This window comes from Bos grunniens, chromosome 6, assembly GCF_055505025.1.
Source record: "Bos grunniens cultivar Pamir isolate PY7600 chromosome 6, Bosgru_T2T1.0, whole genome shotgun sequence".
Classification (NCBI taxonomy): Eukaryota; Metazoa; Chordata; class Mammalia; order Artiodactyla; family Bovidae; genus Bos; species Bos grunniens.
In genome coordinates this window covers 34,445,114-34,733,471 of record NC_141170.1, presented here as the reverse complement: position 1 = coordinate 34,733,471, position 288,358 = coordinate 34,445,114, and the positions used below count along the sequence as shown (strand labels likewise).

At 37.3% G+C, this 288,358-nt stretch overlaps 4 protein-coding genes and 1 pseudogene across 13 annotated transcripts in view; 1 reads left to right on the top strand and 4 right to left on the bottom strand.

Annotated features, from left to right (window-relative positions):
- Positions 1-39,220: 39,220 nt before the first annotated feature.
- On the bottom strand, positions 39,221-40,114 carry LOC147370586 (large ribosomal subunit protein uL1 pseudogene; annotated as a pseudogene).
- Positions 40,115-40,266: 152 nt separating this feature from the next.
- On the bottom strand, positions 40,267-130,076 carry CENPC (centromere protein C). Of its 6 annotated transcripts, none has more exons than XM_086405587.1 (19): positions 129,839-130,076; positions 124,451-124,500; positions 123,252-123,322; positions 122,301-122,395; positions 119,164-119,269; positions 110,000-110,282; positions 108,529-108,744; positions 104,504-105,111; positions 80,785-80,976; positions 76,548-76,812; positions 65,293-65,436; positions 64,052-64,134; positions 59,933-59,992; positions 54,733-54,837; positions 53,061-53,189; positions 52,571-52,666; positions 48,368-48,522; positions 42,279-42,369; positions 40,267-40,661 (listed from the first exon to the last, which is right to left on the bottom strand). In XM_086405587.1, the coding sequence occupies exons 1-19, from the start codon at positions 129,854-129,856 to the stop codon at positions 40,591-40,593; spliced, it is 2,838 nt and encodes a 945-aa protein (XP_086261713.1). In that variant the 5' UTR covers positions 129,857-130,076; the 3' UTR covers positions 40,267-40,590. The 6 variants fall into 6 exon arrangements, with proteins under 6 accessions (XP_086261713.1, XP_086261714.1, XP_086261715.1 ...); XM_086405588.1 differs by having other exon boundaries at positions 124,454-124,500; XM_086405589.1 differs by lacking the exon at positions 53,061-53,189.
- A 14,156-nt stretch (positions 130,077-144,232) lies between these two features.
- STAP1 (signal transducing adaptor family member 1) lies at positions 144,233-174,631 on the top strand. Of its 3 annotated transcripts, none has more exons than XM_086405584.1 (9): positions 144,233-144,453; positions 153,287-153,358; positions 158,833-158,946; positions 160,676-160,732; positions 163,645-163,817; positions 165,466-165,594; positions 170,248-170,317; positions 171,599-171,695; positions 173,272-174,300. In XM_086405584.1, exons 1-9 carry the CDS (start codon positions 144,334-144,336, stop codon positions 173,304-173,306), a joined length of 867 nt encoding a protein of 288 aa, XP_086261710.1. In that variant the 5' UTR covers positions 144,233-144,333; the 3' UTR covers positions 173,307-174,300. The 3 variants fall into 3 exon arrangements, with proteins under 3 accessions (XP_086261710.1, XP_086261711.1, XP_086261712.1); XM_086405586.1 differs by lacking the exon at positions 173,272-174,300 and adding an exon at positions 174,417-174,631 and having other exon boundaries at positions 144,246-144,453; XM_086405585.1 differs by lacking the exon at positions 158,833-158,946 and having other exon boundaries at positions 144,244-144,453.
- A 6,503-nt stretch (positions 174,632-181,134) lies between these two features.
- UBA6 (ubiquitin like modifier activating enzyme 6) lies at positions 181,135-268,411 on the bottom strand. The gene is made up of 33 exons (XM_086405579.1): positions 268,302-268,411; positions 263,370-263,432; positions 243,832-243,926; positions 243,285-243,313; positions 241,029-241,123; positions 240,377-240,488; positions 232,642-232,722; positions 230,322-230,444; positions 227,803-227,926; positions 222,092-222,195; positions 220,782-220,844; positions 219,851-219,927; positions 219,317-219,383; positions 217,023-217,166; positions 212,793-212,860; positions 211,980-212,058; positions 210,861-210,941; positions 205,563-205,640; positions 204,084-204,265; positions 202,368-202,473; positions 200,181-200,270; positions 199,991-200,071; positions 198,831-198,959; positions 196,757-196,808; positions 196,613-196,676; positions 195,551-195,620; positions 194,145-194,216; positions 190,361-190,478; positions 188,391-188,584; positions 187,519-187,646; positions 185,104-185,191; positions 184,802-184,896; positions 181,135-183,430 (listed from the first exon to the last, which is right to left on the bottom strand). The coding sequence occupies exons 1-33, from the start codon at positions 268,370-268,372 to the stop codon at positions 183,280-183,282; spliced, it is 3,174 nt and encodes a 1,057-aa protein (XP_086261705.1). The 5' UTR covers positions 268,373-268,411; the 3' UTR covers positions 181,135-183,279.
- A 15,793-nt stretch (positions 268,412-284,204) lies between these two features.
- The window catches only part of GNRHR (gonadotropin releasing hormone receptor), a 20,638-nt gene continuing 16,484 nt past the window's right edge, over positions 284,205-288,358 (bottom strand). The window contains exons 3-4 of one of the 3 annotated variants that reach the window (XM_086405582.1): positions 287,745-287,868; positions 284,205-285,087 (exon numbers count right to left, since the gene is read on the bottom strand). In XM_086405582.1, the coding sequence (XP_086261708.1) occupies positions 285,066-285,087; positions 287,745-287,868 (146 nt within the window). In that variant the 3' untranslated portion in view covers positions 284,205-285,065. Of the gene's footprint in view, positions 285,088-287,504; positions 287,869-288,358 lie in introns of those variants that run through there. The other 2 variants (XM_086405581.1, XM_086405583.1) reach the window with 2 other exon arrangements.

Sequence of the window (288,358 nt, the reverse complement as noted above, 5' to 3'; positions counted from 1 at the left end):
TCGTAGCCCAGGCCCACAAAAAGATTAAAATTCATTTTAAAATTGTAAAACACTTTCCTTGCCTACCCCTTAGCACCATATGGACAGAGCTCCAGTAAAACAGTAATGGATTACAGCTAAGACAGCTGTGAGATGAAAACTGTTATGTAAGGAGTTCTTAGGGAACATCAAAGACAACAGGGGGTTGTAAGACAAGGACATTCAAGGAATCTGAAGACTGACACATATAACTACAGTAGACATTAAACAGTCCATCTCCCAGCCATATTAAAAAAGAAAAAAAACCCAACTTTCCCACTAAAGGTCTGTTTACCTCAGTTTCCAAAACTTCATACAACATGTAAAACTTTCAACAAAAAACTACAAAACATTTCAAAAAGCAGGAAAAATCAACTTTAAGGGTTTATGAACATTAAAACCAGAGTCAGATCTGATACAGATTTTTGAAATTTGTCAAAAAGGGAATTTAAAATATCCATGATTACTATGTTAAAAGCGCTAATGTAAGAAGTAGATGCCAGATATGCCATACAATATGCCAGATCAGATGGGTGATGTAAACAGAGATGGAAACTCTAAGAAAGTAACAAAAGAATATGTTAAAAATCATAAATACTACAGAAGTGGAAAATGGTTTTGATGAGCTCACCAATAGACAGGTCACAGATAAGAAAGAATCAGTGAGCTTAAAGGTATTTAAATAAAAACTTCCCAAACTTAAATGTAATGAGAAAAACAAATTTAAAAGAAAAAACAGAACACCCAAGAACTATAATTTCAAAAGATATGACATATGTGTAATTACAATACCAGAAGGAGAAGAAAAAGAGAACAGAGCAAAAGAAATATTTGAAGAACTGCTGCTGCTGCTGCTGCTAAGTCGCTTCAGTCATGTCTGACTCTGTACGACCCCACAGACGGCAGCCCACCAGGCTCCACAATCCCTGGGATTCTCCAGGCAAGCACACTGGAATGGGTTGCCATTTCCTTCTTCAATGCATGAAAGTGAAAAGTGAAAGTGAAGTCACCCAGTCGTGTCTGACTCTTCACAACCCCATGGACTGCAGCCTACCAGGCTCCACCATCCATGGGATTTTCCAGGCAAGAGTACTGAAGTGGGTTCCCATTGCCTTCTCCGATTTGAAGAACTAATGGCTAACAATTTTTCAAAATTAATGACTGATACCCAACCACACATCCTGGCAGCTCAGAGCACATCAATCAGGATAAATACCAAAAAACTTTACACTGAGAATATCATATTCAATCTACAAAAAACAAAAGACAAAGTCTTGAAAGAAGCCAAAAGGAAAAAATCTTAGCTACAGAGGATCAAGGGTAAGTATTATAGCAGACTTCTCAGAAATCATGCAAGCAAGAGGAGAATGGAATGAAATATTTACTGATGACAGAAGAAAACTAAAGCTGAAAAACAAGATTATTACTTTATTAATGAGGGGGTGTTACTTTTTAACAACTTTTTAATGTATAATTGATATATATTAAACTGCACATCTAAATTATATAATTTCATAAGATTTGAAATGTGTATATGCCTATGGAGCCATTACCAACCAAGGTAATAAATATATCCATCACCCTCCCAAAGATTTGTCTTGCGCCCCTCTGTAATTCCTCCTTCCTAGGCTACCTTGCCTCTCCTCCCCAGGCAATCTGTGATCTGCCTTCAATCACTATAGATTAGTTTGCTTTTTCTAAAACTCCATGTAAATGGATTCATACAGTATATTCCCTTATGCGTGGCTTCTTTCACTCAGCATAATTATTTTGAGAATTATCCACATTGTAGTTTGTATCAAAAGTTGATTTCTCTTTATTGTGATCATAGATTCTATTTATGCATATTCCACAATTTATCTGTTCACCTATTATTTGGCTATTTGAACCGTTTCTAGCTTAGAGCTATTATGAGTAAAGCAGCAGTTAACATTCATGTAAAAGTCCTTTTGAACATATACATTTTCATTTCTCTTGTGAAAATACCTAGTACTAAATAGTAAAATAGATGGATTATGCTGTATGTGTATGTTCGTTTAAGAAACTGCCAGATTGTTTTACAAATTATTTGTAACAATTTTCAGTCTTGTAAGCAATGTATGAAAGTTGATTTCATCCACACCCTCATCAACATTTGGTATTGTCAGTGTTTTTAATTTTAGCCATTTTAATAGGTGTGTAGTGGTACCTCATGGTTTTAATTTGCATTTCCCTTATGACTGGCCAGCAGGAAGAGCTAGCCAGTAGCCTGAGCAGTACACAAACAGCCTCAAGGCCCTAGGGCAGTGTTAGTCACTTAGTCATGTCCGACTCTTTGTGCCCCCCATGGACTAGAGCCCACCAGGATCCTCCATCCATGGGATTTTCCAGGCAAGAATACTGGAGTGGGTTGCCATTGCCTTATCCAGGGGATCTTCTTGACCCAGCCCAGTCTCCCGCATTGCATGCAGACTCTTTATGATCTGAGCCACCGGGAAGCATTATGACTAATAACATTAAAGCATCTTTTCCTGTACTTTATTTATCCCCATATTTCTTCTTTAGTCATGTATTTGTTCAACTCCTCTGCCTGTTTTACATATGATGTTTTTTTTTCTAATTGAGTTCTAAGAGAGTTCTTTACATATTCTTAACACAAATTCTTCATCAGATCTATGATTTGCAAGTATTTTCTCTCAATCTGTGGCGTGTCTTTCATTCTTTTAAAAGTGTCTTTCAAAGAGAAGTTTTAACTTTGCTAAAGTCCAATTGATCAATTTTGTCTTTTATGAACCATACTTTTGGTGTCGTATTTAAGAAATTTTGCTCAAGGTCATAAAGTTTTATCCAAAGTTTTTTTCCTAGGAGTTTTATAGTTGTAGATTTTGCATTTGGTTTTATGATCTATTTTGATCTAGTTTTGTATATGATACAAGGTATGGTTTGAAGTTCTTTGTTTTTTGTGTTTTGGTGGGGTGGTTTGGCATATGCCTGTTATGCCAGCACCATTTGTTGCAAAGTCTATCCTTTCTCTGCTGAATCGTCTTTACACATTTGTCAAAAATCAGTTGTCCGTATATGTGTGCCATATTTGTGTGGGTCTATTTCTTGACTTGCTATTCTATTCCACTGATCTATTTGTTTGTCTTTACACCAGTACCACTCACTCCTGATTACTTAGCTTCACAATAAGTCCTGAAATCAGGTGTCAGTCCTTCAACTTTGTTTTCCTTTTTAAAGTTTGATACACAACTGGCTATTCTAGGTCCTCTGCATTTCCATATGAATTTTAAAATCAGATCATCAATGTCTATGCCAAAAAAAAAAAAATATTGGTGGACTTTTATTGGATTTCATTAAATCTGTTGGTCAGTTTTGGAAAGCTTTACCTCCTAACAATAGTGAGTCTTGGGACTTCCCTGGTGGTCCAGTGGGTTCAGAATCTGCCTTGCAATGCAAGTGACTTGCGTTCGATTCCTGGTCAGGGAACTAAAATCCCATAGGTCATGGAGCAACTAAGTTCCATCACGACAGCTTTTGAGCCTGCACACTCTGGAGTCTGCACTCGGCAATGAAGAGCACACACGCCACAACTAAGACCCAGTGCAGCCATAAAGAAGTGTAGAAAAAAAAAATTCTTAGACAGTAAAAAAACACAACAACAACAAAAAAGAAGTGTAGAAAAAAGCACTGAGCCTCCCAACCCATAAAAACAGTATATTTCATTAGGTCTTCTTTAATTTCATTAATTTTCAGATCTCAGTATATTCATATTGCTTATCTTTTATAATAACAGATTTATTCCTAGGCATCTTATGTGTGATGCTATCATAAATAATGCTACTTAATTTCAGTTTTTAATTGTCGAAGTATATAGAAATACAACTGATTTTTGTATATTAATCTTGTATCTTGCATATGTAGTAAAGTTTCTTAATACTTCTACCTTTTGGGGCTTTTTTAACTTTCATTAAAGTTTTTATTCTCAGCAAAAAAAAAAAAGAAAAAAGAGTTTTACTTCTTTCTTGCCATCAGTATGCCTTTCTCCCCCTTGCTTTACTGCACTGGCTTTACTCTACTATAAGGTTGAACAGAAGTGATGAGGACACAATTCCTTGTCTTGCTGCTGAAGTAGGGGAGAAAAAAGTCACTGTTATGTTAGATGTTAGATGTGAGTTTTTTGGTAGCACCCTTTATCAGATTAAGAAAATATTTATTTCTGTTTTACTCAGGAGAGATATTAAATTTTATCAAATAATTTTTGCATCTATTGAGAGAATCATATGGATTTACTTTTCAATTTTGTTGATATAACAATTTAATTGATTGATTTGGGGATGTTAAAACAACTTTGCATTACTAGGACAATATCATGATGTAGAGGCTTATGTTATATTTTTCAATTTAGTTTGTTTTTTTAGAATTTTTGCATCTATATTAATGAGGGATATTAGCCTATAATTTTCTTATGTCCTTGTCTTGTTTCGGTACACTAGTTATGATGACCTCATAGATGAGTTAGGAAGTACTATCTTCTTCTCAATTTTCTGCATGAGCTTGTGTAGAATTACTATTATTTCTTCCTTAGATGTTCTGTAGAATGCATCCATAGAAAAGTAGATAACTAAAAATAGGTTACTCCAAATCTGTTACCCAGAGATAATCACTGTGTCTGTTCCTGTATAACATTTTGAGATTAGAAACTATACTGGGTTAAAATAATGGAAAATTACAAGTCATCTCAATGTGCAACCATAGTGGAATGGTTCCGTAAATGTGATTCATCTATACAAGAGAATATTAAGCAGTCAATAAAAATACTGTTTAAAGTATTTTCAATTATATGTAAGTTTAGTTAATGGGATGGGATGGTGGGCTTTTGATTGCTGATTTAGGGGACTTGTTTTTGTTTTGCTATTGTTGTTTTGTTTTTCTGTAATAAAACTATAACAATAAAATCTAGTAAAATGGTCTTTAAAGATACAACAGTGTTCTGCCTCCCCAGGACTGAGAATTCAATATACCTTTGGATTAAATTTGTTTTTTTTTTTTTATGTTGAACATGATTATTAGTTACATAAATGTAAAGAAAGTGTTCACTTGAATAGCCTTGAAGAAAACTGTAACACTGTGACATTATCTGCATTCAGCTGATTTTTACTTAGTTTTTTTTTTTTTTTTTAGTGTCTATGGTTGAACAACTGTTTCTGTCTCTATTGTGTTTATACAGGGAGGGAAGGAAAAATATTTATCCCTGTATAGCTTATGTCTTATCTCTGTATACATAACTGCTGCTGCTGCTAAGTCGCTTCAGTCCTGTCTGACTCTGTGCGACCCCATGGTCTGCAGCCTATCAGGCTCCTCCGTCCATGGGATTTCCCAGGCAAGAGTACTGGAGTGGGGTGCCATTGACTTCCCTGGTATACATAACTGCTGCTGAGTCACTTCAGTCGTGTCCAGCTCTGTGCGACCCCATAGACGGCAGCCCACCAGGCTCCCCCGTCCCTGGGATTCTCCAGGCAAGAACACTGGAGTGGGTTGCCATTTCCTTCTCCAGTGCATGAAAGAGAAAAGTGAAAGTGAAGTCGCTCAGTCGTGTCCAACCCTCAGTGACCCCATGGACTGCAGCCTACCAGGCTCCTCCATCCATGGGATTTTCCAGGCAAGAGTACTGGAGTGGGGTGCCATTGCCTTCTCCGGGTATACATAACTAGATACTGTAAATTGCTAGCTGCTTTTGTAAGGATGTATGTTCTTATTCAATTTCTTATGAGTGATGTAGGATGAGAATCACGGGACTGCCCAAGAGACATATATGAATAATATCTGATGCAAGAAAACAGAAAGTAAAACAACTGAACTTTTGATGTCCCTTATGTAATGTTAATTAAGATTAAATAACCCCAGACTAGCCCTTCTTTTTTTTTTTTTTTATTTTTTTTTAATTTTATTTTATTTAACTTTACAATAGCCCTTCTAATGTAACTTTCTTGCAGTAGTTTTTACACCACTCTGGATGGGATAAGGTTTCCTCTAAATGAAGCAGGTAATTTCTCTCCAGTCATGCTCGGGAAATGCCACTTAGGATGGAAAGTAAGAATTAGGAACTTAGCTTAGATTGAGACAAGGACCTGAACTCAAAGACGGGGACATTTCATGAAGCGGATGCCTGTCCAGTGCAAGAGGCAGCAGGAGGCAGGGAGGGAGCCCCCTGCAGGACACTGAGGGTACATAAGCTTCCGGAGTAGCCTTAGGAGCCACCTTACATTAACCCCTGTGTTAGACTAAAGGTTCCATAATATTAGTATTATTCCAGGATATTCAGCAAAATCTTGCTCCAGGAGGCACCCGGGTTTACACTGTGAGACATGAAGGGAAAGGCCTGGGAGTGAGAAACAAAAGGAAAAGTGGTGTCTGCTTTCTGGAGGCCCAAGTTGAAGGAGAAACTGCAGAAACTAAGAAGAACGTAGTGTCCAGAAGAGCAGTTGATGACAGAGACAGTGACATGCTGAGTACAGGTAGCTGGAGATGAAGATGAGGATCCTGTGACCAAATGTATGTGCGAAAGCAATGGGGAATTCTTAAGAGAGTTGGTGGTTTGAAGAGAAAGAATGAGATCATGTGTAGGGGAGAATAGAAAGAATTAAGTTCTGAAACATAGTTGTGTTTAAATCCTGGCTTTGCCACATACTAGCTGAGTGACCTAGGGCAAGTAGTTTAGCCTCTCTGACCCTTATTTCCCTTATTTGTAAAATGGGTATAGTAGTAACGCTACCATAAGTGGATTGCTCTGAGGAGGATGTGAATTAACACACATAAAGGGGTCACCATAGCATTTAATGATAGAAACATATTCATGATGTATTCAATGAAAAATGTCACAAAATAGTATGTAGATTTTAATCACATATGAAGCGACTTAGCAGCAGCAGTCAATATATAGAGATAAATAAAAGAAATTATGGGAAAATATACTCCAATCAGAGAAGGCGATGGCAACCCACTCCAGTACTCTTGCCTGGCAAATCCCATGGACGGAGGAGCCTGGAAGGCTGCAGTCCATGGGGTCGCAAAGAGTCGGACACGACTGAGCTACTTCGCTTTCACTTTTCACTTTCATGCATTGGAGAGGGAAACGGCAACCCAGTCCAGTGTTCTTGCCTGGAGAATCCCAGGGACAGGGGAGCCTGGTGGGCTGCTGTCTATGGGGTCGCACAGAGTCGGACACGACTGAAGTGACTTAGCAGCAGCAGCAGCAGCATACTCCAATATCTCTGGATTGGGAGATTACAGGCCCCTTTAATTTTTTTCTTTTCACATTTCTACTCCTGAAGTTACCTATAGTTAACTTTTATAATTAAAAAACACAAAAATATATATTCATCATGTAATAAAGAGCAGTGTAAGATTCTGGAAAGTTGATTGATAAAATCACATTCTCTCATATGCCCCCAAGAAATTAACTTTAAAGTTAACATGCCCTAAGAATTCGTAGAAGAGGAGTTTCCACTTGTTTGTTTACTATATGATATTTAAAAGTTATAGTACTTGCTGTTACCCTTTCAAGATGCCCTTTTTTAAGGTTATTTCATCCTTATCAGCAAAGGGTCTATGCTAGACTCACTCTCAGGGACTAGGCAGGGAGTGAGCAGGCCTTTAAAGATGGTCATCTAGGGACCTCCCTGGCGGTCCAGTAGTTAAGACTCTGCACTCCTAATACAGGGTGCAAGGGTTCAATCCCTGGTCCGGGAACTAAGATCTTGCATGCCATGCGATGTGACCAAAAAAGAAAAAGATGGTCACCTGGTGACACAAAAGAGGCTATATGTTAACCTTACCTTTTTGAAGTACTGCACAACACCGACCACTTAGTATTGGATAAAAAATAAAGATACTCTTTATACATTGGCTGCCTACACTTTCACAACAATCTTATAAGGAAGGTACTACCATTGTCAAAATGTTCAGTGGGGCCCAAGAAGATTAAATAATTTGCCTAGACCACACAGCCAGGAAAGAATCAACCAACCAGTATCCAAACAAAAGCCAGGCACCCAGCTGCTCTCAGACTTTCATCCACAAGAAATCAGAAGCCCATGTGCACACACACTCTACATGAGAACTGAAAGAATCCTCAGCAGACATTATAACCCATGATTCCCAAGGTTCCTCCAGCACTTACCTGCAGACTTCAGAATTCTATATTAGCTTACAGTTTTGAAGCTAAATGGAAAGGGAAGGAATACTGTCAATAAAAACATTGAAAAACAAGAATGGCAATCACCTCCTTATGCAAACAATCTAAACCCATATATTACAGTGCTCTGTGACAATGTGGAGGGGTGGAATGGAGGCTTGGGGGGAGACTCAAGAGGAAGATGATAATTGTATACTTATAGCTGATTTCTGTTGTACTGCAGAAATCAACATAATATTGTAAAGAAATTTTTTAAATAAACTAAAAATAATAAAATAAAAATAATTTTTTTCTTAAAAAAATAAAACTGCATAAGTTTAAGAACTAAGTATTACAGCAGACATACTTGTATTTTCCTTAAAAACAAGACAACAGACCCCAAATGGAGTCACTTATGTTAAGCCCCATGTCACCAAACCAAACTTAAGATCAGTTTTGACTTTCCCAGAAATGGAATCTTAAACCAGTAAGTCAAGATAATGTAATCAGCACCAGTTAGGTAATCTGCCTGATAAACCCCTACAATCCCCTAAAGGAAAGTGATTTTGACAAAACCAACCTCTCTTTGTCTACTATAACTTCCTCATTCCCGCTCACTCCTGACTATAAAAATCCTTCATTTTGTACAGCTCCTGGAAGCTCCTTTCTCTCTGATAGACAGGATACTACCCAATTCATGAATCATTGCATAAAGCCAATAAGATCTTTAAAATGCACTCAGCTGAATTTTGTTTTTTAACACTGTGATTATAGAATGTAGTACCATTCATTCATTTGCTCATTTATCCCACAAATATTTCCAGAATGCCATTATATTCCAGATACTGTGTGGCAGGCATAGTCTCAATGGCTCACTTGGAAGTGAGTTATTATTTCAAACTCCTCAGATCACCACCCTCTGAGATTCAGCATTAACAGAAAGAGAACCACACCTGCCTCCACACACAAGCTTCCTTCTGCAGGTATGTTCACATAGGCACAGCTTCTCCCATGTGCCCTAAACAAGGCACAGATTCTGTAGTCTGCCTTGTTAACATTCAATACAATTTTATATCCATCAAGCGTCTGCCCACAATGCGGGAGACCCAGGTTCAATCCCTGGGTTGGGAAGATCCTCTGGAGAAGGAAATGGCAACCCACTCCAGTACTCTTGCCTGGGAAATCCCATGGTCAGAGGTACGTGGTAGGCTACAGTCCATGGGGTCACAAAGAGTCGGACACGACTGAGCGACTTCACTTCACTTCACTTCACTTATAGGAATTATGATGGAAGCAAATACACATTTATGGATAGGGTTCCAGACAGGTTACTCCCCAAACATGGCAAACTGAATGTTTTAAGTGGAAGGAGTTTCAGAAAACAGCAAAAGCAGGAAGGTACAACCTTCTCCCCAGAAACAGATCATATAACCTTCATGTGGGAGGTGCCCTCCCTATACACAGAGGAAAGGAGCATCATCTCCAAAGACAACTGAACACCAAGAAGATACAGAACCAGCAGGCCTTGCTGAGTTTCGCCCAGTTCACTGCCCTTGCCTCATACTCTGACTCATCACATGTCCACACAAAGGCCTTTCATCAAACCTAGCATAAATACTCACGTGTGTTCTTAGGGTCTTCATTTCCTCAATGAAGTCTCCCATGTCACATAAAACTTACATAAATCTGTACACTTTTGGTAATTTGTCTTTGTCGGTTTAATTTTTAGACCCAGCCAGGGAGCCTAAGAAAATGTAGAAAAACTTTTTCCTCCTTCAAAATACAAATAAAGGTGATTTTAATTGAAAGACACTGATAACCAGCAGATATATTTGTAACCTGAGTGCCCATTTATCTCCAATGATTTCTTTTAAGGGTCTATGAAAATTGCCATCTTCTGTGAATGGTAAATCCAGGTCTGGTTTTACACATTGAGGGCACCGTGTTTGGAGGGGGACGGTGTCTTTCTCTGTCTTCAAATGCAGGGAAAGCTCCCTTGGAACACAGCTTGCATCTTTATTGTGGAAGGCCTACTTGGTGATGGAGTCATTATCTTGCTCAGCCCTAAGAGAAAGTGTCCCTTCTTTCCTGTATTAAAGTGCCTGCTCCTTGACTCAGTTATTAAAATGAGGGAGCAAATAGCTCCTTGTTCTAATTTTCCTTATCAGCCTCCACAGGGCCCATTTCGGGCTGTCTGTAAAGTGTTAGAATGCAATTGTGTGCTTGAATAAAAAGGAGAAACTGAATTAGAGCCTCTTAAGACCATTATATTGTCTTATTTAGTGACACTGTTTGCCTCTTCATTACTAAGCAATGAGCTAAGTGTTCTTTCTGAGTAATAATGATATCACATTTAACCACCACTTTCCCCTGCAAAGCACTTTCGCATGTGCTATCCCTTTTGATCCATGCAACAACTCTGGAGCAGATCAGGGTGGTGCTCTAATCATCAGTTTACAAAGGAGGGAACTGAAACAGGGTTAAGTTATAGCTTTAAAACTTCAAAGCCGGGATGTGAAAGCAGATGAGCCTGGAATTGGAGCAGAGTTCATCTCACCTTAGCTGGATGCCACAGGCCATCTTCCCAGCTCATCAGAAACTCGACACTGAGCCTCCCTGCCACCTCTGGGTAGAAGCTCTCTGCCCTAACTTAGATGATTAGCCTTTGAGAGGATAGAAATGAGGGAAATCAGGAGCACTTCACATTAGTGGACAAAACATATTTGTTACTGATCCATCCATTATGGGGAACAGGCCACTTTTAAGGGGTTTAAGGTTTTGAACAGTAACCTTAACTATGGGTATTAATGTGAATATTTTCATAATCTGTTTAGATACTCTGTTGTAAGTTAAGAAAGGTCCACATTTTTTAGAACATTTCAGCGTTGTCACAAATAATCTTTGGTTGCAAATGACTCTAGCAGGTACATATGCTTGTTTCAGAGATAAACATGATCCTGGAAATATTTGTACAAACCAACTTTATGACAAACTATATTTCATAAGGAGTTTTTCATATTTAATACAATTCCCCAAAGACGTTATTTTATGATGCAAATAATTTCTCCTTGACTAACTGCATCAATCAATTTACATTGTAAGTAGGTTATATTCAAGCAGAAAGCACATATAAGACATTTAGATATTTCCGTTGCTTCGTTTAAATCAGCTTTAGCATTTGCTGAGCACCTCCTGTGTGTTAGGAGTTTCTAGTGATTGGGAATTCAAAGACACAAATACAAACCCCTGTACTCAGGTTGCCCACAACCCTAGATGGAAAAGAAACTAACTAGAAAGATGTTCTAATTCTCCCATTTGATGGTTTGCAAATGCCCAGCAATTTCTAAAAATATTTGTGTTGTTACCAAAAATGAGTTACATCATTACCAAAGATAGCATCTTATCTAAATTGCGAAGCTTTGACAAAGATCGACATGGTGATAGTCCGGTTGGGTGTTGAAAGGCCAAGGCAGAGAGTAAAAGGGCAAGGGGAGGAGAAGCAAGGGGAGATGTGATGTAAGACCTTCACGCACCACCAGGGGGCTCTCCCTTCACAGGAGCCAGCGCCTTGTCCAGCAGCTGTTAAAAGGTCGACTGAAGCATGTTTATGGTTTTAAGAATTTATCTGAGCGAAAATTTACTCAGTTTGAGCAGCACCAAACTGGAAGTGGTTAAGAATGTCCCTCGTACAGGATCTAGAGGAAAAACTTTTACAGAGAAGAAGTGGAAGCAAAACAAGGAAATTATTTCCTTGGCTATGTCACAAGCAGTTCTACTATTTGGGAAATTTTAGTTGGTTGTTTGTCATTGGTTGCCCTTAGGTTTTGATTTCTTAACCTGGAGGCACTCTAGTCTAAGCTTTGGGGTCACTTACATGGGCTGCTAAGGTATTAGTCTAATGGCCTCCTTGTTCAATTAACACAAGCGTGTTTATTCTACTTGGGAACGTCTCTGCAAAGGCTCAGAGAAACATCTCAGGAGCTACTCCCCAGAGTGGTTCCTGGAAGAGAGAAAAGTGGGGGACCTTATGTGCCAGGCTCCCCCTTTTTTATAACTTTATTTATTTATTTTTGGCTGTGCTGGGTCTTCGTTGCTGCTCAGGCTTTTCTCTACTTGCAGAGAGCAAGGGGTACTCTCTAGTTGTGATGTGTGGGTTTCTCATTGCAGTGGCTTCTCTTGTAGAACATAGGCTCTAGGGGCAAGCAGGTTTCAGTAGCTGTGGCTCCGGGGCTCTAGAGCACTGGCTCAGTAGTCTTAGTTTCTCCGCAGCAATCTTGCACCAGGAATCAAACTTGTGTCTCCTGCATTGGCAGGAGGATTCTTACTGCAGGCTCCTATTTTTTTATTGATCAAGGTTCACCTCCATTGCAATCTATAATAGATTGTGCAAATCAGTCCCTTCTGTTCACTAAGAAAGACAGTTACCACTCCCATGAGCTGATGTTGTGTACTAATTCAAGCACAGAGGGAATACCTGGTGAGGTGAGGGTGAGGCAGCAACTGAAAATAAACAGGGGAACGAGATGGATAGAGGGATAAAGAAGGAAGGGAGGAAAGGAGACTCTGAGAATCATATTTACCATTGATCCCAATATAGCATACCTTCTCATTTCTTTATTTCAGACTCAGTACATAAAATAATTGCATGAATTTCTCCCCAGAACATGCTAATTGGAGATTATAGGTAAGATTGATTTTTTATATGGTCTTACAAAATCAGGATTGGAGAAGGAAATGGCAACCCACTCCAGTGTTCTTGCCTGGAGAATCCCAGGGATGGCGGAGCCTGGTGGGCTGCCGTCTATGGGCTCGCACAGAGTCGGATACGACTGAAGCGACTTAGCAGCAGCAGCAGAAGCAGCAGCGTTATTTATTAATATCTATAGCTTCCACTAAACAGTAAGTTTTTGATAACAAGGATCACATTTGATTTTTATTTCCATTATACCCTTGAGTAGCTGCCACTTAGTAGAAGCTCAGAAAATGAATGAATACGTGAATGAGTGAGATGAGTGCTCCAGATTCAATCACTGAATTGTAGGCACTCAGTTACATCTTGGCTAGCTTCTCTGGTGATACCATTAAATAGGTGTAAAATATATTTATTCTTTGTCTTATTTTTTGAATAGTCTGTTTCAATAGTGTGTAAACATTAAATAGTCTTGCTTTTTATTCCCTCTGTGTGTTAAGTCCTCCTCTCCTTTTCTGTTTTTAGCTCTTGGCATTTTTGAAGAAAAAAGAAGTCAAGGAAAATGCCTTCTTTTTATCTGTGGCTGCTGCTGTAGTCTCTCTAATACATGGATGCCCTCTGGTGGCAGGTGTCTAAATGCTGGCTCTGCTGGGGAGTGACTGTGTGTTGTGCATGCTGTGTGTGTGTGTGTGTGTGTGTGTGAGGGGAGGGTGGGGCATGGGGGGTTCTGCCAAGGCCTCTACACTGCAGAGTCCCTTGATGTGGGAGATCCAGTCCAGCTCAACTTCCCCCAATAACCCTGAGCCCCCACTTCTGATTGCCTATCCCTCAGGTCCTTGTTCCCGCAGTCCCCTCACTTAGCAACCAAACCTTTTAGACAGATGAGGGGAAAGTATAGGCAAGATGGCTCAGGCCAAGCTACTGCTAGTGTACCCACTTGTCAAGGAGGATTCTTTCACACTGTTGTGGCGATGTGACGTGGTGATTCCTCTCCACAAAAAGAAAGGGAAGGGAAGGGAAAGGAAGGAAGCGAAGAAAGGGAGAGAGAGAGAGCAGAAGAGGAGAGGAGAGAACAGAAGGTGTAAAACTGGATAAAATTATCAAAAGCAACCTTTTCAGGGAACTAGACATCCTCACTCCGAGCTATGATCTTTGCTAATCCTTTGCTCCACCTGATTTTCTGGACTTGGTCCTTTGCCTTCAAATCACTGCCAGGTGATTAGAGGCCTGGAGCTAATGTAACTCCAGTGGTGCCGATGGTATTAATGAGTGCTATAATGGTTTAGCCTATCCAGATAACATATTTGCAATTTACTGGTTTCTTCAAAGATTTACCTGTAAGGAAGAGGAAAAAAATTATAATTTTGAACGCTACTGCAAATCAGTGAGGGAGATATATTAGATGAAAAAGGTAATGACTCTTTCAGTTCTTCTTAAATCTATCATTTATCCAAGTTGCTGCCTCGTCTCTTTCCTAAAAGCACTGCAATCCATATTTGTAGAGTTAATGAAAATTATAATAATTTTATAAGATTTTGTGACACATTTTAAAGTAATTGGAGACCTCCTGATGTGCCATAAAGTCAGGAATTTAAATTCACTGCACTAAATAATTAGATAGTTTGTGGAAAGCCTATGCATTAAGGGACATCCAAAATGAGGCCAAATACCCAAATTCTTCCTCCAGAGCCTTGGTTTTAAACATTAGATCATTATGATATGCTCTTACAGTATTTGCATGTGACAACTGAGTATAATCGCTAGAAGTACTATAAATTAGATGGTGTGCTATGTCTTTTTCTTCAACAAAATTAAACTTTTAATCCAAACTTGAGTTGTTTAGATTACAGGATCAGAGCGCCACCTGCTGGTGTAATATGTAAATTCACACATATTTCCTTGATAGTGCATGTCTCCCCAGTTTTTTGAAAGTTCAATTTGCAGAGAAAGATAAACATCATATATCACTTGTGTATGGAATCTAAAAAACGATACAAATATTTACAAAACAGAAATATACTCACAGACATAGAAAACGATCTTATGGTTACTAAAGGTTGGGAGGGAGAGAGGAATTAAGAGGTTGGGATTAACAGATACACACTACTATATACAATTGACAAATGACAAGGGGGCTTCCCCAATGGCTCTGTGGTAAAGAATCCACCTTTCAATATGGGAGATGCTGGTTCAATCCTTGGGTCAGGAAGATCTCCTGGAGAAGGAAATAGCAACCCACTTCAGTATTCTTGCTTGGAAAATCCCATGGATAGAGGAGCCTGGCGGGCTACAGTCCACAGGGTCACAAAAGAGTTGGACATGACTTATCAAGTAAACAACAACAAGGACTTACTTTAAGTATAGCAAGGAAACTAACTATACTCAACATTTTATAATGACCTATGATGGAAAAGAAGCTGAAAAAGGATAGATATAGATATATATATGTATGTATAATTGAAAAGTTAACTATATTTAAATATTTTTAAATATCCCAGAAAAAGAAAGTTTGCTTTATACCATTCCACTTATATGAAAGACCTACATTGGTATCTGTTGCTAATGGAAAGAAATCCAAGAAGGATTTTTATTTTCATGAAAGAAGGTGAAAAGCAAAAATCGCGTTGTTCGTTCTGCAGTGAGCACTTGCGGAGGCAGCTGGTACCCTGAGTAGGGAGAGTGGTACCACCAAGCTCCTTCCCTGGGAGTTACATGCAGTATCTCAGCATCAAGCCCCCATAGCTGTGGACTGTGTCTGCGAGCATCTGGGCTTCAGGTGGGTTTATTTCATGTGTCTGTTAGCAAGATGTGTCTTAAGGAAACTGTTGCTTCATTTTATGCCATTTCAGCTTAAAAGGGTTTTAAAGGAACACTCAACTTTTCAACAGCAGGGAAACCTGTCCTCTGGTTACATTTCTATTACCAAAAATCAAAACAATACAATTTAATTTCAGAAGAAAAATAATTAACAAACATAAAAATGTGTTCATCCTTTTCCTGAGATCATTCAAAATCTTCTAAGGAAAAAAAAAAAAAAAACTGAACTCAGAGTTAGAAAACCCGGCTCTACCAATTTCTAGCCAGGAGATGATGTACAAGTTTTTAACATCACTGAGCCTCAGGTTTCTAATCCATAAAATTTGGGTTACAAAAATTGTTCTGGATGAAACAAGGTGACACAGCATGCTGACAAAGGAAGAAAACATGCTGAAGGTTGAGAAGTGAATGTAGAATGAGGAATTTACTCACGTTGATCCCTAGCCCTACAAGATAAGATCTGTGGTTAGTTGGAGAAAGAGAAGAAGGTACTGGTAAGACGATCAACATCATACAATGGATATAGCCTGATGGGGAAAAACTAAAACCCAGACTTGGAAAAAAGATGAAAAGACAAGAGACCAGAGATCATAATGAAGTGAAAGAAAAGGTAAACTGTAAATAGGGAAGAGATAGGTCCAGAGGATGGAAGATGATGGTCAGTGGTTCATCCCAGAGCATGCAGAGGATGACAATGTCACAAACGTGAATAAAGGTAAATATCACAGGACTACAGATACCACAAGACTGGGTGTTGGCTATGTTGTCCAGTGGATGTTGATAGCATCAGGAAGACAAGACCATCAGCAGGAGTCAACGTCCTTATGAAAAACAAGAGACCAATTCAAGAAGGAGCAATAAAGAATGATGTAAGATATATATATATTTTTATATATATATATATAACTAAACACACATATATGACTTAATAGAAAGACTTCCTGACAGGAAGTCTTACAGTTGTTTTAAGCTTTACTAATTCCAAAATTATAAATGCTACCAACTTCCAAAACATGTCATTTAAGGGTTTAACTATTTAAAGTTTATTCACCCCTATTAAGTTTTGTGGTTTTTAATACAAACTCCTCATTTTAATTTGCAGTCTCAGTCAGCGTTTGCCACCTTCAATAAGAGGGACTGAATCCATTTATTCAGACAAGTTGATTAAGACCATCAGACCTACTAAGATTAACAAGAGTCCCCGTAATGGCAGAGTGACTGTGGTCCCTACTTCATTTGATACAGGAAGGCTGAGTCTCCTTTCCTGCTCAGTATGACCATCTTCATTTAGCAACACATTTTCACACCTTCACATATACACAAGTATACAGAGACCAATTCAAAAGCCTGGAACAAGTTTGTTCCCGGAGGTGCATAAAACAGCTGATCAGCTATTAAGATGCAGCACCATTTCAATTTCCAAAAATAAGGTTCTACTCCTGGGAAAATACTGCTAAATGTCCCAGGAAATAGCATAGATTCCCTGGCTTTCCACTTGTCCTTTCTCTCTTGTAAAAGAAGTCAACTGTGTTAAAAACATATTTTAATAAAATTGCATTCAATTTTACTGTATATAATGCATACGTTAGGTTGTCAGTATATTGTTCATATATTATGCTATGTATGAAACAAATTTTCTTATAAAAGTACAAAAACTGTGGCTATGCTATTTTTAGCTTGTGTTCAGGAGTGGAAGAGTAGAATAGCTAAAAGCAAGTACTCTGGACACTACCTGGGTTTAAAATGTTTCTTTTACTTACTGAACTAGGTAATCTCTGGCTAATCAAACACTTGAGCCCCAGTTTCTTCCACAGCAAAATAAGGATGGTAAAAATACTCCTGGTAATAATAACCTGGCCTGGCTCAGCAATAATTTGAAGTGGAAAGTTAAACCTAACTTACTCTTGAATCTTCTTCCTTTCAAATCCACTCAAGAGTTATTCCCTTTCCCTTGATCTCTTCTCCCTATATATGAATTTGGGGCTAGAATGTAAGATAATTAACTTCATTTGAATTTCAGGGAGATCTTAGCATGTTTGAGCTCTGTGTCTACTCACTGTAATCAACTTTAAATTTTAGATTCTAACATAAGAATGTCAAATTCTCTTTAAACCAAAAAGAAAGGTGGATTTATTCTCAGCACGCCAAATCTTCATTCCTTGATGTTCCCTAAACACAAACACACTGGAGATTTTTCAAAGGTTAAAATATCTTTGGAAACTGTAACTATTATTCCTTGCTTTAACTAATTAACCTTTCCATTGAACTAATGACAGGGTTAATTAGCTCAAACAGATAAACAATTTAGTTTGGAGAAGGAAAAAAGCATTGGAGATTAGAATCATTCTTTCGCCATCTAGTGGTTTCATTCTGGTAAATAGATCTCTATAAAAGTTAGATGATACATTGTTCATCTATATAATTATATCTCCTCATGGTATAAGGAGATAAAAGAGATATAAGGTATAAAAAAGCCTCTTGATGAGAATGAAAGTGGAGAGTGAAAAAGCAGGCTTGAAACTCAACACTCAAAAATTTAAGATCATGGCAGCCAGTCCCATCACTTCATGGCAAATAGAAAGGGAAAAAGTGGAAACAGTGACAGATTTGGGGGGAGGGGGGCTTCCAAATCACTGTGGACAGTGACTACAGCCATGAAATTCAAAGATGCTTGCTCCTTGGAAGGAAAGCCGTGACAAACCTAGACAGCATATTGGAAAAGCAGAGACATCACTGTGCCAACAAAGGTCCATAGAGTCAGAGATAGGGTTTCTCCAGTAGTCATGTAGGGATGTGGGAGTTGAACCATAAGGGATGAGCACCAAAAAATTGATGCTTTTGGATTGTGGTGCTGGAGAAAACTCTTGAGAGTTCCCTGAGATTGTGGTGCTAGAGAAAACTCTTGAGAGTCCCTGGGACTGTGAGGAGATCAAACCAGTAAATCCCAAAGGAAAACAACCCTGAATATTCATTGGAAGGACTGATGCTTGAAGCTGAATCTCCAAAACTTTGGCCACCTGATGCAAAGAGCCGACTCACTGGAAAAGACCCTGATTCAATCTTGAGGGCAGGAGGAGAAGAGGGCAACAGAGGATGCGATGGTTAGATGGCATCACCAAGTCAATGGACATGAATTTGAGCAAACCCTGGGAGATAGTGGAGGACAGAGGAGCCTGGTGTGCTGAAGTCCATGGAGTCACAGAGTCGTCAGACATGATTTAGCAGCTGAACAACAACAAAATAGTATTTAAAGCTGCCATTTAAAACTGCTAGATAATTGCATTTGGTCCTTTTTCTAAACATGTAAAATACTCAAATGCTCACCATTGATATCCCTCTGAAGGAGAGAATGTTTTCATATACAGTTGGTAATAAATGAGACAAGATGATGTGAAGAATAGCTCCGTTCACAAAGAAAGACTGAAAGGTGCTCAGTTCTGTGGGCATCTTACTAATAAGCTACATCCTCTGCAAGTGTATCATTTCTAGTTTTTATCAGGACAATTAAGGATATCCTTGGAAGACACAGTGAACACAATTTAGATTATTTAACTTGAGGACAAAGTATTGTTGTTGTGTTACTGTTGTTGTTAACTTTCCATTCTCACCTCATGATGGCCACTTCCTTCACATCCCTCACTTCTGTTAACAAGGAGAGAACCTGGAAGTTACCCTTGTCTACAGAGACCTCTGCATTAACTCAGAAGACACAGCCTTAGGGGTATCAGTGGAAGGTCAAGAAAAACATTTGATTCTGTAAATAGTGGTTCACTTTTATTTCTACCAGAGACTTGAAACATCTTCTTATTTACATAGCACATATAAAACAAAATTCTCCTGTTTCCATGGCTTCATAAAAGGACTACCAGAGATAAGCTTTGAAGCTTAGAATAGAACCCACAGCTAAAACAAGCAAATCTGTAATTCCACCAAAACTCTAAATGCACATTGGATTACAGGCACATCTATCCTTAAATAATGACTTGGTTTATCTCATAGATAATGTTATAAATGAATTCACTAGAAAAGATTTCCTAACCTGAACTAAAGTAAATGGCCATTACTTAGCTACTAAAGTAAATGGTCAAGCCACTTATGACTGCCTGTGTCTTCATGACAAAACCTAAGGACTATGTAATTATCTGAATTCATAAATTCCATTGAAACAAAATAAAAGAAACTGCTGAAGAGAGGAGAGGTAGAGATGGTGATGGAGAGGAATAAGGCAAGTGATTTTCCTGAAATACTCTTACTGGGAGGTAGCCTAATAGAACTGAAAGAGCAACTGGCCTCTGTTAACCACCTCTACCACTTATTTGTTGGTGACCTTGGGAAAGAACCTCATCCTTGAAGGCAGTATTTTCTCATTTCTGTAAATTAAAAAAAAAAAAAGGATCACAAATATTCCCACCAAATCTTAAAAAAACAAACAAAAAAGTATGTGCTGACTGTGGAGGATCCTGATTTCATCATACAATTACTATGCATAATCCCCATCTTTCCCAACCCTCCCACTGCCCCGATTTCCCACCTATTCTGGAAAAAACTTTCCAAAAATATGTATGCATACACAGTGGAATATTACTCGGCCATTAAAAGCATACATTTGAATCAGTTCTAATAAGGTGGATGAAACTGGAGCCTATTATACAGAGTGAAGTAAGTCAGAAATAAAACTACCAATACAGTATACTAACACATATATATGGAATTTAGAAAGAAGGTAATGATAACCCTGTATGAGAGACAGCAAAAGAGACACAGATGTATAGAACAGTCTTTTGGTCTCTGTGGGAGAGGGCGAGGGCAGGATGATATGGGAGAATGGCATTGAAACATGTAAAATATCCTATGTGAAACAAATCGCCAGTCCAGGTTTGATGTATGATACAGGGTGCTCAGGGCTGGTGCACTGGGATGACCCAGAGGGATGGGATGGGGAGGGAGGTGGGAGGGGAGTTCAGGATGGGGAACACATGTACACTCATGGCAGATTCAAGTCAATGTATGGCAAAAACAATACAATATTGTAAAGTAAAATAAATAAATTTAAAAAAAAAAGAAAAAATAAAAAAAATAAGAAGGGGATTAATCCAGTTGAGCTAAGAGTGGTTGCAACATAAATGGAAGGATTCAATATGCTAATATTGGTAGTGAGTGAAAGTTGTCTGACAGATTACAGAAAGACAGGCTGCCAATGGCAACAGTGTTGGGGGCGAGGGGTGGGGGTGTAGGCAGGGTAGGAAGGGTGAAGAATGACAGTGACATGAAGGAAATAGTCTTCTCAGAAAATAGAAAATCTAACAGAGAGTAAAAATGAAGAAAGTCAGTAAAACTTCTAGATAAACTCTTTAAATGGCTAATTAACCTCCCTGAATAGGGATTGGTGATTAGAAAAGGTTTGAAAGCCAAAAGTCAGAATAGGAAAACAGAGCACTATATAGTTATCCTCTTCCCCACCCGCACCGCAGGGAGCTGAACCAGGTTGTGTGCCAGAAAAGAAGCAATTCAGAGAAATTTCCAGAAATGAAATTCCAGGAAAGAACTCTATTCAATAAATTCAACAAGTGTGTGTTAAGAGCCTACTTTATGCCAAGAAATATTCTTGCAGTAAAAGAAAAAATTTAAAACACGTTTCTTTGTCCTCATGGAGCATTTTATTAAGGAAAGACTGACCATTAGCAGTACAAATTTTTAAGATTCACATGTGAATTAGAAAGTGCTATGGGGATTGGGAATTCTCTGGCAGTCTAGCAGTTAGGACTCCACACTTTCACTGCTGAGGGCCTCGGCTGTCTCTGCTCTGGGAACTAAGATCCCACAAATTGTGTGATACAACATAATTAATTAATTAAGTGCTACGGGGATATATAAAGCAGGAAAGGGGTTCCTGGGTGGGACTGGGTAGACTGAAGTTTTTAACGGGGAAGTCAAGATTGGAAGGTTTCAAGAAGCTGGCCTCCGAACAAAGACTATGTAGTGGGGTTGGGGGTGGTTTCTGTGGCTGGCCATCTAGGGAAAGATGTTGAAAGCAGAGCATGCCACATGTCTTCCAGGACCTGCAAAGAAGCCAGGGTGGCTGGAATGGAATGAGCAGAGAGGAGAGATGTAAGAGAGAAAGGCGAGAGCTGGTGTAGGGAAATATTGGAAGGCCACTGAAAGGACTTACACTTTCACCTGGAGCACCTGGAAAATGAGCACATTGTTTGAGCAAAAGTTTGACTTGATTGCTTTAGGGCTTTGGGCTCAGTCTGGCTCAGTTTGTTTCATAAAATTCTTTGTATACAAGAAGGGCAAACATAAAACAAAACTGACCTCTCCAAATCAGTTCACTCTTCATTCAATTAACAAATAACTGTTGACTGATCAAGGGCTTTCCAGGTGACACAGTGGTAAAGAATCCACCTGCCAATGCAGAAGACGCAGGAGATATGGGTTCAATCCTTGGGTCAGGAAGATCCCTTGGAGTAAGAAATGGCAACAGACTCCAGTATTCTTGCTGGAAATCCCACCCCTGTCAGGCTACAGTCCATGGGGTTGCAAAGAGTCAGACCCAATTGAGCAATAACACTTTTACCAGTGAATTTAATGAAACTTTAGAAGTTAGAAATTGAAATTGTATTACTAATGACATCACTTTTTGCATTCTTAAGTTTATGATAGTTTACATTATAATCTGTAACTAAAATTACATCTCTGGAACTTTACATACATTTATTTTAAAACCAACAACAATCATCCCTTAGAAGATAATTGTAATAAATATCATAATTTGCAGTGTAGAACCAAGAATAACAACCAGAGAACTGTATGACTTGAGACATACTGATCCATACGATTTCTGCTATCTTCTGTGCTCATCTTTGCAATTTTTTTTCAGTAGTACAATCTCACTTTTCTTCACATGATGTCTACTGGTCATAAACTTTTGGGCTGTTTTCATTCTAACAGTCTATCTTATCTTCACTTGACTGTGTGACTGGGATAGATTCTAAGTTCAAAAACCCTTTTATCTCAGACTTGGAAGGAATTTCCTTGGTCTTACACTGCAAAGTATTGCTGATGAGCTGTCTGAAGCGGATTCTTCTTGCTTTGTAAGGATCTTTTATTTGTCTCTCAAAGTTTTTAGAATTTCCTTTTTATCCTTAAGAGTTCAGAAAGTGTTATCAAAATGTTTCTAGATATATCTTTAAACTTTTTTCTCCTTGCCTTTTAGAGGATTCTTGCAATTTGAAGACTTTCTTCAGCTCAAAAAAATTGTCTCCTGTTGTTGCTTTTCTCCTTTCCACTATCTGTTCCTTCCTTACACAATTTCTATTAATGCTGTACCCACTGAATCTATCTTCTCTGTCCCTTAGCTTGTCTATCATATTTAACATCTTTTTATTTATCTCTATCTTTTAGAATGCCAATTACTTTGTTGACTATGTTCTAGTATTTATTACACCTCCTGAACGTTTAAATTTCTAACAACTGACTTTTCCCAATTGCTTCTTTCTTTTCCCCACCAATAGCCATGCTTGTTTTATGGATCAAATTTCTTCTTTCATAATTCTGAAGACATCAGCTGAATTTATTTTTACTTTTTTTATGTTTTATTCTCTTATCTAGATTGTTTCTGTCTCTTCCAAGATGGTTGTTGTATCAGTTCATCTTGATCTTTCTTTTATGGGCTGTATTTTTTCCTCCTTATGTGGGTTTATTCTGCAGTTTGGCTGTCCATTCTCCCTAAAAATCCATTCATTTGAAGAAGAAGGTAGGTGTCATGTAAGGGCATGGCATTTATTATTAGTCAGGCTTCTCTGTAGGGTGGATACCCTGGGAACAGCCAGCAGGCCAACAGGGCTGCCATTTGACAAAATAAGGACATGAAGTATTTTAGAATTTTGTACCCATGGATGCAGCTGTCTATCCTTTAAACTCTCCTCAAATCTATTTTTGAAGACTTAAGCTCTGTTCTACATCTTTCTCATGGTACAATACCCAAACCAGGAAGCTGTTCAAGAACTGACTCCATAATATTAAGATATTCTGCCTGGTATGTAACAGAAATACCAAAATTATCTAGCTGATTATTATTATGATAATTTTTTAGAGTAACTTTAGGTTTACAGAAAGGAGTGTAAAGTACACAGAATTTCCATATGCCTGTTCCCATCTTGATATATATACCACAGTTTCCTCTCTTATTAATGTCTTGTGTGGTGTATTTGTTACCATTGATGAACTATTACCTTGCATTTTTTATTGAGCAGTTATTGTCTATGTTTGACACAGAACATTATACTAGTTTGAAGTGTACCATATAATGATTTGATATTGGTTCAGTTCAGTTCAATTCAGTCACTCAGTCGTATTTGACTCTTTGCGACCCCATGGACTGCAGCATGCTGGGCTTTGCTGTCCATCACCAACTCCTGGAGCTTGCTCAAACTCATGTCCATCAAGTCTGTGATGACAACCAACCATCTCATCCTCTATTGTTCCCTCCTGCCTTCAATCTTTCCCAGCATCAGGGTCTTTTCCAATGAGTCAGTTCTTCACATCAGGTGGCCAAAGGATTGGAGTTTCAGCTTCAGCATCAGTCCTTCCAATGAATATCCAGGACTGATTTCCTTTAGAATTGATAGGTTTGATCTCTTTGCAGTCCAAGAGACTCTCAAGAGTCTTCTCCAACACCACAATTCAAAAGCATCAATTCTTCAGCGCTCAGCTTTCTTTATGGTCCAACTCTCACATCCATACGTGACTGCTGGAAAAACCATAGCTTTGACTAGACAGACTTTTGTAAGCAAAGTAATGTCTCTGCTTTTTAATATGCGGTCTAGGTTGATCATAGCTTTTCTTCCAAGGAGCAAGCATCTTTTAATTTCATGGCTGCAGTCACCATCCACAGTGATTTTGGAGCCCAAGAAAAGAAAGTCTGTCACTGTTTGCATTGTTTCCCCATCTATTTGCCAGGAAGTAATAGGAACAGATGCCATGATCTTAGGTTTTTCAATGTTGAGTTTTAAGCTAGCTTTTTCACTCTACTCTCTTGCTGTCATCAGTTCGGTTCAGTCGCCCAGTCGTGTCTGACTCTTTGCGACCCCATGAATCGCAGCACGCCAGGCCTCCCTGTCCATCACCAACTCCCAGGGTTCACCCAGACTCACGTCCATCGAGTCAGTGATGCCATCCAGCCATCTCATCCTCTGTGGTCCCCTTCTCCTCCTGCCCCCAACCCCTCCCAGCATCAGAGTCTTTTCCAGTGAGTCAACTCTTTGCATGAGGTGGCCAAAGTACTGGAGTTTCAGCTTTAGCATCATTTCTTCCAAAGAAATCCCAGGGCTGATCTCCTTCAGAATGGACTGGTTCGATCTACTTGCAGTCCAAGGGACTCTCAAGAGTCTTCTCCAACACCACACTTCAAAAACATCAATTCTTTGGCACTCAGCTTTCTTCACAGTCCAACTCTCACATCCGTACATGACCACAGGAAAAACCATAGCCTTGACTAGATGAACCTTTGTTGGCAAAGTAATGTCTCTGCTTTTGAATATGCTATCTAGGTTGGTCATAACTTTCCTTCCAAGGAGTAAGCGTGTTTTAATTTCATGGCTGCAGTCACCACCTGCAGTGATTTTGGAGCCCCCAAAAATAAAGTCTGACACTGTTTCCACTGTTTCTCCATCTATTTCCCATGAAGTGATGGGACCAGATGCCATGATGTTTGTTTTCTGAATGTTGAGCTTTAAGCCAACATTTTAACTCTCCACTTTCACTTTCATCAAGAGGCTTTTTAGTTCCTCTTCACTTTCTGCCAAGGGTGGTGTCATCTGCATATCTGAGGTTATTGATATTTCTCCCGGCAATATTGATTCCACCTTGTGCTTCTTCCAATCCAGCATTTCTCATGATGTACTCTGCATTTAAGTTAAATAAGCAGGGTGACAATATACAACCTTGACGTACTCCTTTTCCTATTTGGAACCAGTCTGTTGTTCCATGTCCAGTTCTAACTGTTGCTTCCTGACCTGCATACAGATTTCTCAAGAGGCAGGTCAGGTGGTCTGGTATTCCCATCTCTTTCAGAATTTTCCACAGTTTATTGTGATGCACACAGTCAAAGGCTTTGGCATAGTCAATAAAGCAGAAATATACATTTTTCTGGAACTCTCTTGCTTTTTCCATGATCCAGCGGATGTTGGCAATTTGATCTCTGGTTCCTCTGCCTTTTCTAAAGCCAGCTTGAACATCAGGAAGTTCACGGTTCACATGTTGCTGAAGCCTGGCTTGGAGAATTTTGAGCATTACTTTCCTAGCATGTGAGATGAGTACAATTGTGCAGTAGTTTGAGCATTCTTTGGCATTGCCTTTCTTTGGGACTGGAATGAAAACTGACCTTTTCCAGTCCTGTGGCCACTGCTGAGTTTTCCAAATTTGCTGGCATATTGAGTGCAGCACTTGCACAGCATCATCTTTCAGGATTTGAAATAGCTCAACTGGAATTCCATCACCTTCACTAGCTTTGTTCATAGTGATGCTTTCTAAGGCCCACTTGACTTCACATTCCAGGATGTCTGGCTCTAGATGAGTGATCACACTATCATGATTATCTGGGTCATGAAGATCTTTTTTGTACAATTCTTCTGCGTATTCTTGCCACCTCTTCTTAATATCTTCTGTTTCTGTTAGGTCCATACCATTTCTGTCCTTTATTGAGGCCATCTTTGCATGAAATGTTCCCTTGGTATCTCTAATTTTCTTGAAGAGATCTCTAGTCTTTCCCATTCTGTTGTTTTCCTTTATTTCTTTGCATTGCTGAAGAAGGCTTTCTTATCTCTTCTTGCTATTCTTTGTTACTGTCATCAAGAGGCTATATTTGTGTGTATATATATATATGTATTTGTATATATTGGAAAATGATCACCTCAGTAAGTCTAGTAACCATCTGTCACCATACACTTACAATTTTATGTTGAGAACATATGATTTACTCAGAAAATTTCAAACATTCAATACAGTATTTTTAACTATAGTCACCATTCGGTACATTATATTCCCAGGACTTAATAACTGGAAATTTTTACCTTTTGACCCTCTTCACTCATCTGCCATCCCTTACCTCTGGCAACTACCAGTTTCTTATCAGTGGGTTTTGTTTTTGCTTTAGATTCTACATATAAGTGAAATCACACTGCATTCATCTTTCTCTACCTAACTTATTTAGCATAATGCCCTCAAGGTCCATGTTGTCACAGATTGCTAGATTTCCTTCTTTTCTGTGTCTGAATAGTATTCCATTTTATATGTGTATGTATGTGTATATATCGGAGAACGCAATGGCACCCCACTCTAGTACTTTTGCCTGGAAAATCCCATGGATGGAGGAGCCTGGTGGGCCGCAGTTCATGGGGTCGCTAGAGTCGGACAAGACTCAGCAACTTCACTTTCACTTTTCACTTCCCTGCATTGGAGAAGGAAATGGCAACCCAGTCCAGTGTTCTTGCCTGGAGAATCCCAGAGGCAGGGGAGCCTCGTGGGCTGCCGTCTATGGGGTTGCACGGAGTCGGACACAACTGAAGCGACTTAGCAGCAGCAGCAGCAGTATGTATATATGTGTGTGTGTGTGTGTGTGTGTGTGTGTGTATACCTCTCACATCCTCTTTAGTAACTCAGTAAAGAATCTGCCTGCAATGCAGGAGACATGAGTTTAATACCTGGGTTCGGAAGATTCCCTGGAAAAGGGAATGGCTACCACCTCATGAGAAGAGTTGACTCATTGGAAAAGACTCTGATGCTGGGAGGGATTGGGGGCAGGAGGAGAAGGGGACGACAGAGGATGAGATGGCTGGATGGCATCACCAACTCGATGGACATGAGTTTGAGTGATCTTCAGGAGTTGGTGATGGACAGGGATGCCTGGCGTGCTGTGATTCATGGAGTCACAAAGAGTCAGACACGACGGGCAACTGAACTGAACTGAACCCCCTCTAGTATTCTGGCCTGGAAAAGTCCATGGACAGAGGAGTCTGGCTGACTACAGGCCAAAGGGTAGTCAAGAGTTGGATACAACTGAACGACTAACACACACATATAGATCACATCATTTTTATTCATCCACCAGTAGACACTGAGTTTGACTCTATAGCTTGAACCTTGTAAATTATGCTGCAATGAACATGGGAGTGCAGATATCTTTTTGAGCTGGTGTTTTATTTCCTCAGGTAAATAGTCAGAAGCAGAATTTCTGAATCATATGTAGTTTTATTTTTAATTTTTTGAGGAGTCTTCACACTGCTTTCCATAGTGGCTACCTCAATTGACTTTCCTATGAATAGTCAAATAAGGAAACGAACAATTTTCTTTTCATTTATGTTCCATGTGTTGACTTGATTACAGAGTAATCAGGATGCCTGAAAAAACAACTACCTATGAGTCCAGAAGGGCAAGGAATATCAGAATAATAATAATATCAGAAGGCTGGAAAAATTGAAGAATTAAAAGTGTGTGTCTCATCTATCATAAATTTGGCAAAGGAACATAAAACAATTTGGTAGGCGTGAAACGAGTTTGTCAACTTCACATGCCAACTACTGTCCTAATGCTTTATACAGTGATTTTTTACTTATTAAACTTAATATAAACCAAGAACTATGACATAATATTTAGACCCACTTTCCTGACAAATCCTTTAAAATTGAGAACAGAAGACTATTTCCTTAACAATGTAAAGAATATGAAGAATATTTATCTTAAATCAGCATCCCCCTTAACAATGTAAAACTAAATATTTAACTTTTGAAATCAGGAGCAAAACTTTGCTCCGAAGCTTCTGGCCAAAGCATTGAAATAGAAAACCTAAATAAATGTATAACTTTTTTATAAAAGAGAAAAAATACACAGATATGCACACATACACATACAGACATACATACACACATATATACATGTATATAAATATTCTTTGCAAGTGATTTATAGACTGAACTTATATTTACTATATAAGTCTAAGAAAAGCAGCAGAAAATTTATCAGAATTAACAAGTTCAAGAAAGTGACTAGATATTAAATATGGGAAATCATTATTCTCTACTATCTCAGTATTAGCATTAAAATATTTTGAGAAAAAGTAATGTTTCTTTTTTCCAGCTTTATTGAGTTATAATTGACATATATCATTGCATTAAACTGTACAACCTCATGATTTAATACCAGCACCTCACACAATTACACATTTTTTTTCTTGTAGTAAGAACTTTTAAGATCTACCTTCTTAGCAACTTGTAAATATATATAATAAACTATTATTAACTATAGTCACCATGCTATATATCCTCAGAACTTGTTTATCTTATAACCAGAAATCTGTACATTTGATCTCCCTCACCCATTTTGTTGAGCCTTCACTTCCCCCTCTCCACCTCCCCTCATCCTCTACCCTGCCTTTAGCAACCACCAATCTGTTCTCTGTGAGTCTGACTTTTTAGATTCTACATAAAAGTGAGATCTTTTAATATTTGTCTGTCAGTTTTATTTCACTTTGCATAAAAACAATCTCTTAATAAAAGCAACAAGAAAAAACAAAATTAAGTATCAAATGGTAAACTGCTAATAAGGCTCCAATTATTTAACCTTCCTGTATCCATGCTGTTTGCCATGTGACTTCACAGCTCCTCTTACCAAAGAGGTGGAGGCACTGTATTTCCCCTCATAAAATCTGGACTGCCCTTGGTGACTTGCTTTGGCCAAAAAAATAAGTCTAAGAGTTTTAGAAACTTTAAATATTTTTTCTTGCTTGCTCTTTTCCCTTTACCACTGCCAAAAGAACATACCTGGGACAGCTATCTACCCTGCCAGAAGAAGAAATATGTACAGAATGGCCAAGTTGTACTGATCACCCAGGTAAAGTCATCCTAGATCAGATAACATTCAGGGGACATCCCACTTCAGATGCAAGTGGCCCAGCCAAGACTAGCAAATTTACCTAAAGTCAAGTCACTCAGTCGTGTCCGACTCTTTGCGACCCCATGGACTGTAGCCTACCAGGCTCCTCTGTCCATGGGATTTTCCAGGCAAGAGTACTGGAGTAGGTTGCCACTGCCTTCTCCAGGGGATCTTCCTGCCCAGGGATTGAACCCTGGTCTCCAGCATTGTAGACAGACGCTTTACAGTCTGAGCCACCAGGGAAGCCCTGGTGGTTAGCAAATTTACCTAACCAACCAAAAACTAACCATAGACAAATATGAAAACTCAGTCAAGACCATTCAAGTCAGGTCCCAATTAGCCAATCCATGAATATCCATAAGATAAACGTCACTGAAGTTTTGCAATAGTTACAACAGTGCTATGATGACAATAGATAATACATACTATTTTAAAATATTACTAACATAGAAGCAAAGCCACTGGCTATGCTATTAACTGCCTCTCTTAGACTCTGACCCTGTGTCCCTAAGGATGAGTATTTAAGAGTATTCTTGCCTCTTGGGAGAGAGTTGCCAAAAAGAGGCATTCCGAAAAAGATCACCTTGGGACTTTGCATGAGCAAAAAATAAAATTTTACTATATTAAGTTATTGATAATTTTGTGTTTTTTTTTTTTTTTTTTTTAATAGCAGATAGCCTAGTGTGTGTTTGGTCATGTTCAACTCTTGCAACCCCATGGACTGTAGCCCTCCAGACTCCTCTGTCCATGGGATTTTACAGACAAGAATACTGGAGTGGGTTGCCATTTCCTTCTCCAGGGGATCTTCCCAACCCAGGGATTGAACCCAAATCTTCTGCATCTCCTGCACTGACAGGCAGATTCTTTACTGCTGAGTATATTATTTGAGGCTCCAAATAATATAGTACCTAAGACCAAACTGACTTTCACAATCTTCTATTTTACTTAAATTCAGTAACAAAACACTCTGAGCTTAATTATTCCCTGCCTTGCTTATATTCATGTCCTCCTTGATTCAGACCTTTCAATACATAATGAATTATACATAATATATACATAGAGATTATATCCATATTATATCATGTTAACTATACAGATATATGTTCCTTGAAAATAATTTATATACTGAATTTATATTTATAATAAGCATGTTATTATAAATATAAATTCAACATAAAATATTGAGATAATATAATAATAATTAATAATATGTTCTTGAGCTTACACATTCTAATGTATTGCCTAACACAATAATAGTTGGTAAATCATTAAGTCCTTTGGTCAAGGGGACTGGTAAGTACCAACTTAAGCCAAAGAGTGGGTGTCTAGGTCAAACCAAAGATAATTTTATTGAGAAAGTTGCTACTGTACACTTACTAGATGCCCAGGCATAAAATAAACATTATTGGAAGATACCAAGAACTATGCAGAATTGCCCTTATGTTGGCACATATATAGCTTATCTTCTTAAAAAGATGTAAGCTTCTTATAGGCAGTTACTGGGTCTTACATATCATTTGTTTCATAGTTCTAAGCATTAGGCAGTAAACCACTAGCAAGCACCTGTGTGTGCAGTTTTTCACTAAATATGGTATCTCCTACAAATCCTTAGAGTGGCTTTCATTAGTTTTGAATCAACTGCAAATAATCACAAAACACTTAAAATTTAAACTAATTAAACCTACTCATTAGGAAAGAAAGTAAATTGAAAAAACATTTGGATTGAAATTTATAATGTGCAAATTCAAATCAAAATAAGTAGAGAACAACAATCTATGGCTTTTTTGACACTGCCTTGGCTATGATTTCTTGGATATGACATCAAAAGCATACATAATAAAAGCAAAAATAAACAAGTGGGACTATTTCAAACTAAAAATCTTCCATATGATAAAGGAAACAATCAACAGAATGAAAAAGTAATCAACAGAATGGGAGAAAATATTTTCAAAATGTATGCCTGATAAGAGGTTAATATTCAAAATACATAAAGAACTCATACAACTCAAAACAAAAAAATGGACAAAAGACTCAAGAAGGCAAATGGCCAATGAGAATATGAAAAGATGTTCAGTATTGCCAATCATCAAGAAAATATAAATCAAAACCACAATGAAGTATCACCTCTCACCTCTTAGAATTGTTTTTATCAAAAAACAAGACAACAAGCCTTACAACAATGTGGACAAATTAGAACCCTTGTACACTGTTGGTAAGAATGTAATATGGTGCAGTTGCTATGGCAAACAATATAAAATTCCTGAAAAAATAAAAAACAGAACTACCATATGATCCAGCACTTATTTGTATATATCTTAAAGAAATGAAAGTAGTATCTCAAAGAGATATCTACACTCCTTGAAGAATTATGTTCCTTGAAGAATTATTTACAATAGCCAAGATATGGAATCAAAGAGCCATCAGTGATGAATGGATAAGGAAGATATAGTATATACATTAAAATGGAATACTATTTAGTCTTTAAAATGAAGGAAATCCTTCCATATGCAACAATGCAAATGAATCTCCAAGACACTATGCTATGTGAAATAAGCCAGTCACAAAAGGACAAATACTACATGACTCCACTCATGAGACATCTGAAGTAGTAGTGGATTTTGCCAAGATGGAAGTGAAACAGGAAGTTGCTGTTCGATGAATATAAAGTTTCACTTATACAAGATAAACATGTTCTGGAGATATACTGTATAACACAATGTTATTAATGTTAACAAAATTATACTGTGCACTTAACATTTTGTTAAGAGGGTGGATATCATGTTAAATGTTCTTACCACACAAAACAAATAGGCATAAGGAAACTTCTGGGGGTGATAGATATGTTTATTACCTTGATTATTGTGAATTCATGGGCATGCATATTATATCCAAACTCATCAATTGTATACATTAAATATGTGTAGTTTTTAAATATTACAACTCAATGTTGTTGTTGTTCAGTCACCAAGTCATGTCTGACTCTTCATGACGCCACGGACTGCAGCACACCAGGCTTCCCTGTCCCTCACCATCTCCCCGAGTTTGCCCAGGTTAACGTCCATTGTATCGGGAATATCATCCAACCATCTCATCCTCTGTCACCCCCCTTCTCCTCCTGTCCTCAGTCTTTCCCAGCACTGAGGGAAAGTGCTGGGAAAGCCAATTCATTGGCTTGTTTCCAATGAGTTGGCTGTTTGCATCAGGTGACTAAAGTATTGGAGCTTCAGCTTCAGAATCAGTCCTTTCACAGAGTATTTAGGGTTGATTTAAGATGCACTGGTTTGACCTCCTTGCTTTCCAAGGAACTCTAAAAGAGTTTTCTCTAGCACCACAGTTCAAAAGCGTCAGTTCTTATGCACTCTTGCCTTTTTTATTGTTCAGCTCTCACATCCATCCATGACTAGTGGGAAGACCATAGCCTTGACCATACAGAACTTTGTCAGCAAAGTAATATCTTTGCTTTATAATACTGTCTAGGTTTGTCATAGCTTTCCTGCCAAGAAGCTATCGTCTTCTAATTTCACGGCTACAGTCACCATCTGCAGTGACTTTGAAAGTCAAAGTGTTAGTCGCTCAGTTGTGTCCAACTCTTTACGAGTCCATGGACTGTAGCCTGCCAGGCTCCTCTGTCCATGGAATTCTCCAGGCAAGAATACTGGAGTGGGTAGCCATTTCCTTCTCCAGGGGCTCTTCCTGACCCAAGGCTCGAACCCAGGCCTCCTACATTGCAGGCAGATTCTTTACCATCTGAGCCACCAGGGAATCAGTAACTTTAGAGCCCAACAAGAGGAAATCTGTCACTGCTTCCAACTTTTCCCCTTCTATTTGCCATGAAGTGATGGGACTGGATGACATGATCTTATTTTTTTTAATATTGAGTTTTAAGTCAGCTTTTTCACTCTCCTTCTTCACCCTCTCCTTCTTCACCCTCAACTTCCCTGGTGGCTCAGATGGTAAAGCATCTGCCTACAATGTGGGAGACCTGGGTTCAATCCCTGGGTCAGGAAGATCTCCTGGAGAAGGAAATGGCAAGCCACTCCAGTATCCTTGCCTGGGAAATCCCATGGACGGAGGAGCCTGGTAGGCTACAGTCCATGGGGTCGCAAAGAGTCGGACCCAAATGAGTGACTTCACTTCACTTTCCTCACCCTTAAGAGGCTCTTTGCTTTCTGGCTTTAGAGTGGTAACATTCACATATCTGAGGTTGTTGACATTTCTCCCAGAAACCTTGATTCCAGCTTGTAATTCATCCAGCCTGGCATTTTGCATGATGTGCTTTGCATATAAATAAACAAGCTGACAATAACAGCTTTATTGTACTCCTTGCTCAATCCTGAACCAGTCAGTTGTTCCATATGGGGTTCTAACTGTTGCTTCTTGACCTGCATCTCAGTTTCTCAGGCGACAGGTAAGATGCTCTGGTATTCCCATCTCTTTAAGAGTTTCCCACAGTTTTTCATGATCCATACAGCCAAAGGCTTAGCATGGATAACCATGACGGTGTAATCTCTCAGAGCCAGACATTCTGGAGTGTGAAGTCGACATTCTGGAATGTGAAGTGGGCCTTAGGAAGCACTGTTGCCAATAAAGCTAGTGGAGGTTTTGGAGTTACAGCAGAGCTATTTAAAATCCTAAAAGATGATGCTATTACAACTTGATAAAGCTTTTTAAAAAAGTGAAAAAGATTCTCCTGTCATCCAATTAACCTCGACTGTCTTATTAACCTAGGGTGGTTGAAACTAAAGAGGCAAGGCACTGCAATAGCTGATAAGTCATAGGTATTTTTAAAAGGCTCAGATAAATGAATTTATCTAAACTATTAACAGGTGGCAGAAAAAAATACTGAGGAAAAATAAAATAATAAATGTAAAAGGCTGTAAAGGTTATAAAAGACAGAGTCAAAGGAGAATATATGTTGTATGTGTTGCCAGTGGTGAAAGCAACATTAATGCAAGGGTTGAGAAGATAGATGGAAAAACAAGGACAAGCTGTTTTCAGATTATAAAGTATCCTAAGCCAAGGTTTTATAAAACAACATTTGGCAGTTTTACAAATTGAGCATAATCATACCATACAACCCATGCATCACATTTCTAGGTAGTTGACCAACTGAGTTGAAAACTTATATTCACACAAAACCTACTTTCAAATGTTTATAATAGCTTTATTCATAACTGCCAAAAACTGGCAGCAACCAAATGTCCTTCAGTAGGTGAATGGATAAACAAACACTGATGGATCCATACAATGGAATTCTGTTTATAAGTTAAAAAAAAAAAATTATCTATCAAGCCCCCAAAAGGCATGTAGGAATCTTAAATGCTTATTGCTAAGTGAAATGACCCATTATAAAAAGGTTATACACTATATAATTCCAAGTACATGACATTGCGAAAAATGCCAACTATAGACACTATAAGAAGATCATTTTTAAAGAGGTTAAAGAGGCAAAACACAGGGAATTTTTAGGTCAGTGAAGCTATTCTGCATGATTCTGTAATGGTGGATACATGACACTATGCATTTATCAAAACCCATAGGAATTTACAGTACAGTTAAATAAAACATGCAAATTTTTACAGAATTATTTAGGTCAGAGTATCTCCAGATAGAATGCAGATGTGACAAAACAATCTAACTGTATTAGAAATGCATCAAACAATTTCACTGAAGGGGTGAGAGAGACACGGGTGCTGACCCAAGTAACTCTGGAAATGAGTGGAGTCTATTAGACTAAAGGCAAAAGAATGGTACATAAACATTATATTATAGTTGACTGCTCCTTCATGGATCACAACCTTGGCCTGGCAAAAGTGCTTGCATAACTCAGTGAAGCTACGTGCCATTCTTTACAGGGTTACCCAAGATGGACAGGTCATAATGAAGAAAGAGTTCTGACAAAACGTGGTCCACTGGAGGAGGAAATGGCAAACCACTCCAGTATTCTTGCCTCAAGAACCCCATGGACAGTGTAAAAAGGTCAAACAGATATGATGCCGGAAAATAAGGACCCCAGTTAGGTGTCCAATATGCTACTAGGGAAATGGAGGGCAATCACTAATAGCTCCAGAAAAACTGAAGTGGCTGGGCCAAAGCGGAAATGATGCTCAGTTGTGGAAGGGTCCGGTGGTAAAAGTAAAGTCCAATGCTATAAAGAACAATATCACACAAGAATCTGGAATGTTAGGTGAATGATCAAGGTAAACTGGATGTGGTCAAGCAGGAAATGATAAGAGTAAACATCAATGTCTTTGGAATCAGTGAACTAAAATGTACAGGAATGAGTGAATTTAATTGAGATGACCATTATATCTACTACTGTGCACAAGAATTTCTTAGAAGAAATGAAATAGCATTCACAGTCAACAAGAGTCCAAAATGCAGTTACTTGGGTGCAACCTCAAAAATGACAGAATATTCTCAGTTTGTTTACGAGGCAAACCATTCAACAAGACAGTAATTCAAGTCTATGCCTCAACCAGTGATGCCAAAGCAGCTGGTTATTACCAGTTTTGTAAAGACCTATAACACCTTCTAGAATTAACACTAAAAAAAGAAGTTCTTTTCATCATAGGAGACTGGAATGTAAAAGTAGGAAGTCAAGAGATACCTGGAAAAACAAGCAAGTTTGGCCTTGGAGTGAAAAATGAAGCAGGGCAAAGGCTAACAGAGTTTTGTCAAGAGAACACGCTGGTCATAGCAAACATCCTTTTCCAAAAACCCAAGAGACAACTCTATACATGGATATCACTAGATGATGAATACCTAAATCATACTGATTATGTGCTTTGCAGACAAAGATGGAGTTCTATACAGTCAGCAAAAACAAGGCCTGGAGCTAACTGTGGCTCAGATCATCAGCTCCTTATTGCAAAATTCAGGCTTAAATTGAAAAAAGTAGAGAAAACCACTAGGCCATTCAGTTCAGTTCAGTCGTTCATTCATGCTCAACTCTTTGCAACCCTATGGACTGCAGCATGCCAGGCCTCCCATCCATCACCAACTCCCAGAGCTTGCTCAAACACATGAGTTTGAGCAAGGCCATTCGGGTATGACCTAAATCAAATCCCCGATAACTATAAGTGGAGGTGACGAGTATTAATAGAATTAAGGGATTAGGTCTGGTAGAGGGAGTATCTGAAGAACTATGGACAAAGGTTTATAACATTGTAGAGGAGGCACTGACTTAAACCATCCCAAATAGAAATGCTAGAAGGCAAAGTCGTTATCTGAGTTGGCTTTACAAATAGCTGAGGGAAGAAGAGAAGCAGAAGGCGAGAGAGAAATGGAAAGATATAACCAACTGAATGCAGAGTTCCAGAGAATACCAACGAGAGATAAGAAGGCCTTTTGAGATGAAAAATGCAAAGAAACAGAAGAAAACAATACAATGGGAAAGACTAGAGATATCTTCAAGAAAACTGGAAATACCAAGAGAACATTTTCTGTAAGGATGGGCATGAAACAGGACAGAAACAGTAAGGACCTACTAAAAGCAGAAGAAACTATGAAGAGGTGGCAAGAATACACAGAACTATACAAGGTGTTAATGTGTATCAAAGTAATGCTCAAAATTCTCCAAGCCAGGCTTCAGCAATACGTGAATCATGAACTTCCAGATGTTCAAGCTGGTTTTAGAAAAGGCAGAGGAACCAGAGATCAAATTGCCAACATCTGCTGGATCATCAAAAAAGCAAGAGTTTCAGAAAAACATCCATTTCTGCTTTATTGACTACGCCAAAGCCTTTGACTGTGTGGATTACAATAAGCTGTGGAAAATTCTGAGAGATTATACAAGACCACCTGACCTGCCTCTTGAGAAATCTGTATGCAGGTCAGGAAGCAATAGTTAAAACTGGACATGGAACAACAGACAGGTTCCAAATAGGAAAAGGAGTATGTCAAGGTTGTATATTGTCACCCTGCTTAGTTAACTTATATGCAGAGTACATCATAAGAAACACTGGGCTGGAAGAAGCACAAGCTGGAATCAAGATTGCCAGGAGAAATATCAATAACCTCAGATATGCAGATGACACCACCCTTATGGCAGAAAGTGAAGAAGAACTAAAGAGCCTCTTGATGAAAGTGAAAGAGGAGAATGAAAAAGTTGGCTTAAAGTTCAACATTCAGAAAATTAAGATCATGGCATCCGGTCCCCTCACTTCATGGCAAATAGATGGTGAACAAGTGGAAACAGTGTCAGACTTTATTTTTTTGGGCTCCAAAATCACTGTCAATGGTGACTGCAGCCATGAAATTAAAAGACGCCTACTCCTCGGAAGGAAAGTTATGACCAACCTAGACAGCATATTAAAAGCAGAGAAATTACTTTGTCAACAAAGGTCCGTCTAGTCAAGGCTATGGTTTTTCACATCCATACAGTAGTCATGTATGGATGTGAGAGCTGGACCATAATAAAAGCAGGCTGAGTGCTGAAGAACTGATGCTTTCAAAATGTGGTGCTGGAGAAGACTCTTGAGAGTCCCTTGGACAGCAAGGAAATCAAACTAGTCAATCCTAAAGGAAATCAACCATGAATATTCATTGGAAGGACTGATGCTGAAGCTCCAATACTTTGGCCACCTGATGCAAAAAGCCGACTCAATGGAAAAGACCATGATGTTGGGCAAGATTGAGGGCAGGAGGAGGAGGCGGCAGCAGAGGATGAGATGGCATCACTGACTCAATGGACATGAGTTTGAGCAAATTCCAGAAGAAAATGAAGGACAGGGAAGGCTGGTGGGCTGCAGTCCATGCGGTCGCAAAGAATTGGACACAACTTAGCTACTGAACAATAGCTGCCATAGTGAATTCTCCAATGCATCTGAGCAAAACAATTTGTAAATCTTCTGGAAAGGATGCCATTAAGAACATCTGTGATTCATGGTAAGAGGTCAAAATATCAACATGAACATAGAAGTCTGGAAGAAGTTGATCACAACCCTCATGGATGACTGACTGGTTCAAGATTTTAGTGGAGGAAGGAACTGAAGATGTGGTGGAAACAGTAACAGAACTAGATTCAAAGTGGAGTCTGAAGCAATGTGACAATTGATACAATATCCTAAGATATCCTAAGATCAAGGTTGCTTAAGGATGAGAACAGAAGGTTGTTTCTTGATATGGAATTTATTCCAGGTGAAAATGTCAGAAAGACTGTCAAAATAACAGGATTGTTTAAAATGACGATTGCTTAAAATGACAACAAAGAATTTAGAATTTTATCATTGATAAAACAGCAGCAAGATTTGAGAGAACTGACTACAGTTTTGTGAGTTCTTCTATATGGAAAACTATCAAAAAACACTGGCATGTTATAGAGAAATCATTTGTGAAAGGAAGTCAGTGCTGCTGCTGCTGCTGCTGCTAAGTCACTTCAGTCATGTCCGACTCTGTGCAACCCCATAGATGGCAGCCTACCAGGCTCTCCTGTCCCTGGGATTCTCCAGGCAAGAACACTGGAGCGGGTTGCCACTTCCTTCTCCAATGCATCAAAGTAAAAAGTGAAAGTGAAGTCGATCAGTCATGTCTGACCCTCAGCGACCCCATGGACTGCAGCCTTCCAGGCTCCTCCGTCCATGGGATTTTCCAAGCAAGAGTACTGGAGTGGGGTGCCATTTCCTTCTCCGAAGGAAGTCAATCTCCAAAGATGCAGCAATTGATCAATGTTGTCTTTTTTTTTTTTTAATGGTGGCAGTATCATTAAACTGTGCCTTAGTACAGATGTTGGGGCTTGCCTATGGTGCTCTTAATGTACAGACTGGACATTCTGCTAGTTTTTCTTGTGCAATGACACCAGAAGTTTAACAGCTAAGTGGATGTTGTACACAAGCTCATCATCCATCATCTTCACATGGCCAACAGCCACTGACAGACACAGCATCTTCTTTATCTGAAACTTGATCATGGACTTTACGTCATCAACTTTGGCCATCATGTTCTCATTGTGGGTCAGCAAGGAAGGGAGTTTGCCAATGTTATTCAGGCATGGGCCCAGGATTTATGGGACCTGCTTAAACAGAGATTCTGGAGCCAAAAAGTCATACTTGTTGGCTAGCTTCTTGACCCGTTTTATATTCTTACTTTCTTCAGTGCCTTGATGTTCATACGGGAGATTTATCCACAGCCTTAGCTTCATCACAGTGCTGCTGGTTTCCCAGAACATATATGGAGAACTTGGTAAGGGGAATGAACTTAAGCCTGACAGTGCTGAGAAGTGTTTGTCCTTCTGAGGTCACAGTTCTTCAGGCTGATCTGAAGATCCACCATTTCCAGAACATTTTGGCACTTGTGTTGATTCCCATGCAGGACTTCCTGCACTGTCTCATACAGGGTGTCACAGAAGACTTCACTGCTCATGATGCCTCGTGCCACAATAACTAGAAAAAAGTTGCTGTCTTATTTTTAAAAACTACCACAGCCACTCCAAACTTCAGCAACCACTACCTTGATCAGTCAGCAGCCATCAACATCAAGCCAAGACCCACCACTAGAAAAATGATGACGACTCACTGAAGGAATCAATAATGGTTAGCTTCCTTAAGGTATATGCATTAATTTTTAGACATAAAACTATTGCACACCTAACAGATGATAGCATAATGTAAATATTAACTTTTATATATACTGGGAAATCAGAAAATTCATGACTCACTTTATTACAATATCTGCTTTATTGTGGTGGTCTGAAATCAAACCATGACATTTCCGAGGTTTGTCTGTATATCCCCAAGAGCAGTGATTTTGGTATTCCTTTCGTGTTATTAAAAACTATGGGCATCACTACAGGTTATGTGTATATTTGTGGAAAAATCAGAAAATACATATGGAAGTTTGATTTTTACTGAAAGAAATATACAACACAAAAAGTTTTAAACTTAACAATTACAAATATAGCCATCTCAACTGCACAATGTGTTTTATATGTACATATGTTTATATATATATATACACATGTACTTAAACTTTGCTTCATCTTTCAACTTTTTATCTGAGTAAAAAGAAGAACACTTTCCTCATTCAGGAGATTTTTGATGTTGTAATAATTACCTAGAAATAAAATAAGAAAATTAAAAATTACTTCAGGATGGATTTTCTTTTAAAAATTTAAGAAAAAAATAAAAATAAAAAAAATAAATAAATAAATAAAAATTACTTCCATAGGAATCATTTCCTTTTGATTAAATATTTAGTCATCACTATGTCAGTTACGATATATAGTGTCGAAAAAATTAACTCATCTAACCCCAAATTAACTCTTATCTAATTCTACAAACTGAAAAATCTAATAGTTAACCACCACCTATGATCTAGATAAAGCTTGAAAGTACACAAACTTCACATCATTCTAATAATGAATGCAAAAACAAATTAGACAAAGGTGTAGGTAGGAAAAAAAAATCTCCCTCTGAGCCCAATCATGTTTTGGGGTTGTTGTTTTTTTTAATTGAAGTATAGTTGATTTAGGTGATTTCCAATGTTATATTAGTTTCAAGCATACAACAGTGATTCAATTATTTTTGTAGACTATACTCCATTTAAAATTATAAAATATTTTCTATATTCCCTGTGCTGTACATTACATCCTTGTATCTTTTTATTTTTTCCTAGTAGTGTGTACCTCATTACTCTTCACCTGTCTTGTCCCTTCCCTTTATCCCTCTCTCTGCTGGTAACCACTAGTTTGTTCTCTATGACTCTTGTTCTTGCTTTGTTATATTCATTTATTTTTTAGATTCCACATATAAATGAAAACAAACAGTACCTGTCTTTGTCTGTCTAACTTACTGAACACAATTATTAGGTCTTTGGAACCACTATGGATTCCTCTAAACGAGACATAGACAACATAGAGATAAGTATAAAAGATACTTATAAAAGATAAGTAAAAAAGTATTAATGAAAAATACAATTTCAAAGTTAAAAGGTAGCAAATGTAACTCAAATAAATTAGATAATTAGTAACAGCAAATGCAAAATACACATGGACAGCTGCGCATAAGGCAAATTTATAGTGCTGCATACAATACCGTGACTTTTATTAGGCTTTTTATTACAAATTCATACATATTAGGATTAACTTAATGAGTTTAAACTGTTCACAACAGTGTTGGCACATATAAAGGACTATATAAACTTAGCTATTATTATAGTTTTTTCATTAGAATGTAAGCTCCACAAGGGCAGGGATTTTTGCCTGTTTGTTCATTTATGTATCTCACTTTCAAAGCAATGTTTGGTAGACTCTTAATCACATTTATTGAATGAACAATTGAACAAACTAAAATTCCTACCTTCAAAGACTTTTGCTCTTCAATAGCTGATGAAAGACACTACCCTGCATGTTTAAAATAACCAACTAAAAATTGTTTGATTACATAATGTCTTTGCGATAACATGGGGAAATAATTTTACTTCTATGCTGGATATAATATATCTCCTAACTATTTTTATATTCAATTAGCAACTCTTATTCAATTTTTATGTATCAAAATACTAATATACCAACATTTATCTAAACAAAAAAATTAAAATATGCACCAAAACGTTTGACATCAGTTGTATCATGCTTCATTTTGACCACTGTGGCTTCCATTTTCATGGTGTTCCTGAGCAACTATACAAGTATTTAACTATGCGACAGAAAAAGTTTTTAATTACTCTTACCTGAAGGAACATAGAATGAATCCCCGGTTGTTATTATATAAGGTGTTTCATGTAAGGTACATAAAAGGTAACCAAGATTAACATAAAAAACCTGTAAAATTAAAAATTAAAACCTCATTTTCAAATTGTAACACCGCAACTATACTCCAAAAAACTTAAACATTGAAGGCACAATAATGGTCCAATCTAATCACATAAACTTTACGTGAAAGTGGATAATTTTCCTACTGCAAGCAGAAGGGAAAGATGAAGCAGAGGAGAAGTTAGAGAAATCTGAAGCATGAAAAGTACTTTCACTGTTGCTGGTGCTGAAGACAACCATGAACCAAGGAGTGTAAACTATTTCTAGACACCTTGGCCAACAGCCAGTAAAGAAATAGGAACCTCAGTCTTACAACAACAAGTAACTGAATTCTGCCAACAGAATGAATTTGAAAGCAGATTCATTCTAAGGGCATTCAGAGAGCAATACAGGTCTTTGGACATCTTGATTCTAGCCTAGTGATACTCTAAGCAAAAAACTCAGTCAAGCCCACCCAATTTCTAACTTATACAACTGTGAGATAATACACGAATGTTGTTTAAATTGTGTAGTAATTAAGTAAAGCAGTAATACAGAAAACTAATACAAGAAATTTCTTTTGTTATTATTTACTGTTTTTTTAAATTCAGAACCATTGTAAAGAACATCACTTAACTATATTAGAAGAGTAGCTAGGTTTTATGTATACCTCTATAAAGGTTACATACTTGGTATATGTAACTTAATCTGAAGATCTAAAAGAACAAAAATTTTCTTTTAAAAAAGTACATTTAAAGCACCAACATTAAGAAAGTAAAAGAGGAAAAATGTAGTGCTCAATTGTACAGGCTTCCATAGTCAAGCAGGGCAAAATTTTACATTTTACACAGAGATACCACTTGACAATAATCTGCTTTATTTTGACAACTAAATATAAATTTAGGGCCCTCAAACTTTGATATTCAAATTCTGAGATTCAGCCATCAAGAATATTTGCTTCAGAGAATTATGCCTCCTGCTCCTCCTTTTCTTACCATTTCTGTAAAAAGAGCCTAAAATACCAGAAAAAGAGCAGCTAGAGCTTATATAGTACCCACACCATGCAAGACACTGTTCTAAGCACTTCATTTTTATTCATTTAATGTATGCATCTGTCAGTGAGACAGCACTATTTTAAGAGCTTTCCACAGATGAAGAAGATGAGGCATGGGAGAGTGTAAATTTCCAAGGTCACAATGTAAATGGAAGAGCAGTAATCTGAACTCAGGTATTTTGACTCCAGGATCCATGTTCTTAAGTCACTACAATACATTCCCTCAAAGGAAAAAAAAAAAAAGTTCTTAAAGTGGTTCTAAAGGCACTTATATAATTTAATAAAACAAATAAATATTTTTATTACCAAAAATAGCCTTTAAAAAAAAAAGGTAACACATACTGTACCCAGAGGCCAAGTATACGTTTCTAAATGTTGTTTGCTTATCTATTCAATTTGGCTCTCTAAGCATACCTCTCCCCATTTCTGTAAACATTTTACTAAGAATGCTTTTGAAATACACAAAAACAGAATGACACTCTCCCACAAATAAATATCAAATACCAATAACCCTTTATTTTCAAAATCTGTTTTCCCCATTCCGTATTATTTTGAAATGAATGCCCAACACCATAATTACCTGTAAGTATTTCAATGTGTACTGAAAGATCAAAGTCCTTTTTTAAAACATGACAACACTGTTGTCACACATAAATATAAATGAGTATTTAGTATTAATAATGCACACTCAATATTCAAATTCCCAATTATCTCATAAATGTCCACGGAGATAACCACTGTCCTGAATTTTGTATTTATTATTCTCTTGTTTTCATTACAGTTCTTATCAGGCAAAAATGGATCTTTAAAAATAACTTTTTAATTTTGTATATTTCTGAATTTATATAAATGGAATTAGATTGAATGTATAACTCCTTGATTTGTTTTTCACTCAGAGTATGGGCATTTTTGAAGTGAAGTGAAGAAGTTAAGTGAAGTCACTCAGTCATGTCTGACTCTTTGCAACCCCATGGACTATATAGCCTATCAGGCTCCTCCGTCCATGGGACTTTGCAGGCAAGAGTACTGGAGTGGGTTGCCATTTCCTTCTCCAGGGGATCTTCCCTACCCAGGGATCGAACCCAGGTCTCCCACATTGTGGGCAGATGCTTTATCCTCTAAGCCACCCATTTGCTTCTTATGTTTTTGCTACTGTAAAATTTTTTTTTTAATAACATATCTGCTTTCCTATTGAGTTATCATTATCTTTGAAATTCTAAAACATTTATATTCTGGATACTAATCACTTGTTGGTTATCTATATGGCAAGTATTTCGATCTAGTTTTAGCTTAAGCTTTCTTTGCTTAAGCTTTTTTTGTAGTCCTTTGAATAAGAGCTGTTGATATTAATTTAATCAAATAAAATTTTCTTTTTCATTTGTTAAAAAAAAAGGGTTTGTTTCAATTGGGATCCAACTAAGAGTCAGTGCTTGATCTATGGTCAGTGCTTGATCTATCTTTTAAAACACTCAGTCTATGGCATGGTTCTCAATTTGGGGGTGATTTTGCCCCTCAGGGGACAACTGGCACTGTCTGTGGACATTTTTAATTTTCACAACTAGAGTACTATTGGAATCTAGTGCCGAGAGGCCTGAGATGCTTATAAACATCTTACAAGGCACAGGATAACAAAATGTTGAGAACCCTGATCTCTGTACATTCCACTTGGTTGTCTTTTTTATTCCTTACATCTTAAATAGTAAGTAAATCAACCAGCAAAATTTGTTTTAAAAATCTTTACACAGCTGGATTTTGCTGGGTAAACCCAGGGTGTCATTTGTAAAGTCTGCTATTCTTTACTTCCTATAAACTGGTTGTTAGAACCAAGGACTTAACTTCAGATGATATTATGTGGAGGTTTTGTTTTGTTTTTTAAAGGAGGTGGGGAAGACAGGACTACTTCATACACAGTGTTGTATTCTTCCATAGGAGGCACATAATGTTTGGCTGCGTTCTTTTTAGATGTTAGTGTATGATGATGCTAGATCCAACAGTTTATTGGGTGTTGTAAAATGGTAATATTCCATCCTAACATTCCTTCTTTTATTAACTGGAATATTTCTAAAAGGGTAAACTTCCCTTCCTCTATTATTTGGTTACCTAGTAATACAGTTTATACGAGAACAGCAAAATAAACGTTTAATTATTTCCCTTTATTTGCCATATTTGTTGTCAAAGTGAGTTGGTGTCATAGTATTTGCCAACAGCAATGAATTAAGTTTTTCTTTTTGTAGTAGTCTTACAAATTCATGGATTTAGATATAATTGATATCTATCAACCCAATGAAATTATTCTTATTGATACTCAAGTTTTCACATCTTTGTCCAGAGAAAGCATCTTCAAGCTGGATTCTGAAACCTTATGACCCAATCCTAATGGTTTTTGATAGTTTGCTATCGGGTATGATAAAATACTCCAAGCTTAGTCCCAGGCCTGGGATCAGACATTTCTTGAGGAACTCTGGTTCCTTTAAGCGTGTTGTGTCACCTTTTTGTTTTATAGTTCTGGAACAATTATTGCCTACTTTTTCAAATATTTCTCCCTTTTGCTCATTTGGGTTTTTTCTCGATTCTGTTTATATCTGTTCTTCCATACCATCTAACTTTAATATTTTCCATTTCTTAATATCCTCTTGTCTTCTAGGAAAGCTCCACAACAAACTCCCACAGTTAATTTGTTAATTTCTCTGTGGTTTGATTTTAATAAATCTACCAATGCTAGTTTCTCCCTTATGTGGTTCTCCATCTTGCCCTTTTGCTTCTCAAAAGCATGTATTTAAAAGTGTGCTTCATTCTTTCAAAAATGCAAAAATACTCCACTGTTATTAAAAAACTTAACTCTGATTTTCATTATAAAACGTTAAAGGCAATATTTAGAAGAAATAAAAATAAACTATAATCACTTACTAACATGTTATTTTTCTATAGTTCCTTCAAATTTCTGTCATTTTCATTTTTTATTTTAGCAGAAAAAAACAAAAAGGATTTTGTCTAAAACATTTAAGGATTAACATTTAAGAATAAACATTTAATCAAACTGCAGACAGAAAATTCTTCCAATACAGCTATTCTTCAAAATGCTTTGTATAATACCTGGAATACGTAAGTGTTATATAACTGATTATTATATGTGCGTATGCTAAGCTGCCTCAGTCGTATTTGACTCTTTGAGACCCCATGGACTGTAGCTCGCCAGGCTCCTCTGTCCAGGGGACTCTCCTGGCAAGAATACTGGAGTGGGTTGCCATTTCCTCCTCCAGATTATTATATATAATGGTTTATTTCATTACTAAGTCAAAATATTGGAGAAGGAAATGGCAACCCACTCCAGTGTTCTTGCCTGGAGAATCCCATGGACAGAGAAGCCTGGTAGGCTGCAGTCCATGGGGTCAAACAGAGTCGGACATGACTGAATCGACTTGGCAGCAAGTCAAAAGATAAATATAAGCATTTTCTTCCCATAGCACATTTCAGTGGTTTCCAGTTTCAAAAATTACTCTCAATGTTAAAATAAGTAACTACCTATGTTCAGGTTCCCTAGCTTTTATTTTCCTAGGAAAAAATTCTGAAATGACATTCATAAGTGAAAGTCTACAAATTATTTATAGGTTATAGTTAAAAGTCTACAAATTATAAATCAATAATTTCTACTAACTCAGTAATTATAAAGTATGCCTTATTTTTAATATGGATTCCTTTGAATGTTAGACAGGTTAAACATTTTCAAATATTTACTAGATATTCAATATTCCTTCCTTCTAAAGGAATAAAAACATTATATCTTATTAATACTATTAATAGTATTAATACTATTAGTTTAATGATGACATTTCATAACGCTTATTTTCATTATTAACTGTTTCTTAATGATTACACAGGGATTATCTATTACTTCAGTTAGTTTAATATGTCATTTTTACTCTTTTAATATGACCTGGAGATCTATAACATTTTAAGACTGGATTAAAGAAAACCTTTAAATACTTTAGATCTGGATTCTACATACTATGTGGTGGTGGTGGTGGTTTAGTGGCTAAGTTGTGCCCAACTCTCATGACCCGATGGACTATAGCCCACTAGGCTCCTTTGTCCATGGGATTTCCCAGCCAAGAATACTGGAGCAGGTTGCCATTTCCTTCTCCAGGGGATCTTCCTGACCCAGGGATCAAATTTGTGTCTCTCGCACTGCAGGCAGTCTCCTGCACTGCAATTCTTTACCACTGAGCCACCAGGGACGCCCGACATTGCTATATAGAGTAATACAATGAAAGTGAAAGTCACTCAGTCACGTCCACTCTTTGCAGCTTCCTGCCAGGCTCCTCTGTCCATGGAATTCTCCAGGCCAGAATACTGGAGTGGGTAGCCATTCCTTTCTCCAGGGGATCTTCCTAACCCAGGGATAGAACCCAAGTCTCCACACTGCAGGCAGATTCTCTACTGTCTGAGCCACCAGGCAAGTCCAAGAATACTGGAGTGGGTAGCCTATCCCTTCTCTAGTGGATCTTCCCAACCCAGGAAGCCAACAGGGGTCTGCTGCATTGCAGGCAGATTCTTTACTAGCTGAGCTACCAGGGAAGCCCCAAGTAATAGAAGTAACTAGTTCCCAGTCATCAATCTGCTGTTATAATCAGTGACATGATTTTGAAGTCTTTTAAATTCTTTATTTCTAAACTTCATGATTAAAGAAATGAGATTTAGACTTAATCTCAATAATCTTCTCTAGCTCTAAAATTCTAATGACTTGTTTGCAAATCTAATTTTGAAGATACTTTTAAGGCCATTCCCTAAACTTCTAAATCTCAAGACTACACTGCTATACACAGAATACCCTTCGGTTGACTGACTTTAAACATCTGGAAAAAAATTAAAAATTACCTATGTACTATAGTAACAGAATGCTTCATCAAGTCCAATAACTTAAGAGTTGTGCCAAGATCAAAACATATATATCAATATATGGAGAAATATACTCACCAATGTATCTAGGCCTACATGCTGCTTTCCCTTTTCTTGAAGTGGTCCTAATATCAATTTTCCGCTAGAAAAAAACGGTGTATCCAATGTTTTATATACTTTCAACTCATCATGTTCAACACAAAATTGGTATGTATCTCGTGGCCTTATAAGATCTAAAGGGAAAAAATTAATATAAGTATAAAGTAATAGCAATGACATTGTTCATTGATATAGCATATACACACATGTGCGTGCATGCTAAGTCGCTTCAGTCAACCAACTTTTTGCGACCCTGTGAACTGTAGTAGCCCGCCAGGCTCTTCTGTCCACGGGATTCTCCAGGCAATTATACTGGAGTGAGTTGCCATTCCCTTCTCCAGGGGATCTTCTCAAACCAGGGATCAAACCTGTGTCTCTTATACACATTCATAAATAAAAACATAAACCTGTCCTAGAAAGATAGATGTGATTAAGAGCACTGACTATGGACCTAGAAAGGTCACATTGTATCTTTGTCTTCCAAGCTGAATGACCTTAGCCAAGCTGCTTATCCTCTATTTCATTCCCTTTTCTATAAAATGTGATAAAAATAGTTTATCTATGTTAGAGTTGGGAATATCAAATGAATTAATGTGTATAAAGTATTTAAAACACTGGTACAAAGTAAGCATTCAGTAAGCTTTGTTAATAATATTTTATTATTTATTATTAACAATGGCAATATTATCATTTCCCCTATAATAACTCAGATGAAAAACAAAATCAGCTAAGAGACAAGAAAAGATTCCTTATCCTTAAAAAGTTCAATATAACATGTGCGCGTGTGTGTGTATGAAGTCGCTCAGTCGTGTCGGACTCTTTGTGACCCCATGGACTGTAGTCTACCAGGTTCCTCCATCCATGGGATTTTCCAGGCAAGAATACTGGAGTGGGTTGCCATTTCCTTCTCCAGGAGATCTTCCGGACCCAGGGATTGAACCTGGGTCTCCTGCATTGTAGGCAGACGCTTTACCATCTGAGCCACTAGGGAAACTCTAACTCAGGTCTTCCGCATTGCATGGCAGATTCTTTACCAGCTGAGCCACAAGGGAAGCCCAATATAACATAGCCACACTACAAATGTATCATCATCATCATGCCAATAAATACCTTTGTGACTGATTAAGTAACAATATTTTTTATTTATCAGGTAGAGGCTCTAAATAACCAGTTCAAACTGTAGCTCCCAAATTACTATATCATTTTTTATTTTTTTGTGTGTGATTTTTTTTAATTTTATTTTTAAACTTTATATAACTTTATTAGTTTTGCCAAATATCAAAATGAATCCGCCACAGGTGTACATGTGTTCACCATCCTGAACCCTCCTTCCTCCTCCCTCTCCATACCATCCCTCTGGGTCATCCCAGTGCACTAGCCCCAAGCATCCAGTATCGTGCATCGAACCTGGACTGGCCACTCGTTTCTTACATGATATTTTACATGTTTCAATGCCATTCTCCCAAATCTTCCCACCCTCTCCCTCTCCCACAGAGTCCATAAGACTGTTCTATACATCAGTGTCTCTTTTGCTGTCTCATACACAGGGTTATTGTTACCATCTTTCTAAATTCCATATATATGCGTTAGTGTACTATATTGGTGTTTTTCCTTCTGGCTTACTTCACTCTGTATAATAGGCTCCAGTTTCATCCACCTCATTAGAACTGATTCAAATGTATTCTTTTTAATGGCTGAGTAATACTCCATTGTGTATATGTACAATAGCTTTCTTATCCATTCATCTGCTGATGGGCATCTAGGTTGCTTCCATGTCCTGGCTATTATAAACAGTGCTGCGATGAACATTGGGGTACACGTGTCTCTTTCCCTTCTGGTTTCCTCAGTGTGTATGCCCAGCAGTGGGATTGCTGGATCATAAGGCAGTTCTATTTCCAGTTTTTTAAGGAATCTCCACACTGTTCTCCATAGTGGCTGTACTAGTTTGCATTTCCACCAACAGTGTAAGAGGGTTCCCTTTTCTCCACACCCTCTCCAGCATTCATTATTTGTAGACTTTTGGATTGCAGCCATTCTGACTGGTGTGAAATGGTACCTCATAGTGGTTTTGATTTGCATTTCTCTGATAATGAGTGATGTTGAGCATCTTTTCATGTGTTTGTTAGCCATCTGTATGTCAGAATGGAACTGGAGGAATCAACCTACCTGACTTCAGGCTCTACTACAAAGCCACAGTTATCAAGACACTATGGTACTGGCACAAAGACAGAAATATAGATCAATGGAACAAAATAGAAAGCCCAGAGATAAATCCATGCACATATGGACACCTTATCTTTGACAAAGGAGGCAAGAATATACAATGGATTAAAGACAATCTCTTTAACAAGTGGTGCTGGGAAATCTGGTCAACCACTTGTAAAAGAATGAAACTAGAACATTTTCTAACACCATACACAAAAATAAACTCAAAATGGATTAAAGATCTAAACGTAAGACCAGAAACTATAAAACTCCTAGAGGAGAACATAGGCAAACACTTTCTGACATATATCACAGCAGGATCCTCTATGACCCACCTCCCAGAATATTGGAAATAAAATCAAAAATAAACAAATGGGACCTAATTAACCTTAAAAGCTTCTGCACATCAAAGGAAACTATTAGCAAGGTGAAAAGACAGCCTTCAGAATGGGAGAAAATAATAGCAAATGAAGCAACTGACAAACAACTAATCTCAAAAATATACAAGCAACTCCTACAGCTCAACTCCAGAAAAATAAATGACCCAATCAAAAAATGGGCCAAAGAACTAAATAGACATTTCTCCAAAGAAGACATACAGATGGCTATATCATTTTTTAAATTTCCCTTTTACTTACAAACTTTTCCAGATCTGTAATTAATACATTTTTTATCATCAGCTTCTGACTGTACTCCCACAGTCGACAGGATATAGATAATACATATGCTCAGGAAACAAAAAGTGATGAATTCTTGAAAACATAACTCTTTTACTAATACAGTACAGCAATGTTTTCAGTTAAGACACTTTGCTAAAAAAAATATTCTCTGTAATTTTTCCTCTATAGCCAAATGAACAACTTAATATAGAAGTATCTCTGCTACTAAAGATATCAATGGAGCCTATTCCACAGTCAAAATTTTAAGTGTAAAAACTGTCTCTCTGCTTTGACATATTTATCTTTTGATTTAGGCTAAATCAAAAACTAGTCCTCAGTACTCACTAGTACAGTCATGACAGTTATTAAAACACTTAAATATTTCCTGTATGTAAATACTGCCTGGTTGGAAATAGCTGAGTGTCCACTACTTAAACCCACCACACTATAGCCCATCTCCTGGGACTTCCAATGGTATCCTAGAAACTAAATTTTTAATACCTGTAAAGTGCAGGAGGAGGCTTATAGGACCCTATGCCAGCCTTAAACATGATATTTGTCTGACTGACTGATGTCCTTGCTACACAGCACCAAAGGCCGTCTAAACCCAGACACAATCCCTACCTGATCTCATAGTACGAGTGTATCCAGGAGTCTGCCAGTTAATTTGCTACAATACCCCCTGAACAGGCTTCCTGATAATTCAGTTGGTGAAGAATCTGCCTGCAATGCAGGAGACCCCAGTTCAATTCCTGACTTAGGAAGATCCGCTGGAGAAGGAATAGGCTACCCACTCCAGTATTCTTTGGCTTCCCTTGTGGCTCAGCTGGTAAAGAATTCGCCTCCAATGCAGGAGACCTGGGTTCGATCCCTGGGTTGGGAAGATCCCCTGGAGAAGGGAAAGGCTACCCACTCCAGTATTCTGGTCTGGAGAATTCCATGGATAGTCCATGGAGTTGAAGAGAGTTGGACACAACTGAGCGACTTTCACTTTCCCCCTTAACAGCCCTTGTCCGCAAGTGTCCTCCTGATCAAAGAAGGCCTGGATCCTACTGGAGAAGGCAACATTCCTGATGGTAGCACTTGTATCATAGAGGACAAATGCATGGTACTATATGTCCCTGGAGGTTGTCTACCGTCAATTCCCCCACAGTAGTCCTCATACAGGCTATTTATTTGAATCAGACTTGCTATTGGACTTTGGCTCTTAAAGATCTAGGGAGAGAAAGGAAAAGTAGAAAAGCCAGCCTTTAAGCAAACAGTTTGTCCTTACTAGATGTTAAATTAAGCATTCTCAGAACCAACCCTCAGAGCTTACCCATAAGAACAGTCTCTCGTGTTTGTGGGTCCTTTACCCTTGTTGGCTCCAGAGGATCTCCCAGAGGTATATTCAGATTTACCATGAATTTATTCTCTGCAAAAGAAGTACCACTGAAATACTATTTATTTAAAACTCTTTTCCATTAAAAAAAAATCTAGCATGAAATAGAGCTAAGGACAAGTTGAAAAGGAAAATGGAAGAGGCATATTTCTTCCTGTTTATCAATGACCACGTTGATGCACTGAAGAGGTAAGTTTCATTTGACAGTGCAGTTTACCCGTGTGGAAATGTTTTACACTATGATATTAATGATTTTTTAAAAAGAATACAATAAGTTTACTTTCAAAATCTAAAGAAAAGTAGACATTAAAAAGAGAATTTACCCTTAAGTACTATTATATTCTGAAGCCTTTAGAGGTATATTTCAAAATCTGCACAGAGCTATTTTTCAAAACACTGTTATTTAAAATAAGGAAAAAGTTCATACTTCTTTCATCATTTTCAAGACAGATTCTTTTCCTATTAGCTGTTGTAATGATTCTTCCCAAGTTTCCTTTTGCTTTCCTTTTAGATGATACTGTGTCTGGGGACAGTATTCCACCAATCACAAATCCTCCTGAAATTTAACCCCCAAAAGGTAAATTATCATACCTAGCAAAAGTGAAAATCTTGAAACAAAATTCATTACATTAATACAGCACATTTCTTTTCAAAGCAAAGAATACAGTATTATTACTACTCTACAGCTAATTCAAGTAACACAAATAGCAACTAATTTCATTTAAGTCTCTCTACTATCCTAAATCTAGTGGCTCAGTCAGTAAAAAATCTACCTGCAATGCAGGAGACCCGGGTTCAATTCCTGGGTCAGGAAGATCCCCTGGAGAAGGAAATGGCAACCCACTCTAGTAATCTTGCCTGAGAGGATCCTAGTGGGCTACAGTCATGGGGTAACAAGAGTCAGACACAACTTAGCAACTGAACCATCACCACTATCCTAAATCTAGACACACTGATGAAACATAACTGAATGATCTCTATTGCTTGAAATAAATAGTCATCAGTGGAGGTATAAAAAATGAAGGACACAAAGATTAGCAATGAACTATTTATAGTAACCCACATGTCAGTTTAGTCCTTTGACTCAGAAATACTGATTTAAAAAAAGGAAGTAACTTTAATATAACACTATTTTCTTTCCTATCCTCTATAATTTTTGTAGAGAAATATGACAAGAAAATAGAATGAGAATAATAATGGGGAATATTTAATCTTTGCCAGTTAAAATTTTCTCATGTTCTGATCTAAGGTTTCATTTTATGCAATTAGAAATCTTACTGAATGTATAAAAATAATGTGCTCCATGCTCAGTTGTATCTGACTCTCAGCTAACCCATGGACTGTGGCTCGCTAGGCTCCTCTGTCCATGGAATTTTCCAGGCAAGAATACTGGAGTGGGTTGCCATTTCCTTCTCCAAGAGATCTTCTTGAATCAGAGATTGAACCTGCTGCATCTCTTGGGTTTCCTGCTTTGGCAGGCAGATTCTTTACCACTGGGCCACCTGGGTTAAGTGTTAGTCACAAAGTCATGTCCAACTCTTTGTGACCCCACGGACTGTAGCCCACCAGGCTCCTCTGTCCACTGAATTCTCTAGGCAAGAATACTGGAGTGGGTTGCCATTTCCTTCTCAAGGGGATCTTCCCAACCCAGGGTTCAAACCTGAAGTCTCCTGCATGGCGGGTAAATTCTTTACCGTCTGAGCCACTAGGAAAGCCACCTGGGGACACTCTATAAAACTACACAATCACTTCAAATTGCTAGCAAAGAGAAAAAAAAAATCAGCATCTCTATAGTAATCAGAGAAACCTGGACTTGAACCTATTCTTGTCACACTGTTGGAGAATGATGATTAAATAAAGTAATGTTATAAATATGTAAGACAGTACTTGGCTTCCCTGGTGGTTCTGCCTGCAATGTGGGAGACCTGGGTTTGATCCTCAGGTCAAGAAGATCCCCTGGTGGGCTACAGTCCATGGGGTCACAAAGAGTCAGACACGACTGAGCGAGTTTCACTTTCTTGGCACAACACATATCTAAATAAATTATAGCAATTATCATTATTATTTTTTATTTTGAAATGTTAAAATGTAAATTTTACCTGATGGCCTTGACTGATAATCTATTCGTTCCCCTCGCCAGTATTCCAAAGGTTTTGATCGTGTTCTCATAGTTCTGCGAACATTTGGTGTATTGGAGGGCAATACTGTAAAAGACATCAGACAAAAATATACACATATGTTGAGCTGGATGAAACTCTGCAGTGAAAAGACTGATATTACTTTCTAGAACAGGAATGCTTCTAGACAAAACACTAGAGAAACAAATTTTAAGACATATTTGGGCTAGTAAAGAAATGTCAATGAAAAAATAAACTACTAGATTGGAAAGATTTAAAAATTTGGTAACATTCATGGTTAATATGTTATAGGTACACTGAAATTCTCATATATTCCTGATAGGAATATAAACTGAAGACAATCTGACAATATCTATAATACTCTGAGGTGGCAAATTTCATTTTTAGAAAATGAATTTGCAAAATATTCATAAAAATAGGCAAAGATCTAGGTACAAAAACATTCACAGTAGTACTGTTTATAATAGGAACCGAAAACGGAAGTCAAATTGAAAACCATCTAAATGTTCCCAATAGGAAATGTGTTAATCAGGGGTAGTCATATATGCGTGTGTTTGTGTGTATACACACTTATCTACTCATTTTCTCTGACCAATGCAAAGTTCTATATGCTAAGTTTTCTGGCTATATAATAAACTTTCTATGTTCTACCTTATTTCTGGTTTGCTGGATTTCTCCAATTCTGAAAGTGGTTTATCAAAATCTCTAACTGTATTGCTTAAAATCTCCTTGCTTTTCCTCAAGTTTTTTTTTTTTTTTTTTTTAATACATTTTAGTTGCTAGGCTGTTTGGTACATAGGAGTTTATGATTTTTCTATCTTCTTCATAAATTGCCTATTTTTACAAGTCTTTAATTCTGTTCACATTTTTAACTTTAAATTTCACTTCACCTCATATTAAAAATGCATCACTACTACCTTCTGTTTATATTACTCTACTTCTTTGATAATCTTTTATTTAAAAACCTGTTTTAAGTGCTATTTCTGCTTTATTGACTATGCCAAAGCCTTTGACTGTGTGCATCACAATAAACTGTGGAAAATTCTGAAAGAGATGGGAATACCAGACCACCTGACCTGCCTCTTGAGAAATTTGTATGCAGGTCAGGAAGCAACAGTTAGAACTGGACATGGAACAACAGACTGGTTCCAAATAGGAAAAGGAGTATGTCAAGGCTGTATATTGTCACCCTGTTTATTTAACTTCTATGCAGAGTACATCATGAGAAACGCTGGACTGGAAGAAACACAAGCTGGAATCAAGATTGCTGGGAGAAATATCAATAACCTCAGATATGCAGATGACACCACCCTTATGGCAGCAAGTGAAGAGGAACTCAAAAGCCTCTTGATGAAAGTGAAAGTGGAGAGTGAAAAGGGTTAGAGCTCAAATTCAGAAAAGGAAGATCATGGCATCCGGTCCCATCACTTCATGGGAAATAGATGGGGAAACAGTGGAAACAGTGTCAGACTTTATTTTTGGGGGCTCCAAAATCACTGCAGATGGTGACTGCAGCCGTGAAATTAAAAGATGCTTACTCCTTAGAAGGAAAGTTATGACCAACCTAGATAGCATATTCAAAAGCAGAGACATTACTTTGCCAAGAAAGGTTCGTCTAGTCAAGGCTATGGTTTTTCCTGTGGTCATGTATGGATGTGAGATTTGGACTGTGAAGAAGGCTGAGTGCCAAAGAATTGATGCTTTTGAAGTGTGGTGTTGGAGAAGACTCTTGAGAGTCCCTTGGACTGCAAGGAGATCCAACCAGTCCATTCTGAAGGAGATCAGCCCTGGGATTTCTTTGGAAGGAATGATGTTGAAGCTGAAACTCCAGTACTTTGGCCACCTCACGCGAAGAGTTGACTCATTGGAAAAGACTCTGATGCTGGGAGGGATTGGGGGCAGAAAGGGGACGACAGAGGATGAGATGGCTGGATGGCATCACCGACTCGATGGACGTGAGTCTCAGTGAACTCCGGGAGTTGGTGATGGACAGGGAGGGAGGCCTGGCGTGCTGCGATTCATGGGGTCGCAAAGAGTCGGACACAACTGAGCGACTGATCTGATCTCTGATAAACATATAGGTCAGTTTGTATTGTTTAACCAAATCTGTTAGTCTCTATCTTACTAGAGGAACTCAATCCATTCATGCTTATTTAGTATAACAAATATGGTTCTTCCTTCCATTTTACTTTATATTTAAATTTACTTGTTATTTTACATCAATGATTCTTTTTTTCCCTCCTTTTCATTGGTTTGGTCAGAATACCATTTCTTTCCCCATACTCCAAACCTTGGTCATTTCAAAGTTTTACTGTGCTTTTTCAGTCTAATTTACCTTCCTGTTCCTGACATTCAAATCATACTCATTTCTCTATGACTATATTAAAAACTATATTCCTTACCAAGATATCTTCTTCTTTCTTTTCTCACTTAGTAAAACAAAGTAGTTTAGACTACTTTTATCACTCCTCTGCCACTCCTACTCTCCTTCCCATTATACCAAGTTTTGTTAAGATAGTGCAGATTTCAAACTATCATTGCAAAAATTCTTACTTAGTACTTATAAATCCTCAATTATACTAGCATTAAGTAGTAGACACAACCTCAGGTGTGAGCAATGAGACACCCCTTCCCTAGGATACAGGTAGAACCTATAATATACTCAAGTGAATATGGCAAAAGCAATGGGAAGTCACTCCTGTGACTATATCATGGTTCTACACATTAAGACACTATCTAGCAGAAGCAGAGAATAATTATTCCTTGCTCACTTTGAAGAAGCAAGCTGCCACACTGAGAAAAGAGTCTATGAAAAGGATCATGTGGCAACGAACTGCAGGTGACCTCTAGAAATTAAGAGCAGAGGCCCATGGCTCACAGACATCAAGAAAACAGGTTATCTCAGCCCTACAATTCCAAGGACCTGAATTCTCCTAACAACCGCATGAGCTTGAAAGAGGAGCTTGAGCTCAGATAAGACCATGGTCCAGGCTGACACTTTTGACTGAAGCCTGTGAAACGCTTTAAAAAAGAACCCAGCTAATTTGTACCTGAACTCCTGTCCCATGGAAACCACAGGATAACAAACATTGTCTGAACCACTAAATCTGTAGTAATTTGGTACATGGCAGCAGAAAATGTATACATTATTTAAATTTAACCCTACGTTGAGAATCATTCCTCTCTCCTCTCTTTGAATTCAGTCCTGATTTATATGCTGCTGCTTCTGCTAAGTCGCTTCAGTCGTGTCCGACTCTGTGTGACTCCATAGACGGCAGCCCACCAGGCTCCCCCATCCCTGGGATTCTCCAGGCAAGAACACTGGAGTGGGTTGCCATTTCCTTCTCCAATGCATGAAAGTGAAAAGTGAAAGTGAAGGCGCTCAGTCATGTCCAACTATTAGCGATGCCACGGACTGCAGCCCACCAGGCTCTTCCGTCCATGGGATTTTCCAGGCAAGAGTACTGGAGTGGGGTGCCATTGCCTTCCCTGGATTTATATGCTACTTGGTTAAATAACCTTACATGGCTATTTTCCATGGAGGATGACAATCTTGCATTATGTGCAAAATAGATTCAGTTATCAAAAGGAAAGATATCTTGGCTAGTTATAACATGGACTGTAATACATTTCTGAAAGTAGGCTATTTTATTTTCCCAGAGTTACACAGATGAATAATACTAGTCTTTTTTTTTCCCTCCTTTATATGTAACTTCTGTCTGGAAGCTTTCCTCTATCCTTGAAATTTAGAATTTTATTCAATTCTGTCTAGAGGTGTATATTCTTCATTACTTTTTACTGCCAGCTGATAAACTCTCTCAAATTGCAGATCAAGCCTATCTTTATTCCAGGAAAGTTTTAAGTAGTATTTTAATTTTTCTTTTTTCTGAAAATTCTATTATTTGCATTTTTTATATGTTGTCTTCATGTTATTTCCCTTGCCTATTTTTTCCTCATGGTTTCAATCTCTTTTGTATTTCTGTTCCGATAAATTTCCTCCATGTCAACACCAGCTACTAATTTAGCACTCAACAGTATTCATCTTTATTTATCAGTTGATGTACTGATTTTTTAAACTGAAAAATTATGCTTTACCAACCAGAAAGCCTTCTGTAATGTAACTAAATTTCTGAAAATACTCATATTTCCTACATTGTTAAAACTGTTATTTATCTACAAAGGTTTTGGCTTACTAGAATTTGTCTACTGTTGATTTTTCTCTCTTGTTGCTGCAGACCCTCTCAGGGACATTTTTATTTCTCTTTGCCTACTCTGACTCACAGCATATTCCACTCCAAGTCAAGCAAGTGTGTGTGTGTGTGTGCATGCATGCACTTAGTTGTGTCTGACTCTTTGTGACCTCATGGACTGCAGCCCACCAGGCTCCTCTGTCCATGACATTTTCCAGGCAAGAATACTGGAGTGGATTGACATTTCCTACTCCGGGGGATCTTCCCAACTGGGAGATAGAAGCCTCATCTTTTGAGACATCTGCAGTGGCAGATGGATTCTTCTGCAGTGGATTCTTCACCACTGCACCACCTAGGAAGCTAAGCATTAAACATTGAGAGCTACAGCAGTCGCTCTTCACATGGACCCACAAAATACTAACTGACAAGATGTGAGGTTCTAGTGGAAGCAATTAGAGAAAGCTTCATCCCTATAGGTTCTCATCAAGTATAAATGCAGAAGCCTTAAGTAGGGAGAAAAATAAAAAGCCACTCCAATTCTGCAAACATGAGAGGTCACATGAATCTTAATCCCCAAGTGGGCCTCTCCATGGGTTCCTTACTCCTGGCTTACTTATCCTAGTTACTGTTTTGTTTAGGTGTGAGCTGGAAAAAAATGAGAGAAGTTGTCATAGATGCCATCTACCCAGAAGTTTTATTTTATAGAATTCTCTACCCTAGCTTCTTACATTAGGTAAGATCAGCTCCCTACTACTGGGCAATGAGTGAGTGGATTACAAAATTTATAAATGGACAATAAAGAAACTATGGCATGTGATGATTTATCATGAATTAATGAAATGAAATATGAAGTTTTACATTACCTGACAATTAATCCAAATAATATTCCCCCACTTGAGAAAAAATTAAACTATATTTAGAAAAAGAGGTTTTATAATAATATGAAAATATTTAGGAAAAAATAATCTTACCTAATTTGTGATGCATCTTGCTCTCTGGTGTTGAATCAGATATTTCTCCCCTTAAATCATCTGTAAATTACAAAAGAAATATCATGAGCAATGGCTCCTAATTTCATGTTGAGTTAAAGTATATACTAGGTAAACTTCAGAATAAACATTAAAAAAAAAAATTCAACCCAACAATACATTTTATTACTCCCTTTGCTTTCCACTGCTGAGAAGGAAAAGCCTAATGAAACCAGAATAACATGTGTACAGGTTTTGTTACAATGATTATATCTTAAGAGGATAATGGTTACAAGTAAAAAAAACAAACAGGTTTTAAATTGCTTGTGGACTTCAAGTGAAATAAACCACTGGGTGGATAAAAATGCTGGGTGTGATTATGAACAACTGCTGAGTTAATAATGCAATCTATGATTCTTAAAGTTCTAAAACAGCACAAGTGTACTGAATTTAGTTGGCAGGGTGACAATTAGGTCAAGGGTTCTCAGTTTTAGTGTGGCAAATAGCATCTAAACATAGCAGTCATTAATTCTTTTCCTTTATCAACAAGCAAAGTTTAATTGTCTTCTCCTTGAAACTCCACTGGCCTCAGTGAGTTGCTTGACTAATGAAATGCAGCAGAAGTGACATTCTGGGACTTTGAAGGCTAATTCCTCAGGAGACATTCAGGTTCCACCTGGATCTCTTGGAACTTCAGTCTGGGGAAAGACAGTCACCATTATGAAGACTGACTATCCCAAGACTGCCGTGCTGTGAGGAAACCCAAAACAATCATGTGGAAAGGCCAAGTGGAGGAAAAGAGATGCTTGGCCAACCCTCAGTTATTTCAGCCACCCTAGCTGAGTACCAAATATATAAGTAAATAAGTGGACTTCCAGCCCAGCTGATCTTTCAAATGACTCCAGCCCCAGTGGCTTGCATCTAACTATAAATGTATGAAAGAGCCAAAATGAGAATCGCCCAGCTAAGTCACCCCACAGAACTATGAGAGATAAATCGTTAAACTAAGGCACTAAGATTTGGACAGTAAGTTATGCATCAATCTGAAACTGTAACACTGAACATACAATGAACTACCAGAGATTTTTAATACAATTTTTATATAGCATACATTTCCTGAAAAGCAGGTCTAAGCTTTCATTTTATTCCCAGCTAAAGAGTAGAAGGCTTCTTTTTGGGGATCATGAAAATGTTCTAATATTTACTGTTTTTTTTGCCCCTTTTTTTTTTTTTTTGCATGTGTGCTCAGTCATGCCCACCTCTTTACAACCTTATGGACTGTAGCCCATCAGGCTTCTCTGTCCATGGGATTTCCCAGGCAAGAATACTGGAATGGGTTGCCATTTCCTTCTCTAGGGGAAATTCCTGACCCAGGGATCAAACTCGCATTTCCTGCATCTCCTACATCCACAGGCAGATTCTTTACCACTGAGCCATCAGGGGAGTCCAAATCTACTGTGGTGATAGTTATAAATTACTGAATTATATATACTATAAATGGATTAACTGTATGGTATGTGAAGTATATCTTAATAAGGGAGCCCTATCTTAATAAAGCCACAAGGGAAGCCCTATCATAATAAAGCTATTACCAAAAAGAAAAAAGAAAACCCAGTCTCCCATGTAATTCCTACTAGAACAAGTAGAAATCTAGTAATTCTTGGAAATTTACTAAAGCAGTTTGCCTTGGAGGCAGCTGTTGGGGCCAGAGAAGGAGCAAAGCAAATGAGCAAATATACTGAAGATAATGGGAGTCAGGCTTCTCAGTATCTCTGAGAAAGGGTTTATTAAAATGGAAAAGGAAAAGTCAAATGTGTTGGACTGGAATTGGAGGTACTGATGTGCATGCATGGTTTTTAAATACAGACACACCTCAGAGATATTGAAAGTGTGCTTCCAGTGAGTGCACGCTTAGTGACTCAGTCCTGTCCGACTCTTTGCGACTCCATGGACTGTAGCCCATCAGGCTCCTCTGTCCATGGAATTCTCCAGGCAAGAGTACTGGAGTGGGTTGCCATATCCTTCTCCAGGGGATCTCCCCGACCAAGGGACTGGACCCTCATCTCTTGCATCTTCTGCATTGGCATGCGGATTCTTTACCACCCAGCCACTGCAATAAAACAAATTTGGCAATAAAACGAGTCACATGAATTTTTTGTTTCCCAATACATTATGTTTACACTATTTTTCCCCAATATTTGTTTCCCAATACACTATATTTGTTTCCCAATACATTATGTTTACACTATAATGTAGTCTGTTAAGTCTGTAAAGTGTTATATCTAAAAAAAGTCAATGTATTTTAAATACCTTATTGCTAAAAAAATGTTAAACATCATCCTGAGTACTCAGTAAGTAAGAATTTTTTACAATAGTAACAAAGACCACTGATCACGGATCACCATAATAATAATGAAATATCGCATGAATTATCAAAATGTGACACAGATACACTAAGTGAACAAATGCCACTGGAAAAATGGTTCCAATAGACTTGTTTGATATGCAGTTGCCATAAAACCTCAATTTGCAAAAAATGCAAAATCCGTGAAGCACAATGAAACCAAAGAGCAGTAGAGCCAGAGACTGCCTGAATAAATACAAAAATAGATATAGATGCTTATGTATGTACAGTGTACATATATGTGTGTGTATCTATTGCCTATCTCAGTCCACTGAGAGCCTAGAAGCAGTAATATCCCAGTAACAATGAGCACACCTGGTACCCAGATCTAAGTTTCTAAATGTCATCCCTCCACCAGGTTCCTTTGGAGAAATAACTGATTCCAGAGTAGAGACAGGGAAAAGAGTCTGGAACACCTTATGCTAAAAAATAAAAGCATTAAAAAAAAAAATAATAAAAACATAACAAAAGATCACAAGGACCAGCTGAAAGGACGCTTCCTCCTAGCCAAATCTGGTACAAGTTGAGTACAAGAACAAATGATAAAGATTACAAACCACTGAATAAAATAGGAACCTAGTAATAGTCTGTAATAATATAAATAAATGAAAAATGAATAAATGTTTAAAATGCAAACTAATAGAGAAATAATTAGGAAAATATAGAATAGTAATTTGGTACCATCATTAGTGAATTCAGGTGGGATTTTTCAAAAGATATGAATATTGGTGTAGAAGTTTGAAAAGGACAAGTTATTAAATAGTATCACAATATCATTCCACAAAATACTTATGAATTACCAAAGAGAAGGGCTTCCCTGGTGGCTCAGACGGTCAAGCGTCTGCCTGCAATGCAGGAGACCCGGGTTCAATCCCTGGGTCAGGAAGATCCCCTGGATAAGGCAATGGCACCTCACTCCAGTACTCTTGCCTGGAAAATCCCATTGACGGAGGAACCTGATAGGCTACAGTCCATGGGGTCGCAAAGAGTCGGATACGACTGAGCGACTTCACTTTCACTTTTCACCAAAGAGAAAAACCCTATCTAAGTGGAGAAAGCTGGAAGACAGTATCTTGAACAGGTTATGAAGATTAAAATCATCAGTAGAAGATAGGTCAGCACTGCTGCTGCTGCTGCTAAGTCACTTCAGTTGTGTCCAACTCTGTGCAACCCCATAGACGACAGCCCACCAGGCTCCCCTGTCCCTGGGATTCTCCAGGCAAGAACAATGGAGTGGGTTGCCATTTCCTTCTCCAATGCATGGAAGTGAAAAGTGAAAGTGAAGTCGCTCAGTCGTGTCTGACTTTTCATGACCCCATGGATTGCAGCCTGCCAGGCTCCTCCATCCATGGGATTTTCCAGGCAAAAGAGTACTGGAGTAGGTTGCCATTGCCTTCTCTGGAGTCATCACTATATACCTCCTAACATGATGCACAAAAGCATCATTTCTGTAGCATTTCTGTCAAATATGCATGGCTCACATCTGATCATGAAAGAGTGTCAGACAGACTCTGGTTGAAGGTCAGAGAAGGCAATGGCAACCCATCAGAGAATTAGATCTCACATGCTGCAACTAAGTGTTCACGTGCTGCAACTAAGACCCAGTTCAGCCAAATAAACAAATAAAATAAAAGATATTAAAAAAACACACAGCACACCTTACTCCACATTTATAATGCTATAAAAATCAAGACAGTAGAAAATAAATCATAACTTACTCAAATTTTCCTGAACTACATTATCATCCACATCTGAATTGTTCTTTCCAGACGTTAAATAATTCTTGAGCCGAAAAGGTCCACTTAAGGAAAAAAAGGAAATCACAAAATTTGTGCTTTTGTAATATAGCTATTTAATATAGCTATCTTTATGGTCATTTTTCTCCTAAAACTGCAAAATGTTTTGTTTCTTATAATACCATTAGTGATGTTATAGGACGTTAAGAGTATACCTACTTGATTCATAAAACAAAAAGTTTAAAAATCTACAATTTAATCCCACATTTGATTTAAACACAGTAACACTGAATTTTACAACCTTTATACTAACTCATGAGTCAAAGTTACACATTTAAGTTAGCTCAATAACACACTCTGATAAAAATCAAATCATTAGAAATAAAAATTAGAAATAAATCAGCTTATCTTAATTTTTTTTAAAACTACCGGCAAAAACAAGTAATTGAAAATTGTTCAGAAATGACTTGGTTTATCCCAGTCCTAGATCCTCATCCTCCTATTATGAACCCAGGACAGGCCTAGTAGTCAAGAGCTTTCAAACAGTAAAGAAATCTTAGTTATCCCTTTAAAGTCTGAAAATCTGCTATAATTTACCATTCCTTCATTTTGAAAAAGCGTTTATGACTTCAGATATTATGAGTAGGGTAATTTGGTTTACTCGCTGAGTATGCTCTCTTTAAACATACATCGACAAATTCTTAGATAATGCTTCTTTCAAAAAGTATAGCCCAATTCTAACTCCCTTCTGAGTATGACATAGACCGAGTGACTTGTTTCTAAACAGAATAAAATCCAAGACTTCAAAGACTAGGTCATTAAAAGACTATGACCTCTGTCACAGCCACACTTTCACTTGGATCATCTGCTTTGTGGGAAGCCAGCTGCCTTATTGAATAAACAAATGGAGACAGCCACATGACAAAGAAACTCTAGCCTCCAGCTAATAACCTGTGAGCAAGCCACTCGATAAGTAGATCCTCTATGCTCTAAACAGGCAAAGGACTGCAAACTAGATAGATATCTTGATTGCTATACCTCATAAGAATCCCTGAGCCAGAACTAGCCAGCTAAGTCACTCTCAGATTTCTACCACAGAAACTGTGAAACAATGTTTGCGAGGCACTAACAAAATTAAAATGAACCTTTGGGAGTAATTTCTTACAATCAATGGGTAACAAATATAGTGAGTAAATCCTATTATCCTTAGGACACATGCATACCTTCCTTCCAAAATTGAAGTCCCAGGCTCTCCAGAATCCAAGTTAGACTTTGCTGGTGTCGTGCATGTATATATACTCTTTTGAGACTTTCGATGAACATTTTGTGCAGCCATAGTATCTTGATTCTTTGAGCTTCCTGTATCGCTATGAAAATGAAAAGTCTGCAATTGTTCACATTTCTTCAAAAATTAGTTCTTCCATAAACATAACACAGGTGGGCAGACAATACAATACTCACAAATATCAAGTAATCTTGTTCAGGTCCTAAAACTTAACAACTAGTCCCGGAAGGAAATCGGATTTTAGAATCTACTAAAAGCTTTAATTTAAAAAATTCTGATAAAAGAAATGATAAAGACCTAACCTAACTAAGATAGAAGTTACTGCTGCTACTGCTGCTGCTGCTGCTAAGTAGCTTCAGTCGTGTCCGACTCTGTGCAACCCCAGAGACGGAAACCCACCAGGCTTCCCCATCCCTGGGATTCTCCAGGCAAGAACACTGGAGTGGGTTGCCATTTCCTTCTCCGATGCATGAAAGTGAAAAGTGAAAGTGAAGTCGCTCAGTCGTGTCTGACTCTTCGCGACCCCATGGACTGTAGACTACCAAGCTCCTCCATCCATGGGATTTTCCAGGCAAGAGTACTGGAGTGGGGTGCCATTAGAAGTGACTAACTGGGAGTAATTACCTAAAGGCAGCTTATGACGTAGGGAAGTGAAATGAAAGTCGCTCAGGGGTGTCCAACTCTTTGCAATCCCATGTCCATGGAATTCTCCAGGCCAGAATACTGGAGTAGGAAGCCTTTTCCTTTTCCAGGGGATCCTCCCAACCCAGGGATCGAAACCTGGTCTCCTGCACTGCAGGCGGATTCTTCACCAGCTGAGCCACAAGGGAAGCCCAAGAATACTGAAGTGGGTAGTCTATCCTTTCTCCAGCGGATCTTCCCAAGCCAGGAATAGAACTGGGGTCTCCTGCATTGCAGGTGGATTCTTTACCAACTGAGCTATCCGGTAGTTAATCATAGCTTTTGTTGAAAATCCTTAAAGAACTGAAACTGTTTTCTTTGATATCTCTACCCAGCCTCCTGACAAACAGTACTGTTCAGAGGAATGTAGGCTCACCTCTTTGGTAGCTGCCAACTACTTAGCTTACTGCAAATACATGCAAACAAGATACATTATTCCTAGATTGTATAAATCTCTTCTCTCGTATCTCCCTTACAAATCCCATGTTTTGTTTCTTGACTCAGTCTACCAGCTTATTTTTATCATTTGTGAGGATAAAACTGCAACATAACTAAAGAGCATGCAAAATTCTGAGTATTCTTTGATAATTTATTTTTGGAGTTTCTAGTCTCCCTCCAGGTCCTACCATCAGTCAAAACAAAACAAAACAAAAGGATTGTTAGAGAATACTATAAACAACTGTATACCAACAAATTAGATAACTAGAGTGAAATGGACAAATTCCTAGAAACACAAGAATTGCCAACACTGATTCAATAAAAAAAATAATCAATTTCAGAAGACTTAGAGAATAAATCAGTAGAAAGAAAACTGCCCAGATGATTTCACCACTGAATTCTACCACCATTCAAAGACTTAACATGACTTCTTCACAAACTCTTTCAAAAAAACAGAAAAAGCACTTCCCAACTCATTTTATGAAGTCAGTGTTATCCAGATACCAAAGGTGCACAAAGAAATCACAAGAAAACTACAGACCAAAAGAAAACAAAACCCCTCAACAAAATACTAGCAACATAAAAACAGAATTATGTGTCATGATCAAATAGGATTTATACCAGAGATGCATGTTGGGTTTAAGCCAAAAATCAATTAATGTAGTACATTTTATCAATAATAAAAAAAAAGTATCACATGGTCACCTCAACATACTGATGCCAAAAAAAGCATTTGACAAAACATATTTTTTCACTATAAAAAACACTCAACAAACTAGGAATAAAAAGGAACTTCCTCAACCTGACAAAAGGACATCTACAAAAACCCCACAGCTAATAACATATGGAATGGTGAAAGACTGGCTGCGTTCCTGTTAAGATTAAGAACAAGACAAAGTCGTCTACCATGCCACTCTTACTGAGCCCAGTATTAAAGACTTTAACCAGAGCTATAATGCAAGAAAAGGCATCCAGATTGGAAAACAAAAGTAAAACTATCACTATTCACAAATGACATTCATGATCTTTTACTTAGAAAGTCCTATAAAATCTATTTTTAAAAGCTATCAGGACTAATACATGAGTTCAACAAGATTGAAGGATAAAGATCAACATAAAAATATCAATTTTATTTCTATACATTTGCACTGATCAATCCAAAAGTAATATTTAAAAAGCAATTCCATTCACAACAGCATCAAAAGGGATACTTAGGAATGAAATTAACAACAGAAAATATAACTTATATTACAAAAACACTGTTGAGAGAAATTAAAAAAGATCTAATAGGAAAAACAACCCTGTTCATGGATCAATAGACACTGTTAACACAGCAATATTCCTTAAACCAAAAGATTCAAAGCAATCTATATCAGAATTCTGACATCTTTGCAGAAATTGACATGCTGATTCTAAAACTTATATAGAATTGCAAGACTCAGAATAGCCAAAATATTCCTAAAAAGAAAACTCACACTTCCTGATTTCAAAACTTAACCTCTAACCAATGATTATCAAAACAGTGTGGTTCTAGAACAACTGATATGTAGACAAGAGAATAAAATTGAAAACTCAGAAATAAGCCCATACATCTATGGTCAGTTGATCTACAAAAAGGGTTCTAAGACTATTCTAAGACATTAGGAGAAAAATGTCTTTTCAACAAACAGTTATGGGACAACTGAATAGTTTCATGCAAAAGAACAGGGTTGGACTCTTTATAGCATGTAGAAAACTTAACTCAAAGTGGATCAAAGAATTAAATTTAAGAGCTAAAACTACAAAACTCTTTTAAAAAAAAGGGGGGGGGGGTAAATCATCATGAACTTGAATTGGACAAAGAATTCGTAGATATGACACCAAAATACCAATAGCAACAAAAACAACCAGACAAAATAGATAAGTGGGACTTTATCAAAATTAAAAACTTTTGTGCTTCTGGTAGTAGGAAAGCTTCTGTGTGTGTGTGTGTGTGTGTGTATAGTATGTATAATACATATATTTTAGAGAATTTATGAATTTTTGCCAAACCAAAAAAATTTATGACATTTTGATTCCACTTGTTTGACTTAGTATGAACAGAATGCTAGATTTCTAATTTGTATTTACTCAAAACTTTGATATAGTTCCATGTATTTTGGCATCTAGTATTACTGCTAAAAGTCTAGAAAATTTATTATCTTAGTGATTTGAAAAAAATTTTGAATGAGGATGGAAATTTCTAATCTAATTCTGAGAATATAAAGAAATACTATGTTGTTAAAAAAAACAGGAAATTAACAAGTGATACAGTATTATTAACTAAAGTACAGATTTTGTTCAAATCCAAAACTTTCTGCTACTGCCCATTATTTGTTTTCATACCTTATTCAAGGCTCCACACTGTATTTAATTGCACTGAGTAGCTTCAGCTGCATGCAACAAATTCTGGTAAAATCTCTTTTCATTTTTATTCTATTACAAATATTTCCTAATTTTCCTTGTTATGGCCTTTTAGATACACTCATCATTTAAAAGTGGACATTTAATTTCCAAATACATGGGATTCTGTATAAAGTATGAATGAATGAAAGTCACTCAGTTGTGTCCAACTCTTTGCGACCCCATGGACTATACAGTCCGCGGAATTTCCCAAGCCAGAACACTGGAGTGGGTAGCCTTTCCCTTCTCCAGGGGATCTTCCCAGCCCAGGGATCAAACCCAGGTCTCCTGCATTGCAGGTGGATTCTTTACCAGCTGAGCCACATGGGAAGCCCACAAGGGAAGTTTAAGGTATCCTTAACATGAATTTCTTATTTTTATACTAATTTCCCATTCAAATGCTTTCTTCTCTGCAATCATCCTCTGTGTTTTTTTTCAGTCTAACTTCATTGAGGCTTTCAATGGCTAAGTTGAAGATCTCTCTTGGTTAAATGTCACACTGTACTTGTGACATCATACTTGAAGATATGTGGGTTATTTTCAAGTATCTTTTGATATTGATTTCTAACATAATTCCACAGGAATAAAAGAACAGACTGTATGATTTCAATCCTTCAGACCACGAAATTTTTGCACTGTTCAATTTTTGAACATCCCTGGATATGTTCCTGTATCTCCTAGTTTACAGCCTATAGGAACTTGAATAGAATTTATATCCTGCTGTTGTGTGAAAATTGCATAAATCTTAATTATGTTAAATTGGTTCACAGTGGTTTTCAGGTCTACTATATCCTTCTTCTCTGTATACTCATTCTATTAATTTTTGAGTTTTTATTGAAATGCCAACTAAAAATCTTAATTTATCTACTTTAAAAAATTATAATATATAGTGGAACTGTATGTAACCTTGTTCTATATTTTCTAAGTTTTGTGTAAATGTGTTAGCATACTTCCATAAATTAAAAAAGAAAAATTAAAAAGAAAAAAACAACTTTCATGCTTCAAAGAACACCATGAAGAAAATGAGACAACCCAAAGGATGAGAGATTACCAAATATGACTTATTTGAAAAGAAACTTATATCTGGAATAAATAAAGATCTCTCAATACAATTCAGTTAAAAAAAAGGCAATCCAATTAAAAATCCACAAAGGATCTTAGTCTTCACAGAATGCAAATAAAAATCACAATGAGATACAACTTCATACCTATTAGGATGGCTAGAATCAAAAAGCCAACAAATGTTGACAAAGATGTGGAGTCACTGAAGTCAACTACTGATAGGAATATGAAATAGTGCAGATGCTTTGGAAAATGATTCTGCAGTTCCTCAAAGGAGTAATGTAAAGTTATCATATGACTCGGGCTTCTCTAGTGGCTCAGTGGTAAAGAATATGCCTGCAATGCAGGAGACTGAGTTTAATCCCTGGGTTGGGAAGATCCCCTGGAGAAGGAAATGACAACTCCTGGATTCTTGCTTTCTTGATGATGTTCTTTGAAGCACATTCTGTTATATTTTGATTATCCATTCATCCATTGCTGGACATCTGGGAAACAACCTTTTGATTATTATGAATAATGCTGATAAAAACATCTGTGTACAAGTGAAAGTGCTGAGACATGTTTATTGTTGTTTAGGTGCTAAGTCCCGTCTGACTCTATCGTGACCCCATGCATTATAGCCCACCAGGCTTCTCTGTCCACAGGACATGTCACATTATGACGAGTAAAATATCAAGACAATTACATGTTTGATCTTCTACACGTAATAAGTAGACTATACAAATGTCTCAAAGATCTTCCTTTCTATGAACCCAGATACCCAACAGGTATCCTAAGCAGATACTGTAATAACTATCAACTTTGGATGTTTCTAAATAGTCCCATTATGTGTAAGATAGGGATCAGATCAGATCAGTCACTCAGTTGTGTCCGACTCTTTGTGATCCCATGAATCGCAGCTCGCCAGGCCTCCCTGTCCATCATCAACTCCCGGAGTTCACTGAGACTCACGTCCATCGAGTCGGTGATGCCATCCAGCCATCTCATCCTCTGTCGTCCCCTTCTCCTCTTGCCCCCAATCCCTCCCAGCATCAGTCTTTTCCAGTGAGTCAACTCTTCGCATGAGGTGGCCAAAGTACTGGAGTTTCAGCTTCAGCATCATTCCTTTCAAAGAAATCCCAGGGCTGATAGCCTTCAGAATGGACTGGTTGGATCTCCTTGCAGTCCAAGGGACTCTCAAGAGTCTTCTCCAACACCACACTTCAAAAGCATCAATTCTTTGGCACTCAGCCTTCTTCACAGTCCAAATCTCACATCCATACATGACCACAGGAAAAACCACAGCCTTGACTAGACGAACCTTTGTTGGCAAAGTAATGTCTCTGCTTTTGAATATGCTATCTAGGTTGGACATAACTTTCCTTCCAAGGAGTAAGCGTCTTTTAATTTCATGGCTGCAGTCACCATCTGCAGTGAATTGGAGCCCAGAAAAATAAAGTCTGACACTGTTTCCACTGTTTCCCCATCTATTTCCCATGAAGTGATGGGACCGGATGCCATGATCTTCCTTTTCTGAATGTTGAGCTTTAAGCCATCTTTTTCACTCTCCACTTTCACTTTCATCAAGAGGCTTTTGAGTTCCTCTTCACTTTCTGCCATAAGGGTGGTGTCATCTGCATATCTGAGGTTATTGATATTTCTCCCAGCAATCTTGATTCCAGTTTGTGTTTCTTCCAGTCCAGCGTTTCTCATGATGTACTCTGCACAGAAGTTAAATAAGCAGGGTGACAATATACAGCCTTGACGTACTCCTTTTCCTATTTGGAACCAGTCTGTTGTTCCATGTCCAGTTCTAACTGTTGCTTCCTGACCTGCATACAAATTTCTCAAGAGGCAGGTCAGGTGGTCTGGTATTCCCACCTCTTTCAGAATTGTCCAGTTTACTGTGATCCACAGAGTCAAAGGCTTTGACATAGTCAATAAAGCAGAAATAGAGTTTTTCTGGAACTCTCTTGCTTTTTCCATGATCCAGTGGATGCTGGCAATTTGATCTCTGGTTCCTCTGCTTTTCTAAAACCAGCTTGAACATCACACAGTTCACATATTGCTGAAGCCTGGCTTGAAGAATTTTGAGCATTTCCTTACTAGCGTGTGAGGTGAGTGCAATTGTGCAGTAGTTTGAGCATTCTTTGGCATTGCCTTTCTTTGGGATTGGAAAGAAAACTGACCTTTCCAGTCCTGTAGCCACTGCTGAGTTTTCCAAATTTGCTGGCATATTGAGTGCAGCACTTGCACAGCATCATCTTTCAGAATTTGGAATAGCTCAACTGGAATTCTATCACCTCCACTAGCTTTGTTCATAGTGATGCTTTCTAGGCCCACTTGACTTCACATTCCAGGATGTCTGGCTCTAGGTCAGTGATTACACCATCGTGATTATCTGGGTCGTGAAGATCTTTTTTGTACCGTTCTTCTGTGTATTCTTGCCATCTCTTCTTAATATTTTCTGCTTCTGTTAGGTCCGTATCATTTCTGTCCTTTATCGAGCCCATCTTTGCATGAAACGTTCCTTTGGTATCTCTGATTTTCTTGAAGAGATCTCTAGTCTTTCCCATTCTGTTGTTTTACTCTATTTCTTTGCATCGATTGCTGAAGAAGGCTTTCTTATCTCTTCTTGCTATTCTTTGGAACTCTGCATTCAGATGCTTATATCTTTCCTTTTCTCCTTTGCTTTTCGCTTCTCTTCTTTTCACAGCTATTGGTAAGGCCTCCCCAGACAGCCGTTTTGCTTTTTTGCATTTCTTTTCCATGGGGATGGTCTTGATCCCTGTCTCCTGTACAATGTCATGAACCTCATTCCATGGTTCATCAGGCACTCTATCTATCAGATCTAGGCCCTTAAATCTATTCCTCACTTCTACTGTATAATCATAAGGGATTTGATTTAGGTCATACCTGAATGGTCTAGTGGTTTTCCCCACTTTCTTCAATTGAAGTCTGAATTTGGCAATAAGGAGTTCATGGTCTGAGCCACAGTCAGCTCCTGGTCTTGTTTTTGCTGACTGTATAGAGCTTCTCCATCTTTGGCTGCAAAGAATATAATCAATCTGATTTCGGTGCTGACCATCTGATGATCTCCATGCATAGAGTCTTCTCTTGTGTTGCTGGAAGAGGGTGTTTGTTATGACCAGTGCATTTTCTTGGCAAAACTCTATTAGTCTTTGCCCTGCTTCATTCCGTATTCCAAGGCCAAATCTGCCTGTTACTCCAGGTGTTTCTTGACTTCCTACTTTTGCATTCCAGTCCCCTATAATGAAAAGGACATCTGTTTTGGGTGTTAGTTCTAAAAGGTCTTATAGGTCTTCATAGAACCGTTCAGCTTCTTCAGCGTTACTGGTTGGGGCATAGACTTGGATTACTGTGATATTGAATGGTTTGCCTTGGAAATGAACAGAGATCATTCTGTCGTTTTTGAGATTGCATCCAAGTACTGCATTTCGGACTCTTCTGTTGACCGTGATGGCTACTCATTTCTTCTGAGGGATTCCTGCCCGCAGTAGTAGATATAATGGTTATCTGAGTTAAATTCACCCATTCCAGTTCATTTCAGTTCGCTGATTCCTAGAATGTTGACATTCTCTCTTGCCACCTCTTGTTTGACCACTTCCAATTTGCCTTGATTCATGGACCTAACATTCCAGGTTCCTATGCAATATTGCTCTTTACATCCTTGAACCTTGTTTCTATCACCAGTCACATCCACAGCTGGGTATTGTTTTTGCTTTGGCTCCATCCCTTCATTCTTTCTGGAGTTATTTGTCCACTGATCTCCAGTAGCATATTGGGTACCTAGTGACCTGGGGAGTTTCTCTTTCAGTATCCTATCATTTTGCCTTTTCATACTGTTCATGGGTTCTCAAGGCAAGAATACTGAAGTGGTTTGCCATTCCCTTCTCCAGTGGACCACATTCTGTCAGATCTCTCCACCATGACCTGCCCATCTTGGGTTGCCCCATGGGCATGGCTTAGTTTCATTGAGTTAGACAAGGCTGTGGTCCTAGTGTGATTAGACTGACTAGTTTTCTGTGAGTATGGTTTCAGTGTGTCTGCCCTCTGATGCCCTCTTGCAACACCTACCGTCTTAATTGGGTTTCTCTTACCTTGGGCGTGGGGTATCTCTCTTCACGGCTGCTCCAGCAAAGCACAGCCATTGCTCCTTACTTTGGACGAGGGGTATCTCCTCACTGCCGCCCTTCCTGACCTTCAATGTGGGATAGCTCCTCTAGGCCCTCCTGCCTCCCTCGGCACCCAGGCCCCCAGGTGGTAAAGTTGACAGGCGACGAATTTGCTTCTGCGCCATCTTCTGTTGGATGCTGTCTGGCCAGTGGTTGGCCAGGGGCAGCGGGCGGGAGGAGCTACCCCACGCCCCCACGCCCGAGGCCAGGGGCAGTGGCCGGGAGGACCAACCCCATGTCCGAGATAGGGATACTAGATCAAATTCAGAAACTCAACATAAAGACTTTATTTTTATACCTTAGTATTTCTCTCAACCTGTAACTAAGGCTTATCTGCTTTGTTTAATAAAACAGTGATTTATTTACACATTCAAGTAAAAACTGGGCTAATAAAATACCCAGGTACACTTATTTATCATAAGTGTACCTTCTTTACATGTAAAAATAGAGCTAATACCTATCCTCTCAACCTCTCAAGATTCTTAACAAAAACCAAATGATATAAAGAATGTTGCTGCTAAGTCGCTTCAGTCGTGTCCAACTCTGTGCGACCCCATAGACGGCAGCCGACCAGGCTCCCCTGTCCCTGGGATCCTCCAGGCAAGAATACTAGGGTGGGTTGTCATTTCCTTCTCCAATGCATGAAAGTGAAAAGTGAAAGTGAAGTCGCTCAGCCGTGTCTGACTCCACCAGGCTCCTCTGTCCATGGGATTTGCCAGGCAAGATTACTGGAGTGGGTTGCCATTGCCTTCTTCCGATACAAAGAATAAGTTACTCTAAATATGAAGTCTGACATAAGACAGAGGGAGCACTGCAAATCATTGGGGGTAAACGTACAACTCAGTGAACTATTTATAGATAGTATGCACCATAATGTCATATAGTAATGTATTTTAGAGTATTCTAATCATGTATTCACTACATCCCCAGCACCTGCAATTTCTCATACATAATATGCATCAAGTATTTTTTAAATGAATGAATAAGCAAATGCTATATCAAAAAGCAAAAATGCCTAAGAGCAGTATTTACTAGGTTGTCAGGACTGATGAGAATTCATTGAAAGCATCTAGTGAACACTTGATAATAATAAGCACTAAAATATGTTAAATATTACCATCTTACTGGGAAAGGAATTAATGCATTCCCAATTACAAAAATTATATTAATCTCACTTAAAAGAAAGCAACTTGGACTTCCCTAGTGGTCCAGTGATTAAGAATCAGTCTGCCAAAGCAGGGGACATAGGTTCAATCCCTGATCTGGCAAGATTCCACATGATGCAGGACAACTAAGACCTTGCACCAGAACTACTGAGCCTGCGTTGTAGAACCCGAAAGCCACAACTACTGAAGCCTGCTCATCCTAGACGAGGTGTTCTGCTACAAGAGAAGCCACCACAATGAGACATCTGTGCACAGCAACTAGAGAGTAGTTGTCCCTGTTTGCCGAAACTAGAAAAAGCCCACACACAGAGCTAAGACCCACCACAGCCAAAAATTAATTAATTAATTAATTAAAGAAAATAAAAAAGAAAGCAACTCAAACGATACACTCAAAAACAAGATGGGGACTTCCCTGGTGGTCCAGTGGTTAAGAATCCAACTTGCAATGCAGGGGACGTGGGTTCAATCCTGGTTGCAGCACTAATATCCCACATCTTGCAGAGTAACTAAGCCAAAGCACCATAACTACTGAGCCCACATGCCACACCTAGAAAGTCTGTACACCACAACTTTGATGTAAAGAAGATATGACAAAACACCCCCTGTGCCACAACTAAGACCCAATGCAGCCAAATAAATCTTTAAAAAAATTTAATGATCAAGATGATAAATTTTGTTTTTATCACAATTTAAAAAAAGGGATTGTAAGCTGACAATGGCACCCCACTCCAGTACTCTTGCCTGGAAACTCCCATGGGTGGAGGAACCTGGTAGGCTGCAGTCCATGGGGTTGCTAAGAGTCTGACACAACTAAGCGACTTCACTTTCATGTTTCACTTTCATGCATTGGAGAAGGAAATGGCAACCCACTCCAGTGTTCTTGCCTGGAGAATCCCAGGGATGGGGGAGACTGATGGGCTGCCGTCTCTGGGGTTGCACAGAGTCGGACACGACTGAAGTGACTTAGCAGCAGTAGCAGCAGCAGCTGACAATAACACCTACCTTATTAAATTTATCATCATACCTCATGTGCTATGTATTATTCCCCATTTTAATATGAGTAAACAAATTCAGAGTACTATTTAGCCTCCAGGGTCACCCAGCTAATGGCACACCATGGATTTACTACCAGGTCTGTCAGACTGTAGACTCCTTTATGCTAATACTGCTTTCTATAAATGATTAAATAACAGAGACATTTATTAAGTGTTGAACAAAAATAATTACTTTGTACATATAAGAGACATTACCCAGAAGGATTAGGATTTTTCTTCTTAGCCAGGTCTGCTTCATTGCTTCCCAATGACTCATTCTGGGAACCACCAGAATCTTTAGCACATGAAACCTTCTGTGCTTCTGAGCTGCCTTCATTAGCTCTCTTCTGCTTTTTATATGGAACAGCTTTTTTTCCAATATTCTTAGATGACTGCTTTGTTTTTTCAGCAGGTGGTTTTTGTCTACTGTTATGATACACTGACAGTTCATTTCTTACTGAAGAATTACTAGAAAAAGAACCTACAGGATTAAATGATAACGTAAAGTGAGCATACGTTTGATTATCTGGCTCACAAAAATATCAGTATTATTTATATTTTTCATATAAACATATACATGCACCCCAATCTCATAGTAATCTACATTTGTTTTCAAGTTAAATTCATAAACTATTCAGCTCTTCACTTTATAGATTGTTGTTGTTGTTGTTAGTCTCTAAGCCATGCCTGACTCTTCCCAAGATCAGGGTCTTTTCCAGTGAGTTGGCTCTTTGCACCAGGTGGCCTAGCATCAATGAATATTCAAGGTTGATTTCCTTTAGAACTGACAGGCCTCATCTGCTTGCAATTTACAGATACATGGACCAAATCTTTTAAAACGATCACAAATTTTCAAAACCATCCTCTCTGGCTCTGCCCACTATAATAACATCCTGGTATTTCCCCAAGGTCCCAGTTTCATCTTCTCACTCTCTGTGTACTTTTTTTGAAGGATCTATCTATACAGAACTTTAATTACTATCTATATTCTGATATAATTATTATCTACATGCTGATATCTATAATATTGACCTACCACTCTCCCCCAAATCTGCCACTCTAGTTTTATTTCCTATCTTAATGAAAAGTGTCACTACCTCAGATGATATATAAATCATCTGAGTCTCCTGCCCCCAACCACAAGCAATCCTAAATCCTATCACTATACTTTCTTTTGAATTGAAGTCGCTAAGCCATGTCCAATTCTTGTCACCCCATGGACTATAGCCCACCAGGTTCTTTCAGCCATGGGATTTTCCAGGCAAGAATACTGGAGTGGCTTGCCATTTCCTTCTCCAGGGGATCTTCCCAACCCAGGGATCGAACCTGGGTCTCCAACATTGAAGGGAGATTCTTTATCGCTGGGCCACAGGGAAGAATGCTTCTCAAATCCTCTTCTTTTAAGCTCTGCTGCTTGTCATTAGCAGGGACCTTTATCATTTCTTATCTGGATTCTTAAAACAGCCTCTAAACTGATATCCTTTCTCTACCCTCGCCATTCTTCAATCCATCCTTTACACTGTTTTAAGAATCATTCTTAGAAAACATAAGTTGAACCACTACAATCTGGTTAAAATTTTTTAGTGATTACCCATAGTTTAAGGATTAAGTTCAAATACGTTTGAGTCAAAGTGAGTGAAAAGTTGCTCAGTCATGTTGGACTCTTTGTGACCCTATGGACTGTAGCCCACCAGGCTCCCTCCATCCATGGAATTTTCTAGGCAAGAGTACTGGAGTGGGTTGCCATTTCCTTCTCCAGGGGATCATCCTGACCTGGGGATCAAACCCGGGTCTCCCGCATTGTGGTCAGATGCTTTACTGTCTGAGCCATCAGGGAATCCCCAAATATGTTTAATTCTAATTTATTACTACATCTAAGTGCTTTTTCATTAAGCGTAACTCAACACTCTTCTCCAAACAGACAAATCAAAAAAGGCAGCAGTACTGAACTATTTTCATTCTTCCAAAGCACTGATCTCAAATAGTAGTCCAGCATCACCTGGGAATCTGTTTGAAATGCAAATTCTCAGGCCTTAGCTCAGACCTACTAAATCAAAATTTTCAGAGTAAGATCCTGTAATTTATGTTTTAACAACTCCCCTAGGTAATTTTGACAAAATAATTTTAAAAGGTTAAACTCTCAGCACCAGATCTCTACACATACTTCTGCTTCAAACATTCCATCCTCTTTCCTCACCACAGCCAATCACTTAGCTTGCTCCTAATCATCCCATCTTCAGGAAGCCTTCCCTACACCCCAAGGCTAAATTAAGCAGCTCCTTCTCAGTCCTTTGATAATGTTTATCATACATCTTGATACATGCGAAGAGCCAACTCACTGGAAAAGACCCTGATGCTGTGAAAGAGGGCAGGAGGAGAAGGGGACAGAGGATGAAATGGTTGGATGGCATCATCAACTCAACAGACAGAAGTCTGAGCAAACTCTGGGAGACAGGGAAGGACAGGGAAGCCTGGTGTGTTGCAGTCCAGGGGGTCACAAAGAGTCAGACACGAATGAGCGACTGAACAACATACAGCTCATTGTTTATTTACCACTCTCTTCCAGCAGAATGACAATCATTTAGACCAAGACCTATCTTTATATTCCTAATGTCTAACAGCAGGGGCAGGATTGTGGTAAAGCAAGAGTAGCCTAGGGTGGTAGATAATTTTTCCCAGTTTTATTGACACACAACTGACAGATATCAGTTATATATCAATATATAACTGACATATACCATAACTGACCATGCAAGTTTAAGGTGCAAAACACAATAATCTTACATAGCATATATTGCAAAATAATTATCAGAGGGTACATCTTAAAAATTCTCATAAAGAAAAAAATAAAAATTCTAACTAGGGTGTAAAATTTAAGAAGGTGTTTACTCCAAGTTGAGCTTCCCTGATAGGTCAGTTGGTAAAGAATCTGCAATACAGGACACCTGGGTTCATTCCCAGGGTTGGGAAGATCCCCTGGAGAAGGGAAAGGCTACCCACTCCAGTATTCTGGCCTGGAGAATTCCATGGACTGTATAGTCCATGGGGTCACAAAGTGTCTGACACAACTGAGCAACTTTGACTTCACTTTACTCCAAGTCAGTCACACAGCCCTAAGATCAAGAGTCTTCTTAAATTTCCCATTCTAGGTTGCTCATTTGCCTGGCCCAGCCTAACACCATGGGCACACAATAAATGTTTCTTGCGTGAACTACAGGCTGATCAAGAGTAAAGAAATATGGGTTCTGTTGTTTCAAATCCTAGCACAAAGGTCTCTGACCTTAAGGGGAACGTATGCTGCTTTTCTATGCTTCAGACTTAGTTTGTTCTTCCATCAGATGAAGGAGTTTGGACCAGGTGATCTGTAAGCATTCCTCCAATTTTGTGACCACCTACTTGATCCCAGCATGTCTCAGGACTAATACATGTTTCAAGCCTTTTTTGGTAAATTATGGAGCTCAAGCATGCTTATCCCAGCTTTGTAAGATTTGTACTAATCCATATAATTACACATTCATTTACCATAGTACAGTTTCCAGCAACCTGAGGCAAAAAGATGAGTTCTCCAAAGCAGTAACAGTAGTATTTAACATTTTAATACTAAATATATGCCATTTAATACTTATAACTTAATGAGGTAGAAGTAATGGTAGTCATATTTTAAAGAGTAAGAAACTAAACAAAGTAATCTACTCAAAGTTTACCTTCAACATTTATCCTCCCACCATCAACCCCACCAACCTACTTCTAAGTGTTGCCACGTACTCTGCCTTTACCTTTTCACATGATAATGTCCTTGCTTCAATCTAGAGCTAACCCTTTTATTCCGGGGTAGTCCAGACACATTCCTTGCCTACACAAGGACTGTGATCCAGTACCTTTCTACACGGTCATTTTAAAGAGCAGATGAGCTGATCTACTATCTTGCATATTAAAAAAGAGAGAGAGACCTTCTCTTGACCCCACATCTGCCATATCCCTTTTACTGTCTCTTTGGTCTCACTTCCAAACTCCCTTGAACCTACCTCAATCAGAGACATTTGGTCTCATCATTCTACAAAAATCAATTTTATCAAGGTGATAACAACCTCCATGTTGTCAAAATCACACTGTCAATTCTTAGCTCTCATCTAATTCATGCCATGAGCAGTATTTAAAATAGTTCCTCACCTCATCCAATATATCTATACTGCTGGTCTTCCTTCTATAGAATGTAAGTCATATAACAGCAGCAATTTTTCATTTTTGGTCTTATTTTTCCACAGTTGTATCCCTATACCTAGAACACTGTATACGATAAAGCTTCATGAATATTTTTATAATTAATTGATTTAATATTTCTATTGATGATCCAATTTAATTTTTTCCTCATGAGATTTTTCTCAAGCAAACAGGAATATAAATCAAACACAGAGCCTCTGTAGAATGAGTATGATTTAAGTAAAATACTTACTCTGCTCTGATTTTACTACCCACCAATTAGATGGGCGTCTAGAAATTCTTCGACTTCTTGTGACAGTTGAAGTTAATTCTTCAGGTTCAATTTTGTTCTTCTTGGATCCACTTGAAAAATGCTTCTTTTTGCATTCCTTATCTTTTTTCTGATTCTTTTTATGAGGAACATTGGTGCTACCTTTCTTGCTTCCTAAAATAAAGAATAAAAATAAAAATCTACTGAACCAAAGAATATTCAGAAAACCACAGCCAATTAAAAAAACAAACAAACAAAAAAGACCTCTCAATTATAGAAACTTCTTAAATTTATCCTATGGACTTCTTTTTTCTTCTGTTTTTTTAAAAGTCACACATTCTCAAAATCTACAACTTCCTCTCAGCTAAATGCAAACTTTGCACATTGCTTGATAAGCAACTCCTGAGTCAAAAAGAAAAGTATGGTATGTAAAGGAAAAATGAAATATATGACTCCTTCCACTACTTAAGAAAGTCCCACGTAAGAAAAGGTTAACCACTGCTTTTCTGTTTTAAAATAATTCATGACTTTAGTCAATCTAATTTATGGAAGAGAATACTTAAAGGAAGTTATCAATAAAGATATATTTCCTTCCTGAAGGGAAAAAGAACATATCTTTGAAAAGAATTTAAAGAGGAAAAAGAATTTAAAACAAGAATGAATATGGAAAGCAACAGAAAGTTAAAGGTGTCAATAGTAGTTTCATTTTACTACAAAAGCAGGTAGAGAAGAAAAGATCTAACAAAAGGGACAGATGCATTCTAGTTTTGTTTTTGAGACTGACAACCAGGAAGAAGGGGAAATGAGAAATACAGGCTATTTTAATACAAACACTGCATCTATAATAAAATGTGTACAACCACCAACCTGAGTTTAACAACGGAAAAATTTTTTTTCAGAAAGAGAATTAAAACATTAGATGTTATATAATGAAAAATTTTCTTGACCACCAAGTCAATCAAGAAACCTGCATTTTTAAGTTTCTGACACAAATACTTCTATGAGATCCAAAGAAATTAAAATCATTATCAAGTAGGAAACTCATATAGTAAATAAACTGCATAAAAGTATATAAGATCAGGGGGAGTGGCCAGATGGCAGAATAGGAAGATCCTGAGCTCACCTCCTCCCACAGGCATACTAAAATTACAACTACTATTTACAGAGCAAATATTGATGAGAACAATTTGAAGGCTAGCAGAAAAGACCATCTACAACTAAAGACATAAAGAGCCACAAGACAGGTAGGAAAGGCAGAGATAAGAGACAATCAAGACCCAGGGTGGGAAACATACACACAGAAGAATAATTACAATTGCATGGTTCTCCTCAGGGAGCCACACAGGTCTGAGTCCCACACTGGGCTCCCCTGCTTAGGGTTCCTGCACCAGTAGACAAGCCCCCCTAAAGTTTGACTTTGAAGGCTAGTGAGGCTTACTTTCAGGAGAATCTGAGGGCTATAGCAAATACAGATGCCACTCTTAATAGGCAAAGGCAATGTAATTAAAATGGCAAAATCTCCAACACTCCAAGGCCCAAGGCAGAAGCAGTAGTTTGGAAGGAGCCTGGGTCAGAACCATTTGCTGATCTCGGAGAGCCTCCCAGAGAGGCAGGTAGTAAGTGGGGCTCACTGGGGACCCAGATGCTGGTTGCAGTCATTGTTCTACCACAAGGACACTGCTGTCAGCAACCACAATTTTGGATTTTTGGAATCTTCCATCTAGCTTACTAGAGCTTCCCAGTGGTCAGTGGTAAAGAACCCGCTTGCCAATGCAGGAGTCGTGGGCTCAATCCCTGGGACAAAAAGATCGCCTGGAGAAGGAAATGGTAACCATTATTGGCAACTCCAGTATTCTTGCCTGAGAATCCCATGGGCAGAGGAGCCTGAAGGGCTGTAGTCCATAAGCTCAAAAAACAGTCAGATATGACATGGCAACTATTAATAAAACAACAACATCTAGCTTACTAATACCAGAACTCCCTCCACCCACCGGTAGGTCAGCATCAGTCCTAGGACAACCCAGGCCAAGAAGCCAACCCAGTTGGGACCCAGCCCTACTTATCAGTGGGCCAGCATTAGCCTCTGGGCCTCTGGAACCCCACGACCAACCATCAGGACTCATCCTACCCACCATCAGTCTGACACCAGCTCCAGGAATCCCAGGGCCTTGTAGCCATAAATCCCAGGATCCAGCTCTGCCCATGTGTGAATTTACACCACCTCCAAAACACCCTGTACCTCACAGCCACTGGTATAAGGAACAGGTCCTGCCCACAAGCAGGCAACATCAGCCCCAGGCCACAGCCTTGCCCACCAGCAGGCCAACACTAGCTCCCAGACCCCAGGCACCACAACCAGCCACCCCAGGACCTGGCTGAGCCCACCAGCAGCAGCAGCCTCCACACTATGCAAGGCCAAAGAACTGAGTAGGGTACAAGCCTTCCTATCAGCACTTTAAGTCATCTTTATTACCTATAGCATATAACACTGTTTGGTATAGAAGCTCTCAAAGAGACTCCAAAATAACAAGTTCAGCTTAAAGCCTATATTTCACTAGGCAATGATATTGATAAAACTGCTACCAAGCATGAGCAGTTTTAGATACTACCTAAATTTTGATACTTAAAATGTGGCTCACATCAACTACACTAGCATCACCCAGGATAGACTGTCTAGAACAACAGAATCTTGAGTCCCACCCCAGACCCACTAAATATTTATTAATCAATATTTTAACAAGACCCTCAGTGAATTCAAATGCACATGCAAATATGAAAAACGCCATTCTAATTGCTTTAGTCATTCTCCCAGTTAAATCTGATTAGGAAGTAGAGGGATAGAGGATAAAATGAGTGAAATTCTGTCATGAAACCTTATAGCAACATCACTCTCTGATTCTATTTTCAGAAAGTTATAGGATTTGGCAATACTTTAAATTCAGAATGAAGAGAACTGATTGATACTGATAAAGAGAACTGATTTGTGCTTATAAAGGAGTAAAAGAAGACTATTTGCCTTAACTATATTGTTGTTGTTCAGTTGCTAAGTCATGTCCACCTCTTTGGGACCTCATGGGCTGCAGCACGCCAGGCTTCCTTGTCCTTCGATATCTCCTGGAGTTTGCTCAAACTCATGTCCATTGAGTCAGTAATGCCATTCAACTATCTCATCCTCTGCCTCTCCTCCTGCCCTTAATCTTTGCCAGCATCAGGGTCTTTTACAATGAGCTGGCTACTGACATCAGGTAGCCAAAGTTTTAGAGCTTCAGCTTCAGAATCAGTCCCTCCAATGAATATTCAGGGCTGATTTCCTTTAAGACTGACTGGTTTGATCTCCTTGCTGTCCAAGGGACTCTCCAAGAATTTTTTCCAGCACCAGAGTTGAAAAGCATCAATTCTTTGGTGCTTAGCTTCTTTATGGTCCAACTCACATCCATACATGACTACTGGAAAAACCATAGATTTGACTAGATGGACCCTTGTCAGCAAAGTGATGTCTCTGCTTTATAATACACTTAAAATATGATTAAAATTTGTCATAGCTTTTCTTCCAAGGAACAAGTGTCTTTTAATTCTGTGGCTCCACAGTGATTTGGGAGTCCAAGAAAATAAAATCTGCCACTATTTCCACTTTTGCCCCATCTATTTGCCATGAAAGTGATGGCACTGGATGCCATGATCTTAGTTTATTGAATGTTGAGTTTTAAGCCAGGTTTTTCACTCTCCTCTTTCACCCTCATCAAGAGTTTCTTTAGTTCCTCTTCACTTTCTGCCATTAGAGCGGTATCATCTGCATATCTGAGGTTGTTGGTATTTCTCCCAGCAATATTGATTCTAGCTTGGGATTCATCTAGCTTGGCATTTTGCATGATGTACTCTGCACATAAGTTAAAAAAGTACACTGACAGTATACAATCTTGACCCACTCCTTTCCCAACTTGGAACCAGTCCAAGGCTCTAGATGTGGTTCTAACTGTTGTTTCCTGACCTGCATACAGGTTTCTCACGTAGCAGGTAAGATGGTCTGGTATTCCCATCTCTTTAAGAATTTTCCATTTTGCTGTGATCCATACTAAGGCTTTAGTGTAGTCAATGAAGCAGATATTTTTTCTGGAACTCCCTTGATTTTTCTATGTTCCAATTTGTTGTACAGTTGATCAGTTGTGTCCGACTCTTTGCAACCCCATGGACTGCAGCATGCCAGACTTCCTAGTCTTTCACCATCTCCTGGAACTTGCTCAACTTTATGTCCATTGAGTCAGTGATGCCATCCAACCATCTCATCCTCTGTCATCCCCTCCTCCTCCTGCCTTCAATCTTTCCCAGCATCAGTCTTTTTCAATGAGTTGGCTCTTCTCATCAGGTAGCCCAAGTACTGGAGCATCAGCTTCAGCATGAGTCCTTCCAATGAATATTCAGGGTTATTTCCTTAGGATTGACTAATTTGATCTCCTGGCAGTCCAAGGGACTCTCAAGTCTTCAGCAGCACAGTTTGAAGGCATCAATTCTTCAGTGCTCAGCCTTTTTTATTGTTCATCTCTCACATTCATACATGACTACTGGAAAAACCAAAGCTTTCATTATATGGACCTGGATGTTGGCAATTTATCTCTGGTTCTTCTGCCTTTACTAAATCCAGCTTGTGCAACAGAAGGTCTCGGATCACATACTGTTGAAGCCTAGCTTGAAGGATTTTGAGCATTACCTTGCTAGTATGTGCTGCTGCTGCTGCTGCTGAGTCGCTTCAGGTGTGTCCGACTCTGTGCGACCCCCACAGACGGCAGCCCACCAGGCTCCCCCGTCCCTGGGATTCTCCAGGCAAGAACACTGGAGTGGGTTGCCATTTCCTTCTCCAATGTATGAACGTGAAAAGTGAAAGTGAAGTCGCTTAGTCATGTCCAACTCTTTGCAACCCCATGGGCTAGTATGTGAAATGAGCACAATTCCATGGCAGTGTGAACATTCTTTGGTATTGCCTTTCTTTGAGATTGGAATGAAATCTGATCTCTTCCAGTCCTGTGGCCATTGCTGATTTTCCAAATTTGATGGCATACTGAGTGCAGCACTTTATCATCATCATCTTTTAGCAACTAAAATAGCTCAGCTGGAATTCCATCACCTCCACTAGCTTTGTTCATAATAATGCTTCCTAAGGCCCACTTGACTTCACTTGACTCCACATTCCAAGATATCTGGCCCTAGGTAAGTGACCACACCATCATGGTTTTCCAGGTCATTGAGACCTTTTTTGTATAGTTCTTCTGTGTATTCTTGCCACCTCTTCTTAATCTCTTCTCCTTATGTTTGGTCTTTGCCACTTCTGTATTTACACTGTTCGGTAATTATACTGGATCAGGCACAAAAATTTTTATTAAAAAAAAATAGAATCTACTGTACCAATATTGTGCTTAATAAGGGTATCAACCAATACTTTCAAGATGATGAGAACAGGAAACACTACAAGCTACCACAAAGCAAAAACTTGTAAATAAATAACATCTTTTAGGGAGTAGGTATAGAAAATAATAAAGAGTCAATTTACAAAACACCAAAGCAAGAATGAGAACTTTCAACATAGCTGCCACTATAAGTTTGAAAAATTATTTGCACAACAGCATGAATTTTCACTGATGAGCATAATTTTCCAGCACGTGGATTTCCATCCACGTCTCTCTTCTCTAACTCCTTTTATTTATGTCTTTCCTTCTTGTTTTTCCCTTATGCGTCTCAAAAATACCCTCAGGAACTGCTTTAATAAATGAGAGGTGCTCATGATGACAGAGATTACTGTCCAATTTCATTGAACTGATTCAAAAAAAGAAAAAACACCAATGTGAACAATGATTTAAAGCAAAAGAATATGAAGAGGAAAATGCTACCATCAAAGATTTATTCAGACAATGATACAAAAAAAAAAAAAATCACACAAAGTAAAAAAGAAACCAATTAAGAACACCATTTTGGAATCCACCTCCAGATCAATAAAGATTAGAGAATGAATGCAATAAAAAGGAACGTATATAGAACATTAAGCTGATATATGAAACATCTGGTAATATGAAAAGAGGTGACTTAGAACTGTGGGGACACAAGTCATAAGCAGGGCAATAGCTAGGGAAAAAATGTGACTACTGTAGAAAATTTTGTATATTTACATGTACAGGAATAGGATTCTGAAGATGGGGCATGTTCAGATAAACACAGCAAGAGTATTCATCCAAAACAGAGAAATATTTCTGTCACTGCTGATAATATATTCCAGTGAGCCACAGAAATGATACAGCAAAGTGGTTTTAGGAACAGGAAAGATATAGATCCTATTCTTCTGGAGTTTTCAGTCCAGACTCTAGAGTACAAGACAAATTCAGCATTTTCTTATTATGTTTGAAAATGAAGACTGCTTTGGAGCAGATGTAGGAACATACAGGGTGAGTGATAATAATCAGGAAAGTAATATTTAAACTTAGTATACAGCTAGGTATGGAACCCAGAGTATATTTTATTTTCTAAGTAAAAGGAAGAGCATACAAAAAGGCCCACAGCTCAGAAAGTGGTCTGTTCATGAAACTGGAAAAAACTCATTATAAACCAGCCCAGGAGACAAATGGGAGAGGAAAGAAAAGCAAGGGTATGTGCATAAAATGCTAAAATAATCTAGGAGATTAATGTAACTTGGCCAAGGGGTGTAGCAGCAGCAATGAAGGGAAATAATAGATTCAAAAGCTACTAAGGAAGAAGTCAAAAGACTTACTGACTTTATACAGTATGCCAGGTAAAGAAAACAGGAGTTAAAGATGAATCAGATTTCTTTCTTATTATGACTCTGTTTATGAAGATACTGAAAACTGGCAGAGGAAGAAGTTGGGAGGAATTTAGTTCTCAATATGTTGAGTTTGAGAAGTCTGTGGGACAACAAAAGTAGAAAAGTTAATTGGCTCAATCCAAGTCATCAGTTTAGGCATTACAATTATGTCAAGTGCCTTGTGAATCAAAGGAAAATTATTTTCAGAATTAGAATTATCTCCATATTTTTAGTCTTTGAAAACGATATGGTTGGTAGAATAATGACTTCCTAAAGATTCACCTGCCCTAATCACAAAATCTGTGAAAATGTTACATTACATGGCAAGAAAGTTTAGAGACGTGATTAAGGTAATAAACCTTAAAATAAGGAGATTATCCTGAATTATCCCAGTTGGCTGACTCCAATTAAAATGAGAAGGCTAGCATTGCTGGTTTTGAGACTGTAAGAGGACAGCCATAATTTAAGGAATGCAGGCGATTTCAGGAAGGTACAAAAAGCAAGGAAATAGATCCTCTTCTAGAACAACCAAAAAGGAACAAAAACCTTGTAAACACCTGGATTTTGACCCAGTAAAATCCATTTCAGACTCCTGACTCACAGAATGGGAAGATAATATGCGCTGTTTTAAACCACTAAGTACACAGTAAGTTGCTATGAGAGCAAAAGAAAATTAATGCACAATGCTATATTAATTAACCAATCTAGATAAATACAAGTTTTATATACATTAAAACTAGTGTACAAAATATAGCAGGTACTCAATACAGGTTTAACATTTTTAACTTTTTTTTTAAGAGTATCGTGCAAGTACACTTTCTTGATGCAACGTTTTTCACTAAGAAATTATAAATATGCATCTTTCAAATTTTGTGAATTCATATTCTACTAGTTTTAAGAAATATGCTTTCTTGTAATGTTAACTATCATCCTCAGTTTAGTCAGATTCTCCATATAGTGTTTTCTTAAAATGACCAAATGCTGATTAGAAACTGAAGGAAACAAAAAAATAAAGAATAATTCCAATAAAAAGGATATGGTACATGTCTAACACTTATAAGACATCCATTAAATAGGTCATTTTCCTTCTACTGTAAGCAGAACTTGTCAAATATGCAAAGGCATATATAGGCAAAACTGAAGTCTGACAACTATTATTTCAGGTAATATAAAGTCTATGTTATAGACAATATAAAAAGAAAGCTAAAATAACTGAGTGTATGCATGAGCTTAGTCGTGTCCAACTCTTTGCAACCCCATGGACTGTAACTCGCCAGGCTTCTCTGTCCATGGGATTTCCCAGGTAAGAATACTGGAGTGGTTTGTCATGCCCTCCTCCAGGGGATCTTCCTGGCCCAGGGATGGAACCCTTGTCTCCTGCACTGCCAGGCCGAATCTTTACCAGGAAGATCCCCAGGGATGGAACCCTTGTCTCCTGCACTGCCAGGCCGAATCTTTACCACTGAGCTACCAGTGATAACTATATTAAAGAGGATTTTTTTTAAAAGATTAGCATAAATATTGAGCTTTTAATATACTCTCTCTTTCCTCTATACTAGCAATAGAGTACAGAAAATTCAGGCACAAAACAATTCCACTTAAGCATTAAAAATTTTCACCTTTTCAAAACTTTTTGATGTAACAAAAAATATGGGCTCTAGGTTGAGACAGATCTTAAGATTAATATTTAACTTCTTTTGAGTGTTATCTCTTATTGGATAGGATTGTCAAGGATTAAGCTGTATTTCACACATATAAAGTGCAAATAAATCTGGTGAGTGTTTTCTAGTCCATTAACTATTCTGGAGAAAGTTCTTTCTGTAAGAAATACCTTTTCTATTATGGAAAATGTGATACACTTTATCCATTTATAACCAAAACTCTTCAAAAAAGCAGGCACAAAGGGAACATACCTCAGCATAATAAAGGCCATATATGACACATATGACAAAGCCACAGGTAACATCATACTCAACGGTGAAAAGCTGAAAACATTCTCTAAGACCAGGAATGGTGAAAAGCTAAAAACATTTCCTCTAAGACCAACTCTCACCACTTTTATTCAAAAGTTTTGGAAGTCTTAGCCACAGCAATCAGAGAAGGAAAAGAAACAAAAGAAGTCCAAACTGGAAAGGAAGAAATAAAACTGTCGCTGTCTGCAGATGACAAGATACTATTATGGTGGTGCAAAAGTAACTGCGGTTTTTGCATTGTTGAAATTTGCTATTTGATATTAGAATATAGTCTTAAATAAACATATTTATGTTATATATCATTTTAATGCACATTTCTATGTCTTTTTGCTAACAACTTATTACTAGTTGCTGATTATATTATTTAAATAGACTATGGAAATGATGTTAGACAAAAAGCAAATTCAAGCAATTTTCTTATTCAAGTTTAAAATGGGTTGCAAAGCACCAGAGACTACTCTCAACATCCACAACACATTTGGCTCAGGACCTGCTAATGAACATACAGTGTGATGGTGGCTCAAGAAGTCTAGCAAAAAAAAAAAAAAAAAAACAAAACAAAAAAAGAAGTCTAGCAAAGGAGATGAGAGTCTTGAAGATGAGAAACACAGTGGCCAGACATCAGAAGCTGACAATGACCAACTGAGAGCAATCATTGAAGCTGATTCTCTTACAACTACACGAGAAGTTGCCGAAGAACTCAGTGTCAACTCTACGATCATTTGACATTTGAAGCAAATTGAAAAGATGCAAAAGCTCAATAAACAGATGCCTCATAAGCTGACTGAACATTTAAAAAAAAAAATCACGCTTTGAAGCGTCGTCTTCTCTTATTCTACACAATAATGAACTTCCTCGATCAGATTGTGACATGTGATGAAAAATAGATTTTCTACAACAACCAGCAACAAACAGCTCATTGGCTGGACCAGGAAGCTCCAAAGCACTTCCCAAAGTGAAACTTGTACCAAAAAAAAGATCACAGTCCATGTTTGGTAGTCTGCTGCCCATCTGATCCACTACAGCTTTCTGAAGCCTGACAAAATTGATACATCTGAGAAGTATGTTCAACAAATTGATGAGATGAACAGAAAACTGCAATGCCTGCTGCTGGCATTAGTTAACAGAAAGGGTCCAGTGCTTCTCTACAACAACGCCTGATCTCACGTTGCACAACTAACAATTCAAAAGTTGAATGAATTAGGCTACAAAGTTTTGCCTCATCTGCCAAATTCACCTGACCTCTTGCCAACCAAATATCACTTCTTCAAGCATCTCGACAACTTTTTGCAGGGAAAAAGCTTCCACAACCGGCAGGAGGAAGAAAATGCTTTCTACGAGTTCATCAAATCCTGAAGCACTGATTTTTTTTTTCTTTCTTGAAACACAGAATTTTATTTGGAAACCATTTAAAGTAGAAAAAACCCCTGTCAAGAAAGACCAGGTGGAAAATGGTTTCCCAATAAAATGGAATTTTAGGACAACAAAAGTCTAAAAGGCTACGAAAGAGAAATAGCACCACTGTTATTTGAAAAATGGTAGTTACTTGCATTTTTTGGCATTGTCATTCACTGAATCTGAGTTTTCCTCTGAATTCCACACAGAGTATGCACTACATGTAACAGTTTTATCATAAAACACCTGCTTGTTACACACATTTCAGGAAAAGCTACCACCAGAAACAAAAATCAATATAAATACAGGGACTAAACAATCTCAGCAGTGGGTGACACAAATGTGTAGAATTCTGCCAAATAAAGGAACTGAGGCAGCTGTGAGCAAAGCAAATGAGGGAGTTAAGGAATAAAATGTTTTAAATATTAATAATTAATTCAGACGTGGTACTATATTTTCTGCAAAATAATGTTAACATTTGGTAACATGCTAGCATTCTTATCTCCAAAGAGATCAGTGCACTGGCAAAGTATTCTGATAAAAGCAGAGGGCTGTGGATAGCACATACCAAAAACACCCAGTCTTACAGATCCCAAGAGAGCAGTGGCCTTCATTGATCACTCCCTTTGCCAGAGGTCCAGAAAGAACTTGCAGCATGATCAACTACCACTGAACTTTCACTCTAAGCAGCAAATTTTAAGGAGCCAAAGAGGAGTCCCCAGTGGGCAAAGGGAGCAGAGAAGAGAAACATGTTAAATGTAAACTTAAAAGAGAGTAAAACGGGACACAACCCTCATTCAAATCCCAGAGATGCAGGCAAGTCCCCAAAAGTAGATGTTAGGTTTAAAAACTAGACACATCTCATTTCCCCTCAACCCCCCTCCAAAAAAAAAAAAAAACAATACACAGAATTATCAGGGATAACTGGAAAAATCACCAGAAAAATGCTCAATGAAAATCAAGCTCTTCAAACCAAACGCCTCAGGTCTGAAACACATCCTATATTCATCTAGGCAACAAAGCCTCTTGCGAAAGCATGGATTTTTAAGCTACAGGAATAAAACTTATTACTCACTGGCAAAAAAGAACTGACTGTAATGATTCCTATTTTGATTAATAAAGATGTGTTTGAGGCTTGCTGTAACGATTTCAAATTCAGTCCAAAAATGCGATTATGTTTGCACCAACCTAATACACACAGAAAATCCTAAAGATGCTACTGGAAAATTATGAGAAGTCTTCAGTGAAAAACAAAATTTGCGGGATACAAAATTAACATACAAATCTGCTACATTTCTATACACTAACAACAAAAGATTAGAAAGTGAAATTAAGGACAATCCCATTCACCACAGCATCAAATATAAAATACTTAAACCACTTAAGGAGGCAGAAGACCTGTACTCCAAAACTATAAGATGCTCACAAAAGAAATCAAAGATGGCACAAACAGATGGAAAGATATATCATGCTCTTGAAATGGAAAAATCAGATTTCTCACAATGACTATCATACCCAAGCAATCTACAGATTCAATACAATCCCTATTAAATCACCAATGGCATTTTTTGCAGAACTAGAACAAAAACACTTTAAATTTGCATGGAAACACAGAGGACTGTGACTAGGCAAAACAATCTTGAAAAAGAAAAACGGAGCTGGAGGAATCAGTTACCCTGACTTCAGACTATACTACAAAGCTACAGCAATCAAAACAGTATGGTACTGAAACAAAAACAGACATACAGACCAATGGATCGAGATAGAAATTCTAGAAATAAACCCATGCACGTATGGTCAATTAATGTACAACAAAGGAGACAAGAATATACAGTATAAAAAAAAAAAGGCACTCTCTTGAATAAGTGGTGCTGGGAAAACTGGACAGCCACACGTAAAAGAATGAAATTAGAACTTTCTCTTTCTCTAACACTACACACAAAAATAAACTTAAAGTAGATTACAGATCTAAATGTAAGACCAGATACTGTAAAACTGCTAGAGGAAAACACAGGCAGGACACTCTTTCACAAAAATTACAGCAGGATCTTTTTGGATTCACCTCCTAGGGTAATGAAAATAAAAACAAAAATAAACAAACATGACCTAATTAAACTTAAATGATTTTGCACAGTAAAAGGGAAGACATATACAAAATGAAAAAGACAACTCACAGAAGGGAAGGAAATATTTGCAAATGAAGTGACCAATAAGAGATTCATGTCCAAAATATACAAATAGCTCATAGCTCAATATAAGAAAAAAACAGAAACACCCAAAAGAAAAATGGGCATAAGATCTAAATAGACATTTCTCCAAGAAGACATACAGATGGCCAATAGACACATAAGAGGATGTTCAATATTGCTAATTATTTGAGAAATGCAAATCAAAACTACAAAAAAGTATCACCTCATACCGGTCAGAAGGGCCATCATCAAAGGTATACAAATAATAAATGATGGAGAGGAAGTAAAGGAAAAAGAACCCTCCTACACTGCTTCTGGGAATGTAAACTGGTGCACCCACTGTAGAGTACAATATGGTAGTTCCTTTAAAAACTAACAATAGGATAAGCCCTGTAACAGAGGGCTTTGCACAAGAAGCAAGTGCACACAAACCCCACAATGCAGAGAGTGGGCAGGGGGAGCTAGAACAAGTTCCACACTAGCCCTGCAATGCAGCACGAGGGCCCCAGAAGCTGAGAGAAGTGCACACAAACCCCTCAATGCAGAGGGTGGACCGGAGAGCCAAGATAAGGGCACACAAGCCCTGTGAAGGAAAGGGCAAGCCAGGGGGCTAAAACAGGTGTGCACAAGCCCGGCAACACAGAGGGAGGGCCTTGGGAACCAAGACGAGGGCACACAAGCCCCATGACACAGAGGTTGGGCTCAGAGGGCTGAGGGAAGCCCACACAAGTCTCTGTGACACAGAGGGCACAAGAAAAGATCCACGCAAGCGCCTACCTAGCAAGCTTTGGCCAGCAGTGCAGGGCAGGACAGGAGAATGATCCCAAAGATAAGCAGGGGACTGGTGGAAGTGAAGATATCCTGAGTGCCTGCAGAAATAGACACGTCTAACACTTCCCTCATAGCTCAGTCGGTAAAGAATCTGCCTGCAGTGCAGGAGACCTGGGTTCTACCCCTGGGTCAGGAAACTCTCCTGGACAAGGAAATGGCAACCCACTCCAGTATCCTTGCCTGGAAAATCCCATAAACAAGAGGAGCCTGGTGGGCTGCAGTCCATGGAGTCGCAAAGAGTCAGGCATGACTGAGCAACTAACACACACACAACACTGCCAAAGCCAGAAGGACTGCCCAAAGGCATACTGAACCCATAGACGCTCCAAAACCTACTAATCTACACTGCACTTCCCTTCAGAGATGAGATCCGGTTCCATCAACCAGAACACAGGCACAAGCTCCCCTAACCAGGAAAACATCACAGGACACTAACCCAATCCCATCCACAGGGGTAGACTCCACAACCAAACAGCACTACGACCTTGAGAACCTTTATTTTTCTTATAAATCACACTGTTTATTCCCCCTACATATTTCTACCTTCACATTAGCCTTCTATGGTGCTATGGAGCTTTCCTCTTTACTTTTCTAGTCAAAAATAAATAAATAAATCATTTTAAGATTTTTTTTTCTCTTTTTCACCCTCTTTTTTAATGAGTTTTTTCATTTTGTTTTTTATATATTTAACTGCTTTTCCTATAGTTCTTACTGGCCATATCTATTTCTAAATATACATATAAATCTTCTCCACATATGTCTATTGATCTTTGCTTTTCTGTTTTTTCTGTTGTTCTTTGACTTCTTTTCGACCCCCTCCTTTTCTCTTTTGCTTCCCTTCTCCTCTTTTTTTGTCTTTTTTCCTTCTCCCTGTTTTCCTTCACTCTTTCTTTTTTCACCAAGTAGGTGAAATTGCTGAGCTCTCTTTGTTATATTCCCCAGTTGGCCCTCTGCTCATGCAGTTTTCCAGAGTGAGCATTACCTAGTTCTGCTTTTAATTGGTTGATATCACTTTTGACTTTCCTTGTTCACCAACTCAATCTCCTGTACTCTTTTCTTTAGAACACTGGTTGTAACTGTATATGTGGAAGTACGTGTATATGTCCCATTATCTCTGTAATTACCTGCTTGATCCACTTGATCTTCTCCAACTAGAACACAGGCACAGGTCACCCCTAACAAGAAATCAACACAAAACCCCAACCAACACTTCCCTCTAAGGGCAGAAAACAAAAGGAAGAAGTTAATACAATCCTAAGGCCTGGGAAAAAGAGACCTCAGTGAAGCAAGTTAGAAAAATAAAATGGCAAAAAGACAGAGAATACAGCACAAATGAAACAGCAAGGCAGAAACGCACACCATCAAATAAAGAAGAAATAAGCAATCTCCTTGAAAGAGAATTCAAAATAATGATAGCAAAGATGCTCTCAAGACTTGAAAATAGAATGGAGAAAACATAAGAAACATTTAACACAGTTAATACAATCACCCAGGACATAGAAGTAAAGAATAAGCAAGTGGATGAATAACACAATTACTGAAATTAAAAATACCTTCCTCTAGAAGGAACCAATAGAATAACTGAGGCAGAGGAACGGATAAGTGAGCTAGAGGATAGAATGGTGCAAATAACTGCTGAAGTGCAAAATAAAGGGAAAGGCATGAAAAGAATTGAGGATATCATCAGAGACCTTTAGGACAATAGTAAACGCACCAATTTTCGAGTTACAGGGGTCACAGAAGAAGAAGAAATAAAAGAAGGCACTGAGAAAATTTTTGAAAAAATTATAGTATGCAGGTTAAGAAATAACAGTTAAGTAGTATAACTTAAGTTACACTAAAGTTATATAAGTAGTAGTATAACTGCCTAACAGCATAGTATGCAGTTAAGAAGTAAAATCAGACATGGACCAATGGACTGGTTCCAAATTGGGAAAGGAGTACATCAAAGCTGTTAATTGTCACCTTTCTTAGCTTATTTAAACAGAAAGCAAAAGAGGAACTTAGGAGTGAAAAAGCTGACTTAAAATTCAACATTCAAAAAATGAAGATCATGTCATCTGGTCCCATCACTTCACAGTCCCATCACTTAATGGAAAATAAATGGGGAAACAATGGAAACAGTGACAGACTTTCTTTTCTTGGGCTCCAAAATCACTACAGGTGGTGACTGCAGCCATGAAATTAAAAGACACTTGCTCCTTGGAAGAAAAGCTATGACCAACCTAGACAGCATATTAAAAAGCTGAGACATTACTTTGCTGACAAAGGTCCATCTAGTCAAAGCCATGGTTTTTACAGTGGTCATGTATGGATGTGAGAACATAAAGAAAGCTGAGCACCAAAGAATTGATGCTTTTGAACTGTGGTGCTGGAGATGACTCTTGAGAGTCCCTTGGACTGTGAGGAGATCCAACCAGACCATCCTAAAGGAGATTAGTCCTGGGTGTTTATTGGAAGGACTGATGCTGAAGCTCCATTACTTTCACCACCTGATGTGAAAAACTGACTCACTGGAAAAGATCCTGATGCTGGGAAAGATTGAAGGCAGGAGGAAAAGGGGACAACAGAGGATGAGATGGCTGGATGGCATCACCGACTCGATGGACATGAGTTTGAGCAGGCTCTGGGAGTTGGTAATGGACAGGGAAGCCTGGCATGCTGCAGTCAGGTCGAAAAGAGTCAGACACGACTGAGCGACTGAACTGAGAGCTGAAAACTTTCCCAATATAGGAAAGGAAATAGTCAATCAGTCCAAGAAGTGCAGAGAGTCCCTTACAGGAGAAAAACAGTGAGACATATATTAATCAAGCTAACTGAGATTAAGTACAAAGAAAGAATATTAAAAGCAGCAAGGGAAAAGTACCAAGTAACATACAAGAGAAAACCCATACAATTAACAGCAGATCTTCCAACAGAAACTCTACAGGCCAGAAGGTAAAGGCAGAATATATTTAAAGTACTGAAAGAGAAAAAATCTACCACCAAGATTACTATATCCCACAAAGATCTCATTCAAAATTGATAGAGAAATCAAAAGCTTCACAGACAAGCAGAAGAGAATTCAGCACCACCAAACCAGACTTGCAACAAATACTAACGGGACTTGCATAGTCAGTAAACACAAGAGAATGGAAAGACCTACAAAACAAACCCAAAACAATCAAGAAAATGCCTACAGGAACATATGTATCACTAAATATATGTATCATACATATTATACATATGTATCATATATTACCTTAAATGTAAATGGATTACATGTACCACCCAAAAGATACAGACTGACTGAATGGACATAAAAAAAAGATCCATATATATATATGCTGCCTACAGATCATTTCAGACCTAGAGAAACATACAGACTGAAAGTCAAAGGATGGAGAAAGATATTCCATGCAAATAGAAACGAAAAGAAAGCCAGAGTGGCCATCCTTATTTCAGACAAAATAAGACTTTAAACTAAAGAATATTATCAGAGACAAAGAAGGACACTACAGACTGATCAAGGGATCAATCCAAGAAGAAGATATAACAATTGTAAATACTTAGGCACCCAACATAGGAGCACCTCAATACATAAGGCAAACACTAACAGGCATAAGGGGAAATCGACAGTAACACGATAGTAGGGGACTTTAAAAACCCACTTACACCAACAGACAGATCATCAAAACAGAGAATCAAGAAGGAAACACAAACCTTAAATGAAACATTAGACCAAATGAACCTCATTGATATCTTCAGGACTTTCCATCCAAATGCAGAATAATACACTTTTCAAGTACATGTGGAACATTCTCCAGGACAGATCACATATTGGGCCACAAATCAAGCCTCGGTAAATTTAAGAAAATTGAAATTGTATCAAGTATGTTCTCTGACCACAAAGGTATGAGACTAGATATCAACTATAGGAAAAAAACTGCAAAAAACACAAACTCATGGAGATTAAACAAGACATTAATAAATAATAAAGAGGTTACTGAAAATAAGAAAGGGAATCAAAAGATTACTAGAAACAAATGCACTGGAGAAGGCAATGGCAATCCACTCCAGTGTTCTTGTCTGGGGAATCCCAGGGATGGGGGAGCCTGGTGGGCTGCCGTCTATGGGGTCGCACAGAGTCGGACATGACTGAAGCGACTTAGGAGCAGCAGCAGCAGAAACAAATGACAATGAAAACATGACAACTCAAAATCTATGGGATTCAGCAAAAGCAGTTCTAAGAGGGAAGTTTATAGCGATACAATCATACCTCAAGAAACAACAAAAGTACTGAATAGACAACCTAATTCTATTTCTAAAGCAGCTGGAAAAAGAAAAACAAAAAACCCCCTAAGTCAACAGAAGGAAAGGGATCATAAAGACGTGAGCAGAAATAAATGAAAAAGAAATGAAGGAAACAATAGCAAAGATCAATAAAACTAAGAGCTGGTTCTTTGAGAAGTTAAACAAAACTGACAAACCACTAGCTAGACTCATCAAGCAAAAAAGGAAGAAAAGTCAAATCAATAAAATTAGAAATGAAAAAGGAGAGGTTACAACAGATAACACCGAAATACAAAGAATCATAAGAGAATATTATGAGTAACTATATGCTAATAAAATGGACAACCTAGAGGAAATGGACAGATTCTTAGGAAAGGTCAATCTCCCAGGACTGAACCAGGAAGAAATAGAAATGATAAACAACACAGTTACAAACACTGAAATCAAAACTGTGATCAAAAATCTCCCAAAAACCAGACAGCTTCACAGGGGAATTCTATCAAACATTTAGAGAAGAGCTAATGCTTATTTTTCTAAAACTCTTTTAAAAAACTGCAGAGGAAGGAACATTTCTAAACTCATTCGACAAGATCACAATCACCCTGATACCAAAACCAGGCAAAGACAACATGAAAAAAGAAAATTATAGGCCAATTATCACTAATGAACATAGATGCAAAAATCCTCAACAAAATTCAAGCAAACAGAATTCAACAACACATTAAAAAACCCATATACTATGATCAAGTTGGGTTTATTCCAGGGATGCAAGGATTCTTCATTATATGCAAATCAATCATGATACACCATATTAACAAACTCAAAGATAAAAACCATATGATCATCTCAATAGATGCAGAAAAAGCCTTCAACAAAATTCAGCATCCATTTATGATAAAAACGCTTCAAAAAAAGGGCATAGAAGAAAGCTACCTAAACATAGTAAAGGCCATATAAGAAAAGCCCACAGCAAACTATTTTCAATGGTGAAAAACTAAAAGCATTCTCTCTAAGATCAGGAACAAAACAAGGGTGTCCACTCCCACCACTATTATTCAACATCGTTTTGGAAGTCATAGCCATGGCAATCAGAGAAGAAAAGAAATAAAAGGAGTACAGACTGGAAAAGAAGAAGTAAAACTCTCACTGTTTAGAGATGACATGATACTATACATATAAAACCCAAAAGAAACTGCTTAAAATCAGAAAATTACTAGAGCTAATCAGTGAATTCAGCAAAGTCATGGGATCTAAGGTCAAAACACAGAAATCACTTGCATTCCTATACACTAACAATGAAAAATCAGAAAGAGAAATTAAGGAATCAATCCCTTTCACCATTGCAACTAAAAGAATAAAATATTTAGGAATAAACCTACATAAGGAAACTAAACCTGTATACGGAAAATTATGACACTGATGAATAAATCAAAGACATCATAACAGATGAAGAGATATTCCATGCTCCTGTGTAGGAAGAATCAATATTGTGAAAATGACTATACTACTAAATGCAATCTACAGATGCAATGCGATCCCTGTCAAATTACCAATGGCATTTTTCACAGAACTAGAACAAAAAATTTCACAATTCATATGGAAACACAAAAGATCCCAAAGAGCCAAAGCAGTCTTGAGAAAGAAGAATGGAGCTGGAGCAAGCAACCTTCCTGACTTCAGATTACACGACAAAGCTATAGTCATCAAGACAGTATGGTACTGGCACAAAAACAGAAATACAGACCAATGGAACAAGATAGAGAAACCAGAGATTAACCCATGCACCTATGGGTACCTTCTTTTTGACAAAGGAGACAAGAATAAAATATGGGGCAAAGATAGCCTCTTGAATACATGGTGCTGGGAAAACTGGACAGCTACATGCAAACGAATGAAAAATTAGAAAACTACCTGATGCCATACACAAAGATAAACTCAAAATGGCTTAAAGACCTAAATTTAAGACCAGAAACTGTAAAACTCTTAGAGGAAAACATAGGTAAAACACTCGATGACATAAATCAAAGCAAGATCTTCTATGACCATTGCCTAGTGAGTGCAGTGCAAGTCGCTCAGTTGTGTCCAGCTCTTTGCAACCCCATGGGCCTATACAGTCCATGGAATTCTCCAGGCCAGAATACTGGAGTGCGTAGCCTTTCCTTTCTCCAGGGGAGCTTCCCAACACAGGGATTAAACCCAGGTCTCCCACATTGCAGGTGGATTCTTTACCAGCACAAGGGAAGCCCCACCTCCTAGAGTAATGGAAATAAAAACAAAAATAAACAAGTAGGACCTAATTAAACTTCAAAGCTTTTGCATAGCAAAGAAAACTATAAGCAGGGTGAAAAGACAACCCTCAGAATGGGAGAAAATAATAGCAAAGGGAAAAACTCACAAAGAATTAATTTCCAAAATATACAAGCAGCTCATACAATTCAATACCAGAAAAACAAACAACCCAATCAAAAAGTGGGAAAGGGACTTGAAGAGACATTTCTCCAAAGATGACATACAGATGGCTAACAAGCACATGAAAAGATGTTCAACATCACTCATTATTAGAGATATGCAAATCAAAACTACAATGAGATACCATCTCAGACCAGTCAGAATGGCCATCATCAAAAAGTCTACAAACAATAAATGCTGGAGAGGGTGTGGAGAAAAGGGAACACTCCTGCATTGCTGGTGGGAATGTAAACTGATAAAAGCCACTCCAGAAGACATGGAGATTCCTTAAAAAGCTAGGAATAAAACTACCATATGACCCAGCAATCCTACTCCTAGGCATACAACCTGAGGAAACCAAAACTGAAAAAGACACATGTAACCCAATGTTCACTGCAGCACTATTTACAGTAGCTAGAACATGGAAGCAACCTAGATGTCCATCGACAGATGAATGGATAAAGTTGTGGTACATATACAATAGAATACTACTCAGCCATAAAAAGGAACACATTTGAGTCAGTTCTAATGAGGTATACGAACCTACAGCCTATCATACAGAGTGCAGTTAAGTCAGGGAGAGAAATATAAATATCGTATACTGACACATACATTTGGAATCTAAAAAGATGGCACTGACGAATTTATTTTCAGGGCAGCAATGGAGAAACAGACACAGAGAACAGACCTACGGACATGGGGGGACAGGATGAGGGAGAAGGGGAGATGTATGGAGAGAGTCACATGGAAATTTAAAATACCATATGTAAAATAGACAGCCAATGGGAATTTGCTGTATGACTCAGGGAACTCAAACAGGGGCTCTGTGACAGGCTAGGATGTGAAAGGTGGGATGCAGAGGGAGATAGGAGGTAGGTTCAGGAGGGAGGGGACACGGGTGTACCTATGGCTGATTCTTGTTGATATATGACAAAAAAACACAAAATTCTGTAAAGTAATTTTCCTTCAATTAAAAAAATTAAAAAAAAAACTAACAATAGCATTAACATATGATCTGCAAACCCACTCCTGGTCATGGATCTGGAGAAAAACATAATTCAAAAAGATATATGCACCTCAATGTTCATTGCAGCACTACTTACCAAGACGTGGAAGTAAACTAAATGTCCATCCATAGATGAATGGATAAAGAAGGTGTGGTAATTATATACATACATACATACATACATACACAATACACACACACACACACAATGGAATTATACTCATCCATAAAAAAGAATAAAATTAGGCCATGTGCAGCAACATGGATGGATTTAGAGATTAGCATACTTAGTGAAACTCAGCAGTGGCCACAGGACTGGAAAAGGTCAGTTTTCACTCCAATCCCAAAGAAAGGCAATGCCAAAGAATGCTCAAACTACCACACAATTGCACTCATCTCACACTCTAGTAAAGTTATGCTCAAAATTCTCCAAGCCAGGCTTCAGCAATATGTGAACTGTGAACTTCCTGATGTTCAAGCTGGTTTTAGAAAAGGCAGAGGAACCAGAGATCTAATTGCCAACATCCACTGGATCATGGAAAAAGCAAGAGAGTTCCAGAAAAACATCTATTTCTGCTTTATTGACTATGTCAAAGCCTTTGACTGTGTGCATCACAATAAACTGTGGAAAATTCTGAAAGAGATGGGAATACCAGACCACCTGACCTGCCTCTTGAGAAATTTGTATGCAGGTCAGGAAGCAACAGTTAGAACTGGACATGGAACAATAAACTGGTTCCAAATAGGAAAAGGAGTACGTCAAGGCTGTATATTGTCACCCTGTTTATTTAACTTCTATGCAGAGTACATCATGAGAAACGCTGGACTGGAAGAAACAAAAGCTGGAATCAAGATTGCTGGGAGAAATATCAATAACCTCAGATATGCAGATGACACCACCCTTATGACAGAAAGTGAAGAGGAACTCAAAAGCCTCTTGATGAAAGTGCAAGTGGAGAGTGAAAAAGTTGGCTTAAAGCTCAACATTCAGAAAACGAAGATCATGGCATCCGGTCCCACCACTTCATGGGAAATAGATGGGGAAACAGTGGAAACAGTGTCAGACTTTATTTTTCTGGGCTCCAAAATCACTGCAGATGGTGACTGCAGCCATGAAATTAAAAGACGCTTACTCCTTGGAAGGAAAGTTATGACCAACCTAGACAGCATACTCAAAAGCAGAGACATTACTTTGCCAAGAAAGGTTCGTCTAGTCAAGGCTATGGTTTTTCCTGTGGTCATGTATGGATGTGAGAGTTGGACTGTGAAGAAGGCTGAGCGCCGAAGAATTGATGCTTTTGAATTGTGGTGTTGGAGAAGACTCTTGAGAGTCCCTTGGACTGCAAGGAGATACAACCAGTCCATTCTGAAGGAGATCAGCCCTGGGATTTCTTTGGAAGGAATGATGCTAAAGCTGAAACTCCAGTACTTTGGCCACCTCATGTGAAGAGTTGACTCATTGGAAACGACTCTGATGCTGGGAGGGACTCGGGGCAAGAGGAGAAGGGGACAACAGAGGATGAGATGGCTGGATGGCATCACCAACTCGATGGACATGAGTCTGAGTGAACTCTGGGAGTTGGTGATGGACAGGGAGGCCTGGCGTGCTGCGATTCATGAGGTCGCAAAGAGTTGGACATGACTGTGCGACTGATCTGATCTGTTCTGATCTGATACTTAGTGATGTAATCCAGACAGAGAAAAACAAATATCATATGATATCCCTTACTGTGGATATCAGAAAAAATAAAAAAGATACAAATAGGGGATGGAGGTAAATTAGGAATTTGGGATTAACATATACACACTACTATAAATGAAACAGACAACCAATAAAGACCTTCTATACTGTACAAGGAACTATACTGAGTATCTTATAATAATCTGTAAGAGAAAAGAACTTGAATAAGAATGTGTGTGTGTGTGTGTGTGTGTGTGACTGATTCAGTTTGCCATACACCTAAAACTAACACAACATTGTAAGTCAACTATACTTCAATTTTAAAAAGTGATACAGAAAAGCACAAGTTGATCTTTTCTTCATGATACTGTCACCATTATAAACCTCAATTACTATACAGAGAGATGACATAAAGAGAGTGGTTATATTTCAGGTTTCACTGGGACAATCCAAGTTTATGCTTACTGTCATGATATCCTCTCCCATTTTCATGTGTCCCAGTTTGTATAATAAATGATATACTGTCCCAAAATAAAAAGTTTTTTGAGATTATTAGTTGATTATTCTCTGTGCTTCCAATATCATCCCGTGGATGTATGTATATTTATGTTAGTCTACAGACATTACCAGATGGATCTTTTTTAATGATGAAAATTATTTATTAGCAATCTTTGTAAGTTCAGAGCCTAATACAGTGTCTGACATTCAATAATTTTTAGATAAATGAGTAAATAATTGAACAGAGTAGTATTAATTTTTATTTTCAAGAACTAGCCCCACTAGCTGATTTCTTATCCAAATTTATATTTTAATAAGCCTCAAGAATATATGATGCTGTCTTATTTGTGTTCTGTTTAACTACCTGGTTTACTAAGCATTTGCCTTTTACTTCTCCCTTTACATATGCTATAATCTTAGAAGCTACCCCAAAATCAAGTGACCTGGAGCTGAAGTACAATATAAAATAGATAGTCTAGAAAACAGCCTGCAGGCTTTTGAGGCTTTGTATAGATTTAATGCCTACTTCCTAAAGCTAAATAGGAATATTATAAAAAGCAAAGTGGTGGGTTAATATTCACAGTTACATTTAATATAAACACTTACCCACAGAAAGCAACTGATTGTTGGAAATGTTAACGCTTATCTCTTCACCCTCTTCCATATTTTTGTCTGAATTTCTTTGTAACTTGTCTTGGACAGTATGTGATATATTTATATTTGTATCTTTAGATTGCCTCACATCAACTTCTTCTTCAGGTACATTGGCCTTAGATTTTGTTCTCTGGTTTTGTTTTATAGTCCTTTTGCCTCCAGATGATTTTTTTGCATTCTCAGAATGTATTTCATATTTTGTAGATTTATAATTATTTTCTACATCATCTGACAAAGCACAACTCCCACCCAGTATTTTTTGTTCAGAGGGCTGAGATTTCTCTACTGGGTGAGCTTTGCCAGGATGCTTGTTACTTGTCAAAGCCACAGAGGACACACTGTCATGTTTTTCTCTTGACTTCTTCCTCTGAAGGACAGTGCTCTCAGCAGGGGATACTGTGTGCTGCTTCAGAGGCCCAGTCTTTCTTGGTATAGTAATCCAAGGTTGACTGACAAAACTTTTATCTGATTCATCAATTATAAATTCATCTTCCAATAACTTCATATTATTTGCAGAAGATAAATGAGGTGGAACAGTTGCTATATGCCTAACAACAGAACTAAAACAGAATGTTACAATAAATAATAGCTCAAAAATATAAAGCTTATATCTTTGCTTTAAAGAGCAGTTGACACGTCTCTTCAATTTTTCCTTATACTTTAAAAATCTTTCCCTCCTTTTACATTTCTATAATATCTGAGCATACTCATTTATAACATTGATGGGGTCACAGAAATTTAAAGCTGGAAGCATCTCTATAGACTTCATCAACTAATTTCCGGTTCCCCATTCATTAGAAATATTAAACAGATGAAACCCAGAGATGTATAAATACTGCCCAGATATACTCATTTACAGTATAAAAATGCATGCCATTATTATAATGTTAAATTATATTTTGTTTTTATAGATATCTCATGGGCATGAATTTCTTAACATCCAAAACAAGATATTTCTGAGACACCTTCTAGTTTAACAATTTAAGAAAACACTACTAAATTATAGACTAAATTATATTACATAAAAATTCATTCCAAGTTTGAAAATTCACACACATTTTCGTACATGTTTAATGTGATGGAATAATTTTGCATTTCCTTCCTCTTTATGACAACAACCTTGAGCAAACCATATCCTAGAGTGAAATATGCAAAAAAAAAGGGGCAAACATCCAAATTCCGAAGGCAGTACATGTACTCCTTTTTCTGCCTTTTTCACTTGAGAAAGGATGCTTAACTATTTCCATACACAATAGAAGAAAAGCTAGAATGGCAAAACGATTATCATGTCTATATTTTTTCCCTTTATAAAAAGATTATGAGATGAAAATGCCTTTTATACTTCTCTAATCTCAAACACTTTATAAATCTTTCAATATAAAAAACATATACATATATATGCTAAGAAATATATCTTCTAATAGGCAGAGTCTTACTAGTTTATATAATTAGAAAAATCTAGAAAATCTAATAAAAAAAGTATAAATAGAAGACTACACAATATATAAATAGAAGATCATATTTAAACAAATATTATTTTTCAGCACTTAATTAGCCAATCTGATAGAAATATGTTTAATTTGCTTTATTGTGTATTATCTGTAGGGCTTCCCAGGTGGTTCAGTAGTAAAGACTCTGCCTGCCAATGCAGGAGAGGGTACGATCCCCTGGAGAAGAAAATGGCAATCCACTCCAGCATTCTTGCCAGGGAAATTATGTGGACAAAGGAGTCTGGTGGGCTATAGTTTTTGGGGTCACAAGAGTGGACACAATTTAGGGACTAAAGAACAACAAATATTACCTGCAATATCTATTAATTCCAACATTAAAGAAGTAATCCTAGGACTTCTTGGAGGTCCAGTGGTTAGAACTCTGCACTCCCTCTGCAGGGGACATAGGTTCAATTCCTGGACAGGGAACTAGGATCCCACATGCCAGGCAGCCAGAAAAACAAAAAATAATGCTATGTATTTAAAAATAAAAGTTTTCCCAAACCAGCTAATAAGAACTCTCTATATCCCTCCTTTATTCTACTTCAAGAGACTTTCGTAACTTTAAGGTTATTCAAACCAAAGATATCCTTCGGAAACCACCTTCACACTTACTACAGATCAAATGTTTATATCCCTCTGAAATTAATTAAAACCTAATCCCCAATATGATGGTATTTTAGGGTGGGGTCTTTAGGTAGTGATTAGGTAATTAGGGTGCAGTGGCTTATGAATGGAATTAGCACCTTTATAAGAGAAACCCCAGAAAACTCCCTCACTCCCTTCTACCATTTGAGGTTATAGCAGTAAGCTAGCCATCATGAACCAGGAAGCAGGTCTCACCAGACACTGAAACTACTTGAGCCTTGATCTTGGACTTCTCAGCCGCTAGCATTGTGAAATAAATTTCTGTTGCTTATAAGCCATCCAGACTATGCTGGTCTATTTAGCAGCCCAAATTAAAGATACAATTTTAATTAAATATTAAAATTCAGAATACAGAAAGATGAGTTCTGGCTCAGTGGAAAAATGCTATTTGAGTTGGATCTGAGGACATGTAAGAAAGAATCACAAGGAAAAGCATAAGCAAAACAAAGAAGCAAGAAAATATGAGGAATAGTCAACAGTTACATCTGGTTATAGCAATTAAACAAACTATAAGTAGTTTATCAAAAAACTGACACATTAAAAAATAATTACTCTTTTGGACACATATAATTAGTCCATAAATGTAACATATTTGTATCAGATAGCAGGGACAATATGCACACAGGGGTAAAAATGCCATATGTACCTATGTGTACACACACACACACACCCCATACAGAAAGAGAAAGAGAGATGGGAGAGAAGGATCAAGAGTATAGAGGTGGAAGGAGGAAGGAGTCAACTATGGAACAGAGACTGAACCAAAGAGGAATTTCATTCATTCAATGTTTTTATAAAACTTTCCTAATAGATTTGCGAGCACTCTGACAAATGTCATAGAAAATACAAAAGAAACTAAACTCCCAGAAAGATGGGCTTATGTCTTAATCTACTAAGAAAGACATACATAAAATAGTTAAACTGTAATACAAGGTTAAGAAATTATACATTGGAGTGAAACTTTTAGAAGAAAATATAAATTGGCATATGACAAGGGGAAAGGGTGTGCCAAAGCCAGGACAACTGCAAATACATATGACAGAAACAATTCACTAGTGAGAGTGAAGGCCTTAAATATCAGCTATAAAGTGAAAGCAATAGTCGCTCAGTTGTGTCCGACTCCCTGTGACTCCATGGACCGTAGCCTGCCAGGCTCTTCTGTCCATGGAATTCTCCAGGGAACAATACTGGAGTGGGCTGCCATTCCCTTCTCCAGGAGATCTTCCAGACTGAACCCGAGTTCCTGCACTGCAAGCAAATTCTTTACTGTCTGAGCCACTGGGAAAGCCCAAATACCAGTTGACAACATTGAAACTTATTCTGTAGACCACCGGTTCTCAACCCTAGCTGCTGTCAATTCCAGTTAACTCTATATGCAGCCAGTTAAAATCACTGAATGGACACTGTGGAACTACTGAAGGTTTTTAACTAGGCAAGAATCGATTAAAACTTATTTTAGGACTACCATTTTACTAACATACTTAAAAGAAATAGAAAAAAATATTTAAAACACTAACAATGACACATAGGTACCTTGACAAATTTACTTCTAAATATTGCCTTTATTTTTTGATATCATATATACTAGAAAGTGTTGATGAACAGAAGTAATAAAAGCTGAAGAAACATATTTTCTTTTACATTTAATTTAGAACCCATTAAATGATAGCTTTGGGGTTAGATTACTGGTAAGAAATTCACTCTCTTTATGGGTTAAACATAATTTCAATTAAAAATTATGTCAATTAAGATTAACTTCTGGTTAAATGTCATTAAGAATCCTTAGGTACTATTCAAAGAATGTAAAAGAAAAATGTGGATCATTTCTTAATAACTTACCTGGATTCACTTTTTCTTTTTACAGTTTCTAAAAACAACGTTGAAAAACTCTTCCTAGCTTGTGGTTGATTTTCATATTCTGAGTCTTGTATTCTTTTTTGAGATGTTCCTGACTGTTTCCTTTCTTGTAGTCCTTCTGAGACTTTATCCTCTATTTCTGATACTTCATTCATTATTTCTACTTTCTTTGAAACATCTTTATCTTCAAAGCTTAACCTAAAAGGTTAGAAGGAGGACAAGCTGAATATTTCCACCATTTGCTGAGTTATAAGTTTTCTTAAACTTCCCTACAGCGATAATACAACCATTACAAAATTTTTCACTGGGCCTTTATTTAAACTTTATAAATGCTGATGTGTTTCTCTCACACAAATTACACAAGACAAATTGTTCAGAAAAATTAAATTCTGTGTTTGCTGACAGAAAAAAAATAAAAGAGAAAAAGAATGGTTAAATCATATAACAAGGCAAATTGTAGCTTAAAATACTAGTTCTCAAACATTTCATATGAACCTGAATCCTCTGGGGAATCTTATTAAAATGTAGATTTTGATTCAATAGGTCTAGCATAGAGTTTGAGATTATGCGTTTCTAACAGGCTTCCAGATCATATAATTTCTCTTGATCCTGAGCTGCAGATCACACTTTGGACTGCAAAATCCTAGAGTGTACTTAACTCCTCAGCTCCAAGAATCAAACAGGAAAGACCCTATACAGATATTATACTTATGGCAGAGGTTTTTCAACAGCAAAGGACCTTGAACAATCAATTTTGCTTCTTAAAGGCCAAAGGGAAAGAAAGCCCCAGGAAATGGATGTGGGTTTACCACAATTATCTTCAACAACACTTACTGTTTGCTCCCCCTCAAAGTGACCTGATACATACCTACGCTGGTAATTAAAAATAACATATGGAAAATACAAATTATTTATCTTAGAAAGCTATAGAAAATTTATTATGAGAAAAAAATAGCCTGTGATAAACCATAATGAAAAAGAATATTAAAAAGAATGTGTGTGTATATATACATATATATGCATAACTGAGTCAATTTGCTATACAGCAGTAATTAATACATTTTAATTCAACTATATGACACTCAAAAAATATTTTTAAAAAGTATCTGAATGTAACAAATATTCACATGTCAAATTTGAATATATGAGTGCCTACTGCGTTATCTTCTATATGTCTTTAGTATTTTTTTTTAGATCTTAAAGAAAGAAGAAAAAAATGCTTTTCCATAGACCATAGAAAAGTTTACCCCAAAACTTTTCAGATGTATACTTTAAGGCCTTCCATTATAAATATAAATTGAATATATACCCAACGTATGTCTACTTTTCTCATAACATGTGAATATTCAATACTTACTGTAAAATACATAAAAGACTAAATTACCCATTTTTTAACATAAAAAATGAAATTGTTACAGAAAGATTAATATTTCATAAATAAATAAAACTTCACCTTTTTCTGGTTTTGTGAGAAATCTGTGTACTTGAAGACAGCATATTTACTGAATTTTCAGAAGTGTAGGTATCTCTCTTTTGGGCAACAGATGGACTACCCTTTTGCAATGAAGATGCTTTTATATCCAGGTCAGAAGGTGAGCCAATAGATAAGTAACACTCCTCATCAGCTTCATTGTGATTATCTTTTAGTTTTTTACTTGACATTTTTCTCAAGTCAGATGTATTTTTAGAATGAACATCAGTTGCCAAAATTTTCTGATGAACCTCATGGTCCTGAACTGCAAAAAAAATTGTATGAAGATGTTAAAAACTCTTTAAATAACATTAGAACAAAATGTGCTTTCCGAAGTTCAGCAACAATTAGACAGTTTTCAGAAGACTCACAAATCTTCAAGTTTATAATCAAAGATTTAGGAATAAAATATGCAAGTACTTTAAAAATTCTAAGTTATGAAATTAATAAACTGAAAGATGTATTTGGTCCATGCTCCACAGTTCTGAAATGAGTAAAAGCTTCAAACATAGAAAATTCACAGTTCTATTGATACATTAAATTTATTCAAGATTTGAATACCGTCAAACTCATAGAAGGAGAGATTAGAAAAGTGGATGCCAGGGACTGGGAGGAGGGAGAAATTCAGAGTTGTTGATTAACAGATGCAAAGTTTCAGTTGTACAAGATAAATAAATTAGATATCTAGTGTACAACATTGTGTCTACAGGTAACAATACTCTACTGTACACCTAAAAATCTGTTGAGATCTCACTTAAAACATTTTTACCACAACAAAATAAAAAATGTTTTAGAGATTTGAATAAATCTATATATAGCCTCTTGATCAAAGTGAAAGTGGAGAGTGAAAAAATTGGCTTAAAGCTCAACATTCAGAAAACGAAGATCATGGAATCCGGTCCCATCACTTCATGGCAAATAGATGGGGAAACAGTGGAAATAGTGTCCGACTATTTTTCTGGGCTCCAAAATCACTGCAGATGGTGACTGCAGCCATGAAATTAAAAGACGCTTACTCCTTGGAAGGAAAGTTATGACCAACCTAGACAGCATATTAAAAAGCAGAGACATTACTTTGCCATCAAAGGTCCATCTAGTCAAGGCTACAGTTTTTCCTGTGGTCATGTATGCATGTGAGAGTTGGACTGTGAAGAAGGCTGAGCGCCGAAGAATTGATGCTTTTGAACTGTGGTGTTGGAGAAGACTCTTGAGAGTCCCTTGGACTGCAAGGAGATCCACTCAGTCCATTCTGAAGGAGATCAGCCCTGGGATTTCTTTGGAAGGAATGATGCTAAAGCTGAAACTCCAGTACTTTGGCCACCTCATGTGAAGAGTGGACTCATTGGAAAAGACTCTGATGCTGGGAGGGATTGGGGGCAGGAGGAGAAGGGGACGACAGAGGATGAGATGGCTGGATGGCATCACTGACTCGATGGACGTGAGTCTCAGTGAACTCCGGGAGTAGGTGGTGGACAGGGAGGCCTGGTGTGCTGCGATTCATGGGGTCGCAAAGAGTCAGACACGACTGAGCGACTGATCTGATCTGATACATAGCTAAGAGCTTCCCAGGTGACTCAGAGGTAATGAATTTGTCTGCCCAGCAAGAGACCTGGGTTTGATCCTTGGGTCAGGATGATGCCCTGGAGAAAGAAATGGCCGCCAACTCCAGTATTCTTGCCTAGGAAACCCCATGGATAGAGGAGCCTGGTGACAGGAGTTGGAAAAGAGTCAAACACTACTTAGTGACTAAACAACATACATAGCTAAAATAAGTAATAGGTAATCCTTGAGAAATTATGAGATTCAATCTTTAGGTTAAAAGTTGAATAAACTAGGGCAGCTAGAGGAGCACACTTTTGCACATATGCATACACATGTACATATGGAACAGATATATATAGATATATAATATACATGTCTACATAGAGAGAATATTAATATATACATATATATGCATGTATGTATTTAAAGAGATGACACTTTGGACTTCAAAATCTAAGAATGTATAAATTTTAAAAAATAAATTAAAAAAACAATTTAAGAATGTACTTAACCAGTGGGAGATGTTATCTCATTACAGCTTTGATTTGCTGTAATAATAATAACAATCTCTCATAATAAGCAATGTTAAGCATCTTTTCATGTGTTTATTAGCCATCTACATGACTTTCTGGAGAAATGTCTGTTTAGGTCTTTTTCCCACTTTCTGACTGGATTGTTTGTTTTTCTGGTATTGACTTCTATGAGTTATTGTATATTTTGAAAATTAATCCTTTGTCAGTTGTTTCATTTGCTATTATTTTCTCCCATTCTGAGGTTGTCTTTCACCTTGTTTATAGTTTCCTTTGCTGTGCAAAGCTTTTAAGTTTAATTAGGTCCCACTTGTTTTTGTTTTTATTTCCTTTACTCTAGGAAGTGGATCATAGAGGATCTTGCTTTATGCCATCGAGTATTCTGCCTATGTTTTCCTCTAAGTTTTATAGTTTCCTGTCTTATATTTAGGTCCTTAATACATTTTGATTTTATCTTTGTGTATGGTATCAGGTATGTCTGACTCTTTTGCAACCCCATGGTCTATATATATTCCATGGAATTCTCCAGGCCAGAATACTATAGTGGGAAGCCTTTCCCTTCTCCAGGGGATTTCCCAACCCAAGAATCAAACCCAGGTCTCCTGCACTGCAGGCAATTCTTTACCAGCTGAGCCACAAGGGAAGCCCACATGGTGCTAGAAGTGTTCTAACTTCCTTCTTTTACATGTAGCTATCCAGTTTTCCCAGCACCACTTATTCAAGAGGCTATCTTTGCCCCATTGTATAGTCTTGCCTTCTTTGTCAAAAAGAAGGTACCCATAGGTGTGTGGGTTTATTTCTGGGCTTTCTATCTTGTTCCATTGGTCTATATTTCTCTTTTTGTGCCAGTATCATACTGTCTTGATGACTGTAGCTCTGTAGTATAATCTGAAGTCAGGAAGGTTGCCTCCTCCAGCTCCATTCTTCTTTCTCAAGACTGCACTGGCTATTCAGGGTCTTTTGTCTTTCCATATGAATTGTGAAATTTTTTGTTCTAGTTCTGTGAAAAATGCCACTGGTAATTTGATAGGTATCGCATTCAATCTGTAGATTGCATTTGGTAATATAATCATTTTCACAATATTGATTCTTCCTACCCAGGAACATGGAGTATCTCTCTGTTTATGTCATCTGATTTCTTCATCTGTGTCTTAAAATTTTCTGTAAACAGTTCTTTTGTCTCCATGCTGCTGCTAAGTCGCTTCAGTCGTGTCTGACTCTGTGCGACCCCATAGATGGAGCCCACCAGGCTTCCCCGTCCCTGGGATTCTCCAGGCAAGAACACTGGAGTGGGTTGCCATTTCCGTCTCCAATGCATGAAAGTGAAAAGTGAAAGTGAAGTCACTCAGTGGTGTCCGACCCTCAACGACCCCATGGACTGCAGCCTTCCAGGCGCCTCCATCCACGGGATTTTCCAGGCAAAGAGTACTGGAATGGGGTGCCACTGCCTTCTCCATTAGGTAGGTTTATTCCTGGATATTTTATTCTTTTTGTTGAATGGTGAAAGGGATTTATTCTATAATTTCTGAGATTGTTCATTATTAGTATATAGGAATCCAAGTGATTTCTGTGTATTGATTTTGTATCCCACAATTTTGCTGAATTTACTGATTAGCTCTAGTAATTTTCTGACAGTATTTTTAGGGTTTTCTGTGTATAGAGTCATGTCGTCTGCAAACAGTAGGAGCTTTACTTCTTTTCCGACCTGGACTCCTTTTATTTCTTTTTCTTCTGATTGCCATAACTATGACTTCCAAAACTATGTTGAAAAACAGTGATGAGAGTGGACACCCTTGTTTTATTCCTGATCATAGAAGGAATGCTTTCAGTTTCTCACCACTGAGAATAATGTTAGCTGTGGGCTTATCATATACAGCCTTTACTGTGTTGAGGTATTCAGATGCAGAGTTTCAAAGAATAGCAAGGAGAGATAAGAAAGCCTTTCTCAGTGATCAATGCAAAGAAATAGAGGAAAACAACAGAATGGGAAAGACTAGAGATCTCTTCAAGAAAATTAGAGATACCAAGGGAACATTTCATGCAAAGATGGGCTCGATAAAGGACAGATGGTATGGACCTAACAGAAGCAGAAGATATTAAAAAGAGGTGGCAAGAATACACAGAAGAACTGTACAAAAAAGAGCTTCACAACCAAGATAATCACGATGGTATGATCACTCACCTAGAGCCAGACATGCTGGAATGTGAAGTCAAGTGGCCTTAGAAAACATCACTACGAACAAAGCTAGTGAAGGTGATGGAATTCCAGTTGCGCTATTTCAAATCCTGAAAGATGATGCTATGAAAGTGCTGCACTCAATAAGCCAGCAAACTGGAAAACTCGGCAGTGGCCACACGACTGGAAAAGGTCCGTTTTCATTCCAATCCCAAAGAAAGGCAATGCCAAAGAATGCTCAAACTACCGCACAATTGCACTCATCTCACACGCTAGTAAAGTTATGCTCAAAATTCTTCAAGCCAGGCTTCAGCAATATGTGAACTGTGAACTTCCAGATGTTCAAGCTGGTTTTAGAAAAGGCAGAGGAACCAGAGATGAAATTGCCAACATCTGCTGGATCATCAAAAAAGCAAGAGAGTTCCAGAAAAATATCTATTTCTGCTTTATTGACTATGCCAAAGCCTTTGACTGTGTGGATCACAATAAACTGTGGAAAATTCTGAAAGAGATAGAATACCAGACCACCTGACCTGCCTCTTGAGAAACCTATATGCAGGTCAGGAAGCAACAGTTAGAACTGGACATGGAACAATAAACTGGTTCCAAATTGGGAAAGGAGTACGTCAAGGCTGTATATTGTCACCCTGATTATTTAACTTCTATGCAGAGTACATAATGAGAAACGCTGGACTGGAAGAAGCATAAGCTGGAATCAAGATTGCCAGGAGAAATATCAATAACCTCAGATATGCAGATGACACCACCCTTATGGCAGAAAGTGAAGAGGAACTAAAAAGCCTCGTGATGAAGGTGAAAGAGGAGAGTGAAAAAGTTGGCTTAAAGCTCAACATTCAGAAAATGAAGATCATGGCATCGGATCCCATCACTTCATGGCAAATAGATGGGGAAACAGTGTCAGACTTTATTTTTCTGGGCTCCAAAATCACTGCAGATGGTGACTGCAGCCATGAGATTAAAAGACGCTTACTCCTTGGAAAGAAAGTTACGACCAACCGAGATAGCATATTCAAAAGCAGAGACATTACTTTGCCAACAAAGGTCCGTCCAGTCAAAGCTATGGTTTTTCCTGTGGTCGTGTATGGATGTGAGAGTTGTACTGTGAAGAAAGCTGAGCGCCAAAGAATTGATGCTGTTGAACTGTGGTGTTGGAGAAGACTCTTGAGAGTTCCTTGGACTGCAAGGAGATCCAACCAGTCCATTCTGAAGGAGATCAGCCCTGGGATTTCTTTGGAAGGAATGATGCTAAAGCTGAAACTGCAGTTCTTTGGCCACCTCATGAGAAGAATTCACACTGGAAAAGACTCTGATGCTGGGAGGGACTGGGAGCAGGAAAAGAAGGGGACGACAGAGGATGAGATGGCTGGATGGCATCACTGACTCGATGGACGTGAGTCTCAGTGAACTCCGGGAGTAGGTGATGGAAAAGGAGGCCTGCCATGCTGCTATTCATGCGGTCGCAAAAAGTCAGACACTACTGAGCGACTGAACTGAACTGAACTGATATTGAGGGAGGTTCCTTCTATGTCCATTTTTTGAAGAGTTTTAATCATAAATGTGTGATGAATTCTGTCGTAGGCTTTTTCTGCATCTATTGAGAGGATCGTGTGGTTTTTTCTTTCAATTTGTTAATACAGTGTATCACATTGATTGATTTGCATATAATGAAGAATCTTTGTATCCCTGGAATAATCCAACTTAATCATTGTATATGAGCTTTTTAACGTGTTGTTGAATTCTGTTTGCTAGAATTTTGTTGAGGATTCTTGCATCTATGTTCATCAGTGATACTAGCTTTGAAGGACATAAATATAAGATATATGTTTGTATATAGAAAAGCTAAATGATACAAAAATAAGACTTTTCACAAAATGCCCACACAAATTAATCCAACCTCAGTGAAAACCATAATAAAATTTTACTGGAAACAATAAATAAAGTTCATAGAAAGTAAAAACTTCTAAGTGGCAGAACAGTGACTATAAACACCTTTATATTACCATATTGCTATAAAAATACTATTAGTTAAACAGTATTGTGTTGACATTAAGAATAAACAAGTGGACCAAAATTCAAAAGTACATTGAGGGACCTCCCTGGTGGTATAGTGGATAAGAATCCATGTGCCAATGCAGGAGACACATCCACATGCCGTGGAGCAATTAAGCCAGTGCACCACAGTTACTGAGTGTGAGTACTGCAACTACTGAAGCCCAGAAGCCCTAGAGCCTGTGCCCTGCAACAACAGAAGACACTGCAAGGAGCAGTGTGCACACCACAATGAAGAGTAACCCCCACTCACTGCAACTAAAGAAAGCATGCAGCCAGTAATGAAGACCCAGCACAGCCAAAAATAAATAAACAAAAAATATTTTTTTAAACCTTATTGAATGATATATGATAAAAGTAGCCCACTGAGATGAGAATGGATCAAGTAACTAATGAACGCACCTAACACAAATGACCATCATGAAGAAAGTATTTCATAAAATTATAACATTATGTCACATTATATACCAAAACACATTCCAGATGGATTAAAAGTTTAAATTAAAAAGAAAGATGCTAAGATGAAAATCTAAGTAATATATATACTTTCAGGATAAAACAAATCTTTTAGCCAAAACAGGAAACGGAAAAAAGAAATCCGACATTTGACAAGTCAAATAAAAAATGTTACCTATCATATAAGATACTATAACCAAAATCTGTAATAGTTAAGGGATCATTTGGAAAAATACCTGTCACACATATTACAGACTTTTAATTACATATATTCAATTTAAAGACTTCTCATAAACCAGAAGAAACAAATGGGCAAAGCATATGGACACATAACTAAGATAAAAAGAAATTCAAATAGCCAGTAAACTTATAAAAAGGTGTTCAAATTCAGTGGTAATCACAGAAATACACTAAGGTAACAGATTACTTAATACTGATCAAACTAGCAAAAAAGTAGAATAAAAATCTATCAGGTGAAAGGTACATTCTTACATTACTGGTAAAAAGTAAACTGTGAAAGTCTCTTTCTCAAGTGTGCATACACATGCACACATAAACACACACATTTATATATGTATTCATTAAGGAGCACCAATGAACATATGGAAGGATTCAAGGTTACCTCAGCAGGATGAGGGAAATAAGGATTAGTAGTTTTTTCTTTTAAATCTTTGACTCTTACCTCAAATGAAGCACTTTTCTAACTTGAAAAATATAAATAAAACTTTAAAAAGCAGCACCACATATAACTGACTAAAAGAAATGGAACAAAAGGAGAAGAAAGAAAAAGAATACTGACCACACATAGTCAAACAGCAAATCATTATGCTGTATTCCTGAAACTAATACTATATAAATTATACCTCAGTTTTAAAAATATGCTCAAGAAGTCTGTGGAGAAGCCCACATGAGAGAAAAGAAAGTAAGGCTTCCTGCCAGCAACCAGCCCCACATGAGTGAGTCATCTTGGAAATAAATCCTTAGCTCCAGGCAAGTCTTCAGATGACTGCAATCCTGGCCAACATCTTGACTACAACCTCATGCCAGTACCATCTAACTAAGCTGCTTCTGAATTCCAGACCCACAGAAACTGTGTAGACAGTAAATGTTAAAAGAAAAGAAGAAGACAAAATGGAAAGGAAAGGGCAAAGAGAAATCTATTTGAAAACTCTTAAAGCTGTGGTCCCGATAATAATTCTTACTTAATGTCTCTTGCCACATTCCTAGTAAACAGTGTTCCTACAACTAAAACAAAGACAATAATCAGATAAAACCATTGTTCTGCAAATCAAAACAACGATGTACCTACCAACTCACACCAGTCAGAATGACCATCATTAAAAAATCTACAAATAATTAATGCTAGAGGGGGTGCACAGAAAAGGGAACTCTCTTACACTGTTGGTGGGAATGTAAACTGGTGTAGCCACTATGGAACACAGTACAATTTCCTCAAAAAATTAAAAATAGAAGTGCCACATGATCCAGCAATCCCACTCTTGAGCATATACCCAGACAAAACAATAATTCAAAAAGATAATGGGCCCTTATGTTCATAGTAACACTATTTACAACTACCAAGACATGGAAACAACCTAAATATCTATCGACAGATGAAGGGATAAAGACGAGGTGGTGTATATGTGTGTAACATACACACACGCCCACAGGCACGCGCGCATGCACATGTGCATGTGCACTAGAATATCACTCAGCCATTAAAAAGAACAAAATAATTCCATTTGCAGTAAATGGATGGACCTAGAGATTAAGGTCCATCTTAGCGAAGTAAATCAGAAATAGACAAATACTATGTGATATCACTACACATGGGATTTAAAACATGACATAAATTAATATATCTATGAAACAGAAACAGACTCAGAGAGAACAGATTTGCAGTTGCCAAGGGGGAGGGAGGTTAGGAAGGGAAGGATAGGGAGCTTGGGATTAGCAGACACAAACTATTGTATACAGGATGGATAAATAACAGGGTCTTACTGTAGAGCACAAGGAACTATCCTGTCTATTCTATGATAAATAGAAAAGAATATTAAAATGAATATATGTACATATATATGTATAACTGAGTCACTTTGCTGTTTGGCAGAAATTAAACACAACATTGTAAATCAACTATATTTCAATAAAAATTTTAAAACTTATTCATGTTAAACACACACACACACACATACACACACACATACCAACAATGGATTGAGAGAGACTCAAAAACAACTTCATTTATTTCACAATTCTATCTAGGCTGACCCTGACCTTGTCCCACCAAGACAACATATGTGCTTGACCTTAAGCATTTTTACCTTTTAACATATACCGAGGCAAATATTACCCATGGGGAGGCTACCAACCTGATTTGCTGACAGCTTCATTTGGTTCTACAGTTAACTGAAGAGGGACTTCTTTCTTCCGTGAAGAAACTGGACCTGACTTTGGATGTGATTTCTGGCTCTGAGTCTAAAAGAGATACAGCATTAGATCTACTCTATTTAATTACCAATTTTGATTAAACATATGTTTTTAAATTGAAAAAAAAATTGCAAAACATGAAACAAGCTGGTAAAGTTGCATACTTAAATAACACTGTAGAAACCAAATTCATATAACCTATCATAGAAACAATGCTGCTACTGCTGCTGCTAAGTCGCTTCAGTCATGTCCGACTGTACAACCCCATAGACGGCAGCCCACCAGGCTCCTCTGTCCCTGGGATTCTCCAGGCAAGAACACTGGAGTGGGTTGCCATTTCCTTCTCCAGTGCGTGAAAGTGAAAAGTGAAAGTGAAGTCGCTCAGTCCTGGCCGACTCCTAGAGACCCCATGGACTGCAGCCTACCAGGCTCCTCCGTCCATGGGATTTTCCAGGCAAGAGTACTGGAGTGGGGTGCCATTGCCTTCTCCATAGAAACAATGAATAGCTTTTAAAAACCTAAAGAAGATTAGATAAATAAATTGCTATATAGGCATTTAACATCACAAATACAAGAGAAATGAATAAAGTACAGCAATATGAATGATTATGTTAAACAAACAAACAAAAGCAAGGTGCAGAAGACTGTGAGATCAGAGACATGAAGATCAGAAACTGAAGGTAAGAGTTATACACTGAAAATAGAGACATTAAGTAGAAGTATTCAAAATGCATCTTCCTCCTTGTCCCCACTAGGCTGAGAACACTCATTGTTAAAATCAGACACCCAAGCAGGAGAGATTTCTTTGTCAGAAAAACTTATCAAGTCAAGACAAGAAAGCCTGCAGATATTAACAAGAAGCTTTTCACAATGACATGGCCATACAGATCACACTGCACCGAAATCTAACAATGTACAACTCTTAAGTATGCAGAGTTTCCAATTACCGTTTTAGTTTTACACTCCTAACAATGAGGAGCCCAATAAGGATCACTGGAATATTTGACAAAGGTTCTAGTGTAAGCATTTGACTCAGATGGTAAAGAATCTGCCTGCAATGCAGGAGACCCAAGTTCGATCCCTGAGTCAGGAAGATCCCCTAAAGAAGAGAATGGCTACCCACTCCAGTATTCTGGGCTACCCACTCCTGACCTTGTCCCATCAAGACAACATATGTGCTACCTTAAGCAATTTTACCTTTTAAAATATACCGAAGCAAATATTACCCATGGACAGAGGAGTCTGGCGGGATACAGTCCATGGAGTCGCGAAGAAAAGGACCAAACTGAGCGACCAGCACACACAATGGATAATGTTAAATTAAAATTCTCTCTCCAAACTAGGGCTTATCAGGTGGTACAGTGGTAAAGAACCCACCTGCCAATGCAGAAGATGCAGGTTTGATCTTTGGTCCGGAAAGATCCCCTGGAGAAGGAAATGGCAACCCACCCCAGTATTCTTGCCAGAAGAACCATGGACAAAGGAGCATGGCAGGCTACAGTCCACGGGGTCGCAAAGTGTCAGACATGACTTAGTGACTGAACAACAACAAAGTTATCCATTTGGGGAACCTCCAGGATTCCAATATGTCATGCCATCCCTGCACACGTGTCAAAAGCTCTGCTTTCCCTCAGTGGACTCACTCTGTTTGGGCCAATCTAAAATCTTCAGCTTTTGCCCCAAATCAGCAAATACTCTCAGGGAAGAAAATGACTAACAATCATCAACTCCTATTCTAAGGATTTCACTTTCTTTTTTAGTTCATCTAGTCCTTGTGCTTCCACAACTCCCATGTCTCTAAAAAGCATGAGGTTTTTTTGCATTTCATTCTTTTTTTAAACTAGCTGTTGCAGCAGAAACATTGACCTACTGCAATCTGTTACATCCTACCTGAAAGTAGAACCTCTACCCTTGATATCAAAGCCCCACAAGAACATTTTAAGAAAAGAAAAAGAAAATATTGTTCATGAACACAGATGCAATCGTCTTAAAATATTAGCAAACCAAATCAGAACAAGTTAATACTTCATGACCAAGCCAAGATTATCCCAGGAAACTTAGTTGATTTAACTGTAAAAAATTAATATAATTTATCACATTAAAAAAAGTCTCTCAATTATGACAACAGTAGATGTCTTCATTCCTTGGAACCAAAAGGCTATATGTGGTTAATTATTTGCTTATACAAGTTTCTAGTGAATGTTATTTCTAGCATTACAGGTATTCCTCTCAGATACTGCAAATTCAGTTTCAGACCACCCCAATAAAGCAAGTACTACAATAAAGCAAGGCACATGAATTTTTTATTTCCCAGTGTATATAAAAACTGTTTCCACTAAACTGTAGTACAGTAAGTGTGCAATAGCATTATGTCTAAAAAAATCTGCATACTTTAATTTAAAAATATTTATTGCTAAAAAATGTTAACCATTATCTGAGCCTTCTAGAAGTCATAATTTTTTTGCAATAGTAACTTCAAAGATCTCTGATCATGGATTGTGACAAATATAATAATCATAAAAATGTTTGAAATATAGTGAGAATTACCAAAACATGACATAGAGACATGAAGCAAACAAATGCTGTCAGAAAAAAGAGCGCTGACAGACTTGCTTGACAGAGGGTTGCCACAAACCTTCAATTTGTAAAAAATGCACTATCTGTGAAGGGCAACAGGCAAAGCACAATATACAATTTTCCTCTTCAATTACTATTGTGCTTTTGAATAATTTGTCCTCAATCATTAGCTTCAAAATCTCTATTTCAAAGGTGGCTATTTTGTAGAGTTAGGTCAACATATCCTCTTAAGATATATAACCAATAAAAGACTGATTTCCCTGTTTAGCAATAAACTGCCTTCAGTAAGAGTGAAAAATAATTGTGTTATAATTTGATGATTCTAATTCCCAGACCTCCAATTTCAACCACAGGACCAAAATTTTCATAAAATATCTCTAAATTTCATGTAAACTCAATGGAAATATAGGATTCCTTCTAAAGAATAACATTTACAAACAACTAAAATGTATCTAATTTTGTGTATTGAGCTTTACTCATTAAGCTCTCCTTTTTGACTTACCTCTTTGCTTGATGACTGAATACAAATGTCTTTTGTTTTAGGTGTTGAATAAAGCACTGACTTTGTGGCATTTTTGCTAAAATCATTGGCAAGACCTAAAAAGTCAAAAAAAAATTTAAATGTATAAAAATTTTTGGTTACAATTAAAAGAAGCCCTATATGATACATGAAGAATTCTTTTGATTCTTTTAAGCACAATTAATTTAACTGAAGTACAGGCATCAACTCAATATTCAAATGTACCTAGAAGGCATTAGGAACTGAAAAAGACAGAAAAGATTCCTGAAGAAGTATGTGCCAATTCATCTTTCAGAACTTTACAAGAAGAGATACTTTTCCACTATGTGTGTTTTTCTTTGGTTGGCTTTTTTTGTTTTGCTTTGTTTGTTTAGGTTGGCTTTTATTCCAATTCCTTCTGATATTAATCAGCACTTAGAAAAGTTTCCTAAAAGAAAACCTGCCATAATATATCTTTTCTTTAGGAAGGGGTGCAAATCACCAAATGTTACTACAAGCTCTTTAGAGATCTCAAGAATTCTGCACATTTATTTCCATTAATAAGATACTTCCTCTAGTGTATGATAATTATTTATAGAATTCCAGACTATAGGAATCTAGTGTGAACTAAAGGGAATAACAAATTATTCTCATTTTTGCCAGTATTATCTTCAGTATGGAGAAGGAAATGGCAACCCACTCCAGTATTCCTGCTGGGAAAACCCCATGGATGGAGGAGCCTGGCAGGCTATAGGCCATGGGGTTGCAAACAGTTGGATATGACTGAACAACTAACACACATCTTCAGTATACCAGAAGGTACATGAAGGACTGAACATGTACTCAAAATTCCTGGGAAAATATATACTGAAATGCTGGAACATATTTGCTGAATTTGATGTCAATGGACAAATTTATATTTCAGCCATCCCAATCCACAAAGTGAAACCTTACTTTTTTCTTCAAAACAGTCTATTAAGACTTCCAGTATATTCTGGCCTTGCTCTGTATTAATGTCAGGTACCCTAGTAAGAAACAAAGAAGGGAAAATGTTAATGTATCATTTCTAAAAGGTATTTGCTAATTATTAATATCTATCTTAAAAATTCCATATCTCCTTATTACAAAATGCTAATTTTTACTTAATGAGAAAAATATCAGCATTAAAATCTGAGGATAAAACAAGTATTTGAGAGACCAAGAGTTCCCAAAAAGTATATGAAGCAGTATGTTATTGTCTACATTAACAATTATATTCCCTGATTGAATAGCCATATCTAAAGCTGTTTTAGACTACTGCTGTACCTAAAAAAGAACATAAAACTTTTTTGAACAAAATCAATCATTCTTGAAATGCTTCTTTAATACTCTATAGTCACAAGTCCTAACAGCTCCAAGTAACACAGTCTTCCTTATATTTCAAATGCACTTTTGATTCAATACCCTTAATCTTAAGAACTAATGAATCAATATAATTTTTAATTAAAAATTATATTGATATAATTTTAGATTCACATGCAGTTGTAAAAATAATATAAAAGAGATCCCTTGTTCACTTTATCCAGTTTAACATTTCACATAATAATACAATATATTATCAAAACCACGATATATATATGGACAAAATCACCAATTTTATTCAGATTTTTCCAGTTCTACATGTACTTATTTGCATGTTTATGTTTGTGTATGTACTTAGTTCTATGCAATTTATCATATTTGAAGATTCAGTTATGACCACAATAGTCAAGGTACTGAACAGTTCTGTCACCACAAAGATCCTTCTATTGCCCTTTAGGATCACACCCACCTTTTCTTTTTCTTAGCCCCACAGAATAAACTGCATCTTTCTGTTAGTACCATTCAAAGTCTAGAGAGCTTTATCCATAGCTGTCATTTAGTCAGAACTGAAACTGCCTCTTCCTGATCCATCACTCATCAGGCGAATTTCTTTTATGACTGCCATTTAGCCAATGCACTGTTTGCACTAATATTTCTCTGTTAATATAAAATAACTAAGATGACTATACTTAACCAATGAGCATATAAATCTTTATTTTAGTCAGAGGTAATAGTTTTTCCTTTCTGCATTTAAAAATTCCACTTTCTAAAGATGGGAATAAAAATCATCTTAAAAACTTAAGTATACAGACCACCTGGAAGGTCGGCAAAATCTTCTTCTATAGTCATTTTTGAGATGATCCTGAAAGAAAAGTAAATCGTCAGTTTGGTGGAAAGTTAAGTTCTTCATTTATTCATTCAGCAAGTATTTGCTGATTGCCTACTATAATACTGTAAAGAGGAATTCTTCTGGATCAAGTGATAAACAACTTGGCTCACATCCACTGTTTTCAAACCTTTTTTATATTATTTCCTTACCCTGGATTTTTTTCATCGTCTTCTTCCTCTTCCTACTCCTCCATCTCCCCCTACACCTCTTCCATCATCAAAATCATACTATCTGCGCTTCCAGTAACTCCAGTTAGTCCATCAACAGTATCTACTTATTTTCTTTCCTTGTAGATCAATCCCTCTAAATAATAGTAAAGAATAGACTGGCATAAAATGACAATGAAAAAGAGAATTCAGAGGACCATCTGCCGACAAATACATATAACAAATTTCTGAAAGATGGAAACAAATGAAACATGATAATTGATGAAACAGAATAAAAGCAGAAACAGCCTAAAGTAAGCTCAGAGGATACTGTCCTGGATGAGGAGTGAATGACCAACATAATGAAAATGCAAGAATATTCATACCTAGGAAACCAAGAGGGAAATATCAGAAAAACTGAGGATTAAAAAGTGCTAGAATGTCTCCAAATGAGAAATTAGGTAACCCCAACAAAGAAGAGGGGTTTCTCACATGGTGCTAATGGTAAAGAACCTGCCTACCAATACAGGAGACATAAGAAATGCAGGTTCAATCCCAGAGTTGGAAAGATCCCCTAGAGAAGGGCATGGCAACCCACTCCAATATTCTTGCCTGGAAAATTCCATGGACAGAGAAGCCTGGCGGGCTACAGTCCATAAGGTCACAAAGGGTCAGACATGACTGAAATGACTTAGCAACAGAGAAGAAGCCCCTATCAATGGAAACGATTGGAAAAAATAAAACACATGGACATGTTGAAACTGGAAGTGGAAAACATATTTGTGATAATCTGGGTCCTATCTTTTAAGTATAAAATCTATAAAGTTAACTTTTCAAGTTGAAAATTGGGTAGTAATAAGATAAACAGTATGCTTTTAAAAATAAATAAATTATTATCAATATAAAATGTTCAGTAAGCTGTACTACTCCTTGGCCCAATGGGATATAAATAATCCCACTTCATGTGAACACTCTCTATACCCCACTCATGCTCTGACATTCTGACTTTCCTAATACTCTTACACACAACTCTAGGCCACTGTAGTTTCTACTCACAGGGACTGCTACCTTGCCTTTTGAATTGAATTACTCACCGAGATGAAGACATCTCTTAAGAGTTTAAGAAACCTGAGAGCAGAGACTTTGTCTTAAGCTAGCTTATATTCTTCCCAGAGCTTTGCCAGTGTTGTATACCACAAAAACATGTTATCTTTTTGACATGTTAAATAAATAAGACTAAAATTTATAAGATAAAAGTGTTTTTCTTTAAAGAAAATTAGTGTTTCACATAGCCTATTAATTTCAGGAAGTACCTAAGGAGCAAAAGATTAAATCTATTTTACAGATAGCAAACTAAGGAACAAAGACATCTAACGAGTCTGCATTTTATCACAAGATAGAAAATTAATGCAAGCACTTAGGTCTCTCATCAGCACTCAACATTCTGAAACACTTGAGCAAATCCTTGATAATTAATGTTAGTTAACTCCCTTCCAAGGTCTAATTTAAAGTCATTCTTCTAATTTAACACAATAAAATGAAAAAGTCGTATTTTCACATTGAATGTCTGAACATTAAATTAACACCTGTAAAGTACTCTGTTCCTCTTTTAAATAGAAAAAATTTAAGGCTAAGACAACACATTCCTTCAGCAAATATGAATCAAGCACCTACTAGAGGGCCAAATGCTATTTTGGCACAGTAGAAAACAAGACAGACAAAGTCTTTTAATTTTAAGTTAAAAGTTAGAATACAAAAATTATTAATTTTCAAACACACTCAAAAACTTTCAATTTCAACTCATCGTCATTCAATTTCAGATTCTTTCATTCACTATGAGATTATGTTTCTCAAAGAAAATAATATACATCACAGCTGCTGCTGCCGCTAAGTCGCTTCAGTCGTGTCCGACTCTGTGTGACCCCATAGACGGCAGCCCACCAGGCTCCCCTGTCCCTGGGATTCTCCAGGCAAGAACACTGGAGTGGGTTGCCATTTCCTTCTCCAATGCATGAAAGTGAAAAGTGAAAGTGAAGCCGTTCAGTCGTGTCTGACTCTTCACGACCCCATGGACTGAAGCCTACCAGGCTCCTCCACCCATGGGATTTTCCAGGCAAGAGTACTGGAGTGGGGTGCCACTGCCTTCTCTGATACATTACAGCAGAGTTTCTCAAATCTAGCATTGATGACATTTTGGGCTGAATGACTCATGAGGGTCTATCCCGTGCATTGGTAGGATACTTGCAGCATCCCGGGCCTCCACCCACTGGATGCACTTATACCCACCATCCACACATTTTCAAGACAACCAGAAATTTTCCCAGGCAACACCGAACACCTCCTGCAGGGCAAAATTACACCCAGTCTGAAATCACTAAAGTACAGGAATGACTGAGGATAATCTCTCAACTCCTTTCTCCCTTTGTCTTTTATATGAGTTATGATGCAAAGTCAGATATTAGAACTAAAAGGGTCAAAACAATTCTGACTTTGGGGGGACTTTCCCAGTAGTCCAGTGATTATGACTTTGGGCTTCCAATGCAGAGGTCGGGTAGTGGATTCAATCCCTTGTCAAGGAACTAAGATCCCACATGCCACATGGCACAGCTAAGCGGTGGAAGTGGAGTGAACTGTGGGAATTTGCTCCCAGCCAAATCTCAACAAACTTTCATGATCAAGTGATTCCTGGACAAGAAACAAAAGTAGAAAATCGTCCCATTCCCCAGTGGATTTGAATAAAAACTGGTAATAAAATCAAGTGCAAACACCAAAGATGACACTGGAGAAGAACCAAACTGGATCTATAAGGCATCCTCCGATCAAAAGAATAAGACACAGCAAACTGAACCTGCAGCTGCTCTTTCAGTTTCAGTGTTGTCTCTCTCCTCCTTAATCTGAGAAGCCAAGTGCAGTCAATGGGGAGGACCATTACAAAGAGAAGTAAAGAGAACTTTGAAAAGAGACACAAGGGCAATGTTTACTGAAGACTGACAGGAAAAGCAGGCAGCAGGAAAAGCAGTCAATGTGAGAACTAAGACAAGCTTCAACCAGTCTAAGCTTTCCATATTCTGAAGGGCATCATCCTAAAACTAGGAGAAATTTGTAAGGTGAGATCACAGTGAGAAAAGAGGTTGTTTATTAATAATATCATTGATATTATTATTATTGATCATAGATTTTAAACACATGCCAACATCAATATAAATAAAACACTGATCATGGTTTTTAAAAAAGAGAGAAAGAATGAGAAGATAAGCCATAGACCAGGAGAAAATATTTGCAAAAGGCACACCTGATAAGGGCTGCTATCCAAAATATACAAAGAACACTTAAAATGCAATAAAAAGAGGGGACTCCCCTGGAAGTCCAGTGGTTAAGGCTCCAGTTTCCAATGCAGAAGGTGCGGGTTCAACCCCTGGTCAGGGAACTAAGATCCCACATGCCTCCCAGCACCACTAACAAATAAAAATGAATAAAATATTTTTTATCTCAATTAAAAAACAAATGGTCCAAAGACCTAAACAGATACCTAAGAAGATATACAGATGGCAAGTAAGGTTGTGAAAAGATGCTCTACATCATACATCAATGGGAAATGCAAACTAAAGACAGATACCACTATATATCTGACTGTGTGTCCAAAATCTGGAAAAATGACAATGCCAATTGTGGAACAATGCGAACTCTCATTTTGGAAGGCAAAACGGTACAGCCACTTTTCCGGTGGTTTCTTACAAAAGTAAACATACTCTTACCAAATGACCCAGCAACAGTGCATTTTTCTTTAGTCAACAGTATTAAAGTGTTGGTATAGACAGTACTTTTTACCATGAACACATGCATTATTTACATTATATATAATTGTCGGCTGAAAAAAATGCACAACTTAAAATTTATAATTTTTATTTGGTGACCTTAGGACCATAGCTCAGGAGAAAACTCTCAGAGAGAACTACTCCAAAGAGGTAAGGGAGGACCTCGGCTATACAGGAGTTTGGGCTGGGGGGCGGGGGGGGGGGGGGGGGGGCGGGAATCAAGTATCAAAACTACTGCTAATCACGGAAAAAGACACCTCAAGCTAATGATTTTAGTACTTCTCTATAAATGCGAAGGCGCTGGAGTCCAGACTCACATAAGTCTCTTTATCTAGGGCCAGTAGCCTGTTTCCTCCATCCTGAAGTCCCCTCAGGCACACTTAGAGGCAGCTGCAGTTTCTGGTGGCCTGAAGGTGGGTTAGATTCTGTTTACTTAAGTGGAGGGCAATAATTTTTGTCCACAATAAACTTCTTTATGCATACAAGCATATATATACAATATAAATGGAAGTTCATCAATGCTGATGATCTTGAACGGGGAGATAAAGTAGAAACTAGGAATTTAGGATAGAGGCTGCTAAGGGTTGTATAACGTATAATAACCATAACAGGCTATGAGTTCGCCAATAGTCGGATACGAGACTCAGAGGCTAAAACAACAAAACCGTAAATCTAAACTACAGAAAAGGGAATACCAAGGAGTCCAGAAACTGTCCAATAAAAATGAGTTTCCGCCCCCTCGGTCATTCACCGCTTACACTTTTAACCAGTAGCTGCCTCTCAGAAACCTGTCAGAAACCTGCCTCTTTACACCAGCAATTCTGAAAGAAACGGTCAATTTCAAGGCTTTCCAACACTACCAAGGACAGAAAATTATTGGGAGGACTTGAACTGAAAGCTCAGTCGCTCAGTGGTGTCCGATTCTTTGCGACCTCATGGACTGTAGTCCGCCAGTCCCCTCTGTCCAGGGGATTCTCCAGGCAAGAATACTGTAGTGTGTTGCCATTTCTTCCTTCAGGGAATCTTCCCCACCCAAGGATCGAACCCTCCTCTCGTACAACTCCTTGCATTGGCAGGCAGATTCTTCACCACTGAACCACCTGCTGAATGCCTAGAAGTTAGGCTAAAAAGCAGAAATCACAAGATTCTCCGAAGAGAAAGTTACCCGTCACAACTGGATTACAAAAAGCCTGAGGAAACAACTGCAAGTAAAGTAACTCTGAATAGTGGCACCCGCTCACTTTCCAACTCAAAAAATTCGCGCAGCTTCCCATCGAAATCTCCAGAAGCGACGACGCTGGCCCGAAGCTTCATTCTCCCCGCCTCACCCGGTCCCAGGCCTGCACTTACCAGCCCCCATGCAGCCATGTTCCGGCCCGGCTTCGACCGGGCAGGGTTTTAGGGCGTAAGTCTACCCGGGTCAAAGCTCTGGGCAGCCCAGCGAGGATTCAGTCACCCCAAAACCAGCCAGAAGGAAACCCAGTAGCGTCCTTAGGCGAGAGACAAAGGGAGAGGGCGGTCTCCGAGAGGCCCCAAGCTACCGAGCAAGCGCGCCCAGCCGCGCGCCGCTTACTACGCAATTTAAAACGGACTGCACATGCGCAAAATGGGCTTGCCGATTCCAAAGGAAAAAAACCGTTGTGTGCCCGCCCCCTCACTTGTACTCGCCCCCCGCCTTTTCGTAGCCCCGCCCACCCGTAGTAGCCCCGCCCGCCCCACCCAGCAGCCCCACCCTATCCTCCCAAAGACTTAACTTCTCTTGCTCCCACAGCGTCCTTGTCACTTTCTGGCTCACTCTCACTCTTTCTCACGCGGAGGAGGTGTAAAACTTCTTGATAGTTACATTACAAAGTAAAAAGTAATATTTGGAAGGGTACAAGGTAAAAAAATTGCTGAAAACAGTTAAAGAGTAATGTTTTACTGTGCAGGTTCATTAGCCACACCCTAGCCCACTTATGCCTCATCTCTGAAAGGAATAATGGTATATTAATAATAGTGATGGATGATGTATTCCCCCCACCATTATGTGGGGGGAGAGGAATTACTATTTTTGTGAGGCAGTGCTAACAAAATGATCTATGTAAGTACATACCACTTAAGTATGATGTCCTGAAAAGAATCCTAAATTAGAAGTCTTGAAACCTGCTCAGTGAACTAGCTATGTCATGTATGACAAGCTCTGGCACCATTTTGGCAGGTTCCTTATTTACATAATGGAAAAGTTAAGTTAGATGCTCTGAAGACTGAATGCTGCTGCTGCTGCTGCTAAGTCGCTTCAGTCATGTCCGACTCTCTGCGACCCCATGGACTGCAGCGTACCAGGCTCCTGCGTCCATGGGATTTTCCAGGCAAGAGTACTGGAGTGGGGTGCCATTGCCTTCAGTCGCGTCAATCGTGTCCGACTCTGTGCGACCCCATAGACGGCAGCCCAACAGGCTCCTCTGTCTCTGGGATTCTCCAGGCAAGAGTACTGGAGTGGGTTGCCATTTCCTTCTCCAATGCATGAAAGTGAAAAGTGAAAGTGAAGTCTCTCAGTCGTGTCAGACTTTTAGCGACCCCATGGACTGTAGACTACCAGGCTCCTCCCTCCATGGGATTCTCCAGGCAAGAATGCTGGAGTGGGGTGGCATTGCCTTCTACAAGACTGACTTAGACCTGACCATTTTATGATTTTGTGACCTTTTTTATTATTTAATAAAAAATGTATCAGGGAACTCAAATCAGAAAATGGATTACCTTCTCTTAGGCAAGGAAAACGAAAGCAAAAATGAATAAATGGGGCTTTATCAAGCTAAAAATATTTTGCATGTTGGAGGAAATTATCAACAAAATGAAAAGGCCACCTATTGAAGGGGAGAAGGTATTTGCAAGTGGTACATACAATAAAGAGTAAACACCCAAAATATACAAAGCGCTCATATAATTTAACATCAAAAAACTGAAGAACCCAATTAAGAGTGAGCAGAGGAGCTGAATAGACATTTTCTAAGGAGAGCCAACCAGTCCATTCTAAAGGAGATCAGTCCTGGGTGTTCTTTGGAAGGCCTGATGCTTAAGCTGAAACTCCAATACTTTGGCCACCTCATGTGAAGAGTCGACTCATTGGAAAAGACTCTGATGCTGGGAGGGATTGGGGACAGGAGGAGAAGGGGACAACAGAGGACGAGATGGCTGGATGGCATCACTGACTCGATGGACATGAGTTTGGGTGAACTCCGGGAGTTGGTGATGGACAGGGAGGCCTGGCGTGCTGCAGTTCATGGGGTTGCAAAGAGTCAGACATGACTGAGAGACTGAACTGAAAGAAGTCATACAGATAATTAATAGCTACATTAAAAGATGCTCAACATGAAAAGGGACCCCTCCTACATTGTTGGTAGAATGTAAACTGGCACAGCTTCTATGGAGAACAATATGGAGGTTCCTTAAAAAACTAAAAATAGAGCTCCTATATGATCCAACAATCACTCTCTTAGGCATATATATGGAGAAAGCCATAATTCAAAATGATATGTGCACCCCAATGTTTATTACAGTTCTGTTTATAGTAGCCAAGACATGGAAGCAATCTAAATGTCCATCAACAGAGGAATGGATAAAGAAGGTGTGGTACATATATACAATGGAATATTACTCAGTAGTTAAAAAGATGAAATAATGCCATTTGGAGCAACATGGATAGATCTGGAAATTATCATACTAAGTGAATTAAGTCAGAGAAAGACAAATATCTTATGATATCACTTATAGATAGAATCTAAAAAAAAAGATACAAATGAACTTATTTATGAAACAGAAACAGACTCACTTAGAAAACTAACTTATAGTTACCAGAAGGGAAGAGGGGACAGGGGAGGAATAGATTGGAAGTTGGGAACTGACATGTACACACTGCTATATTTCAATTGGTAATCAACAAAGACCTACTGTATAGCACAGGGATGCTGCTCAATATTCTGTAGTAACCTAAATAGGAAAAGAATTGGAAAAAGAATAGAAAAAAAAATTGTTCAACATCTCTAATTATCAGACAAGTGCAAATCAAAACCACAAAGACAAGTCACTTCATATGTTGGTCAGATGGCTATTATTAAAAAGACAACAAATAACATGTGTTGGCTAATATATGGAGAAAAGGAAACACTTGTGCACTGTTGGTAGAACTGTAGATAAGTATAGCCACTATGAAAAACAATATGGAGATAAATTTTAAATAGAACTATCATATGATTCAGCAGTTCCATTGCTGTGTATTTAATCCAAGGAAAACAAAATTCAAAAAAATACTAATTCATAAATATTTATGCATCTCTATATTCATAGCAGCACTCTTTACAACAGCCAAGAATGGACACTGCCTAAGTGTCCCTCAACAGATGAATGAATTAAGAATACCAGTAGCATTATTTATTGAATTCTTGCTATGTTTTAGGCATTTCAACTAGATCTCAAAACAAATTAATCCAGATTTCAACAACCGGATCATAAAAAAGAATAAAATCTTCCCATTTCTGACCACAGGGATGGACCTAGAGGGTAATATGCTATGTGAAATAAGTCTGACAAGAGAAAGGCAAATACTGTATGATTTCACTTTTATGTTTAGTCTAAGAAACAAAAGAACAAATGTAACCAGATCAAAACAGTTATAGATACAGAGAACAAACAGGTGGTTATTGGGGGGATGGGGGAGGCAAGAAATAGGGGAGGAAGATTAAGAGGTACAAACTTCCAGTTTCAAAATAAATGAGTCACAGATATGAAATGTATAGCATAGGGAATATAGTCAGTAACTATGTAATAAAATATATTATTTATTGAATAAATTCATTAATCAAGAGTTGAACAATTTTTTTTAATATGTAACGTTTTAACAAATGTTGTTACCAGAAAAGACTTTTTTTTAATAGGAAAGAAGCACTGAAAAATCAGACAAGTCCGAGTTTCACTCTACTTCACTAATTCTACCGTCATGAACAAGTTAAACTGTAAGTTTCTCAATTCTCCTGTCTGTAAAATAGGAATAATGTTAAAGTTGTTGAAATCTGGATTAATTTGTTTTGAGATCTAGTTGAAATGCCTAAAACATAGCAAGAATTCAATAAATGAGGCTACTGGTATTATTATGGTGCTTTTTAGACTTGGGAATCCCAGGGACGGGGGAGCCTGGTGGGCTGCCGTCTATGGGGTCACACAGAGTCGGACACGACTGAAGCAACTTAGCAGCAGCAGAAGTTTTGCCAACCAGACTATATTATATAATTTGGTCTCACACTTGAAATAGTAATATACACAATTATTTACTGAGTGCATACTGTATGGCAAGTTCTATCCTAAAAGTTCTCTGTGCAATAACTTATTTAATTCTTAGAACATTCCTATGAGAAAAGACACTAATATTGACATTTTATAGTCAACAGAAACAGAACAGACTTTAAGTAACTGCCCAAGATCACACTACCATTAAACAGCAGAGCTGGGCATGAACCCATGTGCATAACTATGTAAAACTATGTGAACAGAATTGAGATCAGTGGTTACCAGAGGATGATGTCATGGGGGAAGAAGACACTGACTACAGAGAGTCAGGAGGGAAATTTTTCCAATGGTGGAAATAATAATTTATGTCTTGATTATAGTGGTGGTTATATGTAAAAATACATATATGACTATATGTATTTTTCAGAACTCTTAAAACTGTGCTCATTTTTAAAAGGATGAACTCTGTTGTAAATTATACCTCAATAGGGGTCACACAGAGTCGGGGGCGACTAAAGCGACTTTGCAGCAGCAGCAGCAGCAGCAGGGGTTTCTCTGATCGATCAATGGTAAAGAATCTGCCTGCAATCTCCCCTGGAGAAGGAAATGGCAACTCACTCCAGTATTCTTGCCTGGGAAATCTCATGGACAGAGGAGCCTGGCAGGCTACAGTCGCAAAACAGTGGGACACAACTTAGAGACTAATACCTCAGTAAACTTAACTTGAAAAATTAAGAACATGAGAGAGAGACATACAAACCAAATGCAGTGTGTGAGGCTTTGATCAGAGTCTTCAGATCAAAGAAGCTATATTAGAGCATTAAGCAACAGTGGAAAAGTAAAATATTGACCATTGTATGACCGAGAATTGTAAATTTTCTTAGATATTATAATGCTATTGTTAATGTAAGAGAATGTCCTTATCCCATTTGTTAAGTATATTCACTTAGGTTTTTCTGACAAAATTATTTTCAGATTCAAAGATTCTACCGGACTGTAACTGCCAAGTTAATAAAGTGTGCTTGCAATATGCAGATAGATGGCAGCAATGTTCACCAAAAAATAAATAAATAAATAAATAATAATGTTATGCACTATGTCTTAAAGTCCTGCATTGAGCTGGTAATTTTAGAGTGCTGTATAAACTGATCCAGCATTAAGTTTCCTATGTTATTTTGGCACCAACCATTTGATTCTTAGTTGTAATTATACTTCGTTATATAATACACTGCTTCTCTTAACAAGAACATAACAAATCTTTATTCTCTAGTCTCCATTTCTGTTGCCTCTAGTTTACTTCTACACAATATAACTCTTTTCTCATAAAACAGAGCTTTTGTAATTTAAAACACACTTAGATTTTCAAAAATTTAATACAGTTCTGCATTACAATTTTAACCTTGCAAAGACAAATTACTTTGATGGTACTAGGCAAAAATTTAAACAATGTACATTCATACTTGGGCTTCCTTGATGGCTCAGACGATAAAGAATCTGCTTGCAATTCTGGAGACCTGGGTTCGAACCCTGGGTTAGGAAGATCCCCTGGAGGATGGCATGGCAACCCACTCCAATATTCCTGCCTGGAGAATTCCCATGCAGAGAGAGCCTGGTGGGCTACAGTCCACGGGGTCATGAAGAGTGGGACATGACTGAGCGACTAAGCACTATTGACATAAATGTGCTCTAGATACATTATTTGAATAGATCATGGGCTTCCCTGGTGGCTTGAAAGGTAAAGACTCTGCCTACAACTCTAGGAGATCAAGGTTCAATCCCTGGGTTGGGAAGATCTCCTGGAGAAGGAAATGGCAACCCACGCCTATTCTTGCCTGGAAAATTCCATAGACAGAGGAGCCTGGTTAGTTATAATCCATGGGGTAGCAAAGAGTAGGCACCACTGAGCGACTTTCACTTTCACTTTGAATAGATACATTATTTGAAAAATGCAGTTTATCAAAGAGCAGTACAGAATTTACCTGATTATATAAATATACACAAATAGAGAAAAAGTACCAAAAAAGTTATGATACCCATCCAAACAATGCTAATGGTATAGATAATGGAATAACATGTAATTTTCATTGTCTTCTTTGTGCCTTTTGCTTTTGTCTAAGACTTACGTAAGTTTACTTATAATTAGAAAAAATAAGAAATTATTTTAAATATGTATAGGAAATGATATATATTATAAACTCAAGTGCCTAAAGAAAGTTTAAACAACAAAATGCAAAAATTGTAGCTTGCTGGAAATACCTAACAGTAAGAAATTTACAAGCTGAAAGAAATAGAAAGATAAACTACAAGCAAAGTTGTAAGGCAGAAACGATGTGCTGTTTATATAGAGAAAATTTGTCAGACACTGAAAAACTGTTTTGCAAAATAGAGCTAGATTATAGAGCAACTCCAATGTTAGGATAACTTTTCCCTTATTCCTATAGACCTTGGAAAACTGTATTGATCTGGGATAAGTTACATAAATTCGTGCTAGCTAATTTAGGTATTTGTCAGCTTACAGTATGGTTGGAAGGGATGGAAAAGTAATGTATTTTGGGCTTTTAGGAATGATTCCCAAACAAACACTACAGAACTGAATCACGAAGAGCCAATTGCATGAAGCAAAGTGAAAAACTGGGAAATCGATTTTAATGCTTAGTCTCCAGAAAGTCACCATAATTACCAAACTGCCATGTCAAGGAAGCCACCAGAAGCAAGAAGTCTCCATGAGCAGGAAACATCCTTACTGCTTCTGGCTTCAGAAGCACATTGTACCTGCCCTGATCGTTATCAGAAAACCAGTGTTCCATGCCTTGACTATCAACACTCATGAAACTGGTGATCAGACACTGAGACTTCTGATAACATTGCCACAGAAAAATCAGATGCCTATAAACCATGCTCACCTACAGAAAAACCAAAGGACTGAGAAAGAATGAGTTCTGTCTCCCCTCCTCCTTGCCAATATTGAATGCAGGCCCTCTCTAATTGCAAAGAAGACTGAGAAATGTAGTTTTTAACTTTTAAGCCTCTGCAGTAAAGAATGGCACACTAGCAGGGGTTGGAATGGATGTAAAGCACCAGCCTATGGTTAACAAGGTTATTGAATTAAACCACTCTGACAGAGCAACTGTCACTTCTGTAACAGTGATTCCTTACATTTTTTTTTTCCTTTCTGTCACAGAAGATCTAGTAGAAACCTTTTCTGAATAAAAATGACTTACTATGGCACAAAGTTGTCACCTAATCATTAAAATTAAAACTGTTTTCAGTTAGAATTAAAGTCGTGAAACATAAATGTATTCAGTTCACATATCTTCAAGATTTACTGCAATACATTGCGATACAAATGGCAATAAATTGTCAATAAACATTAAGTAAAACAAGGGTCAGAAATTAGGACGTACTAGAATGGCAACCCACTCCAGTACTCTTGCCTGGAGAATCCCATGGATGGAGGAGCCTGGTAGGCTACAGTCCATGGGGTCGCTAAGAGTCGGGCAAGATTGAGCGACTTCACTTTCACTTTTCACTTTCATGCATTGGAGAAGGAAATGGCAACCCACTCCAGTATTCTTGCCTGGAGAATCCCAGGGACAGAGGAGCCTGTTGGTGCCGGGGACCAGCCCCGGCTGATCCAGGGTATTCGAAGGAGAGATGGCGTAGGCGAAGATCAGGAGACAATTGCTTAATTAAATGTTAATTAAGGATATAAAGAGTAATAGAATGAGGATAGCTCAGTGAGGAAATTTAGTGGAGAAAAGCGGCTGAAATAAGGATAGCTCAGTAAGGAAATTCAGTGGAGAAAAGAGGCTGAATAATTCAGCCAGAAGGTAAGAGAAAGAACGACATGGTGAGACCAAGTTTCGGTGAACAAGGCCCTCACTTTATTTTCCAAAGTAGTTTTTATACCTTAAGTTATGCATAGAGGATAATGGGGGAAGGGGTAGAGTCAGGCAGCAAGCCAGGCTTTCTTCCTGCAAACTTATCATATGCAAAAGCTTAGGTGATTTGCATCATCTTCTGGCCCGGAGGCCTGTTAACATTTTAAGACCCTTTCTTCAGAAAACTTATTTTTCTCTAAAGGTGATTGGTCAGGAGCCACCCTCCAAAAGCATTAGATAAAGTTGCATTCCTACAGCACAAAGATGTGGTGGGCTATAACAAGAAAAAGAATTAACTCAAGGGTCCCAGGTTACAAACATTAAAGCTACTACTTACACCAATTATATTAATCAATACACTGCCAGGGACACAGCAGGTAAGGGATATGGAAACTTAGCAGCAAACATTGGCCCAACAAGTGAAAATCCCTTCACCAATACAATTTCTAATCAATCTTTTAACTACTCAAAAGAATCTGTGTTTAGACAGTTTAGAACATCTCCTGCCTCTCACAGTTGGGAGGCTCTGAACAATCACATGTGGCCGGAAAAACCTATTCAGGCAGGCTAGAGGATTTCCAAAGGAGTTTGTAGGTTGAAACACTGTCACACCCAGGAATTATTAACTGGAGCTGTAAGCTAACTCGTTTTTCAGAGAGGTAGTCGGGGACAGCCCCTCGTAAAGTCAGAGGTGTAGGTGAAAGCACAAAGCAGAAAGTAGGCAGACTCTGGTTTTGGGGGTATATGCTCGAGAATTTCCAGGGGGACTCCTGAAGCTCGATCCCGCCTTTGCGTATGCCGAGCCTCCTTCCTCATGACCTTTGTCATGGGCGGAGTTCCTCACGCTGTGATAGAATTCCAGTTGAGCTATTCCAGATCCTGAAAGATGATGCTGTGGAAAGTGCTGCACTCAATATGCAATATGTACTCAATATGCAATATGCCGGCTCCCGGCATGTTGGGCTGCCATCTATGGGGTCGCACAGAGTCGGACACGACTGACGCGACTTAGCAGCAGCAGCAGCAGAGAGGGATTGGAGACTCCTATTCAGATTTACCGACTGAATCAATTTCAATAAATTGGATAATAAAGTATTTTAGAGACCCTTACATATTGTAAAAATGTGCATTCATTCACTTTAATTGTATTATAACATAGATGACTTATAGATAACAAAGAACATTAAGATATTGGTTTTATGTGAGTTAATCCATATACTTCACTCAAAGCTGTTGAGTTATATTTTTCATATATCATGATTTAAAGCAAATTCCTGTGATGAAGATGGTGATGATGACTATACTAGTTGGCTTTTGAATATTTTCAAGAATTTTATAGTAATATAATTATGTTTGTTTATGTGCTCAGTTGATCAGTTGTGTTCAACTCTTTGTGACCCCACTGACTGTAGCCTGCCAGGTTCCATGGAATTTTCCAGGCAAGAATACTAGAGTGGGTTGCCATTTCTTACTCCAGGGGATCTTCCCAACTCAGGGATTGAACCTGTGTCTCTTGCATCTCCTGCATTGGCAGGCGGATTCTTTACCAACTCTGCCACCTGGGAAGTCCATGAATGTTATACAGGGCAACAAAAGAATCATACATCAACCAATGTTCACACATATTAGAAAAAAAGAAATTCCTGTCACAGTGGAGGCTAAGAACTAGAATCATAACGTTTTTTTCAGCTGGAAAAATTTAATAAATGGTTACCACAATCTATAATACTTCTTATTGACTTTGACTTCAACATAATCCCTGTATTGAAAAACTCAGTTTCCTGTTGATACAGAGGCTATATGAGTAACTAAAATACAATGGAACAAATACTATAATAAAAAAATTCATAAAATGCTATGGGAATGCAGGATGAGAGAGACAAATGTTCCTCTTGAGGATGGGGAAGGATTCAGAAAATCTTCACAACAAAGATATACTCAATCTGGGTCTTCAAGGGCAAGCAGGGAGTTGTATTAACAAGAGGGCAGAAGGGCACCAAAGCAAAATGTACAGTGATTGGAAAGGTATGAGGAGATGGGAAAGACCATGAGTATTAAGACAACTGGGAGTAAGCAAAGTTACTAGAAGAGAGAGTATTTTTAAGGAGTAGATTTAAAAGGGTTAGGAACGACCTTGTGATGTTTGAGCATTTTGTTGGTGCTCAATTAATATTTAGTGCTGATGAAAAAGATAAAAGAATTAAACTGGAAGGACTGAGACTTCATAAAATGTTTGAAGCAGGGAAATGACTGGCTTATACTGCATTTTAAATGGATCAGAGAGGCAAAGAGTGGAAAATAGGAGGATGCTAGAAAGAAGCCAACCCACTCCAGTACTCTTGCCTGACAAATCCCATGAACGGAGGAGCCTGGTAGGTTGCACTCCATGGGGTCACTAGGAGTCGGACACGACTGAGCGACTTCACTTTCACTTTCATGCATTGGAGAAGGAAATGGCAACCCACTCCAGTGTTCTTGCCTGGAGAATCCCAGGGACAGGGGAGCCTGGTGAGCTGCAGTCTATGGGGTCGCACAGAGTCAGACACGACTGAAGCGACTTAGCAGCAGCAGCAGCAGAAAGAAGCCAGGGCTTCCCAGGTGGTGCTAGTGGTAAAGAATCTGACTGGCTATGCAGGAACTTAAGAGATGTGGGTTCCATCCCTGGGTCAGGAAGATCCCCTGGAGAAGGGCATGGCAAGAGCCTGGTTGGCTATAGTCCGTGGGGTCGTACAGAGTCAGACGCAACTGAAGCAACTTGGCATGCATGCAGAAAGCAGCCTGTTGCAGCTCTTAAGGCAAGAAATGAGGAAGCTGTTATCCCAGAACTGGTTTGTTCAAGGTCTGGAGCTAGTTAGCAGCAAAACTGGCTTCTCTCCCTCTGCTCAAACACTTTTTCTTACCTACAAATGTATTATTCACCACTTAAAACTTGCAATATCTGTAAGAGGATTTCTATTGTAATGGTGCAGTGGTATAATGATGTTAAAGTCGTGGACAGGTCCAACTGGATAATAATATTTCAGCAGGATTTTTGCATTTTGTCAGTTTTAGGGGGATATAATTTGAGCATTGTTATATTAAGGATCAATTTTACTTGCAAGTTGGCAAATCAAAGAAACTTACAGAAGTTGTTGAACTGGTTTTTCTTTAGTTTATTTTTTAAGTTAAGAAAGACATAATTAACTAGATGATTATTTCTCAGATATATTCCTATCTTTACATTTTTCTAGAGATATTCTTTCTCCCATGAAACTCTCTGGCCATAAGGCCAGTGACTACTTTTCTTCTATTCCAACCACTGATGATTACCAACATCCTGTCTCCTGCCCCTCTTCTTCATTTCTCAGTTCTCATCCCTCCTTTCACTTCCCCTTTGTATTATAGCTACCAGCTGTCAAGAAGGTGGATTAGGTCATTTGTCAAATTAGATTTTCCTTTGCCACTCAAATCACTTCCTTAGTATACTGAAACTAAAAATTAATTATGGCTTTGTCTCAAAAAATGTACTTGGACTTATATTTTATCATTTAAAGTTTGGGGTAGCAAGAAACAGGTCTCAATATAAAGGCAAGGCAGTAACTCTGAATCTTCCTCTCCCAATTTCAGTTTCAAGCTGCTTTGAGGTCCTTTAATGGACTGGAACCTGGTGGTCTGGAGTCTGCCAATAAGAAAGTAAAGCAGAGATAAAGAGGCTGATATTCCTTGGTTTATGCAGAAAGCCAATAAAGCCCCTGCACGGGGCTTGCTCTGTTCACGAAGGCCTCAGGCGCTCTCTCAATGGGGTAAAAGAGCACAGCGCCTTCTCAAGAGGGTCTTAGATGCCCGGGCAAGAAAGTGAACTCAGCCTCTGCACTCCAGGGGATCAGCCTGAAAAAGAGAGAGAGGGGGAGAGAGAGAGAGAAAGACACGGGGACCAGAGCTCTGATGGAGCAAAGGTGTTTTAATCAACATGGTGTGGGCATATATACTGTCTTACAAGGTAGTTATTCTCAGCAAAGATAAAGATTAAAATTCCAGACTTACAAAACATAGGCGATCCATATTAGACAGAGAGAGTTGTAAACAATCACTTTTACCGTGAGGTTCACAAGAAGGAAGAGGGTATTTATCACCGTATAGACTAATGAAGGAAATGCCTGGATTCCTCAGTCCTGGAGAGGCTTGCCTCTCAATTCCTGAATATTCAGGAATTAATAAGGAACAGAGGATTCCTGACAGATCCAAAACAGCACACAGAAGCCTCCTGTTAAATGCTTCCTGACAAAGCTGTTTTCATTTTCATAATGTATCTGAACACTCTTTAGTTTACTGATAATCAGTCTGTATTGCTCTACCTGAGAAGAACTTACTTGTAAATCTATGCAATTGCAATGGGTTTCTCTATAATTCCTTGCTCTATAGAACTTCTGTCACAATTAATCCTCAGACATTTCCTCTAGGTGCTCAGTCACCTCTGTGGCCCAAAGGAACAATGTCTCTTTTTCTTTGAAGCTGAATAATTCAGTTTCTCATTTCACTAGAAATATTTTATTCAGACTATATATCAACTTTTTTTAAAAAACTTAAGCCAAATTTAATGGAAATCCAACCACTTATATTTCCTTGGGCCTCCTGCCCAGATTCCCCTAGATCTCGACCTAGGAAATGCACTAGTGCCCCTAAGACTCCAAGTCTTGAATAAAAACAGCTCAAATAAAAACTTCAGGCTTATCACTTAAAAGCAATGAGATCCAGATAACAGGAGAACTCACTGTTCTGAGGAGTTCTAAGAAGCCAGTGGGGCTCAGTGGACTCATACTCATGTGGAGTGCCAGTCAGGGAAGATTCCAGGTATCTTCTGGTGGGTTATTGCTTGTATCTTGCCAACTATACCATGCATGTGAATGAAAAAGTTAATCAATAGTACATCTAAGAAAGAAATGGAAAACTTTATTCAAGCCAACCTGAGGATTATAACCTTGGGAACAACCTTTCAGAAAGTTCTAAGGACTGTTCTGCTTATTAGAGATCAAAACACCATTATATAAGTTTTTGAGACAAAGAGTTTTAGGTCAAAAACATATTGACAGTTTACACATGCCAGTACAAGCAAGTGGTGGGTCATCACACCTCCTTACCAGATTGAGAAGGAAGGTTATCTCCCAGGGAGGCCTGATTAATGCAGATACACAATATTGAACACACTGAAGGGGAGAGAAGAGGCCCAAGTGGGCAGAGAAAAATTTTATGTTTAAATTCTTCTTGTCTGGCTATAAAATAGGAATTTTATTTCATCATACCTCATTTTGTAGACAATCTGATTCCTCACACCTACAGCTAAAGATACATTAGAACCATACTGGTGGGGAAAACCTCATGGTCTTTCCATTAGGAAAGGAGGCTCAGATTGGAGATTCCTGTATTGCTTTGACTGATGAGAATAGGCTAGTCTAACAGGGAAGAATGCTTAGGGCTGCATCCTAGACCTCAAGCAACTCTGTAATATTAAGGGTGAAATAGCAAATGGTGGAACCTCTCAAGCCCCCTGCAAAACAAATGAGATATCCTTCCTGTGTTCCTCTCTCCCATCATTCTTTGCACAGTGTTGTACCAAATCCAGTCTCTCAAGGACCATTTTCCACAAGCAAATAATGAATGCATTTGGGCCTCAGTGTAGCTCTATAAATCTTACTAGGTAGCAGTACCCCATCTATGCATCATACCATCGGTGATCCTCTGCTTAGAAAGCAAAAAAGAACAAAATATAAGCTTGAAAATTTACAGCTTTCTCTGCCAGACATATTTTTCCAAATATCCACTGGTAAATGACCAACTCAAAATATTGATTGACAAAGAAGGGAAAAATATCACATTCCCATAACTGCAGTTTACATTTAGTGAACCATCAAAATGGGTGTGGGATAAATAGCACCATTTTTCTAAAAATTTAAACAAAGTTCAGTTCTGAAATGCGGTCCTCCCGTGCTATCAGTAGGTGATCAGTTCCAGGACCCCCACCGATACCAAAATCCTTGAATGCTCAAGTTTCTTATATAAAATAGCAGAGCATTTGCATATAACCTACAAAATCCTCTTGTATACTTTAAATCATCTCAGTTATTTATTATACTTAATACAATGTATGAAAATAGTTTTCAAAACATGGGAAATTCAAGTTTTGCCTTTTGGAAGTTTCTGAATTTTTTTTCTAAAATTTTCTATGCATAGTCAATTGAATCCATGTAGAATCTGGATAGAAGACCAGCTGTACCTAAAACAGAATAGTATTAATACAGTTATCCTATGAAGTAATTTTTAATGAAGTGGAACTAATTCAAGTCATGTCTTCTTGGGATAAAAATGGGCAGCAACAAACAAAAAAGGTGGGAGAAAACAAACATGACCTTGGTGTCTCCCTGAAAGTCCATAATCTCCACATCTGTTCTTTTCATCCTCTGGTGATATTACTTTTCTGTTTATTTTGCTATTGTAATTCTAAACACATGTAGTTTCCTGAGAGATTACCCTCTCAAAGTTGGTCTACGCCTGTTCTTTCTTACTTCACAAAAAGTAAAGAAAAAAAAGTGTGCATGTGTCCTATTGGTGGTTTAAACTCTTAGCTGGCACTTCCTCTTTGAACAGTTGCCCTTTGCTCGCACACAAGGGAGATCTCATTTTGTCTGAAACTGGATAAAGTTGAAACAAACCACATATCAACGAGAGGGTATGATGGCTAAGAAGCCCCCGAAACCAGCCCCTCGCAGGATCTTCCAAGAAAGGTCAAAGATTACTGCTCTACCCTTGTACTTTGAAGGTTTTTTATCAGTTAAGCGGTCAGAATACCAGGTAAGTCCACAGATGATCATATTAAGCTAGAAGCTTCTGTCTTAATATAAAATGTATTTTATGGTGACATGATGAAACAAGGGCCTTCTTGTTTCTGCTAGAATTGAACCTTCTTTCCTGAGGTAAGAAATATGATCCCAATTTGCATAATTTAAATACAACATATGGCGTGAACTCATATGTGTGTATATATGAGTATTATGTATAATAAGGTTCTAATGTTAAGTCACTAATGTAAAAAAAATTCCTAAATTTCCAAAAAAGGTATTTAAACATCACAGAAAAGTTTAGCTTAGAAGATGATATGTTTGGTATATATTTTCTCTGCAATGTACTACTATGCTTCCATGATGATATGTACTATTAAGATAAAATTATACTATTCCTGAAATTAAAACCGGCTCCTATTCTGTTTGATTGAAGTTTTCAAATAATGATCAAATTATTTTTTATGACAAACTTTTGAAAAAATTGGGACAATAATAAACTTGACAATGTTTAAGATTCTGTATAGTTAGTTATATGTTCTAAGACACTTTCAAGATATTGATTTTAAAAGATGATACTTAGGGTGCTCTGTGGATAGGTGTACACTAAACTACATAAATACATTCACTCTAAGAAAATTCACAAAGCACTCTGTATTTTTTAAACATAAAAATGAAAACTTTAATTAAAATCAGTGCTTTTGAAATACTAATTGTGGATAATTTGAAATGAATAAGACATAAACACGGAAGTGTCTGTGACTAAAAAAAAAAGAAATAATTAACTTAGGTCAAATTTTATGAAATGTTAACATTAACTGAAGCTAGAAAAAAATTAGGTTTTTGAGAAATGCCTTAAGAAATGTTTAATTATAAAAATATATTTTCTGAGGATTTATTAATGCTTACAGAAAATTTGTGTACGTAAAAATATCTGTAGCAGCACAATCGTATTTCTTGTATACATAATCAGATCATTTAATATTGGAGAGGAAAGACATGGTAATTTGTATTCTGTTATGGGTGTTAAACATGAATTAGTAATATCTGTCAGTTACATGCCAGGAAAGGGGAGTTGGGAAAAAAATTTTTAGATTGTAATTTAAACTTGTCTATTTATTGAAATTTTTCCAAAGACTTTGTAATGACTGTTTCTGGTACTGGGTTCCCTTTAGTGTTTAAAAAGGGCATTCCATTGGTCTGGATAGTAGAAAAAACAAGGATTTTAGAGTGTCAGTAAAACATGTCTTTACCTAATGGTTTTGCCACTTATATTCTGTGACTTTATACAAGTTACTCAATTTCCTTGAGACTAAATTTCCTCAACTATAAAATGGAGAGAATATGACTTACCTCTCAAGGTATAATGCCTGGGATACAGTCAGTGCTTAATCAATTCATTCATTTAAGCAATGTTTATTTTGTGTTTCCTATGCACCAAACATCACACTCAGTTTCAGAGAATATGCATAAAATACAAAACCCCTACCTTTGTGAGGGTTAGGTTAGTCAGAAGTGATGACTCACTTACCCGAATGCCAGTCTAACTTTTCTTAGAAAGCATACTTTGAAACGGAAAGAATAAACTATAGGTGTAAATGTTTTGGAGGAAATCAACTTATGCTTCCAATTGAATTCATAGCAAAGTATCTTTTACTTATACATCAGAGAAAAGAGAGCAAGAGAATGACAGTAATGTCTACTAACAAGGTGGTTTCAAGGATTAAAGGGATAACAAATATAAAACACCTGCCTCATACTAGAGATTAGATTCATTCTCCTTCTATTTTATTATCTATCACATTCTTATTAACATATGAAAATCAGTCTTTAATCCCGCTCAAAGGAGGGCCATGGTGATAATTAGAGTGCTTGAAAACAGAAGCAATGAGAGAAAGTTAAGGAGAATACTGGGATTTCTAGACAAGTGGCAGCAAAGTGCCAAGGAATGTTTGAAAGGGAGGTGAACCAAAGGTATATAGGTCTTCTTTGACAGGGGCACTTTTAAGAATTAAGGAGATTTGCCCTTAAGAAAATGTGCCAACATATACCATTTTAACCGCAATTCCAAGAGGTCCATGAATCCGAGGTCAAGAATCCATAAAAATACATAATTTTTACGGTGAAAATGTGGGAAAATTTACTTAACCCACAACACTAGAATTCTGGATGATTAGATATATTAGGTAATAAAAGCCATTGCTGCTGCTGCTGCTAAGCCGCTTCAGTCGTGTCCGACTCTGTGCGACCCCATAGACGGCAGCCCACCAGGCTCCCGTGTCCCTGGGATCCTCCAGGCAAGAACACTGAAGTGGGTTGCCATTTCCTTCTCCAATGCATGAAAGTGAAAAGTGAAAGTGAAGTAACTCAGTCATTTCCGACTCCCAGCAACCCCATGGACTGCAGCCTACCAGGCTCCTCTGTCCATGCGATTTGCTAGGCAAGAGTACTGGAATGGGTTGCCATTGCCTTCTCTGAATAAAAGCCATTAGGTGCTACAATGAGATACCCATGGCATCACAGCTTTTAGAAATTACAAAATTCTCATTTTTGGGGAACTATTTGAAAATAAGATAGAGTTTGGGTAACATCTCACAGTTTCTTCAAACTGTGATGTGTTCAAATTAAAAAAAATAGTATGTAATATGTCTTCTTATTAGCCTGAACATAGAATATGACCATTAAAATAGCTTCAAAGTAACAATTCTCTCACTAGTCCTCCAACTGCCACTAATTCATTTAGAAAAATTTTAGGACTTGGCTGTGCTCTCAAAAAGTTCTCTATGCTAGTGCTTTCCAAATTTTTAAAGTAACACACTCCTTTCAAGAAAATATTTTGAACATAGATCTCTAACATAAGAATATTAATTTGTTCAGAAATTATCATGTACTCCTGTACTAAGTCCAAAAAATGACTGACTATATGCAAGAAAAGAATTAAGAAAGATGAAATAAATGAAATATAAATAAATATTCTAAAAGTTTCTTCCCCAATGAGATCATCTTACATGCTTCCAGGGTTTAGTGCCACGGTTTGTAGACTACTATACAACGTCCTTCCTTAAGCAAAGAACCTTTATTCACTCAGAAGAGAAAAAAAGGAAGGAACTTTTTATTGGGGACAGGGGATAGAGAGGAACTTTACTGGATTTGCACTGTCACCCATTTTTACTAGTTATATGAGTCAGAAAAGAGTCCTGGGTGCCAGGAGATTTATCAGTCCTCCTGTAGAACTTGGGCAATCCCTCGTATCTTTTCATCTGTTTCCTGTTTTGTAAAATGGACAGTTACTCTCTTGTATAACTGAATGGGTTGCTGTGATGATCGAATGGACTATATGAGTATATTTTCTTGAGGTGTTGACATGGGAGATAGGTTAGGCTCTTAATGTCCTGTCTCTCTGGTCCTTATAGTAATTCTTCTGGGTAGAAATAATTTTATCCACTTCAAGATGGGTGAATTGTTGCTCACAGAGTTTATGTTCAAAGTCCTTCACCATAAAGAACCCAGCTGGGATTTTATTGCAAGGCACTTGACATCATGCTACCTTTCAAACTAAAGTTCTAATTCCATTTATTGGGTTTCTCAAGGTTGGGGATGTCTAATCACTAGATTCTTCATCAAACTGAGCTCAACAGTAAGCTCAGTAGACTTTCAAAAATAATTGCTTAATGAATGAAAATAATAGTCACCTTAAACTCCAAACAAGGTCATCTAATGATAATGAACCTAGTGATAAATTCAAAAGGCCCATTTCTGTATCTTTTCTTCAGCAACTGAACATTTAAGTGACTGCTTAAAATTTAAGTGACTGCTTAAAAATAAGATATTTTGTATTAAATGTATTTAATTCAAAAACAGGTCCTTCAAATTTAATTTTTAAAATATTTATGTTATCTCTGTAGATTTAAATATATACCTATATGTTGGTCATTACAATTGATATTTATAGATGACTTAAATTATACTAGTTTCCAGGAGCACTTCTCAGAAACTAAATCAAGACTATGACCTGCAGGTCTCTGCATATTGAATGTAAATTAGAAGTATTCTTAGGTTTGTGGCTGTGGTTGGTGTTCACAGGGCCCACTGATATTTATAACCTTCCTTTTCCTCCTGGCTGCCTTTTTCTCAACTCAGTGTCTTTTGTTCTTGCTTCTTCCCTCATTTAATAAACCCTCCTTTATCCTTTCTAAAAATCTATATGTTTATTTATCAGTAATGCTCCCATGTATCCCTCATTAACTCTGTGCAATTCATACCATTCTCTCATGACTGAATACCTCTATAATTTTTCTCAGAAGCATAGATGCATGTATGCATGTATATATAGAGGGAATGCAATAAACTTTGACTGCTATTAGTGATTTTAGTTTTTCTATCTTATGGTAGGTTAATACTGATGAGGCTAATTAAGAAGATTAACAGAGTGGTACTACAGGCTTTTCTCTTGTTTTCTTTTCCTCCAGGAATCATAAAATTGGGTTTGGCCTTGATCTTAGATGCCATACTTCAGTAAAAGTACACAACCTGTGATTCAATTCTCTAACCAATATGCCTATATTCCAAACTCCTCCCCACTTCCTCACCCCTGTCCTAGTTCCAAAATATCATGTATCCTTGACTTGCTCCTTGCATTGAGAGACTTCCTATTAGAGCAGAATGTAAAAGCCTTAAAAAGAGATATACGATTTTTTTTTAAAGCTCCACAATAAAACTGAATTGTTTTATTATTTAATCTCAAGTCAATTCTGAGAAAATTCAAGTACTTTTTCAACAGAGTGACAATATACTTTCACAGTGTTTACAGAACACTGGGCTGATCTTAGACCGTATAGGTTAGCAACTTTTGAAACCAAATTTCTCAGTGCAGTTTTCTATCTCTTTACTTACTGCTACTGCTACTGCTAAGTCACTTCAGTCGTGTCCGACTCTGTGCGACCCCATAGACGGCAGCTCACCAGGCTCCCCTCCCTGGGATTCTCCAGGCAAGAACACTGGAGTGGGTTGCCATTTCCCTCTCCAATGCATGAAAGTGAAAAGTGAAAGTGAAGTCGCTCAGTCGTATCGGACTCTTAGCGACCCCATGGAGTGCAGCCTACCAGGCTCCTCCATCCATGGGATTTTCCAGGCAAGAGTACTGGAGTGGGGTGCCATTGCCTTCTCCAATCTCTTTACTTAAGACCGTATGAAAGCATGATTTCATATAGGAATGACAATGAATTTCATTATTCTAGTTTACAAAATATCTTCTTCTTGTACAGAATCCCATTGAAAGAGATCTATTTTAGAGATTTTTAGATGCCACCATTGTCACACACCCATGCAAATTACCATGTGGAAAGAATGTTACTCTTATTAATAAATTCTATCAATATGTGGATTAGACTCAAGGCTAAAACTGTGTTGACACTTTACCCCAGATTTAAGTAGTCTTTATGATTTTTTTTTAATTGATTTGACTGTCTTGGGTCTTAGTTGCAGCATGTGGGATCTTCAATCTTCCTTCGGCATATGGGATTTTTTTTTAGTTGAAGCGTACAAACTCTTAGTTGCTGCATATGAGCTATTAGCTCCCCCACCACGGAATGAACCTCTGCCTATCCCTCTTGGAGACCCTCTGACACATGGCAGGAACAGAGCAGAACATCCTCTCTGTGTGGTAGGCTGAGTTAAGAGATGATGGCAAGGGACTGAGGTGAGGATCCTGTCTCCCAGGCTTAGCTCTTAGATACTCAGTCCTACTCTCTGCAGAGGGGGTAATTCTAGCCGTACCATGCAGGATAGACTGGAGGGCGAATGAAAGCAGCAGAGACACCAGGCAAAGGGTTATTTCAATGCCTTTAACTTTTTTTTTATCCTATGTGAAAATAAGGAAATAAAAGACTTCTGATGGGGGCTGAAATTAAGGTTTATTCTGTTGCCTTATTAAACTGCTTGACTCCAAGATGTGTCAGATATATATTGGCATCTGGATTTCAGACAAGAGGAAGAATCTCTTTGTTCAGTTTTATAATTGCTCCTTTGGGGACTATTTATTGGCTGATAACGTCAATCCTATGCCCTTTGGAATTGTTCTTTTCTCTGGTCATCAGTTATTGGTTGAGGAAGAACCAGCAGGTTCATTACATTATATTATAGCCCACTCTGTGTTGAGAGGTAGGATGAAGAAGAAAGAGCACAAGACTTGGACAGAGAAACTGTGCTCCAAGTTCTATCTCTGCCCCTGATGTAGGTTGCTGCAGGACTACCATCAATTTGTTCAATCCTCACTGTATACACTACTCTTGGAAATGTGACTTTTCTGCTCCTTCCATAAAGAGACTGAGTCTATTTTCCTGCTCCTTGAATCTAGATTAGGTCATGCTTTGATAAATGCGACAAAAGCAGAGAATCAGGCAGTACTTGCACTTTGGGTTTTGCCCTCTCTTGTCCCTGGCCATGGGGTCGCGAACAGTCAGACACTACTGAGCAACTTCCTTTTCACTTTTCACTTTCATGCACTGGAGAAGGAAATGGCAACCCACTCCAGTGTTCTTGCCTGGAGAATCCCAGGGACAGGGGAGCCTGGTGGGCTGCCATCTATGGGGTTGCACAGAGTCGGACACGACTGAAGTGACTTAGCAGCAGTAGCAGCAATCCCTGGGCATTCCTTCTGCTAGCACGTGAACAAGTCTAGGCTGCTGACTGGAAGATGAGACTGCATGGAGTGTGATTCCACTTGTTTCAGTGGGGTGGTTTCTAGCACCAAAAACCAATTCTCTGATTCTCTTGGATATCAACTGGGTATTCAATAATTCAGTTCAATTCTGATACTAATTACCTTCAAATTTAGTGAAGACCCCACAGCTTAATTAAGAGCTGAGTCCCACAAAACTATCTCCTACTTCAACCACTAGCCACAAGTCCCAGATCTCCTGTCCTTCTCACTGACTGGCTATAAATCAGGTTTCCCAGGGCCCTTTCCCAAGATTTGACAATTTACTAGAATGGCTCACAGAAATCAGGAAAAAACTGCTTACATTTACTGAAAAGGGAAACAAATGAACATCTAGATGAAGAGGTCAAGGTCTGGAAGGATCCTAAGCATGTGTTTTACTGTCTCTGTGGAGATGAGGTATACCACCCTTCTGGCATATGGAAGTTTATTAAATCTCATTGTTCAGGAGTTTTTATAAAGCTTAATTTCTTCCCTCTTGGAGGTTGGTAGGTGGGGCTGAAAGCTCCAACCCTCTAATTATTTGTTCTTTTGGTGACTAGACCCATCCTGAAGCTATCTAGGGGTCCCATCCTAAATTACCTCATTAGTAAAAATTCCGATACGACGTAAAGGCGTTCACTAGGAATAACAAAAACACTTCTATTAGGAAATTCCAAGTGTTTTAGGATCTCTATACCAGGAACTTGGGAACAAAGACTAAATATATTTCTATACTAACACACTCAGTCATTTTACAGTCCCAGCCAAGACCCCAAGCAAGTGAATGAGGGCATCCTAGACCATTAAGTCATAGCCAAGTATACCCAGATCCAAAGTATCATCAGTCAGCCACAGGATGAGGAGAAATAGAAAATGCTTGCTGTTTTAGTCCACTAAGTTTTACGGTGGCTTGATATACAGGAAAAGCTAATATAGCACCTTATCAGCCATAAAGACAAAGTGAGAAAATAGTTGTATTAAGACCATGAGAAAGGTGGTTGCTGTAATTCAGAATCAATTTAATCTTGAGCTTTCTGAGAGCCAAGGAAAATTAAAGCAAGATGGGTTATAGTGTTCCCATTATTTGAGAAAATTAAATATATAAATTCTGAAGAGGTGACCAACGTTTTGCTGATCAGAAAAAGGCAAATGCTATGTCATTATTAACGAGATACAAAATACCATAAACACGTAAGAATGTCTTCACATTTATAAGCAAAAGAAAAAAATTCCTCATTTGATTTTGTTACATTGATCCTCCATATAAGTCAAGAAAATCTAACATCTGAAAACCCAGCTTAGTAAACCCTAAAGGAAGGAAAGATCAACATGTTCATAAAACTAATTGGAATTTTTCAAAATATATTTTTGCAAAGAGCTGGGATAAAGGTAAGTGTTTAGATGTGGAAGGATTTTTTTTTTTTTAATTCTTTAACCATTCCCCACCAACTACCACCCTTGCCATTCTTTTGTAATACAGCCACTCTTCATAGAATGTTAAGTTTTCATCTAAATAGCCTTTCACTTGGTTAAGAGCCTTACTAGACTACTTAAATATTTTAAACTTAAAAAAAATTGTGTTCCTATAGAACTCACAATAAAGTGAATATGTTAATTATGAAATGTTAAGCACATGAATGAAATGTGAATTCAAATTTCAGCTTTGATTGTGTTATTTTTATCATTATCAATTGCTCATATTTCCTTGATCTATATATTCTATTTATTGAACCTAAACTACGAGCCATGTACTATGCTATGTGTTTTAATCCATTAAATCTTTTCAACTGTCTTGGAAGGTAGACATTAAATGCTTTATTCTAACCTGATCCTTTGATTACAGGTGCGAGCTTTCATTGAAACTGCACAGAAAGTTGAGTCTTGAATCAATGAGGAAAGTTTTGGAAAATAATGTATTTAAATACAAATCAAATTACAACCCTACTACATGCCACATACTAAAATTTGTAAAGGATTTATTGGAGGAATTAAATGTAAAATTAAGCCATAAAAAGTAGGTTATTTATCTCAGGATAAAGAAGAACCATATATCATATAGAAATTAAGAAAGTTACAAAGGGAAATATCAACAGGAAAATAGTTGAGTATACATAATGAAATAATGCTTACAATCTCTTTCCTGCAGGAGTATAAGCATTACTGGACAGAGTTGAGAGGAACTACACTTTTCTTTTATACTGACAAAAAAAGTACAACAGTAAGTAGACATGTTCAGCTGATTCAATTTTTTTTCCAATAAATACTTGTCATATAGTATTCTGTTATTCATTCTTGTCTGTTATTCATTTTCTGCCTTCTGAAAGTGAAGATGTTCTAGTATAACCAATTGAAATAAGAACATCTATATCTGTGATTCATGATAAAATTTCCTGGGCAACTCAGAAGAAGGTATTAACTCATGTTTTTAACTTTGCATTCTTTTCTTTCTGAGCCTGATAACAAAAACTTAGTTGAGAAGTGAAAATTTTAGCTAAACATCTGGATTCAAATTGCCTACTACCAAGTGATGGCTTTAATTTCCCCTACTTTTGGTCTTGCTGTAGCATGTATTTATAATTTGAAGGGAACTAGATGATCCCAAAGCCTGGTAACATAGAGTATGTCACAATTTAAATTTTCTAGAAAGACACAAACAAACCCCGTGAGACAGGACTTTGAAGAGCTCAATCATGAGGATAACAATAAAGAAATTCTGAGATTATTTATTTGTATTAATTCTAAATAATTGATTTATATTTCAATTTATCCACAAAAAAATTGAAAATGGTGCATTTCATTTTTTCCACAAATAAAATGTAGCATTTAGTAGCAAATACATGCCTACCTTGGAATGCTATGCTTATGAGATTTTATAATCCAATAACTTAATATAAATATTTTAGACCATGGATGCAGTAGCCCACACTTCTAGAACATGGTTATCACATGACTAGATTGAATGAAAGATACAGAAAAAGAGTGTGTGTGATGTATCTTATCTGCAGGCATTTCAGCACCATTAATAATAGTAAGCTAACCAGAAGTCATTTAAAAAAACAAACAGAAAACAAACTTAAAATGGTCATCTTTCACCATATTTCTGGATAGAGATAAGATTTATATAAAAGTGTTTTCAAATACCATAAAATAAATTTTAACAAAATTAATTTCTCTGTCTTGTCTCCAAATTCCCACTGATGTCAGTGAAAATAAAAGACCTTGGCCTAAACCTTGTACAATACATGTATGTGAGAGAGTTAATAGTCACTATTTACTTACTCCATGGCAAGAGAGGTGCAATTTCGTGATTGGGATATGGTCTTTAGGTAGACTACCGGGGTTTTGTCCCAGCCCTGCTCCTGTTCATGGTGCCATTTTGGGATCTTGGGCTATTTACCTAACCCCTCTGTGTCTCAGTGTATCAGATAGGGTACTGGTAGGAAACAGATGACCTCTCAAATTAGGTAATTCAAAGACAGTTTAATGACGATACTATATTCAAAGCAGTGGACAGGAAGTAGGAAAACCACAAAGGATAGTACAGAACCTGAGGCTCTGTAACAGTGCCCCATTACCACACCTATGAGGAGAGGAAAGAGAAGGAGAGTACTGAGAGAGCGGAAGACTGCCTTGAAAAGAATGTGATCTTTGACAGAGGAAGCAATTGTACAGAGTAATAAACATCCGACCTCACTGTCCTTGTTCCTTTGATCTCCTGCCAGTGTTCACCAGTGTTCCAGGCCAACGGAAGTCAGAGGTGAAGGAAGCCCTTCATCTTGTCCAGAGAGTTCCTGTTCCTGGTGCACAGTGTTAGATGGTGAAGGAATAAAAGTGACTCTAGAGGAACAAATGAAAGATCTCCAACATAATCAGTTTCAAATCAAAATTAGGATGGAAACAGTAGCCCATCTCATAAAGTCCCCCCACCCCCGCCCAAATTAAATGCAATAGTAAATAAAAGGACTAAAGAGAGTCTAAAGACTTAAGAACTTTAAGCTGGCAAATAGTAAGCATTTAAGCATTTTACATGTATTATCTCATCTAATTTTCACAACCACCCTGCAGAGTAGGTACTATTTTAATCCCAACTTTCTAGATGAGAACTGTCAAATTTAAGATTAAAAAACTTATACATGATCAGAAAGCTAATGCAAGGGGTATAACCCAGATCTTGTTCTTGAGCCAGCATTCTTAACCATGACCCATGAAGAGACTGTGGAATAATGAAATTCTGTGGAATCATTTGTTAAAAGAGGATACAGACTTTTGGGGAATTTTTTCAGTGATAGTTTAGGAGAAAGCACAGAGATAGAACAAATGAGATCTGTAGATACTTAGCCTGTAAGAAGGGAATAAAAGCAATGACAAACCTAGAAAGCGTATCAAAAAGCAGAGACATTACTTTGCCAACAAAGGTCCATATAGTGAACACTATGTTTTTTCCAGTAGTCATGTACAGATGTGAGTTGGACAATAAAAAAGGTTTAGTGCTGAATAACTGATGCCTTCAAACTGTGATGTTGGATAAGACTCTGTAGAGTCCTTTGGACAGCAAGGAGATAAACCAGTCAATCCTAAAGTAAATCAGTCCTGAATATTCATTGGAAGGACTGATGCTGAAGCTGAAGCTCCAATACTTTGGCCACAAAGAGCTGATACAAAGAGCTGACTCAGTAGAAAACACCCTGATGCTGGGAAAGATTAAAGGCAGGAGGAGAAGGGGACAACAGAGGATGAGATAGTTGGATGGCATCATCGACTCAATTGACCTGAGTTTGAGCAAGCTTCAGGAGATGGTGAAGGACAGGGAAGCCTGGCTTGTCCATGGGGTCACAGAGTCAGACACACCTGAGTGATTGAACAACAAGAAGGGAAGAATTTAAAGCTGCCTTTAAATATTTGAAAGACTGTCAGGGGTCATGTGAAAGAGTCACTGAATCTGTTTAGTATTATTCCAGGGGAGAGGGACTAGCTCCTATGGATGGAAATTGTCTAGGGAAAAACTAGCTTAGTACAAGAAAAACCTTGCCACAGGCAGAGCTGTGGAGGATGTAAGTTTCATGTTGTTCAAGATGTTCCAACACAGGCTGGATGACTGCATGGAGGAATACCCTGGGGGAAATTCAAGCATCAGAGGGCAGCTAGATTAGACAGATGGCCACTAAGGCTTTTTCAATACTACAATTAAAAACAAAAGATAGACTCCTTTCTTCTAATCAGTAGATAAGCTTATGATACTTTATCTAACTGCACCATTTGTTCCTTTGTTGCTTCCTCCTTTAGCTTTAGATAATTTATCAGAAAAAGATTCTGTGTAATTTAAAAATTTTGTCCCCCTTCCCTTATACCTCCACTTCTATTTTTAATTGTTCTTTGTTCATTGAAGATAAATAGATCAACCCAGACTTACCCTCAACCATATCAATACAGGAATAACTCTGGAAAAAAATTCATTTCCTTATTTTTATGCCTTACCTTAGTCAGAAAACTAGAATAAGTATACTTACAAGAATATAATAAAATAAGTTATATTGGGCACAACAGAGAGGAAAGTAAAGGAAACAAAAAGAAGTCAAGAATGAGGGGGATTTAGCAAAAAATATAACTAATGTAAGAATACCTAATAAGATTAGAGATAGTAGTAATCTTTCAGATATTGCAGAGCATGTCTGGTCAGCTGCATACAGACCAGACCACATAGACCAACTATTCAGAAGGAATGTTTTTATTATACTAGAGTAAGATAGAAATGTCTTAATAGGATCCTTATAACCAGCAGCATGTCAATCCTGAATATTCATTTGAAGACTGATGCTGAAGCTGAAGCTCCAACACTTTGGCCACCTGATGCAAAGAGTGACTCATTGGAAAAGATCCTGATACTGGGAAAGATTGAGGGCAGGGAGAGAAGGGAGTGACAAAGGATGAGATGGTTCAGTGGCATTACTGACTCAGTGGACGTGAGTTTGGGAAAACTCTGGTGAAGACAGTGAAGGACAGGGAAGCCTGGCATGCTGTAGTCCATGGGGTTGCAAAGAGTCTTAACACAACTGAGTGACCGAACTGAACTGAACCAGTAGCATTTGGTAAATGCTGAACAATGGCTTTCCAGGAAAAATTATATATGAACATATATATTTATTATAGATATTACTGATACAGAGAATGTGTAATACATAGTTAAAAAGTAAAATACATACTCTTTACTAACTTCCATATAGGCAATTAATTCTCACAGAATACTTTCACTGATTTTTTTGAACCTGTATCTGTAGCCAATTATTATTCAATTATGATTTGACAAATGGAGTTGTTTTCCAATCTGCTGTCTCTCTAATATTTTTATTGTCATTAAATTATATTTGACATGAATTTTGGCCAATGTTTTTGTTTACATTAATGAGTATGAGGCAAGCAAAGCAATAATTATGTATGTAAGAATGTCACCCATTTGTCAGTGACATGAGCAACATCTTTGTTGAGTGAGATAATGATTTTAGAATTATGGAAGAATATTTTGTCATTTTTTTGTTCTGTTTACAATGAAAAAGCTTGAGAGACAGCAAACTTTAAAATTTCATCTGCAGTACTGACATTTTCCCCTTCACTTTCTGAAGTTTAGATCAGCAAACTGTGGTCTTTGAGCTAAATTTAGCCTATGGCCTGTTTTTGTATAGTCTATGAGCTAAGAATATTTTTTACATTTTTAAAGTGTTGTTTAAAAAAACAAGCATTTGCGACAAAAACTGTATATGGACCTCAAAGCCTAAAACATATCCTATCTAGCCTTTGTAGAAAAAGTTTGTGGGCTCCTTGGACAATTAACAAAACAAAACCTAAATCAAACCTTAATTTGTTGTTGTTGTTTAGTCGCTCAGTTATGGCTGACTCTTTTGAAACACCATGGACTGTAGCCTACCAGTTCCTCTGTCCATGGGATTTTCCAGGCAAGAATACTATAGTGGGTTGCCATTTCCTCCTCCAGGAGATCCTCCCAACCCAGAATTGAACCTGAGTCTCCGGCACTGCAGGCAGATTCTTTACTGCTGAGCCACCAGTAAGGTTTGCCAATTTTCATGGTGTAAAAACTCCCACCATGACTAATTTCACCCTATCGATGTTATTTCACTGTACATGGGGTTGGAAAGAAAGGTTCAGCAGCACATCATCACAGTACGTTTATAGCATTTTCACTACATAGAAATGAAGATATAAATAAATGCAAGAGCACAGAGAATGCTATATATTAGGGTTGGCCAAAAAAGTTCTCACATTTTTCCATAAACATGAAAAACCTGAACAAACATTTTGGCCAAATGGATAGTAATATAACTAGGAAAACAGGAGTTTTGAATTTTAATTACCTTTGTTGCTAATATGATTTATTTAATTTTATATTTATATAATTTAATTTTTAATAATGGCTATGCTTAACAATTGGCTTGCAAAATTCCTGAAAACTTCTCAACTGGCTTTTCCAAGTATGAGCCAGTTGAGTCCACCACCACATAATACATTTTCCAGTGCCTTCTGGGTTGGGAAGGGGTGCCACGCACAGCTGAAAGCCAGGATACCATGGCAAGTACAAATAAGTTGAAATGAAGATATTATTTATTTTCCTTCCTGTTATAATTAATATCAATATATATTACTCATGAAGTAATTTAATGAGATTTCCCTTTATCTTTGCAGTATGTTGACAAGTTAGATATAATAGACCTTACATGCCTTACTGATCAGAATTCAACTGAAAAGAACTGTGTAAAATTCACCCTTGTTTTGCCAAAAGAGGACGTACAATTGAAGGTGAGTGAGAAGAAATTAGTCTAAAACAAGTCATAGTTATAAACAGCATTCATCTCTTCAAAATCTTAAAAGGAATTAAAGGAATTATGTGAGGAGCACCAAGTCCTATATTTTGTTAACATTTCTTGTCTTTTGCCAAGAACCATAGTTTTCTAAATAAGGATTTGAAAGGGCACATTCCCTGTTTAGTATACAAGCACACTGAAACCATATACTTCTGTCCTCTGGCAAAGTCAGAAATCCATCCCACCTGGTGTTTTTAGAAAGTTGTTCTTGAATTGGCATCCAAGAACTCAGCATTCACGGAGTTCCCAGATGATTCTGAGACATGTATAAACTCTACACAGGTAGAGGTATGTTTGTTAAACTTACCACTGTATACCAGTACCTATATAGGAAAAGGTTTTATTCTTGAATTGACATTGAAAGTGAGCCAGTGAAAGTCAATCAACAACTGCAACATAGAGAATTAACTTGCAATTAAATAAGATGTAGTTGGATTTAATCTTGAAAGCACTGCTCCTTTAGCTTCAATGTACCAGAAATCACTTGTACTCAGGAAATGTGAGGTCCCATTCCCAAGCCTGGGCCTCTGAATCTGCATTTTAAGCAAGCTCCCTGGATAATTCTGATGTGGCATTTAGCGTATAACCTTGGAGTCAGATGCCCAGATTTGAACTCTGGTTGTTTTATTTGTTTGTGTGTAATTATAGGCAACTTACTTAACCTCTTTATTGCCTTGGTTTCTTCATCCAGAAGTCTTAACTGAGATGTAACCCTCTTACTGAGGCCTAGCTGGACCACTTTATTAAAATTGCTGCTGTTTTCCCTCTCCCCTCACCACTAATGGAGTTCCCAGTCTCTCTTAATCTTACTCTACTTTTTATTTTATTTATTTCCACTTGAAGTTAAAACATTTACTCACAATTATGTTTATTATTTATTCCTTACTAGATCCTAAACTCTATGAGAATAAGGAGTTTTGTTTTATTCTTAGGTGTAAACTAGTACATAAAAGTGCCTAGCACTTAAAGACACCCAGTGAGTATCTATTAAATGAATCTGTGAAATGAAATTTTTTTAAAAAGTCATTTTTTTGCACAATTGCCATGACTAAATCAGTTAATATAGCTGAAATGCTTAGAACAGTAGCTGCCACTTAATAATAAGCACTTAATAACGTTGGCTGTATCAGTAATATTTAGAGCTAAAAATTGGAAACTTTTAAGGTAACTTACTACTTGGTTGCCTCAAACTTAAAGCCAGTCAGTGTTAAATATCAGTAGGGGGAGTAACTGTGAACTGACAACTGCAGAAATAAGTGTGCTAACACTGACATTTTTTCAAATTAAATAAATATGTGCAATTTTACTTGTTTAATAAGCAAACAGATTAAAGCTATGTACTTCTGTCTTCTGACAAAAGAAAATGGTATGGAAATATTTCATAACAAATACACAATAATAGTTCTAAGCAGAAAGAAAATTGAATTATTGCTTAACTGATTTTAAGTGGTTTAAAAAATACTTGACTTTTTAAAACTTTGTGCTTCAGTAGAAGACTATGCATTTTGTCAGTCTTGCTGGGTTTTGAGGGCTTACATATTTGGGGTCTTATAAAACAGTCATGTGAAATTCTAAAGTTATTCTAAGTTAATAAAAGTATTAACGTTCATAGTTATTCATGTCTTTCCCTCTTTGTCCTTATCTGTTTTTGTCTTCATCTTTAGATAGAGAATACAGAAAGTGGGGAAGAATGGAGAGGCTTCATTCTTACAGTAACAGAGGTAAGAAGGACATTTTTGATTGACTTACTCATTTGACAAATATTTACTGACTGAACACTTACTATGAGCCATGATGACTGAAGGGATTGATGTTATAGTAATTGAAAAGTACAGATATAAACCTTTACACTTACTCATGAAATTTTTATTTTTAGTGGGTGAATGAAAAGGAGAAAATAAGCAAGAAAACAAAACAAGAAAATTTAAAATTGCGATAACCATTATGAAGAAAATCAACAGGGCAATGATTCTAGCTGGTGAATAACAGGTGGTCAGGGAGATCTACTTTTCAGTTTTATCCTTTGGACACAGCGGTCCTTTGTGTATTCTGATATTCAGAGCTACATGGCATCTTCTAAAATATTTTCCATCTCCTTTTTATTCATTTAACACATATTTATGAAATGCAGAGGTGGATTTTATGAATGTGCTGTGCTTAGTTGCTCAGCTACATCTGACCTGCAGCCCCGAGGACTGTAGCCTGCCAGGCTCCTTTGTCCATGGAATTTTCCAGGCAAGAATACTAGAGTGGGGTGCCATTTCCTACTCCAGGGGATCTTCCCAATCTAGAGATGGAACCCGTGTCTCTGTTGTCTCCTGCATTGTCAGGCAGACTCTTTACCACTGGGAAGCCCCAGATTTTATGAATAACATAAGCAATATGACAAGGACAGACTATCAAAATGAAAAGTGACCTTTCAACATTTTTTTAGTGAGTCTTAAGACAAAGGGAAGCTTATCTGTTCAACTCTGTGGTATCTTATCTGAGACAAACAGTAAGATCTACCTATGAACAGTTATAGTCAACTGTTGCAGCAAGATAAATACCATTATTTTAAATAAATCCACTAAGAAACATGAGGTACTTTGAAAACCAACTCCCTAAAGGGCACCATGTTTTCTAATACTCTTAGAGGATGTGAAAACTTCCCATGTTTGTTAGGGTCAGATAAAGACAGACTTTATCCAAAGTTAGTTTCTAAGTAAAGGCTTTACATTCACATGAAATAAGTACTGTACTTTCAGGCAAAAACAAATACAAGTTGGAGGTTCAACTACCACATAGGAAAGTCACAGGAAGCTAGAAGAGTAGGATTGTTAGAGATGTAAAAGGAGTATTGACTTGAGGGGAGGGAGAAGCTCTTTGGGGACCTGCATTCCTTCCCTCTGTTATGGAAAGTCACTGTTGTGTGTGGTCTGACACTTCTTATATTGGAGTACAATATCCCAAAGGTGTGTGGTTAGGCATCAAGGAATATACTAAAACTACTGGGAAAAAACTTGGGTTACATTTTTCCTAGAACACTATATTTGACGTTTTGGCACAAAATGTTTGTTTTTAGTTTCTCCCCTGGGGTAAGGATAAAAAGCATTGTTTTTTAATTAAAATGTGCAGAATTAAAATAAAATTCATGTGCACTTTCAAAAGGTGACAATTTGCCTCAAATGCTGTGCTAGTAGTGGTTTAGTTGCTAAGTCATGTCTGACTCTTGTGACCCCATGGACTGTAGCCCGCCAGGCTCTTCTGTTCATGGGATTTTCCAAGCAAGAATACTGGAGTGGGTTGCCATTTCCTCCTCCAGATCTTCCCAACCCAGGGATCAAACCTATGTCTCCTTCTATATTGCAAGTGGATTCTTTACCACTGAGCCACCAGTTGTGCACAATGTTCCCAGGTCACTCTGTGTATACATTCATACCATACTGTCGTTAGGGCAACTTTAGTAAAAGTTTCAGGAACATAGTCTATAGTTGAAAGTGCAGAGACATTGCTTTTGAATTAATTAAACTGGAGTTTGAATCCTGGCTCCTCAACTTTCTAGCTATGTGATCCTGGACTAGTTATTTAATCTTCTGAGCCTTTTTTTTTTTTTTTTTTTCCCCCTCTTTAATTTGTAAAGTAGGAATAGCAATGTCTATCTTGTAGCATTGCTGTGAGGATTTACAATAGCATGATGTTCGGGACGTAACAGGCAATTAATAAGGGACAGCCATTTCATCAGTTTTTCCTCATTTTTTTTTTCTGAATGATATATAAGGGAATGCCTTACTGATTATTAGTTAGTTATTCGGAAGAATACTCTTTAAGATTCATTAGATAATGTGTAAACAGAAAATGAAGTTCTAGTGTTTTCTTCCCACATTCCAAAGAACTTTCTTATACACCCCCTGGAAAATGTATACCCTACTCTGGAGCTCAAAATGATAATCAGACACAGCTGATTATTTAAGCTAGGTAGTTTCACATAAAGAAAAATATTCTACCATTTAAATGATAACTTCCAAGAGTACATAGCTGGTCATAACGAAGTCTAAATCAGGGGTATGAATATAGCTAAGGTGAATATAGATGACTCAATCCAAACACATTTCTAGAAAAGCTATTAAAAACAAGTTATTAAAAAACCTTAGTAGGTAGAGCAGTATCATAATTCTAATGTGTGAGTGAAAATTCAAAATATAAACACAAATACATCAAAAGTATGGATCTCTGATTGCCAATTCTCATTTAACAAATATTTCTCTCAACCCTATTTGCCATATGGCTGGGGGAACTTATTCCAGGTTACCTTTGGGACAGCTGGGCAACTTGCAGGTGCTCTGGGACTTCCCTGGCAGTGAGATCCAGTGAGCTCAGAATAAAAAAATGAGAGGTTTGTTGTTACTTGAAACAGCTTGTAAGGCCAGGTACACTTTGTTTTGGACCAAACCAAAAGGAATGTTTCTTGGAGGAAGAAACTAGTTGGTTTAGAGGCAGATCTAAGACACTATGATCCTTTATTCATGATCCTCTCCTTCCACCTCTGTTAGGTAACTGAAGCTTCTTAGGACCAGAACAGGCTCATCTTTGCTAAAACCAGTTAGTTACTTGGCTCCCTTTCTTGTTTGCCTACTGCTTTAATTGGTTTCAGCTGTCAGTTCCCCTACATGTGTCACTCCTTCCTGGGCAAGTAATTAGACTGCATGAAGTTCTAGAGAAAGAAAAGAAAAGGAGGATTGAGACAGAGCGGACACCAAGCTCATCTCCAGAAAAAGGGAAGCAACCAGTTGAAGATTATGAGGATGTACTGAACCCTATGCCAGCGTAAGTGCACCATGAACTCCAGTTTACTTATTAGGTTGTTAAAAGTTTCTAGTTATCAAGGAGAGAGAGTCATTGGACTCATTAAACCAGGAACAATAACTGTCTTGTGGATACACAGTATATCTCTGAGCTCTTGAGTTCAAGCCACATTTCCTCTTCTATGTTATATCAACAAAATGCAGACTTGAACTAAGTTTCTTACCACAAAGGAAATCCCCTTCCACCCACACCTTTAGACTAAATAGTTATTTTTTTCCCAAAGAACAAATCTAAATAAAAATTCTATGTAGAAGGAAGGAAAAGATGTTTTTTCACCATGAAACTCTATGATTGACTGAGTTTCTATCAGGAAATTGGACCAAGTTACCTGAACGTTATCCTCAGTGGGTCAATCAGTGACTCGTCTTGAGCCTGTACTTTGAGGAAGACACCATGTGAAATGAGCAAAGTGTTATTGGAGATGAAAAGGCACGGAACATCCTAAAATCAGCAACAGTCTACATTCGTTTTTTAACTTCTTATATTGTTGAAAGTGTGACTAAGACTGTGAACTCTGGAGTCTAGGTTTTCTTGTCAATGAAACTTGTCCTGGTACCATCTTTGACATCAGGTTCTGACATGTACTCCATCTGTACTACAACCACTGAAAACTGCTAGCCACTCTCTTAGCTGAAACCAGGATTAATAGGTTAAAAGTCACATAGACTGCTTCTTTTTCTTTCTTTTTTTTTTTTTGCTCAATGAAACAAATAATACATGTTTATTACAGATAAATAAAAAGAAGATTAAACTCACTCCTTGTCCCGCCTCTCAGAAACACTTTTTCAATATCTCGGTGTATTGCTATGAGTTAAATTTTTTTCTGTTGAAAAACCAGACTTTTCAGTGACTACAATATTTACTATAAGTGCAAAAGAATTGAAGTGCTTTCTACAAAATTTTACACATAAAAATGCTACCAATGCTGTTAAAAACCCATATTATACCAAAGGAGTGGATTCAGACAAACCCTTAAGTATGTTATTTAAAAGAGATCATACAACAAAACAAACTATATGTGTATATATATATATATATTTTTATAACTTTGAATTTTGTATTGGCGTACAGCTTATTAACAACGTTGTGATAGTTTCAGGTCGACAGCAAAGGGACTCAGGCATACATATACATGTATTCATTCTCCCTCAGACTCCCCTCCCATCCAGGCTGTCCTCAGCAGACATAGCAGTATAGCAGACTTCCTATACTATACTATATATATGTTTTGTATCCCTGTAAAGAAACCACGAACAATTATTATTTATCTAAGAGCTTATTATAAACTGAAACTGGAAATATATTGTTATCTTAGACCTTCAAGTGGTAATGGTAAATATATACTGATCAGTAGATAACTCTTCAGGTCTTCATTGTTTAAAAATAAAGCCTTTGGAGGAATGAAGGAAGCAGGGCCTTAAGTATTGTATCTGCATACTCCCAGTGGCACATGCTTGTAATAATAGTAATTATATCACATTAACTAATAATAAAACTGGAAATGGTAATAAAAGTTAATAACTGTAGTTCTTAAGAGTTATTTTAGTAGCATCTTTTCAAGTAATGAGCTTCATCAGTTAAAAATTTCTTTTTAATCTCACCTCTGTAGATGTTTTTACTCAGTGTCCCGGAAAGAAGCAACTGAAATGCTCGAGAAGAACCCTTCCATGGGAAATATGATCCTGAGGCCTGGCAGTGACAGCAGAAATTACTCCATCACCATCCGGCAGGAGATAGAGTATGTTTAATTTTAAAATGTATGGAATTGTTAAAAACATGATTATCACTTTAGAAAGTAGTCATACAAGTTCAGATCTGCATCTGCTGTGTGCTTCATTGGGGATAAACATGTGAACACAATAATAGGGAGGGAATGTTATATAAACAATGCTAGTCAAAACTAGTATTTGTAGTAGGGAAGAACAGTGAACAAATTACTTTGGTCCTGGATATAGTTCTATTATTCATTCGCTCACTCATTTCAATAAATATTGAGCAACTATAAGCCAAGTGATACTCTAGATACTGAGGATACAGCAGTGAACAAAATCCTTGGTTTAAGGGATGCCCTAAGTCACAAAGCTGAACCCGGGTCCATGGCGTGGTGGCTCCTGAGACTGTCTCTTACCTGTGTAGCATCTGATCAAGGCAGTGACTGGATGGAGCCACTCTTAGCTAGGAGCCAACTCTCAGGTTGGAGGTGTGGGAGAAAGTAGAGGCAGGTCCTGGCCCTTCTCCAGCAGTTCATGAACTTGGCATAGAGCTTAGAATTGTTAGCATCAAATCTGAAGCTGAGACTGAAACATTTCAAATCCTAGCTGTGACAAGCCAAACACTCCATATCAGTCCACCTCTCTCCAAATGCACTCCCCACCCCCAACCAGTCCTTGGAAGGTGCACACTCTGAGTTACTCTCTCCTTCTCCATGTGTTTGTCCCTCAATTATTACACAGCATTGTTTTATGTTTTTAAGTTTTATGGAAATGATGTATAATACTCACCAACCTACAGCTTCATGTTTACCCTGAGGACATGCTTTTGGATTAGTCCATATTGTTACTTGGAGATCTTGTCCTCTTGTAGGTCAATATTTAACTCGTCTTTAATGCTCTTCAATAATATTTTATAAATTTTTAATACAGTATTGCATATTTATTGTTGGATTTTATTCTAAGTCATCTTAAGGTTTTCTAAATATTAAAAATTTGAATAAAATAATTCTTATTTAGCAAAAAACTTTATCTCACAGATTTTTTAAAAGAGAAATATAATCTAATTATTTGAAAGTTAAATTAGATCACATAAGTGATTTTTTCTTTCATACTCTTGGTTAGATTGAGTGTTTGAATCATTTACATATGAACCCTGTGCTGCCATTCTGCATGAAAGGAACAAAATCCTGAGATCTAATAGCTCTTCAAAGACAGTATATTTCCTTTACAATAGTAGCAAGCTCTCTTTTAGTGTGGTCTAAATTAGTCCAACTTTCAATTTGCATTTTCCATATGAGTGAGCTATGAGAAAGAACAGAGTTTTCTGTTGTAAATATGGGTTGTGACCAAATGCAATGAGTTTGTATTCTTAGGATATGGATTTAATGTCACAGTTTTCATTCATATTATATTTAAGTTACATTTAACCTTATTAGAAAAAGTCTGGCAAAGGAGTTCATATCAAAATTACCTAAGTTTAATTTTAGTAAACATACTTCTAGTTTAAATTCATACAGAAATTCATGCTTGTACAGCTGATGGACATAAGAACTTATAACATTTCATAAAACTGATTTTCTCTCCACTCTAAAGAAAAGTTGCTATCTAGAAAGCAAGGAGTAAGGTAGAATGGCCAAAGCACAGTATTTTAACATAAGAGTCAGTAAGTGGTTATTTAGGCTTTGGGAATAGTTTATACTTGATGAAAGTTCCTAGGAAAAATTTTAACTGTTTTTGCACAAGTATTCCTTAAGAGCCAGATATATCCATGATGTAAAGATTATTATATATGTTCTCTAATGTCTCAAAATAAGTCTTTTAGGATGCCTGGATTTAATATCTTGTTTAACAGGTCATCTAATTTTAAAGGATAGCAATTACAGAGCAGAAGTTAAGCCTGTTAGATCGTAGCGCTTAATGTAAAGACTTTGGCAGAAATCTAGACTATTAGGAAGCACCTGTGTTACCCACAAAACCAATTCACTCTCTTGCAGGTTGTAGGAGAAATGTTTCTTCAGCCATGCAAGTTTAGACTCCTGTGTCTGATAAAATGCTAGCTGAAAAGGACAAGTTGGTTTACAAAGCCATACTTGAAAGTAAAATTATCTCCATCTGTTAATAAATCAACTGTGGGGGGAAAGATATAGTTCTCAGGAACAAAAGTCATTCAATGGCAACTTATGAGGTGACTTCTCTTTGACATATCATCCACCTTCATTCAGCCCAGTGATGTGTGAATTCATAAGACATAAAGTTATTCTTACAAGTGTCACAATTTGGTTTTGTTTTCTAAGAATTGTTATGAGTACATGGCAAGTTAGAAGTATAAACTCTTTTGGAAGCCATTAGCAAGAAAGCAATAGAAAATATTTACCCCAAATTCATTCCTCTGCAAAATTTGGGGTCAGAAGCTAAGATTTTATAGCCACACTTAAGGCCACACATTCTTTTTTAAAAGACAGTTACTTCTTTTATGATGTTAAAATCAAGACACCTCAGTTGAGCAAATTTAACAATCTAGTTTTTTTTTTCTTCCTATCCCTTTATTCCTTTGGAAAAACAAAATATGCAAGCAAAGCACAGGTCTGAAATGAGTAAAACCTCAAGTGACTTCAGTGGAATTTTTTTCCTATCTTATTTTTGGCCTTAGAACTTGGTCTTACTAGTTAAAAGTGCCAAGAGGCTCTTAACTTTTGCTGCTTTTCCTCCCACAACTTTACCAGGGATGAAAATGATGATGGTGATGATGCTATGATGGTTATTATTAGCAGCAACAACTGCTATCCCAACTTAATGGGGTACATTTGTGGGTGTTGAGTGTTTGACAAAAACTTCCTTCAAGCACAATAAAAACTGAGACAGTATTTTCCACGTTTTATAAGCGAAGAAGCTGAGACTGACAGAAACTAAGTTAAAACAATGCATTTTAAAAAGTAGTTAAAAAAAAAACAGCTATAATTTACTGAGTGTTTACATGTGACAGACACCGTACTAAGGATTTTTCAAACATTAATTCATAACAGCACTGTGAAGAAAGGCATTACCATTTCCATTATATAGACAAAGAAATGAGGCTCAGAGTTCACACAACTAGACCAGAATATGAATCTAGATCTTTCAGTTTATAAAGGCCATGCCCTTCAAGCTTTCTATCAGTCTTCCAAGAAATAATAATCACTTATTTCATAGGAATAAAGGAATTCCAGCTGGAATTGGTGAGGGTTTTCAGAAGTATTATTAAAAAGATCTTTCATGTAGGGATAAAGATAAAGCCAGAGTTAGACACCCCAAAAGATGGTATTTGTAGGATCTCCTCTGTCGAGAAGCTTCCTTCACCAGCCTGTGACTGATTCCTCCTGAAGGTTCAGCACTAGGGAATACACTTTTTCCCCCCTTAGGAGGGAAAAGGGTTAGGTTTTATCATATGTTTTTAGAATAAAGCTTTAGAATAAGCCATTGGAAACAACTGTTAGCTGTTTTCCAACATGATACTCAATTAAGAGAAGATCTGGATATTACAGTAGATGAGGGGATAGTTCCTTAAATAGAATTATAGGTTTTATCATATGTTTTTAGAATAAAGCTTTAGAATAAGCCATTGGAAACAACCGTTAGCTGTTTTCCAACATGATACTCAATTAAGAGAAGATCTGGATATTATAGTAGATGAGGGGATAGTTCCTTAAATAGAATTATAGATTAGTTCTAGAGGAATGTGATCTGGAAATGGAGAGAGGAGTGATGTAAAAGAACAAGGGAGGCTCTGTAGAAAAAAAATCTGAGGGATAATTTTGCTTGTGCAGCTTCTGTAAACTGGACAGATGTTGAATTAGTTTGTCTTTCAAGCAAATGGAGGTATAATAAATGTTATTAACTTTTTAACATTAGAGAAGTCTTGGTTCTGACACTACTGCCATATGAATCAAGGGAAACATACTGACTTCTGCTTTCACTGGAAATTAGTTCTAGGACACAGCACTATTATATGTGTTACTAATACTTTAAAATTCAGTTTTATAAATATTTATTGTGTGCCTAATGCTAGAGTACAGAAATGAATTGAATATCCCTTTTAATATAGAGAATATATATTTGATACGTGTATGCCTACATAGGATTTTATCCTGTTTTCTACTTTGTAAATTACTAGCATTAAAAAAAATAGTTTCAGCCTGAAAGATTTTCAGCTCTTGATTCCTTTTTTCATCTCAGTTATTCTTTCTCATTCATCCACTCAATGACCCAGGTTTCCTTTATCCCAAGTGTATAAATGGGCTTCCCAGGTGGTGCTAGTGGTAAGAACTCAGCTGCCAATGTAGGAGACATAAAAGATGTGGGTTCAACCCCTAGGTTGAGAAGATCTCCTGGAAGAGGGCATGGCAACCCACTCCAGTATTCTTGCCTGGAGAATCCCATGGATAGAGGAGCTTGGTGGGCTACAGTCCATAGGGTTGCAAAAAGTCAGACACAATTGAATCGGCTTAGCACACAGAACACTAGTGTATAACCCCCTAAAAAAGAGACACAGGAAATGGTGAATAAAACCCCCCACCCTTTTGGCCAAACTAGAATCATGGGAACATAGCTTTTTACTATACAGGTGATATTTTATACTCACTTTAGTTTGATTTGACTCTGTTGTGTACTCAAATGGAGATGAACTTCTTTTGGTTTTTCAGCCTGCCAAGAATCAAGCACTACAAAGTGATGAGTGCAGGGAAAAACTACACTATTGATTTGGAAAAGCCTGTAAGTAGCTATTTCCTTGTTGTTTATTTTCTTCTGCTCCCTCCCAAACACCTACCTTATAGAATTCAAAGTAAGGTGGAAAAGCAGATTCTCTGCCTAGGAGCATAGTGCTGCAAAAAACAGCCACGGTAAGAGGCCCTAAAGGTGGCACACATCCAGGGTGAGATGCGAGATGCAAGAGGAGGTGGAAGAGGCAGTGTAGAAGACCATCTTCTATCAATTCTTGCCACTTCCTTCTTTCTCTAAAAATCTTTTTCAATACAGTTGTCTCAAGGAGAGAAAAACATTTTTTACCATCTATTTTACATTCTCCAATTAGAAGTATATAGTATTCCAATTTGCTTATTTCTAATGGGAAAAAAATCTTTCAGTGTCTGGTCCTTTAATACCTACCATGCAGAAGTTCAGAAATTCCTCTTTTAAAAGTAACAAGTAGTAAAGAAAGGATTGTTCCTGTCTTCAACCCCCCTTCTACCCCAACTGACATATATAGTATTATCACCATTCAGTACTATGTTAGGCACAGAACCAAATACTCTACACACATTACCTAATTTAAGTTTGACCACTACCCAGAGTCAGCACCTATTATACAGGTGGAAAAACTGATATCTACACTGGTTTCAGCCAATGAGAATGAAGTAATGTGGCCTGCAGTCTAGGATGCTAGGGAAACAGAGTATCTCTGATGTTAGGCTGCAGTGGTGGGAATTACGCTGTTACAATGAGATATTAAAATACTAAGTTTTCTGGCTTCAAAGGGGTCTTTAGTTTCAAGGAGAAGAAACCAATTTTCTTAAGACTAACTTAAGCAAAAAAAAAAAAAAAGAATATAGAAAACTCATAGCATGACCAGAAGGCTAGGAAACCTTTAGGGACTAGGAAGCAGTTACTTGTATTAAGCATCATCTGATTAGGAATCTGCTTTCTTGTTCTTCTACTCAAGTTCAAATTTCAGGAGAGGAGCTTTTTGGGCCTAACTTGAGTCACACTCTCATGCAACAACTGGGAAGGATCAGAGTATCCAATTATTGGCCACCAAATTGTATATAACAGGAAAGAGGTAACTTAATAGGGAAGAAGATATGGTTGCATAGGAGAAATAAAATTCATGAATAGGTAAAATCTTGAACATTCAGTAAGCCACTGAAGTGAGGAACTGACATGATTTCCTGGAGGACAGGAAATACATAGTAATCTCCACTAAATTTCATTTGAGCTTTCTTTTACTCTATCATTAACACAGGCAACATTGAGACTTCTCTTCCTCTCTTTATACAGGTAACACTCCCAAATCTTTTCAGTGTCATTGATTATTTTGTGAAGGAGACGCGAGGAAATTTACGACCATTTATATATTCAACTGATGAAACCCTTGGTATGTTCTTCACTTCACTGTTGTATTAAAAAAAGGAAAACAAAATAACAAAAAACCAATATATGATTTATAAGAGCCACCAGGTAGGATTATAATGTACTATAGTATAGTATTAATAATACAGTATCAATCCTATAACACTATAGGATTATAGTCTATGGTCTATTATATCCTGGTAGATACAGTATAGGCCCACTCTGGAGGAAAAAACCCTGAGGCATGTATTGTAACTACCAGCTTCATTCCATTGTTCTACTCAGCTTTATCAAGTAAGTTTGATAAGAAGAAAACCATACAGTCATGGAAACCGAATGGAATTTAAAGGTATGGTCTGTCAACAGTGTCAGATGCTTGAGACAGATGAAAATGAATGATGATTAAGACGAAACTTGGGATTGGTCATTAGACATAGATGACTTGAGAGAGAAGTCTTATTTCACTGTAAAGGCAGAAGGCTGAGTGCAAGATAACAGGATTGAGTGGGTGTCGAGGAACTACAGATAAAGATTGTAGTTAGGATTGGCTACAGAATTTGTGGGGCCACCTGTTCATAAGTTATTAAGAATTTCAAAGCAGTGGCAGTGGACTGTTAAACCAAGCATGGGACCCAGTGCCAGTGCACAGTTCACGTGACCACAAGGCTGGCCCTGTTTGTAGTCCAGTTTTTGGCAACGCAGGGCAGACTGGATATGACAGTTTCTTTCCATCCTTTTAAACAATTCCTGGTACACATGATCACTTGACAAGCTGTAAGCAGCAGAGAAAAACATCAGCTCGTTTGGATTCAGTTATCAAAACAAACTCCTGTTCCTACAGATTATGAGGCAAAACAACTTGGTTTGGTTATTTGCATCAGGGCATATCTGGAAAGTCTACTAATTAAAAAGACAGCCAAGTTTAAAAGTCCAAGTTTTAAAACATGGGTATGACTCTTGTGATGACAAATAGTTTTAACAAACTCAGAGTCTTAAGGAACTTTAGAAAATTATCTAGTAGTGTCTCATTCTATATAGGAATCAATACAAAAAACATTTCTAAGATGTGACCATTCAACTTGTTTGCAAATTCCTAATGATAGCTGCCTCACTGATTTTTGAGGCAGCATAGTTCACTTTTGGTTAGCTCTCATTTTAAAGCATTTTTTCTGACTATTAAGTCTGAAACATTCTCCCTTTGACTTATACATATCCACTCCAAGACTATTGCCTGGAAATTCCCATGGACAGAGGAGCCTGGTAGGCTACAGTCCATGGGGTCGCAAAGAGTCGGACACGACTGAGCGACTTCAATCCGACTTTTGACTTTAAAACGACACATGGTTTTAAAAAGCCCATCAAATATTTAAAGACTATCACCATGTCCCAGTATCCCTCTGTCCTCTATAAATTATTGGTCCCGTTAGCTCTCTCCCCTCATCTTTGACTTTCTCTATCTTGCAATATAACCACAAATGATGAACATGTTATTATAGATATGATGGCATAATACATTACCTGGACTCTATATAAGAAAATACCACCTAGCAGAAATCTCTGGGAATGTATTAATGTGTTTTTCTTTTCTTTTTTTCCTCCAGAGACGAAAGGATTTCCTGTGACATCTTTAAAATAATTTTTTAAAAGTAGGGGGGAGGCTGGGGAATCCAAACTTTTTTTTCTCTATGGATGATATTGTGTCAGTTATCTAATGCTATGTAACAAACCACCCCTAAAACATGGTGATTATATCAATGACCACTTTATTTACTCACAATTCTGCATATCAGCAACTTGGATTCAATTCCATTGGGCAGTTCTTCTGCTAGCATCTTGATGTCATTTGTAGGACTATAACCAGCTGGTGGCTTGACTGGAGCTGGATGGTCTAAGTTGGCTTCATTCACACATCTGGTGCTGGTGGTCACCTGGGCCTGGCTGAACCATTCTCTTCATGTGGTCTCTAATCCTGAAGGGTTAGCCCACATTCTCTTATGTGAGAACTCAGAGCATTTAAAGAGAGAAGGATAGCTGCATGTCCTTGGGCTAGGAATTCTTAGTGATGAGAATTAAGTATGGCTCTCTTGGAGCTTTCATTATAGGAAAAACTGTGAATTGAATAAATAATCCCAAGTGTGATATATCTTATATACAGGGATTATTTTTCTTCCTTTAAAAAATTTAATTTGCATGCAATAAAATTAAATTTTTGTTGTATAGTTCTGTGAATTCTATCATCACCACAATCAAGATATAGAAAGTTCCATCACCTCCTTTCTTTTTAGTCAATTCTTCTCAGACACAGTCCCTTGCAACTACCGATCTGTTTTCCATTCCTATAGTTCAGCATTTTTGCAGAATGTCATATAAATGGTACCACAGTCCAGAATCTTCTAGGACTTATTTCTTTCACTCATTATAATGTCTAGATTCACGCAAGTGTTGTGTATTATAGTTCACTCTGCTTTATTTATATACTATCATATTTATATAGAATAGTATATAAATATGGGGGGAAATGTCACTATGTAGGGAGGTACCAGTTTGTTCATCCATTAACCAGCTTAAATATATTAGGATCATTTCCAGTTCTGGGCAAGTATTAAGCTACATAAATATTTGTACACAGATTTTTGTGTGAATATGTCTTTATTTCACTTTGGAAAAATATCTAGGAATGAAATTACTGGGTCAAATGATACATGTATGTCTAACTTTATAAGAAACTGTAAAACTCTTTTCACAGGTGGTCCTACCTTTTTACACCTCTACTATGAATGTCTGAGAGCTCTGGCTGCATCCTTGCCAGCACTTCATCTTATCTTTAAGTTTGTAGTGGTAACTCTGTGGTTATAATATGCATTTCCCTAATGATTAATGATGTTGAGTATTTTTTCATGTGCTATTTGCCATTCATGTAATCTAATTTGGCAAAATATACACTTAATTATTTTGACCATATTTTTATTGGGTTATTTGTTTTGACAGCTCTGTTCATATTCTAAATACAAGCCCTTTGTCAGATAAATGATATGCAAATATTTCATTTTGTTTTTCATTCCTTTAAAACCATCTTTTGCAGAGCAGAAGCCCATCAACTTTTGCTTCTGTGGACTGTACTTTTTTGTGTTATATCTGACACATTTTTGCCTAGCTTAAAATTACAGACCGTTTTCCTTCCAACTAACCTTGGAAGTTGTACAGTTACATATGCTGCCTTCTATTGCACTACTTGAGCCAGTCATAAATTCTTGTTTCAAAGTAACGGAAAATATTCTGTCTCTTGATGGTTGGTTGCAAGGTTCTAAGAGAAAAGCACATGAGCATGCAAATATCACTGTGGCCATCTTTGGAAATTATCATCTTCCAAAATGTAAATATGATGATTAACTCTAGTCTGACTTAATCTGAATATGCATGTTGCAATACAGAGTTAATCATTAAAAGATAAAATTTACTAAATTAGTAAAGAAAAAAATATGTATAATTCACAAAAAGAAAAACCATATTATTTAAGAAAGAATTTAAGGGAAGGAATTGGTTAAATAGGTTTTGTGAGAATTGAAAATGTCAGCAATGGATACAACTACTACGGGGAAGAGGACAGGATTATTAGAGCCTGGAAATCTAGAAGAGATACCCTGAAGAGAGGCAGAAAAAAAGTAGAGCCTGGGAACCAACCACAACCACTGGAAGAAAAGCCATTACTGAGGTGATAAACTGATGACCAGCAACCAAATGCCAATAGTCAAAGTCTCTTCTCCCTTTCTCCAGCTTTCCAGTCTCCTGCTAGTGTCCCCCTATTTGTGGAACCTAAGGGAAGCAAGATGATGAAGGACAAATAGGGTTTACAAAATTCTAGAATACAGAAGGATATCTAGATTTGACAAACAATGGTTTAATAATACCTGGCATACACAGAAATTTAAAAAGCAAACAAATTTTAAAAAGCAATAGAGAAAAACCATAGAACAAGCTAGACAAAAAATAAATCCCCCCAAAATAAAATGTCAGAAATAAATTAGTCATTATATTAAATGTAAGTAGCCCATAGTGTTCCACTTTAAAGACAAAGAATATCAAGTTGGATTACCCACACTTTATGCTGGAAATAAAGAAACACTCTCCTAAAAAACCTAAGAGTTGAAGAGGAACAACCCCTAATGAAAATTTTGAAATAAAGTGAGCTGAGTAATTTGGATTAACATTCTCACTTGGAAATATTTAGGAAAGTTGGACAAAATGTATTTGAAAAAGTATTGGATATCAGAAAGCTAAGTTAGTGAATAATTATCAGGCTAGTATCTGGGAGAAAACAGAAATTCATAAAGGAAATGAATTCTTCATCTGTGAGCACTTGTACCCTGGGAGCTTTCATAGATTTTCTAAAGGTCACCGAGAAGCTGAGCAAAGCTAAAACATTCAAAGGCTTCAAAGGCAGAATGTAGTACCAGCAAAGAGGTAGGGGCTCTGGCTCTGGTAACCCCAGTCCACAATACCAAGTTTGAAGAATTTCTGAACTAAGGATTAACAGGAAGTAAGGGTATTAGTACAGTCAGCTCAGCTCTGAGTCACATGGATGACTCAGAAAAATCCCAGTTCCTGAAATTGTGTCAAAAAGATCCTGAATTACTAGTGGCTAAGTGCGTACCAGAGCATATGAAAAGTCTTATGGAAGATGAACGTATCAATCATGTTAGGAATCAAACTGCAGTTGATCTTTGAACAACATGGGAATTAGGCACCAACCCACTGCACAGTTGAAAATCTGCCTATGAGGTTACAGTCTGTCCTCTATAACTGAGGTTCCATTTCCATGGATCATAAGAGATTGTAGTATGTATTTTGTGGAGGGACTAAAGAGCCTCTTGATGAGAGTGAAAGAGGAGAGTGAAAAAGCTGGCTTAAAAGTCAACATTCAAAAAACTACGATCATAGTCCTAGTTCTATCACTTCATGGCAAATAGATGGGGAAGAAGTGGAAATGGGGAAAAAACTTTATTTTCTTGGGACCAAAATCACTGTGGACAGTGACTGCAGCCATGAAATTAAAAGATGTTTGCTCCTTGGAAGAAAAGCTATTAAAAATCTAGACAGTGTATTAAAAGGCAGAGATATCACCTTGCCAAAAAGATCTGTATAGTTAAAGCTATGGCTTTTCCAGTAGTCATGTATGGATATGAGAGTTGGACCATAAAGAAGGCTAAGTGCTGAAGAATTGATGCTTTCGAATTGTGGTGCTGGAGATCTTGACAGTCCCTTGGGCAGCAAGGAAATCAAACCAGTCAATCCTAAAGGAAATCAACCATGAATATTCACTGGAAGGACTGATGCTGAAGCTTCAACACTTTGGCCACCTGATGTGAAGAGCCGACTCACTGGAAAAGACTGATGCTGGGAAAAAAAAAAAAGACTGATGCTGGGAAAGACTGAGGGCAGGTGGAGATGGGGCAACAGAGGATGAGTTGGCTGGATGGCATCACTGACTCAATGGATCCAAGTTTGAGCAAACTCCGGGAGACAATGAAGGAAAGGGAAGCCTGGTATGCTGCAGTCTGCATGCTAAGTTGCTTCACTTGTGTCCGACTCTGCGCAATCCTATGGACTTAGCCCATCAGGCTCCTCTGTCCATGGGATTCTTCAGGCAAGAATAATGGTGTGGGTTGCCATGCCCTTCTCCAGGGGATCTTCCCAACCCAGGGTCTCCTGCATTGTAGGCAATTCTTTACCATCTAAGCCACTAGAGAAGCCCATGCTGCAGTCTAAGGGGTTGCAAAGAGCCAGACATGACTTAGCGACTAAACAACAAGATATATTTAGTGAAAAAAGTCTGCATTTCATTAAAGTGGGCCCATTCAGTTCAAATGGTCTTGTTCAAGACCTACAAGCAGGTGTTCAAATATAATATTGGCATAAAGGTAAAGATAACCACACATACAAGAACACAAGATAATGAGAATTAGCAGAAACAAACATAGAGCATGCAGGAGAGCTTCAGATTTGGGAATTATTAAACACAGACTATTAAATAATAATGCTTTTCATTATTAGATGAAAGATATAAAATTGCAGCAGGACAATTAGAAACTGTGACATGCTAGGTTTGCATATTTGAAATTAGAAATTTGAGAACAAAAATACAAAGGGCTAAAAATAAGCAAGATGCATTACAAAACATAAGTCAGGAAGATTTGTTCCACCAAGTATCAAAAATAAAATATCAGCTATAGTGATGAAGACAGTATACCAGCACAGGGATAGAAAATGAACAAAAAATACAGCAAGATATGTATACATATACGGATATGACACGACTTTGGTGGCACTGCAGAAAAGAAGAGACTTCAGTAAATGGTGATGAGGCACTTCCTAGGATATAGAAAAGTAATTCCTCATACATTAAAAACTTAAAGTATGGAAGTCAAAACGAAAGCTTTAGAAGGTAATACAGAGGAGTATCTTTTGACTTTGTGGCTTCAGAGAACAATTTTTAAAAATTCACAAAAAACTCTAGCCTTAAAACAAAAAATTTGATACTTTCCAGTAAATAACCATTAAAAAATTCTTTATATCAAAGAACATCATAAAAGAGGGAAAGGCAAGCCAGAGTGGGAAAAAATATTTGCAGTTATATAGCCAACTAAGAGATGGGAATACCAGACCACCTGATCTGCCTCTTGAGAAACCTATATGCAGGTCAGGAAGCAACAGTTAGAACTGGACATGGAACGACAGACTGGTTCCAAACAGGAAAAGGAGTACCTCAAGGCTGTATATTGTCACCCTGCTTATTTAACTTCTATGCAGAGTACATCATGTGAAATACCAGGCTGGATGAAGCACAAGCTGGAATCAAGACTGCTGGGAGAAATATCAATAACCTCAGACATGCAGATGACACCACCCTTATGGCAGAAAGTGAAGAACTAAAGAGCCTCTTGATGAAAGTGAATGAGGAGAGTGAAAAAGTTGGCTTAAAGCTCAACATTCAGAAAACTAACATCATGGCATGCGGTTCTATCACTTTATGGCAAATAGATGGGGAAACGGGCAGACTTTATTTTTTTGCGCTCCAAAATCACTGAAGATGGTGATTGCAGCCATGAAATTAAAAGATGCTTGCTCCTTGGAAGAAAAGTTATGGCCAACCTAGACAGCATATTAAAAAGCAGAGACATTACTTTGCTAACAACGATCCGTCTAGTCAAGGCTATGATTTTTCCAGTTGTCATGTATGGATGTGAGAGTTGGATTATAAAGAAAGCTGAGCACTGAATAATTGATGCTTTTGAACTGTGGTGTTGGAGAAGACTTCTGAGAGTTCCCTGGACTGCAAGAAGATCCAACCAGTCCATCCTAAAGGAGATCAGTCCTGAGTGTTCATTGGAAGGACTGATGTTGAAGCTGAAACTCCAATACTTTGGCCATCTGATGTGAAGAACTAACTCAGTGGAAAAGACCTTGATGCTGGGAAAAACTGAAGGCGGGAGGAGAAGGGGACAAGAGAGGATGAAATGGTTGGATGGCATCACCAACTCAATGGACATAAGTTTGGGTAAACTCTGGGAGCTGGTGACAGACAGGGAGGCCTGGTGTGCTGCAGTCCATGGGGTTGCAAAGAGTCAGACGTGATTGAGCGACTGAACTGAACTGAGCCAACTAAGAACAGGATTTATAATGCTCTTTAATGAATCAAAGAAGAAAAAATCTGCCAACACAAGCAAAAAAATGGGCAAAAGAATTTAAAAGTCACTTCACAAAAAACAAAGAGTGGCCAGCAAACATATAAAAACGTACTCAATTTCACAAGTAACTAGGGAAATGCAGAGTAAAACTTCAATGAGATATAATTGCACATCCAAAAGATTGGCAAAATTAAAAAAACAAACAAACCTGTTAACACCAGAGTTGAGCAAAGTAGAAAAGCACAACATCTCTGTTGCTCAGGGAAAATTTTGTTTTAATCTCATAAAATTTAAGATGTAAATATCCTACAATCAAGGACTATTCCTAGGCATACATAGCTTAGTTGCACTAGGCGAAGGGATAGGCTACCCACTCCAGTATTCTTGGGCTTCCGTAGTGGCTCAGATGGTAAAGAATCTGCCTTGTAAGGCAGGAGACCTGGGTTTGAACCCTGAGTTGGGAAGATACACTGGAGAAGGGAATGGCTACCCACTCCAGTATTCTTGCCTGGGTAATTCCAAGGACAGAGGAGCCTGGCAGGCTACAAAAGACTCGGACATGACTGAACGATTTTCACACATAAAATAACGTTCACTGTGCAACTGTGATCCTCCTTCTGCGAAAACCCACTGTCCACAGTCAACAGAATGAATGAAGTGTTACATTAATGCAAAGGTAAATTATACATCATTGATGATGAATAAAGTTGTTACAAGCAACAACATGGATGAATCCTATGTTGAATGAAAGAAGAATCCCATCTTGAAGGAAAATATAGTATAATTCTATTTACATAAAATTAAAAAACCATCAAAAGTACAGTACTGTTTAGGTACAAACATAGGAGGTAACATTATAAATAAAAACAAAGACAGTTATCACAAAAGGGAGAATAGTGCTAATGTGAGGGGAAGCTGGTTGTGAATGGGAAGGGACTAAAAGGGGAGTTTCTGGGCTGCTGTCAATTTTGTATTGATTTGAGAGCTTGTTATACAACTAGTTACTTTAAAATTATTCCCAAAATTGTGTATTTGTATTTTATGTACTCTCTTGAATATGTATATACACACAAATGTGTATATATATGAATACATATATATTTCTTAAATAAAGAAAGCTAAGACATGGCAAGAAAAACAAATTATCGACTGGTTACTTACTGGGACACCCAAGACTGCAACTTCCTGATTTATGTTTTGAATTTGTTAGAAGTAAAATAGTTAAAGCAATACCTAATGACTGTATACTAAATGGTTATGTATTTACAATCATAATGAAATTTCTGATAATATTTACTGCAGTTGAAAGGTATTAGGTAAAGAGATTTTTCTCCCCCCTTAAGATCTCACTTTACAATTACAAAATAGTGAACTCTAAACACTGCTAACATTTTTTTATGCCTTATCACTGGCGCCATCAGGGTGTATCATATTACACAAAAAATAAAAATACACATCTATATCCAAGTTCTACCCTTGGGACAATTTAAAGGAACTTATAAGTTAGTAACATACTGCTCTGAACTCTATAAAGTAATGAATGGGCTTTAGAAATCCCTGACCAGCAGTCTGGGATTTACCAGATCTTCCCCCTCAATTGTTTTAACAGTTTCCAGGAGCCAAAAGCACTTGGAAGTAATGTCCCTCCACATCCAGTGAGTGCTGTATCTCCATGACTGCACAACTTGAAAACTAGGAAACACCAAAGCAATACTACTCATAAAATGAATAGTAAAACTGGAATCTCCAGAGTCAACTTCAGAACAGGATTTACAAAGATAATGTCAAATTTCTTGATTTATTTTTAATAAGTAAAAAATCACTCAGTGGTACTGTACAAAATCAAATCATTAATTTTTGCACCTGGTATTTCAATCACCAGCAGTGATCTCATGGTACAGAAATAAAACAGACAATGAAAAAAAAACTGTCATTAAATTCATGCTGGCTTTCCAGTTTAGCAGAACTAAATAGAAGAAATAAACGGCAATACTGTTACCCATAGGAAAAAAAAAAGCAATGACAAAATGGTTTCACATTTAATCATAAAATGAACTTAATCTTTGTTGATTCTGTTTAAATCTGCTAAAGCACTGATCTCCAGAAATAAGAACTGATAGCCAGGTTCTGTTCTAAATTTACTTCTGAAGAGATGTAGAGATTTATATAGAGTAAGTAAGATACTAGATCATAGTTGAGAATTATTGAATGGCTACTGAGAAAGTATCAGTTGCTGTCGTAGAGTACAAAACAAAAAAGTGGAACAGACTTCTTATAGGAAAGTTCTTTTATTAGTGCTAGCCTCTAATGTTCCAAGCCACAGAGCTTTGATATTCCTGAATTCACTTTTAAGTAATATTAATTTTAAGCACTGTGTTTGCAATATACATGAAGTGAGAGGGAAGGATATGATGAACCAAAATTAATTGCTTATTTCAAAGGTAGTCAGTTCCTGTAGACTCATCCTGTCCACTTATCCTTGCCTCCAATGCAGATTACCCTTTAATCATACAAATTCAACCTCCATTCCTCCATGGGATGATGCTTTTACAAAAGAATGAAACAATATGCCTGGTTGACTAAACTACATACAGATGGAATAAAAGGAAAGTTAAGGAGGGAATAGAAAAAGATATCAAATTGTATTAATACTGATGTGAATCAGTTTTTAATTTATCAAAGTACTTATTAATGGTCTGAACAGAAAAATAGAGGAAAAGCAGCTAGAAGGAAATGACATTCTGTGGTTACGAAATGCCAATTGCTTTAGGACACATATCACTGGAAGTAAATGAAACACCTGCTGTTTTCACTGAGTTTACAGTGTTGAGTATACTTTATGTTATTTTAATGAAAGCATTTCTATGAATACCTGCAATAGCTCCTAGCAGAAAACAGAACGTTTCTATCAATAAAGATCTAAAAAAATAAATTTTTATCTTTGTCAACTCCCTTTCTGGGAATGTGGAATTAAATAATACATTTCCTTTAAAAAAAAAAAATTGTTTTTCTGTCCATTTGTTTGCTGGAAGAAAAAAAAAATCAAGACTCAACTAGTGATAATTTTTTAATTTCTACTCTTCATCAACTTCTAAGGACACTCCATTTACAAAACTTTTTAGTCTTATATACTATGACAGTTAGGTTTAGAGTTCCAAATAAATAAAACAGCCACATTAGAAGGCATACTGATGAATCAAATGACCAACCATATTTATCTGTTTGCATTTGTGGATTCTCTAAGAGGGCTGTCAAGAGTTCATACAGTATTGTTAACATTTAGTTCCGGTTAACACCTGTCATCATGACTTATGACACTGATGCTGTCAACAAAGATCCTGATTTTGGAGAGACAGTGATATAGCAAACTCTGGTAAAATGAGCAGAGGTAACATTTGTACAATTCTAAATGTCTACTCTTTATCCACTGCTACTATCCCCCCACCTACATTGATGTTAAATTCAAAGCCTCATCTTGAAAGGTGCAGGGAGCCAAATACTATTTGAAGAGAAAAATGGGCCTCAAATACTAAACAACAACAACAACAATTTATAAAATGAGATTAAATGTTTTGGATAATTACATTTGTAACTTTCAATTTCTTGATGTTTTAGCTCTTCTAGTCTTGGGTATGTAATTTTTCCTTCGTTTCATCCAAAGAAGTCAATATACAATTTTTTGGTAAGCATTATAAAATGGCATTCCAGTTCAAAGTTGCTTGTGATCACATCCACATATGAAGCACAACATGAGTGTATATACTATGCTTCAAAATCCTTTACAATTCTTCACTGTACTTCCTTTTTTTTACTGATGGTTCCCTTAAATTAAGGCTTTATCAAAGAGAAATCCATAGCATTTTGAGCTGACTTTTTTAGTTCCTGAATTAAGTGCATTCTTTCCAAAATCAAGTAGTCTTAAATTTAAGACAACTTCTGTTCATCAGTGTCATGACTAAAGTAGTATCTTACTGGAGGTCCAGGTAAATCTTCGTCTCCATCAACATCTGGAGCAAATGACACAGTAAGATCCACATATCTCTTTTCAGCAGAAGGTTTCACAAGTTTATGCATTCTAAGAAAAATAAACAAGGACAAATAATTTGGTAAAGTCTGTAAAATTAAAAGAGTGATTCAATGATTATGTTGTCCAAAGAATCTGATCTTGTTTAAATTTACTTTTAAATGTAGTAATTCATCTGCTTTCATATAATTAAGGAAATGAATGATTTACCTAACAATTTTTACCTCTGTTGGTAATGATAAAGAATACAGACCACTTATTAAAAAACACCACCCCCCCGAAAAAAACCACATAGCAAAAAAACCCAAAATGTAAGCAATGCTTTTAAAAAATGAATATATAGATGGGAAATACAGATTCCTGCTCTTGTGAATGAAGCTTATTAGTGGGGGGAGATGATAATATAGTGATTATTAGTGACAAATGTTATGAGAAAGGGAACAAGTAGAGCAGAATAAAGGGGATTAGGAGTGCTAGGCTGGGAGATTGGACAGGATATAGTATTAGATGGGGTTCAGAGGGGCCTCTTTAGGAAGTGCAAAGACCAGAGGTGAGAGTTAGTCAGATGGCCATCTCAGAAAGAGTTGTAAGCAAAGGGAAAAACTAGATCAAAGGTCCCATGCTGGAGAATGGAATGTTCAAGGAAAAGGAGGGAGTTCACTGTAACTGGAATATTGTGAACAAGGACAGAGAAGTATGAAAGGAACTCAGAGGAGTAAGTGGGAACCAGATACTTTAGGGCCTTGCAGACCACTGTAAAGACTGGCTGATTTTGCTCCCTCCGTTCCTTTTTCTCTCTGCTCAAATGTCAGCTTATCAAATCAAAATATGACAGGCAGAGGGATTACCAAGATTATCTAACATACTAATATACTGTAGCAATTTAACACACCTTTATTCTGCTTTATTTTTCCATAGCACTTACCACCATCTGATATTCATGTCCCTCCTCAAGAAGGGTAGGGACTTTGCTTCACTCACTGCTGTATCCCTAATGCTCACAAAAGTACCTGGGATATAGTAGGCACTCTTCGAAAAAATATGCTGAATAAATGAATGACAATGACAATTGGCATTTTTTTTAATACTTCAGTTTCACCAGCCTAATCCTCAGTGCTTGCACATAAGAGGTGGATCTGCTTTTACTTAGTATATTGATCAAATCAGGTTTCTAAGCCCATTAGTTTCAAAGCTGACTCAGAACTACAAGAAATTCACAAGAATATTGTAATCCTATAAATCTCACTGGGAAGGTAGCCTATGAAGCTTGGTACATTCACTGTCTTTATTTCTGTCATTAGATAAGAGTAAATCATGTATTTTTACCTGAACTTCAATAATCTCTACACTTAATTTTCTAGTGTACATCCAACTTATATTTCAATTTCTAAGAATCTCTTGCATACAATGTTTGGTACTTACGTTAACTTCAATCTTTTTGCATGACCAGGCACTATAGGAACATAGAGCATTTTGACTCCCTGGACCACCATTGTTGGCTCAATTCCATACTTCTCCTAAAAATGAATATCAAAAAGAAAAACAATCAAAGCTCCATCCAAATAGAAAATGGTTGTGACAATGTTTTACAACCAGTAAAAAGAAAGCAAATTTGTGATAAATAGTATTTATAAAAACCTCCAAGAGTCGGACATGACTAAACACTAATGAGATCATGTATAAAAACTAACAGACTCAAAGCAACTAATGAATAATTGTCTCACTTTGACTGCATTTATGAAGTCCAAGAGGGTGAAATCTTCTTTTCCATGTATAGTCCATCTGTCCCAAATTGTAAATGATATTCCATTTCTGTTGTAGAAAAATATTCAGAACAAAAACATTCACATTTTCTTCCCTTGAGTAATAATAAAAAAAACCCCAGAAATCCACTATTTGTGATTTAACTAGATATTAATGTGTGAGTAAAAAAAAGGAAAATATAACTTAAAATATTCCAAAATCTTACTTCCCCAGTATACTACACAGGTAACCATTTTTATCAGTACCTTGTTATCTTTCCAATGTCTCATTATAAACCAGTATGTCTTAGCAAGAGAGTTTGGTTCTCAATAGCTGCATAAGTTTCACTGTGTGGATGTTTCAGTCTCCTATCATTGGACACTTAGGTTGTTCTAATCTTCGGCTATGATAAACAATGCCAGAATGAACATCCTATACGTGTATCATTTGAAATGAGTGAAACCCATGCAAGTTTGAAATATAGTGCTGTATATGTTTTAATATGGGTATTTTATATTCTCATCAATGATGTATGAGAGTAAAGCTTTCTCACACTATTGCCAAGATGGTAATTTTCAAATTTTTTGCTGTTACCAGTTTAAACTGTAAAAAATGAAAGTCCCAGGGAATTGTTCTGCTTTGTCATACAGCTTTTGGAACTAGATGCTTATTCTCATTATCCATTAGTCAGACACTAAGGGTGGCTTCTAATTCATCCGAGTTAGGCAAACATAGATGAAACATAAGAAAGTACAATGCTGAATAGTGTGGCAGATTAATAGTGTGCTGACTATACTATGGCTAGTTTAGTCAGAAATGCTTCATGCCAGATGCATAAGAATGAAACTGGACTTCTATCTTCCACCATACACAAAAATTATCGATTATCAGAATGAATCAAACACCTGAATTAAGACCTAAAACCATAAAATTCCTAGAAGAAACCTTAGGTGGTAAGCTCCTTGACACTAGGTTTTGGTGATGAGTTTTTAGATTTGACAGCAAAAGTAAAGGTGACAAAATAAAAATAAACAAGTGGGACTGTATCAAACTCAAAATCCACAAAGGAAAAAAAAAATCAACAAAATGAAAAGGCAACCAACTAAATGGGAGAAAATATTTGCAAATCATATATCTGATAAGGATTTAATACACAAAATATATAACACACTCAGACAACTCAACAGCAAAAAATACATACAATCCAATAACAAAATGGGCAAATGACCTGAACAGTTTTCCAGAGCAAACATACAGATTGCCAATAGGTAGATAAAAAAGACGCTCATTATTACTACCAGAGAAATACAAATCAAAGCCACATTGAGGTATCATCACACACCTGTTAGGATGGTTATCATCAAAAAAAACAAAAGGTAGCAAATGCTGGCAAGGATGTGAAGCAATTCAACCTCTTGTACATTTCTAGCGGGAATGTAAAATGATACAGCCACTACGGAATGCAGTATTTAGGTTCTTCAAAAACAACAAAAATAGAAATACCATATGATCTAGCAAATCCACTTCTGGGTATTTATCCAAAGAAGATGCCAACACTAACTTGAAAAGGTATCTGTACTCCCATGTTCACTGAAGCTTTGTTTATATAATAGCCAAGACATGGAATCAATCTAAGTGTCCATTTTGGAGGAATCAATAAAAAAAGTATGGTGTCATATACAATGAAGTATTATTCAGCCGTAAAAAGAATGAAATCCTGCCTTTTGCAACAACAGAGATGGACCTTGAAGACATACTAAATAAGTCTGACAGAGAAAGACGGATACCTTATCACCTTATGTATATGTGGAATTTAAAACAAACAAACCATCTCTCTTCCCCAGAAAACTCAATCAACTAACTAGAAAAAAACCAAAAAACCACAAGCTCATAGAAAGAGGCAGGTGGTGAGGGTGAACAAAATGGATAAAGGGAATCAAAAGGTACAAACTTTTGGTTGTAAGGTAAGTCATGGATATATATAATGTGCAGCACAGTGACTATAGTTAATACTGTATTGCATATTTGAAAATTGCTGGGTGAGTAAATCCTGAATGTTCTCATCATAAGAAAAATTCTGTAACTATGTTTGATAACGGATGGTGACTGAACTTATTGTGGTAATCATTTCACAACATATACAGGTGTCGAATCATTGTGTTGTACACCTGAAAGTAAATTAATGTTGCATGTCAATTATATAATTTAAAAAAAAAGGAAAAAAATGCTACATGAAGATGGGGTTATGACCTTGTCTTGAAGTGATAGAAAAGATATGTGTGTGTAGAGAGGAAAAGGAGTGATGAAGCTATTATTTTTCCCTTTTAAAAAGTAAAAAAAAAAAAAAAAAACTATTTCATTCTCATTATGCAAGAGAAGCAGATCTTCATGCATACCTGATTTCAGTTTTTCTTACTTCAGATGTCTCTGTAAACACTATGATCGGAATGGCTAAGTTAAGGAAACAATTTTTGTAAGCTTCAAATGGATAGTCACCAGCTACTTTGATCATCTCCAATGCAACCTAGGTAAAAGAAGGTGATCTGATTATATAATAGCCTAAAACTAACTATGACTTTAATTGCACGTATATAATTTTCCTGACTTCTTCTCAAGAATTTCTGTGTAGAGAATAAAAGTAGTTATTAGACTAGAGTAATAAAAATTTCTGTAAGTCTAATTAATCTGACCATGTAATCTTCCTATTTTGAAAGCAGACACCAGCACTCAAGAAATACAGCTGTCTGAAATCATTTAATAATAGGAACAATAACTATATAGCGTCTATGAGTAACACTAAAGTATAATAACTAGCATGGTCCTAAAGATTCTAAATTGTTAAGGAATTGTTAAGAAAAGACTAAATCAAAAGAAATCCAAATCACTATTGAGAACAGCATTTTTTTAAGGCAAAGAACTAAAATCTAATATTATCAAAGTGCAAAGTCTAGGATAGTTCATTTTATTCAAGAAAAATAAGGCACATGGATTGTATGGAGGATACAAAGATGATTAAGAGGATTATTGCTTGTAAGAAAAATTATACTCTAACTCAAAGGAGCTTATTTAAAAATGTTTGCATTATCTGTAAAAGTTCAAAATACAAGATTACTGTATTTGCAGAAATACCTTACAATTTTAAATTATAAGGTCAATAAGTATCCTTCCTTCTCTAAGATCTCCGAGTGAATGGTTTAGGGGTGGTATAATAGGGAAGACAGGAAAGAAGTAATGATATAGCAACATTTTCACAGAATAATAATCTCACCAAGCCAGAGACTGCAGCAGTAGATGTTGCTATAGCAGGTATAATTCTACCTGCTATGCGCTTTGTTTTCAAACGGTCAGCGGGTTCAATACTATACATTTTGGCACGAAGATTTGATGCAGCTGTGATGAAATCTATGTGTCCATTATGATCATCATCTTTTTCAAATGAAAGCACTGCCATCTGAAGGTCACCTGATGATAACCAGAAAAACAAAGTTTGCTAGTAAGTAATAAAGGCTTTACTAAGTAAAAAGCAATGTGGGCTCACTACTGTTGAAGAATCTTTTCTGTGTTTTGTTTAGCTTTGTAAGTAACTGAAAAATACCAAAAAAGAAAAAAAGAAAGAAAAGTCAGAGAACTTAAGTTATTGAAGGACATGAAAATGATGGCTTTAATACCCCTAAATTAGAGAAATTTTGATATTATAAAACTTTTCTAAAAAATATAAAAATAAAGCCGTGGCAGATTCATGTCAATGTATGATGAAACCAATACAATATTGTATAGTAATTAGCCTCCAAAAAAATAAATAAATAAAGTGGAAAAAAAAAAAGGCCATGTACATTTACTATTAAGCAGTTTACAATAAAAAAGTCAACACTGGCTACTGTTCAAAAACCGATTCCCTAAGTACTACTCTGAAAAATTTTACCTCTGATAACTAAGCATAGAGTCAACTGGTCAAATAAAAACAAGTATTTTGGGGGAAGTTTTTAAGATTAATTTGTGGTTCCCCAAATCATTCTGCAGACAGGTGTAGCTTGATCTGTGATGAAATAAAAAGTAAGAAATGGTAATAAGTTTTTTCTAGAATTCCAATTATTAACTTAGGATATCAACTGTTTACTTGCAAAATAAATAGTTGGCTGTAAATCACATAGTTGTGTTTGACTCTTTGCGACCCCATGAACTGTAGCTCACAGACTCTGTACATGGGATTCTTCAGGCAAGAACACTGAAGTGGGTTACCATTCTCTTCTCCAGGGTAACTTCCCAACACAGGGATTGAACCCGGGTCTTCCGCATTGCAGGGAGATTCTTTTACTGTCTGAGCCCACCAGGGACGCCCTAAATAGTTGGCTAATCTAGGGTTTTTTCTTGAATTTTACTGGTCTTTATGTAAAATCTCCGAAGTTTGGAAACTGCTGATTTATGTAGTTAAAGGATACTGAGGAGGTCTCAAAACAAGCTAGTACAGATCTGTTTTTCAGTAATTAAAAGTTCAGTTTTTTATATTTAAGATCATTTAGCAAGGGTGTACAAAGGTCAGATTTATATTACCTGTGTATAATTATGGAAGCCAAGAAGAAATCTGTCTATAATTTTTTTATCCTAAAGTGATTTAACTGGGTCTATGGGGTCGCACAGAGTCAGACATGACTGAAGCGACTTAGCAGCAGCAGCAGCAGGTTTAGTCTGGCTTCTCTGGTATCTCAGCCGGTCAAGCATCTGCCTGCAATGCAGGAGAGCTGGGTCCGATCTCTGGGTTAGGACATCCCCTGCAGGAGGGCATGGCAACCCACTCCAGTATTCTTGCGTGGGGAATCCGCACGAAGAGAGGAGCCTGGTGGGCTGCAGTCCATGGAGTTGCAAAAGTTGGACGTGACTGAGCAACTAAGCACGCACACACACATGCAGGGTTAGTCTCCACAAGGACTCCATTTTTCATTCATTATGCTAGCGGTAAGTTATAAAGCAATGACATAACAGAATCTCAAGGATTAAAAGAATCAGAACAACAAAAACAAAGCAGACGTACATATCAGCCTTTAAGAGTAAGGAAATGGTGGAGAAAACTGGTGAATTTAGTTATAGTTCAAGATGAACAGTGACTTTCATATGATCATGAAATCAAGTAATATCATTATTATTCCTGCTATTATTTAATTTCACAACCTTCTAAGTGTAGAGCTTAGTGAAAATAAAATATTTTTAGCTCAAAATAGTTTTATAAGGATTTCCCCTTACTTGTGGTAGCTTCATTAGATGAAATAGCCTTTTCTAGTTGGAAAATAGCATTTCTCTCATCTTCACTGCTCACAGGAACCTGGTCCGGTTTCCTTGCAGTTTCATCTGTTTGAACAACCTTTAAATATATGAATACATATTCATTAATGATATCACCTCTTACACATAAGCTTAACTAACATATCTGCTTTTATCAAACAAGTCATAAAGAGGAAACATTCTATCTAGTTTAATTAGATTATTAACCATTATGGTCAAAAGTATTTTATACCTTATATTGGTAAATAATATTATTTACATATTTATTGTCTACTGCCTCACAGTGATATATAAACTCTATGAGAAAAGGAGTTTTTATCTGAGAGAATCTCAATATATCTAAAATAAACCTGCCTAAGTTAAAAATACTTACTGAATACTTTATAAGATCTGAGTTCATACAAATTCCTTTTAAAATTCCACATTAAAATCAAGTTAATATTAATCAATAGCTTGCAATTCTGAAAAATCAACTTCAAAACAAATTATGTATCTCTAACTAGTGCAAAGTTATTTTCTGTCTCAAAGAAATTGAAGAAATCCACAAATCACATAATATGGGCATGTAAAATATTTACTGAATGCTGACAAGAAGTTCTATACCAAAGAACATGTGTTCCTTCTTTATAGCTGCATGCTTAGGACAGCATATAAAAGTAATTTATCTTTAAGAAATTACGTATTAAACACAAGGTCAGAGAAGTTCAGATCAGTTCAGTTCAGTCACTCAATCATGTCCGACTCTTTATGATCCCATGGACTGCAGCACACCAGGCCTCCCTGAGGCCTACTCAAACTCATGTCCATCAAGTTCGTGATACCATCCAACCATCTCATCCTGTGTTGTCCCCTTCTCCTCCTGCCTTCAATCTTTCCCAGCATCAGGGTCTTTTCTAGTCAGTCAATTCTTCGCATCAGGTGGCCAAAGTATTGGAGTTTCAGCATCAGTCCTTCCAATGAATACTCAGGACTGATTTCCTTTAGGATTGACAGGTTGGATCTTCCTGCAGTCCAAAGGACTCCCAAGAGTCTTCTCCAACACCGCAGTTCAAAAGCTTCAAGTCTTCGGTGCTTAGCTGTCTTTACAGTCCAACTCTCACATTCATACACAAGTACTAGAAAAACCATAGCTTGATTAGATGGACCTTTGTTGGCAAAGTAATGTTTCTGCTCTTTAATATGCTGTCTAGGTTGGCCATAACTTTTCTTCCAAGAAGCAAGCGTCTTTTAATTTCATGGCTGCAGTCACCATCTGCAGTGATTTTGGAGCCCTCCAAAATAAAGTCTGTCACTGTTCCCATTGTTTCCCCATCTACTTGCCATGAAGTGATGGGACCGGATGCCATGATCTTAGTTTTCTGAATGTTGAGCTTTAAGCCAACTTTTTCACTCTTCTCTTTCATCAAGTGGCTCTTTAGTTCTTCGCTTTCTGCCATTAGGGTGGTGTCATCTGCATATCTGAGGTTATGGTATTTCTCCCAGCAATCTTGATTCCAGCTTGTGCTTCTTCCAGCTCAGGGTTTCTCATGATGTACTCTGCATTTAAGTTAAATAAGCAGGGTGACAATATACAGCCTTGATGTACTCCTTTCCCGATCTGGAACCAGTCTGTTGTTCCATGTCTAGTTCTAACTGTTGCTTCTTGACCTGCACAGATTTCTCAGGAGGCAGGTCAGGTGGTCTAGTATTCCCATCTCTGTAAGATTCTTCCACAGTTTGTTGCGATCCACACAGTCAAAGGCTTTGGAGTAGTCAATAAAACAAAAGTAGATGTTCTTCTGGAACTGTCTTGCTTTTTCGATGATCCAGCAGATGTTGGTAATTTGATATTCTCAAACCAAGAAACTAGCTACATCATTACTAAAATACTACTTCTTTTTTAAAAAAACACACCCAACTCACATTTTACATATTAAATATTATTATAAGTATTTGAGAAATATTAAGGAGTCAAGGAAGCAGTAATTTTTATTTGCCAGGATGTGCTGTTGATATTTTTGGCTGTGGCATCTGTTAACTAGGAGTGCCAGACCCTGAAGCTTTGGGGAAGCTGCTTCAAGGAGTTTTAAGCTAATAAGTCCTGTTAAAATTGTGGCTTATTTGCTCAGGATAATATATTACCCCTAAACTTCAATACAGAAAGAAGCAATTCAAGCTAGAAAACACTGAAGAGCAGTAAAGACCTGCAAAGTTATTGATGCATATTTCCTTGGTGGCTGTCTAGCAGTTTTGTCCATTAAAACATGGGCTAGGAATTTTTATAAAGGAATTTTGTTTATCCTTTCTGTACTTTTGTGACTGCAAGTCATGAATATTTCATTCAGAAAGTCCATTTACTTGTACAAAATGAACTACCTACAAGTTTCCTTTTCTCTAAAATAAAAATGCAGAGTGGAAGACTGCAAAACCATTTCCTACTTGAATTTTGCATGGAGGCAGTCATTACTCCACATTTTCCAGTATAGTTAAAGGATAAGGGGAACAGAAGAGTTCTGTTTATTGTTAAGGGTTTACAGTTTATTGTTACTGTTAAGGGTTTTGTGGTTTGTTTATTTTTTTTAAAGTGCATACAAAATGGGGTATGATGAACTGAAAAAAATATTTAGTATTTCAGACTTTCCTATTTACCATGCATACATTTCATGTTCCACCTGTATTAATAGTCCCTGTCTCTCTTTCCTTCCAACATATTTGCCTGGCAAAATTCCAACCCTTATTAAAATCCTATTCCCAGCTATTCTACAATAGCATCCAAGCAGCTAAACTGCCTTTTCTCCAGACTCATTTGGTGGAATACATTATTGGAATTAACATTAAGTGGATCCTAAGTATTGTCTCAAAATTATATAACATTTTCTAATTTCTCACTTAGCCCATGGCAATTATTCATATCTTTCTTTTTTTGCTCAGGTCAAACACCCTCTATCTTTTCCCTATCACTCAGAGCTATTAATGTTTCTTTTCTTCAACTAAGAAAACAACAATCTTTTTTTTCCCCTCTCATACTCAGAGCAATTCCTTATAAATCCTGTCAGGGCTACAGCAAAATATACACAAAATTCAACCTCTTAAAACCTCCCCTACTTCATTCAAATCACCATTATCTCTTGTCTATAATATCCTAATAACTTATTTTGCTTCCTCTCTCATGTCCCATATAATCCTTCTTAATACAAATGCCAAGGTCCTCCTTTTAAATATGTCAGATTGTACCCTGTGTTTTAAATCTTCAACTGGCTTATTCCATAATAAAACATAAAGTACTTATCATAACCCTCACTACCTCTGCAATCTCACTGTCTACCACTCTTCTCTTGCATAGTCTCCTCCAGAAAAATTCCAGCGTTCAAAGTCTTTGAAGGCCTTTCTCTCATCTTCTTGCTCTGCTGTTTGCACCGCTTTTTCACCAGATAATAGTATGGCTCACGCCTCATTTCCTTCAGGCTTCTGTTTAGACATAACCATATCAGAGAAGCTGTCCTCTTTTAGCTCACATCAAATGACACCAGCTCCATCACCTTTGTTTTACCTGCTTTGCCTTTTCTTATTAACTCTTCTGCCCATAATGCAATATTACATAATCACTGGCACTTTAAAAAAAACAGTCTATCTTTGGTCCCTTAGAATATAACTCCTAAAAGAACAAGAATTTTGTTCATTATGGGCTTTTCCAGGTTTAGAATGAAACTTGACACAAGAAGTAGTTCAATGACTATTTGCTGAATGAATGAACTTGTACACGTACCTTGTCGGACGGTTTGAATTCCTGAATCTTTACTTCAGAAAGAATATTCAACAGGGTATCTGCTGATAAGTCCTGATTTTTAAAACAGTAATTTTTATCAGCATATTCTTAAAATTCTAAATTCTAAACACAACCAAAAAATGGTACTTTAACATGCTAAAATATTTGAGTAATTTATAACTGTTTAGACCACATCTGTTTGTGACATTTACTTTTATTTCTATAGAAATATCATCCATAAAGGCTGGGAGGTGGGGGTGGTGCATGTAAAAAAGTACTTAATAGTCAACATATTAGTTGACCAAAATCTTAGTCTTTCCACAAATTCTTAAAAAGTTAGTTTTAGGACTGCTTGTGAGTATCACACAGAGTGCCCTCTGAGATCAGGAACTATCTCTTCAATGTTTTACAAAGTTCCCTGCAGAAAGTTTTACTCAATATACGGTGACTCAATAAACAAATGAATAAATAAGTAAATGGAATTCATATCTCCAGAAACTGGAAAATGTTTATATGGTTCAAGATAAACTTAGATGAATTTAAAGCTATATACGTTTTTATTATTAAGAATCTGCTTAGGAAAAACTGAGACATAGTGCTTTTGAGGTCACCTACAACTCTTATCACAAATTACCACTTTTTTCACAAGAAGAATAACTAACTGAATACCACTATCTTTACCAGACATTTATGGTATATTTTACTGTGTTTTAACCCCAAAAGGGATTAATCTACATTTTTATGTAGATTCAAAAGAGCCAGTGCTAGTTATGAATCTGGCTGATGTTCTCCCATTCAGCCTAGTACCTAAAAGTATAACCAGTTATTTAGCTCTGTTATGCATTTGAGGATGAAGATTCACTAATACAGACCTCCCTTTCAAATAAAACTGCATTAGATCCTTTATATATTAGTCAATGAAGGTAATGTCTAAGAAAAAAATGTATAAATGATAAACGTTAAGAAATGTTAATATGGGAGAGCATTTTCAGGTCTCCTGAGATGCACATAGGTTGATTTCACAAAATAAACCAAACAAATGTTAATAAAGAGAACCACTAAGTAATATTTAAAATTTGTTATGATATAGGTCACCTTCAGTTTTAAAAGTAATTATAATAGTTAAAGTTATGTAGGTCACAAACATTTTAAAAATAAAGATAAGATTTCTCTTACAAATATTTGTTTCACTATTTAAATTCAGAAAGAAAAATTCAACTTTCTTCTACTTAGTAATGCTGCAATGAGGTGTTTAACTTCTGCTATATTAGAAAGGGAAACACTACAACAAAATTAAAAGTTTATATCAAAGAATGATTCTTATAAAACACGTTCTGATGATACAATTAAGCTAGGTCTTCTAATTCTAATTATTTCTATCTGTTAGGGTTTGAAGAATATCTTACCTCTTCTGTAAATGGAATGCAATAGATTGTAGCATATAATTTTGCAGCATTTAGAAGAAAACTGAAGTGCCTTTTGAAATTAAAAAAATAAAGTGTGAGTGTACAATTTCAAAGATGTTTAATTCATCATAAACTATAGCCTTTAAAATGTTGAAGGCAAGTAATGTTCAGGATTATGTGTTTTATTTTGTTTTTTGTTTTTTTAATTAAGCAATGAAATTCTGGTCTAGATCAAGGCATTGACAAAGCTATAAAAAAGAAAACATTAGATGTTTATTTTCATAAGCACTATTATTCAGGTAGTGATCAAGACTACTCTGGGGAGAGAAGTGGCCAGAAGTAGAAAATTAAAGTATTGAAAGAAAATTCATTTTAATTCATAAGAAAATATTGCAAATTTGGTTTTAAAAGGTGTATAATAATATCAAACTAAGCAAATGAGTATGTTTAAAAGCAAAAAGGCAAGTTTTACAGAAGCAGCAGCAGGATAAGGTGACTAGAATAAGCACCAGAGGAAAAAATAAAGCACAGAGTTACTTGTTGAAAGTGCTTAATTAAGCTAAGTGCTTAATTAAAATGTGCACATAAAAGTGAGTGTGTGTGTGTTTATAAATGTGTATCTAATATAGACAGGATATACAGGTATTTACTCAAAGATCAACTCCTTTGAAAATTAATCTGAGAATATTTAGGCAGTTATTTAGTAATAATCATTCTCCCCCATATAAACAAAGTTTCTTATATACTGAGTTCATTAAATAGGAGAACATTAGTTTTCATTTTACATTTTTCATAAATAAAGTCAAAGAGATGACACTTTGGTTGCACTTTAGAAAAGATAAAAATAATGAGGTTATTTACCATGTAAATAAACAGATTTATCTATGTGGGGAGAGAATTGTGGCTTGTTTTCTTGGCCAAAATGCTATGATAATTCTTAGATTAAGATGGATGCAATATTTTAACACTAAAATGTTTGAAGTTTTTACCCTGCAATGTAAACCTGAACAGTTAAGAGGTTTACAATGAAGGATATATATAAAACTGGATATATATACTTACAAAGGTTCATTCAGATCAAATTTTAATGGAGAGGGGGGTCTCTTTGGTGACTGCCAAAACAAACCTAACAAAATGAAAAAATACGTTATTTTCAATTTCAACAGTCAATAATAAATCACATTAAACTTTCTTCTCAATACTTACTGCCATCTTTTAATCGTGTGTCCAGAGGGAAACAGTGAAGCAGCTGAAGAGCCTAAAGAAAAAAACTGAATTAAAAACAATCACTACTCATTATTAACTGAAATAAAAAAAAACATAAAAAGATATACAGTAAAGTCTCCCAATGACCCTGTACATCATCTGTCCATTCTCCTGTCACTGACCCTGACCCTCACTTGGAATAACCTCTACCTATTTCTTTATTAACATTTACATATATATTTTTTGCATCTATGACAAACATAAATATAGATTATTTTATCCCTTTTACACAAATGGTGGCATACTTTACATCTCATTCTGCCCCTTTTGGAGAAGGAAATGGCAATCCACTCCAGTATTTTTGCCTGGATAATCCCGTGGACAGAGGAGCCTGGTGGGCTACTACTGTCCACTGGATTGCAAAGAGTCAGACATGACTGAGCAACTAAACAGCAAACTGCTCCTTTTGAAGAGCTAATTCTTAAACAAACCAACCAAAAAATCCCGTAAAAATACATTGCATTTTTTATTTTGAAATGATACGATGTTTGAGATTTGCTTCAAAACCATCTAGGCGGAGGGTATACTAGGCGGCATATACATGAAACAGGATTTCTATGAGTTCTGTGATTCTGTGCATGCATGCCCAGTCATGTCTGACTCTTTGTGACTCCATGGACTGTAGCCTGCCAAGCTCCTCTGTTCATGGGATTTTCCAGGCAAGAATGATGGAGTGGGTTGCCATTTCTTCCTCCAGGGGATCTTCCCAACCCATCGATAGAACTCACATCTCCTGAGTCTCCTGCATTGGTAGGCAGATTCTTTACCACTGAGCCACCTGGGGTTCTATGAGTTGGTAATTGTTAAACCTGGGTGAACAATTTATGAAGAGTACATGGAGATTCATTACATGCTACTTCCTCTATTATTTCTGTGGTTGAATTTTTCCGTAATAAAAAAAGTTAAAAAACCCACAGACGATAAGGACACACACACACAAAAAAGAGTTCTTTAGATTTTGAGACATGACGTCACTGATAGTCATGGTAAGAATAATTTCAATGGCTGTGGGGAAAGAAGACACATATTGGGTAGAGATATGGAAACAGTGAGTACAGACCACTTCTCCACTCAGCAGAGCAAAAAAGAGGAAGTGAAAAGTAGGGTTAACTATAATTAAAAAATGTTTTAGAACAGATGAACTTATTTTATATTTCAATAGGTAAGAGCCTAAAAAGAGGGAGAGATGAAAGACAGTGATGGACACATTTCAGGAACTGTATGTAACTGGAGAAAGAATAACATCTAACATTTCACTAAATATTTATGGGCATTTATTTATGGGCCAGGTTCTATGGTAAATACTTCGCATAAATTAACTCACTTAATCCTCACCACTATACTATGAGTCAGGTACCAATTTATTACCCACATTTTACAATAAGGAAACAGACAAAATGTGATTGTTAGATTTAGATGGAGAAGGCAAAATTCCAACAAAATTTCTGATGGATCTCTATTCTCTCAATGTCTTGTTTTAATTTGAACAAAAAACTTCTTTTAAGACTGATTAAATGTATTCCTTCTCTAGAAGGAATCTGTATTTTAAAACCCATTTTGTACACAGAAAGACAAGAACTACTTAAATGCACAACTGACAAGCCAAGGAGTGGAGTTTAAACACATTCTACCTAGTGACTCAGATGGTAAAGAATCTGCCTGCAATTCAGGAGACCAGGATTTGATCCCTGGGTCAGGAAGATCTCCTGGAGAAGGGAATGGTACCCACTCCAGTTCTTGCCTGGACAATTCCATGGACACAGGAGTTGGTAGCTACAGTCCATGGAATTACAAAGAGCTGGAACGACTTAGTGACTAACACTTTCACACTTGGATCAGTAACATTCAGAAAGAAATTGGTTGTGTGTCCATCACTTGTTCTCAGTTAACTTATTCATTTCTGAAAAGGTTCCAAAAAGAAAGAGTAGACATTTCAGGTCAATTAAATGAATGTCATAGTAATTAAATGAGCCAAGTTTAGACTTTTTCTAAATGTTTTACAGTATACACATACCTTATGGTTAAAATATTTTTCAAACTTTAATCTTGCTAATTCTACACACTGGGACCAATTTCTAGGTCTTCTGCTAAGTAACTTAATCACTTGAAAACAGCCTTCTAAACTGTGTCCGGTTTGTATCTTCTAGAGTGAGGAAAAAACAAAACAAATACATGTCCAATTAACCACACAAACATACACATGCATTTCCCAGGAATTATTAGCCAACTTTTGAAGTGCTAGCTCATGTGCCTTAATTTATTATTTTCATATCAAGCTCCCTGTCTCTGTCTTTCTCCTTTCCCTCTTTCTTTTCTTTTTTGAGGGGGGAATGGGTAAATACCGCATGTAAAATTTTGACTCTCAAACTGTTTCTTATTTCACAAGTCATCCTCATGTCTGGCTAGCAACAAGTTAATACTATATATGTACTTATTATAAGAAGTGCTATGAATAATATTTTACACTAAAAAGTTGGCCTTTTTAGTGCAGAATTGAAGGAAAGTAAGAATGCAGCTTTGAAGCCGTCCTCACCGTGAGACTAATAAAATCTGAAACCTCGGCCTATTTCTGAAATTTTCACTAGAACTTACCTCAGTTTTTTCCAAAGAGCTTAACGATATTGTTTTATTATTTGTAGCTGTCTCATCATTATCACACCCTTAATTAGGCTGAACCATATGAACTGCTGTTCTGTGAGTCTAACACGGTAAAATAGTGGTAAAATTTTGGTAAAATTTTATAGTGGTGAACTATATGGTAAAATTCCATATAGTTTGACCAAACTAAAAAAAGAAGGGTTATTTGTGATCTGCTAACTTCAAGATTCCTCAAATACTTACTTACTATATAAATAATAACGCATAATCTATTTAAGAACATAAAATAAATTATTTACAGGCAACTTGAAAGTAAGATTACAATGACAAGATGTTGGGGTTAGCAGATACAAACTATTATATACGGAATGGATAAACAACAAGGTCCTACTGTACAAAACAGGGAACTACATTCAGTACCCTGTGATAAACCATAATGGAAAAGAATATGAAAAAGAATGTGTGTGTGTGTGTATATTTGTATATATAGAAAATGGAAGCATCTTACTATACTGCAGAAATCAACACTATACTGTAAATTAACTGTAATTCAAAATAAAGTGTATTGATTTTTACCTGTAAGACTTCTTCTGCAGATGGATATGTTTGCCAAAATTTGTTAAACAATGAAGGCTTCTGGGAAAAGGAACTTTCAAACTATAACAGAAAAGAGGAAAAAAATATTATAAATAGGAGTCTGCTTAAAAGATAGAAATACCATCTTTTCTACTTCAGAGAAAAATTTCTTATACAATATCTTTATTACCTTATCTCTTGCCCATTGTATAGTGTGTTCAATAGCAGCTGGAAAGGATTTTAGGGTACAAAATGGTATTTCTTCTTCTGGGGGATCCCGCTAATTTATAAAATATGACAACAGTTAGCAGCAATGACAATTTTTGATGGATTAAATTTACTTGAGTGTTTTAAGACCATTGAAAAATAAAATTAAAAAATGAAACAAATCCAACTTTTAAAAAATCTTTTTCCTAGGCATTAAGAGGAAACATTGATTCTTTTGACACGCAACAGACTTGTTCATATGGCAAGGTAACAACAAACTCCTCTGGTATCATGTAGTACCATAACAGACTACCATATGTAATTATTTTATTTTTCTCAAAGCATAAAGGTAACATTTAAAACTTTGTAACACTGTTTATTTTGAAAAGTAATTAGAGAATTGCTAATACAGTGCTCAGCATACCATGAGTTTCTTTCTCCAGGGAGAAACAATATTTGCAAACAGGAATCATGTGCTTTTGATGCTTGGTATGGTCTCTTACAGAAAGCATGTATTAAATAAATGACAGATGTCTTTGTTGTGTCATGTGAAAATGAAGAAATCCATATTTATTACAGGGTACTTTTGTACGTTTAGTCTTACTGGCTTACCCAATCTAAAACAACTAACTTTGTCTCTTTTTACTTGGGGATTTTTTTGTTGTTATTATAAAGAATTGTGCTTATTATTTTTTAATTTTTTATTTCATGGCTGTGCTGGGTCCAGCATGCAGGCTTTTTCTACTTGTAGCAGGAGGGGGCCGTTCTTTATTTGCTGTGTGCAGGTTTCTCTTGTTATGCAGCACAGGCTCTAGGGCACACAAGCTTCAGCAGTAGCAGAGTACAGGTTCAGTAGCTGTGGCCCATGGGCTCTAGAGAACGGGCTCAGCAGTTGTGGCACACAGCCTCTGCTGCCCCACGGCATGTGGAATCTTCCTGGACCAGAGATCAAACCCATGTTCCCTGCCCTGGCAGGTGGACTGTTAACCACTGGGCCACCAGGGAAGTCCTTACTTAGAGATTTGTATTTTACTTTGTTGATCTGTAAATACCACGAAATATTTTATAAGCCGAGAGGAAAGTCAGAAGGAACATTTAATTCTAGTTTTCTTGAATATGAAGGCACAGTCTATAAATCAATAGGAGAAGGTTTGGGAAAGATGTGGTAGTAGGAGAGAATCAGGACTTTCAGAAATTTGCAACATTCTCTATTTTGAAAATCTTCCACAATGACCCCGGCATATCATGATTTTCTCCATCTATTTTACTTCAAATCAAACTTATCAACTTTGTCTCTTATCATGTCTTTACTACATAAACTTCTGATTTCATGAGAGTAGAGGGGGAAACAAATTTTATTAAAATTTAAAAATTTTGCTAAACCATATATATCCATTAAATAAAGGGAATGTTTATGCTTAAAAAATAATATTCTTTCAATTTTACAAATAGGGCTAACCTTTTAAAAATTCTTTTTAAAGCCTACAATTATTTCCTAGACTAGTGATTTTTAAATTTAGTAGTATCTCAATATCACTTGTAGAGGTTAAAAAAAAAGTTACATCTATATCATTTATATAAAATACATGGGTATAAATGGCTTGGTTCCTCATATGGAGAAACTGAGTCTTCAGTAAGATTTTGGATGGGTCACTAAGGTTGTTAGGAAACTAATCAAGCAGCAATAAGAAACAGTAAACTCATAAGAATAATATTCCACAAAGACCAGAAACAAAATTCTGATGATTAAAAAATACATTTAGGGCTTCCAGGTGGCTCAGTGGTAAAGAACCCGTCTCCCAATGCAGGAGGCACAGGTTCAATCCCTGAGCCGGGAAGATCACCTGCAGTAGGAAATGGCAACTCACTCCAGTGAGTATTCTTGCCTGGGAAATCCCATGGACAGAGGAGCCTGGTGGGCTATAGTCCATGGGGTAAGTAAAAGAGTCAGACATGACTTGGCAAACAAAACAACAACAAGAAAGTAAGTTTAACTACATTTAAAAAAATGTCTACACATATATGCACAAACATCATTGGCAGATCAAAATCAGAACAGATTAAGGATGCTTAACCAAATGTGCTGACTGATAAAGAGAAACAGATCATGAGACAGAAAAATGATAAGATATAAAGAATAAACATTTACTTAAAAAACTGGTTCACTTACATGACTATTATAGGATTCAGTTAAATGAGGTACAATAACTTCAGTGTGTCCCTTAGTGCCCATCGTTCCAGAATCTAAGAGGGGCCGTAGATTTGCTAAGCATCGGCTAAGTGAAAAGAAGATAGATAACAAACAGAAGTTAGCAATAACAACGTTAAGCAGAGGACACTCTACCAATGTTTACTGACCATTACACATGCTGATCACTTCTTGGATATAATATTTTAGGAAACAGATACATTTCCACCAAAAACCCATTATTTCCATCCCCTTCCTCCCATAAACTTTGCTGCTCAATGTAGCAACTTTTGCCTCTACCTTCCATTACCAAAATTTAGTAGTTTTAGCATAAGATACACTATATTTATCTTGTTCTAAAATGCCTACAAAATTGTGGGCTTTTTTCCTTCTGGGTTAACTCTTAATTAATGTATTACTCTTTCTTGTCTTGCTTTCTATTTCTTCTTTGGTTATTTTCTGTATTTTCTGACTCTCTCTCTAACTATATATATATAAATAAAACTCTCTCTGTATATATCTATCTTACTATAGGCTTCCCTGGTGCTCAGAGGTAAAGAATCTGCCTGCAATGCAGAAGCCACAGGTTCTATCCCTGGGTTGGGAAGATCCCCTAGAGAAGGGCATGGTAACTCACTCCAGTACTCTTGCCTGGAAAAAATCCCATAGACAGAGCAGCCTGGCAGGCTACAGTCCGTAGCGTCACAAAGAGCTGGGACACAACTGAAGTAACTGAGCACAAATACACCTTACTATATCTTTTCAACATTTTATTTATCCCAAACCTTCTTTCTAAAGAGTTACAATATCTATATTCTATATACTTTCATTTCTTAAAGTTTCTTTTTGTTTTTTTGCTGGCCAAGATTACAAACTTTCCACTATAATCTCAACTGGTAAATATTCCTGCTAATAAATCTGCTCTAGCACTCTAACATTAAAGAGTCATATAAACATGTAAGAAAGATTATATAAGGTATGTACATCACAGTCATTTATTCATCTACTTATTTAAAAAATATTTACTGAATGACATCATGTATTGGGCACTGAAGATAGAGTGATGGGAAAATAAATAATAACAGGATAAATGATTTAGTGAGAAAACAAACATTAAATAAATATGCATGTCAATAAAAATAAGTGCTATGAAGGAAGAAAACAGTATTGTGAAAGATTATCAGAGAAAGATCTAATTTAGAATTTAGGGGTTAAAGAAAGTCTGTTTGAATAAAGACATTCAGGCTGAAACTAAAAGGATGAGGGGAAAAAAACTAAAGGAAGTGAAGAGTAAGTAGGTAGATTTGGGCTTGACTTTTAGAATATAAACACAATTTCTTGAGATTGAAGCAGAGTTATGTGCAAGTCCCTGAGGTGAAATGTGTTAGATGTTCCCCTGTAAGAACGCAAACAAAGAACATATAGCTAGAATAAAGAGAGCCAGGGAAAAATTGCAAATTTTAAGCTGGAGTCATGGACAGGTGGCAGATACTCTATGAAAAAAATTTAGGTCATTTTAAAGATTTACAATTTTATCCTATCTATAATGGAAATCACCAGAAGTTTTGGGTTCAAGAACTATAATAGGAATATAAAGAATAATCAGAAAATTCAGTAATTGTTCAATAAATAGGTATAAAAAGTGAAGTAAAAACAAAACAAAGACAATCTCTATGAACCTGAATTTTAAGAACATACCTGTCTACATATCTCCTGGCTTCCACATTATCTAATGCTGTAATAATTATATCCTGCTTAGTATAGAACTCATCATTGTAAATTGCCTCAGTGGCTGAACATACTTTGTTCAAATGTGCATCTATTTTTAACTGAGGATTTATTTTCAGGGTTGCATCAGCAGCAGTACAGCTTTTAGGCTTCTAAACAATATATAAAAACAGAGGAAATAAATGTTAACAGGAAAAATAGACCATGATTGAACATATACAATTTACATATGAAGAATAATGTAATGAGACTGGTTTTCATTTTTAGTTTGTGAAAATTATATTCGTTGTGGTCATGCTACATTTAATACTGCATATTAGAATTAATAATTCACACATTATTATGAAAAATATAAACAACCTCTATTTTATAGCTATGTGCTTTAGAATTCTTAAAATATTAGTTACAAGTAAAATTAAAAGAACATTTTTCTCTATTAATGAGATTTGAATTGGTTAAGTGCCTACAAAAAGTTTTGAACACGTTCAGCAAAATATCAGAAATGTAAGTTCTGCAGAAAATGAGCTCAGAGGTATGGTAATTTAATATTTTGGTACTATAATTTTTTGAAAAATTTTACCATTTCTGGATGGATATATTTAATAAATTGTTTCAGTTATTTTTTAAAATCACTGGTGTCATTTCAAGTGTTACAAACTGTAAACATTAGAAGTTTAAAGCAAACAGGCCTTAATAGTTCTTCTATAAGTAAAATGCACAAAGTTCAGTGGATGAATATTATGACATAAATTTTAGTTCATTAAAGACCCTGTTACTTAGTTCTTTATATTTGGATAGGTGAGCCATTTGGTTAACTATGCCACTTATACAACTATATAAAAGTATGCTTTATCTTTCTGTTTATGACATTTCTAAGCTTATTTACTAAGACTCTCAATGAGCTGTAAAACAATAAAGTGAAAAAACATTTCTAAAGTCAGAGCAAAGTTACTTGACTGTTTCTTTTCCTGACTAATATTTTGACCTCTATAAAAAAAGACAGAAAATAAGCACTGGTTTACAATCAAAATGGATTATTAAATAATCAAACAAGATCAAAAGAGCAAAAAATTCTTTTAAACTTTATCTGTTTTGTAATAAAACTTAAAAAAAAAACAGTGTCAAATCTGTCACCTATAAAAAACTTCAAATCAGGGAACCTGTTTTTATATTCTTAGATGTTTCTAAAATTAAATATATGATACATCTTGATTATAAAATGAAAAAATATTGCCCATGATTCACAACTCAGATTTTAACATCCAGAATACAAAAATAATTTTTATATTAAAATAAAATTATGTATTTTTCCCTGTTATTCCCATTATTTGATAATTTGAGAGATTCTAATAAAATAAAGATACTACGCTTGTAGATACTACGCACCATTTTCTATTTTTCTATTTAACACAACAGAGGATTTAAATTTGAATCAGTATAACAACACACCTGTATGTGATGAGGACGAAATAGGAACTGTCTATTCAAGTTGGATTTTTCTATCAAGTCAGGATCTGTTACTGTAACCTAATATCAAAGAAAAAAAAAATGCCTGAAATTACATAAGAGATACGTTTAAATTGACTTCGTTTTCCTCTGAATGACTAACTCCCACAAGTTATATTTTGCCTGGTAGAAGTTATAATAAAAAATACTCAAAACTGGTTACCAATACTACTGTTTTTATACTTATATTTAAAGATAATATTTTGGAAAAGGCAATGGCACCCCATTCCAGTACTGTTGCCTGGAAAATCCCATGGATGGAAGAGCCTGGTAGACTGCAGTCCATGGGGTCGCCAAGAGTCGGACACGACTGAGCAACTTCACTTTCACTTTCCACTTTCATGCATTGGAGAAGGAAATGGCAATCCACTCCAGTGTTCTTGCCTGGAGAATCCCTTGGACGGAGAAGCCTGGTAGGCTGCAGTCCATGGGGTCACACAGAGTTGGACACGACTGAAGCAACTTAGCAATTAAAGATAATATTTAGCATAGGAACATGTCAAACAAAATAGCTAAAATCAGTCGCAGATCCTGATCAAAACAACTTTTTTCTTCATAACAAAATAGAGGCTAAATATCACTATCACATTTTAGAAACACGTAATGGGTTAGTCATAGAAGATTCGGCTCTTTTTTTTCTATACATGTTTATTTTCAATCTCGACTGAAAAGAACACTTACATGTTTCAATTTGAAAGGAACTCTTGCTAAAGCAGAGGTATACAAACTAGAGTGCAGGCAGCTGTTTTTGTAAATAATTTTTACTGGAACACCATCACACCATTTGTTTAAGTATTGGTTATGGCTGTTTTTATACTGCAATGGCAGAGCTCAGTAGCTATGACAGACTTAACATCACAAACCTAGAACAGTTACAGTCTGGTTAAGAAAAAATTTGCATACCTCCATTTTAAAGGATGCAAGATGAAAGTAAACAGAGCCAAGATAATTTTAAAAGTAGTCATAATTCATTTGTCACTTAAGCTAGTATTTGTAGATTTCACTAGAAGCAGAGTGTGTTCCAGATGTTAGATGTTTACTGGTATTCAAACACATTTTCTTTTAGCTATTTCCCTGATATATACAGATTTTTGCTTTCAATGCTGCTGCTGCTAAGTCACTTCAGTTGTGTCAGACTCTGTGCGACCCCAGAGACGGCAGCCCACCAGGCTCCCCCGTCCCTGGGATTCTCCAGGCCAGAACACTGGAGTGGGTTGCCATTTCCTTCTCCAATGCATGAAAGTGAAAAGTGAAAGTGAAGGCGCTCAGTCATGTCCGACTATTAGCGACCCCATGGACTGCAGCCCACCAGGCTCCTCCGTCCATGGGATTTTCCAGGCAAGAGTACTGGAGTGGGTTGCCATTGCCTTCTCTGTTGTTTTCAATAGTTCTATGTTATTATGTGTTAGGTGTTTCCTTGAAATAGGAGGAAGAAAACCACAGAAAATGTCTTTTAACAGAAAGTTTAACCATAATTAATAAATATATATATAATAATTCTAATTATTGTGATTACTGATTAAAAGGGTTTTTCTTCCACTTCCCCCAAGCCCACTTTTTAATCCACCCTGTGTTTGTGGGGTTTTTTTTTTGTCTTCTACTGAATTGATCAAGTATTCTTGACCTGAACCCTCCTTTAACCACTCACCAACTGGTATGGAAGTTAAATCTCTGTTTTTATGCAGTGATATCCAAAATTTTAACATGTACATGTGACTTAAGATCTAAAATGAAACTCTTCATTTCCTCTAGAACAGTGGAAAATATCTGAACACTCCCTTCTATTTTCTGTGATATCAAGGAACATTTTACTTATTTTTAGCCATTTCATTCCAAAATGGTCAACATTTTAATTAAAGGTTTTAAAAATCAATGCTTATCTAAACCTAAGACTGTTGTCAAATGCTTCTACTTACCCTTGGCTTCACACACTGCCTGTATTAATCCCACAGTTCACTCACTGAGAACTAGTGATAATCTTTTATCATTTTACTTATCAGTTATCTTTAATTCTCTCAAAAGATAATTTAGTTGGATATAGAAATCTAGGTTGATAAGTCACTTGTACTATGAAGATATGCTTCCCTATCTTCAGGTGTGTACTTATTGCTGGTTAAGAAGTCTACCAAATAATCATTTTTTGTAATCTTTTTCATTTCTGCATTTGATTTGTTTGGGATTAATTTAGCTTTTTAATCAGAACACACTTGTCTCTTCAATTTTGCGAACTTCTTGTCATTATCCTTACTTCTTCCTTATCTTTACTCTCTGGAAATTCTACATTTATGTTAGACCGTGCATATGTATCCTCTTTCATTAAAAAAGAAAAAGACTCTCTCTACACTACATTCTAGGAATTTTATTTATCTCTTAGTCATCAGTTCTCACTTCAGCTACATTTGAATTTTAAGTTCACTGACTATACAGAAATTCTTCCTTGGCTTTTGGTAAAAATTTCCTTCCCCATCTCATGTTTTCATTACTCTATGCCTTTGGTCATTTTTAACTTTAGAGTCTGTATGTTACATTATTTGTAGCACTTCTATTTTCTGTATTTCTTGGAGAACTAATTCTTCTATTTTCATTGGCTGATTCTTTCAGGTGGTGGGCTTCCCTTGTGGCTCAGCTGGTAAAGAATCTGCCTGCAATGTGGGAGACCTGAGTTTGATCGCTGGGTTGGGAAGATCCCCTGGAGAAGGGAAGGCTACCCACTCAGTATTCTGGCCTGGAGAATTCCATGGACTACATAGTCCATGGGTCACAGAGTAGGACACAGTTGAGTGACTTTCACTTTTCAGGTGGTACCTTTTTCTAGAGATTTGTCATTTTCCATTGTGGACTGTCTTGAATGGATGTTGATTTTGCTGTATAGTCCTATGTACACTCAGTATGTATCACCATAACACAGTTTTGCCATTGTTTAATCTAAAGGTTTCAACACCCCCAAATTTGTTGTATTCTTTTATCTACTTAAAAATTTTATATGATAAAATTTTGGACCCATACACCAGCATGGTGCATGCTGAGCTGCAATTTCTCACAAATGACTTCCCTTTCTATTAATAGTTAATGTACCAGAACACTTGTGAATTACCACAGCTTTTAGGTCAGGGACTAATTTCCCTCTTGGTTCCTAGAACCCAGGGATTTCTCTTTACCTCCTTCTAGTTAAGTTTGGATACACATGTAAATATTTCATAAAAGACTAATTTACACAGTAAGAATAATTTATATAATATTTGCAGTAGGTTCAAGACTGCCCGATTAACTTATCTTGTTTTATTACTTAAAGTAAGTTGGTTTATTTACTATAGCTCTTTTCCTGACTTTTTATATGCTGATACGTATTATGAATTTCTAAGGAGTAAAGTAGGTGTTATTCAAACTTAACACAACCGAGGATTTTCTTTTCTTTTTTAGAAATATTTTAAAAGTCAGCAGAACTAATAGTGATTTGTGGAAAACAATTTAGGAAATGTTGAGCAAGAATGCTGTGTGGATTACAACAAACTGTGGAAAATCTTAAAGAGATGGGAATACCAGACTACCTGACCTGCCTCCTGAGAAATCTGTATGCAGATCTAGAAGCAACAGTTAGAACTGGACATGCAACAACAGACTGGTTCCATATCAAGAAAGGAGTACGTCGAGGCTGTATACTGTCACCTGCTTATTTAACTTATATGCAGAGTATATCATGAGACAAGCTGGGCTGGATGAGATATAAGCTGGGATCAAGATTGCTGAGAAAAATATCAGTAACCTCAGATACGCAGATGACACCACCCTCATGGCAGAAAGGGAAGAACTAAAGAGCCTCTTGATAAAAGTGAAAGAGGAGAGTGAAGAAGTTGGCTTAAAGCTCAACATTCAGAAAACCAAGATCCTGGCATCCGGTCCCATCACTTCATGGCAAATAGATGGGGAAACAATGGAAACAGTGACAGACTTAATTGTTTTGGGCTCCAAAATCACTGCAGATGGTGACTGCAGCCATGAAATTAAAAGATGCTTGCTCCTTGGAAGAAAAGTTATGACCAACCTAGACAGCATATTAAAAAGCAGAGACATTACTTTGCCAACAAAGGTCCATCTAGTCAAGGATATGGTTTTTCCTATAGTCATGTATGGACAGACTATAAAGAAAGCTGAGAGCAGAAGAATTGATGCTTTTGAACTGTGGAGTTGGAAAAGACTCTTGAGAGTCCTTTGGACTGCAAAGAGATCCAACCAGTCCGTCCTAAAGGAAATCAGTCCTGAATATTCATTGGAAGGACTGATGCTGGAGCTGAAACTCCCAATACTGTGGCCACCTGATGTAAAGAACTGATTCATTTGAAAAGATCTTGATGCTGGGAAAGATTGAAGGTGGGAGGAGAAAGGGATGACAGAGGATGAGATGGTTGGATGGCATCACCCATCGATGAGTCCATGGCATCACCAACTCAATGGACATGAGTTTGAGTAAGCTCTGGGAGTTGGTGATGGACAGGGAAGCCTGGCAGGCTGCAGTCAACGGGAGTCGCAAAGAGTCAGACGTGACTGAGTGACTGAACTGAACTGAGCAAGAATAACAAACTGTAGGAGGTCTGCCTATGACTGTAATAGTAAGCTTAATAAGCTATAAAACATGAACTATTCCACAAATTTTAGTCATTTAATTACTAGTAAGCACCATGGTAAATCTATGATATCACTACTGCAGGTACTACTACATTTTAAAGGCAAGCAGCATCAATGAAATATATTTTTATTTAAATATATGACATGATTTTCCAATTAACTCATATATATCATCTTAATTTATAATATATACCAATGTTTTTATTACTCATTCTTCTTTGATCACCAATTGAAACAATATCTGAGTACTCTGCAACTTTCTAATGTTAACTTCTCTCATCTTAAATATTTAATAAGAAGTAGTATCTAATGAAATAACAATATTAATGTGCTTTTTTATTTGAAAAGCCCATTCATATTTGATCTTCATAATTATGAGGCAAGTAGTACAATAACAGTTTCACAGTAAATTAAGAAAGAAAGTGAGGAGCAGAAAACTCAAATAATTTGCCACAAAGTTACATGAATTTTGAAAAATGATCAGGGTAGAATTATCCAAGTTGTAGCCTAATACCCTACCCTCAAAATCAATGCTTTGGACCCAGGCAGTCAAATATGGTTCAAAAACGGGCAGCCAGAGAAATATAACTTTTTAAGTCTCAAGGATTTATAACTTACCATTCCCTTCTGTTTGCCTGTGCCAACACCAAGCAAAGCAAAATTTTTTAACATTTCACAGCCTATGGCTCCACATCCTACCTGTGAAGAAGAAAAAATGTATCAGATTAAATAATATTAAAACTTCTACTTACTAAAGAGCAATTTCATCATAATTTTCTTCAAATGCTGTTATAATAACATACTTTTAAAAATGATGTGAATATTTAAAATAATTTTAAAATTATTTTATTTTAAAATATTTAATGGTTCATGGTATCATGAGTGTTTCAGCTAAAGAAAAAAAAGTATAAATCATAGAAGGAAAAGCATAGTATTTACAATTCTTTTAAACAGAAGACATTTTAATATTCCAAACAAAAGCCAAACATTGAACTCATTTTTTTATATAACATGGAAACAGCCAGCATGAAAGAGTGTAACATTCTAATTAAAAAGATTACTTGTTTGCAGAAATTTTTCTAAATTAATTTGATGAATATAACTATTCTAAGACTTTTAAATAAAAACTAACAATAGTTCTACATGTAAGTAAAAGCTCAGCAATAACTGCTGACTTTCAAAATGTTACTTAAAAAAGGAATATTAAAAATCAGCAGTATTTTTAGAACCAATTATAATAGTTATGGCAGTAGAAGAAGTTTTATGCTACTGAGGAGCTTCCCTGCCCAATGCACTGATCCACCTACATATTCTTACATTTGACAAGAAAAAACAAAGAACCTCCAACCACCCACAATTTTTAATATATTTCTAGAAAATCATTTAATGTTCAAAACTATTATATTTTAATTTTACATGTATTAATTCTTTAGATGATGGGTTGGTAAACTCTTTCTATAAAGGGCCAGACAGTGAATGTTACAACTACACAACTGCCACTTTTAAAGTATAAAAGAAGCCATAGACAATCTATGAATACATGGACTTAGCTGTGTTCTCACGAAAAACAGGCAGGAGGATGGATTTGGCCTGCAAGCTACAGTTTAAAAATTCCTGTTTTAAAAATTTCCTGAATATCTACTATATTATTTAGAAATGGTACTCCTTTAACAAATTAATGTGACGCACTATAGCAGTTTGACTGTACTGTTTATTCTCATCATTATTTCCACTTACTAAAAAGATATTCAAATTTTGTAGCTTCCGACATAAAGTGTCTCCAATGCAGGCTCGTAAGGCATCATATCTATCTCCTCTGGATAAAACAACACAAACCAAAAAAACAGAAAGGCATAAAAAAATTAAGGTTAGTTTCATTACTACTGGTACCAATTTAATGTTTTACTTTAAATAGAATACTCTTTAGGAGCGTCTTCCAAACTAACAGATAATTAATTTTATTTGAAAAAGAAAAAAAACCTCATAAAGAAATCAGGCTTTTCTTTCTTCCATTTGAACTAATATAACTCCTCATGACTTGAATGAAGGTGACTTAAGTTTATCTAGAAAAACATTTTTAAGGCAGGGATTTTACAAAGGTTCATAGAGAAGACTATGGATGGGCTTTGAAGTTGTTAACCGACTTAAATTGAAAGCAGAACTTTGGGTTACATGTATTTTTCGGAGAAAGAATTAATAAGCTTTGATCAGATTCTCAAAGAGATCTGTAACCCAAATAAGTGAAGAATGACTGACATAAATAAAAAATGCAGGTATCAACTGTTTTCATCTAAAATCAGAATGGTGTTTTGAAACTTAACCACTCTCAGGATACACAATTTAAAACTTTATATTCAATATTAATAAATTGTTTATGAGAAACTGCATTATTATGACAATCTATACATGTAGAGGAGAAAAGACTGCAGAAGTGAGTGAATTAGGAGAAAACACATCTAAAACAAATCCATGTTTATACAAAAATTCTTTAATTTTGGTGCTGCTTATAAATATAGAACTAAGGAAAAAGCAAAAAAATGTCAGTATTACCGTGGGAGAAATTCTTGTTGTTCAGGTTTGCTGAGGGATTCGACAAGATCTGCTGCTTCAATGTATAACTTAAAGCAGAATATAAAAACACAGCTTACTATGTAGAAAACTAAACTGCTAGAAAAAGTAATTCTCTTCTCTAGTATGGTTAAATCTGGAGGAATTATAAAAAGATAATATTTGATTCAGGTCATTTTAGCCATCTTACAGATGATACATCTAAATCTTAAAAGGAAATTTCACCTCCAAATCTATTTTCTATAACTACATAAACTTAGGAAGCATCATTCAATTTCAATTACATTTGAATAAATAATTTGATTTCTTAAGATAGGAAACTACCTATCCTGTACTATTTTCAAACTTGGGTATATTCTTTGTCACTTATAATTACTACATATACTATGAGGAAGTGATCTATGGAGTCACAATCTCAGCATCTAAAATAACATCAGACAGAATTTGTTTAAGTTAATGAAAAAAACTTGACCAGATGTTCAACACCGAAATCAGATTGATTATATTCTTTGCAGCCAAAGATGGAGAAGCTCTATACAGTCAGCAAAAACAAGACCGGGAGCTGATTGTGGTTCAGATCATGAACTCCTTATTGCCAAATTCAGACTGAAATTGAAGAAAATGGGGAAAACCATTAGACCATTCAGGTATGACCTAAATCAAATCCCTTATTATTGTACAGTGGAAGTGAGAAATAGATTTAAGGGACTAGATCTGATAGACAAGAGTGCCTGATGAACTATGGACTGAGGTTTGTGACACTGTACAAGAGACAGGAATCAAGACCATCCCCATGGGAAAGAAACGCAAATAAGCAAAATGGCTGTCTGAAGAGGCCTTACTAATAGCTGTGAAAAGAAGAGAAGCGAAAAGCAAAGGAGAAAAGGAAAGATATAAGCATCTGAATGCAGATTTCCAAAGAATACCAAGAAGAGATAAAAAACCCTTCCTCAGTGATCAATGCAAAGAAATAGAGGGAAACAACAGAATGGGAAAGACTAGAGATCTCTTCAAGAAAATTAGAGATACCAAGGGACACTTCATGCAAAGATGGGCTCAATAAAGGACAGAAATGGTATGAACCTAACAGAAGCAAAAGATATTAAGAAGAGGTGGCAAGAATACACAGAAGAACTGTACAAAAAAGATCCTCACAACCCAGATAATCATGATGGTGTGATCACTGACCTAGAGCCAGACATCCTGGAATGTGAAGTCAAGTGGGCCTTAGAAAGCATCACTACAAACAAAGCTAGTGGAGGTGATGGAATTCCAGTTGAGCTATTTCAAATCGCAAAAGATGATGCTGTGAAAGTGCTGCACTCAATATGCCAGCAATATGCCAGGAAAACTCAGCAGTGGCCACAGGATAGGAAAAGGTCAGTTTTCATTCCAATCCCAAAGAAAGGCAATGCCAAAGAATGCTCAAACTACCGCACAATTGCACGCATCTCACACGCCAGTAAAGTAATGCTCAATATTTTCCAAGCCAGGCTTCAGCAATAACATGAACCGTGAACTTCCAGATGTTCAAGCTGGTTTTAGAAAAGGCAGAGGACCTAGAGATCAAACTGACAACATGCGCTGAATCATGGAAAAAGCAAGAGAGTTCCAGAAAAACATCTATTTCTGCTTTATCGACTATGCCAAAGCCTTTGACTGTGTGGATCACAATAAACTGTGGAAAATTCTTCAAGAGATGGGAATACCAGACCACCTGACCTGCCTTGAAAAACCTATATGCAGGTCAGGAAGCAACAGTTAGAACTGGACATGCAACAACAGACTGGTTCCAAATAAGAAAAGGAGTACGTCAAAGCTGTATATTGTCACCCTGCTTATTTAACTTATGTGCAGAGTACATCATGAGAAACACTGGGCTGGAAGAAGCAGGAGCTGGAATCAAGATTGCCGGGAGAAATATCAATAACCTCAGATATGCAGATGACACCACCCTTATGGCAGAAAGTGAAGAGGAACTCAAAAGCCTCTTGATGAAAGTGAAAGAGGAGAGTGAAAAAGTTGGCTTAAAACTCAGCATTCAGAAAACGAAGATCATGGCATCTGGTCCCATCACTTCATGGGAAATAGATGGGGAAACAGTGGAAACAGTGTCAGACTTTATTTTTGGTGGCTCCAAAAACACTGCAGATGGTGACTGCAGCCATTAGATTAAAAGACGCTTACTCCCTGGAAGGGAAGTTATGACCAACCTATATAGCATATTGAAAAGCAGAGACATTACCAACACAGGTGTGTCTAGTCAAGGCTATGGTTTTTCCTGTGGTCATGTATGGATGTGAGAGTTGGAATGTGAAGAAAGCTGAGCGCTGAAGACTTGATGCTTTTGAATTGTGGTGTTGGAGAAGACTCTTGAGAGTCCCTTGGACTGCAAAGAGATCCAACCAGTCCATACTAAAGGAGATCAGTCCTGGGTGTTCATTGGAGGGACTGATGCTGAAGCTCAAACTCCAGTGCTTTGGCCACCTCATGCGAAGAGTTGACTCACTGGAAAAGACCCTGATTCTGGAGGGATTGGGGGCAGGAGGAGAAGGGGACAACAGAGGATGAGATGGCTGGATGGCATCACCAACTTGACGGACATGAGTCTGAGTAAACTCCGGGAGTTGGTGATGGACAGGAAGGCCTGGCATGCTGTGATTCATGGGTTTGCAAAGAGTCGGACATGACTGAGCGATTGAACTGAACTGAACTGATGGCTTAATTTGAACGTGATTATGAACACGAATAAATGATTATTTATTTAAAGATAGACTCTATGTTAAAAACACAATTTACATTTCTTATGCTGCTAAAAGATGACACCACCCTTATGGCAGAAAGTGAAGAGGAACTAAAAAGCCTCTTGATGAAAGTGAAAGTGGAGAGTGAAAAAGATGTTTAAAGCTCAACATTCAGAAAACGAAGATCATGGCATCCGGTCCCACCACTTCATGGGAAATAGATGGGGAAACAGTGTCAGACTTTATTTTTCTGGGCTCCAAAATCACTACAGATGGTGACTGCAGCCATGAAATTAAAAGACGCTTACTCCTTGGAAGGAAAGTTATGACCAACCTAGATAGCATATTGAAAAGCAGAAACATTACTTTGCCAACAAAGGTTCGTCTAGTCAAGGCTATGGTTTTTCCTGTGGTCATGTATGGTTGTGAGAGTTGGACTGTGAAGAAGGCTGAGCACCGAAGAATTGATGCTTTTGAACTGTGGTGTTGGAGAAGACTCTTGAGAGTCCCTTGGACTGCAAGGAGATCCAACCAGCCCATTCTGAAGGAGATCAGCCCTGGGATTTCTTTGGAAGGACTGACGCTAAAGCTGAAACTCCAGTACTTTGGCCACCTCATGTGAAGAGTTAACTCACTGGAAAAGACTCTGATGCTGGGAGGGATTGGGGGCAGGAGGAGAAGGGGACGACAGAGGATGAAATGGCTGGATGGCATCACTGACTCGATGGACGTGAGTCTGAGTGAACTCCGGGAGTTGGTGATGGACAGGGAGGCCTGGCGTGCTGCGATTCATGCGGTCACAAAGAATCGGACACGACTGAGAGACTGAACTGAACTGACTGAATAGCATTTGTCAAATTTAAATTATAAATTTACAAATTTTAATTATTAAAACTATTTGAAACTTTTAAAAACAATATGTTCAAAGTTTTTCAAAAAATAAAGGGCCTGAAAAGCGTCCTTTGATACACTCTTGCCAATTATTCTTTCTGATAACAGAAACCAAGGGTTTTTCATCCTGTGATGCTTTTACGCTATACAGTTCTCAAACTTTTATCATTCCTATGCTTTCTACCTTTAGAAGTTTATACTTAGATGCTAGGGAATCTGAAGATTCATGATGCCAATGTAACTCCATGGGACAATTCAAGAGTCCTGAAAGTGCATGACTGCTAAGCGAACAGTAGTGGAAATCAAATAAAAGGAGAGAAAATTCACCCCCTTACTCTCACAAACGAGAGAAATACATCCTAGAATGCAACTCTGGGTTAAATACCAATATCTTCAACAAATGATCTTGTCAGTTTCTATTATAGAATTAAATTGTGGTCGCACATCACACCCAATTCATGCATGAAAATATATTTTTGCTTTTATATTGATCAATACTATGTTGTAACTTAGAATGTGTTTATATGGGTAACGAATTCAGCCTTAAGTATAAAAAATATTAAAATAGAGAACTAACCCACTGGCACAAAGGAGAAAACTTCCCTGTTACAGCTTTCAGTACTTCTTGGCTGGCAACGCCTCCTACTGCTGCAGCAAGTGGGGGTAAAAAGCCTTGGGCAGTCCAAGAAAGCCAACGCACGATGTCATAATTTACTTCAGGCTGAAACACAAGCCACAAGAGACAGTAATTTTAATAGTATTCTTATGGTATATGCAAAACTGCAATGACTTGATGTGAGAATATTTGTAGTTTAACTTTTAAAAGAGCTACTCAATTTCCAGAATAGTTTTTAAATCCTAAAAAAAGTCCCAATCTCATAACAAAAGATCCAACTGCATGTCAGTTAACTTAAACAGTATTTTTCTTGACCAGTACCCATGCATTTTTGTTTTTTGACTCTCCACGTTACACTAGGGAACAACTTAGAATTAACTAGATTATCAACCATTTATAGTTCTTGTTAGAGAACAGTTCTGTGATGTTAATTAGCCAGAATTTTTAAAGACACATTTTAATGAAAAACATGGTAAAACCTTGAACCAGATAAATAAAAATAAAATGGTCCAAGGATAAGAAGGGGTAAGGAGCTATCATTTTACGTTAAGTGGTACATAAAAAGTAAAACAGTAACAAAATGAGGCAATGTATTGTTAGAAAAGGCAGTTTACAGAAGCAACTAAGCTGGTGTATCACAACTGTTGAGCCTGTACTCTAGAGCCTGGGAGCTGCAACTACTGAGCCCACGTGTTGCAGCTGCTAAAGCCTGTGTACCCTCGATAGTCCGCATTCTGCAACAAGGGAAGCTACCAAGATGAGAAGCCTGCATACTGCAACTACAGAGTAGCCCCCATGTGGTGTAACTAGAGAAAAACCCACGCAGCAAAGAAGACCCAGCACAGTCAAAAATAAATAAATAAACAGAACTCTAAAAAAAAAAAAATCTTAAAAGAAAAGGCAGTTTAGAAAAAAAATCAAGAGTAATGGCACTTTTACGTACTAATCTAAGGGCCACTCATCACAAAGTTCTCATTATCATACTTAAAGATGATGTTTTTCAAAATATAATTTATTAGTATTTTTAAGGAAAAAATGGAGATCTGGATTTTAGAGCTATTATTTTAGCACAATTTCTTATTTATCACAAAGATCTCTTCATGAGCTCTGGCTTCTCTTTCTCTTCTTATTCTTTCAATATCAGTAACTGTAATCTTAATTTAAGATTCAAGTAGGGATCAATTAATCTCTTGAAATTCTACATGAAATAACATTATTTGTGTATTTAGAGGGGAATACTGTTAATTCTAAACTCCTTCTGAGAAATGCTTCCCTGGTGGTTCAGATCTGCAGATGCAGGAGACCTGGGTTCAATCCCTGAGTCGGGAAGATCCCCTGGAGAAGGGAATGGCTACCCACTCCATTATTCTTGCCTGGAGAATCCACGGACAGAGAAATCAGACAGGCTACATTCCATGGGGTTGCAAAGAGTTGGACATGACAGAGTGACTAACACTTTCACTTTCTTTCTGAGAAATGCACCAGAGAGCACATGTGATTTCAAGTCTTATTTAAAAGCTACAGTAGTCAAGAAAGGATGGTACTAGTAGAAAGACAGAAACAACCAATGGAAGACAATACTGAATTCAGAAAGAGCCGTGCACATATGTGGTCAATGAATTTCTGACAAAGAAGCCAAAAAAACAATGAAGAAAAAACTGTCTTTTCAATAAACAGTCTAGAATTACTGGATATTCTGATACAAAAAATTAACTTAGTTCTATGCCTGACAAGGTAGAAAAAGATGAATTCATAAATTTACAAAACTGTACACAATGAGTTCAAAATGTATAATGATGTACACTGTGCAAGGTCTATAAACACAAACTCACAACACAATCAATCTTCTAGAAGAAAATAAAGGAGAAAAGCTTTGTGATTTTGGCTTAACAAAGGCACAAACCGTAAAAAAGAAAAAACTGATGAATTAAACTTTATCAATATTAAAAACTTCTGTTCCTTGAAAGACATTGTAATAACATGAAAAGACAACCCACCGACTGGAAGAGAATACCTATAAAATGTGTATCTTATAAAAAACTGATTTCTATATATAAAGAACTCAATCAATAAGAAAACGATCTAATTAAAAGAGGCAAAGGTTTGAAAAACTCAAGTTGAATTTAATGTCAAGTAACTTGCCTACTGTCAAAGAGTCAATAAATAGCAAAACTGGAATTTGAAGGCTAAGAGAACATTAATATATAGAAAATTTCTATGTTATACAATTTTTGACACCCAAACTGAATATTCACCTTCTCTTCCAAGGTTTCACTTATAGATGTTGCTAGTTTCAACAGTTCTTCTGAATCTTGTTGGCACCTAGAATTCAAAATAAAGCACCTCAATGTCAATTTTCTCAATAGCTAATTGAAATTTAAGAAATATGTTAAAAAACTGGACTTTTGCCAACCATGTAACACGAAGTATTTACTGACTTTAAAGACAGCTGGTTTATAAATACATTCCTTCAAAATCAGGCTCATTTAAGAACAGTTTATAAGTAAGAATTTAGTTTTAAATGTACAAAGCAAAAACTTTTTACAACAATATGTAGAAGGTAAAAATTATATAATGGATTTATAATTCAATAGTTCTCAGATTTTTTTAAGTTGTAGCTTTTGAAGACTTCAAAATAGGAAAAATTTTATTTAGTATAACTCCATTTTTATAAATTGATCTTTCCACTTCTAGGAGAAAAACAGGCTAGGTCAGAAGTGTTTACACAATTTGGTGTATCTAGTAGTATTACAATAAGAAAAAAGGTTGTTTCAAAGAAAGAACATTACCCAATATTTGGCTTGCGACTATAGTTCTCCTGAAACTGGTCCAAGGCAAGCATGGCTAAGTGAATCTCTAAAGGTGCCTATTGAGAACATTAAAAATTGGTCAGTATTTATTGAGTGTATAATATGTGTCAGGCACTGTGCTAACACTTTTAAGACATTATTTAATAGACGAATTAGCTTATTACTATTATCTTTATTTAACAGATGAGGAAGCTGAGGCTTGAGAAGTTAAAGGACTTGACTTCAATCTATAGTTAAGTAACAGATCCAAGTTTTAATCCCAGGCTGTTTGACTAGTTTTCATTAGGTTATCCAATGAAACAAAGTAGTATCAGCTAAACAAAGGAAACAAAATGTTGGTATGAGAATTCCTTTTTCTTTCCTTATCAATTATTTATAAATTTGGAAACTGTTATTATAATTCTTTACTTATCACAAATACATTCACCAATATAAAACTGATCCAGTGATTTCAAAAAGCAAAATAAATGCTTCCAAGATTTTTAAGGAAGAAATATTATATAAAACTCTACATGATTCAGAAAATCTCTTAATAAGATTACCTTTGCATAAATTAATGAAACCACCTTTTAACTATCAAACCTGGCATATCATAAAAGAAAACCTTTTCCTTATTATTCAAACATTTTCCATTATATAAAATCCTATTTTTAATCTAGGAGTCAGCCTGATACATGAATAAAACCTTTATTTTTAAAGAAGCTAATGATCTGACAGAAAAGTGTATGTGTATATACACACACACACACACACACTATAAATATATATATAGTGGCTCTCTCTATATAGTTGCACTATATATATATATATATACACACATATATATAGTTGGTCTGTTTTAAATTTATAATTGCTTATCATTCCCATCCCCCACTGCGCTGCGTCTCTCAAATCTACAGTGTTTGTTTACCTCAGGTTTGCTAAAATCCACAATAAGGTACTTTGGATGTTTTAGTTGCATCTCTAATGATTCCTAATAGAAAAAAAACAAAACAAACAATAGAAAAAAATCCACTATTACTTCAGAGCAAGCAAGTGACTACCTGATAAATGACACAGAACACTAAAAGCAACGGCTCCTTCTAAGAGGTCTGATATAAGTAAGGTTGGGCTAATACGTTTTAACTGAAATGTAAAGTAGCTATCATTCCCTGGTTACTCATTTTCTTACTACCTCACTTTATATTTTTAATGTTAAATGCAACTGGACAACCTACTCCACATAATAAATTTGGAAAACTTAAACATGTGTGTGTGCACTCGGAAAAATCTATTATCTTAATCGAAGAGCTACCATATGTTTTCTGATACCAAGTTTCAAGACTTGTTATATCTGACAAGACTTGAATATATTACCCAGTTAAAATTTTTTGTGTGGAGCAAAGAACACACGAAGGCCAAAAAACTCAACAAACAAGACAATAAACCACCCCCTCTGAAAAAAACCCCACCAAACCCAATCTTAAATTTATTGAGGCATAAGTTGAAGCATAATTAAAAACTAGGGACAATAGGAAGAGGAAGCAATGCTGGGGCAGATTTGACAAGATGCAGTATTTTAATCTGTTGTTTTGCTCTAACTCTGGGCTGAACAAAACCTTGCAGAGGACTTCAGTTAATAATTGTTCTGGAAAAGAAGTTAGTCAAGTCAACACCTTGAGAACTTTCAAGAAAAAAGAGATATATTAGACTACTTATAATGAGAAGTGGCCTAAGGATTTAAGAAGTTAGCCTCTCAGCAAGAGGCTCCTTAATTCCTTGATAAAAGTAGTCTCTACATTCTCTTTAAACAGATACATACATTTCCTTTCAATCTCAGTTTATAGGAATTATTTAACATATCTAACATACACCTTCGTGAAACCCCAAAAAATTAAAATCTAAAAACCTGGAATAACAAATATGATAAATAAAAGAAATATTTCTTCTGCTTTAAAAATGTAACTGAATAATAAAACAAAATATATACTGAATCAATGCTTGTTAAACTTTTCAAATACATATTAGTTACATCTTCTGTCTTAGGAAGTAATTATAAGAAGTATGATCAACTCCCTGAATTTTTTTTGTTAATGTCGGTTTATTTCCATTGATTTCATTTTCCTCAAAGTGGGTACAGATTAAAAAACAAAATCCCTTCAACGAGTAATTTTATTGTTTTTTTTTTCTCTCTTGCCATTCTTCCGTAAAGAAATATATTTAAGAAAAAAAAATACTTACAAAGCAGAATGTTTTAGAAGTCTTAACTTGAATAGCTATGCCTCCATGTAAATAAGGTTCCAGTTCTGTAGTATCACCAATGCTAAAAGAAAATGGTGATACCACTACAAGAAGGGAAAAAAGAAAACCATTATCTACTGATATGAGTATTTAATTTGAAAGTTTATGATCAAAAAGATGTTAATTTTTCCTAATTTAAAAAATTAAGAAGATTTCAGTATAAATCTTTTCTATTTCAGGGGGTGTGTGGGTAGGTGGAAGTTGGGGAGCTAGACAGATTATCTTTCCAATATGAATATAAGGACTTAAACATGAAAACACCCAAGAAAACTTGGAAGGAAAAAAGGAAATGAGAGGTGCTTATTATTAGGTATTAAAATACTTTATGAAGCCTCAATAATTAATATTCTGGTATGTGTTATATACATAGTTGATAATAATACAACTGTGATACTGGCTCATGAATAGAAAGGCAGAAAGATTTATTATTCAGTAACAGACCCGCAAAAGACAAAATTAAGGTGGTACCACAAACCAGTAAAGAAAAGATGACTCAATAAATTTTTTGGGAAAAAAGTCACGTGGGGAAGTACTCCAAATGGACATAAGTTTTAAATGTCAAAAAGATTATTAGATAAGAGTAAGGGATAAAAATTTCTTTAAAACTTTGCAGTAAGGAAGGCATTTCTAATTATGACTCAAAAACATCTAAGAAAAAATAGAAAACTTTCACATCATATACACACAGTAAAAGCCATCACAAAGTCAAATTCCACATTACAAAAAAGCGTTTGTGACTCATATTAAAAAAAAAAAAAACAACCCTTAGCAAATATGCCCCATATATTAGGAGTTTGGGGGAAAATGATCAATAATACTCATTAAGAAAATGGGTAAAGGATAGGTGACTCACATTAAAGGAAAATGAAACAGCTCTAAAGCTTAAGAAAAGATACTTAACCTCATTCATAATACATAAAATGCAAATCAAAATTATACTATACCATATTCAAGAGACCATGAAATACTATGAGCCATAAAGGGGACAGGAGGAGACTATTCTACACTAATGATATGAAAAGACCATCGAGATCTTTAGTTTAATGGACACGCAAAGGGTTTCTATTCATAAGATGCTACCTTGTATGTAAAAATGCCTAAGGAAAGCCTGGAAGGGCATCTAATAAACTAAGAAGAATGAACAGATAAGAATGAGAGGGAGCCAAAGGTGGGCAGTAAAGTTTTTCATTGTAAACATCTGCCTTCTTTTTCTTTTGAATGATTTGCTTATTCCAAAAATTCAATTAAATAAAAAAGCCTTATATATTAACTAGACAGAAAAGACCAGCAGAGTAAACATTGAACTTAGTTGCCGTTAATTCTGGAGTAGAGGGGAGAGGTCTGAAACAGTACTCATTTTTAACTCTATTTAAACATATATATATATACACACACATACACACATATATATACACACACACATGTATAAAGAATGAGTTCAATTCAGTCGCTCAGGTGTGTCCGATTCTTTGTGACCCCATGAACCGTAGCATGCCAGGCCTCCCTGTCCATAACCAACTACCGGAGTCCACCCAAACCCATGTCCATTGAGTCGGTGATGCCATCCAACCATTTCATCCTCTGTCGTTCGCTTCTCCTCCTGCTCTCAATCTTTCCCAGCCATCAGGGTCTTTTTAAATGAGTCAGCTCTTCGCATCAGGTGGCCAAAGTATTGGACTTTCAACTTTAGCATCAGTCCTTCCAATGAACACCCAGGACTGATCTCCTTTAGGATGGACTGGTTGCATCTCCTTGCAGTCCAAGGGACTCTCAAGAGCCTTCTCCAACACTACAGTTTAAAAGCATCTATTCTTCGGCGCTCAGCTTTCTTCACAGTCCAACTCTCACATCCATACATGACCACTGGAAAAACCATAGCCTTGACTAGACAGACCTTTGTTGGCAAAGTAATGTCTCTGCTTTTCAATATGCCATCTAGGTTGGTCATAACTTTCCTTCCAAGGAGTAAGTGTCTTTTAATTTCATGGCTGCAATCACCATCTGCAGTGATTTTGGAGCCCCCCAAAATAAAGTCTGACACTGTTTCCCCATCTATTTGCTATGAAGTGATGGGACCGGATGCCAGGATCTTAGTTTTCTGAATGTTGAGCTTTAAGTCAACTTTTTCACTCTCTTCTTTCACTTTCATCAAGAGGCTCTTTAGTTCTTTTTCACTTTCTGCCATAAGGGTGGTGTCATCTGCATATCTGAGGTTATTGGTATTTCTCCCAGCGATCTTGATTCCAGCTTGTGCTTCCTTCAGCCCAGCGGTTCTCATGATGTACTCTGCATAGAAGTTAAATAAGCAGGGTGACAATATACAACCTTGACATACTCCTTTTCTTATTTGGAACCAGTCTGTTGTTGCATGTCGGTTTCTCAAGAGGCAGGTCAGGTGGTCTGGTATTCCCATCTCAAGAAGAATTTTCCACAGTTTATTGTGACCCACACAGTCAAAGGCTTTGGCATAGTCAATAAAGCAGAAATAGGATGTTTTTCTGGAACTCTCTTGCTTTTTCAATGATCCACTGGATGTTAGCAATTTATATCAAGAATAAACATATACTATTTTAGTCATTTAAAAATGCTTTTCAAGTAACAGGAAAATTACTTTAAAGCAGTAAAGTATCAATTAATAAATATCAGGGGACAAAAAGCCTTATCAATTGCTCCTCTACTTAAATATTCTTTCTCTGCTCAAAGAATTTTTCATGCAAAATGTGGGTTTTCTTTATTTTCATTTCTTGTTATCCAGTGATTTCTCCTTTCATAAATATAGCCCCAAGATTTGGATCCAGCACCACAGTCCACCACTGAATGGACCCCAAAACAAAAAAGGATACTCTTAAATAACTGAGTCAATTTATGCAAAAATAGACACAAAATTTTTAACATCAATAATCTGAACCTATATTTTACATATTTAGATACAGTCTGAGAAACAAAATACAATAGATTTATTACCAAAGCTTCTTAAAAATAGATTCAAAATTGTTTTGCTATGAAGAGCTCATAACAGGGACTGACTTTTTTCTCCCCTAAGGATCCATTTTTGTAGTCATTAAAAGAAAAAAAGGTAATCAGTTTACCACCAGTCTATACACTAATCACATAATTACATGTTCAGATGCCCTAAAGATAAAACTGAGTCACTCTCAGCTGAACAGGTGTAAACATGCTGTCTGTGAGTTACACAATGTAAAGCAATGTCTTTAGCTCTTTTACACATGGCTGGAGGAAAATCATAAACTATGAAACTAATGATGCCATAAATTTATTCTCTTCAATTTCAAATGGCCTTAAATGAAACCTGGTAACTTTTGGATTTTTAAAACTGTTTATTCTCTTCAGATCTCTGCCCTTGACACCTTATCTCTCCTTTGGGTCATGATTTCACCTTAGTCTACTAACAAAACAGACTCCTTCAGTTTCCTGCCAATAAGTCCACAAATCTGCCTGCAGTTAACATTCATTCATCCCTTTTTTCCAAGTCACTGAACAAAAAAGTATCTTCACTTGAATACTTCACTGTCACTTCCCCTAAACAGCCTAGACTGCACTCATCTTCTCTCCAAAATTTGCTCCCTTTTTTGCACTCCCTAATGTGTGAATAAATAAGGTGTCAGAATCTTCACTTATCTACCATGAGATAACAGTATGTCTCTTGCTATCTCAACTCCCACTGTAGAGCTGCTATATCTGTAAGTTCCTTGAATTCTGTCTTGTTTCTTATTGCTTGCTTCTGTACAGAATACTCTTATCACCATCTTCCTAAGCGAACACAACCAGTTATAATCAAGATACCCCAACTCTACTGCTGCTACACCAAAACTGGCAGGGATCCTTGCTAAGGTTAGAGTTCTCAGAATGCCTTTTCTCTGTAACACCACTGCCTAATGTTAGTATCTCCTTACATTGTGCGGATAACAATAAACTGTGGAAAATTCTTAAAAAATGGGAATACCAGACCACCTTACCTGCCTCCTGAGAAATCTGTATGCAAGTCAAGAACCAATAGTTAGAACCAGACATGGAACAATGGACTGGTTACAAATTGGGAAAGGAGTACATCAAGGCTGTATGTCGTCACCCTGCTTATTTAAGTTATATGCAGACTACATTGTGTGAAATGCTGGATTGGAGGAAGCACAAGCTGGAATCAAGATTGTTGGGAGAAATATCAATCACCTCAGATACGCAGATGATACCACCCTTATGGCAGAGAGGAAAGAGGAATTAAAGAGCCTCTTGATGAAGGTGAAAGAGGAGGGAGAAAAAGCTGGCTTAACACTAAGTATTCCCTAAATGTCCACCGGCAGACGAATGGATAATGAAGTTGTGGTACATATACACAATGAAATATTACATAGCTATAAGAAGGAATGCATCTGAGTCAGTTCTAATGAGGTGGATGAAACTGGAGCCTATTATACAGAGTGAAGTAAGTCAGGAAGAGAAACACGAATACTGTATGTTAACACATATACATGGAATTTATAAAGACAGTAATAACGACCCTATATGCAAGGCAGCAAACGAGACACAGATATAAAGAACAGACTTTTGGACTCTGTGGGAGAAGGCGAGGGTGGGAAGATTTGAGAGAAAAGCACTGAAACATGTATATTACCATACGTAAAACAGACGTCCAATGCAAGTTTGATGCATGAAGCAGGGAATTCAAAGCTGGTGCTCTGGGACAACCCAGAGGGATGGGGTGGGGGGTTTGGGATGAGGGTAGACATGTGCACCTGTAGATATCTACCTGTGGCTGATGGCAAAATCATCACAATATTGTAAACTAATTATCCTCCAATTAAATAATTAAGAAAAAAAACTCAACATCCAAAAAACTAACATCATGGCATCCAGTCCCATTACTTCATGGCAAATAGATGGGAAAACAATGGGAACAGTGACAGACTTTGTTTTCTTGGGCTCCAAAATCACTGCAGGTGGTGACTGAAGCCATGATATTAAAAGACGCTTGTTCCTTGGAAGAAAAGTTATGACAGACCTAGAGAGCACGTTAAAAAGCAGAAAGATTACTTTGCTGACAATGGTCCATACAGTCAAAGCTAGGTTTTTTCCAGTAGTCATGTATGCATGTGAGAGTTGGACTATAAAGAAAGCTGAACGCCAAAGAATTGAGGCTTCTGAACTGTCGTGTCGGACAAGACTCTTGAGAGTCCCTTGGACTGCAAGGAGATCAAACCAGTCAATCCAAAAGGAAATCAACCTTGAATATTCATTGGAAGAACTGATGCTGAAGCTGAAGCTCCAATACATGGCTACCTGATGTGAAGCATTGACTCATTAGAAAAGACCCTGACACTGGGAAAGATTGAAGGCAGGAGAAGTGTCGACAGAGGACGAGATGGTTGGATGGCATCACCAACTCAATGGACATAAGTTTGAGCAAGCTCAAGGAGATGATGAAGGACAGGGAAGCCTAGTGTGCTGCAGTTCATGGGGTTGCAAAGAGTTGCACATGACTGAGCAACTAAACAACAAGTTGGACTGAATGTCTTAAGGTGAAGAACTGGATCACCCCTTTTGAGTTGATGGTGTGTTCTCAAAAAGTAGAGTTCTGAACTATAAATGCACTCAATAATGAATAAGTATAAACAAATTAATAAACATAAACTTACCAGTTATTTGTTGTGTGGATCCATTTAAGCCTGTCATTCCATTAATTTCTCGAAATGTTAGGAACTGTCCTGTTTCAAGTTTGTGAGGATGATTTTCAAGGCAAGTGACAATGCCAGGATTAGCCTAGAAACAAAGAGCAAAAACAAGTTCACATAGTCCTTTTTTATACAAATTCCAAATCTCACATAAAAAGGACCATGTTGTCATAAAATTCTCAAAACAACCAAAATTGCAAGCCATTCCTCTCCTTCCATCATAAACACAAATATTTAAAGAACTGTCACAAAACAGTGACAGCCGTATCATTTTTTATGAATGTTTATAACTTCTTGGTTCAGCAGAAATATATATCACAAGCAGTTCAAATATTTCACAAATTCAAGGATTCCTGTGATTTATAAAAAATACTCAAAGTGACTGAATTCAAGTTTTAAAGTCATTTATGAAAGACTCATCACTTCATGGCAAATAGAAGGGGGAAAAGTAGAAGCAGTGACAGATTTTCTCTTCTTGGGCTCCACAATCACTGTGAATGGTGACTGCAGCCATGAAATTAGAAGACAATGGTTTCTTAGAAGGAAAGCAATGACAAACCTAGACAGCATATTCAAAATCAAAGACATCACTTTGCCAACAAGGGGCTGTACAGTCACAACTATGGTCTCACATGTGCGGATGTGAGAGCTGAATCACAGAGAAGGCTGAGCACCAAAGAATTAATGTTTTCAAATTGTGGTGTTACAGAAGACTCTTGAGAGTTCCTTGGACACTGATGAGATCAAACCAGTCAGTCATAAAGGAAATCAACCCTGAATACTCATCAGAAGGACTGATGCTGAAGCTGAAGCTCCAGTACTTTGGCCACTTGATACCAAAAGCCAACTCACTGGAAAAGACCCTGAGGCTAGGAAAGATTGAGGGCAAGAGGAGAAGAGAGCAGCAGAAGATGAGATAGTTGGACAGTATCACTGATGCAGTGGACGTGAACCTGGGCAAACTCTGGGTAATACTGAAGGACAGGGAGGCCTGGTGTGCTGCGGTCCATGGGGTCATGAAGAGTCAGACATGACTTACTGACTGAACAACAATAACAACAACATGAAAGACTGTGTACATAAAAGATGAGTCTAAGTTTGAAAATCAAAGAAATCTAAGAATGAAGGATGGAAATTTAATGCTAGCAAAGTGATATTAACAGTATAAAGCTGCAACACTTTAAATCAAAGAAATAGTATATAGTCCTGCATATCAGGTAAAAATGGAAGAAATTAGCTTATCTCATCTAAGAGGGTGCATGAGATACAGCAGACAAATAGAAATTTCCTAACTGCATATAAGCCAACCATTGCTTAAATAAGGTGATAATGATTTAATTTATATAAAACCTAATAAAATTATTATTACCTCATAATTGTGTAGATTCTAAAAATTCTCTTGCTGTTTAATGATTTGAGAAATACAATTAAGACCACAAACATGTAGAAAAAATTAATGTAATGTGGGTTTACTATTAATACTATCTCAAGAATAATAGAATTCATAAGGACCTTAAGGAGAAATGACTTGCAGATAAGTTAAATGAAGACTATAGGATATTTTTCTGATTTTTTATGGCTAGTTTCCATATTTACTGCAGTGTTTAATAAAAGAAAATATCAGTGCAATACAAGATTCCTTGGAGCTTATTCTAACTCTATAATATTCTCAGGGACAAACTAACAATAACTAGAGAAGGTAAAAGGCTGAACAACAAACTATTCTGTAAGCAAACAGATACAAAAAATGACTTTTTAATGAATTTGCCTTAAAAAGTGGTGAGAATGCCAACATTAACACTGGGTTTAAAAACAAAGCAAAAAGACAGAAGCACAAATACTACTGAAAGTATATTTTCACTCCTTTGTACTTGGCTTCTTTTGAGCTTTGATGGAAACTGATTATAAAGAGTGCAAATAAAGTTAGTGATTTAGGCTAAAAGGAAACAGTAGTAAAAGTGGATCATAATAGTTTCTCCAATTGTTTTAGGTAATAAAAAATTAAGCTTGCATGACATTAAGAGAACACAGTTAGAAAATTCAGACCTTTTGATTTGACGGTTAATTAACTCTTAAGGTTTCATCCTCCTCCAAATTTTTAGAAATATTTCAAATTAGAAAAGCTTTTGTCTGTGATGACTTAAGTGTCCATCTTCCTGGAGTCAAGAGTGTTGGGCCAAGTGACTTATGGCACACCTAATACATCTATGATCTGACACAATAAATTGTTCAGTAAACACTGATTCACAATTAATGTCCCATAGGAACATGACATAAAACAAAATTAAAATTAATGATATCAGCAAATGCTGATCTATCAATTATTAAATGTTAGATGGAAACCAGAATACTTTCTTAATATTCCAACTTCAATTTTAATCAAATAAAAAAGACTGTGTATTACAATATTTTGCTAATATTACCTTTTAAAAACATCAACTTAAAAATCAATCATAAACAATAATACACATATATAATCATACTTGCGTTATATCTGAAATGAAAATTTCTTTTGGTTCTTCTCCTGTTGTATCTAAAACTTCAAATTCATCACCAAAATCACAAAACAACCGTGACCAAATTCCATGTACATCTGCACTGATGAACTGTGAAATGAAAAAACAAGTTCAAGCTTAATACATTTATATAAAGAAAAAAACTCAACTATCTTTGGACCATCTGGTGACCATTTTATTTATAATTAAGCATATTCTTTGAGATATAAAGTGATCACAAATATGATAAATTATTTGTAAAGTGGTTTCAGAATCAAGAGTTTAGGTATTTAGGATTGGATATTAGTGTCACAAAACTAGACGCAACATCAGCACATCATTGGATTTACATCATTCTGTAATTTTACAGAATTACATCATTCTGTTATTTTTAAATAACAAAAACTCCTGCCTTATCCTAAAAATCAAGCACAGAATATAAGAAAGAGATACCTTGGTTTAATAGTCTAGCAGTGAATTCTTGTTTTTCATTTTAGAAAAGCAGAATGGAGTGTCCATTCACCAAAAGCGGTAGAGTTAGAGGAAAACAAAAGAGAGCTAAAAGCTAAGAGTGAGTCATCAGAAAAGGGACTGAGGAACAGAGCACATCGAAGTCAGGAAAGGTAAAAACCAAATTCTTAAACACAGTCATAAATGTGTTCTTGAAAGTGATTTTTATTCCATACACACACACAGACACATACTCTGTTCTAAGAAAATATAAAGAAATTGTTCTTGTGCTTATTTTTAGATACTGATAATAAAGAAAAATTCTTAATCTGTAACACACATGATACTGTATAAACTGATATTTTTCCAAGAAAAACTAGCCTATTCATATTTAGGCATAAGAATGTAGCTCATTAAAATGACTTATACTCCCTATCAAATAAAGTCATAAAACGGTTAACAGATTACCTTCTACTTGATCATGCACTGCCTTTACTATTGAAATAGCTATTTACAGCATTCTTTATGAGTCATGAAACAGAAGAAAGTTAGAAACTTTTAAGTTTGCAAATTGAAAAACAATTTCTTTCTTTGCAAAACTTTAAAGTATGGATAAATGTATCCATCACACAAACAAAAATTTTAGCTTATAAACTAGTATAATTGGAGAAGGCAATGGCACCCTACTCCAGTACTCTTGCCTGGAAAATCCCATGGACAGAGGAGCCTGGTGGGCTAGAGTTCATGGGGTTGCCCAGGGACAAGGGAGCCTGGTGGGCTGCCATCTATGGAGTCGCACAGATTCAGACACGACTGAAGTGACTTAGCAGCAGCATAATTACTTTATAAAACTTCTCTGCCCTGTTCGAAGTTTAATGACTACTATATATCTTATTCATCTTAATAATTTATGAACTATGGCACAAATGTTCTATAAGGTATATATATGCTATGTAAATACCACAGTCCAAAAATTTTCAGCACATCTATCTGATACAGAATGATGATAGTTCAGTGCCTATCTCAAAGGAACAAATAGCATTTTCCTTTTTCCAAAGGAATAAAGGACTCCAATAAAGAAGTGCAGTTAGTAGTATGTATTCAACTGCAGGGGATGAATTATGATTTGTCCCATCTAGACCTCTTTCCAGTCTTCTGAGTATCATCACTACTTATCTAATTATTTTGGACAAAAATTTCAGAGTCATTCTTGATCATTCTTTCCTTCACAACTCTCATTTATCCATGCTCAATCCATTAGTCTTTTTTACAAAGGATACTTCAAATTCAACAACTTTTCACAATCTCTATTTTCATCTCTTTTGAAAAAGGCACCAGCATCTCTCACTTGGACTACTTACTGCATTAGCCCCTAACAGGTCTGGCCACCTCTATTCTACTTTTACAATTCAACAGTTCTTTCTTTTTGGTCTCATGATCCCTTCATGTTCTTAAAAATTATTGACAATCAAATGAGCTTTTGTTTATGTGGGTTAAATCTACTGATAATCACTGCGTTAGAAAGAAAAGCCAACATAAACACACATTCCTTCAGCTGTTAGAGCAATGATATCACCATCAAGTAGACTCTGGAAACTCTACTGCACCCCATAAGAGAATCAAAGTGAAAAAGGCAAATAACATTTCAATAATATTTTAAAAATAGTTTGACTTTGCAGACCCTAAGAAAGGATCTCAGGGACCCTCAGTGTCCTTGGATCACACTTTGAAAATCAAAATTAAAAATATTACTCATGTAAGAAGTTTCTTGTGCAATTCACTGAAAAGCTACAAATTCTAATAGTGAAAGTGCATTTTCTTTGGTAAACTATGTGTCATTATTAAGTGATATTATCACCTTAATTGGAGGGCACTGAGAGCGGCAGAAGTCATTGATCTTCTTCTGCACTGAAAGTTTCATCTCCGTCAATACTACACACTGTTAAGAAGGATACAAGAAATTAAAGGTTAAAAAATAAACAATTATTTTGGTAGTGCACAACTTCTAACTCAGAAGCATCCCAGTTTGCACTCTGCTAAAAATACATTGTTTTCTTTGGAAAAAATACTAACCTACTGTATTCCATTTTAAGGTTAACACCTTCACAGATATAGAACAGCAAAAGTGAAAGTAACATACACTGACATCTCTAGGTATCTACAGTGGGATTGGTTCCAGAACCAAAACCTGTGGACATTCAAGTCCCTTACATAAAATGGCATAGTACATACAGGGAAAAACCTGCCCACACTGAATTCAATTGCCAGTACAGACTTCACAATTAGAAGCAAACCTTAACATTCTCTATGGTATATATGCATCCAAAATGATTGGAGATTTTACTTTATCTGTTACTGCCATGGAGCTGCTAAGCTACTCATCAGAGTGTAAATTAAATGCTAGTTTAAAAGGATAACAATTACATTTTTAAAAAGACACATTAGTTGGCTTAAGTTCAGTTCAGTCACTCAGTTGTGTCTGACTCTTTGCGACCCCATGAATTGCAGCACACCAGGCCTCCCTGTCCATCACCAACTCCCAGAGTTCACTCAGACTCACGTCGAGTCAGTGACGCCATCCAGCCATCTCATTCTATGTCGTCCCCTTCTCCTCCTGCCCCCAATCCCTCCCAGCATCAGAGTCTTTTCCAATGAGTCAACTCTTCGCATGAGCTGGCCAAAGTACTGGAGTTTCAGCTTCAGCATCATTCCCTCCAAAGAAATCCCAGGGCTGATCTCCTTCAGAACGGACTGGTTGGATCTCCTTGCAGTCCAAGGGACTCTCAAGAGTCTTCTCCAACACCACACTTCAAAAGCATCAATTCTTCGGCGCTCAGCCTTCTTCACAGTCCAACTCTCACATCCATACATGACCAATGGAAAAACCATAGCCTTGACTAGACGGACTTTTGTTGGCAAAGTATTGTCTCTACTTTTGAATATGCTATCTAGGTTGGTCATAACTTTCCTTCCAAGGAGTAAGCGTCTTTTAATTTCATGGCTGCAGTCACCATCTACAGTGATTTTGGAGCCCCCCCCAAAAAAAGTCTGACACTGTTTCCACTGTTTCCCCATCTATTTCCCACGAAGTGATGGGACCGGATGCCATGATCTTCGTTTTCTGAATGTTGAGCTTTAAGCCAACTTCTTCACTCTCTTCTTTCACTTTCATCAAGAGGCTTTTGAGTTCCTCTTCACTTTCTGCCATAAGGGTGGAGTCATCTGCATATCTGAGGTTATTGATACTTCTCCCGGCAATCTTATTCTAGCTTGTGCTTCTTCCAATCCAGCGTTTCTCATGATGTACTCTGCATATAAGTTAAATAAGCAGGGTGACAATACACAGACTTGACATACTCCTTTTCCTATTTGGAACCAGTCTGTTGTTCCATGTCCAGTTCTAACTGTTGCTTTGAGATTCGACAGATATACATCACATCTTTGTTTTACGACAGTGTTACTAGTCAAACAACCAAGTTCTGTTATTTAAGATAGCAAATTATCATTTTCAATGCTTACTTTTTTATCATCACCCAGTGAGATAAGCAAATTAAGTTTTATAATCAGATTTTATCATATCTGAAAAACTCATGAAAGGCCAAAATATTTTATTACGGTCAATTATCAATCAAAAATGTCAAAAGCAGGTCAAATCTCACAGTCTGGAGCTTTCCTTGATGCTGCTTCCAGGAAATGAATAACTCACTTTCACTACCAATATCTATCTGGGTGTGGATTTAGTTTTATCTAGCTTAGAACACGATGTGCTTCCTACAGAGAGGTAATTCTCCATAGCTCTCCCACTTGGTATTGCCATGAATGCAAGGCTCTGACCATTCTTTACGTGGGTTGTTTCTCAGGATTGCATTCGCCTGGTGCAAACTTGAGAAATGAGATAATGTCTCCCCTGGGACAAAGAACAAGCTTATTCATTGCTTGCTATAAAAAGGCAGGTTCCCCAAGCTCAATGTTCCTTTCTTCTAAAGGAACTCACCACATGTGCAGGCATCCACTGAGCCCTCTGCACAGCACGGGGGAGATGTGGAGGAAGGCAGGAGGAAACAAGGCAAATGTCATGCTCACACTTACCAGCTCAGGAGTAATTAAGTCCTTAGTCTCTGACCCAGGAATCTCATGTTTTCTGCTAGCATCCATGAAACTGTAACAAGCTAACTTATTAGCTTTCAAATTCGGTAAAATCAAATCTTATTAGACTCAGTACATACTGAGTCTAACAGTACTTACTGAGCCTGGTCTGTGTTTCACCAATGCTGGAAAATTCCCAAGCACCGTTTATTTGAATAAGCCTTTCTCTAGAAGTCCAACCCCATGAATTAGAGCTTTTTACTCAAGCTATCATTTTTTTAAATTTCTTTCATATATTCTTTCTGTATGCTGTAGTCTCAAAAATATCCTCAGCTCTATCCTTCAGTCCATTAATTCTTACATGCACTGTTTAATCTACTCATTAAGTTTTAACTTTTAGGACTATTTTTTCCATTTCAAAAAGTTCTATTTGTTATATCTGCCTAACTGCTTTCACTAGTATCTTATTTTCATATTGTATATTTAATCTCTTCTTATAAGATTTAGTTTGAACATTTTATAGTCCCCATCCAATAATTCTATTATCTGAAATTCTTGGAGGTTTAGCTCTATTGTTTGCTATATCCACTGACTCTTGATCATGCTGAACTTTTTCCTGTCTTATTATTTTGTATTATGAACACAGCCTCATAGGGGCTTTACACATTAGAATAAACTGTGGCTTGGTTGAGGATATATGCTGCTACATCTTTGAGTTTTGTTTCTTTCTGGCATTCCAGTGCATCACCAGCTCAGTACTACGTTTTAACGTTAAGTTCTCAGCTTGGAAAATTTAAATTCATATCAAACTTATGTGAGGGCATGCCTATGGTTAAGAAGTCCCAGAGAAGATCTTTTTTTTTTTTTTTTAATCCAGAGTTCCAGAGAGCTCTGTGTGAATCACAACAAACCGTGGAAATTCTTAGAGATGGGAGCTTCAGACCACCTTCCCTGTCTTCTGAGAAATCTGTATGTGGGTCAAGATGCAACAGTTTAAATTGGACATGGAACAACTGACTGGTTCCAAACTGTGAAAGGTGTATGATAAGGCTGTATACTGTCACCTTATTTAACTTCTACGCAGAGTATGTGCTGTGCTAATGTGCTGAGTTGTGTCTGACTCTTTAAGACGTTATGGACTGTAGCCTGTTAGGATCTTCTGTCCATGGAATTTTCTAGGCAAAAATACTAGAGTGGGTTGTCATTTCCTACTCCAAGGGAATATTCCTGACCCAGGGATCAAATCTGCATCTCTGGTGTCCTCTGCATTGCTAGGAGAATTCTTTACCACTGCACCACTTGGAGGAGAAGGCAATGGCAACCCACTCCAGTACTCTTGCCTGGAAAATCCCATGGACGGAGGAGCCTGGTAGGCTGCAGTCCATGGGGTCACTAGGAGTGGGACACAACTGAGAGACTTCACTTTCACTTTCATGCACTGGAAAAGGAAATGACAACCCACTCCAGTGTTCTTGCCTGGAGAATCCCAGGGGGAGCCTGGTGGGTTGCCATCTCTGGGGTCACACAGAGTTGGACATGACTGAAGTGACTTAGCAGCAAGAGCAGCACCACCACTTGGGAAACCCATATGTAGAGTACATCAAGTGAAATGTCGGGCTGGATGAATCACAAGCTGGAATCAAGATTGCCAGGAGAAATATCAACAACCTCATATATGCAGATGATACTGCCCTAATGGCAAAAAGTGTAGAGTAACTAAAAAGCTTCTTGACAAGTGGGAAAGAGCAGAGTGAAAAAGCTGGCATGAAATTAAACATTCAAAAAACTAAGATCATGGCATCTGGCCCCATCATTTCATGGCAAACAGAAGGGGAAAAAGTAGAAGCAGAGACAGATTTTCTCTTCCTAGGCTCCAAAATCACTGCAGTTGGTGACTGCAGCCATGAAATTAAGACACTTACTCCTTGGAAGGAATACTATGACAAGCCTAGACAGCATATTAAAAAGCAGAGACATCACAAAGATCCTTATAATCAAAGCTATGGTTTTTCCAGTAGTCATGTATGGATGTGAGAGCTGGACCATAAAGAAGGCTGAGTGCCAAAGAACTGTTGCTTTCAAACTGTGGCGCTAGAGAGGAGTCTTGAGAGTCCCTTGGACGGCAAGATCATCAAACCAGTCAATCCTAAAGGAAATCAAACTTGAATATTCATTGGAAGGACTGATGCTGAAGCTGTAGCTCCAATACTTTGGCCACCTGATGCAAAGAGCCAATTCAATGGGAAAGACATTGATGCTGGGAAAGACTGAAAGCTACAGAAGAAGGGGGCAGCAGAGGATGAGATGGTTAGATACAATCACTGACTCAGTGAACATGAATTTGAGCAAACCCTGGGACATAGTAGAAGATAAGAGGAATCTGGCGTGCTGCAGTCCATGAGGTTTTAAAGAGCTGGACACGACCGAGTGACTAAACACCAACAAGAGAAAATAGACAAATTTTCTATTCTGATGGTCAAAGATTGTTCTAATACACCTTTTCATTAAGGGTGTAGCTTTCTGAGGTTCCAGAGAGTTACAAAGAGGTGGTAGGCCTCAATTATATATTGTATCTCATACAGACAAATTTTTATCTAGTTTCTGTGTGACCATTCCCAATTCCCAAGAAATGTGGTAACTGAGACAAGCAAACTCTGTCCAGAAAGTGAACACAGCCACAGTTAACTGGTTTCCTTTTAATTATCTATTCAATTCTGGTCTCTGAGCATTTCCCTTATACCATTTTGACCTCATGCAATCACTGAAAAAGAAGTCTATTAAGTAATTCTACTGTAGACAGTCTATTAAATATCTCTAGCAGGATGGATTTCAAGTTATCCAGTCAAGAATGGACAATTACAATAATCTTTAAGTGGGTGTGATACTGTCATTATCATAAGAAATACATATTTTGTCTTCATTCAAGGTTCCTAGCACATAGTTGTTACTACTCTCGTGATTTCCTATGTAAGAGCTCAGGGGCATCTTTCATTATAATATTTAGTTTTGTTCTTTGGGACATATCTTCACAGTGAAAAAGGTGAAGTAAATGTCTTGTTTTTCATAACAAGTCCTTTCAGACACACCTGAGTTTATGTTAATGAGTTACTTTTGGAAAGCCCCTAAGGATGGGGGCTGGTTGTTAGGGGAACCAACCTTAGGCTGTAAGGTTCAGAACCTTCAGCCCTATCTCCCAGACCTCCTGCGCTGGAAACTGACTTAATCACCAATGGCCAATGTATACTATTATACATTTTTATATAAGTATACATTATATATAAGTCATTTTTGCTTACATAATAAAGCCTCCATAAAAATCCTTGAACCAGGGGCTTCAACATGTGGAGGTACTGGGAAGGTGGCGTACTGGAGAGGCCATGGAAACATGGCACCCATGGCACCCATCCCCCCATCCCCTGACCTAGGCATCTCTTCTATCTGGCTGTTCCTGAGTCATAGTCTTTTATAATACAATAAACTCATAATCTAGTAAGTAAACTGTTTTTCTGAGTTTGTGTGCCGCTCTACTAAACTAACTGAACCTAAGGAGGGGGTTGTGAAAACATCTGATTCATAGCCAGCTCTGAGAAGCACATGTAACAACCTGAATTTGCAACTGGCATCAGAAAAGGGCTCGAGGATGTGGGTTCTTATAGCACCGAGTCCTTAACCTGTGGGATCTGACACTATCTTCTCCAGGCAGAGTGTCAAGACAGAATTGAAGGACACCAAGTTAGGTGTCCAGAGTTGGAAAATTGCCTGGTGTACGGGGAAAAGGCATAAACATATAGTCACACAAGTGTCAGAAGTATTGAGATCTTAAGAAACACAGGAGTGCTTTATCCTAGACAATGGGTATCATAATATCACAGGAAAAAATGCAGTCACTTTCAGAACATCCCAGGCGTTGGGAATTTTTGTTTTTATTTGTTACCTAACGAAGACTGAACTGTTGATCCACATTATTTACTTCTGTGTACCTGGGCTATATATTACTCTTTGCCTATGGCCTTAGGACTTTTGCCTGGAAAATCCCATGGATGGAGGAGCCTGGTGGGCTGCAGTCCATGGGGTCGCTAACAGTCGAGCACGACTGAGCAACTTCACTTTCACTTTTCACTTTCATACACTGGAGAAGGAAATGGCAACCCACTCCAGTATTCTTGCCTGGAGAATCCCAGGGACAGAGGAGCCTAGTGGGCTGCCGTCTATGGGGTCGCACAGAGTCGGACACGACTGAAGCAACTTAGCAGCAGCAGCATGGCTTTAGGAAGAGTAGAATGTGCTTTCCTGCTCCTTTACTTTGGACTTGACGATGTGACCTGCTCTGGTCAACAAAATATTAATGGAAGTAACACAAAGAGAGGTTTGAAATGTGCTTGGAACGTGGCACTTGCTCCTTTGTATTTCTGCTACTGGTATGAGACCATGTCTCAGGTAGCCTCCTGGTCCCAGAAGAGAGGTTCATAGACCAGGACTCAGACTGTGGAGTTCAAGTATAGCTAGAACAGCTGAATTCCAACTGACATCCAGAAGCATGAGAAAGAAATGCATGTTGCTATAAACCACTGAATTTGCAGTTTCTCATGCACGTTACTGTGAAAATAGCTGACTGATATAATTGCTTTGTAATTCTTAGGTCCTTGCCCTAAAACAAAGCACTTTAAAGGTATTATTCTAAGTCTTTTAACCTGAATTTTTTGATCTACTTAATAGACTATATTAAATCAGTACTTTATTAATACTTAATGATTTGCCTTCAGTTCAGTTCAGTCGCTCAGTCACGTCTGACTCTTTGCGACCCCATGGACTGCAGCATGCCAGGCCTCCCTGTCCATCACCAACTCCCGGAGTTTACGCAAACTCATGTCCATTGAGTAGGTGATGCCATCCAACCATCTCATCCTCTGTTGTCCCCTTCTCCTCCTGACTTCAATCTTTCCCAGCATCAGGGTCTTTTCAAATGAGTCAGTTCTTCACATCAGGTGGCCAAAGTATTGGAGTTTCAGCTTCAACATCAGTCCTTCCAATGAACACTCAGGACTGATTTCCTTTAGGATGGACTGGTTGGATCTCCTTGCAGTCCAAGGGAGTCTCAAGAGTCTTCTCCAACACCACAGTTCAAAAGCAGCAATTCTTTGGTGCTCAGCTTTCTTCACAGTCCAACTCTCACATCCAAACATGATTACTGGAAAAATCATAGCCTTGACTAGACAGACCTTTGTTGGCAAAGTAATGTCTCTGCTTTTTAATATGCTGTCTAGGTTGGTCATAACTTTCCTTCCAAGGAGTAAGTGTCTTTTAATTTCATGGCTGCAATCACCATCTGTAGTGATTTTGGAGCCCCAAAACATAAAGTCTGACACTGTTTCCACTGGTTCTCCATCTATTTGCCATGAAGTGAGGGGACCGGATGCCATGATCTTCGTTTTCTGAATGTTGAGCTTTAAGCCAACTTTTAACCTTGGAATCTGTCAATAACATCTAATATAAAATGGAGTACTAACCTGGTATTTATCTAAAAAGGAGAGATCTGTGGTTTCATTTAAAGGAATAGAAGATGATGTAACATGAACATATGGATTTAATTCTGCAATATGTTGAAGTACAGCTTCAGCCCTAAAAAAACAAAACACATACATACAAAAAAGAAAAAAGACTTTTACTACTCTTTTGTTCAAGAAACACATTCAATTCTTCAAATCTGGACACTTTGAAGACATTAGAGAAACCTAAATGTTACAAAATTTCAATGGGAATTTTAAACTAGAGAGGAAGAAAAGAAGCTAGACTTATTTTTACTATACAATCTTAAGATGTAGCACACTGTCATATTCCAGAGTAAGTCACACAATCTTAAAATATACATACCCTTATAGGCCAATGCTCCTTCATTTTCTTAAGAACAGAGCAATAATAAAGACCTACTTTAACAATCTCAAAGAAATTCATTCCTAAGTAGCAATGTGACAATATTAAAATTTTGAGAAACATAAATATTTACATGTCAGTACTTATTTGTCTATGGTAGAGTGAATTTATGGTGATGAGTTAAATAGCTAAAACTGAATTGGTATTCTAGATTCAGAAAATGTTCTAAGTAACTGCAACATTAAAAAAAAAAATCCTATGATAACACAACAAAATATCTATCTTCACCTGTTTCTTATATTAACAACATCATCTTCACAGAGAAAGAAGTTTGTTCCTAGATCCCATGCTTGGCATTTTTCTGTATCATGAATTGTAAGTGCCTTCAAAAAGGAGAAAAATATCTGTTAAAGTCAGGAGTAAATCAAGGATGTTCACTATCTCCAATATTATTTACACTGGGTTGGAACTATTAGCCTGTGTAATTAGACAACAGAAAGTAATTAAAATCCAGTTAGATCCATTCACAGATAATATGACTATAGACATCTAGAAATCCAGAAAAGATCACGGAAAAACTATTTTATTAGTATTATTTCTTTTATAAACACAACATATTTTTTAATGCCAGTATATTATTTTTTTGCAGAGATCAATGTTGTATTAACTTGAACATACCTTCATTATTCAACTGTGAAATGAGCTAAAATAAATCTTAAAAGCAGGGTTTTGATTACTTAAAATAGTAAAACTGTAATTCCAAGTTACAAAGACATTTATATAACCATATTTCTAGCTATTAATAGCTGTATACTAATGACAGTAAGAATTAACAATACTTTCCACTTATGACAGTTATCAATAACAATTCTCAATTAAGTCAATAATAATTAACATGATGGTCATATTGTAATTCCATATAAACTTACTATATTTTGCTGTGGGTGTGTATGTATGTATTTTACAGATAGTACTGAACCCTAGTTGACTTTAAAAAATGAATACATTAGGCACATTACCATGCACTTACATTATTATGGCACCTTTGTATTATGAGAAAAGCTACTTTAAAAAACAGTAAGAGAATTTAAGTTTAGGAAAGTAGCATGTCATATAAATCAACATACATACAAAATTTTTAAAATTCACATAAACAAACTTTTCCAAATGGTCATGTTTAAAGTAAGAAAGATACTAACTGGAAAAAAGATATTTTTAACTTATATTACAAGCCACAAATATGGACACAGGGTATACCAAAATAGAAATATGTAGGGGCCGTCAAAATATTTAAGCATGTTCAACTTTGCTCAAGAATGAAATACCTTTTCTCATTCATCAGCATGGCATAAATCTAAAAGTTTAACAATATGCTCTATTGGTGGGAGTGAAGTGAATCAGGCATTATTGGTGGGCATGTGAAACTGCAAGGAAGAAAACAAAATCAGGGAAGGGAGATCTACTGATTAAAAGAAACCAAGTTCAGTATATGGGCTTTACCTGGATACGGATTAGAACAAATCAAATAAAAGAAAGGAAAATATGAACTCTAACTAGATACTTGATGGTTATGGTAGGCAGTCTTCTATGATAGCCCCAATGATTCATACCTCTTGATATTCAGGCTTTTGTGTTATCTCATCTCCTAAGTGACTATAATGACTTTAATGACTATGGCATATGTGATGGAATGTCACTTCAGAGATTAGGTTACAAAAGACCTGACACATTACCCTTCTTATCTTTTGCTTGCTTACTCTGATGAAACAAGCTGCCATACTGTGAGCTGCCCTCTGGCAAGGGCCACATGGGAAGGAATTGAGGGTGACCTCCAATCAATAGCCAGCAAGGAACTGAGGTGGGAATGTGAACTGGCACATCCTTGCCACTGAATCCTACCAATAACTACATGAGTGAGCTTGGGAAGCAGACCCTTTCCCCAGCCTCAAGATGACTGCAGGCCCTGCCAATATGTTGACTGGAGCTTTGTGAGAGACGCTCAACCAGAGGAATTAGCAAAGTTACATCTAATTCCTGACCCAAAGAAAGTGATATAAATGCTGTATTTCAAATTGCTAAGTTTTGTTTGACGATAACAATGATATTTTTAAAATGTTAACGTTTTTAGGTGTCAAAGTGATAATGTAGCTGTTTTCAAAAAACACCCTTATATTTTAAAGCTATGTACTAAAATACCTTAAGAACAACGTAATAGGATTTCTGAAATTTATATCAAATAACTGGGCAGTTAGGGGGCAGTGGGGAATGAGATACGTGAAACAAATTTCTCTATGAGCTGATAGCTGCACGTATGAGATGTGTACATGGGGTTTGCTAAAACTATTCGGTTTTTTTTAGTATAATTTTGACACTTTCTATAATAAAAAGTATTATTAAAAAAGGAAAATAGAGAATTAAGACAATTTTTCTACTAAATGAAGAAGCAATAATTAAGCCAAAGTATAAATAATATTATCACTACCGATGAGGGGAAAAAGAGTTCATAAAAGTAATTCTTCTTATGAAGGACATTTACCCACTTACCTTAATCCCTGCAAGAACAAGATTCTTTGCTATAAAGGGGGGAAAAAAAATAGCTTAATATTAGGAATTGTATATTAGATATGTTTTCATGGAGTCTGTTCATATCTCTGACTAATTTTAACTCTTTTACTACTTTAAAAATATCAGTTTCTTAGAAAACAGAGATGAACAAAAAGGAATAAAAATAAAATTTGATTTCCATAATCAAACCACACTGAGATAATCACTCTTAAAATTTCAGTGTACACTTCCAGACATGCTGTTATGAATATGTGTGTGCTCTCTACCATAATTAATGGATACAGAAAAAGATCATTTACAGCTATTAACAACACCAAAAGAGAAGCAAGAGAGTCATAACTGGTTTCTCATGGAAGAACGTGAAATAGTCTTGCCAAAAAAATAAATAATAAATAAAAATTGAATCTGATCAAGATTTTGGATCTAACTTCTTTTATAGAAAATAATACAAGGGAAAGGAATTAAATTATTTAAATTATGTTGCTCAAAAGCATCATATAAAATTATGAACAAAAATATTGCTTACCAATTTCCAAACCAAGACCACCCATACCACTTAAGAAAACATGGGACTTGGCCATCTTCTGCATTGCTGTGTCTCCAAGAACATACCTCTGTCGACTACATGTAAAACACAACAAAAATAAATTATTTCACCAAAATTGTATATCCTTTTCCAGTTATTTGCAAGCTAATACCCTGGTGGCTAGATTCTGCCCACAGACTTTTTTTGGATCACTTGCACAGTACTTAAAATTCCTCAATTAACTGCCAAATATATGACATATTTTGAAAAATTAGATTTGGCACCATAACCCATATTCCCTCATGGCTACGGGGTTGAGTAGGAGCTGCCTGTTCAGTGAGGGAGGACCATGTGCTCTGGACTTGGCAAAGTTCCCATCCTTCTTCTCTCATTTATCACCTCTGTGGCCACTACAAGCATTTGAGTTTGTCACTTTCACTTGAAGCCTTTCACCACGAAAAGGATTTATCAGGCAAAAAATTGTTTCCCTCCTTGGAATTTAGATGACTTAAAGTTGAGCAGTTTTTAAACATTATTTTAAATATAAAAGCTGACAAATTATTTAAAGGACTTTATTAAGTCATCCATCCTAATAGCCACAGGCTAATATCAGAATGCTACTGCTGCTGCTATGTAGTCACTAAGTTGTGTTTGACTCTCTGCAACCCTTTGGACTGTTGCCTTCCAGGCTCCTCTGTCCATGGTATTTTTTAGGCAAGAATACTGGAGTGAGTTGCCATTTCCTTTTCCAGGGGATCTTCCTGACCCAGGGACTGAACCCATCTCGCCGGCATTAGCAAGCAAATACTTTACCAATGAGCCACCTGGGAAGCCCCTAGAGTCAAAATGGGAATTTCAAAAAATACACGTTGGCAATTAAAAAAATGTCAGATATAGTAATAAAGTCAATAGTAAGAGTTTATTTCAAAGAACACTGATAAACGATGTTATACTAGATTCTGAAGACAGGAGCATGCCAATGGATTCTTACCAGAATCATTCTGAAAGATGAGTTCAGTGTAAGTAAATAATTCCAGAACTCCTTGGGTTTTAAGTATTTCTTTTGGAATTCACACCCACACACACACACACATGCTGGTTTAAGATATGTTCGTTTAATATCTATATTTAGCTACTGATATTCAATATAAATGCCTGAAAAGGGGTCACCTGTCTAGTAGAAAGAAACTTTATAAACACAAGCTATTATTATTATTATTTTCATCCTTATTCCCTACAATGAATGATAAAATCTACTAGACTTTTATTTTTAAAAGTTTATTTTATTGAAATATAGTTAATTTACAATGTTAGTTTCTGCTATACAGCAAAGTGATTCAGTTATATATTCTTTTCCATTATGCTTTATTACAGGATACTGAATATAGTTCCCTGTGCTCTACAGTATGAACTTGTGGTTTAACCATTCTGTATGTAATAGTTTGCATCTACTAATCCCAAACTTCCAATCCATCCCTTCATCATGGTAATCACAGTCTGTTCTCTATTAGACTTTTTAAATTGATAGTCACCATTTTTGCTTCAGAGATAAAACTGATTCATTTATTTATGAAATACTTACTGAACATTTACATAGTATATATGGAAAAGTATACTATAAAGTCTTACAACCTTTACTTCTGTACCCCTAAACAATATATTTAAGGTTTGTCTGTTTTGGAACTTTATTTAAACTGGGTCATTTTGAATACTTGTCAGAGTTATTCATATCAAGGCAACTGTTTATTTTCACTTCATATTGCGTTCTTTGTATTATACTATTCTATTGTGATATACCATAATTTAGCAATTCCACAGTTTTGGATGGTTACCAATAAGAAGACTATGAGTACACTTATATATGTCTCACGGTACACATGTAGTAGTTTCTATAGCATATACTGATGAAAGAAAATGCAAAGTTAACTATTAGGTAATACCAGAATAATTTCCAAAGTGGATGTATCAGTTGACATCCTGCTTGGCAGTGTAAAAAAGTCCCCAAATTTTCACATCCTTAGTGTGCTGAAACTCAATATGAAAATTCAATGTGAAACTCAATGTGAAAGTGCTGCACTCAATACGCCAACAAATTTGGAAAACTCAGCAGTGGCCACAGGACTGGAAAAGATCAGTTTTCATTCCAATCCCAAAGAAAGGCAATACCAAAAAATGCTCAAACTACTGCACAATTGCACTCATCTCACACACTAGCAAAGTAATGCTCAAAATTCTCCAATCCAGACTTCAACAGTACATGAACCGTGAACTTCCAGATGTTCAAACTGGATTAGAAAAGGCAGAGGAACCAGAGATCAAATTGCCAACATCCGCTGGATCATGGAAAAAGCAAGAGAGTACCAGAAAAACATCTGTGTTTGCTTTACTGACTATGCCAAAGTCTTTGACTGTGTAGATCACAATAAACTGTGAAAAATTCTTCAATAGATGGGAACACCAGACCACCTGACCTGCCTCCTGAGAAATCGGTATGCAAGTCAAGAAGCAACAGTTAGAACTGGACACGGAACAACAGACTGGTTCCAAACCAAAAAAGGAGTACTTCAAGGCTGTATATTGTCACCCTGTTTATTTTACTTACATGCAGAGTACATCATAAAAAACGCTGGGCTGGATGAAGCACAAGCTGGAATCGAGACTGCTGGGAGAAATATCAATAACCTCAGATATGCAGATAACACCACCCTTATGGCAGAAAGTGAAGAGGAACTAAAAAGCCTCTTGATGAAAGTCAAAGAGGAGAGTGGAAAAAGTTGGCTTAAAACTCAACATTCAGAAAACTAAAATATGGCATCTGGTCCCATCATTCCATGGCAAATAGATGGGGAAACAGTGAGAGACTACTTTTCTGGGCTGCAAAGTCACTGCAGATGGTGACTGCAGCCATGAAATTAAAAGACACTTGTTTCTTGGAAGAAAGCTATGACCAACACAGACAGCAGATTGAAAAGCAGAGACATTACTTTGCCAACAAAGGTCCATATAATCAAAGATATGGTTTTTCCAGTAGTCATGTAGGGATGTCAGAGTTGGACTATAAAGAAAGCTGAGTGCCAAAGAACTGATGCTTTCGAACTGTGGTGCTGGAGAAGACTCTTGTCTCTTGGATAGCAAGGAGATCCAACCAGTCCATCCTAAAGGAAATCAGTCCTGAATATTCATTGGAAGGACTGATGCTGAAGCTGAAACTCCAATACTCTGGCCACCTGCTGTGAAGAACTGACTCATTTGAAAATACCCTGATTCTGGCAAAGATCGAAGGCAGGAGGCAAAGGGAAGGACAGACGATTTGATGGTTGGACAGCATCACTGACTCAACGTATATGCGTTGGAGTAAGCTCCGGAAGTTGGTGATGGACAGGGAAGCCTGGAGTGCTGCATTCCATGGGGTCACAAAGAGTCGGACACAACTGAGCAACACAACTGAGCGACTGAACTGAACTGAATGTGCTGAAAAAAGTTAACACAGTAGGCCTGATCTTTACCCTGCTTTGGGCGCTAGCCCCTGGCTGCTGCCTGTGCACTTGGCTTTTGAAATGTTTCCTATACTAATAATTCTACTTCTCTTTTTCCTTGAGTTTCTCGAAATAAAAACTCCTTTAGCTTTAGATATTCTTTTCTAAAGTACACATGTAAAACTTTAAATGATTTTAAAAAGCATACCAAATTTTGATCCATAGTACTTTAAATGATTATTCTTAATTTTTATTATGATTCTTTTTTCGACTTATGGATTCACCTGAAGTGTATTTTTAAATTTCTAACTTTATGAGGAATTTTACAATTATTTTTTGTATTGACTTCTAGCTTAAATACACTGTGAACAGACATCACAATCTACAAAATTTTACACTTTAATATTTGAGAATTTCTTTGGTCAATTTTACAAATGTTCCATTCTTGAAAGGAATGTGTACTCTACAGTTGTTAACATATAACATTCCTTACATGTGCATTAGAGTAATCTTAATAATCATGTTGATGAACTCTATATTTGTTCAGACTTTGTTTGCCTGTTTTCTTGATTACTAAAAGTAACATTTAAAAAATGCCCACTATGATTGCAAATTTGTCTATTCTCCTTATGTATCAGTACCTGAACATGCTAACATGTGAGAATAACAGCTAACACTCAGCGTTTATTACACACCACAGTTTTATTTGTATTAACTCATTAATCCTCACAAAATTACAAAAATTCTATTATTATTCCCATTTTTAGAGAGGAAAACCTAAGCACAGAGAAATTAAGCAACTGATAAATAGTGGAAGCAAGATTCAGCCCAGGCAGTCTGGCCTTAGCATCCATATTCTTAACCACTATGCTACACCGAATGTAGATTAAGAAAGGCAAATCATTCTACAAGTCTTACAGGGAGGGAAAAAAATCAGTTCCTGGCCTAACTCTTCCATAACCCAATTCCCAAGCCCTAAGAACAGCCATCCTCAATTCTTTCAGTTATTTCTTCTAATATTTACCCCTATATTTCTCAATAAACATGTTTGTACTTTATTTCTTGATTTTTCAGTTTTAAGTATTATCAACTTCCAACTAAAAAAGATGGCATGAATTTCAATTTTTGAATACAAATCCAGTCAAATCATTTCCCTGCTTTAAAAACTCTGGTTGGTTTTGTATTTCCCTTATGATAAAGTCGAGACTCCATTTATCACAAAGCTGTTTATAATCTAGTCTCTGCTCAGCTCTCCAGTCTCATTTTTTGTCACTCTACCATCACACTCCATGTTCCAGGTGTACTAAAGGCTTTCAGTTCTCCAAACATGGTATACTCTCTTAGGGTGCTAAGACACTTTTCTGGAATATTCCTCTTTCCCAATATTTTATGCCTGAATAACTCCTTGTCCTCAGGTCTCAAATTGCATGTTACTTTCCCCATGATGCTTTCCCTGATGCCCCTAAGTTTCTTAAGACAGTGTTGGATCATCTTTCTGTGCATCATAACACTACACATTCAATTTATTATAACAATTATCACACTGTATTTTCACTATTTATTTGCCTATTTTTCCTAGGAGATTGTAGATTCCTTAAGACAGAGCCTGCCTTATGTGCTACTGTATCCCCAGTGACTAACAGGGCCTGGCACATAATAGACACACAAAACCTATCTGCTAAATTAATGAAAGAAATGAACTGGCAACAAGAACAACACTTTTATGCTCTACTAAGCAGAGGGCATGAATTCTTTTTCTGTGTTCACAGTCAAAGAACTGCATTAAAAAAATATGTTTTTCACACTTGTCTTCATCAATTATTTTTAAGACTACTTAGGCAAATAATGAATAGCCAAGACATAAACATGGTTACAAATGACCCAGAACATCCAGACAAAGGAAAACAATTAAAATACACGAGCTAAGGTTGTTCAAAGAATCATAAAATCTCAAATTCTCAACAGGTAACTAAATTACCTGCCTTTTCAATGTTTGGCTACCAAGGGGAAGTATACTGAGTAAGTGCCTACTCCATGTTAGTTAATGTCAGGTACTCTGCAGTTGACACTTAAATCCTATGAAGTGGGATTTAAAGAGCTGAGAGTGTAACTTCAAGCCCACCATTGTTATACTAAACCTGACTGTATTAAGCGGACATGCATATATCAATAACTGTATCAGGAAAGAAAGAAATTTCCAAGGCTATTGACTTGACTTTTAGAGAACCCTATTTATTAAAGATTCTCCCTTTTACAAAGGTACTATATCTCCCTATAGTTTTCACCACTAATCCTGATTTTACCTCCTGGGGTCATAGGGAACTTGTCTAATCCCTCTTCAATGTGACAGCCCTCCAAACGTTTGAAGATGGTATTCAGGTTCCAGAGTCTTCTTTCTCTAGGCTAAACATCTCCAGTTCCTTAAACAATTCCAAACATGACATCATTTTGAGTCCCCATCAACACTCTAATCACTTTCTTTTGGATATACTTCAGTTACCTTCAGGCATTCATAGATTTATTAAAATATCTATTTCAAGCCAAGCACTGGCATGGTGTGGGGATCACAACAGCAACATCATCATGAGGTAATGTGAGGATTAAATTAAATAAGATAAAATAAGTAAAATACCTAGCAGGATGCCTGTGACGTTATTGGGAGAGAGGAATAATCAAATAATCCACTATTAAGTACTACATACAGAAGCATCAGAAGCTAAGGGAACCTGAAAGAATAGGAAGTGAGTATCTATCAATGGAGGCTATGGCAAGTTTACAAATGAAGTTCATCCAAGTTGAAATCTGAAGACTTGAGTCAAAAATCAATCAAAGAAGGAAAAGCATTCTATGCTAGGAAAAAGAAAAGCATGAAAAAGAATGATAGATAAGAGATACATGGTACATATATAAAACTTCCACTTCTGGCCTTAGTTAAATAAGGGGGAACAGATTTATCCTCTTCCTGCCTTAAAGAACTGAAAAATGGACAATATAAATGAAACAATTCAGACACCGGACAATAGGCAACTCAGGACAATAATCTCAGAGAAGAAAAACAATTGAGGTGAGCTTTATGATTGCCCTAGCCACTGCCCAGAGTTTTCAGAAGGTAGAGCAGGAAGGGAAACTCAAAAAAAGCTTGGTGGTCTTCTTAAACTGAAGAGAACAGGGTGTGAATTCAAGGCTAGAATTTGTGAGCAGATGCACAGAGAGAATGCCGGACAGGCTGTTCTCGATTCTTCAGCCAAGTTAGGGGAGGAAACAACCTCAAGCTAGGGAAAGAACCAGATGAAAAGTCCAAGTGAAACAATCACTGTTTAAACAGGGCCAAGACAGTTTGTGTTCCTCTTCAGCCAAATGGAAAACCTTTTAATACAGATAGCGCTGGATAAAATAGAAAAGAGTATTATATCAGTACTGGGGGGCAAGTAGCCTCAAAATTGAGTCTTCTCTGGTCTTACCTAGCAAAGCTTAAAAGTAAGCCTTGAAAAAAATAAACTTGTTTTCAAGTAATTTAACTGTGTCCTTGAAAAAGCTCAAGAATATTTAAAGGAATTCTAGATAATTCAACACCCAAAAAGGTAAAATTCATAATGTCTAACATACACTAAAAAAAAAAAAACTAGATATGCAAAAAAAGCAGGAAATACAACTCTAGATAGAAAAATCAATAGAAGAGACTTAGAAATGACATATGATAGAATGTGTGGACAAAGACTAAAACAGTCAAAAATATAATTCATATGCTCAAGAAGCAGCAAAACTTCCAGAGATGAAAACTATAAAATGTAAGATGAAAAACACTTTGAGTGGAATTAACAACAGATTCAACACTGCAGAAGTGAACCTGAAGACACAGCAACAGACTTTAAAAAATGAAAAACAGAAATGAAACAAAACAAAACTGGAGGATAAAAACCTTCCAAAACCAAAAAAGCTTAAGTGAGCTGTGGGACAACTTCAGTTGGTCTATGTGAAACTGAGGTCCCTTGAAGAACTAAGCAGTTAAAATTTTTCTAGGAGCACAACAAACTCACAGACCATGATGCAAACAAAGAACAAAACGTAAAGAGAAAACTACACTAAGGGATATCGTAATTGTTTAAAACCAGGGATGAAGAGAAAATATTAAAAATAATCAGAGAAAACAGATCATGCAATTTACAGAGGAAAGGTAAGAATGACAACTGATTTTCTCCCAGGAAGCAGTACAAACTGGATGACAATGGCACATTTTTAAAATATTGAAAGGAAGACACTGTCAACCTAAATTTCTATACTCAGTTTCAAAAAAAGGAAATAAAGACGTCATCAGACATATAACAACTGAAAGAATTCATTGCTGGCAGACTTTCACTATAAGAAATGTCAAAGTAAATCCTCAGGCAGAAGAAAACGATATTAGATGGAAATCTTAATTTACACAAAGGAATAGAGAACATCAGAAATGACAAAACCCTGTTTCCTTTATTTTTAAAATATCTTTTAGAGATAATTGACTGGTTAAGCCAAAAACAGTAATGTATTGTGAGTTTACGCTGCTGCTGCTAAGTTGCTTCAGTCGTGTCCGACTCTGTGCGACCCAATAGACGGCAGCCCACCAGGCTCCCCCGTCCCTGGGATTCTCCAGGCAGGAACACTGGAGTGGTTGCCATCTCCTTCTCCAATTGTGAGTTTATAGCATTATGTAAAAGTAAAATTTTAAGACAATGATAACTCAAATCCTGGAAAAAGAGAAACAGAAGAACACTGGTGTAACTTTCTTATACCATACAGAACGTGATGTTAGATCTGAATACACGCTGTAGAGATTTATACTATAAACCATAAAGTAATTACTTTCCATCTAGTCAAAGCTATGATTTTGCAGTAGTCATGTATGGATGTGAGAACTGGACTATACAGAAAGCTAGTTCAGTTCAGTTCAGTCGCTCAGTCATGTCCGAATCTTTGCGACCCCGTGAATCGCAAGCACACTAGGCCTCCCTGTCCATGACCAACTCCCGGAGTTTACGCAAACTCATGTCCATCGAGTCGGTGATGCCAGCCAGCCATCTCATCCTTTAGAGCACCGAAGAATTGATGCTTTTGAACTGAGGCGTTGGAGAAGATTCTTGAGAGTCCCTTGGACTACAAAGAGATCAAACCAGTCAATCCTGAAGAAAATCAGTTCTGAATAATCATTGGAAGGACAGATGCTGAAGCTGAAACTCCAATACTTTGGCCACCTGATGCGAAGAACTGACTCACTGGAAAAGACCCTGATACTGGGAAAGACTGAAGGCAGGAGGAGAAGCAGACGACAGAGGATGAGATGGATGGATGGCATCACTGACTCGATGCACATGAGTTTGATTAGGTTCCTGGAGTTGGTGATGGACAGGGAAGCCTGGCATGCTGTAGTCCATGGGGTCACAGAGTCGGGCACACCTGAGAGACTGAACTGAATCACTAAACAAAGCAAAAGAAAGTACAGCTGACTCTCAAACATAGGTTTGAACTGTGTGGGTCCACTTATATGTGGATTTTTTTTTTTCCAAAAAATATATACTCAGCCCCAAAGACATGGATGTTAGTCAAAGTCGCTCAGCTATGTCCGAGTCTGTGACCCCATGGACTATACAGTCCATGGAATTCTCCAGGCCAGAATACTGGAGTGGATAGCTTTTCCCTTCTCCAGGGGATCTTCCCAACCCAGGGATCGAACCCAGGTCTCCCACACTGCAGGCGACCTCTTTACCAGCTGAGTCACAGGGAAGCCCGAGGACATGGACAGCCAACTGTATTCATTATATCATACCACTTGATGCAAAAGGCTTGAGCATTCATATATTTTGGTACACATGGAGGCTCCTGGAATGGATACCCCATGGATACTGAGGGATAAGATGTTACAACTGCAACATGTCAGTAAAGAAGATAAAATATAACTTAAATGCTCAATTATTCAACAAAAAGAGAGAGAGAAAAGGTATACCAGTAACAGACAAATTAGGCAATTAGAAAACAAATAGCAGAAATAGTGTCAATAGAACTTTCTTGGTGGTCCAGTGATTAAGACTCTGCATTTCTGCTGGGGGGGAAAGTTAGGGAACTAAGATCTCCCATGTCACATGTTAAATATACATGGTGCAACCATGCCTCTAAAAGAGTGTCATGCTGAATAAAGAGAAAAACCCAATTATATTCTATCTACAAGGAGGCCCACTTAAATAAACACAAAAAAGTAAAGTAAAAGGGTGGAAAAAGATATCATGATACCAATAATCAAGGGAAAAGCAGACTATTTTAATACCAGACAAACAGATTTCAGAGCAAACAAAACTACCAGGATAAAGGGGCACTTCATAATGATAAAAGGGTCAATACATCAAGGAGACATAACAATTCTAAATGTTTATGCACTAATAACACAGCAACAAACTATGTGATACAAAAACTGGTAGAACTGAAGTATGAAATACACAAATAGGAAATTATGGACAATATCCATCTCTTAACAATTGGTATAAAGAATAGACAGAAAATCAGTAATGTTTCAGAACAGCTGAACAACACTATTAATCAATTTGATCTAATTGACATTGATAGGACAATCCAGTACATCACAGAATACATATTCTTTCCAAATGTACACAGAACATTGACCAAGATAGACCATATTTTCCACTAAAAAAACTTTAAAAAATTTAAGTCACACAAAGTATGTTTCCTGATAACACTGGAATGATTACAGATCAGCAACAGAAAGATCTCTGAAAAAAAATTCCTTAATATCTGGAAACTAAGTAAGACACTTAAGGTCTCAAAAATCAACGATCTCAACTTCTACTTTAAGAAATAAGAAAAAGATCACGAGGTACCATTTCATGCCAGTCAGAATGGCTGCGATCCAAAAGTCTACAAGCAATAAATGCTGGAGAGGGTGTGGAGAAAAGGGAACCCTCTTACACTGTTGGTGGGAATGCAAACTAGTAGAGCCACTGTGGAGAACAGTGTGGAGATTCCTTAAAAATCTGGAAATAGAACTGCCTTATGATCCAGCAATCCCACTGCTGGGCATACGCACTGAGGAAACCAGAAGGGGAAGAGACACGTGTACCCCAATGTTCATCGCAGCACTGTTTATAATAGCCAGGACATGGAAGCAACCTAGATGTCCATCAGCAGATGAATGGATAAGAAAGCTGTGGTACATATACACAATGGAGTATTACTCAGCCATTAAAAAGAATACATTTGAATCAGTTCTAATGAGGTGGATGAAACTGGAGCCTATTATACAGAGTGAAGTAAGCCAGAAAGAAAAACACCAATACAGTATACTAACACATATATATGGAATTTAGAAAGATGGTAACAATAAACCTGTATACGAGACAGCAAAAGAGACACTGATATATAGAACAGTCTTTTGGACTCTGTGGGAGAGGGAGAGGGTGGGATGATTTGGGAGAATGGCATTGAAATATGTATAATATCAGATATGAAACGAGTCACCAGTCCAGGTTCGATGCACGATACTGGATGCTTGGGACTGGTGCACTGGGACGACCCCGAGGGATGGTATGGGGAGGGAAGAGGGAGGAGGGTTCAGGATGCGGAACACATGTATACCTGTGGCGGATTCATTTCGATATTTGGCAAAACCAATACAATATTGTAAAGTTTAAAAATAAAATAAAATTTTAAAAAAAATAGAAAAAAAAAGAAATAAGAAAAAGATCAAATTAAACTAAAAATAAGGAGGGAAAAAACCCTTTAAAGCACAGAAATTACTGAAATACAAAATAAAAAATATTTAAAAAATCAATTTAACTGCTGGTTCTTTGAGAAGAAAATAAAATTGACAAACCTCTAGTCAGAATGATCAGGAAAAAAAAAAAGAAGACAGAATTATCTTCTCTTACCGTTATCTGATAATTATCCTGATAATTACCATTATCAGGAATGAGCAGGGAATATTGTTCAGATTCTACAGACACTAAAAAAGGATATTCAAGGAATATTATAAACAACTTCATGCCACTAAATTCAACCAATGAGACAAATGAACATACTCTTTGAAAGACCCAAACTATTAAAGCTCACTCAAGAAGAAACATATCATCTGAATATCCCAGTATCTATTAGCTATTTAATATGTATTAATAGTTTAAAACTTTCCCACAAAGAAAACTCCAAAGACAGCTTCCCTATGAATTCTACCAAAAATATGAGAAAAAATAATACTGACTCTACACAAGCTTTCTAGAATCTGAAGAGAAAATAATTCTCAGCTTATTCTGTGAGGTCAGAGTCACTCTAATACCAAAACCAGGCAAAATCATTCAGCTTAAAAAATACTCAAACCAATATCCCTCATGTAACATAAGACGCAAAAATTCTTAATAGAATTTCTGTAACAATACATCATGTGAGTTTAATTCCAGAAACAGAATGCAAGGGTGGTATAATACTCTAAAAGACATCACTGTGATTCATAAAATCAAAAGACTACAGTGGAAAAGCCATATAATCACTTTCATGAATACAGAAAAAGTATTTGACAATTACAATACCCCATTTCTGATTTAAAAAAACAACAAAACTCTAAGCAAACTAGTGTCAGAAGGGCACTTCCTCAACCTAATAAAGGGTAACTATGAAAAACCTATAGCTAACATTACATTCTGCTATGGAGAGATGAATGTTTTCCATCAAAGATCGTCAGGAAGGAAGAGAGGTTGCCTGTCTTTATCTCCTCAACTCTACCCTGTATTGGAGGTTCTAGCCACAGTAATAAAGACAAAGAAACAAAAGGTACTCAGATTGAAAAGGAGGACGGAAAATGTCTTACTTTCAAACAACACAACTGACTAGAAAATTCAATGGAATTTACAAAAAATTTTACTAGAACTAATAAGAGAAAGATGCACAGAGTCAAAGCTATGGTTTTTCCAATAGTCAGGTATGGATGTGAGAGCTGGACCATAAAGAAGGCTGAACACCGAAGAAGTGATGTTTTAGAATTGTGCTGGAGAAGACTCTTGAGAGTCCCTTGGACTGCAATGAGATTAAAGTAGCCAATCTTAAAGGAAATCAACCCTGAATATTCATTGGAAAGGCTGTTGCTGAAGCTCCAATACTTGGCCACCTGATGCAAAGAACTGACTCCTTGGAAAAGACCCTGATGCTGGGAATGATTGAAGGCAAAAGGAGAAGGGGATGGTAGAGGATGAGACATATCATCACTGACTCAATGGATATGAATTTGAGCAAACTCTGGGAGAGAGTGAAGGACAAGGGTGCCTGCTGTGCTACAGTCCACGGGTTCAAAATGAGTCGGACACAACTTTAATGTGGTATGTCTGTCAATACTGCTGTACTCTCTTTAGTAATGTTATATAGTTACCAGTGTAAAGATCTTGCACGCTGCTAAGTCACTTCAGTCGTGTTCCACTCTGTGCGACCCCATAGATGGCAGCCCACAAGGCTCCCCCATCCCTGGGATTCTCCAGGCAGTAACACTGGAGTGGGTTGCCATTTCCTTCTCCAATGCATGAAAGTGAAAAGTGAAAGTGAAGTCACTCAGTCGTGTCCGACCCTCAGCAACCCCATGGACTGCAGCCTTCCATGCTCCTCCGTCCATGGGATTTTCCAGGCAAGAGTACTGGAGTGGGGTGCCATTAAACTTTTGTCAAATTTTTGTATTTTTTATATTATTGTAAATAGTAATTTTTAAGTTTCAGTTTCCAGTTACTCATTACTCTTAAATTGGAGAACAAATGATTTTTGCATATTAACTTCTTATCTTACAATCTTACTAATCTAACTGACAGCTATTGTTCACTCTGAGTTGTGTCCGAAACAACTGCATAACCTTATTAAATAGAGTACAGCAATATTGACAGACATACCATATTAAAGGTTCCTAAAGTTCAATAGTTAAAACATCAGTATTCCCAAAATTGTACATAAATTCTCATGACAGCCTTATTTGTAATAGCCAAAACCTGGAAACAACCCAAAGGCCCATCAACAATTATTAAGTGATTAAATAAATTGTGAAAGTGAAAGTTGCTGAGTCTGACTCTTTATGACCCCATGGACTATACAGTCCATGGAATTCTCCAAGCCAGAATACTGGAGTGGGTAGCCATTCCCTTCTCCAGGGGATCTTCCCAACCCAGGGATCGAACCCAGGTCTCCCACATTGCAGGTGGATTTTTTACCAGCTGAGCCACCAGTGAAGCCTATATTTGTACAATTACAAATACTGTACAATTTTGTAAGCCTATATTTGTACAACTGCAAAAATTATAGGGAAGCCAATAAACTGTAGTATAGCCATAAAATAGAAAACTCAGCAATAAAAAGGAACAAATTACTGATACAAAATCATATATGAATCTCAAACTCATTACACTGAGTGAAAGAAGCCAAACTTCCCGAAGGTGTTGTACATACTGTATGATTCCATATATACAAAATTCTAGAAAATGAAAACTATTCTACAGTACAAAAAGCAGATGAGTGGTTGCCTGGGGAAAATGACAGCTGGAGTGAGAAGAAAGGTAGAAATTACCAAGGGGCGCAGAGAAAATGTTTAGTTGTGATTGATATTATCTAAATTGTGGAGATGATTTCATGAGTATATACACATGTCAAAACGTATCAATTTGTACACTTTAAATATGCTTGATCTACTTTATACTAATTTATATCTCAGTGAAACTGTGGGAAAATATGTATTTATGATGGGAGATACTCTTTCATGGGTCTTTCAACTCCAAGATGTCTCTCTAGATGTGCCTAGAAGGCAATGTCTTAACTGCTCTTTACTTGGCCTTTTCTCAGGGTTGTATTTAACTCTGAGATATGAAGTAGGACTTGGGAGTAAGGAGAACCAATATTAGGATGATGCCCATGCTCTTTGCTGTATCATTAGGAGCGAAACACTTTGTCTCTGACCCAGATGTTCCACATTTTCTGTTAGCATCCACTAAATAATAGGCTAGCTTTTAGCTTTTAAGTGGGGCAAAATCAAATCCTAGATTTTGACAATATTAATATAAATTTTGGCAAAGATAAACAATAGGATGTCAGAGGGTAAAGGGGTGAGAAGTGACATGGAAGCTAAAAAGAAAGACAGGACCATAACTCATGGCATATTAGAAGTTATTGAACTCATAGGTACCATTCTTCATGATGAATTTTTTTCATCATGTGCACATTTTCTCATTAAATATGTTGAATAAGTGAGTGGATGAAAAAAAATTAATAAATGAAAGAAACGATGACACTTAAAAGGTTGCTGCTGCTGCTGCTGCTAAGTCGCTTCAGTCGTGTCCAACTCTGTGCGACCCCATAGACGGCAGCCCACCAGGCTCCCCCGTCCCTGGGATTCTCCAGGCATGAACACTGGAGTGGGTTGCCATCTCCTTCTCCAATGCATGAAAGTGAAAAGTGAAAGTGAAATCGCTCAGTTGTGTCGGACTCCTATCGACCCCATGGACTGAAGCCTACCAGGCTCCTCCATCCATGGGATTTTCCAGGCAAGAGTACTGGAGTGGGGTGCCATTGCCTTCTCCGCTTAAAAGGTTAAGTAACCTAATATCATACACTCACAAACAATGGAGAATGATTCAAATTCAGATCTAACACCAAAGTTCAAACTCTTGCCACTGCTACACTATATCCAAAGAGGGCTTAAATGTATATTATACTATTTGGCTGGAGAAGGAAATGGCACCCAGGATTTTAAACTGAGAAGCCATGGACTGTGAGATAAGTGCCAAAAATACAACTTTGAACAACTTATGAAAGATGGATTAGAAACAAGAATAGTTCTAAAGAGATCACATATGAGAAAATTACAATAGTTCAATTGAGAAATTCCAAAGCAGGGAGAGAAAATGAAAAAAAAAAATGGAATTAAGAGTTGCTTAAAAGGAACTGAAAGGATTTAAAGAATTGAATTTGGAAGATGATAAATAAGGAAAGATCTAGGATGACACCAAGGTTTCTAGCTTAGGTTACTGAATAGGTCTGGCACACCATTTAATTAAGCTTGGGAATGGGAAGAGAGAAGAAAAAGCTTTCCAGTGGTGTTGAGATACTTCATGCTGAAAAATTATATTAATAGTAGGATTGGATGTGAACATTCTCTTCTAAAGTCAAAGACCTTATTCACTTCTCTCTACAAAGTGTTTCTCAAAAAGTAGATATTATAACACAACACTGAAAATCAACTATATGTCAATTTTTTTTTTAAACAAGCTATCTGCTGAACATCTGCCTGGTTTACATTTAAACCATCTTGTATGCATTTTAAAAAGAAGGTACTGAGCTTGGAAGAAGAAAGCTGAAGAAAGAGACTTAAGCATCACTGCTGCTAAGCTGCTGCTGCTAAGTCACTTCAGTCGTGTCTGACTCTGTGCGATCCCATAGACGGCAGCCCACCAGGCTCCCCCATCCCTAGAATTCTTCAGGCAAGAACACTGGAGTGGGTTGCCATCTCCTTCTCCAATGCAGGAAAGTGAAAAGCGAAAGTGAAGTCGCCCAGTCACGTCCGACTCTTAGGGACCCCACGGACTACAGCCTACCAGGCTCCTCCGTCCATGGGATTTTCCAGGCAAGAGTACTGGAGTGGGGTGCCATTGCCTCATCACTAGCTTAGAGAAATAGCTAAAATCGTGGAAATGGACATGAACCAAAGAATAAACTGAGATAAAAATCCTAAAGTTGGAACCTGGCTTTACATAAGAGAAGTCTGAGAAATCTAGGAATACAAGCAAATTCAAGAAAACTGTTATCTCAAAAGCCAGAAGAACTTCCTCTAGTATTCCACTAGAATATGCACAGTATTGATACTATTATGATTGTACTAATCCAGAACCTAAGAATGCCCTGATGCTGCTCTTATATTCATTCACCCCTTCTTCATATAGTGACCTCTCCATAGGAACCTATATACAAGAAACATTAAGAAAAAAAGAGAGAGAGAGCAAAGTACAGCAAAGTAATAATTTTATCATTATCTGAATTAGTTTTAATTTCCTCCAATGGTGTCCCCTGGTGTGGGATGGTAAAGAATCTGCCTGCAATGTGGAAGACCTGGCCCTGGGTCAGGAAGATACCCTGAAGAAGGGAATGGCAACTCAGTCCAGTGTTCTTGCCTGGAGAACATGGACAGAGGAGCCTGGCAGGCTACAGTCCATGGTATCAGAGAGTCGGAATGACTGAGTGAATAACACATATATAGATACCTCCAATGGAGCATCTTTTGGTAAAAGCAAAGTTAGAAAACCAAGTCTTGAGTACTAAATTGGGACTCATTCATTGTTTTTAGATAAATCACTGGATTAGCAGGCTCAGGTATATCTTTGGAGAAAAAAAAATGGGCAAATCTATAGAACTGGCCAAGTCTGCCTAACTTACCTGACAATGCACTGGTAATAAAGATGCAAAACTAAATAGAGACGTGGCTCTGAATGCTGTCAGAAGTGCTCCTCCAGCCCCCCAAAAACCTTTAGATTCTGAGAATAATTGCAGGTTTAGTTGATCAGAAACTATGAGGTGATTTAAGATTGAGTAAAAAGAAAAAAGTGAAATATATTTAGCAAGACACTTTGTTAAAGTAGGTATTGAAAATGCCCTAAAAATATTTTCTACTTAAATATATATATTGGATTGGGCAAAAGGTTCCTTCTATTTTTAAGTAAAAATAAAAGATATACTTTCATTTTCACGTAAAGACTGAGGAACTTTATTGAACAATGTATTCACCATTTTGTTCCACTACCTTCTGCCATTTTTCAGGCAACTTCATAATTCTATGTTCCCAAAACTTTTTATCTTTTTGAGCAAAGAACTGTTCCAGGTGTCTTTTACAGTCTCCAGGGAACAGTACTTGTTGGAGATGTTTCATTTTCCAGAAGGACCTTATAATAGAGGACTCCCTTCTAACCCCAGGGTTTCCCTGGTGGCTCAGACAGTGAAGAATCTGCCCGCAATGCAGGAGACCCAGGTTCGATCCCTGTGTTGGGAAGATCCCCTGGAGAAGGGCATGGCTACACACCCCAGTATTCTTGCCTGGGAAATCCCTGGGAAATCCCATGGACAGAGGAGCCTGGTGGGCTACAGTCCATGGGGTCACAGAATCAGACACAACTGAGTGACTAGCACTTTCACTTTCCAACACTATCACATACACAACATCACCTTCTCTGGATGAAGAATGGCCTTTGGTGTGGTTGGTGGTAGTTCATTTTGCTTGCCCCATAATCTCTTTCATTCCACATTACTGTACAGTATCTACTTTTCGCCACTCATCACAATTTGTTTTAAAAATAGAAAGTTTTCATTACAGATTTGCACGCAGAAACGTAATCAAGAAGGTTTTTTTTCCCCCCTTAACTTATGTGGAATGCAAACATCAATGCAATTAACATAACCAAGCTGGTACAAATGATTTTTAACACTTGATTTGGATATTTTGAGTATGTCACCTATCTCCTGTGTGATAGAATGTTGATTGTTCTCAATTAATGTCTTGATTTGACTGCTTTCAACTTCATCTGGTCTACCAGACTGTGGAACATCATCCAACAAGAAATCTCCAGCACGAAGCTTCGCAAATCACTTGTGACATGTTCAATCAGTCACAGCACCTTCTGCATACACTGTACCAAATCTTTTTTTTTTTTTTTGCATTTCAGTTGCATTTTTACCTTTCTTGAACTAATACAGCATAATACACCAAAAATGCTTTCTTTCTTCCATCTTCAATAATACTGAAATGACCATATAAAAATCTACCAATTTTAATAAGTTTTTTCAAAACACACACTGACACAACAGCTGTCATAATACCACCTAATAAAACTGTTTTGAATGAACTAAAAGACAACTAAGCACTACTAGAGCCTCCTTACAAAAAAAAAAGAACGAACCTTTTGGCCAACCCAATATAATTATAGCTAGGAGATCATATGGTAAAACAGTTTTCACATAAGCAAAATCAAGTTAGTCTTTTTCTTCCAAGGGTCTAGGACAAAATAGGACTTGAAATCAACATATCAGCTCCTCCTAAGCTGCTTAAAACTGACTCTGCATCCCACATAAAATAATATAAAAAGAAATCCAAAATACATAAAAAGCCTATTGTTCCAAATTCTACCTACATAAAATCTTTTTTTTCATGATTACATATACAGAAAAATCTAAAAACTTTTAAATGGTGATTATACTATCTTCCATGCAAACATCTCAAAGTATTTAAGAAATTTATTAGAAATGACAGCAATTTATGTGTTTTTAAGTGAAGTGAAGTTGCTCAGTCATGTCGTTTACAACTCTTTGCAACCCCATGGACTGTAGCCTACCAGGCTCCACCATCCACGGAATTTTCCAGGCAAGAGTACTGGAGTAGGTTGCCATTTCCTTCTTCAGGGGATCTTCCTGACTCAGGGATCTAACCCAGGTCTCCCACATTACAGGCAGACGCTTAACCGTCTGAGCCACCAGGGAAGCCTTATGTGTTTTTAAGTTCTCTTTAATTTTGAAAAAAGTATCCTGATTTCATGAAAAAAATATGGTAAAAAAAAGTCCCACTAAATTCCATTCAAACCACCGCTCTTCAATCACTTCTCCACTGTCTATGCAGTGCAAACATGGATTGTTGTTAATGAGCTTACACTGAAGTAAACATATTCTCTAGATGCTGCTGTATCACTAACTAAAGTGAAATGAATTGTCTTTCATGAGACTCACTCCTGCAATATCAGGAAATTAAATATGTACTCCTGTCCAGAAATAAGAGGTATATTTGGTAGTGGATAGCAAAATCATTCTTAGTCACACCAATTAAACCTAAAGCAACCAAGATTTAAATATTATTCAAGCTTTCAGACTATAGTAAAAGAAAGAAAGAAACTGTAATTTTTACTTGAGCAGAACTCTTAAAACACATTTTACAAAATTCTGCAAAGGCCTAATGGTGTCTTCGAACAGACTATCTATACTCCATTACGGGAGATGAACTATTGGAAAAAACATTTGCTTCCATAAGGTTCTTACCTGTATAATGCATCATCAATCTCCACAGATTCTGTTGGCATGATGGAGAAATTTGTATTTGCACTGAAAAAAGAAAACAAAAGAGCAAGTATAGCTATTTAATATTCATATTTTGTAATGTAAAATATGTGAAATCAGATTCACCAGGTACTAAAAGAGATCTTACAAACCAGACATATATTTTATTATTTACCAGTTTATTTCAACTGTAAAAATAGGTCAAAATTAAATTCATTCACTGCTTGCTGTGTGTGTAAATTAGAGCCCATAGTTGTTTTATTCTCAGGTGTTATCATTGCTGTAATTGCTATAAATATCATTGCTATAATATATATTCTGATGGATTTATATTTTAGCAATACTGAGTGGCCCATAAACCTTCTATAATATACATACCCAGAATTTAACATATAATTATGATATCTAGGGCTTCCCTGGTAGCTCAGCTGATAAAGAATCTACCTGCAATGCAGGAGACCCCAGCTTGATTCCTGGGTCAGGAACATCCCCTGGGGACGGGATGGGCTACCCACTCCAGTATTCTTGGGCTTCTCTGGTGGCTCAGATGGTAAAGAATCCTCCGGCAATGAGGGAGACCTGGGTTCGATCCCTGGTTGGGAAGACACCCTGGAGAAGGGAACAGCCACCCATTCCAGCAGTCAAATAAGACAAAATAATAATAGTTTAGCCATAAGACAAAGTCAAGGACTTTAGTTGTCTTGCAGATGCTAACATCCCTACCAAGCGGAAGAAGTTAACTGACCAGCAGCAGGTAGACCTCAGATTAGTTGGAACCAGAAGGGTGATGACCAAGGTTCCAAAAACATTACCCTGTTATCTCACCACCAAGCAATCAGAGAACTGAGCATGGATCACATACCCTATGACCCTCTCCCTCAGACTGTCTTTAAAAACCCTTCCCTGAAAGCCAATGGGGCAGTTTTTGTCTTTGGAGCATGAGCTGCCAGTTTTCTTTGCTAAATCCTGCAATAGACTGTACTTTCTTCACTACAACCTGGTGTCAGTAGATTGGCTTTGCTGCACATTCAGTGAGTGGACCCAAGTTTGGTAACACAATCAACTAAATGGTCTCATTCTGCTCAGGCGGCTCACCGCTGTATTTTTTTCAAATCACATATCCTTAACTATTTATTATCTGCCTTCCCCTATAGAAAGGGGAAGGCAGATGTGCTCCATTAGGAATTTACTACCATATTTCAAATCCCTAAAACAGTACCTGGCATTTAATAACAAGAACAAACATTGTGTCACACAGTTTTAAGTGTTTACCTCAAACTACCGCACAATTGCACTCATCTCACACGCTAGTAAAGTAATGCTCAAAATTCTACAAGCCAGGCTTCAGCAATATGTGGACCGTGAACTTCCAGATGTTCAAGCCGGTTTTAGAAAAGGCAGAGGAACCAGAGATAAAATTGCTAACATCTGCTGGATCATCGAAAAAGCAAGAGAGTTCTAGAAAACATCTATTTCTGCTTTACTGACTATGCCAAAGCCTTTGACTGTGTGGACAATAAACTGTGGAAAATTCTGAAAGAGATGGGAATACCAGACCACCTGACCTGCCTCTTGAGAAACCTATATGCAGGTCAGGAAGCAACAGTTAGAACTGGACATGCAACAACAGACTGGTTCCAAATAGGAAAAGGAGTACGTCAAGGCTGTATATTGTCACCCTGCTTATTTAACTTCTATGCAGAGTACATCATGAGAAATGCTGGGCTGGAAGAAGCACAAGCTGGAATCAAGATTGCTGGGAGAAATATCAATAACCTCAGATATGCAGATGACTCCACCCTTATGGCAAAGTGAAGAGGAACTAAAAAGCCTCTTGATGAAAGTGAAAGAGGAGAGTGAAAAAGTTGGCTTAAAGCTCAACATTCAGAAAACGAAGATCATGGCATCCGGTCCCATCACTTTATGGGAAATAGATGGGGAAACAGTGCAAACAGTGTCAGACTTTATTTTTGGGGGCTCCAAAATCACTGCAGATGGTGTCTGCAGCCATGAAATTAAAAGACGCTTCCTCCTTGGAAGTTATGACCAACCTAGACAGCATATTCAAAAGCAGAGACATTACTTTGCCAACAAAGGTCCGTCTAGTCAAGGCTATGGTTTTTCCAGTGGTCATATATGGATGTGAGAGTTGGACTGTGAAGAAAGCTGAGCACTGAAGAATTGATGCTTTTGAACTGTGGTGTTGGAGAAGACTCTTGAGAGTCCCTTGGACTGCAAGATCCAACCAGTCCATTCTAAAGGAGATCAGCCCTGGGTGTTCTTTGGAAGGAATGATGCTAAAGCTGAAACTCCAGTACTTTGGCCACCTCATGCGAAGAGTTGACTCATTGGAAAAGACTCGGATGCTGGGAGGGATTGGGGGCAGGAGGAGAAGGGAATGACAGAGGATGAGATGGCTAGATGGCATCACCAACTCAATGGACGTGAGTTTGAGTGAACTCCGGGAGATGGTGATGGACAGTGAGGCCTGGCGTGCTGTGATGCACGGGGTCGCAGAGTCAGACACGACTGAGCAACTGAACTGAACTGAACTCAGTTAACCCTTTCAACAACTTTAGGAGATAGACACTATTACTATATCCATTGAACAGAGGAAAAAACCTGAGATTGACAGAGATTAACCTAAATAACCTGCCCAAGGTCACGGAGCAGGTAAATGGCAAGCCCTGCAACTAATCAGTCTAGCTTCCTACAACCACACTATATTGTCTACTACCTCTCGCAGTGGGGGATTCCAAGGTGGCTCAGTGGTAAAGAATCCACCTGCCAATTAAGGAGACACAGGTTCCATCCCTGGGTCTGGAAGATCTCCCGGAGTAGGAAATGGCAACCCACTACAGTATTCTTGCCTGGACATTTCCACGGACTGGCAGGCTACAGTCCATGGGTTCAGGTGGAGACGACTGAACACACACACACACACACACACACACACACACACACACACACACACCTCTCATAGAAGGCATGAAGAAGCACTAAAAAAAATCTGTTAAATGAATTTTAAAAATTAAAAAACTGTGATGTTGGAAAAGTCTTTTGGGGAGTCTCTTGGATTGCAAAGAGATCAAACCAGTCAATCCAAAGGAAATCAACCCTGAATATTCATTGGAAGGACTGATGCTGAAGCTAAAGCTCCAATACTTTGGCCACCTGATGTGAAGAGCCAACTCATTAGAAAAGACCCTGATGCTGGGAAAGATTGAAGGCAGGAGTAAAAGGGGACGACAGAGGATGAGATGGTTGGATGGCATCACCGACTCAATGGTCATTAGTTCGAGCAAGCTCCAGGAGCTGGTGATGGATAGGAAAGCCTGGCATGCTGCAGTCCATGGGGTCGCAAAGAGTCGGACATGACTGAGCAACTGAACTGAACTGAACCATACTGGTGTGACAAGATCAGAGTGATATATCAATTACTGCAGCTCATTTCAATTTTTTCACAGTGTGGCACAGAAAGAAAAATGATAACTGGGAAACACAGATGGTTCATGGGCAGAGGGAACCATCAGGACAATTTGAGCCTGAGCTAAAATCAATACCATCTTGGCAAAAGTGTAATTCATTCTAGGTTTTGGGAAGCTCTATATATCAGTTTCAGGATTCTAAAAACAACGTGATAACACAAAATTCAATTTCAGGATCCAATTTTATAGGCCTGGTATATTGATATATAGGCAAAGAATTTGAAAACATATGGTCGAAAATGTTATTATTTCTCTTATCATTGTGATATCACCTTCCAGCTAACTAATAAAAACACATACACAATATTCCCTGGCACTCCAACAAAATACAAAACTCAAGAAAAAGTCTTCTTACAACTTTCTTACTGTTAGTACACTTTCTCTAGCTGTCTTCCTTGCATGGTGAGCAACAGTCTAAGATGGTAAAGCTCTTAAGTAAAAATCAGAAAAGCTACATTCTAACCAGTTCTGTCTCTTAGTGATTATGACTGACATCCACTTTTCAGAAAGTGCTGCCTTACTGGAATCTTTCAAATATTCTTCTTCTGATAAGGTCTTAAATGGCAAACGAAAATGCTTTAAATAAGAGGAGGTTTTATTTGTATTACATGATATCCCCCAGGTAAGTCTGGCAGTGCTGGCAATGGCAGGCAATACCATGGTATCAAAGCATCCTTTCAGTCTAAGGCTGGTGAAAAAGCCATAGGCTTGTGAATATTCATATTAGCTCAAAATCAAATATCCACCACTTCTGTCTTCGGCACATCATATTCTGGTAGTGGGCAGAATGTAACTATCCGCTTTATTAATTATGAAATGACAAATAGGAACTACATAAATGTTTCCACTCTATTTCTGCAGGAACACCAACTGCGAAATAAGAATGGGTAACTCGTGGTTTTCTTCCCTGCGTTTTTCTTTCTTTTTTCTCTCTTGTTTTAAAGGGCAATCAACAGGCCTCAGGGTGTTCTGACTACTACTGATTCATTATTACCGAGTTCCCTCTGGTAACAGTTTTCAAAGGAGAATCTCAGCGGAGGATCGTGCACCATGGAGCTCGGCTTTCACTTTATCGAAAGGAAGGAAGGTGTACGGCACCGGGGCAGGGAAGCTCGCACCGAAAGCCCCTCCCTCCCTCCTACGTCCGGTGACTGGAAGGAAGAAGGATGGCAGACCCCAACCAGAACTGAGAAAGCGATGAAAGGGGCAACGAGTGGATTTCCTCCTCAGCAAAGCCGGGAGTCGCAGAGGCCGGAGCCCGTGCCGCCACACCTACCCCGCGCGCTACCCTCGCCGCCCAAGGCCGGCTCTGCCCTGCCCCGCGGCCTCTCGCGCGCTCCCTGCCCGTCCGAGTGGGAGATGCAGAAAGTCGGACCCCGGGTTCTGCCCGCCACGCCTCACTTCGCGCCCACATTCGTTCTCTCACCGGCTGGTTCTCCAGGAGGAGCAAGATGCCTCTTCCCCGGGACGTGCTGCCACCGGCAGGGATCCCTCCATCGCCTCCAGAGACGCAGCCTCAGCGGACCACTGGGAGGCAGGGAAGAGGGCGGGACGCGAGGTCAAGGGGCGGGCAATGACGTCACAGGAGGGGGCCGGCCTCAGAAGCCAGCAGCCAGGCGGCGCCTTCCCGTCAACCCTAGGGGCATCCTGGCTTCCGGTTTGGGTGTGGTCCGGGGGAGGGCTTTGCCGCAGGTAGTTGAAGCGCGCAGCTGGGTGGGTGTGTGTCTCTCTGTCTGTGTTGGGGGGCGGGGTGGTGGTGGGAACGGGGAGTGTGTGTGTGTGTGTGTGGGTGTGTGTGTGTGTCTGTCTGTCTGTCTGTCTATCTGTCAGAGTCTTACCGTCTGACCCATCAGGGAAGCCTGAAGTGGCACTGTAGCGACTTGGTTCTGGCGGATTTAAGCTGAACCAAAACTCATGGCAAGCCAAGCACAGGATTTCAATGGCCAGCGAAGTCATGGAATTCCATAGCAAAATCCTTAAGAGTTTTCCGGCAAGAAGAAACGCTTCATTTTATTAAAAATAGAAAAAACCGAAAGGCTAGTAATAAGTAGCTCCGGATTTCCAGTCTGGAATTCCATTTTAAGACGTTATACGTGTAACATCTAATTTTGGACATGTATTACATGTCAAGCACTGTCACAAATTTGGTAGAATCATGTGATTTTCTTGAACGATGAATGGCATATGTCATCCAGGTGGCCTTTAGTTTGTGAGTGAGGGACAAATTTACAATCAATGTAAGTGACTTCCCAGATTAAGTACCAAAATATACGTCTAAGAACCTCTCAACTAATTTTTTTTTTTGGAAGCTCCAGAGTGAAAGTAAACGGGGTATATGTCCACAAACTCCTTTTCTGAAGTTCTGGAAATAGAGACTGTTTCACATAACTTAGGTCATCTAGCCAAGAATGGGATATTTCAATTTTAATGAAAGATTTCAAAGAGCAAGTTTTTTTTTGTTTGTTTGACAATCTATGATTTTAGAGAAAAGAGTTCTTTGTGAGTAAAAAAAGTAGCAGTTACTCGAAGTGGATTCTTTTGGTGATGCTTTACAGCATATTCTTGGGAGAAATAGTATTTTCTGTTAACTTTACAGCTGGCTTTATCTGTCTTTATGCCTGATGAATGGCAAAGCAGATGTTTACTTTTCTTAGTTCAGGCTCATGTTTCTTTCCTCTCAGGTTTCAGGAAAACTCTTCCAGCACTAGAAAGCTCCTTTCTTGCTTTAGTGTAGTGCTGAAAAGTATGGTGGCTGATTTCTATAATTTCCGTCGTTTCAGTTGTCCCTGTGTTGCACATGTGTTTATAGGTATTATGTATGTTTGTATGTTTGAATACTAAAAAGCCTCTTGATGAAAGTGAAAGAGGAGAGTGAAAAAGTTGGCTTAAAGCTCAACATTCAGAAAATGAAGATTATGGCATCTGGTCCCATCACTTCATGGGAAATAGATGGGAAAACAGTGGAAACAGTGTCAGACTTTATTTTGGGGGGCTCCAAAATACTGCAGATGGTGATTGTAACCATGAAATTAAAAGACGCTTACTCCTTGGAAAGAAAGTTATGATCAACCTAGATAGCATATTCAAAAGCAGAGACATTACTTTGCCAACAAAGGTCTGTCTAGTCAAGGCTATGGTTTTTCCAGTGGTCATGTATGGATGTGAGAGTTGGACTGTGAAGAAAGCTGAGCGCCAGAGAATTGCTGCTTTTGAACTGTGGTGTTGGAGAAGACTCTTGAGAGTCCCTTGGACTGCAAGGAGATCCAACCAGTCCATTCTGAAGGAGATCAGTCCTGAGTGTTCATTGGAAGGACTGATGCTGAAGCTGAAACTCCAATAGTTTGGCCCCCTCATGCAAAGAGTTGACTCATTGGAAAGGACTCTGATGCTGGGAGGGATGGGGGGCAGGAGGAGAAGGGGACAACAGAGGATGAGATGGCTGGATGGCATCACCGACTCGATGGATGTGAGTTTGAGTAAACTCCGGGAGTTGGTGATAGACAGGGAGACCTGGCGTGCTGCGATACATGGGGTCGCAAAGAGTCGGACCTGACTGAGCGACTGAACTGAACTGAACAGGGCATAATACAATAGCTTTGTTTTAAAATCTTTATTTGGGATAATTTTAGATTTACAGAAAATTTGCAAATGTAAAACAATTTCTGTATATGCTTCACTCAGTTTCTTCTAATGATAACATCTTACATAACTGTGGTCCATTTGTCAAGGCTGAGAAATTAATATTGGTACAATACTATTCACTAGCTACATACTTTATTTGGATTCCACCAGTTTTTCACTAATGTCCTCTTTTTGGTATGTGTCCAATCCAGGATACGATATATTTAGAATTGCCCTGTCTTGATCATCATGTAAGTGTACATTTTAATGAATATCTTCTTGAAATTTTATGTGCAAATTGGATTTCTGAAATAGTTTATATCATAAATTATAAAGATAATAACATCTATATTGTGTTTTATAATTATAGAGGCTATTTACATGTATTTTCCACTTCATCGGAGAAGGCAATGGCAACCCACACCAGTACTCTTGCCTGGAAAATCCCATGGATGGAGGAGCATGGAAGGCTGCAGTCCATGGGGTCGCTAGGAGTCTGACACGACTGAGTGACTTCACTTTCACTTTTCACTTTCATGCATTGGAGAAGGAAATGGCAACCCACTCCGGTGTTCTTACCTGGAGAATCCCAGGGACAGGGGACCCTGGTGGGCTGCCATCTCTGGGGCCGCATAGAGTTGGACACGACTGAACCGACTTAGCAGTAGCAGCAGTAGCAGTCCACTTCATACTCCTAAATTATTGACTGTTAGGTCAGAAATGATACTGAGCAGTCACCTAAATATACAACGCCATTGCTTTACAGAGGATGACTCAAAAAGATGAAGAGCTTAAATGTTTTGGATAAATTCACATCATTGTAGATTCAGAGCCATGACTAGTTTCATCCCTTGTTGTGTATTTCTCTAATATATTATACCCAGATGCCCCAAATTGGAACATCTGTTCTGTGACTGTCATAAAGACTAGGAAGTACTGAGTCCTGAGGTCAGGCGTTCATGACCATGGTTGGAAAGCAGCCAACCTTCTGAGTTTTGGAGCACACTTCACTGTCCAAAGCTGCTGCAGTAACATTTGAACTGTCTTCAAGCTGGCCATTTGAAAGAACTCGAGAGAATTCTTTTGTGAAGGAAATAAGCCTTTCCAAAATGTGAATAATTATCCTCTTAAGTGGTCTATGGATTGAGATGTATGCTTATAATGTTTTCCTGAAATATTTTTTTAATTGCCCATACAACAGTACAAAGACAAATTACTGTAGATTAAAAATTGAAATAAAATTTTCCAAGACACTTTATTATTTCATTTATCGACTTATGCATCAGTGACTAGAGATCAGTTCAGTTGCTCAGTCACGTCTGACTCTTTGCAACCCCACGGACTGCAGCACGCTAGGCTTCCCTGTCCAACATCACCTCCAGGAGCTTACTCAAACTCGTCCATCAAGTTGGTGATGCCCTCCAACCATCTCATCCTCTGTCGTCCCCTTCACCTCCTGCCTTCAGTCTTTTCCAACATCAGGGTCTTTTCCAGTGAGTCAGCTCTTCCCATCAGGTGGCCAAAGTATTGGAGTTTCAGCTTCAGCATCAGTCCTTCCAATGGATATTCAGGACTGATTTCCTTAAGGATTGTCTGATTGGATCTCCCTACAGTCCAAGGGAGTCTCGAAAATCTTCTCCAATGCCACAGTTCAAAAGCATCAATTCTTCAGTGCCCAGCTTTCTTTATAGTCCACTTCTCACATCCTTACATGACTACTGGAAAAACTATAGCTTTGACTTTGTTGGCAAAGTAATGTCTGCTTTTTGATATGCTGTCTAGGTTGATCATAGCTTTTCTTCCAAGGAGCAAACGTCTTTTAATTTTATGGCTGCAGTCACCATCTGCAGTGTTTTTGGAGCCCCTCAAAATAAAGTCTGTCACTGTTTATATTGATTCCCTGTCTATTTGCCATGAAGTGATGGGACCGAATGCCATAATCTTAATTTTCTGATGTTGAGTTTTAAACCAGCTTTTTCAGTGACTAGAGATAAAATATAATAAATCATGCTCCTAAGTTTAACCTTCTTCTAATATTGGTGGAAAACAGATAACAAATCTGAAAATCCCTAAGGTGGGACTTTGTATATTTGTGGCTTTCTAGGCAATATGCTGTAAATGCATTAGAATATGCCCTAATTTCACGGTAGAGACACTTCAACCCCTTTATGAGGGAGGCTGTTCAGCGCGCTATTCCAGAGATCCAAATTCAGCCACAGTCACTATTCAACATAGACACAAACTATTGAATTTTACCTCTTTGTCTTGACTGAAACAATATTCAGATCATGTCCCTTCCCATGGATGGCTTGTTTTCTAGTCTTTAGTTTGACAACCAGCACCTCTAGCTGGTCTGTATAGCCAAAGCTATGGTTTTTTCCAACAGCTTTTGTACAGATATGTGATGTTGCTCAGAAGACTGAGCACTGAAGAACTGATGCTTTTGAATTGAGGTTCTGGGGAAGACTCTTGAGAGTCCCTTGGACTGCAATGAGATCAAACCAGTCAATCCTAAAGGAAATCAACCCAGAGTATTCATTGGAAGGACTGATGCTGAAGCTGAAGCTCCAATACTGTGGCAGACTCTTTGGAAAAGGCCCTGATGCTAGAAAAGATTGAGGGCAGGAGGGGAAAAGTGTGGCAGAGGATCAGGTGCTTAGATAGCATCACCAGCTCAATGAATCTGAATTTGAACAAAGGTCGGGAGATAGTGAAGGACAGAGGAGGCTGGCATGCTGCAGTCCATGAGGTTGTAAAGAGTCAGACAGTTGTAAAGAGACAGACTTAGTGATTGATCAACAACAACAAAACCTGTAGCCTGGAGGCATCAACCTTCAGCACAGCAGGATCTCCTGGCCTGCAGGTTAAAGCGGATGGTAGCATTTCTGCTTCGCTATGCTAGGTTGGAGGGCTGAGCATTTGCATTTCTAAAAAGTTCCCTGGTGAAATCTGTTCTGCTAGACCTAGGCCTTTGTTTTCAAAGTGCCTTGTGTTGCCCTCAGTCGCTTCCTCTAACTCATTCTGTGGGCTACCTCTGAACCTCTTTTCCATACAGCTTTCCTTATTAAATTCTGGGCTGTACTTATCTTTGCATTAGTCTTTTAATTCTATTGCTTGGTTTATTTGCAGTCCCATTCCTCTTGGGTCTGATGTCATTTTGTACTCTGGATCCTACCTTTCCTTAGACATGCCTTATGTTTACCATTGCAAGGGTCACAGGGTTGGTTAACTCATAACAAGCACTAGTACAGAAAATGTTTGTAATTGGGCTTTTTTTTTTTTAAAGCAAAGGTAACTGGAATATATGTGGACAGAGGGAGTAGGTATGGAAACAGAGAAGAAGTTGGTTGGAAGTCTGTCATATAGATATGCATGGTATCATAAAATTTGAGGGAAGTGTTGATGGAGAATAGAATCCTGTTGAAATATGGTTAAAGCTTATTGCATATTGATTGCTTGTTATCAGGGTTTCAACACAAATGTAAATAGTTCCATTAGCTCATATAAAAGCACAATCATAATGCTATATAGTAGATGAAGACTTTAGTGACAGCTAAGAAAAACAGTTGGGTAAATGAACTGTGTTCCTATAATCAACTATCAGCAGAAATGTGAAATAGAAACTGGCTTTACAAACACTCAGCAGGAATCCAAGAAAGCCTGAACCTACACTTTGGTCAGCTAGCTCCTGAACCCTGTCCAACACTAGCTCATTGATTTCCTTTTCAGTGGTGTAGTGCCTAGGGGCATAGGTATTTGCAACATCTTCTTTGCCCATGGTGTCATTCTAGAGAGACCTTCATCACTTACGATCCATTGTAGGTCTAGAAACACTAGTGTGGGGACATACTTAAGAACACTAATCTCACTGAAGAAGGTATGGAAGGTGTCATCTCTCACAGTCCTCTTTTCACTGGGCTTTGGGTGGGAGGCTGGAATTTATATTCCAGCAAGTAGAGCTCCCAGGAGCTCTTTCTAATCTGTACAATAACCTTCACCAGTGCAGTTAGCGATGCTTTAATGCTAGATGATTTAATGCTTTAATGATAGAGATAGGAAGCAAAGGTGTGGAAATACATACTGAGTCTAGGTTATCATCTCCAATAAGACAGGAAGAGAGATATCTATCTTTAATAATTAGTGAAATTTGACGATTTTAGGATAAACATACTCTAAAGATTCTTTATTACCAATTAAGATAATATTAAATAGCAACAACAACAATGACAAATTACTCTCATGAATCCTCACCCCACTGCTGGTAAGATTTCATATTTAGTTCCAAATGTTGGGCAATTCTGGATGAAGGGGATAGACAAGAAATAGATTTGCCTACCACCAAGCTCCCCTTGATAGTGGAGGACAGAGGAGCCTGGCATGAGAGTGGGACAGGACTTAGCAACTGAACAACAGGTTCCCCTTGGCTGGATCCCAAAGCTACCCATGGTCATTCCACCACCACCTCATCTGATAAAGGAATGTGACAGAGGGGAAGTTAAAGTGAAAAGAGGTGGTCTTAACTCATTACAATTATAATATCTTATTTTTGTGATTCTATAAAAGCATATAACCATAGGAAGACTTCTTTTCCAGGGCTCATGAGGGGGATGAACGAGGAGATTTGAAGTAAAGTTTCATTAGTTTCCTAGGAAATCCACTTCAGGTTGCCACATTTTAAAATTATTAATTTACTTGACAATTATTCTCTTGATCTAAAATGATTGTTAGAATTTTAAAAACTCATGCGAATTTCTTACTCAATGGACTAGTTATGAGAGAAATTCAATAATTAGGTAGAAGCTACCTTCTATGCATCAGATGAAGATTCCAGCCACTAGAGTTTAGATATTTGGATTTTGTTTTTTTCCTCTGTTTCGTTCTTTAGTGTTTATTTTGTTTGTTTTTATTTTAACTGGAGGCTAATTACTGTACAATATTGTAGTGGTTTTTGCCATACATTGACATGAATCAGCCATGGGTGTACATGTGTTCCCTATCCTGAACCCCCCTCCCACTTCCCTCCCCACCCATCTCTCAGGGTCATCCCAGTGCACCAATCCTGAGCACCCTGTCCCCTGCATCAATCCTGAACTGGCAATCTAGTTCATATATGATAATATACATGTATCAATGCTATCCTCTTAAACCATCCCACCCTCACCTTCTCCCACAGAGTCCAAAAGTCTGTTCTTTACATCTGTGTTTCTTTTGCTATCTATCTTTTTAAATTCCATATATATGCGTTAGTCTACTGTATTGGTGTTTTTCTTTCTGACTTACTTCCCTGTATAATAGGCTCCAGTTTCATCCTCCTCATTAGAACTGATTTAAATGCATTCTTTTTAGTACCTGAGTAATATTCCATTATGTATATGTAACACAGCTTTCTTATCCATTCGTCTGCTGATGGACATCTAGGTTGCTTCCATGTCCTGGCTATTTTAAACAGTGCTATGATGAACACTGGGGTACACATGTCTTCAATTCTGGTTTCCTCAGTTTGTATGCCCAGCAGTGGGATTGCTGGGTCGTATGGCAGTTCTATTTCCAGTTTTTTAAGGAATCTCCACACTGTTCACCATAGTGGTTGTACTAGTTTGCATTTGCACCAACAGTGTAAAAGGATTCCCTTTCCTCTGAACACTCTCCAGTGTTTATTGTTTGTAGACTTTTTGATAGCAGTCATTCTGACCAGCGTGAAATGGTACATCATTATGGTTTTGATTTGCATTTCTCTGATAATGAGTGATGTTGAGCATCTTTTCATGTGTTCATTAGCCATCTCTATGTCTTCTTTGGAAAAATGTCTGTTTAGTTCTTTGGCCCATTTATTGATTGGGTCATTTATTTTTCTGGAATTGAGCTGCAGGAGCTGCTTGTATTGGAGAAGGTAATGGCACCCCACTCCAGTACTCTTGCCTGGAAAATCCCATGGACAGAGGAGCCTGGTAGGCTGTAGTCCATGGGGTTGCTAGGAGTCGGACATGACTAAGCGACTTCACTTTCACTTTTCACTCTCATGCATTGGAGAAGGAAATGGCAACCCACTCCAGTGTTCTTGCCTGGAGAATCCCAGGGACGGGGAAGTATGTTGGGCTGCCGTCTATGGGGTCACACAGGGTCAGACACGACTGAAGCGACTTAGCAGCAGCAGCAGCAGCTGCTTGTATATTTTTGAGATTAATTCTTTGTCAGTTGTTTTGTTTGCTATTATTTTCTCCCATTCTGAAGGCTGTATTTTTATGTTGCTTATAGTTTCCTTTGTTGTGCAAAAGCTTTTAAGTTTAATTAGGTCCCATTTGTTTAGTTTTGCTTTTATTTCCATTACTCCGGGAGGTGGGTCATAGAGGATCCTGCTGTGATTTATGTCGGAGAGTGTTTTGCCTATGTTCTCCTCTAGGAGTTTTATAGTTTCTGGTCTTACATTTAGATCTTTAATCCATTTTGAGTTTATTTTTGTGTATGGTGTTAGAAAGGGTTCTAGTTTCATTCTTTTACAAGTGGTTGACCAGTTTTCCCAGCACCAATTGTTAAAGAGATTGTTTTTTCTCCATTGTATAATCTTGCCTCCTTTGTCAAAGATAAGGTGTCCATAGGTGTGTGGATTTATCTCTGGGCTTTCTATTTTATTCCATTAATCTATATTTCTATCTTTGTGCCAGTACCATACTGTCTTGATGACTGTAGCTTTGTAGTATAGTCTGAAGTCAGGTAGGTTGATTCCTCCAGTTCCATTCTTCTTTCTCAAGACTGCTTTGGCTATTCGAGGTTGTTTGTATTTCCATACAAATTGTGAAATTATTTGTTCTAGTTCTCTGAAAAATACTGTTGGTAGCTTGATAGGGATTGCATTGAACCTATAGATTGCTTTGGGTAGTATACTCATCTTCACTATATTGATTCCTCCTATCCATGAACATGGTATATTTCTCCATCTATTTGTATCATCTTTTATTTCTTTCATCAGTGTTTTATAGTTTTCTATATATAGGTCTTTTGTTTCTTTAGGTAAATTTATCTCTAAGTATTTTATTCTTTTCATTGCAATGGTGAATGGAATTGTTTCCTTAATTTCTCTTCTGTTCTCTCATTGTTAGTGTATAGGAATGCAAGGGATTTCTGTGTGTTAATTTTACATCTGGAAACTTTACTATATTCATTGATTAGCTCTAGTAATTTTCTGGTGGAGTCTTTAGGGTTTTCCATGTAGAGGATCATGTCATCTGCAAAGAGTGAGAGTTTTATTTCTTCTTTTCCAATCTGGATTCCTTTTATTTATTTTTCTTCTCTGATTGCTGTGGCTAAAACTTCCAAAACTATAGTAGTGGTGAGAGTGGGCACCCTTATCTTGTTCCTGACTTTAGGGGAAATGCTTTCAATTTTTCACCATTGAGGATAATGTTTGCTATGGGTTTGTCATATATAGCTTTTATTATGTTGAGGTATGTTCCTTCTATGCCTGCTTTCTGGAGGGTTTTTATCATAAATGGATGTTGAATTTTGTCAAAGGCTTTCTCTGCATCTATTGAGATAACCGTATGGTTTTTATCTTTCAATTTGTTAATGTGGTGTATCACATTGATTGATTTGTGAATGTTAAAGAATCCTTGCATCCCTGGGATAAAGCCCACTTGGTCATGATGTATGATCTTTTTAATATGTTGTTGGATTCTGTTTGCTAGAATTTTGTTAAGGATTTTTGCATGTAAGATTTTTGCATGTTAAGGATTTTGGCCTGTAGTTTTCTTTTTTTGTGGCATGTTTGTCTGGTTTTGGTATTAGGGTGATGGTGGCCTGATAGAATGAGTTTGGAAGTTTACCTTCCTCTGCAATTTTCTGGAAGAGTTTGAGTAGGATAGGTGTTAGCTCCTCTCTAAATTTTTGGTAGAATTCAGCTGTGAAAGCATCAGGTCCTGGGCTTTTGTTTTCTGGAAGATTTCTGATTACAGTTTAGATTTCTGTGCTTGTGATGAGTCTGTTAAGATTTTCTATTTCTTTCTGGTTCAGTTTTGGAAAGTTATACTTTTCTAAGAATTTTTCCATTTCTTCCAAGTTGTCCATTTTATTGGCATATAGTTGCTGATAGTAGTCTCTTATGATCCTTTGTATTTCTGTGTTGTCTGTTGTGATTTCTCCATTTTCATTTCTAATTTTGTTGATTTGATTCTTATCACTTTTTTCCTTGATGAGTCTGGGTAATGGTTTGTCTATTTTGTTTATCTTTTCAAAGAACCAGCTTTTAGCTTTGATGATTGTTACTATGGTCTCCTTTGTTTCTTTTTCATTTATTTTTGCCCTGATTTTTATGATTTCTTTCCTTCTACTAACCCTGGGGTGCTTCATTTCTTCTTTTTCTGGTTGCTTTATGTGTAAGTAAGGTTATTAATTTGATTTTTCTCTTGTTTCTTGAGGTAACCTTGTACTGCTATGAACCTTTCTCTTACCACTGCTTTTACTGAATCCCATAGATTTGGGATTGTTGTTTTCATTTTCTTTCGTTTCTATGCATATTTTGATTTCATCTTTGGTTTCTTCGGTGATTTTTTGGTTATTCAGAAGCATGTTTTTTAGCCTCCATATGTTTGTATTTCTAATATTTTTTTTTTCCTGTAGTTGACATCTAATCTTACCACATTGTGATCAGAAAAGAGGCTTGGAATGATTTCAATTTTTTTGAATTTACCAAGGCTAGATTTATGGCCCAGGATGTGATCTGTCCTGGAGAAGATTCCATGTGCACTTGAGAAAAAGGTGAAATTCATTGTTTTGGGGTGAAATATCCTATAGATATCAACTAGGTGTAACTGGTCCATTGTATCATTTAAAGTTTGTGCTTCCTTGCTAATTTTCTGTTTAGTTGATCGATCCATAGGTGCCAGTGGGGTATTCAAGTTTCCCACTATTATTGTGTTACTGTTAATTTCCCCTTTCATATTTGTTAGCATTTGCCTTACATGTTGCAGTGCTCCTATGTTTGGTGCATATATATTTATAATTGTTATAACTTCTTCTTGGATTGATCCTGTGATCATTGTATAGTGTTCTTCTCTGTCTCTTTTCACTGCCTTTATTTCAAAGTCTATTTTATCTGATATGAGTATTGCTACTCCTGCCTTCTTTTGGTCTCTGTTTACAGGAAATGTCTTTTTCCAGCCCTTCACTTACTGTTTGTATGTGTCCCTTGTTTTGAGGTGGGGCTCTTGTAGACAGCCTATATGGGGGTCTTGTTTTTGTATCCATTCAGCTGGTCTTTGTCTTTTGGTTGGGGCATTCAACCCATTTATGTTTAAGGTAATTACTGATAAGTATGATCCCGTTGCCATTTACTTTATTGTTTTGGGTTTGAGTTTATAAACCTTTTCTGTGTTTCCTGTCTAGAGAAGATCCTTTAGCATTTGTTGAAGAGCTGGTTTGGTGGTGCTGAATTTTCTGAGCTTTTGCTTGTCTTTAAAGCTTTTGATATCTCCTTCATATTTGAGTGAGATCCTTGCTGGGTACAGTAATCTGTGTTGTGGTTTTTCTCTTTCGTCACTTTAAGTATGTCCTGCCATTCTCTTCTGGCTTGAAGAGTTTCTACTGAAAGATCAGCTGTTATCCTTATGGGAATCCCCTTGTGTGTTATTTGTTGTTTTTCCCTGCTGCTTTTAATATTTGTTCTTTGTGTTTGATCTTCGTTAATTTGGTTAATATGTGTCTTGCGATATTTCGCCTTGGGTTTATCCTGTTTGGGACTCTCTGGGTTTCTTGGACTTGGGTGGCTATTTCCTTCCTCATTTTAGGGAAGTTTGCAACTATTATCTCTTTAAGTATTTTCTCATGGCCTTTCTTTTTGTCTTCTTCTTCTAGAACTCCTATGATTCAAATGTTGGGGCGTTTGACATTGTCCCAGAGGTCTCTGAGGTTGTCTTCATTTCTTTTAATTATTTTTTCTTTTTTTGTCTCTGCTTTATTTTATTTCCACCGTTCTATCTTCCATCTACTTTGTCCTATCTTCTGCCTCAGTTATTCTACTGTTGGTTCCCTCCAGAGTGTTTTTGATCTCAGTTATTGCATTATTCATTATTGATTGACTCTTCTTTATTTCTTCTAGGTCCTTGTTAAACATTTCTTGCATCTTCTCAATTCTTGTCTCCAGACTGTTTATCTGTAACTCCATTTTGTTTTCAAGATTTTGGATCATTTTTACTATCATTATTCTGTATTCTTTTTTCAGGTAGAGTCCCTATCTTCTCCTCTTTTGTTTGGATTTGTGTGCATTTATCATGTTCCTTTACCGGCTTAATATTTCTCTACCTTTTCATCTTATTTAGATTGCTGTGTTTGGGGTGGCCTTCTGTATGCTGGAAGTTTGTGGTTCCTCTTTATTGTGGAGCCTGCTCTCTGTGGGTGGGGTTGGATAAGTGGCTTGTCAAGGTTTTTCCTGGTTAGGGAAGCTTGTGTCCGTGTTCTGGTGGGTGGAGCTTGATCTCCTCTCTCTGGACTGCAATGAAGTGTTCAGGAGTGAGTTTTGAGGTTTCTATGGGTTTGGGTGCCCAGAACACCCAAAAAGATTCACAGAGTCGGGCAGAGAAGAAAAGAGAGAGGGAGGAGATAGAGTTGACCTGGGGAGAAAAAGAAAGATCAAAAAGGGGACAGAGCAATCAAGCCAGTAATCACACTCCTAAGTAAAAATAGGTACTGAAGATTGGATTCGTAAAGGTACAAAATTGATAACAAAAAACAAAAAGCAAAGATTAAAAATCTAGAATAGAAATTAAAATCTTGAAAATACAATATGAAAAAAACTAAACAAAATCACAAAAATTATAAAAAATATGTATGAAATTTGCTTTAAAAAGAGGGTCTTTTTTCTGGAAAAGGCATTAGGTTATAAAAATGACAAAGGAATAATAAAGAACTTAAAAATTCAAAAAATTAAAAAATGATAATAGTAAAATATATCTAGGAATTTCTCTGGAGCTGTTGAGGGCAGTGTAGGGTCAGTTCAGTTCAATTCAGTCACTCAGTCGTGTCCGACTCTTTGCGACCCCATGAACCGCAGCACGCCAGGCCTCCCTGTCCATCACCAACTCCTGGAGTCCACCCAAACCCATGTCCATCGAGTCAGTGATGCCATACAACCATCTCATCCTCTGTCGTCCCCTTCTCTTCCCGCCCTCAATCTTTCCCAGCATCAGGGTCTTTTCAAATGGGTCAGTTCAGTTTCAAATAATTCCTTCTTCTCAAGGTTATACTTCTTCTCAAGGTCTATAGGCCCCTTCCAATGTAGTCAGTGCTAACTACAGGGTTTTAATCTGTTGCACCTGTCACTTCCAGAGCAGTTCCCTCTTCTTTGCTTATTTTGGCTTCCTCTCTTTACAAGTCTCTTCAGTGTCTAATTTCTGCCCTGACACTAGGGGGCGAAGTTATTTAGGTTATTTAGGCTAACTTGTTCGGAGAAGGCAATGGCACCCCACTCCAGTACTCTTGCCTGGTAAATCCCATGGATGGAGGAGCCTGGTGGGGTGCAGTCCATGGGGTCTTGAAGAGTCGGACACAACTGAGCAACTTCCCTTTCACTTTTCACTTTCATGCATTGGAGAAGGAAATGGCAACCCACTCCAGTATTCTTGCCTGGAGAATCCCAGGGACGGCGGAGCCTGGTGGGCTGCTGTCTATGGGGTCGCACAGAGTCAGACACGACTGAAGCGACGTAGCAGCAGCAGCAGGCTAACTTGTTCAGTTGTGCTGTGAAGAGGGAGGAACACTGCAAACAAATATCATGGTGTGTAGGGGGAGTGCTCACAGTGTCTGGGCCACACTGGGTTTGCCCCTGCTAATGGAGTGTATGCTTTCCTGGTCTACAGTGCTCAGGCTCCAGGTTGCTCTGCAGGGGTTCTGTCTAAGGTGGGCCTTGGGTTGGCATGCACTTCCCAGGTCTAAGCCGCTCAGGTTCAGGTTCTCAGGTACTCCACAAAGGGACAGACTCGGTTGGGCCTGCGTTTTGTGCTCTTCCCAGGTCCGAACAGCTCAGGCAACCAGGTGATCGGGGAGTGCACTCTCCCAGCTGGGCGGTGCATCTTATCACCTCCCTGGTCCCAGCCCCTCGGTTTCCTGGGTATGCCATGAGAGCGCAGTCTCAGATGTGTCATGTGGCTCCTCTGGGGAGCTGATCTCTGACTGCGACCCTCATGGCAGATGTCAACCCACCAGGATCACAGCAAGACTTCGTTAGTAACTGGGGACTTGCTCACAGTTCGGTAGAGGGTGCCATCTCTGGGGCCAAGACTGCCCCTTGCCTTCTGGCTCGGGCTGTCGCCCGCCTGTGTCTCTGCCTCCAGTGGGGGGAGGGGCTGGTCTGCAGCCGGCTAGCTCTCCTCTAGTGTTTGCACAATCCTTTGTTTTGTGAGCAGGCCAGGCTGTGCCTCAGAGCTTTTCATGGGCAAGTTCTCTCTCTCTCTCTCTTTTTTTTTCTTTCTGGCTATCCTGCAGTTTGGATTGCTATCTCATGTTAGCTCCCTCAGATTGTCTTCAGGGCATTCAGGCCGGGTCCCTACCCTATGCATGCAGCCGGTGCCTCCCTGTTCAGCCCCCGCTCGCTGCTGGCGGATGCAAGCCTCTGGGCTACCTCTCTGCTGGGAGTTGCAGCTAGACACGTAATCTGTGGGTTCTCTCTTTTTTTTCCTCCCAGTTATGTTGCCCTCCCAGATTCCAAACCTTTCCACAGACCCACCGGTAAGAGGGTTTCCTGGTATTTGGAAACTTCTCCTCCTTCATGACTCCCTCCCCAGGACAGGTCTCTGTCCCTAACTCTTTTGTCTCTCTTTTTATTTTTTATATTTTGCCCTACCTCCTTTCGAAGAGAATGGGCTGCCTTTCTGGGTGCCTGGTGTCCTCCCCCAGCATTCAGAAGTTGTTCTGTGGAATTTGCTCAGAGTTCAAATGATCTTTTGGTGAATTTGTAGGGGAGAAAGTGGTCTCCATGTCCTATTCCTCCACCATCTTAGGACCGCCCTTGGATTTTTATTTTGAAAATAATAAAATCTGTTCCCTTAGGGCTACATTTATTATTTAATTGCTATCGTGTAATTACTATATTTAGCCTTTATTCTTTTTGTTTAAATTGTGTGCTATTTAAACTTTGTGGTATACCTAGTTATGATTTTGAGAAGGTAATTGGTGATTATAGCTGGCACTTCTGACTTTTGATCCCCAAAACATTCCCCTCTTGTTCTCATAAAACAAGACAAAAGAAAAAGAGAGAGAGAGAGAGAGGGTCGGGGGGAGAGAACTGATTTAAAAAAAAAAATTATCAGGTGACTAAATGTTCAGGGAAATCGAGTGCTGCTCTCTGTAAGATAAATCATATCCTTAAGGTGTTTAGGGTAATCCTTTTCTCCGTTGGTAGTGATTAGTTTAGGGGTGGTCATGTGCTCCAATTCTAGCCAGTTTAAGAGGAAGTGCTGAGGGTTCTCGCAAGGAGAGAAGCACAGTGAGAAGCCACCCTTTCTTTATGCCTTTGAGACTCCTAGTTGGTGACAACTAACTTCTAATAAATAAAGTAAAACCTAGAGGAAGTAAAGAAAATGACTCAAAGCTCTGAGCTAACCAACTCTGCATGCTTTCTTCTGGACTTCCTGTAGTATGAAATGAAAACACACCATTTCTAGTCTGACATTTCTATTACAACAGAAAACACTCTAACAGAAACAGCATAAAACGAAAGTCATACGAACACACACATATAGTATTTATTTTACCCTTTTCTCATTACAAAAGCAATATATGTCTATTTTGGAAATTTGGGATATAGATATTCACAAGAAAGAAAATTTTTTTAAAAATGAGAGATAACTATGTCAACACTTTTTGTGTATATTCTGTTGTTCCTATGCATGCACTTTGTATATTATATAATTTAAAAATTAAAGTAATTGTCTTATACCTAATTTTTAAACTTAATAACCAAAAGAACTAAATTAAAGATTTAAAACAATTAATCCTAATTAGAGATTAAATTGAATCTTAATTTTATTTAGTTTCCTATGAACACAAATTATAGCAGTCAGACAAGCTTTAGGAATTGGTTTGACATTGAAACTAGGCTAAAGATAAAACATGAAATTCAGATGTATTTTGACAGATGAAGTTTAAATGTATTTTAACACAAATATTATCTCTTTGAAACTACCAAGTAAGTTCTGAGAGCAGGGCACTTAAAATTTTTTTCTAGTTCATTTACATTGAGTTATGCTCCTGGGAAGATAATGTTTGTGGTACCTCAACAATTTTAGGTTTGCTTATTTTTAGCTATGATACCTCTGTTTTTTAGACTGAAGTTGAATTTGTGCAATCTTTGTTTAATTCAGTGTTGTTTGTTCATGTTATGTATAACTAAATTGAATTGCAAGCGGAAATCCATTTTTTAACCTGTTTTATGAGCGACTTCACTTTCACTTTTCACTTTCATGCATTGGAGAAGGAACTGGCAACCCACTTCAGTGTTCTTGCCTGGAGAATCCCAGGGATGGGGGAGCCTGATGGGCTGCCGTCTATGGGGTCGCACAGAGTCGGACACGACTGAAGCGACTTAGCAGCAGCAGCAGCATATGCTAAATAGAAGAAAAGACAGCCAAGATAGACTCTTAATTATCTGATAGATTTGATTACAGAAGATACAAGGAATCCTCATTTTTTGTTATGCCTGAAAATAGAGTAAATGATTATAATATCAAATATTAAATACTCTTTGTTGAGTGATGTACTTTTAACTTAAAAGTTACATTTACCTTTTGCACTATTAATTTTGGTTTGTATCCATATTCATATCATAATTTACATACCACAATATTTTATATAATATAGTTATTTCTGCAAAGTTTTTCATATATTTGGACCCTTAAGAGAGTTTCCAAGGTTAAAATGGTGAGTGATCAAATTGAAATCCAGTTTCAATATTATTATGTATATATAAACACAGTCCATGGGGTTGTGACTATGCACAAATAGATGAATACATTCTGATACATTTTTATTATAATAAACTTCTTTATAAATATACAAGATCAGTTGGCAATTCTTAATTTTTGTGTGACGTTGCTCCTTTGGCAGCCTGATTTGGCCTGTAAATTCCTCTCAGGATAATGTTTTTAAGTGCATAAAATAATAGAAATAAGAATCAAAGAAAAGTTGTTCCATCGAAATAGTTTTGTGCATAGAGCACAGGTTAAAAACACCTGCATAAAGATTTTGAATAGCCCTTTAGTTAATATATTTTTTAAAAATGCCTGAGAACATATCTAAATAAAACAGTTCCATGAACAAAGCCAAACTGACATACGTTTTATAAACACATATCTACTAAAGCCCTTAGATTGAATCCCATATATTTTTGCTTTTAAATCCACACATCAAAATTGTTACAAGTTTAGGAGTAAGAGTATGCATGATAAAGAGACAAAGGAGAAGAATGATTTTGTTGTGACTTATCTTTATATTCCTGTGTCATCTAGCAGAACTATATATTCTTGGTATCAATATACACACCTTTAAAGTTAACTTTGAGTATTTTAGCACTTTACAAATTTTGAGTCCAGCCCAATTCAGTTGTGGAGTTGGGTCATTGATTGGCTAACTAAAGGTATGAGTTTAGTAAAAAGGAGATGTGTATGAAAAAAAAGTAGAAAGAAGGAATTCAATTAATGAAGACAGAATTGGAAAATAATATAGAATGTGGGAAAAAAACCCACCACACCCTATAAAACTAAAAGACAAAGTATGAGGAGAGAAAAATAAGGAAAGCAAAGACCTACCATTAGTTTAATTAGCAATTTACTTTCCACGGTTCCATAAGGCCTGGAATATGTGGAAATTACATTTCATCTTCAATGTGGCACTGCATATCACATGTGAATATAGTAATATTTTACCTATTTAAAAAAATGAATAGTGGTTGAGTTTCTTTTAAGTCCCTTATATAGTTTTCTTATTTAGTGGATACTAAAGAACCTTTTTATCCTATTCCCCTTTTCATGGAATGTGTGGAAACAGGCCTGAATTAAAAGAGGTATTGTGCCAACATATTTTGGAAACCACACCATTTAATGCAAATATCAGTGGATGTTAGTTACACATTTACAGAGAGTTTTCTTTTCCTTTTTCTAACACTCTTCTGTCTCTTTTGACTTGTAATAGTGAGACTGAGGTTTTCAGAGTTCATTTTACATATCAAATAATATTTTGCTTGTGCATTTGCTTGATCTCTCTCTCTCTCTCTTTTTTTTAGTGATTTGTGGATTATGGATTTAGAAAAATCAGAAGACAGAAAAAATCCATCATCTTAAAAGACAGGGTAGACTATTTATAAAACATAATCACTATAGATTTTTTCTTGATTGTATATTAAAACAGTGTTGTTATTACTGCACTTAATTACCACAAACTCCATAGACCACATAGCTGACAGGAATGTTCTATCCCCCAGTCCAAATCTGAACCCCTCTGAAACTCCCTTTTATATGGAGGTACTTCACAACCTGTACCAGGTGAAGAATGGGATGAAGGAGAACTTGTCAAGTTGAAGGAGTGGATAGTGGGTTGGTTGCTGAATACTCCAAATATCAGAATGCTTTTGAAGCCAAGGAAAAAATTAGATTCATTGCATTTTTTCTTAATCCACAGGAGGAAAAACCGATCATATGGGCAGGGGAAATACTATCTGTGCTTTATGTATTTTTATCTTAGCATAAGATTGTAATTGTTGCTAAGCCCCTTTGCAGAAAAAGGTCTGTGTTTCTCAGTGTTAATTTTTGGCATTTGTTTGCCTTAGGCCATGGCTGTTTTAAATATTTATATATTATTATACAAGAATAAAGTGACTAAAAAACCCATATAATGTGTTATAGGAGTTCAGAAAGCAAAGAGATTAATTCAGAAACGTGATTAAGTGAAAATATTTCATTATTTTTCCTGAAAAAAATCTTTTCCTTGTAATTGAGTTTCTGTGATTTCTAAAGGAAGAAGCGTAACATTACCTTAAACTCTACTTTATTCATATGTAAATATGTCACACTATGCTTTGTGTTTCTCATTCCCAAAAGGGGAAATTCATTACTTTGCCTTTCTTTGACTTTCTATGCAGTCTAACAATTATAGAGAGAAATATCCATATATAAGTGGATCAAAGCATGGATTTAAAAAAGCAAAGAGAAAGAAGAAGTGATTTACTGGATCTGACACCCTGTTTACCATGTCAGGATCAAACCAATACCAAATTCCAAGGACATAGTAGGGCGTCCAGCAGACAGTAAATGAAGTGGCAAATGCAACCGTCATCTTTAGGGTCCTCAGCCGAGCTCGTGGTATATTGTTCTTGGACTGATTCAGTTGTAGTTCTTTTAAACAGAGAAAATAGAAGGTGTTTTTAATAACCAGTTTTATTACAAAGCCAAAATAGAAAAAAAGGAACAGAGAATCATAATTCAACCTGGTGAATATAATGGAGGCAAATTGCTAATAATTTTAATAATGACAATATGCTTGCAAAGCATGTTTATATTTCAAGTTTTCCACTCAGCTACATAATAAATAGAAATATTAAAGATAGTAATGCTCTTAAAATAAATTTTCCATCAAACTAATAAGGATTTGAAATAGGAGGTTACTCAAATTCTTCAAATAAAATTTTAAGAGAGTAGACTGAGGTTGAACTGAATTTAATTCTCTGCCCTTTGGTTGTCATACCAACATAGCCACATTTATTTTATAAATTTATAATTTTTCACCTTTCCTGACTGACCAAACAGGAAGCCCTGTTGCCATCATAGGAGGTGATGTAAGCTTGGTGCAGGCAAGAAACACATGCACTGGATTGGTGTCAGAATA

What these genes read in the sequence shown, in the direction of transcription:
- CENPC (XM_086405587.1), bottom strand. An exon ending in TTTTGCCGACCTTCCAGGTG is followed by an intron (nt 123,323 to 124,450) that starts GTCTGTATACTT and finishes GTTTCTTACTAG; the next exon opens with GGTACCTGACATTAATACAG. An exon ending in TTCATTCTATGTTCCTTCAG is followed by an intron (nt 40,662 to 42,278) that starts GTAAGAGTAATT and finishes TTTTATTTCTAG; the next exon opens with GTAATTATTACAACATCAAA.
- STAP1 (XM_086405586.1), top strand. Translation starts at nt 144,334, where the DNA reads ATGATGGCTAAGAAGCCCCCGAAACCAGCCCCTCGCAGGATCTTCCAA. An exon ending in CTGACAAAAAAAGTACAACA is followed by an intron (nt 153,359 to 158,832) that starts GTAAGTAGACAT and finishes TTATCTTTGCAG; the next exon opens with TATGTTGACAAGTTAGATAT. An exon ending in TCATTCTTACAGTAACAGAG is followed by an intron (nt 160,733 to 163,644) that starts GTAAGAAGGACA and finishes AATTGGTTTCAG; the next exon opens with CTGTCAGTTCCCCTACATGT.
- UBA6 (XM_086405579.1), bottom strand. Translation starts at nt 268,372, where the DNA reads ATGGAGGGATCCCTGCCGGTGGCAGCACGTCCCGGGGAAGAGGCATCT. An exon ending in AAAATTTGAATATCTTTTTA is followed by an intron (nt 210,942 to 211,979) that starts GTAAGTGGAAAT and finishes TCTTCTTCACAG; the next exon opens with GTAGGATGTGGAGCCATAGG. An exon ending in ACTTCATAAATGCAGTCAAA is followed by an intron (nt 184,897 to 185,103) that starts GTGAGACAATTA and finishes ATTCATTTTTAG; the next exon opens with GAGAAGTATGGAATTGAGCC.